The sequence below is a fragment of the Carettochelys insculpta genome, chromosome 7 (genome assembly GCF_033958435.1).
Source record: "Carettochelys insculpta isolate YL-2023 chromosome 7, ASM3395843v1, whole genome shotgun sequence".
Taxonomy (NCBI): domain Eukaryota; kingdom Metazoa; phylum Chordata; order Testudines; family Carettochelyidae; genus Carettochelys; species Carettochelys insculpta.
The window spans coordinates 39,234,150-39,490,939 of record NC_134143.1 but is presented as its reverse complement, the minus strand read 5'-3'; the positions used below and the strand labels follow the sequence as shown (position 1 = coordinate 39,490,939).

The 256,790-nt window shown below is 42.0% G+C and overlaps 2 protein-coding genes and 2 pseudogenes across 3 annotated transcripts; 1 reads left to right on the top strand and 3 right to left on the bottom strand.

The window, feature by feature from the left end:
* Positions 1–18,975: 18,975 nt before the first annotated feature.
* Positions 18,976–27,543, bottom strand: LOC142015793 (lipase member M-like; annotated as a pseudogene).
* A 7,316-nt stretch (positions 27,544–34,859) lies between these two features.
* Positions 34,860–61,282, bottom strand: LOC142015735 (lipase member M-like). The gene is given in 8 exon segments (XM_074999526.1): positions 34,860–35,384; positions 35,821–35,889; positions 41,708–41,854; positions 44,709–44,845; positions 46,189–46,298; positions 52,550–52,745; positions 54,458–54,575; positions 61,184–61,282. Coding segments are annotated over 8 exon segments (1,110 nt in total). The 3' UTR covers positions 34,860–35,150.
* A 4,493-nt stretch (positions 61,283–65,775) lies between these two features.
* Positions 65,776–99,314, bottom strand: LOC142015792 (lysosomal acid lipase/cholesteryl ester hydrolase-like; annotated as a pseudogene).
* A 7,863-nt stretch (positions 99,315–107,177) lies between these two features.
* RNLS (renalase, FAD dependent amine oxidase) lies at positions 107,178–255,372 on the top strand. 2 transcript variants are annotated; one of them, XM_074999525.1, is made up of 7 exons: positions 107,178–107,292; positions 107,636–107,741; positions 112,753–112,895; positions 113,334–113,492; positions 212,536–212,709; positions 237,239–237,414; positions 252,792–255,372. In XM_074999525.1, the coding sequence occupies exons 1-7, from the start codon at positions 107,178–107,180 to the stop codon at positions 252,942–252,944; spliced, it is 1,026 nt and encodes a 341-aa protein (XP_074855626.1). In that variant the 3' UTR covers positions 252,945–255,372. The 2 variants fall into 2 exon arrangements, with proteins under 2 accessions (XP_074855626.1, XP_074855625.1); XM_074999524.1 differs by having other exon boundaries at positions 113,331–113,492.
* The last annotated feature ends 1,418 nt before the right edge of the window (positions 255,373–256,790 follow it).

Genomic DNA, 256,790 nt, shown 5'->3' with positions numbered 1-256,790 from the left:
AGAACATTCCAGATCTGAAGAAATGGGTCTGTCCCACAAAAGCTGATCACCTAATAAACTATTTTGTTAGTCTTTAAGTGCAACAGGACTGCTGTTTTGTTTTGTGAAGATACTGACTAACACATTTACTCCTCTGTGACTATCCTAATCTTAAGGGAAGGTTTATTTGGATCTGGGGTTTAGGGCCAGACTTCCTCTTTGGTTCACACCCATATTTGAATTCCAATTCTTGCTTCCATAAACCCAAATATCAGCAACTTTGAGATTCAGGTTATGATCAAGGGTCATGTCTTACAGAATTTTGTCCAGGCAATGACTGGATTATACGAAGCCCACAGCTTGCCTCTGTTGGGAAATGTAACCATTCCACAGCATGTATTGACTCAAGATGGCCAGGAATGTTCTGAAAACACTTTTTTTTTAAGCTGAAATTATTCATTTGTTGAAATCAAAACTGTTTAGGGAAAGGTTTGGGCTCCACAATCCCCTCTGCCACAACAGAAAAAAGTGTGAAGTTGTTTGCTTCTGAAATGTTAGTGCCTTTGTACTTAAATAAAAGTTAAAAAGTGTATGCAAAAAGGTCAAAATGCTTCAAGTGACCAAACCCCCTTTTTTCTGGGTGATCAGTTCTTAAAAATATTTAAGTTTTTGTACCAATTCAAGATACAAACAATTTTCATTATGTCAAAAATTCTTGCAGAAGGGGAAAGTCATTTTGCACATAACTCCAATAATTATGTCCATTCAGTCTCTTATTCTTTACACATAACTCTTTCCCCTCTTAGATATCCATACTGAAAGATTAAGGGGACCAGGAATAGTTAGCTAGACAATTAAATTAATGAAGTATTAGTTGTCTCACTAGCTGATCCCCATAATTAATCTCTTAGGAGGGTTATCAAAGAATCACATATACGGAGTCAGCAAAAATACTGAATGGGTAATCAATATGTTATGCAATAGGCATGATTATCAACAGAAGCAGGAGTTCCATAGCTGCTGCATAGTTAGCATTTCTGAAAATCAGGTGACTTATGTAGCAATCAGCTAAAGACTTCAGAGCTTTTTTTTTTTTTTAAACTTTTGGCCAGAGTTAAACTACCTAAATGTCAAAGTTTCTCTATTTAACAGAATATGGGGGAGGGCCTAGACAAATTCAGTCAAGAGCAGCAACAGCCAACCACATCCTGGGATTAAAAATGCAAGTAGATGAGGACAGGATAAAAGTGCGAGGGCATTTATGAAATGTGTTCTTGGTCTGTAAATACCCCTTAATCAATCTGTAGGTTTCAGAGAACCAGTAATGTGCATATAAACTGAGCCAATACCATTGGCAAACACACTGCAGTTGCTGCTCCTCAGTAAGCATCTTTGGCAGTCTTTTCAGAAAAGCTGACACGATAGATAAGGGATTTATTTTTCCTCTTAGAATAAAAGTTACACACACATATATACATATACACAAAGATATGCACACTGTATACAACAGAACAAAAAGCAGTCAAGTAGCACTTTAAAGACTAGCAAAGAAGTTTATCAGGTGAGCTTTCGTGGGACACGAAAGCTCACCTGATAAACTTCTTTGCTAGTCTTTAAAGTGCTACTTGACTGCTTTCTGTTTTGATAGTGTATAGACTCGCATGGCTTCCTCTCTGTTGTATACAACAGGTATTTGTATAAATATTAGCTGTTTAGAAAGTTAAATTCTTTTATAATGAAAAGGATAAATGCATTTTCCAAGTACTTTCAGATCAATTCATCCTTCCTACTCATTCGCTCACCTCTCTCAGTCTTCCTAAAAAGAAAAATTACAGACCAGAAAAGAATTAGCTGTACAGTCACTCTTTATGAGAAGGAATCTTTTAGCAAGTAGCATTTCTTTGGCCTATGTAACTAAAAAAAAACCCCATGCACCTTAGAAAGGTTACATCTCAGCAACTCATGCTAAACCATTGCATAGTTTTGCCTTGGAAACCATCACACAATTCTAGGACAGAGTCCAGTGAAAGTGTTACCAACCTTGTGCTAGAATTCACTTGGTCCATGCAGAGATTCTGATGCAGGAGCGATGGCAACTCTGAACTGACCCCAAACGTTTAAGAGCAGCACTAGGTAAAGGAGATAAACAATGTGGCATGGATCACACAATTTTTCCCAATAATAATGTCAACAAGTATTGGTTTCTCTCCACTTCCTTCTTTTTACTTGGCAAGTTAGCAGCACTTCAGCTTTTTCATATTAAAGGGAGTGCACTGCTCAAGTGCTACTTATAAGAGCTGTCTCCTTCGACTCTTACAGAATGCCATAGTTTTTAAGGGAATACCAAGCCCCTTGAAGTGGAACAGCCTCGTCAGGAATTTCAAATACAAATACATTCACAGATGCCAATAAAATCTGGAAGAATTCCCTTTTTTTAACTGCTAACCTGCCAAGCCACATATATTTGTTTTCTCTGGAGGTGATGAAGAGTAACATCTATCTTTAATGCTGCAATAAATATGAATTATGTCTTTCCTCAATTTTATGCACATGCTGTGATTCCATATCACTAAAATGATGCAGAAGCAGCTAAAAAAACCCTATTTTGATTACACATGCATATCATGAGTGTGAATTCCATGCATTCAATAATGAATGCATAGACCCCTTCAGTGTGCAATTATAATGTCAAGATATTACACGATATAACATTCAGTATGGAAGTAGGCCCCAGAAAGCACTACTTACTTAAATGGCTCTTGGTTTACTGAGCATCATGTTTTCAGCAGCTTCAAATGCAGTGGGAGTTTTGGGGGTCAGCCTCTGGCAGGAATGGGACTACATATAAACTCATTACCCAGAGGGAACTGTGGAATGCTATTCACGTAATATGTAGTGCTGTTTAGGTTCTGGTTAGGACCAGATGTATCTGAAATACTATAAGAATGATTATTCCAGCCCAGATAGAAATGAGAAGGAAAGTTTTTAGGAGACATGCTGATTCGACGATATCTGATTTCACAGAGCCCCTGGTCTCAAGTCCTGGCAGGAAAACAAGAGAAGAAATAATTGTTAAATATCTTATGTTAGAATGAATTTATAAACATTATGTTGATCCTTCGATTTTGTCAGGGATTTTAAGCTTTTTTTTTTTTATTTTGGTATTTGTTCATACAGAATTTCTGCATGTGTCTGAGCAAACCTATTTCCTCCTCTCAGCTTGACTTGCAAGTCTCCTTATCTTTGAAGAACCACCTGAGTTTGAAGAATGAACTGTTCAGATATGTGCTTACCTTTGAATACCTCACATCACGCAAATCCAAGGCATAGTGTTAACTGGTTCTGGAGAAAGTCTGATTCATTCTTGTGTGAGAAGTTGTAACTTATCAAAAACATTCACAACAAAAAGACATGACAGGTACAATCAAACAGATGTGCCAACTCCATAATTGTTGATGTATTGATGTACCAACGATTAAGGACGTAGTCCCTTGAGCTCAGTGAGACTATGGCAGTTTCAAGTGCTCTGTTTAGTAGTAAATGTATATAGGATCAGATGCTTAGGGTTTACTCCTCCCAAGACTTACAAACAAACTTAATTTTATACACACTGATAGTCTCAGTTTATAGAAACTATTTATTACTGTATGGTACTCCTCCAAGCAGAGAGCTTTTATGAAGCACGGGAACCTCTTAGCCATACATTCAATTTTTATGTACCCCAGATAGTGGCTGAACACATCTTGAGTTGAAACACAAAACTAAAATTCCAGCTCCAAAACACCTCCTTGATTTGGTAGGCTCAAAATGCAGATCAGAATCAGAATGCATAGCTGCCACCACCACCACCAAAATTGATGGAAACAGGCAATAAAATACCAGTAACAATTATAAAAGTTAGAGGTAGCTGTGTTAGTCTGTACTGCAACAAAACAAAGCGGCAGAAATGTAGCACTTTACAGGCTCACAAAATGATCTTTTTGTTTGTCTTTAAAGTGTTACATTTCTGCTGCTTTGCTTAATATAAAACTAGTGAGATAATATCGTACAGAATCTTGGTTGAATTTGCAGGACGCTGTAGATGCTCCCAATGCATATCTGAATGTTGGCGATACTTGCATATTAAAAAAACAATCAATTTCAGTTAAAAGGAATCCAAAAGGCATCTTGATTTTCTTTTACAGGAATGAGAGTTGCAATTCGTCTTTAATACAGGTTCCTCTATATGAAATTGTCACACAACTATTGGTCGGGAAAGACAGGATTATTTTCTTGAATAGATGACTATCAGCTAATCTTACATTCTGTACTCCTACATATGTTTATGAAGTAGAAGGCACACACTCCACAGATATATTACGAGAGCCAGCAAAACCAAAGTGTCTATTGTGTATTGTATATCCAATATCATGTTCAGAACTCTACTAATATAGCTCTTTGAACTCTAGTTTTAAGTCAAACTTTTCCTTTTCATTTTAGTGGTTTTTTTACAGGATAATTCTTCCAGTGTTCCATTACTCTGTTGTTATCCCTCCTCCTCTCAAATCCTGTGGGCCAATTTTCAGAAGACTTCCGCCATTTACATACATGCCAGTTTGCTTGTATACTCACTTGTGAGCATGCATTTTTGTGTAGTATCACCTGTGTAGGCAGGTGGTGGGAATCCATCATTTGTGCACTCCAGTGAGTACTTTCATAGGCAAAACTTATTTGTCAAAGCGGGGTTCACTTGGAAAAATTCCATCATCTGACACCTGGTAAACGTGGGAATCCGCTATCAGGGTCTCTAGTTCTGCTTCAGCCCCACTGAGCATTCATGCTGTAGCAGCTTCACCGCAGAGGTTAGTATTTACAGATGAAAGTGAATAACCCAATCAGTGCATAGCCCTGTGTTATTTGACATGAAATTCAACTGATTATTCAGTTGCTTTTGTGCATCTTAGTTGTACATTGACAATATAACTGCCACTAGGCTGTAGTTTTCTGCTTCCTTATTGCACAGCTCAGTAAGCCAGAATATATATTTCGGTGTCATTAAAAGCATGACCGGTGTGCACAACTCACAAACTTACTGAAAACAAAAGCATTTTCACAAACCAATACCTTCAAAAACTATTTTTGCTTTCTAGCAGATTGTGTACTAGATATTTTAGATTTCCCATAAGCCCGTATTTAAAAATCTGACCTATATCTAGATCATGGCATGAGGTTTCAAGCAGCATTCCCCATAAAAATCACTGGAGAGTTCTGCTTTTTAAAAATATGCCCAGATTGAAATGTGAAATCAGAATAGTGGCAAATAAACTTAGATCTATTTTTTTTTCTCTCAGTATGTCTTACTCTCCTTGGAAAACTGACCTGTTTTAAGTTTTGGGCTCTCCCTTAGGTGTCAGTAAATTTACTCTATTTTTCTGGAATTTGTTTTCTATGATTAACAGAGGAATTGCTCCACTGTTGATTTGAAAAGTTAATATCCGTGTATTTCCCCTTATTGCAATAACAGGCCCAAAGCTTTCATGTTAAGAGGAGCTGTGCTCACAGCACCACTAAGACAAGGGAGAAATCAAAACTCCCATTTCCAAGACCTGGGGCTAGTTTAGTGCTTTGCACACCTTCAAGCAATCTCAGAGTCGTCAGTAGCTCCAAGGGGATGTCCCAACAGCCAGCAGCTATTGTAACCCAGTGGTACTCCAGCCACACATCTAACCATATATCTAACATTTTGAGATAAGTACTGTCAGAAATAGGTCTTATACATAGCCTTGTTAATGAATAATCATGCTTACAGCACAGCCCCGTAACCCTGCCCTTCTGCTACTAAGTTGTTGTTTCTTGCAATGACATCAGAGTTTTTATAAGGACAATTTCCTTCCATACATGGATAACATCTAGACTCTTAACAATTGCTGCCTTCCCGGCCATTGTTCTGAATTCAGAGATGTTTCAGTGGTCCCAGTTTCCCTTTAGCCATAATTGTCTTCTCTTGGCTCAGAAACAATTAGAAACTGAAGCCATGAAAAAACTCCAAATAGAACCAAGTGGCATAGAGAGTAACAGGAATAAGTCTGTTCTTCCCATGGTTTCCAGCGTCTCTTTTTCTAATATAAAAGAAAGGGAAAAAGGGATAAAAATAACAATGACAAACGTTAAAACAAAACAGCAGTCATGTAGCACTTTAAAGAGCAACAAAATAATTTATTAGGTGATGAGCTTTTGTGGGACAGACCCACTTCTTCAGATCATAGCCATACCAGAACAGACTTGAAATATAAAGCACAGAGGTCCAAACATTGTTATCAAGGTTGACAAATCAGAAAAATTGTTATCAAGTTTGGCAAATCAGAAGTGCAGAGGGACGTGGGGCAGAGGGAATTAAGAATTGGATAAACCATCAAAGTATGTAAGAGAGTCCTTATTGCTAATCCATTTTAAGGACTCTTCTACATACTTTGATGTTTTATCTAACTCTTAACTTCCCCTCTCCCCGCACACACGCGTACACACCACCATCCCTCTGTTCTTCAGATCTGCCAACCTTAACAACAATTTTTCTGATTTGTCAACCTTGATAACAATGGTTGGACCTCTGTGCTTTATATAGTGAGTTCTGGTAAGGCTATGATCTGAAGAAGCGGGTCTGTCCCACGAAAGCTCATCACCTAATAATTTATTTTGTTAGTTTTTAAAGTGCTACAGGACTGCTTTTTTGTTTTGATAGAATACAGATTAACATGGCTCTCTCTCTGTCACAATGACAAATGTTATGAGACTTTTATAATAAAATGTATTTTCTAAAAAATACTTACTTCACCTCTAAGTTTAATCTCTTGGCTCTAAACATTAGATTTCTCTAAAATTTAACACAGGATGGATTTAGCTGAGGTTCAAAATCAATTTTTCTCTGGTGCACATAAAATCCATAAAACATACATAAGCACAAAGATAAACAGAAAACGGGATCAACGTTTTTGGTTCTTTTCACTTTGAGTTCCGTGTTTGTACTGTTGTATGTGTAACAAAGCCACACCAAATTCAGGAAAAAAGGCAAACTCTCCCACAGAAATCATATAATTAAGTATTACGACAGGACGCAGCTTACGCATAAATAAACAAACGCAGGGAGGCCAAAAGCAAAAGTGGTAGCAGGAATATTTGCATAAAGGTGCAGCATCACTTGGTATATTACATATATAATTATCTGCAAACATAAACCCCCAAGTACCTACAGGAGAGGTGTCTAATTTTTGCTTTGTGAAATGGTCTCTGATAAAACAAAACTGTCACTAAATTTCCAGAGACAATGCAACTTTAAAATTTCAGGTCATTTAATCTGATAGACTTCCCCTCTGCTAATGTTAAATCAGATGGCGAGTTATCCATATAAGCTGAAAGCAAAAATTGCAGTAATAATTCTATATTATTTCTTAATGAGAGGGCTGCTATGTGGGAGAACCTCAGTACTATTTTTTAATGTTCAGTAATGAAAGACAACTGCAGAGAAGGAGGAAGCCTCTTATCTCCACTACCCCAACCCTGGAGAGATTTACCTATTGAAATCCTAATCTGGAATCCCTAGCTTTTATACTTCAAACCCTCAGCCCAGAGGCCAAAGCCACGCAAACTAATGGCAGCCTGAGGAAACCTAACCTCTACTACCCAACTCTAACTGTTATTTGAAGAGCTCAACCTGCTCCAACTCTAATCCTACTCCAAAAAGCCCTGTCACCCCATCCCAAACCCTAGCCCAAGAAACCTCTCAGTTTCACAAGGCCTCACCCTATCTTGAGCAGCTCTATATGCCTAATTCTAACCCTAGTCAAATGACTAGGACCTGCTCCATCTCTAGCCCAGAAAGGCCTGCCCTTCCATAAACCATGCCCCAGTTCTAGGCAGGGCCTCCGACTGTCTCCAACCCTAGCTCTCACCCAAGAAGTCATATTTGTCCCAAAACCACCGCAACCCTGATCCAAGTCCAGTGAGGCCTACCTTCTCCCTAGCCTGAGGGCCCATATGCCCCAACCTTAGCTTTAAGTTTAGCCTAACAATCTTCACCTGCCCCATTCTAATCTTTGGTGCCCGATATGTCCCTTGCCCTTGGTAGTTCTACTCTTCACAGCCCCAAACCTACTTTTGGGAAAACTTCCCCTCCAACACCTTAACCGCTGGCTGGGGAGCCCTACCTTGCACAACCCTAATCCAAACCTAACTTGATTTTACCATCCCATTTGCAACTGTAGCTTGGGACTCCTGCCCTCTCCAGCCCTATTCTCCACACCCCTAACATTGTGAAGCCTTATCACTACTCTAACCCTGCTCCAGGAAGCCTGAAATCCTGACCCACCCCCTGTTCAGTAAGCTTCTATAGAAACCTTTCAGCTATAAACAAAACACAGGCTGTGCAGGTGACAGGGTCCAAGATAAGATCAACCTCTAATGGAAACTGTGGTAGTTGGAACAGCTATTGTGGCCAATGCCTATCAGGACTGTTTTCTTATTGTCAGAGGTTCTACCCAACTACCCATGCATAACTTTACAGCTAATGGACACCAATAAATACACTGGTAGCTCATGCCAAAATCCACCCTTACGTTTTTAAAGACGTGATTGTGTAATTGTAACAAGTTTCTTTTAAAAGTGAGCTGAACAAGTTAACCATGAAGGCAGCACAACGAAGCGTCACCCTGCAGTTTTACAGGATCTCTTCAACAGGTGAAAGATTTTACTCTGAACTGGCAGAGAAGCTTTGCAACCCCATACAAAATTAGGTGATTCATTTCAGGATGATGGCTGTGCTAAATGACATTTCTTGTTTTAGGAAGCAACATGGCAACATCCTTAGGGACAGCAAGCCAGTTATGTTCACCATTCCACATCACAACTGGTACCTTCCCTTCATAACAGAGTCTTTACACACTAGAAGAGTGATCTACAGGAAGGACAACTTCTTCACCAAAGAAACCAAGTGCAAAAAAACACTCTAGAAATAATTAAGTATATCTTCAAATTAAAGTGGGAATACTTGAGAAAATAAATGCTTGGTGAATTAGTCCTAGAAAGCGGACATGTCATAAATATTTTGTTACGTCTGTGAATAATTATAATGGACCTGTTTTAGTTACTACTTTGACAAGCAATATTTCAAACACAATAGAATAGTGGTTTGATCCACTTCTGATGTGGTGAACTATTTTAATCACCTGTCTGAGAAATCACACAAACCTCATATAAAAAAAACAACACACCATTTACTATCCTTACTAGCTACAGTAGAAACATGCTTCATAAAACGTATCATTCCACACTTCTACAGTCGTATGAGGCAGAAGCTGAATCATAAGTCTGTTGGGATGGGTCTTCAGATAAACTCAAGTTCAGGACTCTTGACTCACGCCTCATTCCTGGCCTTGCTTTTGCCCCTTTTGATTATTGAACACTGGACTGGGACTCTGGACACTAGGTTTCCAGTTCTATTCAGCCACTGATAGGTGGAGTCACTTGCCTCCCTGTGCCTCGGATTCCTCATTTCTAAAACAAAAATAATAATACTGACCCTGCTGGGAAAATGCTTTGAGCTCTACTGACGAAACGTGCTAGATAAAAGCTAAGTGTTGTTACTGGATTGCCTCATCCATTTGATTTTTTCTCTTCTCCCCACCTAAAGCATGGACTTGCTGCTTTACATCTCAAGTTAAAAACCTTTATTTTCTCTTTAAGCTTCAGCCTGAACCACCTCTCAGTTTTGTGCTCTGAACTGCAGGTTTCCTGTGAATAAGTAAAGGAATTCAGCTTCTAGTGCAGGGGTCAGCAACCTTTTGGAGGCAGAGTGCCAAAATTTGACCTTTTGACATCTACGTACAGTCTGAGTGCTACTTTTTAAAGTCACTAATATTCCTACTTACAGCAGCTTCGTTAATAAATAAATAAGGCTGTAGGGCTTTACCGTTTAGGAGGAGGTTGGTAGCATTAGCTGGTCTTTTGCCAGTCCACAGGAGGCATGGCGTTAAGCAAACTCCTGGCTGCACAGGGGAGTCAGGGTAGGGCTGAGCTCCTACCTCGCATACCAACGAAAATCAGTTTGTGTTCCACTCTTGGCATCTGTGCTGGGGTTTGCAGATCTCTGTTCTAGTGCAATATGTCAAGCATTTCTCTCCAGCTATGAATTCACTAGAAAACACTTTACCAGTAATGTAAGGGTGCATCTATGTATTCAGCACTGTAGCATATTGAGTGAAGAAGCTCTGTGCTGCTGGGAGAGTGTGCCATCTGCATGAGTACCAACAGGTCTCTTCTGCTGACACAGCACAATGCACACAAATACTTATGTGATGTTGCTCAAAGGGTGGAATGTTCACACCCTGGAGCAATGTAAGCTTTGCTGACATAGGGTAGGCCAGGGGTGTCCAACCCATGGCCTATGGGCCAGAATCCAGTCCACGAAGCCTTTTTATCCAGCCCACAATGCCAGCAGTGCTGCCAATTTTAAAAGGTGTCTGGGCGGCTCCGAGCTGCAGGTGGCTTTTTAAGAAGCCATTTGCAGCTCACTCCACCATCACTTGACTCCTCCTGCCAGCCATGCTGAAAGCATAGCATTTGATTTTAATGGTTTAATGGCCGTTAAGCCAATTAAATTAAGTCCTATTGTTTCAGCACCGCAGGGCACTGAGAGCTACCCCTGCCATGTGGCTCTTTGAGCAGTAAAAGGCTCAGAGCCATGGGAGCGCTGTGCACCACTCTGTGCATGCATCCTTCCCCAGTGCTTGGAGGGAGAAGGGAGTGGCAGGGGTGGTGGCGGTGGTGGTTCCAGTGAATCAGCGGCACTGGATTATAGTGAGGGGAGTGCTTGGCTCTGGAGGAGGGGAGAGGGGAATTGGGTGAAGGCAGGGGGATTGAGAGTACCTGGCTCTGAGGGATGGGAGGGGAGATTGGTGTGCCTGGCTCTGGTTCTTTTTTCCTTTTTGCTTGCACTTTAGTGACAAAATTTCTATCAAATTTGAAATCTGCTGCTAATTACCTTGTCTTATTTTGCTGAGTTTCATGTGCAAACCCCCAGGTGAATACCGTCATGGCATCAGATAATAATGTCTCCCATCTGCATGATAAGATTCTAGTGGTAACCACATAGAAGATTCTCTGAGAGAGGGCTGAAATTTCTCAAAATATGTGACATTTCAAATTGAGAAGCAAGAGAAAATTCAGAAAGGAATTAAAAAAACATAACCCCTGAAAGTCTTCATAGATTTTGTCAGCTAATTTTACCAGGACAAATATTTTTAGTTTTCAGTATCAAATAGATGAAAGGCCTGCTGACTATTTGCCATGGGAACCAAAGACAAAACACCTATTTGTATTATGTGCACAAGGGTGCCTGCCTTCTGTTGATTTTACTGTCCTAATCCCACTTTGACCAAAAGGGCTATTTAAAAAATATATGATAACATGTTTGTCAATTGGCCTTTTCCCTTGTATGCAATGTTGTAGCCATGCTGCTCCCAGGATGTTAGACAGACAAGGTGGGTGAGGCAATATCTTTTATTGGACCAACTGCTGTTGGTGAGTGGTTCCACAGGGTGGAAGAGATCTCAGAAGGTCAGTCATTAAAGTCGGTCGTGCTCTGGTGAGTTACACTATCTGAAAATCTCATCCTTTTTCTTTGAAATACTGTAATAGTTTCCTTTAAGCATAGATTGCCTGATTGTAGTGAACTATAGTCTTTGGCAAGCTTCCCCAGTAATCTTTGGCAAGTTTGGCATGTCCCAGATTAAACTGCCTTCAATAAACAATAGAAATGAAGCTAAAAAAAAATCAGAGAAAAATCTAAAATTGTAATAGTCTGCCTTAAAGTAATAGCAAGGTATTTATATTTTCAGCCAAAATCAGAAACCTAGACAAGTAAATAGTCATTTTGCAATCTCTCTTACCTTTGCCTAAGTCGTCCATTCCAATAGTATTTACTGTGTGGCATAAAAATGGTTCACTGCCAGGGAGAGTCTAATGCGCTGATTTAATGCAACCACAAAGTCCATAATAGTGTAGAAACATTAAGAAATTTGCCAATTGCTGAACGTGAACTAACATTGTCTCATGTAGCAGTAGCCAATGGACCCTAAAACCTGCTATGAAAGAAGTATGTGTAACCTTTAGTAATCTAAACTATCCTATACAACAAAGTCCAGGAAACAAAGTTACTTCTCTTAGCAATAGACACTCAGGTATGTCATGTATTTATTACTATTTGAATTCTCTTTTTGCATGGAAAAACCTCAGGGAAGGGCCTCAAGGGAAGAAACTGCTGCTGATTCCTTTGCAGAGTTTTCTAACCCTAAGTAAGTGTAGAGCCCACCTGCAATGTGGCAAATTCCCCAGGGATCCACAGAAAGCTAGGGTCATGCACATGCAGGTCCTGAGCTTCTACTCCAGCTCGTGGCAGCATAGCTCAGCCTATGTCTAGACTGCAGACTTTTTTTCCAGAAGACAGGCGATCTCTCAGAAGACCACTGTTGGAAAAGCGGACATGTTCTGACAACACCTTTGTACGCTTGTGCCACAAGGCAGAAAGGATGTTCCAGTACAGGGGCTTTTCCCGACATTTGGCCTTGTCTGGATGGGCCAAATGTCAGGAAAACCTCTACCAACAGAACAGTAGTCAAAAGATACGCAAATTGCATGTGCAATTTGCGTATCTTTTGCTGACATTTCCCTGTAAGGTAACCTAAGCCTCACTCTGTGAAGAGAAATACTGTTCTCTTCGTTGAACACCCACCATACATAGAGAGAGTCAGAATTGAAACATTACCTTGCTGTACAAAAGATAAATTCTCTAATGACCATGCTGTATCTCGAATTTAAAGTTTATTTTGATCAGGTGAGAATTACGCTTTATTAAAAAAATCTGTAGTTGACTACTAGAGTTCTATACTGCTGCTGGAGTATTTTCTTTAATAAGGGACTGTCCAATGGCAAAAGTTAAATGAGTTTCTAGATATTGACCCTGGCATCATTTTCAAAAGGTAGGGAAAAGGGGCTGGCGACAGAGGTGGATTTTGCTGGCAGAACCACATCTACACTGCTTGTTTTCTGCCACCAAAATGCAAATGAGCATCCGTTTGCAATTTTGTGAGGCTTTATTTGCATCATGCTACCAGCACCAAGACTGAATCTAGACACAGCCTGTGAGTTGGTGCAACTTCTTTTCTTTCCACTCCTCTCACTCAGGAGCAATATGCAGGGAGCAAGCAGTAAAAGGAGCTGCTTTACAAACACTAAATAAGGATTTAGCCCTTAAAAAAATGGCCTTCAGTCTATAGTTCCTGTGCACCTCCACTGTGTGATTACACAATAAAGTTGACTGCCAGGCAGATTTGATGTAGGTGCTTCAACATGGGTTTACCTAACTCACTTAAGTTCAAAAATTTCTCAGATGCTGGTAGTTGCGTCGTGAAAAGCACCTCCAGCCAGATTGAAGGCTGCCTTCTAGCTATTATGTCTCAAAAGTCAATCTTTATTTAATGAAGATGCAAACTGCACCAGAGAACAAATTATTTTGTCTTTGAATCTACAAATAGAAAAAGATTGCTCGACCAAATGCAACAAATATGGGAAATAGAATCCTCCTGACTAGGTAGAGAAGACCCCCATTTTAAATATTTAGGCAGTCGAGTCACTTTAACTAGTGGGTGAGCTATTCACATGAGTGTTCATTTGTAGGATCAGGTTCTAAGTTTGTTATCCAAGTATCATCCCAGAGAAAAATACCTATCTAAATCATCACTGAAAACGGGTGTACATGCAAATAATAAATCTCAATCAAATCAAAACCAGATCTATGATACATTCATCTCTGTTCTTAACATACCAAAAGAGCTGCCCTGCAAGTGGTCCAAAACTTATACTGGTTCCTGTCCAGTCTTCTTCAGACTAAAGCGTATCATGACCAAAGGTTCTACTTCACCACTTCATCTAAGCTACAGAAAGAGAAAGCCAAGTTAAAGTTGGATTTATAAAAAAGTTCTACACCTGAATTTACCCCAGGAGTTGCAAGAGGGAAGCATGAACTTGGCCCAAATGAATTTCAAAACATATCCCTGAAAAATAACCAAAAAAGTTCACAAATTAACTCAGCTTTTGAGTTGTAGGCTTGTTTCTTCTCCAAAATTGCTCAATGAATTTAAATGTGGTGAATTTATCATTGTGGAAGACTTACATGTAATTAATTGAGTGTGATGTGTTAGAGTTTATGAAATGTGCCTAACACAGCTGTTTTCAGTTGCTTATATTTTTGCCAAGCTAACAGTTTGGCTGAAGGTCTGACCCTGGGTCAAGCTGAGACCCAGGTCTTACACCCTATTACGTTGCTGTGTAGATGCAGTCCCACTGGATTCATGCTCTGGGAGTCTGCCAAAAGTGTCCTAGAATCCCATGTGCTGACTGTATTTGTCCTTGGCCACTCAAGTTTTCCCACACTACCACAAAGGACAAGAGCAGCTACATTTTGGGGAGATGTGAGGAATAATTCCTAAACTGGCATTACAATTAGAGTAGATGCTCAAGCCCTAGGTTAAGCCAGGATCTGCTAAGACCAGTTCTATGAACTCCAGGCTTCCATTGCAGTGGAGATATAGCCTGAGTTTGGAAGTGGAAGATATTCTTCAGTAAAAGCCAAAGAGGGAACTGCTGAGGTTTGTTGCTTGACTAGAAACCTCAATAGAAGGCTTCTTACCTTTATACTGGTACACGTAGTGTTGGCATCATAACAAATAATTGCAGCTTGAACCTGTGCTCAATGAAGCCAATGCAAAACTCCCTTTGATTTTAGTGGAGCACTAGCAGACATTAAGTGTTTGTGAGACTCCTGTGAAATTCTAGTATGATTAGTGTGACCCTATCAGCAGGGTGTGATTGTTGCCAGTCATAAGGTTATGTTTTAAAAAATAAAGAACTCTACAGCTGCAAGGGAATCATGTGACCTCTGTATTAAGTAGCTGTCTATCAAAATACTGACTGATGCATATTAGTCATCATTTGAAACATTCGTTACACAACAAAAGGAAAAGTATATGCCAAAGTCTGAAATTTATAAAAATGGTGGTTAATGAAAAGGTGGGAACTAATGTCATGAGACAGTTTATTAGGCTTCTCTTGTTTTTATGCTGAATGAAGGATTGCCCATCCAAATCACTCAAAACTCATGAGTCAGGCCCCAGAAAACGAGACAGGCTTACAAATTTCTATTGTGAAATAAATTTTTTTTAACTTGTGCTCAGGTCTTGAGCTTTGTTTTTCAGCTTTTCTCTATAAATATAAGGATGGCTAACTTTGATTTCTGTTCAGTTTTGTTAAAGAAAACAGATTCATATAATCACATGACTCTAGGAGCTGGGTTTCTAGGGAAACATTAAAAATAACAAGACTTTCTACAAAAACTGTTGTGTTGTGTGCATGTTGGGAAGTTTACTGATGTAACGGTCCATTAACACATACTGTAAATTGTTCTATCTTTTACCTATTTACAGAAGGAATGTGTACTAACAAAAACAATTAGAATTTGACAATAATCTTAAACATTAAGATAAGTGTTTCTAGCATTGTTTATTCAGCTCTTTAATCACACAATCATAAAATACTAGAACCAGAACAACTCTTGAGAGGTCATCACGTCCAGTAACGTGCACTCAAGGCATGACCAAGCACCATCTAGACCATCCCTGATGGGTGTTTGTCTAACCTGCGCTAACAATCTCCAGTGATGGAGATTCCACAACCAACCTAAGCAATTCATTCCAGTGCTTAACTATTGAAACAGTTAGGAACTTTTTTCTAATGTCCAACCTAAATCTCCTGAAATTTAAGCCCATTGCTGTTTTTGTGCTACCACAAGAATAATTCTTCTCCCTCCTCCTTGAAACAATCTTTGGGGTTCTTGAAAACTGTTATGTCCTCTCTCAGTCTTCTCTGTGATGTTTATGTAGTTCAGGTTAAAGTGATAACCAAATGGGAGCCAATCATGCTTACACCTAGAGCCAAAGAGATTTAGATTTATACTGTCTCAGATATTTAAACAGTAGTAGGGTTTGACTTTGCAAATCTCTCCGGCCCTTCCAACTTGTTTTTCAGTAAGCGATTGCCTGGACTGTTCTGGGAAGTTATTAAAGGAAGATCGGTAGTGAAAAGAACAGAATATCATCAAGAGAAGGTGGTGTGTCACTTTCACCCTTCAGGCCCCAACAATCTATCTTGCATATTTTCCCCCTCTTTCCAGAATCACACCTTTCACACTTTTCTTCTCTATCCTTCCTTAGTCTTCCCCTCCCCACTCTTCCTTCAGTTTTTTTAGCCTTCAGCACCTAATACTTCCTCCTGAGCCTTTCCATCAACCTGCTGTACCCAATATTCATGTCTCTTTTTAGTTCCTTGTAGAGCCCCCCCAACAAATCTCACTTCAAATAATGGTTGTTGGTGGCATCTTTGCTAGAAGCATCTTTATTTGCACATGTAAATACTATTGGGACGTGATGGACAATTTGAGATGGGGCAATTTGGCTTCAACCCCATTTAAAACAATGGGTAATTGCAGCCATTTTTTATTCATGAAATATATTGCCTTGGCTGGGCGAGTAATACAACTTATCTGAGGTAAAGCTCTCAAAGAACCAGTTACTATGGAAGTAACCTGTCATCTTTGATATGGCTTTTGCATATTACCAGGAGCTGCAGTTGCTAACACCACTGAGGATTTGGCGAGGAAAACATATGAAATATAAATTTTTAAAAAGCATAGAAGGAAATTTTGTTTTCCATCTTTACTTTTTATTTACAAGAAAATCAAGAGTATGAAAGAACTATGCTGCTAAGTTTTCAAAAAGACATTTCCTTGTAGTGTAGTCTAACATGAAATAATTATTGAGGATATTGTTTGTATTACTACCTTGAATATTTAATTTTTTTTATTAAAGCAACATACTTTTGGGTTTCTTCCATACAACAGTTTGGTTTACTTTGCTATCTGCAGACACCAAGTAAAATGGCACATTGATTCTTCCTCACATGCTATTCCTTCCAACTTTTCTCAGAATAACAGGTTTTGCCTCCTACGTATCATCCTTTCGTGTGTGGCTATCTCCATTTATAAAATACACAAAATACCTCTACAGTATGACTATGTGCGCTTCAAAATTGAACATTCCCTTGCCACATAAATAATATAGACTCTCATCCAAAACCAGAAACCCTTTTTCAACAGTTCTAGAAAAAATCCAAAGAAAATACAAACCATTTCAGAGGCATATACATTTAACACTGAAAATATCTATTGTTACTACTCACAGAAATGTAGATTGAAAAAGTTCTTGAAGTTTCTTTCATGAGCAAACTGAGGGACAGAATTTACTAGCACCTATAAATTCAGAGTAAGAATTAAGCAGTATTTAGTTTAGTTCAAACAAATGCACTGGATTCCAAGCAGATTGCTAAAATGTTGCTTTTCTGAAGATGTCCCAGCTCACATTTAGGGAGAAGCAAAGGGACTTTGAAGTACCCTGGGCACTTCCAAGTACTGGTGGGTGAGCCGCAGCTAGACGTGAGCTGGGACTTTGAAGTTTAACACTTAGGAGTTGCTGTGGGGGGAAATTTGCTTAATGAAGTGCTGCATATGCACCACAGCACTTCATTAATAAACTCCCAGCACTCTACTTACCATGCTCCCGTCGAAGTAGGGAGCAAGTTTAGACAAGCCCTTTATATTTTTTCTACAAGCCTTTCATCAATTCAGGGGCATCATTTGATGTGTGTTATTTTTCCTGTCATCCTTTTGCTGTTTTCTTATTATTACTGTATATCTTCACATGCAGGTTGAACCTTTCTAATCTGGAACTCCCTTTCCTGGCAACATCCATAATCCAGCATGATCCATAATCCGCTTATGAGTGTGGCCAAGTTTCCCGTTGCCCCATAAAGTTTGTTTACAGCCACCAGTCCTGGCTCTCAGTGTTCTGTGCTGTTAGTTATCTCTAATTTACCCATAAATGTCTTCTACAAGCCTTTTAAGCAGTGGAAGTGTTGGCAATGCTGCTAGACATTATTGACCTCCCACAGTCCAGCAAATTCTCTCATTTAGCACAGGTAGGGTCCCAAGGGTACCAGACTAGAGAGGTTTAACCTGTATAACTCTACAAAATAAAGTACAACTAATAGACTGCCTTCATTGTAATTAAGTATTGCCACAGATAGGCCGTGTCTACACGTGCACGCTACTTCGAAGTAGCGGCGCCAACTTCGAAATAGCGCCCGTCACGGCTACACGTGTTGGGCGCTAGTTCGAAGTTGAAATCGACGTTAGGCGGCGAGACGTCGAAGTCGCCAACCCCATGAGGGGATGGGAATAGCGCCCTACTTCGAAGTTGAACGTCGAAGTAGGGCACGTGTAGACGATCCACGTCCTGCAACATCGAAATAGCGGGGTCCGCCATGGCAGCCATCAGCTGAGGGGTTGAGAGACGCTCTCTCTCCAGCCCCTGCAGGGCTCTATGGTCACCATGTGCAGCAGCCCTTAGCCCAAGGCTTCTGGCTGCTGCTGCTGCAGCTGGAAATCCATGCTTCATGCACAGGGTCTGCAACCAGTTGTTGGCTCTGTGGATCTTGTGTTGTTTAGTGCAACTGTGTCTGGGAGGGGCCCTTTAAGGGAGGAGCTTGCTGTTGAGTCCGCCCTGTGACCCTGTCTGCAGCTGTTCCTGGCACCCTTATTTCGATGTGTGCTACTTTGGCGTGTAGACGTTCCCTCGCAGGGCCTATTTTGATGTGGTGCTGCTCAACGTCAAAGTTGAACGTCAACGTTGCCAGCCCTGGAGGACGTGTAGACGTTATTCATCGAAATAGACTATTTCGATGTCACTACATCGAAATAAGCTATTTCGATGTAGCATGCACATGTAGACGTAGCCATACAGAAAGTAGATCTCAATAAACTAAGTTAGCTAATTAATTTTCAGCCAGTGCTGTGTGGCTTTATGGATACTTTCCCATCAGTGCAATCATTTCACTGTACACATGTTTGGCTGCATCAAGACCCCAGATGAAATCCCAGTGGGTCCAGTCAGAAATGTTATTGTAGTAAACTAGGTTAGTGATTCGAGGGAGTAACATGCCAATATCCTTTGAGACCACAACCCAGTCCTCTCCAACCGACTATACTACAGTGGGAACAGTCATATCTTCTATCTTATAAAAGGGAGGGACAGACTGAAAGACAAAAAGGTAAGTCTGAGATGCTGTCTTATTTTTTCCAAGAACAATCATTAATTAACCATTAGACTGCTGCCCAAAATTAGCAGAGGCATCTGAGATGATCTGTTTGGGAGCAGCATTTCTCACACCAGGGTCCACAGTCCACACAGTACCTGTGGCTGCTCTTTAAAGAGCTGCCTTCTACTGGTATTCTAATGCATCTTTGTAATGTAGCAGCTAGGTGCCTATTCAGGCAGCTGGCCATTAGCAGGTTAAGCCTGCCTAGTTTCCTCACTAGGGATCAGTTGTACATGGGAGTAGAAGGAAGAAAAGGAGACTTGCTGCTGGGAAGGAGTTGCCAGGGTGAGAAGAGCTGACACTCATGCAGCTGGAGACAAACATCAGCAGAGAAGGGAAGTATGCAGAGGAGAGCAGAGGAGAGAATGAGTTAGCAGGGAATTGGAACATATGCAAGTGAATGGGGAAAAAAGGAACCTGGGAGTTTGCAGGGAAAGAGGAGGACCCAGAATCAGGGGAGCATGTTCCAGAGGAGACAAGGGCAAATTAATAACATGGGAAGCAAGGATAAAACAGCAGTGAACACTGGGCAAGACAAAGAAGGAGATGGTGACCAGATGAGCAGATGCAGAGAAACCAAGGGAAGGAAATAAAGGAAAAGAACAAATGAGGAAAGAGGTTAAATGAATATCAAAAGGAGACCATACGATCAAGTTTTTAAACGGATGAAGCCCATATTAAACTCACACTAGAAGTCCATAAATGGGTGCTTTAACAGCTTGGGGATGTGTCATGCTTGAAACTGGAAAGAAAGAGGGTCATTCTTATTTTTAAAAGATCACTTCCTGTTCAGTAAAAATCATTTTCCCCTACCTGGTTGTACTTTGCCTGGTTCCCAATGCCATAGTCAAAATATTTGAATTCTCCTGATTTAACTGCCTAGCAAAATGAAGAAAAGAAACAATAAAATTAGACGAAGGATTATTCTCAGTGTGCTTGTCTGCCTTAATCTATCATGAAATAATATTACAAATGTAAGGCTTCAGGAAGACATTTTTGGTGAAATTTTGGCAACACACTCATTGACTTCAGTAGGATCAGAATGATCAGAATGTAACGCTTTGCATCTACACTAGTATATTTTGGGCACAAATATTAAAAGAAATTGCACGCCCTTCTTCAAAATTGTTTCTCATTTTTCACTGCCGTCATGTAGTTTTTTTTATCTGTATAAGCTAACAAAAAGATGTTGCTTTGTTAACTTCATCATTAACATAGCACATAGAGACTGCTTTTTGAGACCTTTGTTATGCTAGATTTTGGAATTACATACTCTCTCTTTCTCGACACAAGAGTCTTAAAATATGCAAAGCCAGATGGGGAACCTAAAACCCATGGCCTGGATTCAGCTCTCAGCTTACTTGGATCCAGTCTGTGATGAGGCTCAGGGCTTTCCCCATCAATGGGTGAGTTGGTACTCGCACTCAAGCCTCATGGCAAGTCTCAGCACTCCCCTCCTCCTACCCCCTTGGGGTTGAAGCATAAGTGCTGGCTGGCCCCACTGCCACAGGAGGCCCTGAGTTTCAGCCCCAAACCTTGGTAACCCCTTGTGGGGCTGGAGAATTAGCAATTAGCAGAGCCCCAACCCCGCCCCCCATAATCAAGTTAACTGTGAGTGAGGTGAGTGGTTTGTTTTTTTTATTTTTGTTGTTGTTGTTGTTCTTGTGTTTCCTTGCTAGAAGTCAGGTAAGTGAGAGGGCTTTTTCTGTATATACATCCATTCGACTCCAGAAAAAAATATTAAGATACTATTTGTTTTGTAAATGAAATGGGAGAAACTCAGGATTCAACATAAACAAACATGCCACAATCCAGTAATTACAACATTACAAATCATCCAGACTAGAGGAAGTTGGATGTCCAGAAAAACAAATTATTTTCAGAAATACAATACCCCTCATATTTGTTAATTTTAAATCAATTACTCAATGACAGATCCACCAAAAGTACTAAAAATTTTTCTTTTCTAATAATAAGCTGTCCTTGAACCTAAGGTTTGATTTAATTCTGTCTGAGTTTTGGTTAGCTTGATTTTAATTATCACTAAAAAAAGAGAGGTCTGATATAGTCATACACACATACCATATTTAGGTTTTTCTCAGTGAATCCACCAGCAAAGAAAAATGCATTGGCACAAAGTCTGTTAGGTAATTCATAGCAGCATATGTTAGCAGTAAACTTCTTCATAGCCTTACCCCACCAACAGAAGTCTTTTTTGCCAAGAATATCCTGTGAAAACACAAAGGACATTATTTACAGTGAACTTTCAAAATATATCTTAAATAATTCCCTTACCTTAGTCCAGGTTACACCAGGTTAATCCAGGTTATACCTTTAACTGACTTCCTGGAGACTCTGATATGATTACTTGGACCACAGCTGCTCATTCCACAAATATCTCAGTTAATACCTGCATCTCTCATAGAATCCCCATTTACTCAAGACAAGAAGGCACAAGGGTATTTCCCATCCCCAGCCCTTTCCTTTTGTATTTTCTGATAGCACAGGCTCCTTGATCAGGCAAAAATTAACATTCAGGAGAATAATAAAATACGGAGACATCTCATACCTTTAATGCTTCTTCAGGAATTAGTAACATTTTCACTATTGGGCTTTTTGTATGTGCAATGGTGACAGCAGGTGCCAAGGCAAAAAACATTCTGATTTTCTGTGCCAGCTGTGGCATGGTGGAAAATGCTATGAAAGCTGAGAAAGTAGAAGGGAATAATTGCAGAAATCTCACAAAAATAACCTAACACTTAGAGGCCTTTGTTTGACAAGTCCCTTAGAGGGTTCATCAGGACATATCACGTAGAATTGTTTTTAGAAGAAATCAGCTCTCGTACAGAATGAGGGAATTTGCAGGGGGTTTGGAAAGGCCTTTGGCTATAGTTTATCCAGACATTGACCAAGAGTGCCGTATCTGTGCTGAATGATGCAATTTAGCCCTGAACAAGAACAGGCAAAAATGGAAATCGCATCAAGGTCATCACTACCACTTCAGAGGGAATAGCAGGGCAATTAGTTCACAACTTTGCTGATTAACTTTTTGATCACTTTCATACCAGAGATGTTAAAAGGAGATTATTTCTTTATTTCTGTGATCAAATATAGCCCTCATAGAGACCTTTTAAAATGTCTATTGCCAAGAAGCAGCGCTCTTGTTTATCAGCTATTGAGACTAAAAGGATAGCATTTGATCCTTATTGCTAACAGAATATATAACTTGACAGGCATGAGTTGCAACAGTGAGCTCATATTCACACTTAGGCTGGGCTATCCATTAGTATGGACCAAGGGAACACCATGGGTTTCACCTGAAGCCAAAGCCATGAATTTGGTGCAGAATCCCTCAGTTAATTTTAAGGATGCTCTTGGTTTCTTCAGCGATGAAACTTTTATCAAGGCTGAAGTAGGGTCAAAAATTCCATTTGTGACAGCAGCATGAAGTTCAGCAAGTGTGGAGACTTTGGTGGTCACCAAAACCTCTCTGGTTGTTCAAAGAATCTGTTGGATCTCCCTGATTACATCACAGGAGCCAGGATTTCAGTAGGACCTTTCACCTGAGTCAGGTCTGACTGAAAACTCAGAAGAGACTTCTGGACTTAGCCTGATATAAATTATTTAAAACTTACTCAAAAATGGGAATAGTCTCTGCATTTTTCTGCTTATAAACATATGAAAGAGTTAGTAACAGCCCAGAGAAAGTCTTCCTTATTTAGAGAGAAAAGCACTATGCTAATGCACCAAATTCTGCTCATATACCGATAGTGCCGCCCTGAGAGTAGCCAACATAATAGAGTTGCTTCTGTCCAGTTTTCTGCAGAATAAAGTTTATCACATCTGGAAGGTCATATATGCCCATTTCATGAAAACTGTAATGTTAAAAAAAATATGTAGTTAGCTACATAATGAAGCTACAGAGCCAGACTCTCAAGTAAATTTATAGTTCCCATGCACCACTAAGATGACATAAAGTGAGCCGGTGGGTAAATTTTTAGGAGAAAATTGTCATCATGTACACAAGATCCCAGCTAAGTGCAATTGTGTGGGACCTAGAGCTACTGCCCTATCTTTCTCAGCCTCTGCAACAGTAAAGGGTCCATTAAAGACCTTGTATTGGAGCTGCAGCTTAAAGCTATGCAGCAGCAGCTGAAATTCAGTAGGGATTGCTCTCAGAATCAGGGAGCTGTCACCAGCATTGCAGCTAGTGGAGCTCTTGCTAAGGGGAGAATCTGGCCAGCAAATCCTACCCATGTACATTTGAATGCAACACAGGTAAGCCATGGGTCTGTCAGATAGCAGCTCCAACTGTTCAGGGGTCCAGTCCGGCCAAGCCTAGGTTTGCCAGCCTAGAGTATGAGTTTTTGTTTTGCTACATAATATGGCCATCTTATTTATTTTTCAATATTGGGTGTGTTTATAAATCTGGGAAACACAAGACTGCTCTTCTGGATGAGCCAGGATGTTTGAATGAATGTTAATCCAATACTCTTTTAATTCTGCTTCTGCTCTACAGGAAAATAGCAATGTCTTTTAAAAGATATTCTAATAACTAGCTGCGCTTCTAGTAAATCACTCACAACACACTTGCTAGAACATGGCTCAGCTGTGGTTAAATACAGAGATAGCAGCCAGTTGAAAAGCTTGGTGATGTTACAGGAAACTCACATTCTGTTCATTGTATGACTGACAGGAAACCTGCACATTTTTCCTCATAGTCCCCCTTGACCACTCTGGACTAGTGCAAATGGAAGAGGGCAGGGCCTGTTCCATGCTCCTCCTTATTCCATGTGGGGCAAACTGTATCCCCCAATTCAAGGCTGGAGTAACGTTTGTTCTGCTTTGTTCTCTGGGACCGATTTGTCCCTCGCCACTGGGGAGGACTGCGGTGAGGGAAAGATTTCTTGTGATGTTTAATTAATTAAACATATCTAATGGCACAATACATTTCTGTGGGTTACATAAAGGCACTCACAATGACCCATTTCAATGCAGAAGTTTTATCAAACAGAAGGTTCTTAAATCTGTGCTGCATCTTGTAGTCCCCTAATGCTACTGAGACCAGTGACGTTAGCAATGTGAGTGAAGGGAGCATGCCTCCCAGTGCTTGCACAGGGGAGCCAAATGGAAATTTGTGCAAAATTACAGATCTAAATCTTATGGGAGCACCACGGTTAGGCACAAGTCACAAAAATTCATGTTCCCATGAATTAAGCGGAACATGGCTTTCCGCACATGCAGAACTGCCGACACCTTTACCAGCTTCGCTAGCTTCTTCTCCAGTTCAACATACCTGAAATCCCAGAATTCCTCTTGGTCAACTGAAAATGTCTGGTGTCTTTGAGACCATGTTGTCCCTCTGCTATTTCCTATCCAAACACCATAGCCAGCATCTGCTAGCATGAAGCCCAGGCTGTTGTTGGCTAAATTCTCTACCCAGTTGCTACCTTCACCGAATAATCCATGCTGGAGAAGCACAGCAGGCTTTGGACCTGAATAAAAGGAACACGTAACCAAATTTGAATTTCTGTAACATGGCAAAGTGACATACTGAGTCTCACTCATCCCAAACACATGCCGATAAAACCTTTGTATTAGATCGCACCCACAAGTATGATGCCCCAAGCCAAATAATTAGCTATAGTTAATTGTAATTGGTTAGAATGGAAACCAGTTAGGAATTGTAGCCATGACTGACATCAGTATCCATATAAATATACATGCATAATTAGCTGTAACGCTGCTAACAGTTCTAGATCTCCTAAGTGTTTCCATAAAAAAAAATCAATTTTTACACTTAGGCCGCATCTACACTGGCCCTCCCTTTCGAAAGGGGCATGTTAATCAGGGAGTTTGGAAGATGATAATGAGGCTCTGACATGAATATGCAGTGCCTCATTAGCACAATGGCATTTGGAATGCATGCTCCCAATGTAGACTGGGCCTTTCTGAAGGACCCCCCCATGATTTCGAAAGCCCCTTCTTCCTAAACCTAATACAATATAGAACAATATATCGTTTTTTAATGTTGATTGGTGGGTTGTTTAGAAGTTTTTCTAACATTTTGCTGGGTGATATATGAGGGCTTTTGCATCATGCAAAATGGAGCCAAACCTTTGTCTATACGATTTTCTCGGCCAAAAGGAATTCTGTTTATTCTCAAGTAATAGCCATCCTCCATCAAAACTTCATACTCCTCATTTGGATATCCTTTGTAGCAGATCAACTGACTCTGAGGGAGTTAAAATAAATGTCTAAGATTGTTTATGTGCTTCCATTATCTGTTGCACAGAGGAAGCATTTCCCATTTGAAAAGTATTGGAAATATTCCCCAAGAGCCTGTTTCGCCTGAGCATTCCAATGCAATTACATGAGCAAGGAGGTGCCAGGAAATCTGGATTAGCTATGGAGGAGCTAAGAAAATTTCTCCACAAAATGTAAACATTTCCATTTTCTTCCTTCACATGCCCAAATTCAGTGGCATTAGTCAGAAGGGAATACATAGTCATGAATCTATTATTTGAAAATAGCTTTCATTGGAACAGACATCTCAAGACATTCTCTATGAGTTAAGCATTTTAGATGCAAAAATGGGTCAATGCTTAATAAATGAGTAAAACATTATAAAATAATTTTTGAACAGGGATATTTCTGGAATTTGTCTATGTACATCTTAAAAATTCTGGCTGATTTTCTGAAACTGCTGTATCATGGAATGTGTACAGTTCACCATGAGGGGTCAAGGTCATCATCTCTCTCTCTCTCTGATCAGGGGCAATGGTGGTCTCACCAAACTTTGATGGTCCTCCATTCAAATGGATCACCTTTAGCGGAGAGATGATTACTGCCTGGGGCAACTGAGTTTTTCAAGTCTCACCTCTAGGGAGGCAATTACTAAACAATAGGTCTTCTGGTGGGATTTTTACTACCTTGGGAGCCTGATCAGGGACATAAGGAACTCACTTTTCTTGTCTCTGTTAGTTTAAGCTCCCTACATTGCATTAATCTAAGCCACTTCTCAGCCACCACCTGCTTCAATTAACATATCATCTGAACTCTGTGATAATGGTCTGCAGTTCTTTCTTGACCAGTTTAAATTGCCCTCTAGATGGCTCAAAAGCATTTGGTGCCTGTGCAGTGTGTTTCCCTATGTTCTCACCAGTTTCTTTCACCTTCAGCATTGATGTTGTCCGTCAGTCCTAACATCTGTAGTGTAAAGTAATTGTATGGTCCCCCCCCACCCATCCCCCTCTTAACCATCCTCAGAGGATTGGAAGATTTCAGGAGTATATCTGAGCAAAAGAAGTTGGAGTGACATTTAACAAACAGAATTATAGAATCAAATGGTTAGAAGGGATCACAAGGTGTCAATTTACAAGGCCAAGGACAGACAGGATTATGGGATTCACTTCAACACAGAGCCTATTAGGGCTAATGTACTTTATTAAGCTTAGCTACTGCAGGTTTACAAGGTACACATTAGCAAGCAAAAAGTAAAACATGTATGTATTAAATCAGCCAAGAGGCATTTTGGCATGCTTATGGCCCTTCCCGTCACAGGGAGTTCCGGTCCCAAAGTGCATCACATCAGGGTTATGGCTGTTGAGGCTGCAGCTGGGGAAACAGTTGAGGCACCTCTGAAGCCAAGAGGCCCTGGTGAAACTCAGCTAGGGGCAGGGTTTCCCAAGTTTCAATCCTTTAGCTGTTAATTGGGTGTGCATGTACTGTCTCAATGCCACCTTTAGTGTTCTCACAAGGCTGAAACCAAGATTGCCCTGTTTACTGATTTCCTAGCTCACATGAGGTGTCAGGGCTAATATGGCTGTCTGGTGTTTATGTTTGCAGAGTTTAAGACTGCAGCAAAGAGATGGGAACTTGGCTGTACTATAGGAATGGAAGTTTCCACTCCTGCCGTCTGAGGCCTGCAGGCTGCTCTTTAAGGCCTTTAGGCCTGCAGACAGGCCTGTTGGCATGTTGCATGTCATAGGGGTCACCTAGTCTAACATCCTGCTACGATGTAGGATTTGTTATGTCCAAACCATCCAAGACAGATGGCTATCCAGCCTCCTTTTGAAAACCTCCAGTAAAGGAGTTACAGTTACAAAGTGTTTCCTGAGATTTCCATAGAAAACCGAGGCCCCCCCCCACATTTCTGCCCTATCTGCCACCTCCCAGCCAGCCTACATCGGGACTCCTTTGCTGGGTGGAGATGCAGGTGCCACAGTTCATTACCTCCCATATGGTCAAAGAGTCCTCAGAGACAGACATCTTACAGATCCTCCTCCCACACTGTAGCCATGTCTACACTAGCCGGCTATTTCGAAATAGCCAGGCCAACTTCGAAATAGCGTCCACCACGTCTATACGTGCTGAGTGCTATTTTGAAGTTGAATTCGACGTAAGGCAGCGAGACATCGAAATCACTATCCTCATCAGGAGATGGGAATAGTGCCCTACTTCGACGTTCAACGTCGAAGTAGGGCACGTGTAGACGATCCGCATCCCGCAACGTTGAAATAATGGGGTCCTCCATGGAGGCCATCAGCTGAGGGGTTGAGAGACGCTCTGTCCAGCCCCAGAGCTCTCTGGTCACCATGTGCAGCAGCCCCTTAAAGCTCCGCGCCCCCATATTTCCTGTGGCAGGAAGCTGAGAGCGTGCTGGCAGTAGCACAGACACGTGCACAGCCTGCACGCCCTTCAGAAAGCCCCAACCCACCACCCAGCACCCATGGCAGCCAGCCAGCCAGCCCCCCAAGCACCCACAGGGCACCCCCGCAAGGGGACCCAGGGCTCCCAGCCATCCAGCCAGCAGGGGAAAAGGCAGCGGGGCCCCTCCTGGTCCAACGCCGAGATCCGGGACCTGCTGGGGCTCCGGGGCAAGGAGGAGGTGCTACAGATAATGGGGAGCAAGCGGCAGAATGCAGATGTGTTCGCCCAGCTGGCCGAGGGCCTGGCTGCCCGGAGTCACCCTATCCACACTCCTGACCATGTCAGGAATAAGGTAAAGGAGCTGTGGCAGGGCTACACCCGGGCCCGGGACACAGCCAGCCGATCTGGGGCCCACCCCCACTGCTTGCCCCTTTTACAGGGAGCTCAGGGAGATCCTGGGCCCCCGGTACACCACCTCCCCCCGGCCACCCTTGACACCTCAGCCGACAAGCCCCAGCAGGCCCTGGAGCTGGAGTCCGGCCCGGAGGCCAGCTCTGCAGCCCAGAGGAGCGCCCCCCCGGACAGCGGAGGAGGAGGCCTCCAGCAATGGGGGGCTGCTCGATGACCTCCCCTCCCGCAGCTCCAGCAGGGCGTCCACCTGATGGCTGTCCCCTGACCGTGGGAGCAGATCATCAGGTATGTACCCCGGTGCACACTCCCGGGTTAAGGGGAGGGGGTCAAGGGACATGACCAGGGCCCTCCACACACCCAGATGACCACGGCCCTGAGGACAGCAATGGCATGTCCCTCAGAAGAGTGCATCAGCCCCTGCCCCCCCAGGACAGCACCATGCCCCATCCCTGGGGAAGTGGGGGAACAGAACCAGAGGGTCCCCCCCTGAGGGGGATACCACACCCATCATCAGCATCTCTGGGAGACAGGGGATGGGGAACCAGCAGCAGAGGGGTAGGGGGACATGGGCCACGGGTCAGGGCCCAGACTTACGGCTGTCTCTGCTCTTCCCCTCTCTGTTCTGCAGCTGCATCATCTGAGGGCCCCGAGAGCACAGGAACGATTCTGTCATGCCGGACAGCCCACCGGGGACATCGCAGCTGGCCAGCCCAGCAGTGGAGCAGGGACCGGCCCCAGGATGAGCCCGACAGCAGCGGAGCCATCCCCGGGTGTCCGCTGACCCCCACCATCAAGTGGAGGTCTCAGAGCGCTGCCTGCACATGGAGGAACAGCGGCTCCACCTGCAGGAGCAAGTGCTGGCCTAGCGCCAGGAGGCTTGGGGGGCTTTCATGAGGACCTTTGAGCGGATCGCGGAGCAGATGGCCCCCCGTCACTCCACCCGCCGTCCCTCCGAGCCGCCCTCCACCAGCTGTCCTGGAGCCTGCCGCAGAGGGGGACTGTGGGCCTCAGGAACCAGCCCGGCTATATCTGCCAGTTCTCCCGGCCCCCACCCAGCCTCGACGGGGCCTCCAGCCCAGACATGATTTGCGCCCCCGCCCCAACGCCAGGCGCTGGACTGTAGGGCAAAGGAGGCCAAGGACTGAGCCCCCCAGGCCCTCCCCTTTGTACATATTCCCCCCATTAAATGTAAATAGTTGACTTGTCCCACCCCCCCTTTAGTAGCTGTCCCCACCCCATGTACATAGTTCCCCCATTAATGCACAAGTTCATCGTTTGATTTCAACAAGGTTTTGGTTTATTTACAAAAAAGAAATGTGTGGGTGTGTGGTGCTCAGTGGTGTGGGCGTTGGGGCAGGTAGTGTTGTGTGGGGGGCAGTGGGTGGCTCACCAGCAGCTGGCCCTGCCAGCTTTCACCCCGCAGCCCGCTCAAAATGGGCCCGCAGGGCCTCTCGGACCAGATCCCCTCAGGGTTGACCTGGCGACTGGAGGCAGCGGGTGGCTGGGCATAGGCCCTGCCAGCCTCCACAGCCCAGCCCTGGACCAATGCCTCTCCCTTGCTGTCCACCAGGTTGTGGAGTGCTCAGCATGTGCCCACAACCTGGGGGATGTTGGGGAGCCCTGTGTCTGGGCGGGTGAGGAGACCACCTGGCGCACATAGTTCAAGCAGGTGTTGAACCGCTCCTGGGTGGCACTGACATGGCCCATTTAGGGGAGCATGAGCCAGGGCTGGAGGGGGCATGCCACGTCTGCCATGAGGCAGAGGGGCACGGTGGTGTCCCCCAGAGGGATATCCCACTGGGGGATGTAGGTCCCCACCTCCAGCCTGCGGCACAGGCCCGAGTTCCTAAACACCCGGGCATCGTGGGTGCTGCCAGGCCAACCAACATAAATGTACAAGAAACAGCGCCAGCTGTCCACCAAGGCCTGGAGGACCACGGCATGGTAGCCCTTCCTATTCAGGAAGCATCCTCTGCTGTGCTCCAGGGCACAGATGGGGATATGGGTCCCATCCAGAGCCCCGAAGCAATTAGGGAAGCCCAGGCTGGCAAACTCCATGATGGCCACATCCGGGTCCCCAAGCCGCACGAGCCTGTGGAGGAGCAGGACGTTGATTGTGCGGACCACCTGCAGGAGAAGGACATGAGAGCACCCGTGAGGGGTGTGCAGGGTGTGTCTGGCCCTCTACCCGGGCTCCCCCCCGAGCTCCCCCTTCCCCCCCAGCTCCCTCCTCCCTCTGGGGTCCCCTTACCTCCATGACGACAACCCCGACGGTGGCCTTGCCCACACTGAACTGCTGTCCTATGGATCGGTAGCTGTCTGGGGTGGCCAGCTTCCAGACAGAGATGCCGACCCGTTTCTCAACGGTGAGAGCACGTCGCATGGGGGTGTCCTGGTGCCATAAGGCAGGGGTGAGCCACTGGCAGAGCTCGAGGAATGTCTGCCTCCTCATCTGGAAATTCTGGAGCCAGTGGTCGTTGTCCCACTCGCCAAGCACCAGCCGCTCCCACCAGTCTGTGCTAGTGGGGTACCTCCATAGCCAGCAGCATGTCCGGTGGGGGGAGGCTGGGAGGGCAGCATGGTCTGGGGCTGCTTCTTCATCCCCCAAGGACAGCTCATCTTCCTCGAATAGAAGATGCCGAGCTGCCTCCTCCATGGCACTGAGCAGGGTGGCCACTGCTCCAGGGCCAGGTGTGTTGGCCTCTGGCGGCTGCTGCTGCTGCTGCTGCTGCTGCTGCTGGGGGTCCATGCTGCTTACACGGAGTGTGCATGCTTGTGGGCTCTGCAGACTGCATGCTGTGCAGGCTGAGTGTGTCTGGGAAGGGCCCTTTAAGGGAGCGGCTTGCTGTTGCCCCAGAAGTGCTAGTCCTCCCTGTGACCCTGTCCGCAGCTTTTCCTGGCACCCTTATTTCAATTTGGACCGCTTTTGTGTGTAGACGCTCTCCTGCGGTGCCTATTTCGATGTAATGCTGTCCTACTTCAACATTGAACATCGACGCCACCAGCCCTGGAGGATGTGTAGACGTTACTCGTCAAAATAGCTTATTTCGATTTCGCTATCGAAATAAGCTATTTTGATGTAGCGTCCCAGTGTAGACTTAGCTTGTGAGTCACTCAGTTCTAGCTCCATCCTAAAGCCCACAACCCCTCCTACACCACATCCTCCTGCCTCACGTTAGAGTCCCCTTCCACACACTGAACTCTTAGTTAACAGAATCACAGGGCTGGAAGGGACCTCAGGTGGTCATCTAGTCCAGCCCCCTGCTTCAAGCAGGATCAACCCCCACTAAGTCATCCCAGCCAGGACCTTGTCCAGCCAGGACTTAAAAACCTCAAGGGATGGAGAATCCACCACCTCTCTAGGCAATGCATTCCAATGCTTCACCACCCACCTGGTGAAGTAGTTTTTCCTAATATCTAACCTATACCTTTCCCTCTTCCACTTCTGACCATTACTCCTTGTTCTGCCATCTGACACCACTGAGAACAGTTTCTCACCCTCCTTTTTAGAGCTCCCCTTCAGAAAGTTGAAGGCTGCTATTAAATCACCTCTAAGTCTTCTCTTCTGTAAACTAAACTAGCCCAAATCCCTCAGCCTATCCTCATAGGTCTTGTGCTCCAGACCCTTAATCATTTTTGTTGCCCTTTGCTGAACCTGCTCCAGCAAATCCATATCCTTTTTATACTGGGGGGCCCAAAACTGGACACAATATTCTAGATGTGGCCTCACCAGTGCTGAATAAAGAGGAATAACTACCACAATATTTCACTAATCAGCACACCCCCATTTGCCAACATGCCAGATAAAGTGTTTACTATCATTTGTATCCAGCCGGCATGTAACACCGTTGCCTTAAATGAGGCTACATCTACACTGACTATGGAAGATGGACCACTCAGGTTTGATCTTCCAAGGTGCAGTTTCGCACATGTGCAAAACAGCACATTCCAGGGTCACCATTGACCCCAGAACTCCTCATGAGCTGTGAAGTTTAAGGAAGATTGATGGGAGGAGTGCTCCCGTTAACCTTCCATGAAGACACACATGGAATTCAATGGCTGAAAAGTCCATTTTAGGTATGCAACTGGCATACCTAAAATTGAGTATCAGCAGTCGACTTTCCAGGTGAGTAAAGACACAGCCATAAGTACATGCCTAAGTGTGTGAACAACTGATGTGTTGGCTGGTTCTGCATCACTGCAGCTATGTATAATACATAACATCCCTTGTTTACAAGTACACTCCTTTCCATGTTCTCTGGCTCAGGGACTCTTCTAGAATTTCATACAAAGTGAAGCATTTCTATAGAAGAACTAGAGAGCTGCACTCACAGATATCCTCTAGCCCAGTAGTTAGGGCACTCAGTCGGGAGGGGAGATACCTAGAGTCAACTCCCTAATCAAACCTGCTCTCCTATAGGCCAGTACCTAAACCCCCAATCTGCAGGTGGCACACCACTTCTCCTTCACTCCCCCTAAGGGAACACCCCTTCAATCCCTTTTTGAAGGCAACCTGAAACATTTTTGGCCAAAATTATTCAACAGATTTGTATCAAATTGACAGAAAGTTTAAAGTTAATCAAAGCAGCATTTCTCAATGAATAAATTCCTATCCTGAAAAATATCACACAGCATAGACTGTAGGAACAAAGATGAAGAAGGGACATGAGAAAGAAAGTATTTGTATTCCCATTTTACCCGTGGTGAATCGAGGCACTGACAGATTAAGTCTTTGGCATATTAAGGGATTTGCAGGATTGGGACTGGTAGTAATGTGATATAACATAGGACAGATTGATGTGGCCTTCATACAGGTGCTTGAGGAAGATACCAGGAGACCTCCACTACTCGGTCTCTGAGCTCCTTGGCCTCAGGAACTATGCCCCTATCAACTCCAAGGGATATACTTTGACACAAAAGTTATGAGGTAGAAATGAGGCCAGTTCCACCTCCCCTAACAGGAAGACAGATTCCCCTTCATTTCAAGAAACCTGGAGAGGGAACTGGGCCTCCCTGAGGACCCCATAAGGAGGTGAAAGGCCACATCACTCCCAAACTAGGGTTGTGTCTGAATGGCACCATTTAGCAGTGATAATTTAGGACATGACCTACTTGAGCAACGGCAACATACAACTAGCTCAGTGTCCCCATTGCTAATGATAGCCCAAACTGGCCACTTCAGAGGATGGTATAAGAACCACACAGTAGCCAGATATGGCATAATTTTTCATAGGCTTCTTGCTTGTGGTATAGTAAAAGAATCTCTTTTATTTAAGCTCTTTTAATTTCTCTAATTATTTAATAAACAAGTGAGGCATGCGGAGTACTAAACACCAATAAATAACACATAAGCTGTGTCTACACATGCACGCTACTTCGAAGTAGCGGCACTAACTTCGAAATAGCGCCCGTCGCGGCTACACGCGTCAGGCGCTATTTCGAAGTTAACGTCGACGTTAGGCGGCAAGACGTCGAAGTCGCTAACCTCATGAGGGGATAGGAATAGCGCCCTACTTTGACGTTCAACGTCGAAGTAGGGACCGTGTAGACGATCCGCGTCCCGCAACGTCGAAATTGCTGGGTCCTCCATGGCGGCCATCAGCTGGGGGGTTGAGAGATGCTCTCTCTCCAGCCCCTGCGGGGCTCTATGGTCACCGTGGGCAGCAGCCCTTAGCCCAGGGCTTCTGGCTGCTTCTGCGGCAGCTGGGGATCCATGCTGCAGGCACAGGGTCTGCAACCAGTTGTCAGCTCTGTGTATCTTGTGTTGTTTAGTGCAACTGTGTCTGGGAGGGGCCCTTTAAGGGAGCGGCTTGCTGTTGAGTCTGCCCTGTGACCCTGTCTGCAGCTGTGCCTGGCACCCTTATTTCGATGTGTGCTACTTTGGCGTGTAGACGTACCCTCGCAGCGCCTATTTCGATGTGGTGCCGCGCAACGTCGAAGTTGAACATCGACGTTGCCAGCCCTGGAGGACGTGTAGACGTTATTCATCGAAATAGCCTATTTCAATGTTGCTACATCAAAATAAGCTATTTCGATGTTGGCTTCACGTGTAGACGTAGCCATAGTGATGGAACTGGTACGGGTTGGCTCTGATTTATTTTATTGAACCAGTCTTTCCATCCACTTCCATCCTTTGCCCTGGATTCACAATGATTTATTTATAAATACAATTATTAACTACTCTAGCTCTCCACAGTAATACATGTACATACATAACTGTGCAGCCAAAAATTTATTGATGATCATTATCTCCCATCAAAATTTCCTAAATCCCTTAAAGATAAGAGAAACAATTGGCCTCTCAGTGCGTCCTGAAAATAATCAAGATTTTTTACCAGAACCTTTGCAATGTTTCTTGATTTTGTGCCTTCCAAATATTGCTTTGTGAAATTATAGTTTCATGTTGAAAACATTCACACAGTTATTTGAATCAGTTACTTATGTAACAAAAATCAATGTTGCTATTTTATGTAGTGGGAATTTTCACCACTATTATGCAAATAGTGAAATTTCCATTTTCACATTGAAATATCAAACTTTCTGTTTTTGGGTTTTCGTTTTCATTGTGCAACACATTTCTAGAAATGGGATAAATTTGAAGCCATAAAATTCATCTCCTCCAGGATAATGAAAGTCAGATCCCTGAGGAAGTCCCTGAATTGCCAGCAGGATAGAAAATGTGGTAATTGCAAGTAGCGCAGAAACACAACAATCATAGCAAATGGTTTTGTTAATTCTATAAATAGTTCAAAAACAAAGCTCATTTCATAGGAACCCTTCTAATCCGTTCAACTGCAAAACACCAATATGCAATGCTATGGATGCTTCTTCATCAGATCAATGATTTCACTATACAGTCGCTCAGGAGCATCAAGACCCCAGATGAAATCAAAATGGCTCCAGTCAGGAATACACTTTTTATAAAGTAGATTAGTCATTCTGGGGAGTAATAATTTTACATCCTTTAGGTCCACAAGCCAGTCCTCTCCCCCATACCACAACGCAGTTGGAACTTCCATATCTTCTAACCTATACAAGGGAGCTTCTGTCTGGAAAACAAAATGATCGACTTTAAAACTGGGAACCTGTGAGGCAATCATTTTTATACATAAAGTATTTATCTGTGGCTTGATATCGACCCAAGTTTTCGGGTGCATCCAGAAAGAATAAAAAATTGTTGAAAGTATCAAGAACATCCTAACGTTCCACAGATTTTTTTTTTATTGCAGTTCCACAGAGTCACTGGAAAGTCAATATGGTGACAACTGCTGGTTGGGGCAGTGGACAGATACTGAAAAATTAACAGTGGTGAAAATATTTTAAGCCTTGTATTGAATAATCCCAATAAATCAATAAGACATTTCTACCCCAGTCAGACAGGAATCAAGCTTTCCATGTTGCTAATATACTTTATTCCTTCACCAGAAATATTCCATCTTTAGTACTGTTTATTCTCATTTTTAAGCGGTCACAGCTTTTTCTTACCTGGTTATATTTTACTGCATTCTTCTCACTGCCATAATCAAAATATCTGAGTTCTCCTGTTTTAAATGTCTAAGTAAGAAAAAATACACATTTTTAATATCCTTTATTACCTGTTCCATCCAAAAGTGTCCTGAAATGATCAAAATAAGTAGTGGATTTTAAAAGGAAACATTAGAAATGAATTAGACATTGTTTCCATTGAAAGAAGAAACAGTTGGTAGCTTTGTAAAATGGAAACTGATACATAATCTTGTTTAAATACTTTATTCCAGACTGATAAAGCAATGAACCAGGAGAGTTTTAAAACCCATGAAGCTCTAAGATTGAATGCATCCTTTCAGTACTGGTCCAGAGTTCACATTTTGTGTTCTCTCTTACACTGCATTATAGTCTTAGATTTAATGCATGCCAATTTACTTCTGCCAGAAGGTTCTTGCAATTATATTTAACAATGGGGAAATAGACATACAACAGATTTGTCAGTATAACGATTAATTTTCTGTAAACCAGAGTGTTAAAACTGATGGTTGAGAGCTGTTGGAGATAACATGGGTTGCTCTTCATGGCTTCGAGATATGTGAAATAATTACTTTATAACAAACACGAAAATTCATTACAAGTTTGTCCATCAACTGATGATCTGAAAAACTACTCCACATCAATGAATACAAAGACTTACTTTCCACTCTCTAAAAAGTCTATAAAAAGTAATCACTCTAAGTTACAGCAAATAACTCTTCCTAAAATGACAGAAATGTGAAATAGGCATAAACACCAAAACCGAGGAATGGGAAACAAATGGGGCAGTAGTCCCTACTTCTCAATAACAACATTAATATAACAAAATTACATTGAATTATTTATCAATTTTATCTCATTCCAATTAAAATTAAACACATTTATGGTACAGAGATGAGCCAATGCCAGAGGGAATGTAATGAAATAGTGTAATTTTTCGATATATGGTGGAAGAGGCCAACAACTGAAGCATTTTGGAAAACCACAGGGGACATCAGGAAGTCAGCTGTCAGATAGTCTCCTATTATTTTTATCAGGTTGTCCCAAGAACTGTGAACCTTATTAAAGCCAGAAAGAACTGATCACTCACATCCTAGATGCCATTAGAATTTCTATAGCAAAATGATGGAAGAAGAGTAACTCTCCTGAATCTACTGACTGATATCAAAAAGCATGGAGAATTCTGGTACTGCAAAAGCCCTTTCAGTCACAGCGTTACAAAGGAGATAGTAAAAAGTTGGTTAGTTAGAAATCTGGTTGAACGTTTTGGTATACCTGGGGACTGAGTCATTCCTATCCACCACACCTGAACTCTTTTCTTTTTTTAAAAAATACTAAGAAAGGGATAAACCCTTTCAACAATAGCCACAATTAAACTTGAAGGAAAAAATGAGAAAAGACTAATATCACAGAGTTTTGATACAACAAAAACAATATGCACCTAAACATACAGTAAGATTTTAACTGAAACAGAAGGAAAACAGTAGAAAAACATCAACCGCAACATGTGATCAATACTACAAACTGAAGAAAAGTGACTGGTAGCAAGTCTCAGTAATTCAGTATTAGGGCCTTCCAAAGGCCAAGTCATAACTGTGTATCTCTATACACAATTAGTTTACCTTTATTCAAGCTGTAAATAAGTTTTGTAAGATTTTGGTTATAAAGGAAGGTATCTATTAATAAAAAAGAAAAAAGAAAAATATATATTTTGTTTTCATATTGTAACAACAGCGAGTGCATGGTATTGTGTTTTAATCAAATAGTTTATTACAGTATTTTAGGTGTTACTGTTAAAGTTTGTAAATAAATTTATTTTAGACCTTATTCGCCTCGCACATTGGTTTTCAGAACAGCATGAAACCAGTTCTTGTTGCTCTGATCTGTGTACTGGGGCATCCTCCCCGCGTGGATCTCTCAAAGGAGGTTCAGACATCTCTGTCACTGTTTCCCTTCTTCTCCCTAATGAGGCCCCTCCCCACATTGTTTGTGGAGGACGCTAGAAGGACTGGGTAAAGTAGTGAGTCTCCCAGCACAAGGGTAACAGGCCTATCGTCTCTCCTTCATTTTCAAGAGATGTCCTCTGAAAAGAGTGCTACAGGCCCAGGCTGTAGTAACTTTTCTGCAGAGCCATTCCCTCATATGGCCATTGTGAGTCCTGGAGAACATGCGTATAATTAAGTCACATTACAAAGGGTCTGTAGGGAAAGGGGAAGTGATCTACTGGGCACTGGAGGCCAGAACACAGGATGGAGACACAGGCTTGCGTGTGGCCAGGTAACCTTTTCTATGGAGCAGAGAAAGCCTTGACACCTGCACTGATCCCCCCAGTCCTCCCCATTGCATAATACTCAGGGGATCCCCAGGGAAAAAAAGCACAGAAAGGTTTCTCCCTCAAACAGGCAATGCATTCAACAGCTCCAGCACCCACCCACTTCTTTTCTCCTTCTCTCTGGTCCAGCTAAATGGCTTCTGTGCAGCCAGTGGCCCTTTAAAGCAGCACTGCCACTTCCCTAGGGCAGCTGACAGCAGAGGCTGGTTTGGGAAGGAAAACACACTTCTATCACTCCTGTTTCAGAAAGAAGAAAGGAAAAAACTGCTTCCCTCCCCCTGATCCCCGCAAGTCCGGTACAGTGCTCAGCTGCACAAGCAGAAACAGGGGGATTTTGAAGTTGCCGGGGTCCTTTCGAAAAGGAGCCCTGTGTGGACGAGCCGTGCAGTGGCGAGCCGTGGCAATTTCGAAATGCCATGACTACCGGCATTCTAATGAGGCGCTGAATATGTATTTCAACCTTTCATTAGTAAACTTCGAAATGGCCATTTGTATGGCCATTTCGAAGTTTTGGGCTAGTGTAGACACAGCCTGTATGTCTAGTAAGAGAGTAATCAGAGGGTTTAATGGTTTTAAATGGCTTATTTTAATTAGCATGCTTTGAATAGCTTTTACTGAAAAATCAAGGATATTTTGCTTAAAACAATGTGATCCTGTGAGTGTTTGCATTGTGTCTTTGTGACTTTTGCATAGGTTTACACAGCCACAGCCTGGACACCTTTTCCGAGCGTTTGCCCTGGCAAGCAACCATTAATCAACTTTTTAAACCTCATAATCCATGAGAAATGAAAGCCTCAGGTTCCAATTAAATCTGTTTACCTAAAACTATATGCAGAGTCCAGTCATTCAAACTATTTCACACTGGCAAGTCAGGAATACTTCTGCGAAACAGACCATCATGGCTCTTAGATAAACTATGGATTACAGATGGGTGACATGGAGGCCATGTCTGCACCAGAGAGCACACAGAGGCCCAGCTACTCCCATGCATCTGTGCTTCTGAAAGGTGTCCAGGCCTATTGACAAGGTGGTGGTGGTGGCAGGGGATGAGAAGCAAGGGGCAGCTGCAATGGCCAGAGCCCCAGGCCTTTGAATTGCCACCAGAGAGCCATTCTGCATGCTTCCTGTGGCTCTGAAGGTGGGGTGCAGGGAGCCAGAGCTAAAGGTCAGGGTAGTGCTGAGAGATGGCTTCACACACTTTCCTTCCAGGTCCCACCCTTTCCAGGGGTGCAGAGCTGGGTCTCGTGCAGAGCTTGCATGGGGGCCTGTGGAAGCTGTCAGCCCCCCGAGGGTATCCCATGTAGCTGCTCTATGCCAAAAGCAGAGAACTCTCCCGTCAACTTAATTAAATCACCCTGAAAGAGTGATGGAAGCTACATGAGCATGAGAGCGTCTCCCATTTCACATAGTACTGTCCAAAGCTGGTCTTCTGTCTGCGAAATTTGTGTCACCTGGGAGGTGTTTTTTTCACACCCCTGAGAGACATAAATTATACCAACAAAAGTGTTAGTGTAGACACTGCCACAGTGTTTGCAACTAAAACCTCTCAGACTATCACTTTAGTTCACTGAGCTTTTTTGTGGCGGTCCTATTAGGATCAATTGTTTTGTTTTATAAATGCAGTTTAATTAAAACTAACTGTCTAGCTGCAGAGAAAAGGGTGACTAGTGTTATGTATTAGGGGAGTACTTCACTTCAACCTTCATGATAGCCACAGCTGGGGCAGGGGGGAACATAAACTTTTGATCTACGAACACTTGTGTTTTACATCCACCACATCACAATTTTATCTGGGCATCATATCAAGAGAGAAAAAAAAACAATTATTCTGTCTGAAGTGTCACCAGCTAGTATTCCTCCCTTGCTGACACTGCGCTCGGAAAGGGGAATTATACTTTGTCTGTAGGAGAGAAATGCTGGGCTCTTCTGCAGCTAGAGTTACTCTGGAAATGCTTGTGCAAAAGAGGTAAGTTTTACACAGATGCCTCAGGCCTTGCCTACAGCAGAGAGATCTGAACATGTTAATAGGGGGTTCACAGCCCTGAGCTGAGACACATCACTGGCTGCACTACCCCACAAACACTGTGCTTTGGAGATACTGTTCTCCATCCTAATTCCTTCCCTGTTTCCTCTTTGCTCTAGAGGGAAAAAGGCAGGGGAGAAGAACTACGATTTTCTACTGCCTATGCCATCATTAGAAATAGATCGTTTTCATATCATAGACAAGGGTTGCAAACTGTACTTTAACTCAGTGAGATCTGTAAAGATATCAACTGGGACCTTGAAATAGGCCTAGAATTTGACAGGGAGTCCATGGAAATGGCATCTATGCTAGACTTTTTACAAAATCTCTCACCTGTGAGCAGCATTGATAAGAATGGTAGCATATATAGAGCACTGGTACTTTCCCCACTTGAATCTACTAAACCTTTTCAAAGCTGGTCTGGGTAACAAAGATAAAAATGTTTGTGAGAGATCCAGCAGTTATGCTCATGTTCTTTTGCAGGCTGGCTGCTATGTACTTTTGCGTAATATGCATATGTTTGTGTGTGTAAATAAATGTTTTTGAAGAGCTATATGGGGTGTTGCATTTAGATTTTTTTTCCCTTTCCCATCTCTGTTCCCCGCCCCTTCCCTTTCATAATTGTTTCCAGCTGGAACATGAACCCAATAATATTCAGAGTTCAAAAAAAACTTTTAAAGAACTGACAAAGTACAAGTGGCTTCAGAAGACTCTGCATACGTTATGGGAAAGTAACAGATTTCTGACTGGGGTTATTGCACTATGCCCATACAATGGTTTTGAATTTAGAGACTAATACTTCCAGATATTAGGGCCTTCCAGTGGTGTCCAAAAGGAAGACACCCAATCACCACATACCTCCCACAAGCCACCTTCTGCCCCTGGTGACTCACTGGAGCCACCACCAGAGCTGCCCAGCCCCAAGAGTCGGTCCAGAGGCTTGGGAGGCAGCTCTGGGCGGGCTCACATGGCAGCTCCTCAGGTGCCACATGGTGGTGGTGGCACCAGAGCTTGGGCATTGCATGGCTGTCCCAGGCACTGTACCGCACAGCTCTCGGGGCTGCCTGGCTTGGGGCTGGGTGGCTGCAGTGGTGCAACGCCCAAGGTGCAGCTGAGCCACCATGTAGCCCCCTAAGCCAGCCACACAACACCCGAGCCCCCAAACCACTGTGCCACCATGCAGCTGCCAGAGCGGCCATGCCAGCCTGCTGACATGCATTCATCACAATATGCTTCCCTGTTCACCATGGCTCTAGTCCCCTGTGCTTATTGTAATCATGTACTCCTTCCTGAAGGGAGAGCAGACAAATGAACTGGCCCATCCTACCACATGCCAACCACTTTCCCACCCCCGACTGCCACATATGCACTTTTAGAGACAGTGTCGACATTAGCCTACACCGGGATCCAACTGGTAATGCAAAGAACACGGTTTTGTTATTAGAAATTAATTCTCCATGCCTGTGTGGTCAAACAAGAAGTTAGCTTGCTTAAAAAAATCACTACAGATGTACCGTATTTAGATTCTTTATGTTAAAGCCCCCGATGACAGAAAAGACCATGGAACAAAGCTTCTGAAATACTTTGTAGCGGCACACCCGAACAGTCCATCTGCTCAAAGCCTCTCCTTTCAAAGAGAAATCTTTCTTGCCAAGAATAGCCTGTAAAAAGGCAAAGACACCGTAGTTTATATGCTATGGGTTATATACTCATAGTGCTCCCTTTAATATGGGGTGGGGCTTCATGTGCAGCAAAGCCAGTGCTACAGATTCTGGAATTGTGGGCTCTCTCCTTAGCTCCTTCCTCCCTGGCAGTGTAGTAACAAAACGCCAGGAGCTGCAGCAGGCTGGTAAAGATAAAAGCCCAAAGACTATGTCTACACTAAGACCTAGTGCCAACAGTTTGATGCAAACAAGCAGTCTCGAAAGTGTAAAATGGAGACCCATTTGGATATTCACACAGCTAATGTGCATATTCATGAAGCTAATATGCATATCATGGCAGAAATCAAGCCGTGTAGATGGAGGTTCTGCCAGCAAAAAAAATTTGACAGCAGCCCCTTATGCCTGGAAAAAATCTGGCATAAAGTGCTGGTGACAGAGTACAGTCAACAGAAGTGCAGCGTAGACACTTCCGTTGACAGAGAGGACTTCTGGTTGCTGGGCAGCCCTCTTTGAAGAGCTGCCATTCGGCTTTCTGGCATCAGAGGACAGTGCAGTCCGGCAGTCCTCTGTCGACAGAGCAAGTTGTGTGTAGATGCAATCCATCGACAGATGCTTCCAGTGTAGACATAGCCATAGAATGGGAGGTAACACTTGGAATATGTCTACACAGCACTCCGCCCAGCACCACAGCCGGCACAGCTATGCAAAATGAGCTTCTGGGGATTGCAAATGGCATGCCATTTGCATACTTCTGAAGCTCATTACCATAGCCTCTTGAGAGTTCGGCGTCAGCAGAAGGGGGCACTGGCACTGCAGAGGGCATGTGGATGTGCCTCTGCCAGCTAAACCCGCCTATGTTGCCAGTCCCTTATGCCTCAAACTTTGAATTTTGTTGAAAGGGTTTATCTTTTTCTTAGTATTTAAAAAAAACAGTTCAGGTGTGGTGGCTGGGAATGACCCAGTCACAGCATATACCAAAACATTCTACCAGATTTCTAAGTAACCAACTTTTTAACCATCTCCTTTGTAAAGCTAGGAGTGAAAGAGTTTTTCTAGCACCAGAATTCTCCACACTTTTTGCTATCAGTCAGTAGATTCAGAAGAGTTACTCAAAACGTTTGAGGCATAAGGGACTGGCGACAGAGGGGGCCTTAGCCAACAGAGGCACGTCCACCCGGCCTCTGAAGTGCCGGCACCCCCTTCTGCTGATGCTGAACCATTTGCAATCCCAAGAAGCTCATTTTACATAGCTCTGCTGGCAGTGGCACTGGGTGGAGCGCCACGTAGACCCACCTTTAAGGGATTATTTTAAATGACATCAACGATGGAGGGAAATACATAATTCTATGTCTTTCATACACAGAGCACATGCAGCCTTAAACACCTGTTTCAGTTACAATTTTTTAAATACATTTTAAAAAATTCAAGGAGTATTTCTCCTCCTCCAAGATTCTTGTCAAAAAGTTAGTCCATGAAGTCTCCAAGACCAACCCACTGGCCGCATGAGAATAACAATTAGTGGCTACGTCTACACGTGCAGCCAACATCGAAATAGCTTATTTCGATGTTGCGACATTGAAATAGTCTATTTCGATGAATAACGTCTACACGTCCTCCAGGGCCAGCAACGTCGATGTTCAACTTCGACGTTGCTCAGCCCAACATCGAAATAGGCACAGCGAGGGAACGTCTACACGTCAAAGTAGCACACATCGAAATAGGGATGCCAGGCACAGCTGCAGACAGGGTCACAGGGCGGACTCAACAGCAAGCCGCTCCCTTAAAGGGCCCCTCCCAGACACAGTTGCACTAAACAACACAAGATACACAGAGCTGACAACTGGTTGCAGACCCTGTGCCTGCAGCATAGATCCCCAGCTGCCGCAGAAGCAGCCAGAAGCCCTGGGCTAAGGGCTGCTGCCCACGGTGACCATAGAGCCCCGCAGGGGCTGGAGAGAGAGCATCTCTCAACCCCCCAGCTGATGGCCGCCATGGAGGACCCGGCAATTTCGACGTTGCGGGACGCGGATCGTCTACACGGTCCCTACTTCGACGTTGAACATCGAAGTAGGGCGCTATTCCTATCTCCTCATGAGGTTAGCGACTTCGACGTCTTGCCGCCTAACGTCGAAGTTAACTTCGAAATAGCGCCCGACGCGTGTAGACGCGACGGGCGCTATTTCGAAGTTGGTGCCGCTACTTCGAAGTAGCGTGCACGTGTAGACGCAGCTAGTATGTTACTTGCTTCTCACACTGAATAAGGACCTTCACTAGAAATAAAGAAAATGACATTATTCCTAAACCTGCCTCCTGCTCTAGCTCCCTCTCTGTAGGACCTCTGCTAAAACTGTCCCAAGTCCCCTACTTCCTCTTACATATTTAAAGAAACAATATATGTATCTTTACCAGCGTTCCCTGAAAACTGAGCACTTGGGCAGCTGCCCAGGAGAGACTCAGATGCCATTCATCTGATTAGCAGAGTACCCACATCCCACCCACTGCCTGCAGAATGAGTTTCTACTGGTGGTGCCCATCCGCACATGCCTTGGTGCACGTAAAATTTATTCTGCACATGGATAGAAAAAATAAGAAGGAACATTCCTCTTCACCCAACCTATAAGTAAAAAATAAAACAAAAAAGTGCAAGATATATTTCCAAAAAGGATTAATTACTGAATTATTGCTATTATTTACATCTCTCCCTGCCATTTTTTGCTTCTACTTTGTCTATGCAGAATGAAAGCTCCTCAGTGAAGAAACCTTGCTTTTGTAATTGTCTATAAAACATCGAACACACACTTGTACTTTATACATAAAATAATCAAGAACAGCATATAGCAGAATCACATACCTTGACTATTCGTTCAGGTATGAAGAACAGTTTTATCAGTGGGCTTTTGGAATGCTTAAGTGTGATTATAGGAGCCAACGCAAAAAACACTTTGATTTTTTGAGCCAGCTGGGGCAAAGATGAAAATGCAATGAAACCTGAGAAAGCACAAGAAACAGATGAGAGAAATCTTGGGGAAAAGCCATGCTACATACAATTTTAAAACAATTCCACTGTTGCTAAGTCTTGCAATTTTCAAATGCATCTCACAGCATTTGACGTTACATAAAGCTTTCACTCCTCAAAATAACTGATTATAAGAGAAACTTTGCTATTATTTTAAAAGAATAAGTTCCTAGCCTTTGTTATTTTGGATAAGAACTTAAAATGTGACCAAGTGCACTGTAAAAGCTAAAAGTCCAGAAGGCAAATAGACCATCCCACACAAATTCTGTGATCTTTGGGGGAACTGAGTGTCTCTTTCGCTAACAGAAACTGATCCAATGAAAGTTATTATTCCATTATCATCCATGTATATTTTTCTTCCAGTGCTGCTTCTACTCTGTCTCTCAGCAAGGACACTCCACAGGTGGTTTGCTTTCAGTTTGGCTTCTCCAAATTTTTAGAACTACTTTTCCCCTCCTCTTTCGATTGAGATGGGTGAGGAAGTGTATGGCCCAAGGATAATATGATTCCTCAGAGCTTTGCATGGCACAATAGACAACAGTAAGAAATGGCAAAAATAGAGATTGCACTGAAGTCTGCAGTTTCCAAAGTAGCAGCCAGAAATATTCTCTCCTTTCTATTTAGTTTTCACAATTTAATATTTATGCTAAAAAGAAAAATATTTCTTGTCTGGAGTGAAATGACATCTTACTTTTCTTCTGCTTAACAATCACAATGTGCTCTTACTTTTCCAAACAACCCAAAATGCCTTCAACGCACCTTCAATGCAGTAACGTTAATTATCAGTTATAAAGAAGAAGGTGAATAGGTTTATTCTCTATCCTAAATAAAGATTATGGAAACTTGATTGCCAGGATCTGAAATAAGTTATCATATTTTCATATTTGTTCTTGACCAAATATGGCAGCATCGTATGTCGTACTGGAAATTAAGAATAATTCAGGGAGTTCTCAGCGTACTAGGTCAGTTAGCATTTCTGAAGCATTGGTGACACAGTGCTGCCCTCGCATTTCAAGTCTTATCATGACCCATGCTGTGATGCGTACAGAAAATTGTCATATTTGCAAGACAGACAGCTAATTGTGATTACTGTTTTTTTTTACTAGCGCTACTGCATCCTATCACACCTATGCAGACGAGGTAAAACATATAATTTTTGTAATAATCTCTCATTACTTGTTTGTTTCATCCTTCTCATACATTTTTTGGTTTAAATGGTACGCTTTTTGAGAAAGGAAGTGTCCCTACTGGATATAGCAGACAATACAGTAAGGCTCTACTTTTGATGACAACAATTTGATTCCTCTTACTGTACCTAAGGTGGTGCCCTGAGAATAGCCAACGTAATACAGCTGTTCTTGCCCAGTTTTCTGCAGAACAAAGTTTATTATGGAAGGAAGATCATGTATGGCCATTTCATGAAAACTGCAACACAAAAATGAAACTGGTTACATTTGATATCATAGTTGCTGCTCGTGTGTGCAGAATGCAGTACTTTTTAACCACAGACACAGCAAACCAGATAATTAGCTCACTGATAATTTCTGCCACCACCATGGGATTTAAATCTTTGTCTCTTAGGCTGTTTCTAACCATGACATTGCTCAGCACTGTGCCATCTAACTTTCAGGTGCCTAGAAAAACAGACAATTAACACTGCAATCCTCAAAGTCAAGTGAGGTACTTGGGCTCCCTATACAATGAATGGAGAAAGATGTTACATGGGGGGCGGGGGGGCTACCTAAGGTAGACAGTGGGGGACACCAGTGACAGGGTTGTGTGCTAAGTTCAACTAGCTGATAGGTGCCATAGTCTGGGCTGTAGAAAATTGCCTTGCTCTGCTTTGTGAGCCACACACTTGAACGTCCTGCCTGGAGTCAGATGGTTTAGATACCTATGGCATTTCTAGAGGGAATGAGGCAAATTCCTGCCTCCTGCCACACAAAAGAGCCAGAGGAAAAGGTAAGGGTGGTGCCCACATTGAAACTTTTAGGCTTATGACGACAACTTGGGATATAGGAAATCCTCTCTCACTGCCAAAGAACTTGATCAGGGGACTCCCACCTCACAGGAGGATTCTGACATGGGGCCTCAGCCTCTGTTGTTGAAGCTGTTCCACTGTGGATAAATAATAATAGAATGAGTGGGCCAGTGGGACTAGACCCAAGTTCTCTTGCCTCCCCGATGGTGCATCCCCCCGCCCCGCCTCGCCCCGCCCCAAGCCACGTATCCCAAGGCTAGGAGGACTGTGGCCATCACACCCAAAAGAAATTAAGGGTGGGACTTGTTGATGACTCTCTTCTCGGGAAGACAGAGGCATCTATCTACCATTCTGACCTGGCATACCAGAAGGTATGGTGCCTCACCAGGCCCATGGCCAAGACATAACAGGCAAACTGTTGAGAATCATCCACCCCTCTGGCCTGGTGCTCATTCAGGTGGTCAGAAAGGACATTGCAAAGTCTGACCTCCTAGCAGATCCCTAAGTAATTACAGGGATCTCTGGGTGCAAGTGATGGAGCAGAACCTTCAGTTGATGTTCTGATCAATCCTTCCAGTCAAGAGTATGGACCAATGCAGAAACAGACACATCCTGAAGGTGAAAACATGGCTGTGTGCCAGGACAGCTTCAGCTTGCTCAAACACGGGATGCTGTTCCAAGGAGGAGGACTTCTGAAGAGAGATGGGATTCACCAATCACTGTATGGGAAGAGTATCTTTGCATCCAGACTAGCTAACCTAGTGAGGTGTGTTTTAAACTAGATTCAATAGGAGCAGGAGACAAAACCTCCTGGAAGCCTTCAAAACATGGAGATTTATGTGAAAGGTATCCATTTATGTGAAAGGTATCCTTGCATCTATTTGTGGATGCAAGGAACAGAGGAACAGAGACAATTATAGTAGGTACAAAGGAGAGAGAGGGAATATAGAGGGAAAATTTAATAAATGTCTTGGATGTCTATAGACTAATGCAAGTAATATATGTAATAAATAGGAATAACAAGAAATACTAGTGAATAAGCTTAGTTACAACATTATAATTTGGTGGAATACTTCACATGACTGGAATATTGGTATAGAAGCATACAACTTGTTCAGGAAAGATAGGCAGGGGGAAAAAGGAAGGGTTACCTTTTATATGAATGATATTTACACTTATATTAAAGCTAAGATAGAAGTGGGAACCAGCCCTTCTGAAAGTCTCTGTGCAAGAATAAAAAGGGTGGGGAAAAAAGTGATGTCATGGCAAGGCTTTACTGTGGGCCACCTGTACAAGAAGAAAAGGTTGATGAGACTTTTTTTTCGAGAAACTAACAAAATGGTACAAAGCACAGGACTTGGTAGTGATGCAGGATATCAACTACCTAATCATCAGTTGGAAAAAATAATACAGCAGGGCATAGACTATCCAGCAAGTTCTTGGAGTGCATTAGAGACAACTTTTTTATTACAGATGGTGGAGAAAGCGACTGGAGTTAAGGCTATTCTAGATTTGTTCTGGCAAACAGAAAGAAACTGGTTGAGAATATGAAGATGGAAAGCAGCCTGGGAAGAAATGATCTTGAAATAATAAAAGTCAGGATTCCAAGGAATGGTAGGAGAGAAGACAGCAGAATAAAAACAACGAACTTCAAGAAGACAGACTGTAACAAACTCAGAGAACTGTGAAGCAAAATCTGTTGAGAAGGAAGTCTAAGGGAAAACTGAGAGAGCTGGCAATTTTGAGAGACATTATTAATGCATAAAAAAGACTGGAAATATGATAAGAGTCCATCCTGGCTTAACCAGGAGATTTGCAGTGAAGAAGTTCTACAAAAAAGTGGAAACCAGGTCAAATTATGAAAATTCATACAATAAAATATCACAACATGTAAGCTAAAATTGAAAACAGCAAGGCACAAAATGAGATTATAACTAGCTAGGGACATAAAAGGTAACAAGAAAACATTTCACAAATTCAATGGGAAGCAAAAAGATGACCAAAAACAAGGTAAGCCCATTATTTAGTTAGGAGGAAAACACAATAAGAGAAAATGCAGCAATAGGTAAACTGCCTTTTCTGTTTCAGTTTCGACTAAAAATTTTAGCAGTGGTTGGACAACAAACATAGTGAACATCAGTGTAAATGGGATAGAATCTCAGGCTGAAATAGGAAAAGTACAGGTTAAGTATTTCTTGGACAAATTAAATATCTAAGTTGGCAAGGCCTGATCAGATACATCCTAGAATACTTAAGAAAACTGAGTGAATAAATGATTAGGGCTATTAGAGAGATCACTGAGGAGCTGGAGGATCAGAGCGATAGCCAGTGATTATAAATATCTACAAACCAAAGAATGGCAACCAAGGAAATTACAGAATAGTCAGTTTAACTTCGGTACACAGAAACATAACGCAGCAAATAATAAATCAATTGATCTGTAATCACCTAGAAGATAATAAGATAATAAATAACAATCAACATGGATTTGTCAAGAACAAATCATGTCAAATCAACTTAATATCCTTCTTTTGCAGGGTAATAAGTCTTGTGGATATAGGAAAGTAATTGAAGCAAAATATCTTGACTACTAAGTATCACTTTAAGTAAGTTTTTCATTAAGTAAGGGTTTTGACATTGCCTCACATGAATCACATAACTGTCTTGTAAACAAGCTATATAAATATAGTCTAAACAAACCTACTATAAAAGTTAGAGGCACAACTGCGAGAGAGTAATTATCAATGGTTTACAGTCAAGCAGAAAGAGCGTATCAAACGAAGTCCTGAGGGGATCTGTCCTGGCGCTGGCTCCATTCAATATGTTCATAAAATATTTGGAATAGTTGGTAATCATTAAGAAGGGGATAGTTGGGAATTAGTAAGAAAGGGATACATAATAAGATAGAAAATACTTTATAGCCTCTATATAAGTTGACAGTATGCCCACATCATGAACACTGTGTGAAATGTAGTCGCTTCCTCTCAAAAAAGATATACCAGAATTGGAAAGGGTTAAGAAAAAAGCAACAAAATGTTTATGGATCTCCTTGCATATGATCAAAGACTATTAATACTGGTACTTTTTGGTATGGAAGAGAGACAACTCAGGAGGCATATGACAGAGGTTTATAAAATCATAGCAGGTGTGGAGAAGGTAAGTAAGAAGTATTGACCCTTTCCCATAACACTAGAACTAGGGGATCCCCAAATGAAATTAATAGGCAGCATGTTTAAAACAAATGAAAGGAAGTATTTCCTCATACAACACAGTCAGCCTGTGGATCTCTCTGTCAGAGGATGTTGTGGAGGCCAAAACTTTAAAAGTGTTCAAAACAGAGCTAGATACACTCACGGAGGATAGGTCCATTGATGGCTAATAGCCAGCATGAGCAAGGATGGTGTCATTAGTCTCTGTTTGTCAGAAGGTGGGAATGGGCGACAGCTGATGGATCATTTGATCACCACCTGTTGTGTTCATTCCCTCTGAGGCACCTGGCACTAGTCACTGCCAGAAGACACAGAACACTGGACTAGATGGGCATTTGGTCTGACCCAGTATGGTCATTCGTATGCTCTGGGGTAACAGTCATAGAGGGAGTACACTTACACTGTTTTAAAAGATAGCAAACTGGGAGAGGTTGTGAGCACTTTGAGGGACAGAACTAAAATTAAAAATGATCTGACAAACTGGAGACATGGTCTGAAAGAAATAGGATGAAATTCAATAAAGACAAAGGCAAAGCAATATGCTGAGGAAGAAATAATACTTCACACAAAAGCAAAATGGGAATATCTGCCTCGAAAGGAGCACTCCATAAAAAGATCTGGGATCCACAGTAGCTCACAAACTATGAGTCAGCAATAGAATACCATTACAAAAATAGTAAACAGCCCTTCTGTGATGTATAAGTGGGTGTTTTGTAAGCAAGTAATGAGAAATAATTATTCCGCTCTACTCAGCACTGATAAGGCATCAGCTCGAGTACCAAGTCCAGTTTTGGGCACCATACTTTGGAAAAAACAGGACAAACTGGAGAAAGTCCATACGATAGTAACAAAAATGACTACAGGTTAAGAAAGTGTGACCCGCAATGAAAGATTACACAAAACTGTGTTGTTTTAGTTTGGAGGAGAGAAGACTAAAAAGGGACATAACAGTCTTCAAGCATTGAAAAGGTTTCTGTGAAAAAGGGTGATAAATTGTTCTTCTTAATCACTGAGAACAAAAACTAATTGAGTTACATTGCAGCAAGGGAGATTTAAGCTAGACATTAGAAAATCTTACTAACTGTAAGATGTGTTAAGCATCAGGACAAAATTACTTGCAGCAGTTTTGGAATCTCCATTACGGAGGCTTTTAAGAACAGGTTGCACAAACATCCAACAGGGATGAGCCAGTAATATTTAGTTCTGCCTCAGTGCAGGGGACCTCTTGGGATCCCTTCCAGTACTACATTTCTGCAAATCTAACCACTGATCTACATAGTCATCCCCAGTGCCACTTTGCCCTTTTCTGATTTCATGAATGTTCCATTGTGGATAAATCATTAAATAGTCACTGGGCCCAAAAGACAGCAAGAGAGCAAGAATGGGAATGACCCTACAGACCAGCTGTGAGGATACCAACTGGCAGGTAGGAGAGCCTAGTTTCAGTCTTGTGGCTACATCATTCTTTCATTATTTATCCACCATGGAACAACTTCAAGCAAAATGGACAGAGTCCCCCACCTCCCACTGAAATCACAATATTCCTAATTCAGTGGCTAGACAATGCTCTTGGTAACCTGGAGACCACTGGTCAAATATTTTCCCCTCCTCTAGCAGTGAGGGGAAAATTGAACCTGGATCTCTCACACCCCAATGGACTGGGGTAATCTCTGGGCTAAGAGTTATAAGAGATGGCAATAACTCCTCCTTGGCTGCATTTTAGAATGGGATCTCGTCTGGCTGGTGGCCTCTGAGCACCCTTAAAGGATTGGGCTCTGTATGCTACTTTGGCAGTCACAAGCTTCCTGTTTCACTAGCTCACAAACCACACATGGACAGGAGACAGGGTCTCTGGACGGCCAGGGGCAGGAACTTAGGAAAAATGGTGCAGATTGAGTCCAGGTTTCATTGCAAGATAGTCACCAGGCCCTTACAACCTTGTCATAGAATCACAGAACACTAGAATTGGAAGGGAAGAGACCTCAAGAGGTCATCAAGTCCAGTTCCCTGCCCTCTTGGCAGGACCAAACACCATCTAAATCATCCCCAAATAGATGTCCATCTAACCTGCTCTTGAATATCTCCAGTGATGGAGATTCCACAACCTCCCGAGGTAACTTATTCCAGTGTTTAACAACCCTGATAGTTAGGAATTTTTTCCTAAAGTCTAATCTAAACCTCCCTTGCTGTAGTTTAAGCCCATTGCTCCTAGTCCTGCCCTCAGAGGCCAAGAAGAACAACTTTTCTCCCTCCTCCTTGTAACCCCTATGAGGTATTTGAAAACCACTATCATGTCCCCTCTAAATCTTCTCTTTTCTAAACTCTTCTGTGCTCTCTCACAGAGATGTTGTGTCACAAACAAAGCAGTACAAGCAAGCTGGAGTGTGCCAGTAAATCTGACCCATTTATTTGTAAATATAAAAATCTCTAAAATAGAAAATAAAACGGTAAGTTTAGATGTTTCTTTGCCATTAAGTGTAAGGTACCTGTAATCTGAAAATTCCTCCTGGCCAGCTGTGAGGTTGTAGTGTTTTCTTGCCCAGTAGTTTGCTCTGTTATTTCCAATTCAAACATCATAGCCAGCATCTGCTAGTATGAAGCCCAGGCTATTGTTGACCATGTTTGAAAGCCAGGTGGTTCCCTCTAAAACTAAGCCATGCTGGAGAAGAACAGGCTTGAGCCCTGAGAATGGAAGAGATGGATTACTTTACAAATCTAGAAGCTCTCGAATAGGACAATAAAATAATAGTTGACTCCTCTCCTTGGATTTCTTTCGCAATGCCACATCCATTGGAGATATTTGTGACTAGCAGTTGCACTGCAGGCAGCCTCATCATAACACGTTTTCCATAATCTTGTCACGCTGAGTGTTGGAGCCAGTTAGGTTTTTTTGTTTCCACTGTACCCCTTGGAAGGTTGTTCCCCAATTTTACTCCTCTGATGGTTAGGAACTTTTATTTAGTTTCAGGACTAAACTTTTTGATGGCTGGTTTTCATCCATGTGTTCTTGTATCATCACTGATGCTTAACTTAAATAACTTGACATCCCCCAGCCCTGGTTTATCCCTCTGATGTAATTATAGAGAGCGATTGTACAGCAAATGTGAAAAATCAGAACAGCAAGTGGTGATGTGGGGGAGGGGGAATAGATGACTATAAACCCCCAAATAATGGAATTGTTCCTATAAAATTGAGACAACTGGTCACCCTACAGTTATACCACCCCCATCTTCTTTTGGTGACGATAAACAAGCTAAGTTCTTTGAGTCTCCACCTAAAAGGTAAAGTTTCCATTCCTTGAATCATCCTAGAAGCCCTTCCATGCAGCTGTTCCAGTTTGAATGCATCTTTCTTAAACACAGGATATCAGAACTGAACACTGTATTCCCACTGAGGTCTCACTAGTGCCTTGTAAAATGACACTAACACTTCCCCATGTCTGCTAGAAATACCTACCTTAGTGCCTCCTAGGATTGAATTAGCTTTTTTTCATTGCCACATCACACTGGTGGCTTACAGTCATCTTGTAATCAGCCAATACAGCCGGGTCTTTCGCCTCCTCCTCATCTGTGGCTTCCATCTATTAAGTCCCCCTCTTATAGCAAAAAATCTTGCTGTTCATCTCTAAGTCTGTGACATTGCCCTTTGAGCTGTTCTGTTTCAGCCCACTTCTATTACTTAAGTTTTAAAGAGCCTCCAGATCTTCTTGATGATTTTCTGGTCCTCCTCTGTATTATCAATATCTCTCAACTTTGTGTCATCTGCAGATTTTATTAGCACACTCCCACTTCTCATGCCAAGATCATTAACAAAAATGTTCAATGAGATTGGTCCCAAAACTAATCCCAGAGGACCTCCACTAGTAACTTCCATCCAGTCTAATGGTTCACCTCTCAGTATGATCCACTGTAGCCTTACCTTTAGCCAGTTTCTTACTCACCTTTCTATCCTCATTTTAATCCCCATCTTCTGCACTTCAATAATTTCCCACAAGGAACTGTATCAAATGGCTAACTGAAGTTCACAGAGTTGCAATCTATTACATTTTCTTTATTTAAAAAGCAGTTATCTTATCAAAGAAGGTCTAGCATATGTTAACTTTTGTAAAACCATGTTGTATTTTGTCCCAAGTGCTGTTTACCTCTTCGTCCTTAACTTCTCCCTCTTCCAAAATTTGTTCCAATACTTTGCATACAATAAAGCTCAAATTAATAGGACCTGTAGTTTCCTAGAATGCTTTTATTCCTCTCTTAGAAAAAGGTACTATATTAGCAATTCTTCAGTCATAAAGCATGATCCCTGTATTTACATATTCATTAAAAATGTGGGTCATGAGCCAGTTCCTGTAGATGGAGATTATCTGGGACACCCTATTTAAGAAAACAGAGCCATACCTGCGTTGCTATGATTTCCTATACCAACAGGAATCCTGTTGATGCTAAGGTAATAGCCATCATCTGTCATAATTTCATACTCCTCACTTGGATACCCCCTGTAGCGAATAATCTCACTCTGCAGGAAACAAAACAAAGGTATTTTCTAGAATTATTTGAACTTGAAAAATGTTGACAATATCTGGGGAGCTTAGGAGGGTCTCTCTCACATGGAAGTGACTAAATGAATTTTTTTCTGCAACATTCAGCATTAATTACTGTATTCTGAATTTCTCACCTGACCAGGATTTAAGGCACTTGAAAGAGGTAACTAGTTACAACTAAGGTCTAAAAACAGTGTTAGGGGATGGGTGCAAGACAAAATTTACATATGAAGTGAGTGATGAGCAGGAATCTAGTCTATTCTCAAACTGCGTCCACACATACTCACAAAGACTTATTTCTGCTTAATTTTCCTAAGCTTCTGCAGTTTCCAGGTGTCAAATAAGCCAGTCAATGAACCAGCATACATGCAACCTGTCACAAACAAGGACCACTCATTCACTACCTTCCTATCTTCTTATACCATAGGAATATTTCTGTTAAGGTGGAATCAGATTTTCTGGAAAGGTCCTGGCTCACTTTCAAAAAATATGGAGATAGAAGCAGATTTAAAATACATCTCTAAAGGGCAAGAAATGAAACACAGAAGAAAATAAAAAGATTGGCTCTGGGTTCTTGACTGCACCACTCTCAGAAGACTAAGTTAAAAGGAGGGCAATATTGCCCCATTCTCAAGCAGCAGGTATTTGGAGAGGCCAGAGGTATGTGGCTTGTGGAAAGCCAAGCAGTAGATTCATAGATTTTTCAAATGTGGGTAAGGAAAAGAAGGGGAGCACAAGAAGATGACTGAGTAGGAGAGGCTGCCATGTGCCAAACTCCTCACCTGCAAGCTAGTATTAACTGAGAACTAAAGATCCACTTTTTTAATAAAGTCTAGTGCCTGCGGGTCTGGTAGCACAGAGGGGAAAGCTTTACAGATTGCCTTCTACAATGGTGTTTGGTTTGGTTTGGTTTGGTTTGGTTTTCTTACTGACACTAAAACGGACTTCAGTTTTCCAACAGCACATATATAAACATTTGGACAGGTATGTGTCAGGTGCCTCCCACAATGTGAATGATTACAGCCTGGTAGCTGAACCGTACTGCTATCATGAATGCAAAACAAACCAGGAGGATGGGGAGGACTGAGGAAGGAAAATTGAGAGGGAAAGTGAGTGACTGATGACGACAACTGTGAGGATATAGAATGATTAAGAGGAGAGTGAGTGTAAAGTCCCACCAAGTCAGTAAGGTAGCAACTGATTACACATCCCTGGGGTATAAAATACAATGCAAGGCTGCAGAAAAGCCTTTCAGCTTGTTTGAATTTAGCCCATTGCTTGAATTTAGCACTTTGCTTTTGAGGCCAAGAGGAAGGGAGCTCAAATGGCTCCAAATCTGAGAGGAAGGTACAGACGACTTCAGACAAGGGCAAGGCGGAGGAGTGTTGTAAGCTGTTGTAGGAAGGAAATGACCAGGATTCCCCTGACCAACATGTGCCGATACAGTATCATCAGGTATAAAATGGAGATGGGCTGAATCATTTATAGAAGTCGCTTTTTTGGAGAAAGTGATGGTGGGACAAGCTGCAGCTTCTGATAGGTTCAAATGGGGAGAAGGGAGCCTGGTCTAGACTAGGGAACGGAGTCCAGGAAAACATCCTGCTGAGTAGGGAAAAAACACATCAGTTTTTCATTTTTGCTGAACTTCTTAATCGTCTTGACCTTGACCTGTCCTTGTCTGCCACTGGGAAGTGTTGCAAAAGCAGGGAGGTGGACACCATGTCAAGCTAAGCACTCTAGAACCCCACTGAAAGGATTCACTCACTAGGGAAGATGGCTTGAGCTGGGCCGTTATCACTCAGGTCCAGAGTCTCTGCTCGGACAGGAGCCAAGAAGGCAGCAGAGAGGAAGGAAAAAAATAAATTAAAGTAGAAATAGTAGTAAAAGTAAAAAGGAGTCTGAGGTTTAAAAGAAATACTCATGGAAGGCTGCTAAACAGCTCTAACTGCATTCCCATTAGAAGACAGATCATCTCCTATCTGGGCTCACCTCTTTCCAATTTACTCTACACTCAGCAGGAAAGTTCCATTATGCTATATCTGTTTTTTTTTCCATAAGTGGGTGGGCCATCCCAGTGATCCTGAATCCAGACAGTTGGATGTACTTCCCTGGAGATCTTCCCACCAGGCCTTGCTTTCCTAAGATTTCCAGACAAACAAGATTCTGAAAAGGACAAGTAAGTTATGGAAAAGCCTCTGACTATGTAGAAACCAACCACATAGGGCTTGCAAGCCTTCTTTTGATACTGAAGATACACACTCAGGAAGGAAGTAGCATACTAATGCTGTTGTGGAAGTGCAAGAAGCAAAGAGGCAGTTCAAAGGCTATAATTAATTATTATAATAATAATACCTATTCTGATGTAAGGAATGTGCCAGCAGGAGCTCAATACTGCTGAAGGATTTCAGGAATGTGTCCTTCAGAGATCATTTGCATGAAAATGCAAAGGTGTGCATATGTAATACCTTGTAAACAAAGCCTGATGGGTAGCAGGTGAAGCAATGACATTTTGTCTATTGTAAACAACATGTTGTAAAGTCACAATTTATGCTATCGCCCAGTGTAAGAATTGTGGAGTCTCACTATTGCTGGAAGTTGTTGTGGGGTACAGGGCAGTCATCACTGCTTTGTAAGATATGGATTGCCAAGGGCTCCCTCCATGTAAGCATTGTGAGGTGAAAGGGGGGAGGGATAGTGGTGGAACTAGCTGGTTAGAAGCCTTTTAGCTATACAGCTGTAAGACTGGGTTGACTAGTTCTCCCCTCACTGTTCAAAGGTAGGCCTAAAGATGGATCTATACTTATTCTGTGAGAATCCACCCTGACAGACACCAAGATGCTGTGGAGAAGCCCAGAGCTGAAATCACTGGTAGCTGAAGTTATGGAGAGCTGGAATCCAGGACTTTGCCTACAGGAAAACCCACAAGATAGCAGCAGGCAGCTGGCAGGAGTGACTGGCAGATGGCTGATAGGAGAAGCAGCAGGCAACCAGCTGGTGCAACCTGTGGCCGGCCAGCCGGAGAAGCAGCGGGCGGCCGGCAGGAGCAACTGGCAGGTGCCCGGGGGGGTCAGCTAGCAGGGGCAAGCGGAATGCCAGACCAGCACAAAGGTGGCATTGTCTCAGGTTCAGTGAGGGACTGCATCAAGGTGATGTGTCAGGGCCTGCACAGGCTGGACAGAGTTGCAGGTGGGGCATTTGAAGAGGGGTATGGAGAAAGTTTGGGTGTGTAGATTGGCTATGTACAGAATTGGACTGGTGAGCCAGAGGGGCAAAGGACACTGCTCAATCCATTTGAGCTAGGACAGTTACTTGAGGGTGATTATGATCTCTGGATGTGGTATTTTCCCCAGGCTTATGCCATATGACTTTTCTGACTCTTTCATTAAAGTTTATTTTCTACACTGAGAATCTGTGCTTGTGAGCAGGGGAGCATTGCCTCTCCAAGGCACCCAGAAGATGTATGAATTTCCCAAGCTACTGGGTAGGGGCTCGAGCCAGTTCTGTGTGAGATGGATGAAAAGGAACCCCTAGATATTGAACCCAGCCCTGGTTGCTGCCGACTCCTTCTGGCAGAAGGGTTACACTTGTGTGTCACCTTGTATCAAGTAAGTTTGTATCAGTGACACTTTATTTTGGAGAGCCCTATTCCTTACAATTTTAGATTCAGGAAAACAAGTGCCCTTAAATAATATACAAGACACATTAAATAAGAAAAGATGTGACTTTTGATGCTCAAGTAAAGGCAAGGAGGGGGGAAAAACAGCTCCCAAATATAAACACCCCATTCCAGTGCGAGAAACCTGAGAAAAGGTCTGTCTCGTACCTCAGCTCGAAAAGAATATCTTGGCATTGGAAAAGGTTCAGAAAAAGGCAACAGAAACTATTAAGGGTCTGGAACAGGTTCCATAGGAAGAGAGATTAAAAAGACTAGGACTTTTCAGCTTAGGAAAGAGGAGACTAAGATGGGGGATATGACAGAGGTCTATAAGGTCATGAGAGGTCTGGAGAAAAGGAATAAGGGAAAGTTATTTACTTGCTCCTGTAACATAACTATTAGGGGTCAACAGATGAAATTAATAGGTAGCAGGCTTACAACAAACAAAATGAAGCTTTGTTTATGCAGTGCACAGTCAACATGTGGAACTCCCTGCTAAAAGATGTTGTGTGAAGACCAGGACTTTAAAAGGGTTCAAAAAAGAAGTAGATAGAAATGTGGAGGATAGTCCATCAATACATATTAGCCAGGCTGGGTAGGAATGGTGTCCCTTGGCTCAGTTTATCAGAGGCTAGTAACGGGTGACAGGGGAGGATCATTTGATAATTACCTGTCCTAGTCATTCCTTCTGGGGCATCTGGCATTGGCCACTGAGCTAGATGGATCTTTGGTCTGACCCAGTATGCCTTTCTTACATTCTTATGTCCAGTGCATTTTGAAGACAGGCAACTTTAGAAACTCAGAGAACTAAAATGAATAAGGAACTGAGGCTTCTGACATGTAAATGGGAGTAGTAAACTTTGCATTCAAAGTCTTGGTAAACACAGATTTTAAATCAGATTGGCAAATACCTACTATTGCCTATGACAGTAAACACTTGAAGTACTTGGAAAGCTTGAGCAGGGCTTTGCTTCACTGGAAGGTCATGATATACCTAGAGGAGTACAAAGGAAGCACCTACCAGAGTAGGAGCTACACTGACTTTTGGAAAGAACTCTGTTTAAACTCCCATAATTCTTCCACTTCAGCATATGCTCCTTCATACTGTCTAAAACCAGGATCCTGCCCTCCTCCTGCACCATTCTGGACTCACTCAGGGTCAATCTTCTGGGGTTTCAACTTGCACATGTGCAAAACAACACTTTCAGTGGTCAAAGTTAACCCTGGAACTTCTCATGAGAGGTGAGGAATAAGGAAGGTCGATGTGAGAAATGCTCCCATTGACCTTCCTCCCTGTAGACAGACATCAAAGTCTACCACCAATAAGTTGATTTTACCTGCACAATTGGCATAGCTAAAACTGTGTACTGGCAATCAACTGCTATGTCTGGTGTAGACATAGCTTGTGTAAAGGCACAAGGGAAGGGGCCCATGAGAAAGTCATGAGGTTTCTCTGCTATTATTAAATCTCCTGTGTGAATTTCAGCCTTGGGGAACATTGGGATAATTATTATTTTATTCTGATTTTTGTCTCCACTACAGTCCTCTTCCTTAGCCTCTGTCCACCAAGTGCCTCAAAACCCTGTGCAGCAAGGAGATAGGAAGGGTCCACCCTGCAAATCACTAGTCACAATTTTTTGAACAAAACAAAACAAAACCCCTTCTCTTTCTTTTGGGTTTTTGCTGTATGTCTATGTATTCTAACAGGCACATTATGGTTGTGAATCTGGAATCAGATGTGATCCAAGTGCCAACATATTGTTTCTACAAATAATTCATTTCAGTTTGTTCATTTTAAATTTATGACAGGTCATTTTATATTCACCCATCCCATATTCTGGATTGTTCACATACATTGTGTTCCACAAGGGTGAGCTATGCAGGTATTATGTAACAGACTGTTCACAATGAAACCTTCAAAAGAACCTAAGAAAGGTACCTTGGAGTTAGTCTTTGCTTGTAAGAACCAAAACAAAATGTGTGAAACATGCTCAGAAAGGAAACTTTCAAGTTATATTAAGCTGGGCTGTAATGAAGCATTGTAGAATGAGAAATAACCAACATACATATGATAAAGTAGGCTGGGGTAACACACTCAGTTATTGCCTCACCTAGGAAATAGAATTTCATAAATTTAACTCTTGCTCTAATTACTCGAATCTTTCTTCAAGCTAAACCTGTTCTCTTCATATTAGGACACATGCAATCATAAGGGATAACAATGTCTCAGGGTAATCGTGGTAAAGAAAGAGGAGTTCACAGAATTTTGCCTTACCTTCCACTTCCAGGGGTATGAATCTACTGCTGGGCTATTAATTCACCTTCTAGCACAAGATGGCTCCAGTGCACTGACCAGTAAGGGTGACATTAAGACACCAGCCTTCTCCTCTCCCCTGCTTACTCCAGGAACAGAGTAAGCAGGTGAGTAGTTCCTCTTACTCTTATATACTGTACCAAAACACAAAATGTAAGTAGCCAATGGAAGGGGGATTCTTTTGTGTGTGCGTGAGCATGCGTACACACACACACACGTGCATGTAAGCCAGGTTAAAACACAACCTTTGATACTGCCATGAAAATATTACATTTCCTTTTAAATTGACAGTTATTACTTTGATTAAAAAATAACTTAAAGGCACCAGTTAATTTACCTGTCTCTGTCACCAGTAGGACTATACAGAAAACAAAAGGCTGCTCTATCCAATAAAACAATCAAGGTCTCACTTAATAATCAAAATAACATTCAGCTATATTGGAACACCTCCCAGGGCCCATTTGAAAACAAAAAAGGGTGTGAAAATAATTGCTAGTTGAGGGAGGGGCTTGGTTAAAAGGGCATTGGTTAGTGAAGATTAGTTTGGATGTTATACAATTCACAATACACTTCCCTACTCCCAGCCTTGTCTCCAGTAATAACATGCAACTCACAACATTCATGAATGCTTCAGGATTCACAACCATTCTCATAGCTTCTTCTGAGCTCTCAAGTCCATATGTCAAACACGCTACCAGAATGAAGAGCCACATCTTGGTTCTGCTAAAACAATGCACCTGTTAATAACATTGCTACAAACACATATCTTGGCTTTGAAAAAATGCAGTACAGATGACTGTGTTATAGGTGCTCAAACAGAAAAAAATGTTAGGGCTACGGTTTCAGTTGTTTGGCCTCATCCTTGTGTAAAGTCTTTCATTTATCACACCAAGGTGAACTTTTTAAAGTACTGCATATTTTGGTTTGTCCACATTGTCCTACTTGCCAGACAGAGCATGCAGAAACATGCTACTCTCAGAAAATTTCCCATGAAAACACAACCATTAGTCAAGTCATGAGATGTTGCAGAGCAATGCTTAGTGACGGTACCAGAAACACATGCTTTGTGCAATGTTCCTGTGGCAAATTTCAGCTTCTGAAATGTAATGGGTTTGGCGCAATCCTGTAAAATTAAAAAGAAGTAATCAATACTGTAAGTTAATCATCTTAAATGGAATTGCTTACAGTTGTATTTTGGTGTACAAATTATGTTTAAGTTAGGAAATGGCAGTTTCCAGTATGTCCCTATCCCCACCCCATGTCTGTGCACAAACAAGAAGGGAAATGGCCTTTTTTAACAGTTTATATCTTAGCAAAAGATTAATAGAATTGCCTGGGAAAAAGGAAAAGCACTTCCATGGTCTGAAGACACTCCCCCTGCTGAACTCCTGTGCATCTGAATGGATTTGTATCTGTAATTCTATTATAAACCTGAGAACATGGCAACCACACAAAACAGAAAACATTGCAATTGCAACCTGAACATAATAAATCCTCTGTTATTTGCCACCCCTGCTCTCAGAAAATTATTACGGAATATCTTCTGAACAGAGCTCAAAGTACCTCCCTTATCCTGACGCTCAGTCCAGTAGAATAAATCCACTACTGGAGCATACACTTTCTGAGAACCACAAATAAGATACATCTATTACATACTTACTGCACTATGATATTTTCTCAGCTTTGTGCCATTTCCCCATTAAGTAAACAGAGCTGTGCCCTCAGCAGACTTGCTCCTCCTCTTCCCTCCCCAGTTCTCACCTTCCCCATTAAAAATAAAGACCTCCTACTTCCTTCAGAAAGAATCAGACAGGTATAACAACATCTCTATCTATGGAACTATCAAAATGCTTTTGAGAACTGCTCTGAGTCATTACTAAATGGTCTCCGAATTACTTGGGTAATCAGTGTGTCACCAAAAAAGTAACCAGAAAAAACAGCTTTGATTTGTGGAAAAATAAGAGATTACCAGAGTTCACATGCTATACAGGTGAGAATCAGATGCCTTAATGGTTACTGTGCTGATGGCCTTAATTCAAATTAAGTGTGAGGAAAAAGAAAGAATAAATCACACAGAATTTTTTCCCCAGTGTATTTCATTAGCATATTATTAAAGGGTGTGCACAACAATATCTCAGTTGTCTCTCTTTATTAATAGGCATACTTCAACAGGCTGTGATCTGCACTCAAAGGGAACGCTCAAACTATGCAACTAACAGGCCGTGTCTACGCTAGCCAAAAACTTCGAAATGGCCATGAAAATGGCCATTTCGAAGTTTACTAATGAAGCACTGAAATACATATTTAGCGCCTCATTAGCATGCGGGCGGCTGCGGCACTTCGAAATTGACGCAGCTCGCCACCGCACGGCTCGTCCAGATGTGGCTCCTTTTCAAAAGGACCCCAGCTACTTCAAAGTCCCCTTATTCCTATGAGCAGAGGGGAATAAGGGGACTTCGAAATTGGCGCAGCTCACCGCCACACGGCTCATCCAGATGGGGCTCCTTTTCTAAAGGACCCCGCCTACTTCGAAGTTCCATGGCCGCCCACATGCTAATGAGGTGCTGAATATGTATTTCAGTGCTTCATTAGTAAACTTCAAAATGGCCATTTGCATGGCCATTTCGAAGTTTTTGGCTAGTGTAGACATAGCCACAGACTGATTTACAGCTAGGAATTTTGGCTAAGCATACATTCACCTGTATTTTGTCACAGCTACTCTCTCTGTCCCTAATAGAAACTGTTTATTGTCAATTCAAACTATCAAAGCATAGACCAACCTAGTGAGACAGTGCTCCATGGTCATTGTTTGCTACCTTGGGGCACAGTCAGAATCCCTATTTGTTGTGTCAAGAGAGCCCAGGTTATCACAGGATGTTTTGCTTTGGAGTAGCTGTGATATTTGCTAACAGGGCTGGTGTTAGCCTTGAGTTGTACAAACAACACATCAGCAAACAGGACAATGCTGGAAATTACTGTTTAGCAATGCCTGTTCCACTCCTACAGTGGCCTCCAGACTGGAGGGACTTTTCCAAAAATACAATTCTGTGTTTTAGCAGCAAATGAAATGACTATTGGATTTTTTTCAACAACAAAATATTCCGTCCATCCTGAGTAGAAAAAGAAAAAGCCTGTCAGGAAAGACCCGGAAACCGTAAAAACCTGTTTGACCATTGCTTCTGTAGTTTCAGATCTGGTGGGAATGGGCCTTTAATTCTTCCCTCTTTTTCTTCATGATCCCACCCGTAGGGAATCTGCCAGCTTCTGCCATTTACTTCAGTCATGTGCTGATCTGTTCAGGCTTCTGATTGTTATGTTGAAAGGTTTGACTTCCTTATTATTCTGTCATGTTTCTCTAGTCACCATCTTTTTCTGTTTCCAGATGGCTTCCATATTATTGCTCAGCCTGGAAGTTGTGTTGGTGGCATCCTTAAAGCATGCCCTAAATATGCCACTCCTCTTCCTACCAGATTTGCTTTCATCAGCTGTGTGTAGATGAGAGGACAGTCAAACAGATGTTTTGTTGACAAAACCCATGGAGTGTCCAGATTCCCATAGCATTCTGTCAATAGAATGCAGCACTTTTGTTGACAGCCATACCCTGCTCGCCACAAGAAAGAACACCTCTATCGAAAGGCTTGTGTTGACAAAAAGCCAATCTGGATGTTCCAGGGGGCCCTTCTGTCAACAGAAAGGGCTTCTGGGACACCAGGCAACCCTGGCTGCTGTGCTTGGCCATTCTGCAGATAGAGCAACCAGGCAGTCTGGCTGCTCTCTGTCGAAAGAGCGGATCACTCTTGCAATCCACCCTGAAGTCTGGCAGCAATCTGTCTACATAAGTTTTGTCGGAAGATATCTTCCAACAAAAATTTCTGCTCACAAATCTCTCTAGTCTAGACATAAACACCATGGACTCTGAATATCTTCTACAGGTTGAATCTCTCTCATCCAGCATCCTCGGGCCTGACTGATGCCAGATGAGAGAATCTGCGGGACCAGGAGTGGGAGGTCAATAATGTTTAGCACATAACCAACACAGCTTCTGCTTATGGGCTCTTAGAAGGCATTTAGGAATAAATTAGAGCTAAATAATGCTGAGAGCCAGGACTGGTGGCTATAAACAAACTTTACTGGACATCTTTATGTGGATATCCAGCTAACTAAAATCATGCTGGATTACACATATTGCTGGATGAGTGCGTTTTGGATTAGAGAGTTTCAGCCTGTACTGGTATTTACTTTGGAATGAGCTGATCTTATCAATTTCTGTTTTAGATTTCCGTGTATTCCAGGGATAATTTTAAAAAAAAAACACAACTTGTTTGTTTTTTTCTTCTACCTAAAGTTGGATCATTACGTCCATTAAGTGATATGTTGAACTAAGCAAGACAATGTCATCCACAAAATGAAGTCATTCAATTTCATGATTAAATCATGAAAGATGATTAAATCATTAATCTTCTATTTGGACCAGACTTTCCTCCTAAGCTGTGTCTACACTTGCATTCCTCTTTTGAAAGAGGAAATGCAAATGAGGGAAATCAAAAATGCAAATGAGGCACTGATTTACCTATCTCTTTTCAGAAGAGATTCTTTCAAAAGAAAAACAAGCAGTATAGATGTGGCTCTTTCAAAAATAAACCCTGTCTTTGAAAGAACCCTACTTATTTTGTTTCAGAATGCCTATACTAGCCAAGATAAGGGGGAACACCTATGGGACTATTTACAATGGATGGGAGATCAATAGATGTATCAAGTCTGGAATGTAAGATAAGGAAAAGGGTAAGTTGTGCATGGACAGTGCGTGGATACAGCTTGTTAAACAGAGATTAGTTCCTACAAAGTGACTAAGCCAATCCCAAAACTCCAATGTATAGTAAAGGTGTAAATTTATATAAAAGAAGTTCAGAACTAGATGGCCATGGCCACACTAGCCCCTCCTTTTGGAAGGGCTATGATAATGTGGCACTTTGGAATATGCTAATGAGGCACCACCATGAATATGCAGTGCCTCATTAGCATAATGGCAGCTGCACACGCTTCAAAACTTCCAGTTTCAAAATGCATGCTGCCCATGTAGCTGGGGGCCTTTTGAAATGACCCCCTGCTCCCAATTTCGAAAGCCCCTTCTTCTCAAAGCCACATTTTCACGTACATGACTCAGGTTTTTTTTCAAAATTAGACCAGATCTTGAGGTTCTGTGGTTTTATGGCTGCATCTCTGTTATTTCTAAGATTTCAGTGTACATAGGCTGGTTTGCATCAAGACCCTCAGATAGAACCAGCATGGGTCCAATCAGAAAAATACTTATAGAAAACTGGGTTGGTAATTCAAGGCAGTAAAGCTGCAGTGTCCTGTAGGCTTGTGACCAAGTCTTGTCAATCAAGCCATAATGCCACTGGCACCATCATGTCTTCTATCTTATAAAATGGAGGGGTGGCCTGTGAAAAGCAAGAAGCAATTAAAAAAAAACCCACAACAAATGAAAAGTCTACAGCCTCAATAACTTCTAATTCAGATGAGTGCGTGTTAGCTATTCATTAACTTAGGAGTTGCCATAGCAGTCAGAAACAGTGGTCTTCAATTATTATTAGCGCTAGTGCTGTCATAGTACCTAGGAGCCCTAGCCAAGGCCCAACAACCATCTGAACCTAGAGATCCTTCTTCTAGGAAAGGATACCTTGTGTCCATAAGAAGCTTATCTTTACTTTTGGAGATTCTTCAGGTACTTAGCCTGTTCCTGGGAGCTCAAGAACAATCAGTGTTCCATCTACTTAGGGCCCACCTGCTTTATCATGGTGACAGTGGATAAAGGAGTTTGGTGTCTCCAGACAATGCTTCCGAGAGAATGGCCAATTCACTTGGCCCAAACACTGAACTGCTTGCTGCATACCATAAGAAGAATGCTTGTGAAGAAGATGTAAGGAGCCATATCTGGGATAAGTATGAAAAACATGCTCACACAAGAAGTTTTGTTCGAACTCCACCAGTGAAAGATTGGGCCGTGTTCTTAAGTAAGCAAGTTGATGTCCTACCTCAGGTATTTTATTTTTTGTTGGCATTGTTTTAACCTTCCGAGATAACTGGGATGTCAATGGCTGATCTATAAACCTACTAAGACTTCATGTCCAGATTTTCAAAGCCAGAAGCCAAAGTTTTGCTCCCAAACCCTGATTTAGGCTTCTATATAAGTGACTTGATTGTGGAAAGTGCCCAATGCCCAAATCATCTCCCCCTGACATGACTCTGAATAGAAGTAACTGAGAGGGAAAGAGAACTTATCATCACCTGTGGGTAAAATGAAACTGAGGCACAAGCAAATTAAGTGACTTGCTCACGGTCACACACAAAGTCTCTGACAGGGCTAGGAGGTAAAGCTAGATCTCCTGATGTCCAGACGCATTCCTTAATGCCAGGCCACTTTTCTTTCTGTGCCTTCTGGCTCTTTTAATGTGTAGGTTTATAAAGAACAGCTGCCCCACTCTTATAGTTGTAGTAGTAGTAGCATCCTTCAGTTTACGTAGACTATGGATCGCGCCCTTCGTAGTTCTGTTTGGCATCCTCATTTGCAGCGTCGGCTGTGACTGTGAAGACCCACACGAGAGTGCCAGTCCTTGCTGCATCTGTTGCATATGTAATGGGTGTCTGGCAGGTCCTTGCTGTGCTTTCTGTGGGCTCGCTTCTCCTTTGCTAGCATTCTGATCCTCAACTCACCCTTCTGAAGGCCCTTGCATAGTTCCTGCATCCATCTGCTGCAATCGTCTGCCAGCTTCTCCCAGCTGTCTGGTTTGATGTCTACTTCCCTGAGGTCTCTCTTGCAAAACATCTTTGTAGCGCAGCTGAGGGCATCCGGGAGGTCTTTTGCCAGAGGCTAGCTTGCCATACAGGATGTCTTTTGGGATTCTTCCGTCATTCATCCTGTGGACATGGCCAAGCCAGCGGAGCCAACGCTGCCTGAGGAGGGTGTGCATAGTTGGGATTCCAGCTTGCTCAAGGACGGTAGTGTTGGACACACTGTCCTTCCACGATATTCCAAGGATGTGCCTGAGGCAGCGCAAGTGGAAGACGTTCAGCCTCTTTTCCTGGTGGGCATACAGGGTCCAGCTCTCGCTGCCATAAAGGAGGGTGCTGAGGATGCAGGCTCTGTAGACTTGCATTTTGGTGTGAGCGTACAGCTTGTTGTTATTCCACACTCTCTCAATGAGTCTGGACAGAGTTGTGGCTGCTTTACCGATCCTCCTATTTAGCTCAGTCTCCAAGGACAGAGTGCCAGTATGGTGGACCCGGAGGTAAACGAACTCGTGGACGACCTCTAACGTATAGTTGTCAATGCTGATTAATGGAGAAACAGCAACGTCCTGAGCAAGTACATTTGTCTTCTTTAGGCTGATGGAGAGCCCAAAGTCCTTGCATGCTTTAGAGAACCGATCCAGCAGCTTCTGAAGCTGGTCTTCTGTGTGTGACACGACAGCAGCATCATCTGCGAACAGCGTGTCTCTGATGAGGACTTCCCGCACCTTAGATTTAGCTTTCAGCCTTGCAAGATTAAACAGTTTCCCGTCAGATCTTGTGTGCAAAAAGATGCCCTCTGTTGAAGATCCAAAGGCATGTTTAAGGAGGAGTGCGAAGAAGATCCTGAACAGTGTCAGAGCAAGGACGCATCCTTGTTTGACGACGCTCTTGATGCTGAAAGCATCCAATAATGTGCCATCATATTGGACAGTTCCTCATGTCTTTGTGGAAAGACTGGATCATCTTAAGTAACCGTGGTGGACATCCTATCTTGTGGAGCAGTTTGAACAGACCGTCCCTGCTGACCAAGTCAAAGGCCTTGGTCAGGTCGATGAAGGCTATGTAGAGTGGCTTCCTCTGCTCCCTGCACTTCTCCTGCAGCTGCCTTAGAGAAAAGACCATGTCAATGGTAGACCTCTCTGCACGGAATCCGCACTGCGATTCAGGGTACACCCCCTCAGCAATCTTCTGGAGTCTGCCAAGGATGACGCGAGTGAACAGTTTACCAGTGACGCTTAGAAGGGAGATTCCACGGTAGTTGTTGCAGTCGCTTCTGTCTCCTTTGTTCGTATACAATGTTACAATGTTAGCGTCGCGCATATCCTGTGGAACCTCTCCCCCTCTCCAGCACAGTCACAGTAGCTCATGTAGGGGTTCCAGGAGAGTGTTTGTGGCACACTTGATTACCTCTGGTGGTATACCATCCTGGCCCGGGGCCTTTCCTACTGCAATGTTGTTGATGGCTTTCTTCAGTTCATCCACAGGTGGTTCCTGGTCCAGTTTGTCCATTACTGGTAGGAGTTCGACAGCATCGAGGGCTGAGTCGACCACAATGTTCTTGTGTGAGTACAGCTCGGAGTAGTGCTCAACCCAGCGCTCCATCTGTTTGGCTTTGTCAGTGATGACTTCACCAGATTTGGATTTCAGAGGTGCCATCTTGTTCTGGGTGGGTCCTAATGCCTTCTTGATGCTCTCGTACATTCCCCTGAGGTTATCGAAGTCAGCACTGGTCTGGATGCTGCTGCATAGCTCGAGCCAGTAGTTGTTGGCACAGCGCCTGGCCATCTGCTGTACTGTTTTTCTGGCTGCTCTGAGCGCTTGCAGGGTATTCTGGCTCGGAGAAAGTTTGTACTCCAGGAGCACAGCGCGCTTTTTTTTGATGGCTGGAATCATCTCATTGGAGTTAGCTTTGAACCAGTCATTTGTGTTTCTAGCTCTTCTTCCAAGCACTGACAAGGCCGTGTTGTACACTGTATCCCTCAGACGCTTCCATCTGGATGTCACATCGGCACCCCCAGGGTTGCTGCGCAGATTCTCCTCGAGGGTCACTCTGAACTTTTCAGCTCTGAGTTAGCCGTCTTTCTGGCATCGATGCGGGGCAGCTTCTTGGTAATCACCTTGAGTTTGGAGCAAACTAACGAGTGATCTGTATCGCAGACAGCACTATGATAGCTGCGTGTCAGAAGGACATTTTTGAGGTTATCACGTCTAGCGATGACCACGTCTAGTTGATGCCAGTGTTTTGAGCGTGGGTGTCTCCATGACACTGGCTACGTCTACACGTGCCCCAAACTTCGAAATGGCCATGCAAATGGCCATTTCGAAGTTTACTAATGAAGCGCTGAAATGCATATTCAGCGCTTCATTAGCATGTGGGCGGCAGCGGCGCTTTGAAATTGACGCGCCTTGCCGCCGCGCGGCGCGTCCAGACGGGGCTCCTTTTCGAAAGGGCCCCGCCTACTTCAAAGTCCCCTTATTCCCATGAGCTCATGAGAATAAGGGGACTTCGAAGAAGGTGGTGTCCTTCGAAAAGGAGCCCCGTCTGGACGCGCCGCGCAGCGGCAAGGCGCATCAATTTTGAAGCGCCGCTGCCGCCCGCATGCTAATGAAGCGCTGAATATGCATTTCAGCGCTTCATTAGTAAACTTCGAAATGGCCATTTGCATGGCCATTTCGAAGTTGGGGGCACGTGTAGACACGGCCACTCTGTGCTGTGGCTTGGTTTGGAAAAATGTGTTTGTGATGCACAGGTTGTGGTACGTGCAAAGTTTGAGAAGACGCTGACCATTTTCACTCATTTTTCCCACAGCGAAGTGGCCTAAGCAGGAAGCCCATGAGTCACGATCGGCTCCAACTCTCGCATTGAAGTCACCCAGAATGTACAGTTGTTCGCGAGCAGGTATTTGTGCTATGGCAGCACTAAGCACGTCGTAAAACCTGTATTTACTTCTGGTGCGGCGTACAGGGTTGGGGCATAAGCACTGATCAGGTGGACAGGACCGGCGCGAGTTTGAAGTATGACCTGAAGGAGTCTTTCTGATCCACCCATGACTAATTCCACCATTTGTAGAAGGGTGTTTGTGATGGCAAAGCCAACACCATGCTCCCTGGGTTCTTCTTGGGCTTTACCCTGCCACAAAAAGGTGTAGTCCTTTTCCTTTAGAGATCCCGAATCTGCGAGACGTGTCTCTTGCAGAGAAGCAATGTCAACTTGGAGCCTCTTCAGTTCCTCATTGATGACAGCGGTCTTTCAGGTGTCGCTGGTGTCCTGAAGATCTTCAGTCAGACCTGTCAGCATGGTCTGCACATTCCAGCAAGCAAGCTTAAAGCTTTGATGGTTTCCTTTTCTTGTTGATTTTCTTATTGGTTTGCCTGGTGCTCAGCTTTCAGGTCACTTGTCAGGCTTGGGAACCTTAAGCCTCACACACCCAGTGAGGCAGGCAACCTGTGGCGGGACAGTACCCTATTGGCTGGGGGCTGCCCAACTTGAGGTGGGGGGTGACTGTCCAGTGAGATGCGATGATCTCTCCCACCGTCGGCGGCAACCCCTGGCGCTCGTTCTCTACACCAATCGAGCAAGAGCTTATAACCGGTATCTGTTACCTCCCATGTTGGTTCAACGCTGTTAGCAATGCTGGAGTACCTCTCCAGGCGCAAGCTTGGGTGATTATTGGGACCCTGGGCTGCCCAGACACCAGTGTTTCCCTTTGGGCTTTACTGATATAGTCCAAACGAGAGGATAACCTCTACGTCTGGCACCAGCTCAGCTGCAGGAGTTGCCGGGTCAATGCCAGAAGTTGGCACAGAACTGCCTTAGGACTCCCCTCCTGATATTCTGTCAGGGTTTACTCCCTTAGCCTTGCTCCTTTCCAGGATAACCCACAAGGCAGTGGGGCATGGAGAACATGGGTACGGTCCCACTACCTCTTGCACCTCTCTGGCGCCACATGTCCCCAAAGCTCCCCGGGATGACCACCTTGCCTCTCCAGGACCCTCCTCCCCACCCCTCTGTCTCTCATCGGCTACCATCACCCCTCAGATCCTCCCTCCCTGTACCCTTTCCCCCCATCCACTCCCATGTCTCCTGACTGCACCACACTGCCCCATATCAGTTCTTGTTGCCCCCAGGTCCCCCTTCCCCTGGCCTCTCTGCACCTGGCCACACGCTGCGGCAGCCCCATATCCTCGAGGAAGGCGCTGATCTCACAGCCCAGCCACACCCTGGGTCCCAGCCAAAGCCACGAACTCTTCATCTGGCTACAGCTGTCCCTGGAGCCCCACAGATCTGGTGCGGCGCGTGCATGCAGGGAGTGCAGGAGTGGGCCTGGAAGCCATGCAATCTGGGCCAGCACGCCGCAAGCAGCCTCCGTGGGTGCTGCCATCCTCACAGCCATACCAGACGCCCCCAAACCACCTGCCCACCACTGAAATCCCTCGATCTCACCGCCCCGCTCCTCATGCTGCAGCGGGTCCCTCAGCTCCAGCCAGCAGTTGGGGATGCTGCTGCCTCTTACACCTGAAGTAGTAACTAGCTCCCTCTAAGCTTCCCCTCTAAACTACCCTCTCAAAACTCCCTCCTGTTAGCAACCACCCTGTTCGCATGCTCCCTGGTCGCTTGCCAGCAGGGCTCTAGAGCTCTGGCCTACCTGAGAGAGCACCCCCCTCTGACTACCACCCACGCTTATAAGGTACCTAAATAACCTCCAGGTGGACTATACCAATTTTACTTTGACTCTAGATTCTGAGGAACATGCTTCATCATTTTTTGAATTCCTTATTTCCGAAGCTTAGTATGACGGGTTTGTTTTGTTAAAGTTCTTCTCCCACAGATGTTAAAACTTAATTTTATTCTGGTCATGATTTATTTTTCAAACCAACTCTTATGGTTTGTTCAAGTCCCAAGTAGCCTCTCAGTTGTGCATCCTATACCAACCATTCCAAGAAGAGGTAAATTAGGTCATCAAGTACGATAGCTCTGACCATAATCAGACTGGAAACCAGGTCTCCAGAGATGAACACTCTAATTCTCAAACCCACTGTGCCACCTTGATCTCTGCTGGTACATATCCTTAACTTTCAAAATTTAAAGAAAATAAATCACCTTGTCTTACCTGGTTATATTTATCTTTGGTCTTACAATCATAGTCCAAAGATTTAAAATCCCCAGATTCAAATAACTAAAAAGGAAATACAAAAGATTGTGAAATACAAAACACAACTCAGTATCATCACTGTGCTCTATTGTCCATGTCCCCATTGCCCAATGCTTCTGTTCTGTGCATCTCCCACCAGTGGGGAATTTCTCTTTTCTAAGATTCTGGTATCCCAGAAAATTAGTGATGATGATTGTGATGGAAAAGTAGAACTTCCCTACTGAAATCAGGTCCCCATTTAGCAGGACTTCCCTCCCCTTAAATTAATACATAATCATCGTCAGGCTGTTTTTTTTCCACTGTCATCAAAGGGAACCAGAACAGTCCCAAGAATGTTTTAGCACCTTACATGTCCAAAAAGTGGCCAATACAGGAAAAGTAGTCAGAGTGACAAAGCCTATGTGCAAAAATGGGTGTGCTAATCTGACAGCACTATTTTTGTTGCTCACTTCAAGGATGGGAATGAAACACTTTACATAATTATACCTCTTCTTTGCAGTTACAACACTTCTTTCTGAACAAGGATCATCTGTAATCACCATGGCTGGGGAAGGAACTAGTAGTACAGTAGGAGATAGAGAGGTTATTTGTTAAGTGGTTTTTATAAGGAGGTTACTGGCCCCTTCCTGAGACTTACTGGTTTTAGATATATTTTTGATTGTTTACGCATTTCCCAAAATCTGGAGGAAAGAGAAGGGCTGAGAGAAAGTCAGGATCTTGGGACTGCCATGCCTACAGAGGCAATGGGAAGAGATCAACCACACAAGTTAGACAGATTAAAAGAACAGGCAGGCAAATGTAGCAGCAAGTGCCCAAGGCTCATCGTCTATGTAAGCTGGACCTGCCAGAGAAGAAAAGAATACAACATGATCAGCCAGAGGAGGAGCCTGGAGTCATAGCAGCCAGACATGGAGAGGCATGGGAGTGAAACTGATGAGGAGAGTTGCCCACTCTTGCAACAGGGTTGTATGTGCTGGTCTAGGGAGAGAGCGGAAGAGGCAGACCCCTTTCCTAAACCTTGTTGAGTGAGCATTAAGTGCCAGAGCAAGCTGGAGGATGGGTTCCAGAGTTCTAACGTGGCCTGCTTCAGTGCCACACCAGCAGAACATCCAGGTCCAGGAAAACAGCACTGGAGTTCTAATTCTGTTGTAACTGTCAAGTTTATTGCACTTCAGAACCTTCAATAAACTTATCCAAGCCATTTTCTCACAGTGATTGTGCTGTGTCATGCTCTTTAATCCCCAAAGCAACACATTTGGTGTTCATAAGTTACATATACACATTTAAATGCATTGCATGAACTCCGAGTTCAAAGGGTAACCAGTGAGATAAACATACCCTGGAATAGGAGCACCCTTGTCCCAGCCTAGAGCTGCCCATGGAGAAATTAAGGTAAGCAGCCAGGAACTCCTAGTCTCAGTGCTCCCCTGTGTGATGACTCTCCTGTTCAATAGGGCTGAGACAGATAGGCAAGGTCTTTGGGTATCAGGACAAAATGAACGGGGACAGGGTCTCAGTTCAGCTCAAGTACTGAGTACATAGAGAAATTCCATTACTACACTGGGACAAATCCTCATGTACAGTTTGCTGAAGGATAGTGCTGAACCCAAACCCAGTTAAAAATGCACAGTCAGCCTGGACTAATCTGCATGAATTGTTCCTTTAGAGTCAATGGCACTATGCATATGATTACCTGGACTGGAACTTTTTTGTGAGCTTCCCTTAAGACCTCTCTCCATCTGTTCTTGACTCTAATGTAAAGATTTCACAAGTAGCTAACTGGCCCCCTATTGTGTTAGGTAGATTCACAGGGCTGACCAACATTTATGAATGCTATTGACCCAGGATGAGCAATTTCATTTGGCAGTAACAGAACAGCTGAGTACAAAAAAAATCAGGCAGCTGGAGTTACCATCATGGAATCAGGTTACTGTGTACAAAAAGAGGGCATTTATTTTGCCTGTCTATTTGAGAGTATGGGCACAGAATTGGAGAAAATATTTGCTCCACAAATTATTCATCTTTCATCATCTTCAAATAAATGTTAACATTGGGATGATGTTGACAGAGTTTAGGAGTTCCTTCATAATACGTAACTAGAGGACTAAAGCTTGTTCCCTGAACTCATTTATAGAAACTCTCATTGGGAAAAATATGCATCTTTCTGTGAAAATGAAAACCTGGAAGGTGCAGTGTAATACTGTATCTGAAAGGCCCAATATGTTGCAGAGCTCAATCTACAACTTCCCCTTCTGTAATGCCTTGTAAGGTCAGATTGTATATGGCTTTTTTAAAATTTGATAGACATTCTGAGGAGAATACAGCTTTTCTGCATCTCACTTTTAACTACCATCCAGCACTGTTAAACTATAAAATCAATCATATTAGCACTTTTAAGTGTATTAAAACAAACATTGATTCAGGGAAGAGTTTTTGCAATTCCTATTCAATTCAGGATCCTGTTCTGACACAAGGAAGCCATCTGTATATAAGGAAAATTGCCTGATTTTTTGAAAAAAAATGCAGAGTGTAAGCTTAGTTAATTTTTCTGCATCCTCCCTTCTTTACTGAGGAAGTACAGCAAAAAGGGGATGCTTTACATTGTAGCAATATTTTTCCTTGGTGATTTTACAGATTTTTTTGGATCATCAAAAATTTTTGGTTTACCACCCCTGAATCCAGAAATTCATAATTAAAATAAACCAAGCAGATAACACCGGATTTATGAGTTTCTGAATGATCCTGTTAAGCGTAATGCAAAAGTACACTTTCTGGTCACAAAAGGAAATGATTTTTTAATTGATAGGTAGGTTATTTACAAATATTTAACTGAAGTGTTCAAGGAAGAATCCAGGCAAATTCTGAAATACCATCCATGCATACAGTATATTTATTGGGGTTTTTGGTTTTTTTTTTTTTAAAAGAAGACATGATTAAATGCTGCAACAAATATCAGAGACTCTGCCTGGCCCCAGTGGATTCCTTTTTTTTTTTTTTTTTTTTTTTTAAACAGCTATATTATCTGGAAAGCTTGCTACATACACATCTTCCTGGCTCTAGGAAATAAAAAACAAACAAACAAACATTGCTATGCAATATTGATTTTTAAGTGAAGTAAGCATTATTACTCCTGAGGGAATTGTGTGTATGCACAGAATTCACATCCAACTGATTTATTTGCTTTCCCTCAGAAAAATTACTTCTCACAGGGAAGCAAAGTGGAGCAACAAGAGCAATCACATGCTCCTTCCCAGCTGCATACACAGTTTGGTTGGGTGCCCAGAGCAGTGCTCAGAGATCTAAAAGCACCAGGGGGTATATGCACTGAGAGAGACACACAGAGACACTCTGTCCCTCTCGCTTACTATTACAACACACTCAGCATGGAGGGGCAGGACTTTCGTGTGTTTCTGAGAAGGTATGTGCGGGTCAGGCTCTGTCCCATGAGACGGAGCAGAATGTAGCAGACTACCTGCTGAGTGACTTGTTCTCATTGCCTTTGTGACTTCACCAAGGAATATATAACAGGTATAAATGTCTTAAGGCTCCTTTACACTGCCAGCATGGTATAAAGGACATGTCAGTGTTGTGTTGTTTTAGTGATTAAAAGCAACATTGCTAAAATAAAAACCAATGGTATTTAGAGATGAGGAAATGGGAAGAAAGATCAGTGTCAACAGTATTGAACTAGAAAATGGAGAGAAATTCACATATGATCAGACTGTAAGAAGGAAATAACGACTAGAATAGCGAAAGCATGAGCAAGTTTGAAGGCGATGGATAAGATCTGGAAAAGCAAAGCAATTAGCTTAAGAAAGAAGCTGAGTGTCTTGAAAATGTGTGTATTCAGCAGCATGTTGTACAGATGTGAGACATGGGTGATAAAAAAGATTCAAAAAGAATATTGGCGTTTGAAAGGAGTTGTTATAGAAAGATTCTGCGAATAGGATGGATGCAGAAGGTCACTAATGAGGAATTATATAGAAATATACAGCCGAAAGAGAACCTGCTGCAGAAGGCTATAAAACAGAAGCTACAACTATGTTGGCATATTTGCAGAATAAACGACAAATGAAAAATCAATACCCTGGTATTTGGCATAATGGACGGTTCAAATTAGGAGGGGCAGACCTCACAGAGAATGGATAGATGATATAGTGGATTGGTGTGGAGCTAGTCTACAAAAACTAAGCCACTCTGCACTGGACAGGGAAAGGAAGGAAGGAAATAGCAAGAGAGACATCAGACACCAACAGGCACTGAGCCCACAGTTAATGATGATGATGATGATGACTTCTGAGTCAAAATATTTCCCATAAAAATGGGATCAATTTGCTACTTCATTGAATTGCAGGTTTGAAGCAAGATATTTTAAAGTTAGCAGTTCCATAAATAACTTGTGTGCAAACTGTTTTTAAATGAGCTAGTGGAGGAACTTGCTAGAACATTACGGTTGATTTTCAATAAAACTTGGAACATTGGGGAAGAAGACTAGAAGAACATTAGCTGTCTACCGATACAGGAAACTTTCATATCCAGCATTCTATTACCCAGAATTCTCAAATAATCAAAATTTTAACCATAAGTAAATTTTAGTTACTTTTTCCGTAAGTACACGGTAGTGATGGTAAATACAAATAAATACCGCAAATAGAGTCTAAGTTTACAGTGTACAGTACTCCTGCTGTTGGTGAATAACGTACTCTGCATAAAAAACAGTCAAGTAGCTCTTTAAAGACTAGCAAAATAGTTTATTAGGTGAGCTGTCGTGGGACAGACCCACTTCTTCAGACCATAGCCAGACCAGAACAGACTCAATATTTAAGGCACAGAGAACCAAAAACAGTAAGCAAGGAGGACAAATCAGAAAAAGATAATCAAGGTGAGCAAATCAGAGAGTGGAGGAGTGGGGGGGCAAGGTCAAGAATTAGATTGAGCCAAGTATGCAGACAAGCCCCTATAGTGACTCAGAAAGTTCCCATCATGATTTAAACCATGTGTTAACGTGCCGAATTTGAATACAAAAGCCAGCTCGGCTGTTTCCCTTTCCAGAACGGTGTGATAATTCTTCTTCAGTAACACACATACCTTTAGGTCATTGACAGAATACCCCATTCCATAAAGGAAATTACAACTACCACTGAAGGAACTCCCTGCTGCTACTCGGGACCTCATTCACTCAGACACACCATCTGAGCCGCAGCCTGGATTATTCTATTTACTTCCCAAAATCCACAAATCTGGAAACCCTGGATGCTCTATCATTTCAGGTATTGGCACCCTTACCACCGAACTATCCAGTTACGTGGACTCCCTCCTCAAACCCTATGCCACCAATGCTCCCAGCTATCTCCGAGATACCACTGACTTCCTGAGGAAATTACAAAACATTGGAAAAGTTCCTGATAACGCCATCCTTGCCACAATGGATGTAGAGGCTCTGTACACTAATATTCCACATAAAGACAGTTTACAGACAATCAGGAATACCATCCCTGATGCCACCACAGCCAATCTGGTGTCTGACCTCTGTAACTTTGTTCTCACACACAATCATTTCCGTTTTGGGGACAATTTATACCTCCAGATTAGTGGAGCTGCTATGGGCACCCGCATGGCCCCACAATATGCTCATATATTTATGGCTGACCTGGAACAACGATTCCTCAGCTCTCGTCCCCATTACCACTCCTCTACTTAAGATACATTGATGGTGGCATCTTTATGATTTGGACCCATGGTACAGAGGCTCTAGAAGAATTCCACAGAGACTTTAACAATCTACACCCCACCATCAACTTATGCCTCGATTACAACATGCAAGAGATACACTTCCTGGACACTACAGTACTAATCAAGGATGGCCTGATCAGTACCACACTGTACCGAAAACCTACTGATCGCTATACTTATCTACACCCTTCTAGTTTCCATCCTGCACACGTGACTAGATTCATTGTTTACAGTCAAGCTCTTAGGTACAATCGCATTTGCTCTGATCCAACTGACAGAGACCAAAAACTACAAGAACTTTACCAAATATTCATAAACCTGAATTACCCACCAGGAGAAGTAAAAAAACAAATCGACAGGGCCAGATGAATACCCAGAGACCAGCTACTCCAAGATCGGCCCAAAAAAACCAGGAACAGAACACCACTGGTCATCACCTACAGCCCCCAACTCAGACCACTGCAACAAATTATTAAAGACCTACAACCTATCCTTAATCAGGATGCCACACTCCAGAAGGCCCTGGGTGACATGCCTGTTCTCTCCTACAGACAACCTCCCAACCTCATGAGGATCCTCACTAACAGCCACAGTCTATACCCCAGGAATACCAGTCCTGGAACCTTTCCCTGCAACAAAGCCCGCTGCCAGCTTTGTCCACATATCTTCTCTGGAAATACCACCACTGGACCTAACCAGGTTACTCACAGAATCACGGGCACTTTCTCATGCTCCTCTACTGACATCACATATGCCATCATGTGCCAACAATGCCCAGATGCTTTGTATATTGGACAGACTTCTAACTCCCTTAGACAAAGGGTCAATGGGCACAAAACATACATCAAAACACTCCAGAGCCACAAACCAGTTAGTTAACATTTTAGTGGAATGGGGCATTCTGTCAATGACCTAAAGGTATGTGTGTTACTGAAGAAGAATTATTGCACCGTTCTGGAAAGGGAAACAGCCGAGCTGGCTTTTATATTCAAATTTGGCACATTAACACATGGTTTAAATCGTGATGGGAACTTTCTGAGTCACTATAGGGGCTTGTCTGCATACTTGGCTCAATCTAATTCTTGACCTTCCCCCCCCGCCACTCCTCCACTCTCTGATTTGCTCACCTTGATTATCTTTTTCTGATTTGTCCTCCTTGCTTACTGTTTTTGGTTCTCTGTGCCTTAAATATTGAGTCTGTTCTGGTCTGGCTATGGTCTGAAGAAGTGGGTCTGTCCCACGACAGCTCACCTAATAAACTATTTTGCTAGTCTTTAAAGTGCTACTTGACTGCTTTTTGTTTTGATAGTGTATAGACTAGCACGGCTTCCTCTCTGTTAGTACTCTGCATAATTTTATTTGCTTCTTAATACCTAATTTTGTTTTTCTTTAGTGTCATACATTGCTAGGTATACCTCTCTATTATCCAGAATATTTGAATATCCAGCAACCACCCAGTCCTAGTGCTGCTGGATATGAAAGAGTTTAACATAACTACCTGAGTAATTATAGGTCCATCAATCTGACTTTAATCCCATACATAATGGAGTCACTGATATGAGATGAAATTAATAAAAATTAAAGGAATGTAATTAATGACAGTTTATGGAAAACAGATCCTGCCAAACTTGTTTGGTTTTTTTTTGTTTTGTTTTGTTTTTTTGAGATTACAAGTTTGTTTGGCAAAGGAGACAGTGTTGATGTAATATACTTTGATTTTCATAAGGTATTTGGCATAATATTCTTCAGCAGTAGACTCAGAGAGCTCAATCTATTTACCATAATAACAAGACAGTTAAGGCTTGACTTGATTGTAGCTTAAAGGCATATCTACTATAGGACAGAAATAGAGTAATTGACTCTTCAATCTAGCAGACAAAATTATAGGAGAGGTTAATGGCTGGAAGTTCAATCTCGACAAATGCTAAGTGGAAAGAAGACATCAGGTTTTTAATGGTAAGCGTAATTAAGCACAGAGGTCACAGTGGATTCTTCATAGGGCAATTTTTAAATCAAGATTGAATGCTTTTCTAACAGCATGTGTACTGTATGAATTATTTTATGAAGTTCTATGGCTTGTGTTACACACAGCGGTCCCTTTTAGCCATGGGATCTACAAAGCAAAATAAAATACTTGCAAAAACAGCCATTTGTAATACATGCAGCGCATCTGTAACCAAGTGAAACTCCAGGTCTAATGCAACTTTTGAAGACAGATGAATGTGAAGTCCAAACTACTGGCTGAAAGTGATAATGAAGTCTACTTCCTCTTCTCAACAGAATTGAAAACTTTCTCAGAAGGTTAAGATCACAGTAATATCATGATTTAAAGTTGCGATTTGCCATTTTCCATGGCAGCAAAAAAAAACCTGTAAATACCTTTTACAAGAAAATGTTTGACTAGCTCTAGTTAAACACTTTTTAATGAAAATGACCTAGTCTGTGAACTATTTTTCTCTCTGAAAAACATAGTTCGCTTTTGAGTTGGAATTCAAGAATTTTTGAACCATGAACAGGATGCAAAATCAAGTGCAATGACCAAAAATAAAAGTCATCTCAAAATACCTCTCAGGACAGCTACAGTACAGGTCAAATAGTTGTCACAGAAATAGACCAAACCATGCAGCCTGGCCATCATGACTATTATTGATGTGTTTCTATCAGACCTACGTCTCCAGTGTACAGAAGCTTTAGTGCATTGATACTCTAGGTGAATCCTAGTGGTTCCATTTGGAATAATTCACTTAACAAATTTTCTAATTTCAGAAAACAATTGCACAACATCCTTTAGGTGTGCAAACTAGTCCTGTCCACCACTCCATAGTTCCATTGGCACAGTCATACCCTTTATCTTATCAAACAGTGCCTTGTAGTGCCAAATTTCTCTGTTTTCTCTCTTTTCTGTAAGGTTTATTGAGAAGCAATCTTATTCCCAGTTCTCTTATTTTTCTGACTCATCTCAGTTCAGTTTCTTTTGACCTTTACTTAGTTCTGTAAGTTTTGAGGACTGTCCTTCATTTGGTGATTGTTTCTTTTAGGAGCAACAAAACCCATTCCAGGCACATCCCAATTTCCCGGCACAACCAATTGCTTACTTTCCTTTGACTTATGATCAGATGAAGCTGTATACCAAATGTGGTGGTCCTAGCTCTTACCACTTAGGAGGAGTTCTTGAACAAACAGACAAACTCTCTAAAATACAGTAAACCCTTGATTTAACTGACTAACGGGGCCAGGGGGCGGGGGGGAGAGGAGTGTTGGTTAATGCAGAAAGTCTGTAATATCCAAATGGTTATACTGCATGATGATGCACTGACCTTCCCAGCTCACCACTCACTCCTGTCCTCTTCACCCCTTCTGCCCCATTCTTCCCTTCACACCTCCATCTCCTTCTCCTGATTACCAGGAGAGGGGCTGAATTCTGGCCTGGCTCCTTTCACCTCCTGCAGCTCTCAGCGCTGCGGCTCCTCCAGCCCCTGGCCTCAAGCCGCCCATGCAAAAGTAAAGTGTGGCCGCCCCCAGCCTGCCAGCAGCATCTGACACCATGGTTGCTGTTCAGCGCCACTGCAGACAGAGGTGGCTGGGTTCCAACATGCTCCACACACATTGGACTGGGGCCAGTGAGCTCCTGTGACCTGTCAAGCCCCTGCTCCCAGCTTCTCTGGCCTGGGTGGCCCCAGCAGCCCTGGCAGCCCCAGCCACTCCGGCAGCTCCTCCAGCCCTAGTGGCAGCTGTAGTGAGCCTCCGGCATTTATTTTAGCGGGACACGGGGGCGGTCAGACAGCGTCCATTAGTTCTGAAGTTCGTTATCTCAGGGTCCATTAAATCAAGGATTTATTGTATATAGCAGACAAGTTTCTTATCTTGCAGTTTCACAGAGGCTACACTACAGTTATACTAGTGAGTTTTGCTGACAAAACACCTGTTTAATCAACAAAATTGGTGGAATGGCCATACACAAAATGTGTTTTGTCAATAGTTTGTCAACAAAACTCAGCACTTTCACCACCAGTGATCTGCCTCTCAGCCACGAAGTATAATATTGCTGCCATGTGGATGCTCTGGACGGGGAGGGCTTCTCTCCACACTGCTACTTTAGAGACATAGGTTCAATTCCTTGCACCTCACAGATGTCATGTGTGATCTTAGGCAATGCACTTCGAAAGGAATTTAGGCACCTGAAGATGTAGACAAGTGCCTAAATACAATAAAAACTTGCACTTTACTTTTTGTGCCTCAGCTCCCCCAGCTGTAAAAATGAGATTACTACTTTCTAACGTATAAACCACTCAAACAATAACATAGTAATGGAGACCAGCTGAATGCCAGTTAGAAGATTTAGAAATATAGGTTTCTAGACTGTTCATTTTCCCCCTTCGAATAGGCATTGACTTTCAGTTATTGTCACTATGGTTGTAGTTTTGTCACAGCAAGAAACATGAAGTTTTTTCCTCATTTATCCATGACCTTCCCTTCCCCACACATTTTTGTAGATCACCCAACAGTGGGCAGCTCCTCACTTGTTCAGGGAGTAGGGTGACTACTTCCCCAGGTCGAATACAGGATGGGGGGATGATGCTAGGTGTCCTAGCCAAAGTGGGACGGATGGTCACCGTGCAAGTCAGGCGGTGGCTACCCTGTGAGGTCTGCCACCCAGCAAGGGGTGGGTGTTCCCCAGCTGCCGTGGGCAGCTGAGGCTCCTGACTTCCACCAGCTGGGAACAGGGCAACAGCCATGCTGGTCTGGCTTCTGGCTTCCTTGAGCCGTGGGGAGCTGGAGCCAGGCAGCAGTCACACCAGTGTGACTCCCAGTTCCCCCTGAGCTGCAGGGAGTGGGGAACTGGGCAGAAGCTGTAATGGTGCAGTTCTGGCTCGCCGCGGCTTGGGGAGCCACAATCCAGGCAGCAGCTGCGCCAGTCAGGCTTTGGCTCCCACAAGCCATGGGGAGATGGGAACCAGCTGACAGCCACAATGGCCTCCATGAGCCACAGGAAGCCAGATCTGGGCCAGCCTTGCCTGTGTAGCTCCTGGCTCACCGCAGCTCGGGGAACCGGGAACCAGGTGGCAGCTGCACCAATGCATCTCCCACATCCCCCAAGCTGCAGGGAGCCAGGAACTGGGCTCCTCCAGGCTCCCCTGAGGCATGGGGAGCTGGGACCCAGGTGGCAGGCAAGCTGGTCAGGATCCAGCTCCCCTGAGCCACAGGAAGCCAGGATTGGGGGCAGCTGCTCTGCTATGACTCCCAGCTCAACTGGCTGGAGAGCTGGGAGCCAGGCAGCAGCCACAAATATGGGGCAATTGACCTGTCTCTAAAAATACATAGGGACACCTTCCTGGTGCCCGAAATACAGGTCCATCCCACCCAAAATGGGACAGATGGTCAGATTATCAGGGAGGAACCTCACTTCCTGCCCCAGGCATTGTGACTAGTCATATGCAGGAAGTGGGCATGACCACAGGATAGGAAGCTCTGAGAAGTACTGCTGCCTGCTCAGTGCCCAGCCCTGTAATGTGTACAAGATACCACTGCCTGGGCCCATGGGGAGTGCATGCAGATTGCTTTCTAGCCCCCTTCCTTTCCCAGGAGCCAGGGTTTGGGTTGTGTTGCCAGGACAGAGGGTGCTGCTGGGGTAATTGGGGACCCCTCATTTCACAGAGCATTTTTTAACATCAAAAACTCAGTGAGCAGTCATCAAATCCATGACTCCTATTAGATTTACCATGAATGCTCTGTAGATTTGTCATGGCACTTCAAAAATCATACTGGCAGCCATCAGACTGAATCTGCTCACATAAATTCCTTCTACTGAAATTTTGCCCTGACATCACCCTTTCCTCTAAATCTAATACAGGAAAAAACACTTTAGTATGGAATCTGGAGCATACAGAACTGTTAACTTTTGCCTAATTGAAGATACATTACTACTCTCTTGGGTTATGCCTACATAGGTGTGGAAAGTAGGTGTGGTGGATGCTGCAGCACCCCCGGATTTTGCACCCTACACCAAGGTCCCAGCCCCCAAACCATGCCTAGGACCCCAGCTGTCAGCCCGGCTGCCTCTGGGGATCATGCCCACTAACCCCACAAACTCTGCAACCTCCCCCAGCTGTGGCCACAGCTTTGGGCAGTAATGGGTGCACAGTAAGGTGGGCGTAGGGGACATAGCTCAACACCCCCCTCTAAAAATTGTCCCAGCGGCACTGCATATTAGAGAGCTTAAAGCAGTGCAGTTGCTGTGATGTTGAAGTACTGTTAGTGTAGATGCTCTAAATAAGTGATGGGCAATTGCAAAGGATGAGTGGGCTATATGAGCGGCCCTGCTTCACCTCAGCAGGCTGCAGCAGCCTGCAGCCCAGTGGGATGGCACCCACAGCCCCACAACGGCTCTTGCACACCAGAACCCTGCACTCCCTTGCACCTCCCCTTCCCTCCCAGCACTTTCAGAGCATGTGATTCACCTGATTTGCATGCCTGCCCCTCCCTCCCTCCCAGGAATGGAATTCTGTGAAGCTCTGGAAGGGAGATGAAAGAGCAGGGACAGTGCGTGAATCAGGCATTTGGCAGTGCTCTGAATGAGCTGGTAGTGGGTGAAGCAAGGAAGTGGAGGGCTCCAGTGCCCCACTGAGCGAGAGGAACGTGGAGGTGGGGACAGCCAGGAGTCCATGAGCCGCAGATGGAACCCCACTGGGCCACAAAAAGGCACATAAGAACATAAGAATGGCCATACTGGGTCAGACCAAAGGTCCACCTAGCCCAGTATCCTGTCTGCCGACAGTCGCCAATGTCTGGTGACCCAGAGGAGGTGAACCAAAGACAACGATCAAGCGATTTGTCTCCTGCCATCCATCTCCTGCTTTTGACAAAAGGCTAGGGGCACCATACCTTACCCCTTGCTAATAGCCATCTATGGACCTAACCTCCAAATATTTATCGAGCTCTTTTTTAAACTCTGTTAGAGTCCCGGCCTTCACAGCGTCCTCTGGTAAGGAGTTCCACAGGTTGACAGTGCACTGTGTGAAGAAAAACTTTTATTAGTTTTGAACCTGCTACCCATTGATTTCATTTGGTGTCCTCTAGTTCTTAATATTATGGGAACAAGTAAATAACTTTTCTGTATTCACTTTCTCCACACCATTCATGATTTTATATACCTCTATCATATCGCCCCTCAGTCTCCTCTTTTCTAGACTGAGAAGTCCCAGTCTCTCTAGCCTCTCCTCATATGGGACCTGTTCCAAACCCTTAACCATTTTAGTTGCCCTTTTCTGAACCTTTTCTAACGCCAATATATCTTTTTTGAAGTGAGGAGACCACATCTGCATGCAGCACTCAAGATGTGGGTGTACCATAGTTTTATATAGGGGAAGTAAGATATTCTTTGTCTTATTTTCTATCCCTTTTTTAATTATTCCTAACATCCTATTTGCTTTACTGACTGCCACTGCACACTGCGTGGATGTTTTCAGAGAAACATCCACTATAATTCCAAGATCCCTTTCCTGATCTGTTGCAGCTAAATTTGCCCCCATCATATTATATGTATAACTAGGCTTATTTTTCCCAATGTGCATTACCTTACACTTACTCACATTACATTTCATTTGCCATTTTGCTGTCCAATCACTCAGTTTGCTGAGATCTTTTTGAAGTTCTTCACAGTCTGCTTTGGTTTTGAGTATCCTGAACAGTTTGGTGTCATCTGCAAACTTTGCCACCTCACTGCTTACCCCTTTCTCTAGTAGTAGTAGGTAGTCGTGTTAGTCTGTACTCCAACAAAACAAAGCAGCAGAAATGTAGCACTTTAAAGACTAACAAAATGATTTATTCGGTGATGAGTTTTCACAGGACAGACACACTTCTTTGTTAGTGTCCAGTCCATGTTATTATTCACCTTTCACCCCTCAATTAGGATTTCCTTAAAAGTCTCCTGCAGGATTTTCTCAAAAGTCCAAATGCTTGTCACTTTTTGCCTGTATCCATTATTTTACTGACACACTCAAAAAGCCTTGCTGAATCTATGCTTTTTCATTTCCTTTCTTCTGACTTTGAACAAATCTCCTATTTTTAAGATAGTTCAGTGCCACATTGCGACTTAATGGTGTATAGATCCAATCCATATAGAAATTAAGCATGTGCATCAGTCTTTGCAGGATCAGAGCCTTATCGGTATTTCTTGAGCCAAATTCCTGTCTTGAACTTGGTCAAAAAGTTACCTTTCCTTTTCTCTCCTCCTGCATGTTCAAGCAATGTATGAGGAATAGCTTTGACCTGAAACTGGTTTGAACTTATTTCCAGAAGTGAAAGCTAATAGTGAAAAGGCTAAAAGTGAAAGCTGACCCACCTGTGCCCACCTTCCCTTTGCTTATAAACATTCTGATTTTGATTTCTTGAAGAATATTTGTCAACAAAAATATTTTCTCCTTCCTGGTTGTAATTATCCTTGTTCTTAAAGCCATGTCAAAATATTTCAATTACCTTGATTTTGCAGACTAAAGATTTTAAATTACAGACAAAATACTATGTATTTAATTTGTTGTGCTTTAAAGCATCAGATTAAAATAAAGAATAAGTGCAACCTACATCAGACATTGTTTTCTTGAGAGAACAAATAGCTTATAGAAGTTATGAGGCTTTCATAGGTTTCTTACAAATCCCATTTTATTCTTATGTACCCATCTTACAAAAAAAAAAAAACTTCAAAGAAGGCACACTATGTATATGCAGAAATTAACACATTTAAATCCAAGACTGCATTCTTTTCTGTTTCAAAATTTCAATACCGACTGTGAAAGGGTGATTAGGTTTTTTCTTTACATTTCATTTATGTCTCTGTGTTATGCCACTCCTGCACAAAAATCAGCTTCAGTGTGACAGGATAAATCAATTCAGAATTTAAATCGTTACTCTTGAATATACTGTATTTAAAAATAAATTGTGGGAAAGCAGCATTTTCAGCCTGAGAAACTACCTAACCAGAGTGAATTCCATTCTTCACAAATGTATTATCTGGAAAGCATGTTAAGTATGCATGTAATGATGCTGCAAGAACAGTTTTGAGATAAATCTGATTTAAACAAAGTGGTCATTCACCTGAACTGATACAGTATTACCATTACCTATTCATAGCCTAAACACAAGCTCAACCCATAATCCATTTCCACCCTGGACAGGGCATAAAATCTAAGTTTTATAATGTGCTTCATTCACGTGTTTGATCTTGCTTCTAAAAATGTTAAAGGTACTTTGCAAATCCTTTTCTAGTGAGTTTCATTACACCTAATACTCAGGCCAAGTTCACTGGGAGCACAACTAGGCCAATCTCTAAGTGAATCTCAGCTAATTTATGGTTTAAATGGACAAGTGAAATTTAGCAATCCCATCTGATCACAGAAATTTCAAAACAACTATAGTCTTTTGGAACAAACAGTTCTAATGAAATCCAAATGCTTTATGAAGTTAGGCCAGTTTCACTGGATTTCCATTTAAGCATAGAAAAAAAGTTGAAACATCCCATTTTGACATTTTTAGCTAGAAAAACATATTTTGAAATTACTTTTCACGTTAGAAAACTTTGCATTGTATACAAACAATACAAAATTTAAAAGCAGATTAAATAAAACAAAACATTTTGCTCAAGTGCAGATGACAAAACTTCGTAAAGAATTTCAGTTTCCAGACTTTGTTCCAATTTTGAACAAAGCCAAATTTTTAAACTCTGAGGCTGTGTCTAGACTAGTCCCCAACTTCGAAGGGGGCATGGTAATTAGGGTGTTGAGAGATTACTAAAGAAGTGCTGCAGTGCGTATGCAGCAGTTCATTAGGCTAAACATCCACCGCGGCAACTTCCAAGTGTGAAACTTTGAAGTGCCAGCTTGTGTGCAGCCACGGGTCAGCTGCAGGTACTATTCAAAATTTTGAGGAGTAAAGGGACTTTGAAGGAGCGCAGGCACTTTGAAGTACCCGCGGCTGACCTGCATACCCACAACCACTTGCAGCAAATTCTTCCCCGATTACACACTGCCAAATAAAAACCAAGATACAATGGGGTGGCAGAAACTATGGGATAGGTGTTCACCATGCCTTGTTGCAACAGTCAAACTTGAGCAATTTGCTGGAGACACACTAAGTTGACTTTGAGAGCAGGTCTGAACATAATTTTGACTTTATTAAATCTAGTGTTAAAAAGTCAACTTTATTCCCAAGTGTAAACATACCCACAGGTTAGATCCTGCTCACCCGGATAAACTTTCAAATGACAAAAGCTCGTTGAATAAATGATAAATAAATAGCTAATAAATTGGTTAGTCTTTAAGGTGTAACAGAGCTTCTTGGTATTAATAGCCAAAGTAAGTTCTCCAAGTTGTGGACACTATCTTCTCCTGTGTTTGCAGAATGAGTTCTGATCCTGATTAAGGCCTTTGGGTATCACAACAATATAAACGTTTATCAAATATGTGAGAAACACATTATGAAACAAACAGTAGTTTGTGTAGATAGTAATATTTTACTATACATACCATATTTAGGGTCTTCTAATTAAATCCATGGATAAGGAATAGAACATTGGTGCCAAGTTTGACTATCAATGCACTGTTATATGTCTTGACAGTATATTCTCTCCGTCTCCAATCCTAATCCGTAAAAAATGCAAACACATATTCTTAATATACGAATGCCACAAATTCACTTATTGTTCCCTCATTCCCATCCTTACGTAGGTAGGCAAATCAAAAAAGCTCTGGAGGAAGAATTTAGTTTGCTATAACTTTTTAGTCCTTAACTTTGCCAAGCGCCCTTCCCATATAACTGACTTTTTGTAGAGTTCAAGTAAAACAATTGAATAAAAACAAATAGAGAAGGCTGGGAAATCAAGGCTGAGATCCTTCTGCCAGTGATTTGGGTAGGACTATTGGGTAGGACTAATTGCACAAGTAAAGACTACTCATGTGAATAAAGGTTTGATGGAATGCTCAAGTTCTAGTCTATTCATAACCTCTTTTTCCACTGGGCTTTGTTCCAGGAGCGCAAGTATAAATTTCATGAACAATGTTTTCCAGCCATCCGTAGGCCCAATACATTCATCACGCTGCGTCAGCCTAGGGATCACTTGGAAACATGATAAAAAGTTGACCTGTACTAAGTTTCTGTTCTGTACTAAACATAGAGATTGGGCAGATGCCTTTGAAAAAGCAGGGTCTTACAGATGGATCCAGTCAGAGGAACAAATTGATGACTAAGACTGGTACCTTTAACACAGTTTTGTTTCTTTACCGGGAACATATTAAAGTCCCATTTCCTTGGGCATCAGAGGACTCAAAACCAGAGACAGCTCTATTTTCACAGTGTTAAATCTTTTAGCCATCACCAATGAGCGCACAAGAGCACAACATGGGAACTCACATCATCCCTTCTACACAGGGCAATTATTGGGCAAAGAAGATTACCAAAGTCTGTTATGCAAGGTTTAATTGGAGCTGCTGTGACTAGAGTGTTGACAGATTCTGTCAACAAAAACTGCCTTCTCGACAGACAGGGCATCCAGAACAATTGGCAGCCCCGTCTGCGGTGCCTCTGGGGTCCTGTTTTGTTGAGAGAGCACCAGGCAGTCTGTAGACAGAACAAAGCACTGTCCTCATCGGCTTTTGTGTCTCAACAGATGTTTCATCAAGAAATCTCTTCCAACAGTGACTTCTGTCAACTGAGTGTGGTAGTATAGCTGTAGGCATTATGTGGCACCGGCTGTTCCTCTGCACACCTGCACCACGTTCCACACAACAGCCCAAACCATGGATGAAAGTGGAACATAGAAACAGGCTTCATGGCTGCTCTGGGGATGGAGCTCCCACCAGGAAATAATGGTGGGTGTTAAGCACCCACTGGCAGTCCCCCAGCCTTGATCAGAACCTACCACCAACCACAAATCTGCTGTTCAGCAACATGAAGGAGGTGCAGGGAGAGAGGGAGGGAGGGAAGTGGGGATGCAGCACACCTACAGGAGGAGGCAGAGCAGGGGCCCAGCACATCTCTACTCCCCACCCCCTTCACATGCTCTAAAAAGTCAGTGCCTCTGGAATGAAGTATATTTCAAACCTGTTGGTACACACCTGTGACAAGAACCACTGCCTGTCCTCCTACTGTTACAGGTGAACTAAGACTGATCTTTCAGTTTACTGACTTTGGTAGGCTGACTTTTAAAGTAATTTTGCAGTTTTCCACCTTTAACTGCATTAACAGCTGTTCACCCTTTTTTCAAAGCCATCTACGGCAATTCTAAAGAATTTGACTGTAGGGGATAAACTGGATGATAGCACAAAGATTTTCTTTATGGTTTGGTACTCTGTGCAGTATTTCCCTCATTGATTTCTCCTTTTCCTTGCCAGAAGGAATACATGCCCATGAATAGCAAGGAGAGCAATCATGCCTAAGAACCTTCCTAACAAGAACAGCAAATTCTTAATCTTTTCCTATGTCCCTTGTTCCCAAACTTAAATTGTGAAGAATTTCTAATGCAGATAGTGGGGCCAACAGACACTGCAGGCCCTGGCATAAGGCGGGAGGGGAGCTGGCTCTGTGCTCTTGGAAGGGTGTGGCCAAGGGTAGAAGGGGCGGGGCCTAGGGCAATCAGCCCTTGGCTCTGTTCAGATTGTAGTACTGCCCCACTCCCTGGTCACCAGCCTCACAGTCATACAGAGCAATGCAATAGGACTGCTGTGGTGTTTCAAATGGGCCTGGAGCTCCTGCCACTCCTAGCCCTGGGGCAACTGCCCCCTTTGCCACTTCTTCCATTGATGGGCTTGAATGCAGGAGGAGACAGAAGATAGACTGAGCCTCCAAATAACCAGATGAACTTTTAAAGTGCTTTCTGCACCCATCCTGAACGTGAAGAGTCCCTTAATTTCCAGATCAACCAAAGCTTATTCCATGCTTCCCATCCCATCCACCCAAGACCAACTGTTTCAAAATTACTGTAGTAAAACATTCAAAGTCATATGAAGCACATTATGGCTGGACCAAAGTGAGATTCCTAGGAATAAATGTGCTGAAATGGACAGAAAAGACCACAAGTACTGGCCAATATCATTTACAGTTGGTGTCCACTTTAAGTATTTTAGCTACAGAGTTTGCTAGCAGCAAACAAAGGAAATTTAGTTTAAAATTAAAATAAAATAATAATAATAAGTCATTCCTAAGATGCTTTGCTCATAGGCAAATGCTACAAAAAATTCAAAATATTGTTTTTAGTTCTCTGTGTTGGGGTGCAGCAACAGAAGAGGAAACTGAGTTACTTTATTTTGAACTCAGTGCCATTTAAGTTCAAAATAAGCGCCTACTGCAAGGTTTCCACTACCACTCATGACAAGAGGTAGTGGAAATGGAATACCACACTTGAAATAGCGGTGATATTTCAACAGAGGTGTTTAACCCCCGACATAGTTGTATCCCGAAATAGCAATAAAAGTGTACCCATAGCCTTAAGCTTTAATAAGCAAGATGTAAGACAACTTATTTGGTATTATTAAAGTATTTGAAGTTTTTGACTAATGAGAACCAGGGAGCACAATCTCAGGAAGTTCACAGTTTAAACACTAACGAGCAGGAGTCTCCTTTTTATTTTTTATTGGGTGTAGTGTTAACATATAAAACTTTTATGCCTTTGAATTAAGTTTTTAGCAAAAAACTAATATTGATTCAATATTAATTTAGGCTACTTGTTAATATTTTGTCTTTTCTCCTTGAATCGGGCATTAGATAGTAGAATCCTGTAACCCATCATATTGGCTTGCTATTGTTATTCAAGTTCATTAATATTAGAGTCTTCCTTTCTAATTCTCTTATTATAAAAGAAAAAGAATTGCATTTCAGAATTTGAACATTTAAAGAGATTTACTTTTATTGACTTCAAGTAGTGTGTAAGTAGAAGCAATCAAATACAGAGGGGTTTTTTTAGTTAATGGCACACATCAGCTCATACATGAACAGATTAGTAAAAGAGAGGTTATCTGTATTCTACATTACCATTTTTCCACCAATTTCTTCTTCAAGGAAACCGTAAAAAGACAGTCCTATTGGATATATTCATGCTGTATATTGGTAATCACTGGGATAGTGAAGAATGGCTTTTGGGCATGTGACAGGAATATTGATCCTGAGCACGGGAGACGATGGATGATGACTAGGATGACAAAATGAAATCTGACCCAGATCTCCAGCTGCATTAAAATTAGCATATAATAGTTCCATTGACAAAGAAATTACATTCTTAAAATTAAGTAACAGCTTTTCTGACTTGTGGCATTGTGATTGTGTGTCGTTGTGCATTTAGTTCACCTTATAGAAAAGGCCATCTAGACACCAGCTTAAAAATCATATTGGAAGCACATATATCCTTCTATCCATGGTTATATATGAATATATCCTTCTATCCATCCATTTGCAACACACACACTTTAGAAAGCAGAAAACTTAAAAACAAGAACAAATGCAGTGTCTACTCAGTGCTGCATTGACCAGAATCAGCTCTCCCATTGACCTACCTTTCTTCTCATTCTGGTGGACTACTGGATTCAGCCAGAGAGTGCTCTGCTGTGATTTAGAGTCTTTACCAGACCCTCAAAATCAACCCCCCACTAAAAATGACCATAGCAGCTTTGCTTTCAGATAAGTGTAAACATGGCCTTAAAGGCAGTGTTGTCCTATAAAGTTGCTGTGCAGTTAAGATATTTTCACAACACCGTTTAGCGTCTGTTTTGAAAAATCAACTATGCTAGTCCAGATAGAATAGTATGGGAGATTGAAAACTGATCGATGGCCAAATACAACATAAAACTGTCACATTATGACTGAAAGGCGCTTTATGTTTCTGAAATTCTACCTGTTTCCAATGAATCATATTTTGTACAGATGTTCCAGATGGGGCATGTGCTGTATACACATGCACTCGGCTCTGAAAAGAAGCATTTAAATTTCACAGGAAGTTTCATTGTGGAAGTGGCTCCATTTATTATTTATCACAAATCAATGCAGACAATTTAAAGAATAAATTTGTCTTTCAAAAAGACAACCAAATACCTGAGGAATGTCCTTAGCTTTATACATATCGTATTTAAGTTCTTCTCATTAAATCCACAGAGCACAAATAGGCCATTTCCGCAAATCTCCGCTAATACACCCTGGTTGCAAAATTCAACAGCAACCACCTCGCCAAAATAATTATGGGGTAGGAAATTTTTATTCCCAAATAAAAATCTATAAAATGACCGATATTTATATGTATTAATTACAGATGTTGGAGATGAACTCTTCTCTTCCATCTGTTAATGCTGGAGCTCAGATGCTATACAGAAGACGTTATGTTCAACGTATATTTCAATAACATGCAAGGAGGGTTCCACTACTTGAAAGACAGCTCCCTTCTCCGAAAGTTCTCATTGTTAAGATTTCTTCCTCTAGATCTCAATTACTATTATTTCTAATCCTTAATTAAGTCTTCCTAGATTTACTCTTTGGATAGTCCTAAATTCCTTTCCTTCTTTTGGTATTTGAAACCTTCAAAGCCTAATAAACTCTTGCATGGTCACTTGGAAAGAGTTATTGGCATTACAATGCCAGATCAGGCTAGTAGTCCAACTCGTCCATTTACTAGTCCTGCAGTAACACATGCTTCAGAAGATACAAAAATCCTTAGTGGGGAATCATTCCAGTGGATGGGGGGGGAGCAGGGAGAGGGGGTGTAACTTCCAAACTCATGACAGCTCATGATTAATTTATGTCCCGAAGCAATAAGATTGATATCCCCTATTTTGTATCCTACCTAGTCTAGTTGGATAACCTTACTATTCATAGAAATGTCTAAACCTCCTGTGAACCCTGCAAAGCTTTTTTCCTTTAATCATTTCAGATTTGTTGCCGTCTAGTTTTACTGGATACTGTCTTTTTCTTGTATTAACAGGCAGGACAAGTGGCAAAGCTTTGTTACCATCACTACACCATTCACTATTTTATGTCTCCTCTAATGTCTCCTTTTATTCATATGTTCCCTGAATGGTTCCAGATGTTTTTCAATCTCCCATGACACCCAAGCCTGCCCTGATCAGTTTTCTAATTCTGCTGTAACATATTTTAAGGATAAATTTTGGCACCGAGGACAGATTATGGATTAAGGTACATGACTATCTTAAACCATGTAGAAAACACAGTGATTTTAGTTTAGTGTACCATCTGCACCATTGCTAAATTCATCTTAGAAACCTCACCAAAAAGTCCTACTAACTTTGGCAAATAGATGTTCTGTCTGGAGAGATCACATACCATGATGATTGAATTGGGAAGTGATGCAAGCTTTATCAATGGGGATTTGGCATATTTAATTGTGGCTACAGGACCTAAGGCAAGATATATTTTGTTTCTTTGAGCCAATTGGGGCATGATTGAAAATGCTATGAAAACTGAAAACGGAGAAAGAGACTGAGTTATTATTGTGGAGTTCAAGTACAATGTTTAGTTTTTGTAAGACTGTTTTACAAAATGATGAGAAGGCGTTGGGAATTTTAATAGGTCAATTGAAAAACAAACTATTTATAATATAAACATTCTCTAGCTGCATTTGTGGTCTGCACCTTGAAGCGCTGAGCTAAGATGCAATTTTCAAAAGATTCCAGTACTGACAAGTTCCCTTTGAGGTTTGACAGTGAGTTGATGACACTTGCAATCTGAAAGTTTCTTTTGGGTGAACTTGAATTTAGTGCTGTTGCTTTGCTTAATGAAATGCTGGGTTAAAACAAAGTTTTGATTATTTGAAAGCAGCATCCTGAGGCTATGTTTAGATGATACCCTAGCCTCAAAGTAAGCTAAGCAATGCAAATTGCTTAGCTCATTTTGAGTAGTTTTCAAAATAGGCTATTTAAGCAGCTGGCACTATCTAACTGGCACCATATGCTGAAATAAAGCCCTATATTGAGGCATCCCTGTACTCTTCATGCAATGAGGTTTGCAGGGATGTTGGAATAGTGTGCCCGTTAAAACAAAAACTGTTTTGAGACAACGGGAGCATTTCTAAGAGGCGGGCGGCTGCTTTGGGATAACGTCGTATCCTGAAATAGCACCTGTCGTGTAGACATAGCCTGAGCGTGCAATTCAGATTTCAGAAAGTGTGATCAGTCAGCAAAACAGCTCCCCACTCAGAAGCCCTTCCTCTGTACTGCCAGGCTCAGATTTACTTATGTTAGAACAGCGTTTATTACTTTTGTTTGCACTGCCGAACCCACTTAACTCCTATATTGCTAAATGGGCTCCTAATGTTGTTCACACATGAACAAAAATAGTTAACAGGATTTCTGTTGTCCACCCTAAGACAGAATAGATTTAGCTTACTACATGGCTGTAAATATGCAATTCTAAACCTAGAGAAAACAGGGCAATGGTATTTCAAAGTGTTTGTCAACCAAAGTGAGGCAGGGATTTCAAATACAATGTTCCTGCTCTCCATTAGGATTTTATCATGTGCTAGTTGAAATGCTCTAGAAATGCGCTTTCTTCCTAAAGTGGGCAGGCCCACAATAAAAAAAAAACAAACTGTACTTCATTGGTGTGCATCTTAACTACATACTCTGCTTGCATCAGTGTAATGGAATGGTTGTGTGTAACTCTGAAAAGAATCCAACTTGACTTCCAGGTGATGGAATGACCAGCACATGACAAAGTCCTAAAAATTCTCTTCTGGCTGCCTAAGATATTTGCAGGAGAAGCAAAGAGTATTAGGGGGGGAAAAAAAAAGTTGCATGTGTGCATCAGAGGTGCACATGTGGCAGACGAGGGAAGAGATCTAGCTTCTAATAGACAGTTATTTCTAGACTTAAAGTATTTCCCTTAACTTACCTATAGTAGTGCCTTGTGAGTGGCCAACATAATACAACTGCTCTTGGCCAGTTTTCTTCACAATAAAATCAATCACTGCTGGAAGATCATATTTGGCCATTTCATCAAAGCTACAAAAGGAAGAAGTATCATCCCGAAGTGTAAGAAAGTTAGATGTCTGCTTTTAAACACAAAAGGTCTTCAAACCATAGCACAGACATAGTGCATGCAGTCCAAGCTTCTCCATACTGTTGCCCAAAACTGCTTCTAACGTTTATAGCCCCATCCACACTGGGACAGAAACTGATGTAAGGAATCTCTCTCTGTCAGAACAGTTCACTAGTTCAAAACCATGCTTTTAAAACACCCGGAAATATGTTGATTGAAATGAAGCTGTGATATCCAGGTTAGCTACAACTAAGAATTGAAACAGAGGCTCTAGAGCTGTTCTCTGACAATATTTAGAGGGGTAACTGTAGTGAAAGCTTTCATGAACACTTTTTTATTTATAAATCTGTAATTAGTCTATTACACATTGGCTGACGGTTTGGTTTTGGGGTGAGATCTGAGATACTTACAGACCTGAGGTAAGTGTCTGATCCCGTGGGAATGGAAGAACCTCATATCTGGTGAAATGTGTTTTCAGTAACCACTCACTATATTAGACTAACTTGTCTGGATAGGACCCAAGGCTGGCATACCCGAAGAGGACTGTGTTTGACTTCTCTAACAAAACGGTGTGACACAGAAGTTCTTGTTACTGGGTTGGTGAAACTAATTATAGAATAAACCGGCATTTGAAGGATTGCCTGCCTGACTTCTTCCAGTCTGCCTTGAGTGTGACACACTCACTATTGCCCATTCTGGTCACAATGAGTTTTCACATTACATAGACACATGTTCCACTACAGCAATAACCAGAACTTACACTCCTTTCCAGTGCTGCAATGAAGCTTTTATACAACATTACACAACATTATTAAAACCCATCAAAGACTTTGGCTATGGCTATATTACATTCCGCTTTTGTAAGCGGAATGCAAATGAGTGAGACTGAAAATGCAAATGAAGCACAGATTTACATATCCCACATTTCATTCGCATATTCTTACTCAATCATGCTTCTGAAAGAAATTTTTTATGGAAGCAAAAACAGCCACGTAGACAGGATTCCTTCAAAAACAAACCCTATTTTTAAAAAGAACCCTTCTTCCTGAAACAAAGTAGGAAGAAGGGTTCCTTCAAAAACAGGGTTTGTTTTCGAAGGAACTCCATCTACATGGCTGGTTTTGCTTTTGGAAAAGCCTCTTCCAGAAGCATGATCACACGATAATATACAAATGAGGCACTAAATATGTAAATCTGTGCTTCATTTGCATTTTTTATCTGATTATTTGCATTCTGCTTCCGAAAGCGGAATGAAGTGTAGATGTAGCCTTTCTGTAGTTTCCCATCCCTTTGTATTTGCTAATTACCACCTCAATAACATGCTCATTTTCAATCCAATGGCTCCCTCTTATGGATTCATCGAGCCATGACATTGCTTAGCTTACAATGAGAAAAAAAAAAACACCAACAAAATCCCAAAACACAAATACCCATAGTAATTTTTTTTTTTTTAAGATTTAAAAACACAATGAAAGAATCACCCATGGCTCTAGATGCCCTACCAACACGGCAAATATATTCATAACCAGTATTAAAGAATCACTTGACAGGAACTCAGCCAGCCTCTTAAGACTGCTTTATGTCTCTTGATCATCTTATATTTGCACCATATCCTTTCCCCATAAATCCTGTATAATGACACTTCTTTACAGACAGGCAGAAAGGCAAAACCAAAAAAAAACAAAAAGCTGCTCTGGACTGGTGGCCTCAGTTTTAGAAATTGTAGCTGGTGAGTCTTCGAGATAAGCAATAATGTTGCTCTAAGAAGAGCAGCTAACGTTAATTGCCACATTTGGACTGCAACAGTAGCACCCTAGTCATCCTGGCCTCTTTTTCATGACCAACAAGGGTCATGCTAACAAGACTCAGTTTTCCATGCCCACAGGCATAAAACTTTCACCTCTCTTGCCTTCAGTTTGTCAGTCAATTTTGTTTATTCCTTTCCCTTCGTCCGTCTCTCTCCATTCCCCATTATTTTGCTTGTACTCTTCCTCTTCCTTCTCATTTTCTCCCAGCACTTCTCTCTGGTCCTCTCACTTACACTGTGATCTTCACCCTGCATCCTAACCTCTCAGTTCCTCTTACACATTTTGCTGTTCTCTCATGGCCTTTAAAGTGCACTTCTCTGCAGACTTCTCCTCCCATTTAGAAACAGCTATAGTTCCAGGGATTAGTGGGAGTGGGAGGGGGACAGAGTGCCTTTGTACCTGTGACCTTGGCAAGGACAGTGCATAAGACTGCAGACACAGAATGCACAAGCTTGGTTTAGCATAAGCTACAAATATTACATATAAAGACTTTTCTCCTCCTAACAATTTTCATATTCATTTGTTCGAACCACTGCATTTGGTTATTTGTACTATTCGAAAAAGCAACAGTGTAGAGGAATCTCTTTTTCCAAGCACAGGTTGGTGTCAGGACTCTTCGCTGCTATTCTTCCCTCACACTCAGTGCCCTGGAGAAGCTCCACTACCAATGCTCCAGAAATCTTAGAGCAGAATTAGAACAAAGTTTTGTTCTCTGCAGTTACTGCACAGCCACGGAAGGATGAAATTTTACTTCTGTTGTGAACATATATTCTTCCATGATGTATTCTGCTAACCTTAAGAACACAGCCATCCACGGTCACAACATCATACTCTTCACTGGGGTATCCCCAATAAGTAATGATCTCACTCTGCAGGAAGAAAAACCAAAGGCTTTGGGTTTTGAATCATTCAGCCAATAGGTTTTGAATTTTTAAATGCTTTCCTAGGCCATAGGAATTTTAAGTGGATTTTAAGTGGAAATAGTTTCTAGGGGACCATATTTCAAAGGACTACTGAACTGCAGGGCATGATCTACTATAGGCTTTATCAGTTTCATCCTCAGACTTTCATATTTAGCTACTACCAACATACATTTCACAGAAAACTTCTCCCACCTTTGGACACTTCACTTCAATATTCAGAAAGGTTTCAGGATTAAAGGATGTGTAATTGCCAACAAGTCCTTGCGTTGATAGAATTCCAAGGATCAAACATGTCACGACTAAAGCCAGTCACATCTTGGGTCACTTAGAAAAAAAAAAAGTAACGGAGAGGTAGCTGTGTTAGTCTGTAATCCAACAAAACAAACCAGCAGAAATGTAGCACTTCAAAGACTAACAAAATGGTTTATTCAATGATGCGCTTTTGTGGGACAGACCCACTTCTTAAATCAATTTCATTTCCAATACAGACTGACTTACATAAGTACAGAAGACCAAAAAGAAAAAAGAATTAATAAAAACTGTCAAATCAAATAGGATAGGAGGAAGGGAGTGAGAGGTCGGGGCATGGGGGGGATGTTAATTTTCCTGTCTGAGATATTTACGAGCATCAAAGAAAGGGAAGCAGTCCTTGTAATGTGTGAGGTAGTTGATGTCTCTGTTCGTACCACGTTAGTGTGTCAAATTTGAATATGTACTTTAACTCAGAAGTCTCACACTCTAAAGACCCGAGAGCTCACCACCTAATAAATTATTTTGTTAGTCTTTAAAGTGCTACTTGACTGCTTTTTTGCTTCTAAAGACCTGAGAATCTCTGTCTTACATCACAGAGAATTTAACAACAGATTAGAGCTTGAGACTTCTGAGCTAGAGTACATATTCAAATCTAACACACTAACGTGGTACGAACAGAGACATCAACTACCTCACGCATTACAAGGACTGCTTCCCTTTCTTTGATGTTCATAATTATCTCAGACAGGACAATTAACATTCCCTCATCTCTCACTCCCCCCTTCCTTCTATCCTATTTGATTTGACAGTTTTTATGACAATTTTCTTCTTTTTGGTCCTCTGTACTTATATAAGTCAGTCTGTATTGGAAATCAAAACAAAAAAGCTTTCCAGTAGCACTTCAAAGACTAATGAAATAATTTATTAGGTGGTGAGCTCTTGTGGGATAGACCCACTTCTTCAGATCATAGCCATACCAGAACAGACTATGGCTATGGTCAGAAGAAGTAGGTCTATCCCACGAGAGTTCACCACCTAATAAATTATTTTGTTAGTCTTTAAAGTGTTACTGGACTGCTTTTTTGTTTTGATAGTATATAGACTAACACAGCTATCTCTCTCTTACTATTCAAGATGTATTAGAAATGAAATTGCTCTGAACAAGTGGTTCTGTCCCAGGAAAGCTCATCACCAAATAAATCATTTTGTTAGTCTTTAAAGTGCTACATTTCTGCAGGTTTGTTTTGTTAGAAAAAATATGCACAGTTAGTGCCATCAGAATCAAGAGCAACTTACACAAACCCCATCAGTCATGACTTAATGTAGCTTACTAAATCATGTTTAGAATATTATTCCTAGGTATAACTCTGCAAAATAAAAACCTACCTACCACGTGGCTGTTCTAAAGGTTACTAATTGCTAGGACATTAGTCTCAAACAAAACAGCAACATAGTTCAAGCCTCAGCAGATGCAGAAGCAAAATGTAGATACGCACACTTGCATTATATGTTCTTAACACATTCCTCATCTAATAACAACTAGAGATGGGGTTGAGCTAGAAAGGAACTAGGGCTGGATCAAAACTGATTCAGCATTTGATGGCATTGGATCCCCAAGTTTTGGCTTGGTCTCTATGTCTAACAGCAATATTAACTGCTGAGTCAGGCATTTACTTACGGCTGATCTCCATCTGCTTTAATCGCTTTCTATGATGTGTAATGGTTGCATGATCAAGTGCTAATCTCTATCTTAAACTAAGCGGAAAGAGTTCCAGAAATACTATCAGCTAATGTACAGGACAAAAACTCTCTAGCTGTGCCCTGCGCACATCATCTGGAATTGCAAAGTGTATTCAAATAAATTGGCATACGCTCGATTTTTAATGTCTAGTTTCATTGTATAATATATCTCAAGTGTAATTCCTTCTATCTGGTCATTAAACCCAGAAAATTCGCTGTGTTTCCAATCTATTGTTTAAGTAATACAGACCTGAGAGGGGACTCCTTAAACTAATCACTGTTTGTGTTTGGCATAAAAAAAAATCAGATGCAAGGAAAATGTGCAACTCTCAACGATACCTGTTGGGTGAAAGATAGAAAATTAGCAGGTGTCTGTCTTTACAGGTTATCTATTGTAATTTTGTGGGCAGATGTATTATCATCTGTTACTAAATCCAGGAGTTTACTCATGGTTCGTTACATAGCCTAGCAGCTAGGAGTTCTAATCCCCTGCAAATGCTTACACTTGCATTAAGCCCAGAAAAAGTCAATAGCGCTACCAATGTGAACAAGGCACGCAGACCTTGGCTTGTGATGTTGCTAAGTGTCAGAAGGAATAACATGTTCCCTTTGCAGCTTGATGTGCCAGGATGACCTAGCTACTGCACACATTCCAACAGCAGGGAAAGGTAGATAATGCCATATTTTTGTAGTTGAGTAGGCCTGTATTACATTTCTCTTCCACTAATCAGATCATAGAGTGGTTTTTCTCCCATAAATGCACAAAAGAGATAGGTGTACATTTTCTACCAACATTAACTGTCAGAATACCTCCCTTTAGGATCAACCTCACCTGCCTCTTCCCCTCTCTAAACAGTACTGTTATGATAATATGGAAAAGTCTGTACCCATTCAAGGATAAATCTTATAGGCTTCAGTCTCCTGTGTGCATAAATATTTCTGTCAATTCAACTAAACATGTCTACCCGGCAGTCAGAGGCACAAGAATAGCAATCTGATTCTGAACAATTCAGTACATGGGCTAAGAGTCCAAATAAACTAAGTGTTTTACTTCCATTCTTGGAAGAATTAGATTTGTACTGGTAAATGTCAATAAACATTCATTTCACAATACAGAAGCAAGCATTTCCTCTGAGAATAGAAATTTACATACAAGCAAAGAAAAACATTGTCTGAGAACTTATTAGAAGCATTTTAAGGATACTGAATTTCCATATTTTTGACATGTGACATTGAAAATTGTGTATTAACAGTAATAAAGTTTTAATATCTGAATCTCAACATTTACTGTCCTTAAGTATTGTCTGACTCCCTCCCATAGTTTCCCACAGTAGTGAAAACTTAAATCAAAACTGACAAAAATTTGCATAAACCCCCTATTTTTCGCAGCTGTGCGCAATTTAAATTGATAAATGCTCCCCCACCAAAAATGTTGACATTACTTATTGAAATTATAAAATAAAAATCAGTTTCTACCAATTTATTTATTTAAAAGACCCCAAATAGGCTTTGGCTAAAAGAGTTTTTCTGTCTTAGACTTTTCTAAAGTACCCATGATTGTACACAAACTGATGCAAGAATTTGCTACAAGTTATATTGTATTATCTATATAGATGTAAGCACAAATCACATCACATTACACTGTATGAACACACTGTGCAAAGAGTGCATTGATTAAAACAAGAAGTGTCGCACACATTCTATGATTCTGTGAACAGCCCATCTCTAAGTTATTTTCCCCAGTTCAAAACTTACCACCTGAAAAGTACAGGTTACCAGCTGTGCGTAGAGACTGGTGTTGGACAGCTCCTTCAGAGAAATTCAAGGACAGGCTTGACAGCACTGGGGATGGACACATTGCTGAAGCAAAGTCAGGTTTTGGCATCTCAGAGTAGAACAAACAGTGAGAATATATTTTACCAGGAAACTAGCGTTGAAGCACAAGACTCCTCTGAGTTTAGGCCACTAACATTCAGCTTTATCAAATTCAATAAGGCAACAGATGAGCCAAACTGGACACTAGTAAAACCAGGTCCAGCAAGGCTGCTTGATGCAGCTAACTCTAGTATTTTATACCCTTACACAAACAAGCTCAGTGTCAGAGGCAATTAGCTAGAGAGTCATAAATCACTTTCCAAAGAGAAACCATTATCAGCAAGGAAAAACAGGTACAAGGGAGCTGGATCCCCAGCTCCAAACAGTTCATTAACACATTCCATAGAGCTCATCCTCTCAGCCATTCCCAAACAGGTCAAGGAAAGGACAGGCTCTTGTGTGTGTGCAGAAGCAAGGGATGCGAAATGGCTTCTACACAAGATGGGTTCCACACTAGATTTCAGCCCAAGTAGCACTGTCCTCTCTCACTAAGAAGTCCAAGCAACTGAACTGAGGCCAGGGAAGCAGGTACAGGAACAGGCCAGGAAAAAAAAAAAAAAAAAGGAATAATTCCTCCACCAGACAGTTATGTATATCGGCTATATAATACTCTTCATAAGTCTGGTTGTAGCCAGAATACCAGCTTGAACAGGTTCTATTAAATTTTGTTTCCCCCTTTAGTAAATATTCATGAATGTTTTAATATGATTTTCTTTAGTGAGATGCTTGATATTTTAGCAGCCTTAATTATGTAGGCCGCCAACTAGCTTATTTGCCAGTAATACTATGCTCGTTAGTATAGGAGAATACAGTAACTTACTGCAAAAGAAGTGTCCTATTCATTAATGGTTTTAAAAATCTGCAATAAAGAATGATATAGCTAGGAGTTATTTGGCTTTCCCACAAAATGGCATGGAAACAAATAGCCAAAACATATTATTTGGGGTAAATCAATAACAAGGGTCTTTTGGTCTGTATCTTTAACTGTAAACATACTTATAAAGGTCAAAACCTATTTCTCAGGAGCAGTTCTGTGCTGGAGAGAACTTTTGGGCAATTCATTATAAAATACATACAGATACCGTGACAAAATATGATTATTGAAATATCCCTTTCTCTGAAGATTACAGATTTTATAACATTCAGGGCTTGTCTACACTTGCCCCCAACTTCAAAGGGGGCATATTAATCAGGGTGATGGGAGATCTTCAAAGCCAGCCATCCTCCACATTGAATGAGGCAGTGGGCCTGTAGAAAAACATACGATAACACAATTAACAATAGCTTCACAATGCAGATGCACATTGAGACCGAATTAAGTTTGTATGGATAACCTTAATTTAGCAGTTTTAAACTTTTGACTACTTAACTTTGCAACCTGAATGTACTTTTTACATGGCTGTTCTGTGTGTAATTTTCTAGCTTTTAAAAAACGAGGGGAAAAACAAAAATTGCATCAGGTAGAACTGTATTGACACATTTTTCAACAGGGTTGGGACCTGTAAATCCATTGCACTTGTCTGTCACTAGATCTAATGAGTAACTTACTGCAGTAATAGGTAGTCACCTTCCCCATCAATCAGCTGGCTAGGTCTGCACTAGAGGATTTTGTCAGCAAAATGGCCATTTTGCCAACAAAACCTGCAGAGCATCCAGATTCCCAAGATGTTCTGTTGACAGTAAGTCAATAGAATGCAGCCCTTTTGTTAGCAGCTGTACCCTGCTCTCCACAAGTAATAATGCCAGTCAACAGAGATCTGTTCAAAGCCATGTCAGATTGTAATTACACTCTTGTGCAATAAGTCTTCATTTAATATCTACAAGCAACATACTATTACTTACCAATGCACTGTGCACAGCACATCCAGATAGACACGATACAGATACAGAATATACAAGTGATAAGTATTACAAATGGAAACTGGATGAGAACATGTAACATTGTACATGTTGCTAATTCAAATAGATTTTTAATTAGAGTTATACAGCTTTAATAGCGGAGGTAGGAAGTTGAAATTTGACAAGGAAAAGGTTCTTGCTGAGGAAAAGTGTTCTAGCAAAAACTGAGTTTGATTTGACTAAGTTATACATGATGGAACAGTGAACATCATATCTGCAGCTCAGTTTGTGGGATTATTTATGTACAGCTGCAGTGCTGAGAGCAAAGACTGCCTGTATTGTAGGCCTTATCCTCCGTGTTTCTTTTAGATCTTCCATGCTGTTAATCAAGCCATGACTAATCCTCATAAAAGAGATATTGTGTATTTCCCTGCATCTCCTTTACACAAAGGATTGATCATAATAAAATGGAAAATTATTCTACACACCTAAGAAAAATTCAGCTGTTCAGGGTCACTTAAATATTGTGTGCAAGATGCAAAGTTCTGTCTGAATGAGCTGAAACTCATAAAAGTCCACCTTGTGACATATCTTGTAAGGTGCATCAGGCAGTCTCTGTGTATTGTGTAGGTGTAGGAATATTTAGGAAAGCTCCCCACTACCTTGGACTTTTTCTTAGAGAAAAAAATTATATATATATGTAAATTTGCTTAACATTTAGGGTTGAACAGATAAGCTCTCAGGTATAATCCTGTCTCCATCAGGTCCCAACCTAGAAAATCATTTCAGTCTGTATTCAATCTCTATCATGCCATTAGTTCCACTGAAATCAAAGATACTATATGTACACTAAAATTAGCCACTTTTTGAAGTGTTTTTGCAGGACTGAGGCATCACTTCACGTCACAAGATGTGACTTACAAGATGATATGAAACAATTATGTGTTCTATTGTATATTTGCGATTACTAACAGTGTGCTTCAACACAATTTTAATTTTGTATGTCATTTTCAGACTACTGTAATTGGAATGGCAATATTTCAAGGCAATTAAAAAGAATCACTGAAATATAGAGAGAGACAGACAGACAGAGTATTTTCCTGAGAGTATACAATGCAGAATTTGTGTGTCATATTTACTGATGGCATTCTTCTAAGGAAGAAATAAAATATCTGACCTTGAATAGCCCTAAAGTCTGAATCTCATTTAAATGTCAAAAATTAGAGGGTGCTGTTGTAGTATCTAATGAGATCCCAGTCCTGCAGCGACCCACATGAGCAGACCCATCACTGCAGGACTGGATATTCAATCACCTGACTTGTCATTTGACCCAGCATTTTCCTAAACTTTTTGAACCCAGGGAACACCAAAAAACAATATTTTTTAATGTGGAACACCTATGCAAATTCTTTTAAAAATTGTTTTCAGCCCAAAAAACAAAACAACCCCACCTGCAAACCCAAAACATCAACACATAGAGCAAAACCAAAACCAAGTGCTTTAATTAGGTATCATAGCAATGAAGAAGTACAGTTGTATCTGGTTTTAATAACAAAGAATTTATACCATGATAATAAACAACTGTCTGACACTCATGGCACCCCTGCAAGTTGTTGATAGAACACAGTGTTCTGAACGTGGTTTAAGAACCACCGCAGTATAGGGACTGTTTGGGGTGGAAGTGTGTACATCAGCAATGGCCAATCCAGGCTAGTGAGTGCGGCCTTCCATCTCAGTGGGCCATGAGATTGTTGGAACCAACATGGTCTCCCTGGACAGGTAGGCTTGTGAACTGCATTTGAACACCTAGAATTGCAGGCACTTTGATGGGCTGCAGAGGGCGGGCAGGCAGGGTTCTCACCGGCCATGATCTGAAGAAGTGGGTCTCACTCACAAAAACTCATTACCTAATAAATAAAGCTGCTAGTCTGTAAGGTGCTCCAGGACTCCTTGTCATTGCCCATGCCGCGCAGCGACTGTCAGCATCCACCTCATTTCAGGTGCCCTTGCTTTGTGTGTGTCATAAAGTAATGCCAGTGAAGCGGTGGGGGGCAGAAGAACGGAGGTAGCAAGAAGTCAGCAGGATGTGGCAGGCCCGCTGGGGGTAACGGTAAGCGGGGTCACACGCAGGACCCCGATGGGTCGCCCCCCACGGACAGACCGGGTGGGGATGATGAGGGCCAGGTACCCCCGGGATTCCGGCGCGTCCCTGTCCCTCGTGTGAGCACGCCGAAGCCAGCGCTCACCTGGGGACACCAAGCAGCAGGGTGCCCGCTGTGAAAGCGCGACCCCCAGCGGGAAGTGCGCGGCGCGTAGTCTGGGGGCCGGGCGGGCAAGGCGGCGCCGGGCGGTCACTGCCCGGCTGCTCCCCCTGCTGGCGAGCGGAGCTGCAACAGGCTCCGCCCGCCACGGCGCTGGTTGGCGCGCAGCAGGAGCTGCGCGCAGGCTCATTGCGCCCTCCCGGCTCCGGCCATGGCGCGAGTGCTCGTCGTGGGCGCCGGGCTGACCGGCAGCCTGTGCGCGGCGCTGCTGCGGCGGGAGCTGCCCCAGCTGAGCATCGTGCTGTGGGACAAAGCCCGTGGCGCAGGTGAGGCCTATGCAGGGACCCCCCCGCCCCCCGTCATGGGGACAGGGGCGCGGGGACACCGGCTCTTTGCATTCCCGCGGGACGTGGGCGGGCATTGCGCGGGGGAGACCCCGCACCGGGCAGCCTTCTGGCCGGGCCTGAGAGCGGGAGCTGACAGCTGAGCCGCCCCGCGGGTGAGGGGGAGAAGCAGAGCGACCGCGGGCTGCAGCTGCCCTGTGAATGTGCGCGCGTGTCCGTCCCTCCCTCCCCCATTGGGCGCTGCGGAGTTCACTTGTCCGGGGAGAGTAGCTGGGGCTGCGCCCGACCCCCCTATTGACATCGCGCTGTGCGGCCCTGTTCCCAGGGGGAAGAATGGCCACCAGCCGGAGCCTTCATGACCCCCGTTGTACAGCCGATCTGGGAGCCCAGTACATAACGCTGAGAACTGCCTCGGCCTCTAAGCATCGAAGGTGAGAAGGTGACGGTAAAGTTCGCGCAGCTGCAGAAGAGTAGGAAAAAGAAGAGGCACAGGCGGTCTCTTATGCGCCTTGGTGCACTGCCTGGGCTACTGCACCCGGAGATTACAAAGTGATCCCTTTAAAATACACGTTGTGCCGTCAGAGGAACGGGTTGTCATGTGTCAAGGCATTTGCTGTCCTGCCACTGAGGTGAACCAATGACAGCACCCTTGTCACGGGGTATGCTCTTTGTTTATTTATTTTTTTTTTTGCGGTTTTCTCCGCTTAGACAATAAGACACAAACAGCGAGGTCAGTTTCACTTGCTTCAGTAAATTTCACTTCTACAGCCTCTGCTGTTTACATTTCAGACAGCTCAGGGAAGTGTGTAAAACAGTTGTTCACAGAGGTACTAAGAGGTGGGGGGAGGTTGCTGCAGTACTCTCCACCTTGTTTCCATTATATAGATGTTACACTTCGCTGTTCAGGGGCCCCAGTAACAGCCCCCCACCCCGCCCAAAAAATCTACTGCTGGGGATTGTTCCTGATCAATCTTTGTGCTTAGCAGGAGAGCTATATCATGTTTTTTTTAAAAAATACCACACACTGAATTCAGCCCGCTTAGATTTCAGCCCATCAATTAACAATGTACCTTTTATATTTGATATGATTTTAATGCTCTTGTTCAAGTAAGTGCTAAAGTTGAGACAGTTTTAGCTATCGTTTTAGGGCATTTTTAGGTAATTAGAATGAAGGTATCAACTTAAAATGAGACGGAAAATTTTTTTTAGCAAATGTACAAGTAAGTGGCGTAGGTGTTGGCTTAGATAAGATAGCACTATTTGATATGAACAGCCCCTGATACTGTGATACCTTAAACTGTCAGCTAACAAGAGCGTGTTTGTTAGAGGTACAGTTTTATTAAAATGAATTCAATGAAGTGTAATAACACTATTATAGGGCAATTGCCTTATTCAAGCACATAGCTGAAGTTAACAGGGCTGCTCCTCTTAGAGCCATGATGTCTAATAAACTTGCCACTCCTCACATGTGGCAAACTGCAGCTCTTCAGAGCTGCCCACTGGGAGCACCCTGTCTACTTCATGCACACGCCCTACCATTTGGTGGGACAAACATGGGGTGGCAGTCGCAGCTCCCCTTGTAGCTCTTGCCCCAGCATGGCTCCAACTCAGAGCCACACAGCTCCCTGCATCTTGAGCAAGTCACTAACATTCAGTTTGCACAGGAGGGGGTGCCACTGGGAGTGCCTGTCTCTGGGGGAAGAGAGGGCGTGGTGGCAAATATAAAAAGGACAACCACAAGTGTGGCCATCCTTTAATTACAATTGGACACCACTGTCTTAGAGGCTGTTGTAGTTTGGCCTTGGGCAAGTAATCAAATTGCAAGTGGTCCTCAGCTGTGTCCTGACTACACAGATTGCCAAGCTGTAATAAGAAATCAATTTTCATGAAGCATGGCCTTTTGCCAGCCACAGAATGCATTTCAGGAGTTCGATAAACTTCTACCATTCTTACTCACCCTGAACTTACTCTGCCCATAGTTCAATGGTGTCCAAAACAAGATTTAGCAATTGCCACAGCCCTCTGCCTGGCATGCTTCCGCCTACCCCCAGCCAGGCATCCCCACCGCCCGCATAAATGGTTGGGGACTTGCCAGAGCCATGTCAGGTGAGCCACCCTGAGCCAGTTGCAGGAGGAGCCACCACCTCTGCTGGTGCTGCCACACACTTGTCCCCTCAAGTGGTGGGGTACATGCACTGAGGGTGCTCCATGCATGTGCCTCCAGTGACCAGTGTCCAGTTTGCCACAGGTGATGACCAGACTACGGCTGTAGTTCCAATCAATCACAGTGAAAGTACTCAAGGAATGTGGTACCCCTTGGTGTGAACCAGGATGTCAGAACTGGACCTAACCTAAATAGTACAACTGAATGGAGTTATTTTTAAAATGACAAAATAGAATACAGAGTGCCAAATTAAATATTTGCTTGGACTGAAGTTTTAGGCCCTGACCTAAATCCAAGCTTATTTGGCTTTACCTCAAACCTGAACCACCACTGCTGCTGGGGTTGGTGTGGCAGCAGCTGCATGACTCACCCCCTGTTGTGCTGGGTATGTGCCTCAGAGTGTGCACACCCTGCTTTGGCAGAGCCTCTCTCTGCAGCATGCATAGTACAGGGGGAATAACGATGGCTAGCAAAAGCGAGGAAGAGAGCTGAACTGTGCAGGTCGGGTGGTTTTCCTACCATGACTGGATTCTGCACTTCTCCCACTGAGTTTGGCTTAGGTTCTGCCAAAAAAAAAAAAAAAAAAAAAAAAAAAATTTATACACTGTCTGTACCCAAATTGGGGTCAGAGGTGTTAAATGTGAAAGTCAAGAAAAATGTTTATGATTTGCCTAGTTTTCCTTTGGGTACCCTAAAAGAAAGAAATCTCAGACCTGCGTAATACACTGTGCAATCAGACTAGTAGTAGCTTATTCTCTGAAAGATTCTGCAGGTTAAGACAAAGCAACATTTTATGAAAGATGCTTTATTTTATTTTAGGTACCCTTAAAATGGTTTTACACATCTTTCCATGAGTTAGTCTAAGATCTCTCTCATCCTGAGGTATTCATCATATTATCTTGGAGACCTGCTTGAGTTTGCACCTAGCCTACATCTCAAAAATATAAATGATGGGAAGTGTCATTCCTTCTTCCAGTGGCTCTTCACTGTCCTCTCAAATGAGGATCTGGCCACAGAAGGTACGTCTGCACAGCAGCCTTATTTCAAAAGTCTCTCTTCTGGAATAGCTTGTTTCAAAATAATGCTGGTACACACAAAAAAAATGCATTTTGAAATATCACTTAGCTATTTTGAAATGGAGTGTCTGCACACAGTATTATTTCAAAATAGCAGTTGTGTTGTGTAGGCACTAGTAAAGTTCTGTTGGCTGTTATTTCAAACTATCTTTGCTATGTAGATATACCCAGAGGTCCATTTAGACTAATGTAACTCTTACCTGAGGATACCAATAGTGCAGACACCGATTGCCACAAGCACATCATCTCTGCAACACTGCCTCCAAGGGCTCCTACTCTTTTCATTATGAAATCAAGGCCTTAGGTTTGATGGGGGTTTTTTTCTGTCAAGGACAGAGCCTGGGTTTTAAACAATTAACAGCTGGACAAATAAAGATCACACAGCTCAAGGTAAAGCAAGCATGTGACAGCCATGCACAAGTGTCTATCCCAAAACAGAAATGGCTATCAAGTATGGTGGTGAAGAATAGAAGTCTCAGTGTCTATTAGGAACCTTGCCATACAGACCTAATGTTGTTGTGGAAAACTAAGTGCTTCCCAGATACAGCTATCTTAATATTTAAGGCAGACAGACTCTTGGCTCAGTTTGAGAGGCAATGAATCATTAATTTTGAATGACATCAAACTTAGTTTCTCTATGGCGCTCTGAAATATCAGGCTTTAAGGATATTACACCTTTACAGCTAAGTTATCACTGGACCAAGGTAATATTTTGGTGAGGGGGAGGAAACAAGCAAAACATTTTTTCCAGAAGTGACGGTTTGAAGCTACTCATTGATTTGGAATATTAGAATAAGTCCTTCGGAGATGGATTAGGGAGCTGTTATGTGATGAAAAGTAATTATTGATGAACTACACAGGACACCTTTGGTAAATACCAAAGGAAGCAAAGTGGTATTAATGTTAGAAGATATTCACGGCCTAGTGCTTTCAAAACTGAAGAAGAGTGGGCAGTCAGTTAAATGCTTTCAGACATCATCCTTTATCTTCCAGCCACAGTAAGTCAGAATTTCCAACTAAGATGAAACTTTCCAACAAAATTCCAATGGGTGGGGGGGAGAAACCACAGGTGCGAATACTGTCTTTGCCTTGTTAGAGATCAATCCTTATGAAGCAGTGAGAAAGTAAACTAAGATTGTTTATATTTACATAATTGTTAGGAATACATTAATACTAAAAACATACATAAGCTCAGTTTCAAACTCCAGTTTCGTATGTTCTGTTCAGTATCTTCATCAATGATAGAGTGTACACTTACAGAGTTTGTGGATGATACAAAGCAAAGAGGGCTTGCACGCTGTGGGGATAGAGACAGGATTAGACTTTAAAATTGTCAGGACAAACTGGAGAAATGGTTTGAGGTAAGCAGAATGAAATTCAATGAGGACAAATGCAAAGTACTCCAGTTTGGAAAATAACAGTCAGTTGCACAAATACAAAGAGGGAAATTACTACCAAGGAGTACTATAGAAAGGGATCTGGGGGTCAGAGTGGACCAGAAGATAAGAGTTAACAGTTTAACTTATTTACAGTAATCATTCTGGGATATATTAAACAGGAGTGTTATAAGCAAGTGATGAGAATTAATTCTTCCATTCTACTCTGCACTTAAGCCTCTACTAAAGTATTGTGTTTCCAGATGTGGACAAATAGCAAAGAAAAAGGTCCAGAGAAGAGCAATAAAAAATGATTAAAGGTCTTGAAAAATGTGACCTGTGAGTGAAGATTTGAGGAGGGGGGAAAATAAGTGGGGTTTGTTTAGTCTGGGAAAAAAAAAAGAGAAGGGCCACTGTGCCAGTTTTCATGTAACTAAAAAGTTGTCATCAGGAGGAAGGAGAAAATTGTTCTCCTTAATATTGGATGATACAATAAGCTTAAATTGCAACAAGGAAGTTTAGGTTGGACATTAGGAAAAATTCCTAGCCATCAGGGCGGTAAGCAATGAATAAACATTGTATAACCTGCTCTTTTAAAAAAAAAAAAAAGAGATCTCCAACATCTGTCAGGAATCATTTAGCTAGGGTTTGGTCCTGCCATGAGTTCAGGGCACTGGACTTGATAACCTCTCAAGGTCCCTTATAGTCCTGCAATTCCATATGATTGAAGACAAATGTTGTATTGTTATAACAATCTTTAATTGTGTCTGTTTAACAGTAAAAGTAGCTGTTGCTGTTCTTGCAGTTAGCATGTTTGTTTTTATAGCTTCTACGAGGACCTTTTGACCCATGGTGTGTTGAAGCCACTGACTGCCCCCGTTGAAGGAATGGTGATAGAAGAAGGATCTCAAAATTGTGTGACACCTCAGGGAATCTCTTCAATTGTCAAGCATTATTTAACAGAGTCAGGTAATCTGCAAACATCTTTTGTCATTGACAGCTCTGATAATTGTCCTTCCTTTGATCAACAAGGAGCGACCCACCTCTTGAAATTAACAGAGAGGGAGCCCTGCTAGTCTATATGCTATCAAAATGAAAAGTCAAGCAGCACTTTGAAGACTAGCGAAATAATTTATTAGGTGAGGTTTTGTGGGACAGACCCACTTCTTCAGACCATAGCCATGCCAGAACAAACTCAATATTTAAGGTACACAGAACCAAACAGTAATCAAGGAGGACAAATCAGGAAAAAAAAAAATAGATCAAGGTGAGCAAATCAGAGTGGAGTGGGGTGGATCAGGACCTTCAATTTGATTAATTAAAGTTGTTCTATGTTGTGCATGTTCTTTACTATTGGGATCAGAACTATGTGCATTAAGCCTTTTTTTTTTTTTTTTTTAAAAGCAGGTGCTGATGTCTTCTATGAGCACCATGTAACACACATCTATCTCAGAGGGGGGACATGGGAGGTCTGCAAGAAAACAGGGTCCCCAGAACAATTTGACATAGTTGTTCTCACAATACCAGTTCCACAAATTCTTCAACTTCAAGGTGACATTGTGAACAGTAAGTATTTAATGCAGAATAATTTATAATAAGCTATAGTAAAGGAAGCTCTGATTTTGTGACATTGCTGTCATTAATAGAGAGGAGGAAATTTATTATGGATGCTGTAAATCAAGTAGGCATGGTCATTCCAAACAGATTATATTTTATACAGGCAATATCTTAACTGAAATCCAGTTTTCAGAAGAGAAAAATCTCATTTTCCCAAAATAGCAATTCTGGTCTGTAATTCTTATAAAGACTAGGCCATGTTTGTAGTGAGTAGGTATGGGGCGGGGGGAGAAAGCAGTTACTTGACCCAAAAATATAAATAGTGCCTCAGCAGTCCCCTGAGGGGCTGTATACTGTCCTACTGCCTCCTTCAAAGGTCTCTGGTTAGGAGAGTAAACAAGCAGGCTTTCTCCATGGGAAACTTGTTATTACAAATGTACTCATTACTCTGCCCAACATTTGCAGTGTCAAGAAAAAAATTTGGAGGTTTTTCCACTAGTAAAGCTAGTGTAAGTTCACATACACAGACAAAAAATGTAACTCGTCTGATGAGCCCTGCTCTTTACTTTTTATCAAGGCCCCTCTGGGTAGGTCTGTACTGCAGTTAGACATCTGCAGATAACCCATGTCAGCTGATTCAAGCTAGGGCTGTGTAATTGCAAGGTAGACATTCAGACTGGGGATCCACTCCCACTGCAAGGTCTCAAAGCTTGGCTCCAGCAGGAGCTCAGTGTTTCCCCTACGGCTAAACACACATATTTAGCCATAGGTGCTTAATTGCAGTGTAGACATACTCTCCGAGACATGATGTTGCAAATAACAATGGCCTATTGATACATCAGGACTAGCTACAGAGGGCACATTGCCCAGATATTGTAAGTCCTCAGTTGACTCCTTGTTCAACATTATACTTTGATCTTCACTGTACATACATGACTGGGACTAGGTTACCTTAGACTGAGCCTGCCTTTCATTTCACCACCCACAGATCATTGAATATCAGAGACATAAGCTAGCTGTGTCCACAGTGAAATGGTAGGAGCAAAAGGCACAGTTACTGTTAGGCTGTGAAAGAGATCTAGCTTTGGCTGAAAGTAAGCTTTTCAGGTTCTGAGACTCTTTTAAAAATGCTTTTCTGTATGAGAAAGTTGAAATCAATTCAACATTTTCAAATCCCCCAAAACTTTTTTTCCCAGGAAGTAAAATAAAACAAGAAAAGCAAGTTTAGGTTTGAAAGCAACAACTGTTTCTCAGTTTGGCCACCAAACCAAAATAAAATCAGCTCTGTGCTCAGCTCTAATGTCAGAGGGGATTAGAAGCTCTAGTCTGATTTTTTCAAATTTCTGTACAAAGCTTATCCTCGGTAACAGAAGCTAACAAACAAAGTGGGGGTGGATAAAGAAAGAGTGAAGCAGGAGCATTATGACTAGGATAATAAGAGCAGCATTTGTCTGATCATAGAAGGTAAAGGAAAATATTTTTGTTTCAGTCTTTAATTCCAAATGCCATTTTTTTTCCACTGGACAAGCAGCGCCTCAGTAACTACAGAAGAGCCTGCTCACCTACAGGAGTGTTCCTCCTTCCTAGCAGGGTATGAACATAGCAACCTCTTGTTTTGTGCCAAAAGCCACTCCAGTCCTGTAACACAATGCCTCTTCTTTTGACTTGGCCTAAAGCTAGGTTACTTTCAGTCCTACCACTTTCAAAGAAAATCAAGCCCAATACACTGGTAGTATTGAACCAGAACTTTAGCACAACTTTGGTACTTTCAGGCTTCACAGCTCTTAATGCCAAGGGATGTCATTAGTGAACCCCAGCTCACCTTCTGCTCTGGGTTTGAGCCCAGAGATCCAGTGTGGTCTGTTCAGTCTCTAGGATATCCACAGCTTCTTCTTACTGATCCTCAACAGTTTCTTTTTCAGATACTTCAAAAGGAGAACCAAACTAATTATGATAACCATAAAGTCTCACCCCCCAGTTGATCTTCACTAGACCTTCCTTCATCAGCCTTTCTTACTGAGCTGAGCCTTTCCTCTTTATCTCCTGCCCGCCAGGCTTGATGCCCTGCGCAGGTGTAATGGGGTGGGGCTGATTGTGCTCAAGGGCTCTCATTTTTAACCCTGTTTGGTCAGTTTGGGGACTATGTATTCTGTCCCAGTGTTCTTCATGACTTTATGTACTCTGTCCTAATCCTTTTATCATACATAATTCCCCTTTACTGTATGAAATAATTTTGTTCTCTTCAGTTCTCTTGTTTAGAAGAGATAATTTTCTATTGGCAAAATACACAAATTCTTGTACTTAATAATTTTTGTAGCCTACATATAGACCCCTTGTTTTATTAAATACATTTGTTTTCCATTTGACTACCTAAGTTATAATGTGGTTTTAAATACAGAATTATACTAATAGTAGTTAAAACAACTATAAAAAAAAGCTGATTAAGACTAGTCACTAACCTAGCCATGAACTTTAGGAGTTTACTAAAAAGGGTACGATGATATTGTAATAATTTGGAGGAGATTAGAAATGGGATTGAATATTGTAATGACAGGAAGAAGGAGTTTGTCTGAATAATAATACCACTATTGAGAAATACAATAAAGTGGCTCTATTTGTAAAAAAACCAGGTCAAGTTATTTTTATTTAACTGAAGGAGTGTATCAGGTGGAGTAAAAATTAAGGGGAGAAGGAAGATAGAGATTAATATGGGTAGTATAGATTTATCAGGAATGGGTATGCAAGCCAATACTGGTTTTAAATTGGGTTTGAAACATGGTTAATGACGAACCAGTGTTCATAGGGATTAAGTAGTAAGTGTAAATTGCGACCTACTAATTCTAGTTGAAATAGTTTTTTTCAGATAGTAACAGAGAGGTAGCCGTGTTAGTCTGTACTCCAGCAAAACAAAGCAGCAGAAATGTAGCACATTAAAGACTAACAAAATGACATATTAACAAATGATCTGGTGAAGTGGGTCTGTCCCATGAAAGCTCATCACTGAATAAATCATTTTGTTAGTCTTTAAAGTGCTACATTTCTGCTGCTTTGTTTTGTTACGGTTTTTTCAAAGTCAACTGAGTTGATGTTAAATTGTTATGTGTATATAAAATCTGGGAAGAAAATATAAAAATAAAGAATGAAAGTCCATTTTCTATACTGATACACCAGTCACTTGTGTAGACTTGCCTTATTGGATAGGACACTAGAATCATGTTTCTTGGATGAATTGTAAATGTTCAATTCACGGATTTTAGAGTACAAGTGAATGTATGTTTGTGTTAATTTAAAAATATATATATATGTAGTGACCTCAGTGTGGCCTGGGATTTTTCCATAGGCAGAAGACAACAATTTGTACTTGTCCTTGCCTCAATCAGTGGAACCAAACCAATGTAAGTGCCCCTATGGCTCCACCAAATTTACTTGAGTAACTGAAGATCAACTGAAGCTGCCATATGGTTTGCTCTTGCAGTGCTTATGCTGCAGCAGAAGTAAATGTGCAGTTATAGATGTGTTTGAGAGAGACAACAGAAAAGTTAGGAACCATTCTGGAGTCCCACCTCACTCAAATTAGAAGCCTCTTTTGAGGTCACCTACTGGGTCTCCAGCCGTAACAGTTAGTTGTGCTGTGCTGGTGTGTGTGGCAGCATTGTGCTGAATTACCTGTGCTCGCTGCACAACTCTGGGAATGAGTTGGGCAGTTGTTGTTTTTGTTTTCTATGGGGATGGGGGAGTGAGGTGAGCTAGAGTGGTGAGAGCATCATATCTGTTTACCTTTTAAAAAGAGAAAAATATCTGTAAAAAATCTAGAATAGTGCTCATCAAGTATATCATATAGATATCACAGGAAACCAAGACTGACCCCTCTTTATGTGTAACATGATGCACTTCAAACCTATATTGAAAGGATTACCATCTCTAGGAGAGTAATTTACTAATTCTGCCCTTTCAGGAACATTTTTTTAGGCCTTGAGAAGGGGAATATACTTTACCTCTGCAGACCATTTCACTTGTTCTCAACTATTGAGATTTTGGTCTAGCTGAGCTTCAAGTAGGTTTCTGTTCTTATAATTTGTCTCTTAAGCTAGGAGCACACTAGGACATTTTCTGGCACATAACTGTGGTGGAAGAAGCCCACAGTACAAGTTTACCTGTACCAGAAAAGTTATGCTTTTACAACTATTGCTTGTTTCACTTGGAGTGGTTGTACTATACTGGAATAAAACACAGCTTTGCCAGTACGTCCATAGGAGGAGTGCAGACTGGTATTCCAATGCCAGTAATGCACTCCTAGCATAGACATGGCTTAAGCCTCTTAATATTTGCAAGATTAATTTTATCTGAGGGAACTCTGTAAGGCCGTGCCTATACTAGCCCCCACCTTTCGAAAGGGGTATGTTAATGAGCCACTTCAGCTGATGCTGATGACGCACTACCATGAATATGCAGCACCTCCTTGGCCTAATGGCAGCCATGCGCATTTCAAAAGTACCTCTTTCAAAAAACACATGCAGCTCATGTTGACAGGCGCCTTTCAAAAGGACTCCCCTGGACTTTGAAAGCCCTTTCTTCCCATTTGGTTTTCGAAAGACCCCTGTCTACACGAGCAACGTGCGTTTCTAAAGTGGCATTTTTGAAATGCACACGGCTGCCATTTTGCTAATGAGGTGCTGCATATGCATGACAGTGACTTATTAGCATCTGCTGAAGTGGCTCATTAGCATACCCCTTTCAAAACGTGGGGGCTAGTGTAGCCACAGCCTAAGGGGTTTTGTCTTCCCCTTTTCCTTTACCTTGCTCATTTTTAGAGATCTGTGTTAACTTACAAATTAAACTTGTTTCATTTCCAACCTGACCTAGTTTTAAGTCAGTAGGTAATTCCTTGCTAATAGCTAAAGACTACATTGCTCATTTCCTATCTCGTATAGTCTCCTGGCTTTAAGAGCATTTATATCTGTCATTGTTCTGCTGTTCATCCTTGTAGCAGGAAGGAAGGGAATATATGGGGATGTCATAATTTAAAGGAAATTTTCAAAGGCACACATGGTATGTAGGTTCTCTACCCTTATTAACTTAGAAATGGGAAGTGGGCACCTGACAGCCATTTGACAAAAAAAACTGTTAATTAATTGTGTGACTGGGAGTTCCATTTGGATTTTAAATTATGGGTATATCTGCTGACTTCACGGTCAAGGTTGTGTACATTTTTGCATTTAGAAGAGGACTAAACTCCCTGTGTTTCTCCCTTCTCTGAAGTCAGTCTCCACATTTAGTACACAACTCTTAATAATAAACGTGAGATTTCTAGTAAGTTTTGTTCTTTTTAAAACAGTTTGTGTTTATTATTTCTATTAATGTAGAGCCTAGACGTTCTAGTTAAGGATCAGGATTGTATTGTGTTAGGTGCTGTACAAACACACAACAAACACCCCAAATGTATCACAGTCTAAATAGCTGTTATTGGAACGGAGATTGCCTATTTTGCATGAAGGGAGGGTATGTATGTGTCAGCAAAGGCTGTGGAAGAAGTAACAGAATAAATGAAATCATAATTGTGAATTGCAAGAGATATACTTATGAGTACCTAGTGAGTTGCCGCGATATTTAGGGCTAATCTGGTGGTTTAAGTACACAAACCTTAACTGGTTTCTGTAAAGCGTTTTGTTTTAGTCAATATAAATTGTATGATTGTGGAAATGAGAGGCAGGATGTTTTGAAGAAAATGAATGATTTAGAAGCAAGGGTTTTAAAGTCTCTGGTCTTTGACACATTACCAGTTAGAACCTCAAGCCAAGAGATAAAGACTTTGTAAGGTTGTTGGCGTAATAAATACAGAACTGCTTAAAGAAGAAATGTGTGATAACTCCAGTGAGGGAGGGAGAGAGAAGTCACCTAGCCTCAAATTCACAAAGAGCCCTAATCATCTTGTTAGCTCCCACATTGAGCAAAATCTAGCCTTTATTATGTATGTTCCTTTGCCTTCTGGTGTATCATCACCCGTCTTTTGACAAATTCTTAATGAAATTAAAATAGGGATGGCTCTAGGCTGAAAACCCAGCCTATAGCCTTTTCACCAAGTGCTGCATTCTCCCTCCCTGTAGTCACTTTGGCACAGAAGTCCTCAGTTAAGTCCTCCCAACACTGCAGTTAGAACTTCACTAACAATGGTTTTCTTTTCTTGGCCAGAATGAACCAATATTTTGTTCTGAGAATCATTTGCTCACAAACAGCGAGTCTGTAGTATTGCAGCAAGAGATCCTGTCCATGCCAACTGTGTAATCTATGCTAGACCTAACTGTGTTTAAATGCGTTTGCAGCTATCACCCTATTGGATGGCTTTTGCTAAAATACTGTTCGTGCTAACTGGTATTTCCTTTAAAACTGAATGCCTGGGCGATTGCTCAGGAGAGATTCAGGTGACAGCCATCTGATTAGCAGAGTACCCATAGCCAGCAGCATGTGATTCTATGGGTGGTGAACTTCCACCCATGCCATGGTGCACACAACAAAATTTATTCTGCACACAAATGGAAAAAATTAGATGGGACACTGGTGCTAACCTGCAGGTGAGGATTGTGAAATGAAAGTACTGTTTAGCTCAGTTCGCATACGCCATGGTTTATAGCAAAAGTTAAGAAGCTGTTAAAGTATTCATTGATCTTGAAGGCAGCAAATTGTGAATCAGATGTGTCTGACAAGTCACTGCTTTCATAACTAATCTGACTTGTTCCTTTGTCTCCTTTAATATGGACATTCTCTGTTCCTACTGTACTTTTCCCACAGCTTAGTTGATTATTGTACTTGAGTTCGTCATTCCATATTAATTTATGATTGAAAACCATTCAACAAATAGCATGTTTCTTTAAAACAGACTTACTGAAGAGTTTGACCCAACAGTTTCAGAGTTGTTTACGTGAGGCTCCAACATCTAGGTGCCTCAATGAAAGTGGCCTGATTTTATTCAACATGACTAACAGTTGCTGCTCCCAGTAACTGTATTAGGGTTTGTGGGTGCTCAGGACTTCTGTTAATCAGGCAAGCTCAATTTGGGTACGTAATATCAACTAAGAAGCCTACCTTTTTGTTTGAAAATGCTGACCTGTTTCCTTAGAGATAATTTTAGAGGGTAATTTGCAACTTTGACAGCTCAATAAAATCAGGCTCATAAATTAGAAAAGGCCAGGGACTTACTTTTTATGGGCTGGCCCATTTTTTTTTTTTTTTTTTTTTTTTTTTGCCACAACAGAAGTGAGGTATCTGTCAGCTGGCCAGTTTGATGCGCATTGTTTTACAACAATGTATATTTACTTACCAATTTTTCAGACCATACAGCTATGCAAGAGAAACAGAAAAGTTTAATTTGCCTGGGCAAAGGTTTTCATCTGAAAACCTTGAAGCTTAACAGAGTGAACTAATGAACCATGCTGAAGAGCTGTAACACCTCTATTACACTGGGATATATTCTCTCAGTCTAGCTTCTGCCTTCTTGGCATTGAATAGCAATTCCAGTTATACACTAAAGTGAGAATACAGTTTAACCCATTTGTGTGCATGGTGGGGCAGGAGGGGGAACAAAGGAAGGAGGTGGCCATAAATTAGCTGATTGTTGGCTTTTATTCTATGGCCGTGTCTACACTAGCCAGAAACTTTGAAATGGCCATGCAAATGCCATTTCGAAGTTTACTAATGAAGTGCTGAAATACATATTCAGTGCCTCATTAGCATGCGGGCGGCCGTGGCACTTCGAAATTGATGTGGTTCGCCGCTGCGCGGCTCGTCCAGACAGGGCTCCTTTTCGAAAGGACCCCACCTACTTCGAAGTCCCCTTATTCCTATGAGCATGGCCATTTCGAAGTTTTTCACTAGTGTAGACGTAGCCTATAACTATTATTTATGATGGATGGTGTTATAGCTGTCTGCCCCAGTTTTGTTCCTCTTTTGGGGTCTGCTCAGTCACTCTGATCAGCTGGCACTATGTCTATTTAACTGTGTTTCTTCTCAGAAGATTCCAGAAGGAGAGGGTACCAAAGGGTATGTAACTGAATTTCTGTACTTTATTCCACTCCACCCAAAAAGAAGTCATAAGGAGTCATGTTTTGTTGTAGTGTCTGAAGAAGAAGGAATAATCAACACTAATGGATCCCAGAAGATATTGATCTCCATTAAATTTTAATAATGTGAATGGAGAAGCAATTTTTATGTAACCAATTATCTCGATTTCTCTTGAAATTATTCTTCAGGGGCTTTGCTTTAGCTACTATTCACAAATAAATTCTGTGAATACAGTGTTTCCTCGCAGCTAGTTACTAAGAAAGTTAATAAAATAGACTCTCATTTTTCTCATTGAAAAACATTTGGCATGTGAAGAGTTAACAGCTTTCTGCACTTGGAAGTATTTTGAAGTCAGTGTTGGAATTATTCTGTGGCAAATTAGGAAATTGTTTAGTGTGTTGCAACATCTTTAAAAGAAAGCTAGATGGCAGTGTTCAAATGATCTTTGTGACAGCCTAATCCATAGGCCTAACCCATTTCAACTACATGTGTACATAGATTTTAACTTGAGCATACGATTGTATTTGACCTTTGTATCTTTAATTAGCAGTTCCTGAGATTCCACAGAACAGGATAAGGCAAATAAATGGCACTTTTCCAATTTTACAAAATCTCTCCTAACTGCAGAAAAATCAAACACATAAAAGCAGAAATTGTTCAAAATTAAAGGATTCAATTCTTCTAAACACACATGATGGAATGAATATTTTAGAGCTGCTAAGCAGCTGGAATCTCTATTGAAACCAAGACTTTCTGGAGAAATATAGGCATTAGTATACATTTCCAAGTGCGTTTATCAAAGCATGGGGCAGGGTTTGGCAGCAGAAACTTTCCCACTGATTCTCCTTGCTCTTCTTGCTCCAGTGGAATACTGGAGTCAATGGGAGCATGATCAGCATTCAATTATCATGCGTTTACTAGACCTGCTAAATCAGCCCTTGGGAAATTGATCTTCACAGTGTCAGTCATTGATCTTCACAGTGTCAGTCTTGGTAGGTGTAGATGAGGCCTGTATATGTTTCAGGTTTGTTCATCCCTCTGCATTTCATTTACTTTAGCAAGTTCTAATTCCTACCCTGTTCCCTGTTCTGTTTTTTGAGATGGTCAAAAAATAAAGTATTTAATGTTGACATTTAAATGAACTTTAGAACTCACATGCAGATTATGTTAGCAGGAGGCTGTAGAGCTTACACCTGAGAGTCATTGCTTCATGGTCCTTGGGAGAGGCTTAGTTTTTCTTCATATATGGTTTTCGGCCCCACCGGTGAGGGCTAGAAACTTGCTGCTTCTTGTTGTTCAATAAAAGCTTAAATACTGAACCATAGGAACATAATCACAGGGAGAATATGTGTGACTGACAGACTGTGTTTGACACATCTGGACTTTTGTTTCACTTTTGTGCTTACCGTGTATGCTAATTTTGGGCCTTCTCCTCTAGCTGTCAATTAAACGTATTAAAAAGTCCTGTCAGAGTCATATGAGTAGTCACACTGACTTCTGTGGAACTTTTCCTATGAGTATGGGCTCGAGGATCGAGCCAGCTGTGCAAGCAGTGGTGCCAACAGCTGCTGCAGACCTAGGGACAAGGTGGGAGAAGGGCCTGACTCTCCACCCCTCCCAGGAGTGGGTCATGGGCAGAAGGGGCAGGGCTTAGCACAGGCAGCCATGCCCCCGCCGCCCCATGCTCCCTCAGAGCCACATCTAGAGTGGAGCCACAGTGCTCCACAGCTTTTCAAATGGGTCCGCAGGCAACTGCCCTCTTTCTGCTCCTACTCCCGCACATCCCCTGTCGGCAGGCCTGTGTGTGAGTGTATGTGTAAACAAAATATTAGAATAAAGTAGGATTCATGCAGGAAATTGAGTCCAGTTTGTATTTAAACTAATTTCAAGTGCTGTCTACCCCTGTCAGTTGGAAAGCAGAGTTGCTGTCTTGATAGATCTTTTAGTTTTTGGCCATTCTGAAACATAAGTAAAACACAAAGCTGGCAAATACAAAAGTGCCTCACATGTACATATTTGGCTGTGTGGAGAAATACAGGAATAGATGTTTACTTGTGGGTTTTCAAAGGGATCGATTCTATTTCTGGTGCTATTCAACATCTCTTCGCAACCACTAGGTGAACTGGTTAATGAGATGAATTCAAGGGACATGCAGAGCGCTACCGATCCTTTGCCACATGCACACAATACCACTACCATGCACATGGCCCAATGTTTGGATGAGATGACGTTGTGGAGGAAGTGCAGTTGGCTGAATCTGAATCTGAACAAACCCAGGATGATGCTGGTAGACAGAGGACAGTTTTGTGAGCTGCCTTCAGCCTTGATGCAGACTCCTTTCCTTGAGGGCTCATATCCACAATTGACTAATAACAGTGCATACTCTTGGATTTTGTGCTTTAGCAGTACTGCTGGATTCCCCATAGGGATGTTAATGGTTAACTGGTTGGGGCTGGAAAATCATCTGGGGAGCGTAACTCGCACAGTGGCCGGATCCATCTGTTTTAAAGCTTCTTTGTGTTATTGGAGTTGCAGAGAAGAGTCAACTCAGAATAGAGTACTGTGTTTAGGCCTGCTAAGCTTGGTCCAATTTTTTAAGGTGATGCAGGAGATAATGTACTCCCAGTTAACGGGTTTCTACCCTTTACCTGTCATCTGCTAGTACATTATCTCCTACATCACCTGAAAAAATGAGACCAAGCTTAGCAGGCGTAACTGCAGTTCTCTAGTCTGAGATGGCCCCTCTTTGCTACTTCAGTACCACAAAGAAGCTTTAAAACAGACGGATCCAGCCAATGTGCGAGTTACCCTCCCCAGGTGATTTTCCAGCCTCAACCAGTTAGCCATTAACATCCCTATGAGGAATCCAGCAGTACTGCTCAAGCACAAAATCCAAGAGTATGTACACGCAAGCCAGCACCTTTGAAGTTGCCATGGGGGAGATGTAGCCTAATGAAGTGCTGCATATGCCACCGCAGCACTTCATTAGTAATTTCCCAACACCCTAATTACCAGGCCCCCTTCGAAGTTGGGGGCTAGTCTAGACACAACCATAGAGTATTATCATAATGGCAAGTCTCAGAGCAGTAGACATGTTATTCTGTTTCTACGAAAACAGTGAGAAGTCCTGTGGCACCTTAGAGACTGACATTTATTTGGGCATAAGCTTTTGTGGGTAGAACAGATGCATACTGATGAAAGCTTATGCCCAAATAAATCTGTTAGTCTTTAAGATGGCACAGGACTCCTAGTTATTATTATTGTGCCATCTCTGATATCTCTGACTTACTATTTTGACCTAGTACCTTGCATTTACTGCTTCCCTTTTAAGGACTTCTGTAAATGCTATCTCAAGGCTCAAGTCTTTGAAAGGTACACATCAGCTACACAAAGCTAAGCCTTGTGGGAAAAGTTATTTGCCTTGATTCCTGTGATTGCCTTCCATTATGCCAAGAACTCAGGAGATTGAAGAAGCCACCTCTGTCAAATACCCCATCTGATGAGTTACCTTAATTCTCAGAGCAATGGATGGGTGCCTAAAGATATGGGTTGTTTTTTTTTTAAATTACATAAATATTCAGTCAAGCGTAGTTGTCAGTTTATCCAAGCAAAATATTTTTTCTAGCCCCAAATAAATTTATATCTTGGAGATTTTGATTCTCCATGTTAACTGAGAAAATCATTTCCTCCAACCGTACTCCCAGTTACCTTCTAACACAGAGAATCATCTTTAAAAGTTCCTTGACAATACCCATAGAATATCTACCCAAAGACCCTCTGATTCAGGGCTATTAATCATGAGACTGGTTCTTCTGTTCTGCCCCGCCTTCTACCCCTCACCCATAACTCTCCAAAATCATTATTTGGGTTTGGGTTTTTTGTTTGTTTGTTTTCTTGTTTGTTTGATTTAGTGGTTGGGATTTTGTGTATGTAAGAAGTATACTTTTCTGAAGCAGCGCACTTTGAGGTAAGATTTCAGATTCATAGACTATGGTTACACTCCGGCACTCTGTCGACAGAAGTCACTGTCGGAAGAGATTTCCCGACAAAACTTCTGTTGACAGAGTGCTGCCACACACAAACAACGATCAGGAGAGCGGTTCGTTCTGTCGACATAGTAGGCAGACTGCCCGGCCACTCTCTCAACAAAACAGGCACCGGTCAGCACAGCAGATAGGGCTGTCCATTGTTCTGGGTGCCCTGTCTGTCAAGAGAAGGCTTCTGAAAGCATGCACACAGCTTTTTTGTCAACAGAATCTGTTAACAGCAGTGCTATACCTCCTGGCTGAGAGGCAGAACACTGCCAGCAAAAGTGCTGAGTTTTGTCAACAAACTGTCGACAAAGTGCATTTTGTGCGTGGATGTTCCACTAATTTTGCTGGCAAAACTCAGTAGTTTAACCATAGCCATAATGAATGTGCTGTAGCAAATAGCTTTCATTAAAAAAATAAACATTGTTTATGAGCAATCTTGTGGCCTGTTTTTTGTTTGTGAAGCTGCAGACTAACACAGCACCCCTTTGAGATTGTTTGTGAGCATTATTATAAAAATTCACATGCAAGACCTCCCAGAGTATTACTGGTCTCATGTCTTTTAATTGTAATTTAAATGCCCATTAACAGTGTATCATCCTGTGATTGTTAAGGGAATTGCAAAGGGAGATGTAATTATTAGACCATACTAGAGAAAATTATGATTTGTACTACAGTAGATTTTACTATGAATAATAATACCCCTAAAAATAAAGATTTTTTGAAAAAATATTTAGTATTGGGTGAAGGATTTCTAATTGGAATGCAATGTAATACATCTTCTTGCACAAGCTATTCCAGAGGATCTCAGTATGGAAACATCTGAGTCAATACTACTCTCCAAGTCCTCCCCCAGAAAGTCACTTCCAGTTACTGTAGATGACTACCTTCTGTAATTATCAAATTGGATCTTGTTAGTCTATGACTATGAAATGGCCAAAGTGTGTGCAATTTCAGACCTAATTTGCGCACACCGTTACTCAAGTTCCTTATGAAAATTAGATAATTTTGTACACAGATGGCTACTAGAGTGTGATTACCTGATTAGTATGCACGGTGATGCTTGCATATGTGATATGCACGTGCAGTTGCATACCTAATCTCTTTGGAAGAAATCTGGTTGGAGAGAGGTCACAGAAAGAGAGAGGCATTACAAAATGAAGAATAAATAATAGAAGGCTATGAGAGAGTTCCCCAGTATGTGATATGCAGGAGGCACTATGAAATCATTTACTAACTACATGAGTGAAATATGTTTTTTATCCATAAAATACATATCTCAATCTGTGTTTTTTGTTAATTACTGTATTTTACCTTGGACATGTGGATATTTGAGATGGGGGTCTAGCTCAGTGAATCCTAAGCTACTATTCCCACTTCATACTGCTACATACATCTCTGTTTTAACTCTAGAATGTTACTGAAGTGCAGGGATATGGCTCTTGGGAACCCACACTGCAGCAGGTACTACTCATTCAATATAAAACTTGTTTCGTACTGTCAGTTAAAGAATAAAAAAATATTCTGCAGAAAGGAATTTTGGTTTTGTCTGTGTACGTCTACACTACGATATAAACTCAGTTTTATTAACTTTGATTTTATAATGCTGAGTTTCATAAATTCAAATTAGAGTATCCTCACCTCCCCACAAAGTCCTCACAGAGTCAAGTTAGTGCTGGTGCACTGAATTGCCAAACATCAACTGTTACAGCTATGTATTCTGGGAGCCTGTCCCATAGTTGCCTCAGCCTTGTAGCATCCTGGTTTTTTTACTGGTGCAATGTGGGATTAAAAAGGCCCTGCCAGTGGTTATGGGTACGTGATGTCATCTTCCCACATTGCATTGCCCTTATTCCCCTCCTGTGGAAAGCAAATGGCCATTTTTTCAGAAGGAAAGAAGTAAAAGTAGGGGATCCCAGGCAAAGGAAAATCAAATTGGATGGCTTCAGAAGGTGACTGAACCATGTAAACTGGTTGCTCAGCTGCCTTTTCCCCAGTCGAAAAAACACTTTTGCATTATTATTATTCCTTTTAGGTACGACTTTTGCCCAATCAGCCAATTAGCACACCAGGGAGGGGACTGTCATACCACATTCCAGAATGACTCTGTGCCCTGGGATTACCCAGGTGACTGTGTTATGTCAAATGGTCCTTCAGTTACTTTGCCCCGCCTTGAAACCACCGCCGCCTGGCCAGAATGGTATGACTTCTATGTCATAAGCCAGCTAGCATGCAAGGTAGGGGACTGTCATACCCACATACTTGTATGACTGTGCCCAGGGATCACCCAGGTGACTGTGCCATCTCATCTGGTCCCTCAGCTACTTTTGCCCCCTTGAAGTCACATTATGTATGGTGTAACACATTTTGCAAATAATAATGAAAAGAGTTTAGTTCACTGAAAACAAAAAGTACTTTCTTGAAATGGAGCAAAATTTCTGAAGTTTGCTTTGATACAATGGATCGTGCTATATGGTAGGAGTGGAAGCAGAGGGACCAGTTGACATGGTCCCTTCAGGGGACAGGTCCCTTCAGAGGCATTCTCCAGTGCCAGGGGGACAGCCCTGAATATCTTTGAATGTGGGGACCAGCTCCCCTACATATGATTGGGATGGAGTTGTAGTTGAAGGAACATTTGCGATGTCCTTTCAGGGGACACGTCCCTTTGGGGTGTAGTTGAGGTGCCTGTTGATGGGGTCCCCTCACTGGCTTTCTGCCAGCCCTTCCCCTCCACACCCAGCACATGATCCCCCCCAAAAACATAGCAAAGACAGCCATGCCCCAAAATCTCTGCCATGTGGGGAGACTTCCCCCAGCGACAGCAGCCCCTGAAAATCTTTCCTGCGTTTGGAGCCTTCACCATGTGCATGCCAGGACATGGTGCTGTCTTGCAGCATGGTCTGCACTGCAGTCATGTGCTTTTATTGGGTCGGGGGGTAGTCATATGACATGGTTGGGCAGGGGATAGACCCCAAATGCATAGCACTTGTGGAGGGAGGAGTGAGCTGCCCTTGTACAAAGGTAAACCACAGAATAGCCATTTCTTGGCCTCTCATACAAGCATAACCCCCCCCAGAGCCTAGCTGCTGCATGGTGCCGTGGGGCGGGGGCTGGCGCCAGCACTGAAAAAAAAATCTCAGCCTCTTCTGCTACATTGTGTGCAGGGAAGAATCCACTACCCCATGTTGAGACTATTTTCTCATGAGTAGATGCAATCGCTGTGCTGATAATAAAGAAGATAATTCAGAATGGGCCCAGAGGCCGACTTCAATTTCCCAGCCTTCCTGGTACCAAATTCATATTCGTGGGCTTCCTGTTACTGACCTCCTGCGCACCTGGAGAGTAGTGGAGAGGGAAGCAGCTGGAGTGGACAACCATGAGGCATTGTGGAATACGTATAGGACACCACTGGAGGCCAATGAACTTGATGTAAATAACTGCCGTTTCCACACAAGCATTAATCCAAACTTTTAAATTCAAACTTGGTACTATGCCAACTCGCTTTGTGGGTATAATAATATCAACCTTAGCACTCCCTAAAATCGACCTAATGGTGTTCACAGTGAAGACAGTGACATTGTAAAATCAAGCTAACAGCCTTGAAATTGACTTCATGATGTAGTGTAGACGTAGCCTCTGCCTTTTTATGTTCATAGCAGGTGGTATCAAGACTGAGCTGGGAGCTTACAATACACAGTGAACCAGTTCATCATTCCAGTGTAATCTTACTGGCTCCTCATTTTCTCTCAGCAGCTAACTAACTTTCTTAATATAACTATATCTTTGCTCTTCAAACAATGCATGATGAAATCAGATTACGTTGTATCAGGGCTTATGGGGCAAATAGTGATTTTTTTTAACTGATCTTTAAACTTATGTTTTGGGTTGGGCACTGAAGTTTCAGATCTGATAGAAGTTATTGTTGCAAAATACAAGGAATTATAGGGGGTGATACATAGGCTTATAGCTTGTACATACACAAAAATCCACTGTAGGCCGGGGAAATCTCCAGTGTTTGCTCATAGAAGGCATTACTGTATGCTCAGTACGGGAAATTACACGTCCTTATTGAGGGAATTACCGGCACTTCCCAGTTGGTGCATTCCAGACCACCAAATAAACTCATGACAGAGAACTGAGACATTTAGCTTTTTTTTACACTGTTTAAGTTAGTCTCTTCCCCTTGTCATCAAAGCACTTCTTAAATGTAGAAAATAAAGAAAATATGGTTTCAGTTAAAGGAAAGCTAGCTTGTTACTCAATTGGCATTAAAGTGACGCTGCTGTCACATGCCAGCAGTATGTTTTACATGCTATTACAAGATGGTTTTATGAAAAGTTTAGTTGTAATTCTGAGGAAGGTTATGCCTCATATCAGTTAATATTTTAAATTTAAATGTTACGTTGTGGAATTTCTCAGTCCAGGTTGAATGAATTCTTTTAAGTCACATGGATTGTTTTTAGTATACAAAGGACTCAACATCTGGTACACTGTGCCAGGGAACAGGCACCTCATAAGCCCTTAAAATGGCCAGCCACCTTTGAAAAAAAAAAAAAGAGGATTGATCTAAAATGAGCAACTTACACAATTCACCACTGTTAAACTCAGGAAGCTGGAGAGAAAAATGGTGTGTACAGAAAATGTTAGCATGATGTGCTATGCAGTGCCTGGCTACTGCTAGAGAAATCATTCCATTATTTAGCAATATAAACTAATATTTTTCACAGCTCAATCTACTCATGCATTTAGATGCTCATTCCCCTAGTCTCATGCCTGTCAGAATATTTTCTCATGAACTATGCCAAGGATGGGAGGCACAAGCATTTCTTCTAGCAGCATACACCTTTATTTAAAACTTTCCACAATAAAATGTCTGTATGTACAAAAATGTTCTGACTTGTGTGCTGACTCTTCCACATGCTCCAACCAATTGTCAGTAGAGATCTGCTTGGGTCTAATTTTAAAGGACCAATCGAAACCTGACCTAGGCACAGCCAACCTGGACCCATCTTCTTCACATTCAGTCCAAACCCAGTGGTCACACGGAACCTCTATCATTCTTACATCTGATCTTTGGCATGAGGCCTGGTGAGGGTCTTCTGCTGCTCATGCCTGCATTCCACCTCTGGCCATTTTCTTACCATGTGGTGGCAGATGCATTTCCTGTTCCTGCCATCTGCTGCTACTTCACTGTGCATGCTGCAGAGCAAAGGTTCAGCACTGTTGCTCAAATCCCTCAATGCCAAGAGGGCCAGGTTGCTTTTGGACCTGACTCAGACCGATACTTTGGCCGTGTGTATACTAGCCCAAATTTTCGAAATGGCCATGCAAATGGCCATTTTGAAGATTACTAATGAGGCGCTGAATTGAATATTCAGAGCCTCATTAGCATTAGGATGCTTTCGGCCGCAACACTTCGAAAGTGCCGCTTTCAAAGCCTCACAGCTCGGCACGGCTACATGGGGGTCCTTTTTGAAAGCATATTTCGAAATCCCCTTATTCCTCTCAGCTGAGGGGAATAGGGATATTTCAAAATGTGCAGGGTCCTTTTGAAAAGGACCCCCGTGGAGCTGCGCCGAGCTGCGAGGGTTCAAAAGCGCCGCGGCTGGAAGCGTCCTAATGCTAATGAGGCACTGAATATTCAATTCAGTGCCTCATTAGTAATCTTCCAACTGGCTATTTGCATGTCCAATTTCGAAGTTTTGGCCAAGTGTGGCCACAGCCTTAGAGTAAGGTTCCATTAGGTTCAGGTCAGGTTTCAAAGCTTTGTGTACGTACTCAGAGACATCCTCAGTCTCCAGTTTGTGTGCACATGTGATTGCATAGGTGTGTGTACAGGCACATGCAAAAAACCTCACTTGCACATGTGCACTCGTAAGATGAAAGTAAACGGGAATTGGGGCCTTGCTTTCTGTATGATTAGTTTGTTTTTGTTCATGCAGATTTTACAATTTTTTAGAAAGATATTTTGAAACTGTTTTTTCCCTAGAAATCCCATGTCTTTGTGCTCATGGCTTCTGTTATGCAGAATCATATTGTACTTTTATAAGTAGCCTTATTGGGACTACTTGGGAATTAAGGTGCTATCCACCACGAGAAAGAGATAGTGTCTATACTACCAGATAATATCAATTTTAAGTCATTTAGCCCCACTCTTCCAAGTGCTCGTCCTCACTGTAAATTTCATTAGCTTGATTTATGAAGCACTAAAATTGACCTAACATTGGTATAATATTGTAGTACCCTGATGGGTGTAGCGTTCAGTTCTAATTTAAAATTCTGAGCGAAGGGTAGTGAGGACGCCATGTCTTTAAATCAAATTCATTAGCCTCCAGTCATGTCCCGTATGTGCCCCACAATGCTCCACAGTTGTCCACTCTGGCCTCTTCCATCTTAGGTGAAGAGGAATTAGGTAACCGGAAGACCATTTCACTTTGGCACCTGGAAGTCCGTGGCTGTAGAGTCATGAGAGGTTGAAAAATCATTTCTTTTTCTTTGCTAGGTACATGGGTGTTGGGTTTGTGGTTCTGTGTATACCCTGCTGTCTGCCTTTTTTTTTATGTGCTGCCCAGCGCCAGCTGCTGCCCACCCCCCACCCCCCCACACACACCGTGTGGCCGCTAGGCTGTGGGTGGAGGTTGTGCTTGGACAAGAAACTTCTTTTCAGCCATTTACACTTTGTCATGACCCTCCCATCCCCTTTCTTCCCGCTCCTCCAAAGCGCTATGCAGTCTTTAACTTTTCCGTGCCCAGCTGGATAACGTGACTTGACCCCGAACCAATAAAAGAACGTGCTGTGCAGGGCGCCAGGCAGCTTGCGCGCAGTAAGCATCATGATTTTTGGGTTCTGGGTATAGTCCGGGGTCTTTAAGCTGCCTGAGGGATGTCTCCCTCGTCAGTCACAGTTTTCAGAACTGGCTGTATTAGGGGCTTTTTCAGCTGCCCAGGGAGATGTCTGCCTCGGTGGTCGTGATTTTCAGGGCTGGCTGTAGTGGGGGATATTCCAACCACCCAGGGGAAGTCCCCCTTGGTGGTCACGATTTTCAGGTGCTGACTGTAATCTGGGATCTTTCAGCCGCCCAGGGGAAGTCTTCCTCTGTGATCACAGTTTTCGGGTGCTGGCTGTAGTCTGGGGTCTTTTAGCCACCCAGGGGAAGTCTCCCTTGGTGGTTACAATTTTCAGAATTGGCTGTAGCAGGGGAATCTGTCAGCCGCCTGGGGAATATCTCCCTCGGCAGTCACAGCTTTCAGGCCTGGCTGCAGCAGGGAGCATCTTTCAACCACCCAGGGGAAGTCTCCCTTGGCGGTCATGATTTTCGGGTTCTGGCTGTAGTCTGGGGTCTTTAAACCCCCAGAGGACATCTCCCTCAGCAGTCATGATTTTTGGGTGCTGGCTGTACCCAGGGGGTCTTTTTAGCCACTCCAAGCTTTCCATGTTTCAATGAAAGCAATGTAGTAGCTATACAATTACCACAGTTTTCTAACTAAGGCTTGCAGCAGGGAGTGTTCCTGTTCTGAGGGTCTTTTTTGGCATGTCCACATCTGGCTGTAGTCTGAGGTCTTTTAGCTGCCCGGGGGATGGCTCCCTCAGCAGACACGATTTTCGGGGCTGGCTGTAGCCAGAGGTCTTTTAGCTGCCCCAAGCCATAACTGTTTCAGTGATTCATTGCAGTTTCAACGTAGTACCCATGTCTCCTTAAATATATTCTTTTTTTTTTAACAGTCTTCTTTTCCAGGAGGCTTAAATCCAGGTCCAAAAGATTCAGGTCCAAAAGTAATCAAAGCCCAGGCATGCTGTTAATAGGGGCAGGTGGTGGGACTCCCTGGGCAGTCACAATTTTCAGGGCTGGCTATAGCTGGTGCTCCTTTAGCCACCCTGAGCCATAACTGTTTCAGGGATTCATTGCAGTTTCAGTGTAGCACCCATGTCTACTTAAACATATTCTTCTTTTAAGAATCTTCTTTGCCAGGAGGTCTAAGTCCAGATCCAAGCCTGCAAAGATCCAGTGCTTTTGCATACCATTTGCAAAAACGTGTTGGTTGGGATGGGTTTACTACCCCTCCCCTCCTCACCTTCCCACCCCTCAATTATAAAAAAAAAAAAAAAAAAAAAATAGTCTCTTTATAAAGGCAAGTCAGACCCCGTCTGGAAAAAGGGACATTTGTTTAACACAGCAGGGGAAAGAGGGGAATTAAATGTGGGAAGATGTCGTCAGATACCCACATCTATTTGCGGGGCATTTTTTTCCTATGCTACACCAGTGAAAATAGCCAGAATGCTATGGGGCTCAGAGAACTGTGGGATAGGTTCCCTCAATACACTGCTGCAGCACTCGATTTAAGCTACTTGTGTGTGGCAGCAATAAGTCAATTTTGTGGGGAGCATGTGGGAAGGTGAGGATGCTGAAAATTGAATGGATAAAACCCAGCATTAATAAATTGATTTTAGTAAATTTAATTTTAGCTCATAGTGGAGCTGCAGCTAGAGTTATCTGAATCTGGTCTGGAATTGAGCTATTGTTCTTCATGAATGAGGGTGGAATATCATCCCTAAATAAAATGTGTGATTTTCTGATCATTCTCAGATTTAGCTTTGATCTTTCTTAAGCTTCAGAGAATTTCATGTGGTCTCCTCACAGACACATAGAAGAGACCTCAGGAGGTCATTGTGTCGTCACCTAACTGTATCCAAGCAGTTTATTTAATCCCACTTTACTTCTAAAACTACTTTTAAATCCTGTTTCAATTCTAGGGTCTTGGCTGTCTCCAGAATTTATGTGTAGGACAGATATGGCTAAAAAAAGAAATTGTTTCATACCAACATTTTAAATCTGCTTGCAAGGTCTTCCCTGTGATCAGTACATGCCTTTTGCTAACCTTGTCCATGCTGATTGCTGAGCATATTATACACTAGGGAAGGGCAATAAGTTGCTTGCAGGCAGGACATCATTCACCCCTGGTGGACTTCCAGATGCTTTGTTTACCTGAGTGTCTGCAGGGAGGACTGGTCCCAGTGGTCATGGGTCACCATTCCCGGCCAATAGGAGCTGCAGAAAGTGGTGGCCTAGCCTACACCACTTCCTACAGTTGCCGTTGGCTGGGAAGAGTGAATCTGAGCCAGTGTCTGGCCCATGGGCTGCTTATTGCCCACCTGTGTTATAACACTCACTTATATTGATAATCAGGAGCAAAGGTGTACATCCAGAGCATCAGAAAATGCTTTATTTTCATACTTAAAACAGTGATACCAAAAAAAAAATTCAAACACCTATATATCATGAAAATTCCAACATGTCTGACCTTGGGAAAGTCAGTTAATGTCTCTGTATGTATTCATCTATAAAGAGGATTTATACTTGCAGTATTTCGTCAGACATAATGAGATATATGCCCTGATCTCTTCCTATCAAAATCAATCTCAAAAGTCGCATTAGAAAGCTGATTGGAAAAAAAATAAATTCCATTTACTTGAGGGACTATTGTGTCAATACATACTCATTTAAATGCATATAATTTGTTCAGTTCTTTAACTTTTATCATTTGTCACAACAGGTCATGCTTACCATTTTTTTCTTTTTTTTGTGATTTCCCCGCCCCCCCCATATATAATTTGTCTGTATCATGGACCAAGTTTTCTATGGTTTCTGTCTAGGATCACTGGAATTTTGGCCTTATACCTCAGAGCAGAATTTGCTGCTTTCTGCCAAATGTGAACATTGAACCATACATTCTTTTACAGAATGTCTAAGTGAACACAAAAGCCTTTGTTTTGCTGATTCACATCCTTGCAGATTAGATAGTTATCGGAAAATTTGGATTTTATGTCCAACTCCAATTTACACTTTGAGTTGAAGTTCTTCCTTATTTTTACTTCTCCTTTTTCTTAAAAAAAGTAGCTGTATGTTTTAGCTTGTATGTTCTTGCACATTTTTGTAAGACCTATTATCTCAGTTCTCCCTTTTCTTTTGCAGGACTATTGTTAACTCTGCAGTTTGCCAGACTTCTCTGCTTTTCTTAAGAATATTATGACAAAGGGGACAGTAATCAAAATCTGATCATGTCAGTTTTCATAGGTTCAAAACATAACTTGGTCAGAGAGGAACGGTAATAATAGTTTGTACTTTATAATTAGGTTTGAGGTGCCTACATGCAGAATAGCTGTTCATTCAACTCATTTTAAAGTGCTGTTGACATCTCACAACATCTTTGAAAGACATACTGTTTTTATTGCTGGTATCCATAGAAGAATTATATTTCACAGGAAACAATTATTCCTTATGTTCTTGCAATTTTAAGCAAGCATCAGGAGAAAGCACTTATGTGGAATAGCCTTAATACAGAAGAAAATAAAGAAGAATTTACTGAAGTAAAAATTCAAATTAGGTCTTGTCTCAATGTAATTCAGTTTGAGTGAAATTGATCAAAACTACAAGTTAATCCCATACTATTATTCCCACAGGGAATCTGGAATGTTTTATTCATTACTGTTTGACTTTTTTTCTTATGGTTAATATTGTTAAAGGTTACTATATGCCATAAATCGGCTAAATGTAAGAAAATGTAAACACGATTGACTCAAGAATTGCTTTTTCAGGTTCGTTATAGAATTTTTTAATGACGCGTTTGCTGACTAATAGTAATGCAAACTTCTCTGTTACTGCTCTTCTAAACTCTGAACATTAAAAGGGGGCAAAAAAGTGTTATATAAAGCCAATGAAGAAATAAGGTGTGCGTGCCTGTGAGAAGGGATTTTGAGCTTCTGCTTTCAATTTACCACTTCCATACCCTTTATAGAATGTACTTTACTGAACAAATAAACCACTAAATGGTGGAATAACTCCTTTATCTGAAATTTGAGTAAATGCCATTGGTTTTGGCCAAAACAGTATTTTAAAAAAGAAAAGAGACTATGTGCTGCATCACTTATGAGAGAGGCTGTAAAGATCACATTGGTGAGAAAGGTCATCTCTGGAATAACCATGAACTTGTGGTTTGAGGTGATTGAATATTGAGTTGAGAAAATGAGTGACAAGGTTCAGGAACTGTCTGCAGAAAAAGGGGAATTGCAGCACATAATCTCTGACCTCAAAAATGAATGGAAGAAATGAGAAGTGGGCAGTAGAAGAAACGCCAGTTATAAAACTAAAAAAAGATGGCAGATCTGAAAAAGCAGGGGCTTGCCTGAGAGTGGAGGGGACAAGTGTGTGGTCACAATTTTTCAAAATATGATTCCTTGAAAAGGTGCAAGTGTTAAATTTACAATTAAAATAGACCTGCTACAGATTCAGCAGAAATAGGGCATTTATGTTGGGTGACATAATTTTAAGAACTAAAGGTGAAATCCATTTCAAGTTAATGCAAAACTTCCATTTACTTTACTGAGGCCAAAGTTTCACCCTAGTAGTGTCTTTGGAACCATCAAGAGCCACCAGAAACCTTTAAGAAAAAAGTTGCCAGTTCGTTTACCAGAACAAGTTGAAGAGGAACCAAAGGTGAAGACATACATTTTATGAGGCCATTTATTGATGCTTGAGAATATGCAGGGTATAAATAAATCTTTTGCAGAGGGGAAAATAAAAAGATGGTGTCCTTGTTGGGAGAGGCAAAATAATTAATGAATTACCATTTAAAGACTGCTTTTGGTTTTGTTTGTACTCTGATTGAACAAATGTGTCTAAGATTTTCAAAGCAAGTCAGGCTGTTTTAGACACCTTGTTCATTATGGAAGTTTGTGTCTAACCTCCTTAGGTAGTTTTTAAAATCTCTGCCACATTTTATAGACAGAAAGAACCAAATTAAAAATGGATGAGTTATGACACCTCATTTCTCATGAATGGAGTTGTGATCTATGACACACATTTGAATCAGACTATTTGATTAGGAACATTAATAAATGCATTCCTGCCTTATAGAAGGATGAGTTGCTATGCAAGGAGAGGTGTGTACAAATGGAACTCTTATTACCATGGCTAGCATTTATATGCTGCTTTTCACCAAAGAAGGTAGTGTAAAACACTCCAATATAGTGCAATCTCATTCAGAAGGAAATACAGATCAGATATACTATCTTTTAGTAATATAAAAATCACACCCCTTTGACACAAATAAACAATAGCCCTAAATCAAAGCTAGTTTAGAGAAGGATTCATCTGATGTGACAAACCTCCACTGTTCTGACAGACATTTTGACTTCAAGTCTCATTACAGCCAAAAGTTAAGTCAAATGCCTGAAGTGACTGCTGCTCAGTAATTGCCTTACTTCTTCCTGCACATCAATAACCATTAATGCTTTGTTGGAGTATGCTGGTGGCCTTATGAAATCTCCTTCAGGTGCATTTTGTTCACATAACAAGGCTACATCTACAGGAGGGACTGATGCTCTGAGATAGGTCCAGCGGTGATCATTTCAGCAGGTCTAGTGATGGCCCACCATATTAACCACAGATTGTTCTACAGTTGCCTCTGTACTCTACCTTTGATGAGAAGAGTAAAGGAATTGATTGGAGAGTTTCTTTTGGTTGACCCCCACCCCTCTGGTGTGTGCCCTGAGGTAATTTGATCAACTCCAACAACATTGTTCACGAAACTATAGCTGTATATCTTAGGTCGACTTTCTGCAATAATGCAGATATTAAGGATATAAAATCCCAATTAATTAGTTAACTGGTAAAACATTGATTTTAACCAGTTAACTGATTAAATGGGGAGGGTCAGCCAGGAATGCCACTCCAGCCCAGAAAGTCTTGAGCAGCCCCCTTGATTCTGGGCCCCATGGGGTGGATCAGCCTCTCGCTCATGGCAGTTGGGGGCAAGGCTGCTCCCACTGGTTAATCATAACTGGTAAGACACATCTGTTTAGGGCGAGGCTTACTGGTTAAATGGTGAATCACTAATATCGCTAGTAGATCCAGGCAAACTGATTACATTTGGGGTCAGGAAGAAATTTTCCCTCAGGTCAGAATGGTAGTGACCATGTGGGGTTTTACCTTCCTCTGCAGCATGGGGTGGAGTTCACTTATTAGGACCATATATGTGTCTCTCAATGAGTTTTTGTTCTTTCAGGGGCCTCAAGCATTGGTGCACTTTGATCCCTCCTGTTCTCAGCTTTTCACATATTTACTAGGTTTGTCTTCCAAGAGCTGTAACACTTCAGTCTAATTTTGGTTGTTGGCATGATATGGGGGTGGGTGGGCTGTTGTTTCATCAGCTAAGACATGTAGGAAATCAGACTAGATGAGCTGCTGATCTCTTCTGGCCTTAAACACTATGGCTGTATCTACACTAGCAAGTTATTTCAAAAGATTTTTCGAAAGAAGGGGGCTCTTTCAAAAGAGCCTGTGGAGCGTCTATATACAAAAAGCTGTCTTTCGAAAGTAAATCAAAAGAATGTGGTACTCTTTTCAAAATCACTATTCATTTTCCATTTCAGGAAGAGCACCCCCTTTTGAAAGCTTCTTTTGAAAGAAAACACATAAATGCTCCTCAGGCCTGTTTTTGTCTGAAACAGCAGCCCTCCTAGGGCCTAATTTTTTGATTCCTGGCCTGTGCTTTCGAAAGAGCAGGGGCTGCGTGGACGCTCTCTTTTGAAAGAGCAGATCACTCTTTGATCTGCTGTTTTGTGTGTGGATGCTGTCTTTCAAAAGAAGTTCTTTCAGCAGAGATCTTCCAGAAGGGCTTCGAAAGATCTCTGTAGTGTAGACATAGCACCACCAGCAACTAACCTTGGAGATTTAGGCCTGGTCTGTGTGCTGAAACTGATATATTTACCACGGCATCTTGCATGTGGTAAGGTCAATGGGGGCTACTCTCCCATTGATGACAGCTACTCTTCTCTTTTGGTGGAGTGTTGGCATTGACAGCCCTGGGAGATCAATTTATCATGTCTAAGCAGACATGATAAATCAATGGCCAGTAATTGGATCACTTCAACGCAGTTGATCCCTGGCAGAGTGTAGACATACAGTTAGTAAACACGTGCTAAGATAATCACCTTAGAGATTTGATAATCACCTCCCACTTTCAACTAACAAATTCCTGCACTGTTAAAAAGACTTCAACGTAGGTATCTGCTGGCACAGTCTTCATATTGTTCTGAACAAACAAACTTCTATGCAGAGAATAAGAAAAAAGTCATTTTAGCAATGCAGATGAAAGTAGTAAAAACATAGCACAACTGTAAATTGATTGCCAAAGCCTCTGCAGAAACCTAAACAAACTCATCAAATCTTAAGCTACATACTAAAATCAGGGAATTTTTTAATACCTTAGTCACAATAAAATCCCAAACAACCTAGTGTGGATATGAAATACTACAAGAATGGTTATAAAATTAGCATGTGCAGCAATTTTTCAAAAATAAATCTCTTCTTGCTATAATCAAATATTCACCTCATGTCTCAAGTTTTAGAGACATTCGATATTTAAAAAAAAAAAAAGTCCAAAGAGGAAGAAAATTGAGTCATCTCAAGATACCGGAAAGCTTCATACATCTTTACTTCCTACTGGATAGGTTTCCTGAGCAACTGACATAATAATTCTGACACACATCTACATGAATTCTTTCTAGGATATATTAACTCAAACCAAATCATCTTTATCCTAGACCATCAGTCATCAGTAATTTGCAAAACATTTTTAATATGCTGCCCACCTCCCTACAAATCATCTCTGTGTATTTTGAGAAGTTCTGGACTGATCATCACCAGCTTTAGGCCAGATAATCCTGATGTCTGGATAAAGACATTCCATGAGGTCCCACAAACCATGCTGAGGTATGTTAAGCTAGCCTCTCACTTTTTCATGTCCTTTGTAATCCAAAGGCAGGATACTCTTTGTCCCACTTACTCTTTCACATTAGAGTAGATTCTTGGCAAATACAAGCAGGAACTAGCTGATGTTTATAAGTCTCCAAGTAGGCCAAAAATGGCACTTTCTGCTCTCTCATTTCTGTTACATAGGTTAGATCAGCAGTCTTCAAACATTTAAACTGCAGTTGAGAACTTTAACCAATTTGACTACTAAACTAAATCTTAGCAATATGGAGAACCTTGTCTTTATAATATCTCTTCAATCAGTGAAATACATGAATGAAGATACCACTAACTACAGGTTGCATCTCCCTGGGTTGGCACCTTGGGGCCTGAGTAGTCCCAAACAAGGGAATATGCCAGACCGGGGAGGTCAGGCCTCCAGGCTTGCCTGTGTGATGTGGGTGTCCCTCCTAGCCACCACCAGCTCCCTGCCTCCAGGCTGCCTGGTGGGCTACCCGCCCCAGCCAAGCTCCGCACAACCATGTGGCTGCTGCTGGGGATCCCCAGCAAGACTCCCTGCTGCCACGGGCAACTACCAGGGATCCCCAGTCTGGCTTCCTGCTGCTGCAAGTCTGCTGCTGGGGATACCAAGCCCTGGCCAACTCTCCTAAGTGCTCCCCACCACCACAGGCTGGCTAGATTCCCTCCCGCAAGGCTGCCAGTGGGCCTCCCTGTGTCACCAGGAGCATCCCATCACTCAGCCCAACTCTGGGCAGCTGGTACTCTCTTGTCTAGCAACATCTGTGGTGGTGCCAAACCATGGATGTTGCTGGATGACAGAGTGCTTGATGAGAGAGTTTCAGCCTATACAAGGACATGGAAATGTGTAGCACTAATATTATACCACCACCACCACCACCACCGAGAGACAAAGAAGCAGCAAATATGGCATGGAGAGAAGAACAAAACTTTTTCATAGCAATGCAAGGTACAAGACCTGTGTTACAGATTAACACTTTTCCATGTTCATTATATCAATTTTTTGAGGTTCCAATGTTATCTAAAAGCTTCATTCCCTTACCACACTTGGCAGAAGTTAAAGAATGAGTTCCCTTTATGTCTGTGTGGGAACACAGAAGCCCAGGAGGCCTAAACGTCTGAATTTAAAATTCTATTTCTGGGCAGCATAAATAGTATATCTAGTGACATAAACATATTTTCTATAAAAATCTGCTTTGCTCAAAATTGCATTTGAGACTAAACAGCTGAGTGGCTCACGCAAGCCTCAGACAGAATGAGTACAGGAAGTTGCAGCAGATATCCAAGGATTTTTCTGAATATTGTCACAAATGGTGTAGCAAATTAAAAGTATTCTAAGAAGTGTTTTGTTCTTTCCATATTATGTTTAGTGTGTTTGTAATAAAATGGAGCTCTGTGTACAGGTCAGTAGGTTTATGCGCAGTGAATTCAGAATAGTTTCCCAGATGTTCATGTTTAACTAGCAACCATATTTCTGAAAGGAGTAATGTTTTAAAGGTTATCTGTCTGATTAATGGCTTTCACTGTTCTCAGTTTAGTGATTTTATAGCCTGTCATGGAAATTAACCACGTAGCTTCCAGCTCTGTTCTTTGAGCATCTTTGTGGTACAGGAGGGCAATAAGGTAGGCAAGATACAGCTGCCATCACTATTTGAAACAAAATCCAGGTATCATTTGGTCAGTGCTGGATTTAACAATCAGATTGCTCATCAGAAGATCTGGGTTAAAAAAGGATGAAATGGACAGGTTTATGCACAATGGACATTGCTTGTATTGTGTGTGTTTTGCTGTGGATTTCTCTGCGTTTCATCAAAAGCCAGAAGATGTAGTGCTGGGGTTAAAGCTTTGCTGTGTTGGAGTAATAGTCTAGGAGGGTTTTGGATCCTTTCTTATGTTAGAAATTTAGTCTGTTATGGCTAAATTTAAAAGTCCTATAAGCCGTAAAAATAGAAAACCTCTAACACAAAATCAGCCATTGACAATACCAATAACTTTTATGAGGAGATATTTAACAGTCCTTCTGTACACTCAAACACTGAGCCTTCTCCACAGAAACAACCTCATGCTTGCTAAATTTTACAACTCCATCACATTACCCAGCAAGACTCCATTTATTGCAGTTTTAATTTCCCTGAATTAAACCCATAACTTCTCATCTCCCACCTGACAACCTGCATGACAAAACCCTGTCAACACCTCCTGCTGGTAATCTACAGAACTCAGCACAGACCTGACACATGTATGATCAAGTGTACATGATAGATTCAGTATGCGGGCAGGACCGGGAGAGGGGCTGAGACCCCTTCTCAAAGAGTGGGGCCCTTGAGGTTGCCTCATATCACAGCTGCAGCTGTGACACACTTCTCCAAAGGATCCCTACAACATTCAGTACAAACAAGCCTGCCAAAGAAGGGGAGGAGGTGGAAGGTTGCCTTAGGTAGGTACAACATTCTCTGGGCAATGCTGAGGGCTTCAGGGGGCAGGGGCTAGCCCCCACCCTGCCTCTTCTGCCTGAGGCCCCACCACTTCTGGGGGCCTGGATCCAGCCCTCTCTGCTCAGCCTTTCCAAGGGACTTGGCAAGTCTTTTGGCCCCACTGAGTACAACTACACCTAACACGAGTACAGCTGGTAGGCATTCAGCTAATTATCAGTGGCTATTGCCTGTTCCAGTGGGATAGAGGTAACAATATTACTTGGTTTTCAAAGGTTGGAGCTTTGCTGAACTTGACCTTCTGGAGGGGCATGAGATATCCCTGGGCAACCTTGACTCTGAATTAGTGATTTTTTTTAAGTCAGTGAATATACCATAATTAACATGCTATGAAATATGCAATGTTTAAAGACAATTCTTGAAAACTGAAGACGTTGGTCAGGGGTTGTTTATCATGGTCATAGTAGAAAAGGCAGGGTTTTGGAAGGTCATTCATTTTTCACTGTTTAAAAGCAAATGTTAAGGTGGGGCAGGGACTGACCAAGTAAATAAGGGAGGAGATGGACTTGAAATAGAGCCTGTGACTCAGCATTAATCAAAGATGCCTACAGTAGTTTAAATCATTTTAACACATGAGCAGAAAGCAATATACAGAACTTTTATGATCTCATGTACAGTGTCTTTACAGTGCCTAGCAGAATGAGCTCCTGACCTTATTGAAGCCTGTAGGTGCTGCTGTACAGTAATGCCAGTTTTATTGTGCGGGCTGTACCCACAGTTGTCAGCCAGATCCTAAATAGTTCATGTCCAATAGGCCGTGTGTGAAAAAGGAGTGGGAGATACAGCACTCAAAGGCAGTAAAAGAGAGAGATTGAGCATCCCAGGGAGATCTGTGAAAAGTACTTGGAATAATCTGTGCTTAATGCAATACTGGGTATGAGCACTTACTCCCCCAGGCTCCTTACAAAAGTGGTATTGTCTGTTAGGTTCAGTCTACTTACACTTCAGAATTCAGGTTTATATTCAGCACTCCTCAGTCGCAAGCAGCAAAATGCAGGGTCTCAAGATGAGGGGAAAGAGTTTTCAAATCTGGCAATGGAAATGGGCTACAAGGGTGGAACCATCACCACCATGGAGATCTTGTAGTGCCATCCAAAGTGGATTGCAATGTGTAGGCAGGTTTCACAACCTTCTGTATTCAAGAACAGAGTAAAACATTTTGTAACAACACCAAATTGTACCTATACATATAGCACAGGCAGTTTACTCTTAAGTGTCGTTATATAGTCTAACAGTCTTTAATTTTGAATTTTTTATCAGTTGCACAGTAATTAAATATTCATTATCATTAGAAGTTGATATTGGACTGTACTTCAAAAGCTATCAGCACATCAACTAAAAATATGCAGCTTCACTTTTTTAAAAAAATCTGATAGTTGTAATCCTTTGAGATGCACTTCTTACAATTCGTTCATCATTGCAGATGTTAGCAATTCACATGGGACAGCTAAAAATGTCTTTTCATAAAAGCCAAAAAGAAAGTCATCTGTAAATCATATGCTTGAAATAAAGGAGCCTGTATCTTCCTGTGGGAAGTAGGGATTTCTCAAGACCAAGTCATTATGAAATTAAAGTTTTATTTCTCAGGTTAATGTTATTCCAGTGTTTATTTTATTGATTCTTTGTTCAGAAGAGTGGACACCTCCCCTTGGCTTCTCATTAGCAGTCTACTGACAGAAACAAATCTTTAGATTTGGATATTGTTCTGTTTTCTTTCAATTCCATTTAATATCTCATACCTTCAGGATCTTGACTAATGGCAAACAGTAAATATGCATAATTATTCTTTCATGCAACTTAGCCATTGGCAGTGATTTTGATGGCAGTAATTTTCCCTGCTGAGCCTGCAAGTCATGATTCATCAGTTTTATTAGGATTATGAACCTTACCCAAGACTTTAAAAGCTTGTGGTTGATGATATTATTAACTCTTTAAGTATGTTCAGAATTAAGAAATACACGTTGTATGGTCTTCTGCAAGAGGCTGGAAACAAGTGCAAAAATAAATTTCTAGTTTGTGTTCTACACTTTCTCAGCCACATGTTCATTTTTATGGTCATTTATAGCTGTGGAAAACTTATCAAAGTATAGTGTGTATATGAGATAACTGAATTAAGGAGCCACAGAGAAGTGGAGGCAGACTATTGCGGTATCTCATATCAGCACACAAATGGGTTTTGCTAATATGTTCCTAGCCATCTGAGACATTCCGTGAGCCCCTTTAATGAGGACGGTGAACTTCTACACTGTGTAGTAAAACGGTAGTCCGTAAAGCTTCTACTTCCCATGATTTGCTGTTGGCAGCCAAGCAAACAGAGCATTAGCAGTAATGACAGCAGGATAGAAAAAACTGTAGCTCTGCTTTCCTCAGGAGTCAGCTGACTAGAAGAACAGCAGACTTTGCTGATTTTCAAGTGCCAGCATGAACCCCAAAGATTGTGTGGAGAGTGTATTGAAGGAATGGGGTTGAGCCCAGTTCAATTCCACATGCATCAAGAGACTCTCTAACGGCCCCTTCTATAATGTAAAATATTTGTTACCTTGAGCCTTCCATTGAAACCATCATATATGGACCCTTGTCTCAGCGACAGGGCTGACCTTGCAGCTAAGGAATGACCAGCATTCCACAGAGAGGGAACACCTGAACAATTCAAAGCAATTTGGGCTGCCATTTAGAGGTCCATGATTAACATAGACCCAGAAGATACTTATGTTACTTCCCCTCTCATCCCTTTGTCCTAATCCGTTTTCTTTATCTTGTGTTTTATGATGTATTATTATAAACGGTAAGTTTTCACAATGGAAGGAGGTAACTAGTGGCATTCCCCAAGGGTCAGTCCTGGGACCAATCTTGGTCAACGTATTCATCAATGATCTAGAGAAAGGGGTAAGCAGTGAGGTGGCAAAGTTTGCAGATGACACTAAACTGTTCAGGATAGTCAAAACCAAAGCAGACTGTGAAGAACTTCAAAAAGATCTCAGCAAACTGAATGATTGGGCAGCAAAATGGCAAATGAAATTTAATGTGGGTAAGTGTAAGGTAATGCACATTGGGAAACATAACCACAATTATACATACAATATGATGGGGGCAAATTTAGCTACAACAGATCAGGAAAGGGATCTTGGAATTATGGTGGACAGTTCTCTGAAAACATCCACGCAGTGTGCAGTGGCAATCAGTAAAGCAAATAGGATGTTAGGAATAATTAAAAAAGGGATAGAAAATAAGACAAAGAATGTCTTACTTCCCCTTTATAAAACTACTGTACGCCCACATCTTGAGTACTGCTTGCAGATGTGGTCTCCTCACCTCAGAAAAGATATGTTGGCATTAGAAAAGGTTCAGAAAAGGGCAACTAAAATGATTAAGGGTTTGGAACGGGTCCCATATGGGGAGAGGCTAGAGAGACTGGGACTTTTCAGTCTAGAAAAGAGGAGACTGAGGGGCAATATGATAGAGGTATATAAAATCATGAATGGTGTGGAGAAAGTGAATACAGAAAAGTTATTTACTTGTTCCCATAATATAAGAACTAGAGGACACCAAATGAAATTAATGGGTAGCGGGTTCAAAACTAATAAAAGAAAGTTTTTCTTCACACAGCGCACAGTCAACCTGTGGAACTCCTTGCCAGAGGATGCTGTGAAGGCCAGGACTCTAACAGAGTTTAAAAAAGAGCTCGATAAATATTTGGAGGTTAGGTCCATAGATGGCTATTAGCAAGGGGTAAGGTATGGCGCCTAGCCTTTTGTCGAAGGCGGGAAATGGATGGCAGGAGACAAATTGCTCGACCATTGTGTTCAGTTCACCTCCTCTGGGGCACCTGGCACTGGCTACTGTCAGCAGATAGGATACTGGGCTAGATGGACCTTTGGTCTGACCCAGTATGGTCATTCTTATGTTCTTATGAATCTTGTATTTTGCTGCATTTAGGAAAATTAATTTAAAAATTTTAAGTTTGAAAACCTGTGTCTAGAATAAACCAATTAATGGAGAATTTCCCAATGCTTTCCTATGTGTATGTAGCATATTTAGGGTTTATCTACTACTTACAAAGTATTATAATTTTGGATCCATACCTACATTCTCAATTGGAGTCCTATCTTGGGAGCTCATAATAGTTCATTACTTAGGCATTTCTGTGTGGCCATCTTTTACAAGCATTATCGCTTCTCTCATTTCCTTATCAATGAAAATTTTAGCCATTGTGTTTCCAGTCTGTTTCAATCTATTCTACGCCATCTTTCTCCTTTTCAGTGACAACTGAGAGGAAAAGGCAGGTGAATCTTGTTCAGGAAGGATTAAAGGTTGTCATTAAGCGTAGGGCATAATGGGAAATGTCTCCAGGATATAAAACAGAGTGGTATTGAAAAGGGTTTAATCTTGTGGAAGCAGGATGAAAGCAACCTAGACACTAGTTGCAGCAGGAATCAGGAACAGATGGAACACTTTATTATTCTGTTTTGTTTTTTTTTTCAACAAAGTACTGTAGAATTGTGTAGAACATTTTATGCTAAAGAGTTGTACTGCACTGATCCCGAGTACCAGAACTCATATGAGGTGATCTCTTCTCTTGTTTAATATGTGCCCTGTTTATATGCTCGCAGGGAGGAGGGGCTGTACTTTTGTTTTTTATTTAAAATAAAATGAGCAGTTTTTGTTAACAGACTTTCGAGTTGATTTTCTGTTATTCAGGTAAATTAGAAATTGGATACTGCAATCCAGATCAATATCTATAAAATCTACACTCCATTACACTTTAGCAACCTTGGTGACACCTATTTGGTTAGCACAAGGCTAACAAAAGGCAGTTCTTGGCTAGCACTAAAAGCGTAATATTAGCTAGGGATTGCAGTTTTGGGGTTGGGATTTTAGTTTTACTGTTACTTTGCTTGAGTTGGTGAGTGTGAATCCAAGTTAGACTGGAAATTAGATTTTATTACAGCAAGTTCTAACATGGCTAACTTTCAGTAGGGAGCCTGAGATTTTGGAGAGAATCCATGAAAAGTGGGTGAACAATTACACAATCAGATCTCTTGAGGATGGAGAAGGGATCATTTCAACTGAGAAAGAATAAACCACACTATAGAGATTAGGATCAAATTTTTTCAAGCAACCTTGAAGTACATTTTACGTGTTTCGGCAAGTAAAAAATCTTTTTGACTGTCCCCTGGGTTAAGTGTGCACCTCCTTACTGAAATGCTGCGTCTGATGCATATGATCTTTCATATAAAATACTGCAGTTTCATAGCATTCAAATGAATGTATCTTTTGTTTAAAGTATACCAAAAGTTGAGATGCAGCCATTATGCGTGGGAATAGAACCCTTTATACGTCATTATCTGTTTATTAAAATAGCATCAACTGTAGGAAAGTACTGTTTGAAAATGCCTATAGGGTGTTTCAGGTAATCTGAATCAGCTTCCTCGTTCATAGTCTGTTTTTTTTTTAGCTTGTACAGTCCTGCTCAGAGTCTGTTCCGTGGAAACCACAAAATAAGTGTCTGAAATTGAGCCATTACAAAACCCTTGTTTCAGAAATCACAGAATTAGTCTGGTTTGAGAGCTAACTGTGTGTTTATAAGTTAACATAAGCACATCAGAAACAAAGAATTTTTTGTAACCTCATAAATGTAAAAATAACAGAATTATTAAAATTTTGTCCAGATTGTCAACTGTTCAACCAAATTTAAAGCTAGTACTAAGCTAGCCCCTCAAAACTGAATATTTAATGAAACACCCGTTTTTTTCAGTCTGGTTGGTCATTTATATATTTCTTACAGGCTAACTAAAATATTCCCCTCTTTATGACAAACAGAAAACCAAAAACACAAACAAACAAGCAAACACCCTCCTCTCTCCCCCCACCCTCCGGCAAACTGTTTTGCTTAGAAAGAGAGGATTTGGTATAGAAAGAGTCAATCAGCTGGCCCTAGTTACCTTTTCTGATAGTAAAAGGAAAAAATTGGGCATTTAGTTGTATTGAGAGATGTGAACGGGGTAAAAATACTTTTTAATATAGAACCTACATGAGCTGTGGAACTCACTGCCACAAGACATCACTGGACTGGCAACTCTCTTACAGAGGCAGCTTCTCTTTCTGGTGAACTTGGGCCTTGTCACAGGGACAACACATCTCATGAGCTTTCACGGGTCTCCCAAGATAGGACTCTAGTTGCAGAAGCTAATGCGTCTTAGAGAGCCTTGGGGAGAGGGTGGTCCTGACACAAATTTATCCATAGAAAAAGGAGACATACTGCTTTTACAGTCAGTTCTCTCACGCTGTAAGAAGAGTTGTTAAATTAAAGCTTAATGACTAAAATGTTGCTGTCTAGAAAGGATAGTCATCCGTATTCCCCATTTCTGATTACACTCAAGGAAACAGGATATGTCCAAGCTGTGTGTCTTAATAGTGGCAATATATTGACTCTTTTCTGTTTTATTGGTTATCTTAGAGAATTTTCAGCACTGTAAAAGTAGTAAAATTATATTTAGTGGATAATTCATAATTTTAACTAGTTTCTATTTTTTTCTTTGGGTATCAGAGAACTAGTAACCACAATTGTAATACTTGAGAGCTCCAATTTGTTGGTGGTGTTGCATACTTTGTAGCCCTTTTTATTAAGCATATGCTCAAGTGTTTTGGTGATTATATTGTATATTAGAAAGTCTCTCTAATCCTGTTGTTTCTGGAGGTACAGAAAAGCAACTAATTAGTTCCGTTGGATGTGGGCCCAGGCATACAACTCTAATGTGAGTCATCCTATGGATGCTGTGAGTTAAGGTTGTAGGATTAAACCCTATGTTAGCTTTTGCATCATCCTTTTCCTTTCCCTTTGTCTTAAGTTCACCGGCACTGTTCTTGGACATTTTCTTTCCTTAGCAAGTCTGGAGTCAGGGGACACTACCTATTTAACGTTGCTCTATTTCTGCATACACCCCACATCCAAAAAGTGATTTTCTGGATCAGCCATAACTTAGATAGGAGGGAGTCAAATGAGGTGAGATGGTACAGTGAGAAAAAAGGTGCTTTGAACATCATCCTTAGATACCAAAAATGTGAGTATAGTAAAAATGCCTAGGCAGAGAAATCTTCCTCTGGCGCCAGCAGGGAATGCTCTCAAAAGTTCATACCCTTTTCTCTTGAGCCTATGCTAACAACTGAACCCCTTGCTTGGCCCAACACACACACACCAGACCTACACACCTCTGGGATGTTTCCAGGATTCTGTGTCCTGGCAGAAAAGTTCCATTGCAGCCAGGCTGCCATAGGCTCAGGACTGCCGGAGTCCCAGAGCTGGTATGTAAGCACAGTCTTCTAACGGCTCTGAACAGGAGCTCCTAGTGTAATGCTTTGGACAAAAGGGCTAATGCAATACTGTGATGCATAAATAGGGGACCCATGAGTAGGAAAGAAAAAAAAGTTAAATAACTTCTGTATTTGGCAGTAGTGTGACCATTTCTGGACTCCTGTGTCCAGTTCTGGTATCCCCAGTTCAAGAAGGATGTTAATAAATTAGAGAGTTCAGCGAAGAATGATTCATAGATCAGAAAAACATGTCTTATAGTGGTTCTTAAGCTCTGGGGCACTCACCTTAGGAGGACTGTGGAGGAACATTCAGGGAATATGTCGTGGGGCTCAGGACAGCCCTCGTTGGTTGTTAGGAGGGAGCACCTCTCAGCTAGCCTGCTTCCTGCCAGCTCCAGCCCTAGACATGTCTCTGCCCTCATTCCCTCTCCACCTGCATAGCCACAGAATCATAGGGTTGGAAGAGACCTCAGGAGGTCATTGAGTCCATGCCTCTGATAATCCCAACTGAATCATCCCACCCAGTGATTTGTCTTGTCAGAATTTAAAAACATCTATGGATGGAGAGTCAGCCACCTGCCTAGGTGACCCATTCCAATGCTTCACCACCCTCCTGGGGAAAAAGATTTTCCTACTATCCAGCCTAGATTTCTCCTTCTGCAACTTGCAGCCATTTTCCTCAGTCTGTCATCTGTCACCACTGAGAACAGCCTCTCTCAATCGTCTTTAGAACTCACCTTCAGGTAGTTGAAGACTGCTTTCAAATCCCATTCACTCTTCTCTTCTGTAGACTAAATAAGCCCAGATTCCTCAGCCTCTCCTTACAAATCATGTGCTCCAGCCCCTAATAGATTTTGTTGTCCTTCATTGGACATTCTCCAATGTGCCTACATTCTTTCCATAATGGGGGCTCAGAATTGGACACAATGCTCCAGATGTGGCCTCACCAGTGCTGAAATAATCACTTCCCTAGATCTGCTAGCAATGCTCCCACTAATCCACCCAAATATGCCGTTAGTCTTTTTAACTACAAGGGCACACTGTTAGCACATATACAGCTTCTCCTCCACTGTGATCCTCAGGTCCTTTTCTGGAGAACTGCTGCTTCGCCAGTCAGTCCCCTGCCTGTATCAGCACTTGGGATTCTTCCGTCTGAAGTGCAGGACTCATATGTCTTTTGGCCCAATCCTCCAGTTTGTCTAGATCATTCTGAATCCTCCCCCTGCCCTCAACTAATATACTTGTCTCCCTAGGTTAGTATCATCTGCAGACTTGCCAAGTGTGCAATCCATCCCCTCATCCAGGACGTCAATAAAGATGTTGAACAAAATCAGCCCCAGAACCAACTCTTGGGCCACTCCAGTTAATACTGATTACCAACCAGACATCAAGCCATTGACCACTCATTGACCACTTTGAGCCTAATTTAGCCAGCATTCTGTCCACCTTACAGTTCATTTATCCAATCCATGCTCTTTTAGTTGCTGGCAAGAATAATGTGGGAAATGGTATCAAAAGCTTTGCTAAAGCCCAGGTATATTACATCCGCCGCCTTCCCCATATCTACAGAGCTAGTTACCTGATCACAGAAGTCAAGTAGATTGATCAGGCATGGCTTGCTCTTGGTGAATCCATGTTGAACTACTCCTGATCACTTTCCTCTCTTCCAAGTGATTTGAATGGATTCCTAGAGAATTCTCTCCATGTATGTTCCTCGGGATGGGGGTGAGGCTGCCTGAGCTGTAGTGCCCCAGATTCACCTTGTTGCCTTTTTTAAAGATGGGTACTACATTTGCCTTTTCCCAGTTGTCCTGAACCTCCCCCGATCACCATGTGTTTTCAAAGATAATGGTGGCCAATGGCTCTGCAATCCCATCAGCCAACTCCCTCAGCACACTGGATGCATTAGATCCTTCCCTATTGATTTGTGTATGTCCAGCTTTCCTAAATAGTTCTTAACCTGTTCTTTCCCCACTGAGGGCTGCCCACCTCCTCCCCATACTGTACTGTCTAGCCTGTCTAGCGCAGCACTCTGGGAGCTGACCTTGTATGTGAAGAAAGAGGCAAAAAAGCACTGAGTACTTCAGCTTTTACCTCATCATCTGTCACTAGGTTGCCTTAGCCATTTAGTAAGGGTCCCACCTCTTCTCTGACCACCTTCTAATTGCCAACAGACCTGTAGAAACCTCTCTTTTTGTCCATCATCCCTTGCTAGTTTGCATTCCAGTTGCACTTTGGCCTTCCTGATTACACCCTGGAATGCTCAAGCAAGATATTTATACTTTTCCCTAATCATCTGTCCAAGCTTCCACTTCTTGTAAGCTTCCTTTTTGTCTTTAAGCTCACCAAAGATCTCACTGTTAAGACTGGTTGGTCGCCTGCTGTATTTGCTTTTCTTACTGCACATTAGGATGCTGTGTTCCTGTACTTTCAATAAGGTTTCTTTAAAATATAGTCAGCTCTCATGGACTCCTTTCCCCTACTTGTTAGCGTCCCAGGGATCCTGCTCATCAGCTCCCTGAGGGAGTCAAAGTATACTTTTCTGAAGTGTAGGGTCTGGATTTTACTGCTCTCCTCTCTTCCTCTGGTCAGGATCCTGAACTCAACCATTTCATGATGACCGCTTCCCAGGTTGTCACCCACATCTACTTCCCCTACCACTTCCTCCATGTTTGTGAGCAGCAGCTGCACCTCCAGCCCCAGCTCTTCCCTCAGCTCTACCTTCACCCCAAGATCCTGGTTGGGCAGTAATGGAATGAGGTAGGGGGAGAGGGTTGGACAGATTCTGTACTGGTAAGATGGGAGACAAGACAAGTTTGGCCACCACTGCCATAGAGTGATATACTCAAAGAGCTGAATTTATTTAGCTTAATGAAGGAAGGGTTAAGAGATAATTGGATTACAGGCTGTAAGAAACTATATTGGGAATACATATTAAATACTGCACTCTTCAGCAGCAAACGGTATAACACAATCCAATCGCTGAAAGCTAAAGCTCGATCAATTCACACTGGAAATAAGGCATACATTTTAGTGAGAGTAATTAACCATTGGAACAGTTGACACCGATCCCTAGCTATACGAGCACAATTGGTTCCCAACTTTCTGCTCATAGGCGAAAACTCATAAGAGGGACACTAAATTCCCACTGACAGGTAAAAGTCTCTGATTCGTTCCCAGTGCTCCTAATTCAGCGAAGGAGTGGCAGCATGTGGCACTGCTTTTGAAAGGTAAGTGAACATCAGGTTTGGGGGTGGGTGGAGAGGGTTAAAGGCCGGGGGCAGTGTGGGGCCATGAGCGGGAGGGATGATTAAAACCTGGTAGTGGGTTGGGTCTGTGGGGCAGACAGCAGGCATTAAGGCTGCAGTGGGTTGGGTCCATGGGGAGGGCGGGGTGTTAAGGCTGCAGTGGGTTGGGTCCATGTGGAGGATGGGGAGGGTTCAGGCTGCTGCAGGTTGGGTCCATGGGATGGGCAGGGGGTTAAGGCTGCTGCAGTTTGGGTCTGTGGGGTGTTTGGGGGAGGTTAAGGCCACAGCAGGTTGGGTCTGCAGGCCGGCAGGGGGTTCAGGCTACAGCGGGTTGGGGCTGGGGAGCTGGTGAGGGGTTCAGGCTTCAGCGGGTTGGGGCTGCAGAGCCAATGGGGCCCGGTCAGGCTGCAGTGGGTTGGGTCTGTGGGGCCAGCAGGGAGGGGTTAGGCTGCGGCAGGTTAGGTCTGTGGAGCCAGCAGGGAGGGGTTAGGCTGCGGCAGGTTGGGTCTGTGGGGCCAGCAGGGAAGGGTTAGGCTGCGGTGGGTTGGGTCTGTCGGGCCAGCGGGGAATCGGGGGCAGGCTGCAGCTGGTTGGGCCAGTGGTGGGGTCAGGCTTTGGCAGGTTGGGTATGCGGTGCTGGTGAGGGGAGTCAGGCTGCGGTGGGTTGAAGCCACGGGGAAGGGAGTAAGACTTGTATTAGCGGGGCCACAGCGGGGGAAGTTCACTCATCTAGTGAACAAAGGTAGGTATATGTGTCCCTCGTTTTAGTGAGTACTCATAAGTAAAGTACTTGGTTAATGAGGGATGAGTGAACCAAAGTTTGTGGTGGATTCTCCATCACTAACTATTTTGAAATCAAGTTTCGATGTTTTTCCGCAAGATACAGTCTGGGAATTATTTTAGGGAAGTTCTCTGGCCTATGTTTTACAGGGGGTTAGGGTAAATGATGACTATAGTCCCTTCATGTGTTGGAATCAGCAAATCATGCTACGAACTACCCCTTCCCCCCACTTTTTTTCAAATGGGGAATTACTTGTGTTGGGATTTTACTGAGAGCTGCTGGCTCTGAAATTTGGTGTGATCAAAGCTCTTAAACCATCACCATATTACAAGAATTGTGGAAACTTACTAACTGCAATGAGATCCCTCCACAGAGAAGTTAGAATTTTTCTCAGTTCCTACAGTGCCTACCCAAATGAGAAGTTATTGTGAAAAAGATGACAATGCAGTAAATTAATGCTTTTGATTTTACTTTGAAGTTCAAATATATCTTGTGGGAGAAGTGACTTGCATGTTTTGGTTTTAGTTCAGCTCCTCAACCTTATTAGGTGTGGTGTGGGGTTTTTTTTCTTTTTGGTTTTTTGTTAAAAGGAAGTTTGAAGCTTATGGGAATCCTGAAATTAATGAGCAAAGAATGGGAATTATCATATAATCTTAGAGCTGTGTGGGTATTAAAGCCCAGCTGTAGAAAATGCAAGAAACATCTTAGAAGTTGGCCTTTACTGTCATTGCACTCTGTTGAGCCATTCTCTGAAAGCTTAAGAACATGACTGGCAAAGGATGTGTTTTCTATATGTTAAAAATAAATGGCACCTTTGAACTTTAAAGACTATTGAACAAGTATTTGCTGTACTATCAGCCTAATCTCACTCTATTATTTATTGTTTGTCTGGCTACTAATGTGCTCGTTGTGTGGGCGTTGTTCTTTCCTGTTCCTTTCAAAGGTGTTCTCATTCATTCTTATAAAATTCAGATATTACCAAATTGAAAGAATCTCTTCTTATCCAAAATATTGCAGTACAAATCTTAATGTACTTATATGAGCAACTTTTGTAGTATGAGAATTGGCTGCTTGATATTTAACACAAAAATGAAAAATTAAAGTTTAATTATAAATTGCCAAAAATGGTATTACTCATCTCAGAACAATACATTTTAAGGTCACTGAAGTACACAACTAAAACATTTTACACCTTTTCTTCTCTGCAAAGGGGAATTTTGGAAAATACAGCCACATAATCACACCTACTATTTCTTTTTTAAATGAATAGTTCTACAAATGAATTTGACTATTTCTCTTTTATACAATTTTCTGTTGAACTGACAATTTTTCAGTTTTAAAATTCTTTCCTCTCATCATAGACATTATTTTTGAGCAACTGCACACAAAGAAATAATGTTGATCATGGATAAGAAAAGAAGGTTTCCATAAAATAGAGAAGTATTAAACCATATAGACTATTTAGATTATAACACTTTCAACTACTGAGTGAAATCTTGACCCTTCCCCCTGAAGCCATTGGGAGTTTCCCATAGATTTCAGTGGAACCAGTATTTCACCTACAGAATCAAGCGCAGTTTCAAGAAACAAGTTCTAAACATTTTAATAGACAACAGGTATATTTTAAAACCATCTGAATCTGTCACAGTGAGCAAAGGAAATAGAAGGAATACTGCACCATCATGATCTAGTGTACTAATTATCTGAGTTTTTCAAACAAAGTTCTGAGCATGTTGTTCTTTTGACTTGAGTAATAGCCTTTACAGATGCTGTGCCTGGAATAGGCTTGCCCAAATAGGAAAAAAAGGGTTTATATTTAGAGTAGGAGCTTATTGTATCTCACAATTTAGCAGCTTGGGCATTGTGAATTGTATGTATGTATGATTTGGAACATGGAACGTCCGAACACTGCGTGCAACTAGAAGATTAGAGCTGCTTCAGAAAGAGATGGAGAGAAACTGATGTGATATACTTGGACTGGAGGAGATGCATTAGATGGCATCGGGAGAGATGAGCAGTTGCAAAGTCATTTGGTCAGGAAATGAAACAAAGCATGAGGCAAGAGTAGGATACCTTCTTAGCAAAAGAGCTAGAGGAGCATTATTAGGATACTAATCAGTGAGTGCAAGAATGATGGTAGTGAGATTCAAAGCAAAACAGTTCAACATCTCAGTCGTTCAGGTGTATGCACCCACATCAAACAGTACAGAGAAAGAGATTGTGCTATTCTTTAAAAACTTGACAAAGACGCTGTAGGAGATGTTGAAGACAGATGTGTTGATCATCATGGGGGATTGGAATGCAAAGGCTGGAACAGATAACGAAGGTTGGGAGAGAGTCATGGGCAAGTTTGGATATGGAGATAGAAACAAATGAGGTTAGAAACTACAAGAGTTTGCTACGGAGCACAAGATGGTGATTTGCAACATGAGATTCCAACAAAAGGACATGGAGATCAAATGACAGGGCGTCCAAGAACATGATAGATGTGATTTTGAAAAGAAGATGGGTAGCATCAGTACAGCGGTGCCAAACTTTCCAAGGAGTGGACATAAACTCGGACCAGTCTAGTGATTGCATTCCTCAAGATAAAACTCAAGAGAATGCGTAGGACACAGTTTAAGAAGAGAAGAGATGTGTTGAGGCTAGGCAAGGAAGAAATATGGAATGCATACAGAGCAGCACTCAAAGAGAAGATAAGGAATGCAGCCACAGAGAAAGACCTAGATAAGAGAATTGAAGGAATAGCCACGGCAATAGAAGAGGCAGTTGAGCAGACTGTTCTGGAAGATCAATCAGTGGATTACCCAGGAGACAGTGAAGTTGATCCAAGAGAAGAGAGCATTGAAGGTCAGAAGGGATGTTTCCAACAAGGCAGAACAGCACTATAGGGTGAAATGCAATGAGGTAAGGAAAGCGGCTAGAAAGGATAATGCGAAATGGTTAGAGGAGCAGTGTGAAGATATAGAGAGGTATTACAGTGAATGTAAGACCAGGGAGGTGGTGATTAGGAATATTAATAGGAAGTGGCAACTGAAGCAGATGGCAATCAAAGATGAGAACGAAGAGTTGTTCATGAACAAGGAGAAAATTGTGCAGTGATGGATGAGATATTGCACCGAACTATACAAAGCACAGTTGGATCCAAGCATCTCAGAGAGACTGGTTGAAGAACTGAAAGAGATATCTCCACTGAGAATTGACAGCAAGACCAGTATTTCGAAGGAAGAAGTAGAAAGAGCAGTGAAATAACTAAAGAACAACAAAAACAAGAAGAAAACCAACAAGAAGTCCTGTGGCACCTTATAGACTAACAGATAAGATGCCACAGGACTTCTTGTTTTTGAAGATACAAACTAACATGGCTACCTTTCTTATCATTTCCAAGGCTCTTGTTGTTCTTTATAAGGTCATGGGAGAGATGATTAAATATGGCAAAGAAAGTAAAATTCAGAAAATACACCCACTATGTAATATAGCATGGAAAGAAGGAAAGGCACCCAAGGAATGGACAAGATCCATGCTAGTGACAGTACACAAGAACGGAAGTAAATTGGAGTGCAAGAACTACAGAACGATTGCCCTAAAGAGTCATCTCGGCAAGGTGCTGATGGTGATATTGACAGAGAAACTAAGATTGCAGATGGAAGAACATCTAGCGGATGAGCAAGTGGGGTTCAGGAAAGCTAGAAGTACCATACAGCAGGTATTGGCACTCAGATTGATAGCGGAGAATGCTTGATGAAAGAACAAGAACATCTACACTTGCTTCGTTGATTTGCAGAAGGTATTTGACAGTATAGACCAGAAAGTGACAGTGTTGGAATCATACGAAGTGGGTAGCAGACTGATATGGATGTTGAAGGATATCAGTGACGATGCAGAGACTAGTGGTGAGAATATGCAGGGAATTGGGAAGTTAGTTTAGAATGAGTAGAGGTGCGAGACAAGGAGATCCGATATCACCAAGTATCTTTATCATGCATCTAGAGAGAGCGATGGACTAGATCAAGGAAGAGGTAGAAGGGATATCTGTGCACGGGAAAAGAATTAACAACTTGAGGTTCATGGATGATCTAGTTATCATTGAGGAAGATGAAGAGAAGCTAGCAAAAGCAATGCAGCTGCTACACAAGGAAGGGAAGAGGTACAGACTGGTTCTGAACATCAATGAAACAAAAACAATGGTATTTGGAGAAAAAGAAATAGGAAGGAAGATCACTATAGAAGGGATTAAACTAGAGAATGTAGAGAAGTTCGCATATCTGGGGAGCAACATAATGTATGATCTAGACCGTAAGAAGGAAATAGTGACTAGAATAGCGAAAGCAAGAACGAGTTTGAAGGCGATGAATAAGATCTTGAAAAACAAAGTGATTAACCTAGGAATGAAGCTGAGTGTTTTGGAAGAGTGCATAGTCAGCTGCCTGTTGTACGGATGTGAGACATGGGTGATGGTCATGAACAAAAAGAGAGGTTTCTACAGGTATGTTAGCAATAAGAAAGATTTGAAGAGAAGAATATTGGCGTTTGAGAGAAGTAGTTATAGAAAGATCCTGAGAATAGGATGGATGCAGAAGGTCACCAATGTGGAATTATACAGGAAGATACAGCCGAAAGAGAACCTACTGCAGAAGGTTATACAACAGAAGTTACATCTATTTGGGCATATTTGCAGAATGAATGACAAACGAAAAATCAAAATCCTCATATTTGTCACAATGGACAGTTCGAATAGGAGAGGCAGACCCCACAGAGAATGGGTAGATGATATAGTAGATTGGTGCGGGGCTAGTCTATAGAAACTAAGCCACTTCACACTGGACAAGGAAAGATGGAAGGAAATAGTGAGAGAGGCATCAGACACCAACAGGTGCTGAGCCCATGGTAGTTGAGGAGGAGGAGGAGAGTCATCAGTGAAAATGCTAGTCTCATTATTTACTTGACTAATTAGTGGGAAAAAAGGATATTACATATGAAGTGATTTCCAAGAATAAAGTGATGGCTTTAACATACTGCAAATTATGCTCACTTTTTGAACATTTTACAGAGACCAACAAATAGGTGTAATCCAAACTGTAGGAACACAAGGTTCTCTGTGCCTTCTAGAAATAAAGTGCCTGCTTTGTGTCTTCGTAGTAGTCTCCATGGCCTGTTCAGTCCTTGGCCTGTTTGCTGAGGTGGACAGCAAGGGAATTGTCTGTGATGGTTACTTCTTTTTCATGGAGAACTACATGATATTAATGAGAATCAGAAAATGGCAGTATGCCTGTGATTTTATCTCATTAAAGTATGACTAAGTAGATCATTGTTTCAAAAAATCTTCTACAGAGCATATCAAGTAAGGTGTCAGCAGAAAGCTTATGATTTGCTAAATACAATTATGCCATTTGTATGTATTTATCCTTTTGTATTTGAAGTTATAAGTGTTGGTGCTATATATGTATATTTCAAATATGTTAGCTCTTGTGGTAATGCCCACAAGGTATTTAACCTGCACGTCTTGAAGGAATTTTCAAGTTAAGTGGCTGATCAGAACACTTAACTCACAGTGGAATATGCCTGTTTACATTGAACTTTCCTGTAAATGTTCCACCTGAAATGTAGCTACTTTTGTTGCTGGTATGTTGGAAAATTATCATCAGTCTTGGGATGTGTCTGCCCTATTTCTCAGCAGTTTGTTTTGAATTTGGTGTTCTCAGTTGTGACTCACTGAGGCATATTAACAATGGCCACTTCCTATGCAAGCCTGTCTGTGTGACATTAAAGGTACAAATCAGGCCCCCAAAACACAGACCCCTGAGCAAGTGGATCTGAAGAATAATTTTTAGCTGTAGCAGAATATTTGTATCTTCTGTGGTCTGATAGAGGATGATAGTTATGCATGTTTGAACTGGTCTGATTTTTAATGCATATATTTAAGTAATCAGCACTTTGTAGGTGATCTAATGCTGTCATTTAGACCACTCTCTTTGAGCTTCAGGTTCAGTTCGTAAGGTTCCATTTGCCTTGTGTGGACATTAAAGATACCACACTCATGTTTTGTAAAAGTAGCAATTTGCATTCATGGTTTAGATTGTGGCTATTGCCAATAAGTGCAATTTTAATCTCTTTTTCTTGATTTCTGTTTACTGTGTCATGCAGTGGAATGAACAAGTGATCTGATTCAGGGAAGTTTATTGACTATTAGGTTTGGAATGATGGGAAGAAATTATGGGAATCCCAAAGTGAAAGAATCATTTAAGTTAGAAGATGCCCAGTGTTCTCTGCAATATCGACTTGTTGTGTAATGGCTGTACTGTAGTGGCGCCTACTTTAATTAAGACTCTGACAGTATTTCCATTATAAAGTATGTTTTAAGGGGTGTATTACTCAACTGTAAAAATGTGCTCCAGGCTGAGACTTGGTCATAGAAAGTTTTAGCATAAAAGCATTTTCTTATATTTTGAAAAATAAATTAGCTTTAAGTTACACAAGTATGATTTCAAAGACACTATTCTTCAGCTGTGAAACTAAAACAACTTTTATTTATGAAAAGAAAAGGTCTTCTCACTTTCGTGAGCAAGAAGAGTGACTTTTAAAAGGCCAACATCAAGTGTTTAACTTTGGACACAGTTCATGGTCAAATGTGCACTTTAAATGGTTACACAACTTCAATTTTAGTGTTAATATTTAAAGTATCATTATTATTATTACTATTAAATGTTTACATTAAGTAACATCAAGGGCCCATGTGGACTTCGGGATCCTGTTGCATTTCAGTGTTCTACAAACATAGAAAAGGGACAGTCCACATGTGGGATGATTTATAATCTCACAGAAGAATGGAAAAGATAGGAAAGTGACTGTAAACATATATGTATGGTGTCACACAAAACAACTTTGTTGGTTTTGTATTGTGCAGATGATGATTCTCCAGTTCAGTCAGAGGTAGAAAAATAAATTTTAATGTGGAGCCAGGTTGATGTGTGAGCTGGTGGAAGGTAGAACATCTGTTGCTCTCTGACTGGTTTGTGCTCCATTTATTGGCCCTTTTCTTTGGTGGGATTTGTTTTGTGGGAGGGAGGGTTTGACCTCCTGGGTGGCTAGAGGAGTTTCTATGCTATTTGATGAGTTACTCTGCTGTAGGAGAGACAATTTAAAGCTCAATGTTGCAATTTCAAGAAGAATGGCTCCCTTCCACAGCGCTTTTGATGAAGATTGACAGAAAGCTGGATCTCCTCTCAGGGAAATATGGGAACGTGTGTGTCTGGCCTTCAGAGTTCTCCAGTGCACTACTCAGTATTCAAATTCCAGATGTGCTTTCATGAGAAACTGAATGTTAGCAAGGAAATTACATTGCATTTTCTTTCGTCAGGTGTAAAATAGTTCTACTGCTTCTCAGTAGCCAATGCTGATTGGTGGAAACTTGTTGTACATCCTAAGATTATATTTTTCTTTTTGGCATCCGTAATGAGGGAGTGACTCCCTGCTGTGGCACCTCCTGTTGGTGTCCTTTGCAATTAGCTCTTCAGACTCTGAAGCTCCCTCTCTTGGCAGTATCTCATTCACTGTTATGTTTGTCCTCCACCACTCATGGTGCCCTACCCTCAGGCTGCTGCCCCATGGCGGTGCCCCTCACATTCTAGGGTTCTCACCTCCTAGGGACCACCAACCTCCTTGTCCCCACCTTGCCTCAATGACCAGTTGTCATCTAGCTCCCTACCTCAGGGGCAAACTGCACTTTCACATGACCACTCATCATTTGCAAATGGGTGTGGACCTGCTGCTTTCTCTTATCCTGGCTGCCCCCCTGAAGTCCTAGTACCATCAGGACTCATCTAAGGCCCTGCAGCCTGGAAGTGGAGTCAGTCCAGATCTCCCCAGCACTAATATGTCTCAGGAAGCCTCTATAGCTTCCCTGGCATCCAGGCCCCCAGTGCTCCACAGCGGAGCAAGAGTCTCCTTTCCTCCTCTTTCAGAGCTGCTATTTGTACAGCCCCCAACTGGGTCTTTATTGGCAGCTAATTGCCTCAAGCTTCTGGCTGCACAAATTGAGCCCTCTCCCAGGGTTAGATTTAACACAGGGGTCAGCAACCCCTGGCATGGGTGCCAAGAGCAGCTGGGGCTTGATCAAAGCCATGCCACCTGTGGATTACCTAAAGACCATATAATGCTACCTATCACCACCTAAACAGAAATGCTCTGCATCTTAATTTTTTTATTAATGAAACTGTTGTAAGTAGGACTTCTAGTGATTTTAAAAAGTATCACCAGCACTTGGACTGTACGTAGAGGTCAAAAGGTCAAATTTCAGCACTCTGTCTTGGACAGGTTGCTGACCCCTGGTTTAATCCTATATCCTTCCGGAGCAGGGTGACTGCCTGCTACACATCTTGTTTGGAAAACTTGTTTTAAGGAAGGAATCTGTGGAGCCCTACGTGGCTACAAAATTGGTATCCACATGTATCTGCAAGAATCATCTTCAGCAATCTGCATCCACAGATGCAAAAACAGCGAGAAGTCTACAAGGTGCCACAGTACTACTTGCTGTTTTTATAGATACAGACTAACATGGCTACCCCTCTGATACTAGTCACAGATGCAGATACCCATGGATATAAAGCGAATGTACATGGATTAGCAGGATTCTAAATACAAAATTTGTATCTGCCCTCTGTTTTCACAAAAATGAGCCACCGATGTCTGTGGATTTGCAGGACTCTAGAGAGCTGTGTAGCCTTTTTAGGTGTTGTGTATAAAAGGTGGAGTAGTCCAAGTTTACAGCCAAGCTGTACTGGGATTTTATTTCCTTAAAAGGTTTTGCTGTTATTGGGAGTTCATTTCAGTTGACGTGCAGAACTGTCCCAGCTACGTGTATTATATATAATTTTCCAGACCTCCTTGAGATGCTGATTCTGTTATTAGTTGCAAGTACAGCTGTGCTGTTAACATAGATTAGTAATGGAGTAGACATATCTAGCTCCCAGCCCAGAGGCTGGTCCCAGTGACAAATGCAGATCATTTCTGAAACATTCATTCTTCACTAAGGCTGTGTCTACACTGGCCCCCTTCTTCGAAGGGGTCATGGTAATCAGCCTGAGTGGAGAATACTAATGCAGTGCTGCGATGAACGTCATTAGGCTAATTCTCCCAACAGCAACTTTGAAGTTGCAAATTTCGATGTGGAGGCACGCTGTGTACCCGCACAACTTCGAAGTGCCCTCACTCCCAAAAGGGCACTTTGAAGTTGTACAGGTACTTCAAAGTGCCCGCGGCTACATGGCTTCCTAGCACTTTGAAGTTTGCAACTTCAAAGTTACCATGAGGAGAATTAGTCTAATGAGGTGCTGCATATTCATCGCAGCACTTCATTAATATTCTCCGCTCAGGCTGATTACCATGCCCCCTTCAAAGAAGGGGGCTAGCGTAGACACAGCCTAAATGACTAGCCATTATGGTTCAGTGTTAAACTTCCACCTGTGACTGGGCTATTCACCTCAAGGTAGTGTTAGCTATGAAATCTAAAGGTACTATCTTAACAAGCAAGTCTTCAAATAATTCAGGCATACATCGGTAGTTATACAATTCAGCCCAGGTAATTGCTCACAAAGGGGAAATTAATAAAAGGACTGAATTAACTGTTACCCTATAAATCCCTACAATCAACATTTCCAGCTGAGTGAAGCTGAATGGAACAATAACTCCAATATCTTTGGAGGTTTGCCTAGACCATGTTCCATTCCCTAATTTATGTTGTCATCATTGGGATTTCCATTCTGGATGAAGGATAATCAATGGTCCCAACTATATAGTGCTACCACTGAGACATGCACCTAATTGAAAGTGAAACTCTACTGTCTCTGCACTGAGTTTAATGTTGCTCAGATAGAGATGTTTGCTCTAATTCTGTATCATAATGGCTTCATCAGTTTTTCCTCGTTATTTTTCTGAGGAACTTAGCTCTGTCAGACAGTAGTCAAAAACACATTTGAGACCTTGTAAAAGATTTTGAAGTCTCGATGTACTTTAAGCAGCTACTGTGGAATACATACAGGTTTTGGAAAGATGTGTATAAATATGGTTGTATCTGTATTGCGGTCATTTCACAGTATATTTCTCACAATATTTGCTCTTTTCTTAAAGCAGTAGTTCCTAAACTTATGATTAGATAAGACTCTTAATTTTTAAAAAGTTTGTAGTCTGGATGTCTGGAAGGAGAAGCATTACAAAAGGAAACCATAAAGGCCCAAAACCTAAGAAGAAAAACAATAATCTTTGGGTGCTTTTTATTTAAGTCAGTTTTTGGAGGCCTGCCTCATGATTTTTGAAGGGTTGGATTTGATAATACTACATTTTATATAAAGTAGCCTTAAAAGTTGTCTTCCAGAATGGTTTGTGCTTCACTACTCATATAATATAGCTGTGTCTACACCTGCATTCCTCTTTTGAAAGAGGCACGTAAATGAAGGAAATTGAAAATGCAAATGAGGCATTGATTTACATAACTAGCACCTCATTTGCATATTCACCTTTCGAAAGAGCTTCTTTCAAAAGAAAAAAATAATTGTAGATGGGGTTCTTTCAAAAGTAAACTCTATTTTCGAAAGAACCCTTCCTATTTTGTTTCAGGAAGAACGGTTCTTTCAAAGATGGGGTTTATTTTCGAAAGAGCCACATCTACACTGCTTTTTTTCTTTTGAAATGAGAATATGCAAATCAGGCACCCGATATGTAAATCAGTACCTCATTTGCATTTTTTCATTTTCCTTCATTTGCATGCCTCTTTCAAAAGAGGAGTGAAAGTGTAGACAGAGCTTATAATAGAAGGTATAGAAACACGCTTCTCATTCTTTTCACCACTGTTCCACTCTGATTCACCGGGTGGCAATGCTATCATCATTTCATGCATGGGCATATCCTACAGAGCAAGTCAGGACATCCGGTATTTAAAATGCAAATGCTGCCGTCTCTGTTTTTATTCTTCCTTAAATGTGTCACTCAAGTAAACTTTGCCACAAACTAGAACAGGGGTCAGCAGCATGCCAAGAGTGGCACACACACCAATTTTTTATCAGCACCTGATGCAGCAGCTCAGACCTACCCTTTCTCCCCTATGGAGTTGGGAGCTTGCTCAAAGTCATGCTGCCTGTGGATTAACAAAAGACCACTTAATGCTACCAACCATCACCTAAATGGTAAAGGTCTGTATCTTTATTTACTAATGAAGCTGTTTTAAGTAGGACTGTTAATGACTTAGAGGTCAAAAGGTGAGATTTCAGCACTCTACCTCAGAAAGGTTGCTGACCGCTAAGCTAGAAGAACCATATAAATTATTTCAGTTGGTGAGGAAGGAACACTATTTTCAGGCCTAGCAAAGCCCACTGAGATGCAGCAGAAAGTTCACCTAAGAGGTCAGTTTATATTCACTTAGGCCACATCTACACAGCCCTTTCGCACAGTGCTGCTGCTGGCCATGCTATGCTAATGACAGTTCAAGAAACTTCAAATGGAGGGCCATTTGGTAACTCGCGCCACTAATTAGCATAGCCACGTGAGATTTCATGTTTGGCGGGGGGCAGTGTTTGTCGGCAGTACAGAGGCCATGTGTACCGGCATAATTCAGGCATAAGGGACTGGTGACGGAGGGTTTGGGGGATGGGGTTAGTCGGCAGAGGCACGTCCACACGGCCTCTGTACTGCAGGCACGCCCCACCAACAGAGAAATCTCACACAGCTGTGCCAATTAACCATGCGAGTTCACAAATTGTCCTCCATTTGCAATCTCTTGAACTGTCATTAGCACAGCACTGCCAGCAGCAGCACTGTGCTAAAGGGCCATGTAGGCGTAGCCTTTGTCTCTTTACAGTCTGTGTTGACATCAAGAAAGAGGTTCCATATTCTATTTTTGTTTTTTTTCAGTTTGGTGTACACCTTTGATCCTTCTGTCATTGATACAAATTCTTCTATTTCTCTCTTTTTTTTTTCCTAATGATCCCTTTGTAACTATGGTGCTGTTGCCAAAATCAGAGACATTCTTGAAGCAGCAGTCCCTTAAAATGGATTAGCCACAAAACCGTCAAGACAGTTGCTGTCTTCAAACTGGGAGCCTGCTGGTTATTGGCCCTAGAGAGGAGCTTTATTTATGGGAGGCTTGCCTCCAATCATTCAGTTAGTTCTTGTGTCAAGTCACGCGCTGCATGAAAAACCAGAGTCCCCCCTTAGTCGAGAACCATTGGGATGCAAGAAAACATTACTTTTTTCAGGTATATTTGTATTGTACCTATAAAACATAGGATCAAGGACTGTGTCATCAACCACACGTGGGAAAAGAAGGTAGCCTTATTCTGTGTAACCCACACGCAGCTAAAGCATTAGGACAGGGGTTGGTAACCTCTGGCACGTGTGCCACTCTCGGCGTGCCAGCCGATTTTGGAATGGCACACGGGAGCTCTGGCCCTGTCCCTCCTCACCCATGCAGCATGGGAGGGGGCAGGAGCACAGGGCCAAGGCTAGGTCCCCTGCTACGGCACAGGGCCAGGGCTGGAGCCCTGCTGCAGAGCCCCTGCTATGGTCCAGGGCCAGAGCCTGAGCTGGGGTTCCTGCTGGAGTGTGAGGCTCTGGAGCTGAAGCCCGACCGCAACACAGGGCTTGAGTTTGAGCCAGGACCCCCACCAGAGATTGGGGCTGCAGCGTGGGGCCCCATCACAGCGAGGGGCCAGAGCATGGGGCCCCCACCTCTGAGTCCTCACCCCACCATGGGCCTGGGGTTGAAGCCCACAGGGGCACAGGGCCACCACTGGGTCACAGAGCTAGGGCTGTCACTGGGGCTGGGTCCCCACCTGGGGCCAAGAGTGTGGGGCCCCCACTGGGATGAGGGGCCCGGGCAGGGGACCCTAGGGCCCAGGGCCCCCACTGTGGAGTCCCTGCCCTGCCATGGCAGCCCTGCCCCACCCTGCTCCAGCATGGGGCTGGGGCCAGAGCCCTCACTGAAGCACCAGGCAGTACTCCCAAGAGCACAGGTCCCAAGCCAGACTTTAAAAAGTATCATCGGCACTCAATCATACATAGAGGTCAAAAGGTCAAATTTCGGCACTCCACCTCAAAAATGTTGCTGACCCCTGCACCCGGAGCTCTAGAGCCTGACTGACCCATACCTCCTCCACAGAGCTTTTTCTCATGACGCTTTTAAAGCAGCTTTAGAATATTCAAGAATCAATGCAGCAAGACACTTCTGGCCTGATTTCATTAGATGCCAATCCCTTCTGCTTGTAAAAACACAGGTATATTTTAGCCAGTGTACCTGGAGTGGGTGTGCATAACCAAAACCTAATAAGATAATTCTTAAGGAAGGAAAGAATTATCTTTTTTTTTCCTCTCTAGATATCTACAAAGGAACATCCGGATAAATAGAGACTACAGATTTGCTTTTTCAGCCATCTCTAAAATCTTTGGAATGCACAGTGGACCATTGGAACTTGTCCACACTAACAATTAAGTAACAGCAAACTGGTATATATATCTTCCCTGCACTAGCCTGCAGTAGACCCTGTATCCATGTAGTTCCTGCTGACATGTGCTAACAGTTCTGTAGCGTGCTTTGAACTACCTTGCTTTTGAAACAGGAGCTTGCTGCAAACTAAACGTTCATGTTGACAAGCTCGAAAAGAATCTAGTCTGACCTACTTATCGTAGGCCATTAAATTTCATGTTGTTACCCCTGTATTAAGCTTGGTAACTTGTGTCTGACTGTAGCTTCTGTTCAGATAAGGCATGTCTTCTAAAAGGGCATCGTTTTAATTTGAAGACTTCCCTTGCTAGTCTGTTCCAACTTTTAGTTATCTTCACTGGTAAAAATTCATGCCTTATCTCCAGTCTGAATTTGTCTGACTTAAGTTTCTACACATTGCTTTCGGTCAAGTCCTTCTCAGGAATATTGAAGAGCCCTTTAATACCTGTCATTTTTTGGATAAGCTAAAAATATACATACAGCTAAGTCTTTTTTCTCTGTGAGGCATTTTTCTCCAGTTTTCAAGTCATTTTTGTAACTATTATTTGCACCCTCTCCAATTTTTCTAGATCAGCCTCACCAGTGCTGCATGCAAAGGTTAAATGACTTCCTGCCTCCTTCTCATTATGATCCTTATTTATTCCTCCAAGGATCACGTTAGCCCTTTTACCACAGCATCACACTGGACTCTTGTGTTCAGCTGCTTGTCCCTTTTGATCCCTAAATTCTTTGCAGAGTCACTGCTTTCCAGGATACAGTCACTTATTCCGTAGATGTAACCAGCACTCCACGTTCCTAGATGTGTACTTCTGCACTGAGCTATATTAAAAATGCATTGTTTGAAGGGACCCCGTTTCAGGCACACACCAGGTGGTTCTATACGACTACCCTATTCTCCTCACTATTAACTATTCCAGTCTTCATGTTACCTGCAGATTTTAGCAATTATTTTGCATTTACTGCCTGATAAAGGATAAAAAGTTGAATTATATGTACCTGGTACTGATCCTTGCAGAAACTTACTAGAAGCACCCCTATTTGAAGATTCCCACAGGGAGGTACTTCTTGAGATCTGTCATTTAGCCAGTTCTTAATCCATTTAATGATGCTTTGTTAGTATTCCACAGTGTTATTTTTTAATCAGCACATTGTGCGGTGCTGCCATGCAGGTGAGCAATCAGAGCTGCACAGTTATCTTTATCAACTAAAATTGTACTTTCATCAAAGAATACAATCAGGTTTGTTTGATAAAACATTTTCTACAAAATATGTCTGACCTAATGTTCCTATACTTTGATTCTTTATTATTTGAATCCTTTACTAGTTTTTCTGGTATTTTTACTTGGGATTGATCTCAGGTTAACTAACATATAGTTATCTGGGTCATCCTGCTTACCCTTTTAGAATATTAGCACAACACTAATACTCACCAGTCAAAAGGAATGTTCCCAGTATTCCAATATTTATTAAAAACTGGAATGCGCGGGCCAGATATTTTCTCAGCCAACTTTTTTAGGACTGTTGGGTTCAACCTTATCTGGGCCTGCTGATCTTAAAATATCTTTACCTCCTTCATTTCTAATGGACTCAAAAGTACAGATCACAGTCTTCTTTCCTGTCTGAAGACAGGTTTTCTTCCTTGTCTTTAAGGCATAATGTCAGTAAGCATCAATAGTTGCTCAGATAGCATTCATATGAACATATAAATTATACAAATTACCAATGTGTTGCTGGCTTTTAGAAAAAAACCTTACTCTATGCAAGAGTATTTTATCGTACAAACAATATTGTATACAAACAGTTGATTCGGTTGCTTATTCTTTGGAATTCAGGGCCTTGTTTTCCCCATGTGTACATACCCTAATTGTCACATAAATGCACAACAGAAATATTTATTAGACGCTAGTGTCTTTTCTGCATCATTAACTTTTACCTTCTCTACCTAAGAGTGGGCCTATGCCTTTGTGGGAATTTCTTTTGTTCTTAATGTACTTTTGTGAACCTATTATTATCTTAAAAAAAAAAAGAAGCACAGATTAGTTGGGAGATACCAGACATGCCAGTTGATAGAGCTTTCGGGTTAACTGTGCCAGACAATAGAGCTGTTACTGTGTTTGGATATAGGTAGCGTCCTTTAGAATCTTAACATGACACTGAAGTGAAATTTTGGTTACTCACAGATTAAGTTTTTCTAGAATACCCACAGGCCCCACCACAGGAAGCCAGCATTTTGCAGATGCTAAAATAATTACCGCTACTGCAACCCGACATTTTAAAGACCGTAGCAAGTGTCAGTCAGTTGAGTAACCCAGGCTGGACTTGTGAGCTTGTGGTTAGCACAATGTGGGTGAAACTCTCCTCTGTGCTAAAGAGGACTGCATAGTGTTTGTCCTGGCCCTATGCATGCACATGAAATTCACCATGTGAAAGATCGGTTTGATTTTCAGTCCAGTCTCTCCCCACCTCTGTTGACGAGTCTGAGTCATCACAGTGCGAAGCAAACTAGTAGAATGCAAAAAAAGCCAAATCTCCTCTCAAAAGATGAGTAAGAAGGAAAACAGACAAAATGAGTACGACCATAGAAAACTTCAGACTTCCCAATATTTTCAGTATGGAATGAGCAACAGTTATACTTAGCAATTAACAATGTATACAAAAGATATGCACGCAGGATTAGGCAGTCAGAAGTGAGAGGCTGGAAAATGAATTTATTTATTTTCTTGTATAAGAATATTGTCCATAGTCACTATTTAGAAGAAAGTCTGTTTGCCAGAGCGTATGTTAAAGGGAGATGGAGATAAAAAGTGGAGATGTTAAAATATGATCTAAGCTAACACTAATTATTTAATCACAGCATCTAGCTACCTATCTATACTGCCATGACAAAATGATTTATCCCCTCATCTCCCCTAGGGTTATAGAAAGACAGGATGCGTGCTGTGGAAATGAATAAAAGCATTGGAAGATACATCTCTCTCTCTCTCTCCTGCCTTCTCTAAATTATTCTTTCTTTTTTTCTTTCTCTCACCATCTCACTTCAGCCCCCTACTTGCACTCATTTGTATTGCATCTTCTTTCTTCATTTCAGTCTAGGGTATCTCGTAAAATTCTCTTTCCTTCATCTCATACTTTAGTGTCTGTATCTCTGAAAAGCATCTTCTCTTTTCCTTCCTCTCATTCAAAAATTATCATTCTGTAACCTATTCCTGATTCCTTCCTTCATCTTCCTGCCTCATGTCTCTTGATCCCCTACTGTTGTCTCTGCCCCCTTTGTTCATTCTCATCTGCTTATCCTCCCATCTGCCTCCTGCACATCCTCTCTGTAGTCCATTGTCAGTCCCAGACTGGCTGACCTTTCTCGGTCTAATCCTTGCTCTCTTCTCTCAGTGCTCTGGGTCAGTTGTTACTGGTCATGCTTTGTAAATCTGAAGTAACTCTAAAATCAGTGGAGCATACATATTAGAATTCAAATATGGTTAATGGGAGAATAAGAGTATTAACTTGCTTATATGTTATAGACTGTCAGGGACAGTTCTCAACTCTGTGCTTTTTGAGACAGCTAAGAGAAAGTACCATTGAGATTGCACCTAATTCAAGTAATTCAAAAAAGGAACTCTAGGTATATTCTAATCGATTGCAGCATTTTTTTTTTCTTGCACATGTTTCAGCCCTTGAAAATATAGCTCTGAAAAATGTATGTCATCGTGTGTGTGGAAAAAATAATTGTCAATGACATTTTCATAGCCTAGTTCTCATCACTGATCTCATGAGGGATTATATGTAAGCTTTGCAGGGCTGGTTGATGATGTTAAAGACTAATTAATATACTAGGTGCTGAGCTAAGAAAAATGATTATCTGGAGAAGTTTTAGAAGAGATTTATTTCGTGTAAGTAATTATTCCTGAAGGATATGTGCAGAATGGGTCACTTTTCCCTGCCCTAAAGATTGTCTTTTAATAGTATGTACAATAAATTGTGGGGACTAAACAGCCGTTTCTACTCAAGACTAGATTTGTAAATTATACATTAACTTTCTAACTGCTGAGAGCACCACCTCTATTATTTAATAGCATGCTTGTAATATTCCAATATTAAGCAAATATATATTTGTTTGAAACCACACATCCTAAACTCTCTTAAATTATACATTACAGAGTGGTTAGTCTCTACAAATAGATTTTATCTCCGTACACTACAGTTTGTAAGCATTCTGTTCCATTTTTATTTCTTAGATGGGTAAGTACAATTTTGTTATTTGGTTTCCTTTTTAGTTGGAAAACAAATTAAACAGTTAACAGTAAGATGGGTGAATGATGTGTGTTATTTTTAAAAGGGTATTATGGGATATTGCATGTGAAAAGAATGCTTCAGAAATTCATATGAGGATGAGGATGCATGAGTGTTCAGTAGACATGTGTGCAAACCTGTATCCAAAGTTTCCATCGCATTGTTTTCATCCATGTAAATAGTTTTTCTCCAATAGTGCATATTGAAACACAAATATAAGAGACAACTACAACAACAGTAGAAAGAAAATATGTTCCTCATGAAACACAAGGCCTCAGAAATTGTTGGAAGGTAATACTCAGATTAATTAATTAGATAATACCCAAAACTGGAAGGGTATTATAAGTGAGGAAATAAAGAAGTACATTGATACGTAGTGATTTCCCAAATAAATAAAACAGTATAATGTATATCGTATGAGCAACTCAATCTTTCATTACTGCATAGCAAATGGAGGGGCTCCCCTCAGTCAAATGGCAGTTTAGTCCTGCTGATGATCCAGCTGTCCTTGCGAACTTGGACCTCTGACAGGGGCGCAAAATCCCACAACTTCCACAGTAAACCAAGGGTATTCCAACAAACAATATTCCAGTGACCTCACATTGGATCTTCATCCCAGTTCAGGAGTCCGTAGTCTTTACTTCTTGTTTCAGTGGGGTTTCAACATCATCTTACTCAGTGGTCTGCTAGGGGAGAACCCCAAGCCTCCCTCTCTTAGGGGTTCCTGGACCAATTATTAAGCAATCAAGGGTCATCAATGTAGATTGCTTACTACCGCCACCAGTCTTAGGGCTTTCCCAGTCTCCTCCTGGACTCACTGCCTATTGGCATCTCTCTCCCTTGGCGGATGAGCAGTATCCCTTGGGAAACAAAGATGAAGGGGAAAAGAGTTGAAGAGAACTGGCAGTATTTTAAAGAGGTCTTACTGAAGGCACAGGAACAAACCATCCCACTGCATAATAAGGAAGGCAAACATGGTAGGCAACCAGCTTGGCTTAACAGCGAAATCCTTAGTTTAAATTCAAAAAGGATGCATACAAGAAATGGAAATGGGGACAGATGACTATGGAGGAGTATAAACATACAGCTGGAGAATGCTGGGCAGTAATCAGGAAAGCAAAGGCACAATTGGAACTGCAGCTGGCAAGGGATGTGAAGAATAACAAGAAGGGTTTCTACAGGCATATTAACAATAAATGGGTTATCAGAGAAGGTGTGGGGCTGTTACTGGATGAAGGAGGTAACCTAGTGACAGATGATGCAGGAAAAGCTGAAGTACTCAATGCTTTGTTGCCTCAGTCTTCACAGACAAAGTCAACGTCCTCATGATGGTCCTAGACAATGAAGTATGGGAAGGTGGAGGGCAGCCATCTGTAGGGAAGGAACAAGTTCTGAGCTATCTAGAAACACTAGATGTTCACAAGTCCATGGGTCTGGATTTAATGCACCCAAGGGTACTAAGAGAATTGGTAGAGGTCATTGCTGAACCTTTGGCCTTTATCCCTGAAAACTCTTGGCAATCAGGAGAGATCCCAGATGACTGGAAAAAGGCAAAAATAGTGCCCATCTTTAAAAAAGGAAAGAAGGACAATCCAGGGAACTATAGACCGGTCAGCCTTACCTCAATCCCTCAGAAAATAATGGAGGGAATCCATTTTAGAGCACTTGGATTGGGGGGGAAGTGATCAAAAGTAGCCAGCATGGATTCACCAGAGGCAAGTCCTGCCTGACCGATGTGATTAGCTTCTATGATGAGGTAACAAGCTCTGTGGACATGGGGGAGTCAGTGGATGTGATATACCTTGACTTCGGCAAGGCTTTTGCTGTGGTCTCCCACAACATTCTTGTCCATAAGTTAAAGAAATATGGATTGGATCTTTGGACTATAAGATGGATAGAAAGCTGGCTTGGTGGTCGGGCCCAGTGGGTAGTGGTCAATGGCTCAATATCTGGATGGCGACCGGTTTCAAGCAGAGTGCCGCAAGGCTCAGTTCTGGGGCTGGTGTTGTTCAACATCTTTATTAATGACCTGGATGAGGGACTGGATTGCACCATCAGCAAGTTTGTGGATGACACAAAACTAGGAGGAGAGGTAGATACGTTGGAGGGTAGAGAGAGAATTCAGAGTGACCTGGATAAATTGGAGGACTGAACAAAAGAAATCTGATGCGATTCAACAAGGAGAAATGTAGAGTCCTGCACCAGGGGCAGAAGAATCCCAAGCATTGTTACAGGCTAGGGACTGACTGGCTCAGCACCAATATGATGGAAAGGGACCTAGGGGTTATGGTGGATGTAAGGCTGGATATGAGTAAACAGCGTGCCCTTGTAGCCAAGAAGGCTAACGGCATACTAGGGTGCATTAGAAGGAGCAATTCGAGCAGATATAGAGAAGTAGTTATTCCCCTCTATACAGCACTGGTGAGGCCACATCTGGAATATTGTGTCTAGTTTTGGGCCCCCCAATATAAAAAAGATGTGGATTTGCTGGAGCAGGTTCAATGGAGGGCAACAAAAATGATGAAGAGGCTGGAGCACAAGACCTGTGAGGATAGGCTGAGGGATTTGGGCTTGTTTTAGTTTACAGAAGAGAAGACTTAGGGGTGATTTAATAGCAGCCTTCAACTTCCTGAAGGGGACCTCTAAAGAGGAGGGTGAGAAACTGTTCTCAGTCGTGTCAGATAGCAAAACAAGGAGTAATGGTCTAAAGTTGAAGAGGGTGAGGTGTAGGTTAGATATTAGGAAAAAACACTTCACCAGGAGGGTGGTGAAGCATTGGAATGTGTTGCTGAGAGAGGTGGTGGATTCTCCATCCCCTCAGGCTTTTAAGTCCCGGCTGGACGAGGTCCTGGCTGTGATGACTTAGTGGGGGTTGACCCTGCTTGAAGCAGGGGGCTGGACTAGATGACCTCCTAAAGTCCCTCTTCCAGCCCTATGATTCTGTGTCTTCTTCCCAAGGTTCATTAAGCAGCCTCTTAGCAGTTTCTGCTAATGCTTCAGGAAAATTATTTTACTGCCTTAGCAGAGCAGTCGCTGACCTTCCTGCACCCTACAGGTCTCCCCATCAGCAGGAAGAACCCTGGGAAGACCCACTTCCTCCAGCTTTACTTCACGACTGCCTTGGGTTCCCTGTCTCTGGCCGACCTGCCTTCAGGGAAATTATCTGCCCTCAGATCAATTCTGCTCCCTCAGTGAGTCAGAGGTTTGTTCTCCTTTCTAGTGAGCTGGCCTCAGACCCTTTAACAGTTCCCTCCCAGCATGAGCCCTACTACAGGGATAGCTAAGGGGGGCTAATTGAGCGCACAAGCACGCATTAACCCTTTCTGGGACAATCTGGGGATTTTGTTTTCACACCCACATCACACATATCAAAAAGTTTAAATAACCAACTTTCAATATGATTTGAACACTAATAAAAGTTAAAAAAAAGTGTTTTTCCAAACAATCATACAGCTAATTTTTGGCCAGAACTATGTCAGTTGCCTGTATTAATACTGTTACTGAATTAAGAACCATTCATGTGGTTGGGCTGATCTGATGGGTTTGGTCCTGCCTAGGGCAGGTGGCTGGACTTGATGGCTTTTTTAGGTCTCTTCCAGCTGTATGGTTCTATGATTCATGTGAAAACTGTAGTGAGCTGTATAGCTTATTTTCACTAACACTCTTCTGTCTTTCCTAATGAGCTATACGAAGAGCCTTAGCTTCACCAAAATAATAATAAAAAAAAACCAATTAATACCAATGTAAAATTTGGATGGAAATAAAACACAGACCATGAAACAGAAAGTCGGACATTTGTAACTCATAAAGATTTTTTATAAATTACTGCATAGATGGCATTTGACTCCACTTATGGCCCATCCTCTATTTGGTACAAGGGAGGTGCTCCATTGAAGAGGTTGTAGGGAAAACGAAACATACATATGTAATTATGTTCCCAGGAACTAGATAGTTTGTGAAAAAATTCTTAAAATTCATCTTGTGACATCTTATCTTCCTCGTGTGGAAATGTAATGTGGGCTGTTTTTAAAATGGAAAAACTGTCATTAAAGTTTGGTCACTCTTTCAGGAAAGAAGACAAGAGTTCCCCAGTTAGCAAGCAGGAAGCTTTAGCTAGATCCTTTGCATATTAAACTGATCTTGAATAAATACTATACAATGAAATACATTAATATGTTATTGTCCTTTAATAAAAAGTATTTTTAAGAAAAACATTTTTATGTGGGGGTAATGGATTCTGATGTGTCAAGGAATAAGTGAAAAATATTTTTTAAAAATACTACCTTTTCTCCCCACCAATTATAGTAACATTTCATGGGAAGAATACAGCAAAAATAAAGGATAAGAGCACAGCAAGATTGGACATATATGATTATTTATGTTAGAATGGGGTGAAAAGAACAAGACTTTGGAGGGTATACACATTCCTGTGCATCAGGTATAAGCCAGCTTCCAAAAGCCTGAATTAGGCAGAAACTTCTGTGCGCAGTTTTTGCTACACTTCAGGTGTTCTTGTCCCTATCTCTGAATCTTCTGGTCAGTGTCTTCCTTCCCTTCTCTTTCACTTCTGTAACTGCTGCTTTCACAATCCTAAGAACTAGATGAAGTTTGGCTAGCACTTCCCTTCCCGTCAACAGCATCAAGACAGAGCAGGTATGTTCATATGCCAAATTTAGACGTGGTATAAGCAGGTGGAGCTCTGGTGACTTCATTGTAATTGCACAAGCATACACTAGGTCTGAATTTGGCCTCTTGGCAAGTATAATATGCCCATAGTGGATCCTGCAACAGGCATTGTTTGGGCAGCAGTCTGAAGTGGATGGAAAAAAATCATTATTTTAACATTTTGTGTTGAATTAAAAATTAAGGTCTTGAAGTTTAGAACAGCTTCTATTCGGCCTTGTTTCTGATACCTGCAAATAATTCCAGATGTAATTTTCTGGTTGTCTTTTACAAATTTAGAAATCCAGCTGTCGTACCACACCAGCACATCAACTAGACAGACATCTAAGCATTAGAAAAATGTGTCAGTAATTATGTGTAGGTGCAATATCTTAAACTTCTCCTGAGACTCAGGCCCTATGATACCAAAGGCTCAGTACTGAAAGGAGGTAAATTTGGGCAAGAAATAGTAGGCTCTAAGTCAGAGCTTGAACAGCTGCAAACAGCTGATTTGAGGTGTTCAAGCTGTGGGAGGGAGGGTAAGGAGAGCAGATGGAGCACAACTCAGCAGATTCATGATACTCCAAAAGTACTGGGAGAGAGGGGAAAAAAAGGTAGGATGTATGTGGCTTTAGTACTGCAGCATGTGAGAGGCTCGAAGGAAAGAAGCACCAAGAGGGTGCATGGATCTCACAGGGAACCTTAGTGACCTGCTGGCTGCAGGTTGCCCACCACTGCCAATCATGCAGCCCACTGAGTAGAAGAAGGGCCACTCATATGGCCCACTTACTAGTCTTGGCTGCCCATTTCTGTGTTGTGAACTAAGGGTAGTAGCAGGTTTTGAGCTTGGGAAGGTCAGGTAAGGAAAGAGGGTTGAGCTTTGTGGAAGTGCTGATGGCAGGAGGTCAAAGGAACATGAGGAGTTCTGACGTGAGAGGAGGTGTGTTCTATTGGCAGGGTCAATGTTAATGGGCACTGGATGAACCATAGGGGCTAACAGACTTCCTGGGCCCCTGGGCAAGGTGGAGCGGGGGGATGCAGCTCCACACTTCTGAAGGTCTGGGGCCTCGGGCAGAAGGGGCAGGGCTAGGGACAGCTATCCCTCATCGCTGCCCAGAGCATGCTGTTCTGGCCCTCCCAACCCCCCATCCAGCCTTGAGAGCTGCCTGGAGCATACTGCATGGCACTCTGGCAATAGTTTGAAGGGCCTGGGGCTCAGGCTGCCACTGTTCCTGTTGAAGCAGTGTCGGGGAGCCTCAGGCCCTTTTGAATTGCTGGGCACTAGGATAACTGCCCTTTGCCCCCTCCTATCGGAGGGCCTGGGATGAATTGATGACTGTGAGAGTGTTGTATGAGTGAGGGGACGTGGGTGGGGGGCAGAAGTGTAAGAGCTAAAATGGAGGTGGAGAGAGAAGGTGAGTGAGAGTGAAGAGACGAGGGTTGTTAGGAAATAGTGAAAGGGTCACAGACTCATACTGTTTCCTCACTTCCTACCAAAGCCTTTACTGTAATGTGGTCCAGAGTTTCCACCTGAAAGTAAGGTGACAGAAGAGTGAGCATCCTTTTTACAACCTCTCTCTTCTCCCACTGAAACCTTCCTCCATCCAAGGTATAGGCTGCCTGCCAACGTGTGGTCAGTCTGCAGAGGGAAGGTAATCAGCATGAGCAATTTTGTTACCTGCAGCACCCACTTGTATCAGTTTGCTCACATTATTATTTTTTCTACTTCGTACCCCAGCACTAGGTTTATCATGTATTTTCTATACAAGCAGTATTTTCTGCTGTGGATTTTACCAAATATTTTACTGTAGTCCAGATTGAACCTCCCTAATCCGGAACGCTCTTGACCAACAACATTCATAATCCACCATAGTTTTAGTTAGCTGGATAACCGCTTATCATGGGTGTGGCCAAGTTTCCCATAGTCTCATAATATTTGTTTACATCCACCAGTCCTGGCTTTCAGTGTTCTGTCCTAGTATTTAGCTGTAATTTACCCCTAAATGTCTTCTCAGAGCCCAGTAAACAGTGGAAGTGTTGGTAATGTGTTAGACAATATTAATCTACCATGGTCCAGCAAATTCTCTCATTCAGCAATGGTTAGGTCCTGAGGGTGCTGGATGAGAAATCTTCAACCTGTACAACAACACTGTACTGGTATTTATTGGTCTAAAGATGGGCATTTCTTCAGTATATTACAGTGAATATATAAAGTGTTATGTTCTATTTGTTGTTTTATTAGAATTTGAGGCAACAGATATTAGTTTCAGAAAGTAAAGGAATGTATGTTTTCATTAGATAATATATGAGTATTACTATTTCATTCTTTGTAGGATGTTCAATTTCTGTACGTTTAATATTAATAAAGTGAATGTTTAAAAGAGTACATTAACAATATGCTTCAGTGCTGAGAAGCTGTTACGAGCACTGAAATGCAACAAATCAACCAAATTGCCTCTTATAGCTTAAATTATACAGTATAATGAAATCAGTATTAATAAGTCAATTCTAATAGTATTTATAAATTTTTCAAGAAGAGAATTCAGAGATTCAGGTAGAAGTTTGTTTTATTAGTTAAGGAGGTTGGAATTACTGTCACTAATTAATGTTACTTGTTATTTATTTAGCCACAACAAACTTGGCACTAATATAAAAAAAGAGATCTTATTCCAAAGATCAAATAAAAACTAGGAGATCCAGCAATGAAGGGTCCTGTGGTCTGATCTGATGAAGTGAGTCTGATGAAGTGAGTCTGTGCTCACGAAAGCTCATGCTCAAAACTTTTCTGTTAGTCTATAAGGTGCCACAGGACCCTTCATTGCTGTTACAGATCCAGACTAACACGGCTACCCCTCCGATACTAGGAAATCCAGGTAACTTTTTTTCACTTTCCATTCTTAAGCATTTGTGCTCTACATTAACTGTGTGAATGTCCTTGGCTGTATCTACACATGCTCCCTCCTTTTGGAGTGGGCATGTTTATGAGGCAGTTCAGAAGATGCTAATGAGGCACTGAGTGCCTCATTAGCATAATGATGGCCGTGCGCAATTTGAAAGTGCCACTTTCAGAACACATGCTGCCAATGTAGACGGGAGCTTTTTGAAAGGACCACCCCCCCGACTTTGAAAGCCCCTTCTTCTTACTTGGTTTTAGGAAGTCTTTTGACTTTGGCTTTTGAAGTCAGGGGGATCCTTTCGAAAGGCCTCCGTCTACACAGGCAGCGTGCGTTCCAAAAGTGTCACTTTCGAATCAAATGCAGCCACCATTATGCTAAAGAGGTGCTACATATTCCTGTCAGTGCCTCATTAGCATCTTCCCAACTGCCTCATTAACATGCCCCCCTGAAAGGAGGGGGCATGTGTAGACATAGCCCTTGTGTCTATCTCTTTCTTCGCAGCCATTTATAGAGATGAAATCAAGTTTCAGCTTTTGTGTGGGAATGTTAGAAGCAGGCATTCACTCCTTAGCTAGGAGTCAACCTTAAAACTTATGTTATCATACTGGAATTTTACTGGAGTAGATGGATACTGCTTATAGTTCAGAGCTGGCAAATTGTGTCATCAGGATAACAAAATTGTATAAATGGTCTAGAGATGGAGGGGAGGAAGTCAATTCCTTTTCTTTCTTAATTTTGGGGTCTGTCCTCCCTCAAAGTTGGGACATAAATATCAGATTCTAGATTGTCTTCTTAGGGAATTAAAGGCTTACAAAACTCCTTTGGGTTAGGGCTGTATTCTGCTAAGATAGTGTATATAAAGAAATTGTGTGACCCATCTTGACTCACACTGGCAGTTGATTGTTTCCTGCTGGAATCAGGTGAAAAATTGTGAACCTTTGTACCTTATGCTTTTCAATGTAGTTATTTCACACTTTCTATCTTACTCTTCCTGTCTTTTGAAGCTTCCAGTGTTTTCTCACTACTGGGTGTGTTGATAGACTTATCTACAAAGTTAAGTGCAGCTTCTGATGCTCTTTTTGTAGTGGAGTTGTCACAGGACAGGGCTTTTACCCCCACTTCCAAGCCCACACTGTCAGGCCTCGTTTCCTTTAACAAAGTGCATTTTAAAAAATAAGCAAGTAAAGGAGCAGAAAACCAGACTTTTAACTGACTCCATTTGTCTCAGGCATCAAAAGATGTATCTGAACCTCTTATTCCTGGCAGCTTCCCAGTTTTAGCCCAGCTCCCTTTGATGGATTGGGCTCACTTGTTCTGTCTCAGGGGAGCTGGGCCCAGTTTGTTCACAGAGACTAGGTATCTTGTAACAGAGAGATAAGTGAGACAGTTCTCTGAGGCAGGGGTGAGCAAGTTTTTTATGTCAGGTGCCCCCTTTCATCCCAGCAATTAGCAGGGGTCCCCCAATCTGACTAATCTAATCCAAACAAACAGAAATTTCGGTTATGGTCATGTGAAGAAAAATCCCTTGCAGCATATGTAAGAAAATATGTAGAATGTAAAAACATTATTAATCGGTATATACATAAAAACAATAACATATTTCAACATTTTTAATGAGATGGCTGAGCCTGAGATCCAGCATCTGATCATGCTGACCCTCCCTATAAAGCTTCATGCCCCCTCCCCCAGGGTGTCCACGCCCACTTTGCACACCCGTGCTATCAACATCTTTTTGTCCTTCTGAAAGATGTTAATTGAATGGGCTTTCAACTGATTGTTAATTGAATTGTTTGGAGTAGCCAGAAGAGAATTTCTCTGAGCTCCAAGAGACCTCACATTATCTTTCTTTGATATAGTTTATTCATCCCCCTTAACTTTATCTCTTATATCCAGAAGTCATAAATTGTCTTGGATTAATTAGACAAGACTTGAATTAACCTATGTTTTGCCAGTTTGGGCACTTCTATCTATATCTGAGGTGTCAGATATATGAATGTCAGATATACGAACACCAAAGTTATGAACCAAATGTTAACCACACACCTGATTTAGAACTGGAAATACACAATCAGGAAGCAGCAGAGGGAAAAAAAGTAAATACTGTACAGCTGGACAGAGATGTGTTAAACGTAAGCTGCTAAATAATAAAAGTTTAAAAATTATTTGACAAGGAAACTTTCTTTTTTTGTTTCATTTAAATTAAGGTAGATAAAGCAGCATTTTTCTTCTGCATAGTGAAGTTTTAAAGCTGTATTAAGTCATTCTTCGGTTGTAAACTGCCAAAAGAACAACCATAATGTTTTGTTCAGAGGTATGAACATTTCAGAGTTCCAAGCAATCTCCATTCCTGAAGTGTTTCTAACTCCAAGGTTCTACTGTATTGGGTTATAAGGCAAATCTTGGTCTATGGATGGCACCACTCAAATAGTCTGTTTTCCAATTGTGAGAACAAAAGTAGGTAAATAGATTCCAGGAACATTACGGGTCTTACTTAGACATAAAATCAATGAGATTAAAGATTAAACATCAGTGTGTAGGTAATTCTAAACATGAAGAATGAGTGAAATGTGTACTGTCAACATTCAGCTTGCATTGTCCTTACTTCAGTACCTTCTCTAGCCCTTTTAAAATTTAGACATTTGCCTCAAGCTCCATGGGTTTGATTGAATATGATTGGTAGACTTTTATTACTTTAAAAAAACATGTTGATATGTTATTCATTAATTATAGGTGGAATTAAAAGCATGTTAAAATTTCTCAATGCCTCAATGTGCACTAGCAAGTTAAAATATATTGATGAACCATTCATTCTTCCATTAAATGAAAGTTCAAAATCAAGCATGAAAAGTCATGCCAGTTTCCTTTCAGTTTGTGTGGAGGATGGGAACTCTGTTCTTGCTGTTCTTTGCCTCCCATCCTGAATTTTCAGAAATTTAGTATTAATTATTGGTATTCACTTCTTCAGCTATATTGTGAAACATGGAACAATAAGTCTGATATTTTTTCTCTTGCAGTGAGGACCAATGAAGTCCATAGCAATGCTCTGTTGTAAAAGATAAAGATCTTTATAAGGCAGATTGCCTTAAATTCAAGCAAATTTTTTACGTATTTTCTTCTGATGGGGTAAACTTTTGCAAATATAGAGTGAGGAAATATAATTCTTCTTTGAGTAGTGTCTCTGTGGGTGTTCCTTTTTAGGTGTGCTTGCATCCCTGTACGGCTGATCAGAGACCTTTGGTAGCATGTCCATTAGGCCCACACATACACTGTGTTGCCTCATACTGTGCCACAAGGCTAGCCAGCGTAACCCCACTCTGATCTTCTTCAGCTGCCCCTAGCTAGAGGGGGAGTTCCTTACAGTCCATTTTAATTATCACTCTGTTCACAGTTACTTAGTTGGCCTCTTAACTTAGTCTAGTAGTAGTTTATTTTTAACCCTTTTCTTCGTTTCTCCTAGAAAAATATATTTAAAAAAAAACACTTGTTTTTCTTCTTTCTCATTGGGGATCCTTCCCCCAAAGGGGTATACCCAGTTCACGGGGCTTGAAGAAGTGCTTCACTTGCCAGATCCCAGTTGCAAACTAGCATGCCCAGTGCACTGGGGAAGGCCACAGCCAACAAAAATGTGGATCTTATAAGGACAGAGAGCTCTAACAGAAAATGATACTCAGAGAGGCAGCTCTCACACTTTTCCAGTACCTGTGTCACCAGTCATTTGGCAGAGGTGAGTCTTCCCCACAGACCTCTACATCTAAAGGCTCTGGATGGTAGAAACAAACTCTTGTGGCATATAGAAGTGGGCATGATAATGATACCACATGCCAGGCTTCATGTGAGATGCTGATGAGGCGCTGCTATGAATATGCAATGCCTCACTAGCATAATGGTGTCTGCAGCAATTTGAAAGTGCCACTTTCGAATCACGTGCAGCCCGTGTGTTCGGGGGCCTTTCAAAAGGACCCCCAATCTTTGAAAGCCCCTTAGTCCTAAAACCAAATAGACATAAGGGACTTTTGAAGATTGCTGAGTCCTTTGGAAATGTCCCTATCTACACAGGCTGCGTGCAATTCGAAAGCAACACTTTTGAATTGTCGCAGACGCCATTATGGTAGTGAGGCGCTGCATATTCATAGCAGCGCTTCATTAGCACCTCCTACCTTGCTCATTACCAAGCCCCTTTAGAAAAGAAGGGGCTAGTGTAAACATAGCCCAAATGTGGTTCAGCTCACTGTACAGACCAACCAGGGATGCACTGGACAAATCTCTTTTGTTGCTTACCAGGATCAGTAACTTCACAAATCCCATCACCTTTGCTCCCCACAGTCAACGTGTCACTTAGAGGGCACAGCACATGTCTAAATGACTTCATGAGGCAAGGCAAGTGATTATGCAAAGAGATAGCCCTTCACATCAATTTCCTCAAGCTAAGGGTGGGCAGAAATGCCTGTGCCCATTTCCTCCTGATCAAAGAAACAAACAAAGAGCCTAATGGACAATGCTGCTTGTATATATTACATCAGTTGACAGGGGAAACCAGGTCTCCTTGTCCCGACTCCCCAGGTACAGATAGTGAAAGCTTGACATGAAGACTTCCTTCCTCAGTACTACACACTAAAATCATATTCATGGCTGTGTAGTTATGGCTATACAACTTAGACCTGTAAGTATATAACTTAAGTACTTTATAGTAACAAGTTGCCATACAAGTTGCCATACCTATTCAAGGTATTGCAAAAATCACAAATTCAATATGGTTCATGTTGTTCAATAAATAGTTCACACAGTCTTTATGACTTCAGCTGTGACTTGTCACGCTGAGTGGTTAACTATAGTAGTGTCAGTGTTCTCTCTCATTCCAACAAAATTAGCATTGAGGGAATTATATGGGAGTTCATCATGCCACACAATGTATTAGTCTTCTCTTGGGTGCTACTAAATAGAGCCAGGTTTCTGCAGCAAGAGGGATGTAGAAAAAGTGATTCTATTAAATGGTATAGTAAGAGTGAGACTGTAGAATCAGAATCAGTCAAAATGAAACTCAAGAGGAATAGTGAAGCACAAAGCTCTATGTACATTTTTGTGCCATGCAATTTAATTCTAGTTAAAACATGAAAAAAAGAAGCAGCAGAGATTTTAAGCCCTTCTGTGCATTGGTGGTATAATGGATAAACAGCCAACATTGCGTGAGAAGCAAATGACCTATTCTTCACAGATGACTAAAGCCGCGTACTAATATTCTTATCATTATGCACTGAAGCAGCATCCATTTAACATGATTTCGTACCATGAGTAAAATGCAGATATAATTTGCAGTTGTTATACTGCTGGCACAAAAGAAGGTAGAAACCTCTCCCTGAGTAGGTCCTTTGCTTTAACGTTCTTGGAGTAATTGACCATGCTTGTGGCTTATAAAAATACCTATTGCTTATGTGGCATATTATATCTTCAGAGTTCTATTGAACACTGAATAATTCTCACAACACTACTGTGAGAAAGGTAAGTTTCATCAGCCCTATTTCAGCAATTAGAAAACTGAGATCTGGGGTGGTTAAGTGATTTGTCCAAGGCTAGATTTGCAAATAAATGACAGAGGGGGATTACTTACTCTGACACCCATTCTTACTCCATTAGACTTGGATGCCTTTGCTTCATTATACTTCCACTGTTGTTATATAAATAGGCCATAAAAATAGAAGGCAATACCATGCCATCAGCATGAAAATGTTGATGACAAAAACGTTACTAACAGTAGACCGGTGTTCAGTCACTCATAATGCTTTGTGTGTATGTGTACTTATGACTTAATCCTTCTGGCCACATACACCTACATGTATCTGCTGGGGACGTTACATATCCAGCAGATATACAGAATAGGCATATGTTAACATGAGGCACCAATGGCAGCAACTGAGAGTTGCCCAGATCCACATTTGCGACCCAAATTAACCAGAAATCCAGATGTCCTGCTGCTGTGGGATGATTACAAACACACACGTCAGGAAAAAGTAATGCAAAACCCAGATTCATAAAATGTGTTGACAGCTACTGATTTACCAAAGTGGTAACAAGTCACAGTGATGCATTGATGGTAACAGAGAGATAGCCGTGCAAGTCTATATACTATGAAAACAAAAAGGCAATCCAGTAGCACTTTAAGGACTAACAAAATAATGTATTAGGTGATGAACTTTCGTGGGACAGACTCACTTCTACGGACACCCTTACAGCGAATGTTGGCCTCAGAAAAATCTGAGTTGTGCCAGTTACAAACAGAATACAATTGATTACTTAGGTAATGAAGGCTTCAGAATAAGTTATCATGTGATACTTCCATATGATCCCAGATATCTTTCTAGCTGAATGCCAGTTATTCCACCGGGCCTATACTGGATAGCTAGTTTTACCCGTCAAAGTGTGTGGGAGGGAGGAACCGATTTCATTTCCAAAGGACTGCCCTCTTGGAACTAGGGGCTTGCCTACCCAGGGGTCTTAAGACCAATCAGATCAAATTAATCCTGTTTGAGAACATTTGCATGCATCTATTGCTGTGCCTGAATGCTGCATTTATCAGGAACTCTGGAATCCTTTTCCAAAGCTGACTAGGTTTGATTCCAGTTGAATTTGTTTGTTTTTTGACTCATGCACACAGTTGCTGTGCCCCACTATTCGCATATGTCCAAGAGTTATCTCACAGTGCTCTGCAGGCTGGCTGTTTCTGATCTGTCTGTTTGGCTATGTGCCCTGCTTGCTCTTCTATCGTGTTTCTAAGACAGCTCTGTTCTCTGTTTAAGAGGTGTCACAGAGCCAGATTTTGCCCACTTTCTTCTGGATCTCAGTATATCATTATACTGGTGATACAACCACTACTGCAATCCAGAACATGCCTTCTAATCCCCAACCAGGCTTTGTGCAGTTACATGGAGCCATACCAAAACCTTGGGTCTAACCATCACGTAGGGAGAAGTGCTGGTACAAGAAGTCTTGTGGCAAACCACAGGAATAACGACTCCTCAGTGGACTTTGCCAAGCAGATGTCCATGAGGATTATCATCAGGATGCTGACCAGTATGAGATAAAAGAGCAAGTAGCTAAGGAGAAAGTAGATTGAAATGAAGGATAAAAGGAGACTGGTAAGGGCCAAGGGACCTTTTTTTTTTTTTCTTTGTAATGAACTGGACAGGATTCTGCACAAAACAAAACAGCAGAAATGTAGCACTTTAAAGACTAACAATATTATTTATTCAGTGATGAGGTTTCATGGGACAGACCCACCTCATCAGATCCTCTCTGTTAGGATTCTACACTATTTCAGTATAACCCACCCCAGGAACTGTTGAAGCCTGTTACTTGGGAGTCTCTTCTCTCACTGAAGAAGATCAGCTAGACCCAGGTTATACAATGCTGGAAGAGAGCTGCCCCTATGAGACAGAATCTCTGGGGACTCAGGAACCTGAGCACAACCAAACTGCAAATCCAGTCCCAGTCATGCCTTGATACAATGGAACCGTGCTCCTGCTCTGCATCAGCTGAGCCTGTCTCCCACCAGAAACCCAGCCTAGGACCAAACAGTCAGATCCCCTGAAGAGAACTTTGACATATCTGTACCTACATTCTTAATTTATTATCTGGTGGTGGTGGTGGTGGTTGAGGTGGTGGTGGATGCGAGCTAGGCGCTCCCACCTACCTCCCACTCAGCCTTTTTGCTGTTTCAATATGGCACTTGTCAACATGGCACAGTTGCAGTCTGTGTCTCTCCCCGTCACCCACCAGCCGTGTCAATAATGAAAGCATCATCTGTGCAAAATGCAACAGTTTATTGAACCAGTGCTTACAGGATATGAAATTTGGTTAGGTTTTGTTGTTTGCATGAAGTATAAGAGCACATTGCGTGCCGTTCGAGACACAAACAATACTGCTTGATTAGTCCTAAATAAAGCCTAGGATCAGGTCCAAGAAGTGAATATAGATGAACAACTCAGCAATAGCAACCGTAATCTAATTAAATGTGACATAGTTGTTAGGAAAACAGTGCCAAAGGAACTCACATAATAAAATTAATTTCAAAAATAGGAACTGGACAAAAATAAGGTGGCTAATTAAATGGAAATTAAGAGGAATAATCACAAGGACAAAATGCTTGCACTCTGCACAGAGCCTATTTAAAAACACCATAATAGGGATTCAAAATAAATGTATACCACAAATACCAAAAAAGTGGGGGGCAGACCAAAAATGCCTCCATGGGTAAACAACAGACTAAAAGAGGCGTTTAAAGTCATGGATAAAATCCTGAGCCAGAATGCCCTCTTGCAACACGTTCCTTCTCTTCCAGCAAGTTCTGCATTCCCTTAATTTGGGACCCTGCCATATCCTTCAGCCCTTGCATCAACTCATAATGTAGATATCACACAGCACTGCTCCCCGTGCTTCCTATTCATCTCAGATCCAGGAATACCTAGGAGAGTAGCTCTTTTGAGATCTGCAACACCCAAGAACCCATGCAAGCCAAAAGGTCCAGAGGCAAGGTAGATACTTGCCTTTAATGTGTTTGCACACGCACACACACATCCAATTTTTGTAGTGTGAAATGTTTTGACTGCTGTATTCTTAGTTTTGTTTGCTTTGTTTCAAAAGGATAGTCAAAATTATGTATCATTGGTTACTTAAGGTAAGCTATAGTTGTATGTATTTCCAGATCCAAAGAGATTATTTTTCAGTAGTTTCATTAAAATTTTATCATTTTTTATTATTCTTTCACAGTAAAACCATTTACAGTTAATGTGACAATGACTCATAATAGATGTAACACAAAAACTCCAGTAGACAAAACTGAAATAATTCATAGCCTTTTGCAAAAGACACGTAAGTAACATTAAAGTCAACCACCCACCCACAATAGACAGTGCTTGCAATGTCTACATCTCAACACACACCCCACAAGCTAACAAGTTCAGGCAGGAGACTCAGCATATGAACAATAAGCACTCATGACAGCATTCAACTGATTGGTTGTGTTCCCTGTGGGATGCCTTGTTGGTTGGATGCACTTCCAAACAAGTCTCTGCCCTCAGACTGCCCTCTCCCTCAATAAGGGTTTCCTGTTTGCTGTCACAGATGTTGTGTAAAACACAGCACACAGCTATGATGGTTGGGACTTTTTTTCCTGCCATTTCAGACGCAGAATCATTGGCCTTTCAAACAGCCAGTGCATCCTGACTGGCATTTTGCAGATACTCATCTGATAGTTAAAGGGCTTGTCTACACTTGCCTTCAACTTCGAAGGGGTTATGTTACGCAGTGTGATGGGAGATTACTAATGAAGTGCTGCGGTGAATACGCAGCACTTCATTAGGCTAAGTCTCCCCTGAGGCAACTTCGCCATGTTAAACTTCGAAGTGCCAGCATGTGTGTAGCCACAGGCACTTCAAAGTGCCCACACTACTTCAAAGTGCCTTTACTCCCCAAAATTTCAAAGTGTCCATGGCTACACGCACGCTGGCACTTTGAAGTTTAACACTTGGAAGTTCCCTCAAGGGAGATTTAGCCTAATGAAGTGCTATGGTGAATACATTATTCACCACAGCACTTCATTATTAATCTCCCATCACCCTGATTAACATGCCCCCTTCAGAGTTAGGAGCAAGTGTAGACCCAGCCAAAATGTTCCTTTCTTCTGTCCAAGTAGTCTTTGTATAGCTCCATTAGCCAGCACCTGAGCAACTTATCCGGGTCAGACCAGTCAGAAGACCATCCATATCTGTATTGATCCTGGGGGTGAATAGTCCTTCTCCACTAGTTTAAATACTATTGAGTTCAGAAAGATCCTAGCATCATAGTCCTTTGTGTCTGTAAAACTGTCATAGTGTTCAGTTATTCCATGGAGCACCATAGAGAAACGCCCCTTTCTGGTTATAAAATCTGCTCTGGCAGGTTAGGAAGATGGGGTTCCATCAGTTGCCCAAGAGCAGTTTGCAAACCCTATATGTGAAAAGCCATTTCCTGACATAATTCATCTTCATGACTTTGTTAAACAGCATCTTTTCAAAGGCATAGCAGACCTGAAATAAGAATGGCAACAACAATTATTATTCTCATGCCACATTGGTTGGCTGTAGACTGGAAACATTCTGGAATGGCCAGCTTCCGGATGGTGACAGCACCTGTTTCCCCATGGTTATGGAACTCCACGTGTTGGCCCTTAAGCTCTGGAGTCAGTTCTACACAGAGCTCAAAAAATGTACCCAGCATCTAATTCTGAAATTCCCTTACCACTGCTGGTCATCCCAGCTCTGCAAAATGATCCTCTCCCACCAGTGCTGGTTTCCTGGGCCCAGAAATGGCACCAAATGGTGTGTAGGTGATTTAGAAACAGCTCCATGTACTGTTCTCCCACCCCATCCTGCTGCCACTCCTGTAGAATATCCGCCTGCTGCAGGAGAAACTCTTGTTGCTCCAGCATTGCCCGCTGGGGGACACAAGTGCAGAAGTCCAGTGCTGAATTCAATGGCTCTGAGTGCTGTAGTGCAGCCCAAATAGCCCATGTGTATTCACGCTTGTCATCATAACGTCATGGAGCATTGTTGGGTCCCTAGTTTGTGGACAGCAATCTGAAATGCCAAAGACTGCCCAGGAAGGAAGTACAGGATGGAGGCAGCAGAAATATGGGATTTTTTTAAAAAGAACTTGAACATATTTGCCTTTCCACAATTCACGGCTAGAAGTTTCCCAGCATGCATGCTGCTCAGCAGTAGAGCAAAGGACCATGGGATACCGTCTGAGAACACTGTGTCCTCATTTGACAGCAAACAGCAACTGTGTGTTCATGCAATGTGCTTTGAAAATAGGAAGGGTATCTGTGCATGCTATCAGTATAACTTGCGAGTTTCCTAACACCCATCAAAACTCTGTGTATTAATCCCCACCCCATGTAGAAACCCTAAAATAACTAGTGAGACCTATTTTCTGTAACTGATAGGGTCAACGATTCAGTTAATCCAGCTGGTGCAGTGAAATTGGACAAGGGGAGGGATATATGTTGGTTGGAAAGACTTTTTTATATATTATTCCAGTCACTTTTTAATGGCCCTCAGGAGAACAAAATAGGTCGTAGATTAGTGTGCTGCTGCCTAAACTTCCTGCTTTTGCCATAATTCATTGCCCCTACTCTGAAGGTATGTTCTTCAGAGAACATTGTGTCCAGAACAACCTATTCAAGCAACTGTTTCAAAGAAACAGAGAATAAGAGATGTCCTTCATGTTCTGCATAGAGTATCCCATTACTCTTTGTAGGGCACGATATTTGCTCTATTCCCCCCATTTTAGGGCAATAGTTAATGGCTGCTGAATGGTGTTTAATCATAAGTAGGTACTTTGTGTAATATGAGCTGTAGCTTTAATCTTAAGAGAATTAGTCAGTAAAAATGCTGATTTTGGAAGAGAAAGAAAATCTCACACATCTAAACTATTTGAGTGATGCCAAATGGATATGACACCAAACAAAACAAAAACAAAATAAATTGCTCCAGAAGAATCTGGCCTAGTTTTGAAAATCAATGCTAGCTGATTAACATGAACAAATTGGGATCTGAGCTGATGGAAATTAAAAACAAACAAAGTCTTTCAAGACAAACATAAAGCTCTTCATACATTTCATGTACCAGTAATGCTTCATTGGTGCTGGATATGGTGTCTTCCATTACTGATTCTTTAGAAAGTAAATATTGATGGAAATAAAGCAATAACTGTGAGTGGTGGTGAAGAACTGAAATGACAGTGGATGAGTTACGAGGACTAGTATAGAGGAGCAAGATCTATCCATGATCTGTGTTAAGTAGGAGGTCAGATTAGATAGTCACAGTGATCCCTTCTGGCCTTGAAATCTATGAATTCTTTAAGGAACTGACACAGAAGTTTGGACATTCAGAAATAGATACTTAATACCAGAAAGCCACAGGATTCCAACAGACTACTTGAGAAAGCCTAAGAACTGTATCCAAGAGGCTGCATTACCTCACAATTCAATCTATCAAGTTCTTTTTCACACCACACAATTGTTGTCCAAGATCATCCAGGCCTGTACTGGATAGGAGGCCATATTGTTATTAGTAATTTCACATATCAGTGCTTTCTCCACTTGACTAACTATTTAGGTGGATCTGCAATCCCAAGGATGGTACTAGCAACAGGCTCCAGTGAGTCCTGAATTTAGTAGCATAGCTGGCTGAATGGAAGATACTAAGAATGATAAGAAGCTCTAAAGAGGTGATAATTAAGTGCGTTGCCACTTTATGGTATTTATATTACTGTCCATACCCCGTGCAATAAACTCTTTCACATCCAGCATTTTATCATCTGGAGCACTCAAATAACCAGCATTTTAACCATAAGTATATTTTAGTTATGTTTTCCATAAGTACAGTGGTAAATATAAGTAAATACAGTAAATACAGTATAAGTTTACAGTGTACAATATTACTGTTGTTGGTAAATAAAGTACTCTGCATACATTTTAGTTTTTTCTTGATATCTAATCTTGTTTTTCCTTAGTGTTACACATTGCTAGGTGTACCTCTCTATTATCCAGAATATTTGACTGTCCAGCAACCTGGGCTACTGGATGTGAAAGAGCTTACTGTATTTTCTTCTCCACTGTCTATATCCTGTGAGTCCTTTACAAACAAGAAAATGGGTCAGTGTTTGTTGAATCAGAAAGTCATTTCCCATGATCTGCTGCTTAAACTGCAGCAGGGGAGATTTAGGTCGGACATTAAGAAAAAATTCCTAACTGTCAGGGTGGTTAAATGCTGGAATAAATTGCCTGGAGATGATGTGAAATCTTCATCACTGGAGATATTTAAGAGCAGGTTAGATAGATGTCTACTCTACACAGTGTTTAGTCCTGCCTTTTGGGTGGGGGATTGGACTCAATGACCTTTCAATGTACCTTCCTGTTCTAGTGTTCTATGATTCTATGACCAATTCATCCATCCCCTCCTCGTTTGCCTATGTGCTCTCCATAGTAGTTGTTCATTGAATCTGAGACTTTTATAGTGCCAGCTACAGCACAGTCTGAAAGTTATAATTCCATAGTACAACAGGGTAGCAGTGTCATTTAAGAGGAAAGAGACCAGTGCAACTGTGACTCATCAGCTGCTTTCTAATTGGGCCATATAAATGAAATATGTGGTAGGCTGGACTAAGTCAGAAAAGGGTCAGGGGCGGGGGGGGGAGAGCTCCCTACATTAGTCAAGAAAAGAAAAACGGTCTGGGAATAAGAGAGCGGTAGGTCAGAAGTGCCCACAGTAAGCAGGCTGAAGAAAACAGTAGGTGGTTCCTGGGTGAAGTCCGAAGGCAAGAGCGGCTCAGTGGGTTCACTGGCTGGTTAGTGCAAGCCAGAGAGTCATGGCCAGGGTGTTGAAAGCCAAAGAGCACCAGATGGAGCTGCCTGCTGCCTTCAGAGCCAGAGAAACAAAGGCTGGAAAGCAGGGGAGTAATAGAAGGACTTGTCCTCTCACATTTCCATGCTGGATAGCTGGAGCCAGAGTGCTGAGGTCCAGAGAAAGTGGCAGATGCTCCTCTGATGAAGTTGAGCTCCCAGCAGAGAAGGTGTGGTGGCAGGGGGAAGGGATGTCTGGCTGGCAGTAGTGAGATTGCCCTTCAGCTGGAAGAGCCAGGATGTTTATCCTGGTAAAAGGACAGGTGAGGGCTGAAGAAAAGCCCATGTGTGTTGGCAGGCTTTGGAGCATGGTATGTAGTATGGCAACAGACTAGAGCATGTGGGATTTTAAGACTAGAAATACAGGATGGAGGATAAATGGTCTGTGTTTGGGTACTTTTGCTGTGGCTCATTCAAATTATGATTACGTAATAAGCTGTCCCCCAAAGTGTGGGGGGGTGGAGATATTACTGAGTCAAGAGAAAGGCTGAATGAAGCTATTGGGCACCAGAAAAAAGGAAAACTGAAGCAGCTGCATCTATCACAGGTCATAATTTCAGGCACGGTTCCCCATAACATATGGGTCGATGTTACTAGCACTGTAGCATGATGTATAACATACCTAGTTGTTGTTAACAATAAAAAAGGCTTTGGAAGATCTTATTCTGTAGAAAAACCTGATCTGATCTGGCCAGGCTTCCAGATACTTTCAGGTGCCTCCCTCATGACTACTGAGAATTTGCAACCCAGAAATAGCATTAGAAGTAAGAATATTAAGAAGACAGCAATAGTAAGAAGACAAAAAAAAATCCCAATAAGCTAGTATTGTTCTATTAATGGTGTGGCATGGTGCCCCCTGTCTGGTTCAGGTCCCACGCCTCTGCCCCTGACTGTAGGATTTAGGCTGTGCCCAGCTCTGTTGGCATGGCTGCTTGATCAGTCTCTGTCCCTCTTCTAGTCACAGCCAGAGTTGTCCACCCTGCTGGAGTAGGGGAGCTGAGGCACTCTTCCCTCCCCAGCTGTCCTCACAAGCACTCTCTCAACTCCTTATCTGCCTTGACTTCTCCTTCTCACCTGTTCTCCCAACTCTTCCACATCCTCTCTCACCCCTTTTTGTCTGGGCTGCTTTTAAACCTCTGGCAGTCAGATCAGCTGGCTCTCCTTACTTGATTGCAGGTGCTCTCACCTGTGTTGCTGCACCAGCTGTTTCCCTAGCTCTAGCTGCCAGCCTGAGGTGCCTTTTCCCGTTTCCTAGAAGGGTTTGTGGGCCTCCCTGTTACAATGCTTTTGAAAGTCTTTGAGGGCCATTTCTACAAGCACCACATCATGCCTGAAAAAAAACCTCATTTTGTCATTCTGCTTGAGTCATGCTGCAGTAGATGTAAAAGATATTTGCTAAGCATTTCATAATTAAGATTATAGAAGTAGTAATGTGCTCTCACATCTTGGCATGAACAGTAAAAGGACTTGGTTATAGAGCTGTCTACTCTGAGGTAGGAAATAAAAGTAGCCCAAGTTGGTACAAAAAGTACAGAGTTTGAATTGGGAGTCAATAATATGTACATGAGGGAAAAAGTGACATTATTAATCAATCAACATTTCCAAACCTAATTATCTACAGTTAGGCTCCTAAGTCCACACTGAGGCACCTAAAAAGTGGCCTGGTTTTCAGAGGTGTTGAGTTCTTGCAGCTCCCATTGACTTCAGTGGGAACTAAGACCATGAATGACAAACAAGTGAAAACGAGGTTTTGTGATGGCAAAGTGTAAGGCAGTCTTAACTGGGAGTGTCATCACAAGCTGTGCCTACAGTTAAATAATAACTGTACAAAGTAATCAGAGTTGTGAAAAGAGTTCCCTGTCATTTACGAAATTATAAGTATCCCTAGTTGGCTTTTTACCTAGCATTTATTATTTAGACAATTTCTTGGGGCATTGTATACCAGCCTGTTAGATTTTGAGAAATCAGCAGAAGTGGTAAGTCCTATACTTGTCTGCTGTACAAGAAAACTAGTGTCCCAATCCTCAGAAAAATCTAATGGAAACTCCCAGGCTCAATCACCCCTCTGTTGGTTTTTATTTTCCCCCTTCCCTGTGTAGATGGTGACCCAACCATAAGAAAATGTTCACAGTGGCTCTGAGTTGATCACATAACCTCCTTCAAGATTTATAAACTTCAGATCCCATTGACTCAATGGGCCTACTTCTCTGTGAATGCCCATTTTTAACTAAGAGTACCTGAATTTTGAACACTAGTGAGCTCCACAAAGAGCATAAGCCTGCCGATGTGCAAAACTACAGGAAAATTCTCATGGTACATTATTACAGTGTGCCTAAAACACACACACAAAATGTAGTGTCCTTAAACTGGTGTAGAAGGGTCTGGCACAGAGCCTCAGCTCTTAACTATTATAGCTCTGTTGTCTAATGGAGCTATGGACAGTTTACATGACCCAAGGATCAGCTCCTTGATATGCCCTTTGCCCTGAAGTGAATTTCACCCACAATGCAGTAATCCATAGTCAGGGTACCGGTCAGGGTTACCAACTGTCAGTAAATATATGGACAGTCCATAAAAAAATTAGCTGAAATTCGACATGTCCGTAAAGTCCATAAAAAAGTTTAGGTGTGCATAAATTTCATAAAAGAGCAATTAAAATTTCAAGAAACAGTAATTATTCTGTAGAAATCAAATGTCTTCTGTGCTGGTTCAGCCATTTTACTGTGGATCAGAGGAAATTGGATGTTTTAATTGTTTATTTAGCTCAATGGTGGAGGTGATGTAACGTGAATCACGTGACCCACGTGATGTTATCATGTACATTATCCTGCCAAATTAGCATCTGCACATTGGCAACATGAGTGACTAAATGGAAGTGACTTAAATGGCATATTGTTCTTGTGGTGTATGAATGACAACAATTACTTTTCACTTTTGGCCATTTATGTCATCTTAATATCGTATAAAAATTATTTCTGTAAAAAAATGTGTCTGTCCATAAATTTTTCCCACTTTGTCTGTAAATGAAATTTCTGTGGGTTGGAAACCCTGGTACCAGTCATAGCATGATTCTATTCGTTGGGGGTTTCAGTGCCTATAGAACATAACAGCTGTGTCTAGACTAGCCCCCAACTTTGAAGGGGGTGTGGTAATTAGGGTGTTGGAAGATTACTAATGAAGTGCTGCCGTGCATATGCAGCACTTCATTAGGCTAAATCTCCCCTGTGGCAACTTTGAAGTGCCGACTGGTGCGTAGCTGCGGTTATTTCGAACTGCCCGCACTACTTTGAAGTCCCTTTAACTCCTCAAGCCAGCACTTTGAAGTTTCATACTTTGAAGTTGCCATGGAGGAGATTTAGCCTAATGAGGCTCTGTATATGCACCGCAGCACTTCATTTGTAATCTCCCAACACCCTAATTACCATGCCCCCTTCAAAGTTGGGGGCTAGTCTAGACACAGCCGGTATGTCTCTCAAACATGATAGCAAATCAGGTTAACTTCACTTAAAATATACAGATAACAATTAACCTGACTAAATGTTATGTTGACACAAATATCATCCTGCTACATTTTTATTAAGATTTAATAACAATGAGTCATCTTTAAATAAAACTCAGTCTTTAAAAATGAAATCTAATACCTAAAGTCCTTGTTCCACTTCCTCAACAATGTGTCAAGAATTAAAGTTCCACTGAACTGCATTAGGCAACATACTGATTAAAATGGCATATAGTAAAACCAAATACTGCAAAATACATTCAGCTTTTATTAAAGGAAAAATTGTTGTTAGACATTTCAACATTATAGAATAGATTACAGGATGTAGGGTATTCACAGTGGAAGAGGGAAGGGTATAATTATGTGAATGAACACACTTCTCATGAAAATCTTTTTAGAAATCCTTAAAGGCTTTTTTATGTCTCACAAACCAAATTTGAAATCAGGTTGAAGCATTATATTTCATGGCTACAAAAATGCATTTCAAGCTAGCCTAGGACACAGATGTACCAGATTTCGGTATCCAACGTAAGTGTAGTCATTAGCACTAAAAAGATTAAATACTGACTATTTACCCAGACTAAAGACACTTGAATGGTGTCTCTCAACTTTGCATCTCACAGAATGCAACTCTAAAGTACTGTTGGAGGTGTTTGTGAAATTCAAACAATAACCATGTTTAAAAAGATACTTCTTTAAAAAGACTGAAAAAAAATCTCTGAAGACATGTTCATCTCCCTATTGGAGAAAATAAGTGCTATATATTTCCTTTATGGTGTGACAAAGAGCTGAAATTCTATATTAGTTTTACAGTTGGGGGTGGGGCAGAGTATGGAAAAAAAAGGCAATTTGCTTCCTAGCTCTATAACGCCCAACTGCCTTTCTGCAACAAAAATAAAGAGCATAGCTCCAGCTGATTTTTTTTTGGGGGGGTGGGGGGGAGTGGAAGAGGGAGGAGGGAAGGGAAGGTCTGGCCTAGAGAGTGAAGGAGCCAGAGAGCAGGGAGTCAGGGCACATATTCCAACAGAAACCCATTGTCACTTAGTGGGAAACAGATGTCTAAGGTTCTGTTAGTAGGGTCAGCATTAACTTGCTCTGCAGCTTTATCCTCCTTCAGACGGGACAGAATTGCATAAAAGCCACCAGAAAGCCACTAGCAGCCTTGGAAGTGAACAAACCATATTGCCGGTATTGGGAAACAATATGGGAGCACTTTATGTGTAAGGCCAAGCTGCAACAGATTGAGATGATAGTTCCCCATGGATTTCCAGCCTCTGGGATTTTACAGTCCCTTCCATGCTATCACCTGCCCTTCATCCAGAGGGAGGCAGTATAGCATATTTTCCATCTGCAGAGGTTTTGGTGAAAAGTTTCACTATGTATCAAACCAAAACAAAAGTTTTAAAAGTGTAGCAGTTTTGTCTCACTCCTTCATGGTAAAGGTTAATTACCACATGTAATGTAAAGTATTTTACAGAAAAGTACCTGAGACTCTTATTAAATTTAATACGTTATCTCTGTTTTTATCAAGGAGAAGTATGGAATGTGTATACAAATCTAGTACCTGTTGAAACCCATTAGGTCTATCATAAAACTCACTCGATTGTCATTTTTTTAAGTATCTTTTTCTCCTATTTGGCTATATAACTTAATAAATATGCCTTTTTCAAATCTTTTATGTATCACAAACTTTGGGTAATAAAGTTTATAGCAAACCATTTTGGGCTGCAGTGATTTAGAAAAGGCGTTCAGAAACAGTAAATTGTCATCCTGTATCTAAATATTATGTTACAGTCTTAAATATGTTACCAAATGGAAACATTGTATATTAAAATATGCCTACATTGGGTCATATAATTTTTTAATTGCCATTACTTTGCAAACATTAATGCAGTTGCATTTAACTACAGTGCTGCTTTCAAAGCCTGAAGACATTTGATAAGGAAAATTAACTAGCAAATGATGTCTTTCTCATAACCTTTGCTACCACCTACGCAAGTAGAGAAACAGTAAAACAGTCTGCATCTTGAAATGGTCAGTGCAGTGGCAGGAGGCCAGCATAATTTTGCAGCATCAGCTTTAAAAACCTTTAATGATTAACAAATGGGTTGTTGCCTGAAGAGTCCGTCCTTTATGACAACCAAACTGGTGGCCTCTTAAAAAGGAGCTTTTAATTGTTTTGTGGAGAATCATAAAGTTCCTGTAAAATCTCACAAAGGAAGAAACCATTGTCAGCCAAGCTGAGTTCATTATATGGTTGTTGCAATAATGTGCCATTTTGAATAAGTGATATCCCAAAAAAGGTACAGATGACAAAACATAATGCTATATGGCATGTCCAAATACTAAGTAGAGCTACATATACCACTGGTTCTGTTTTATTCAAATTTGTTACCATGATCCTCATGCTAAAAATACCTATGTTACCGTTTAACCACAGTTTCCTTTTTAAATTAAAATAGCAATCAGCAGCAGCTTAAAATATTGCTGCTAGGACAGGCAATTTATATCTAATTTACTAGTTTAGAGTCATTGCTGCTCTACCGTTAAGCTTTGAATAAAATCTTTTTAAACCAATCTTTTGAAAAAATGCAACTTTTTTGGCTGAACAAGAGTCAGAAAAGTATACAGCTCTAGAAATAAAAACAAAAAGCAGTCAAGTAGCACTTTAAAGAATAGCAAAATAGTTTATTAGGTGAGCTTTCGTGGGACAGAAAGCTCACCTAATTAACTATTTTGCTAGTCTTCAAAGTGCTATTTGACTGCTTTTTGTTTTGATAGTGTATAGACTAGCACGGCTTCCTCTCTGTTACAGCTCTAGAGATAGCGTTACTTACAGGCTTTCATGTGTTCAAACGTGTGCTCCTTAATGGGATGCCCAAATCCAGTATTTAGGAACTCTGATTGGAACCAAGGTACATTAATTCCTTTTTTTGCATTCCTGATTAGTCCATCCAAGTGCAGGATGTATAACATCCTATCAAAATCAGTTCAAAGCTAAACACATTTTCCTAAACCCATGTCTATGACAGCGTTGTCCCAATGCCCCTCCGGGGTTAGTTGTGAAGGACTAACTGGGGGAGGGCAACACCAAACAATTTCTCTGCACTGCCCTCTACTGTGATGGGATGGAAGATGGGCATGATTGATTTCATTTTTCTGAAGGAGGAGTCAAAACATGAGGAAACGTTGGTCTGGTCTGTGACGAAGGTCACAGATTACTCTCTGATTGGGTGTGGCTGTTGATGTCCCATTTCATCCTTCAGAATTAATTCATCTCCAGACAGCTTTGCTCAGTTTTCAGCTAAGCCTTCTAAGAGATGACAATTACAGAGAGATGAATAGTTATAGATGGGAGTTAATGTAGATGCACTAAAGAAGCCATATTAAAAATCACAGACAAATCCTCAGCTGCATCAGAATTACACTCAGTGCAATTTGGGGGATCACTGGGGATATCTAGGATTGGCTCATCCCCAAATATAATTTATAGAATCCCGAGGGCTGCTCTAACTTCTACCTCCTTATAACGGCCCCTCAGGCTGCTAGGCTGACCAGGGATCACCAGACCATATGCCAGCCTGGTCTCCAACATAGTTGTGAAATAGCATCAAGAAAGATCTGGCTTAAAACTGGAGTAGTGCAAACTAGGCTCTCACCCCCTGCTAGGAGAATCCCCAGCTGCTCCATTGGGATAGATTTGGTTTACAACCAAAGCAGCTTCAGGGCTACACAGCAAGGCCAGTATCTAACAGCACTCCCACCAGAATTAAATTAGACAGATAGTCACTAAGTGGGCGTGTTCAGTGGCAGTTAGAAGAGTGACATTTTCATAACAAACAAAACCCCTACACATAAAAAAATGGGTCCTAACACCAACTCAAAGTTGTCATTTTGTACAGTAAATTAGCATCATACAACTAGAAGGGATTGCAAGGGCCAGCTAGTCCAGCAGTTCTCAACTGTGGGTCAGAAGTGCCTGGGGGCCTACGAGCCCTTTTAGGGGATTCACAGTGTCCTGCTGCTGAAGCCTGAGCCCCAGTGTCTCCCTTGGGGCTAAAGCCAAGAGTCATGGGCCTGAAAATCTATACCTTGGAGTCACTGCAGGGCTGGAGGTGGAAGCCACAAGGCTGAAACCCCAGCCCCATGACCCCCACAGGGCTAGAGCCAGGAGCTGTGAAGCTAAAGTCCAGAGCCATAAATCCCAGTGCTATTGTGGTATTAAAACAACAAACCCTAGTGCCCTGACTGGGCTAAAGCAGGGAGCTGCAGTGCTAAAGGTAGAAGCAGGGGTCCTAAGCCTACAGCACCAAGCAGGCCTGAAGGCCAAGCCTTGCCTTCAGCCTCAGGAGATGAGGTGTTGACTTATGGGTGAGCCCCTACAGTGGGGGCCAACCAGCATGTCAGTCTCAACACCCAGCCCAGCAGTGACTCTGACCCCAGAGACCTTGCATGTGAGGGCTCACTCCTTGGTCACAGTGAGTCTGTTGCCAGCCTTGCAGGTTAAGTAGCTCTGTTTACTGGGCGCAAAGGAGCTATTTCAGCAGGAGCAAAACAAATAACACAGGACAGGGAAAATTGTTGTAAGCATAAACAATAAATAGCAGGTGTGGATAAATATTTAATTTGGCCATCAGCTTCCAACCAAAAAAACCCTCAGAGCAATGATACCAAAGTCCCTTCAATAAGCTTAATCACCATAAAAACCGCAGGAGGTGTTGTGAGTCAGAAAGATAAAGCCGCTATAAGCCTTGCAAAATGTCAGGAATACGAAGACAGCTATTTAAATTTTTGGTTTTATTTGTTCTGCAAGTGGAGATGTACCTCCACTATAGTGTGCAATTTATGCACAAGTACTGTCCAGTGAATGTTTGAAACCCTCCAAATTGCAGAGACTTTCAATTAAAAAACATGAAATCTATGAGGATAAGCACCATTATTTTTCTTTGAGCAAAAGGCCAAGAACTGTTTTGTACCAAAGCAGTAATGAAACCCACAACCACTGCAGATAAAAAGCTTTTGAGGTCATCCTACGGAGTGGTGCAGAAAAAAAATTGCAAATGTTTGCTGTGACTTTGATAATGCCATGCGCTATTGAAATAACAAAGGAAGTGTTTAGAGAGGAGAAGGACAAGATACTGACAAAAATACTGATGTCAAATGATGTTATCAAACAATGGATTGCTTCTGTAACAGAAGACATAGTTTCAAAGTGCACTGATTGGCTGCACAACAGTTGTGTTGCAATACAACAACAAAAATCCACAAAACAAAAAAGCAGTCCAGTAGCACTTCAGAGACTCACAAAATAATTTATTAGGTGGTGAGCTTTTGTGGGATAGACCCACTTCTTCAGACCATAGCCATATGGCAAAGCTATCTGGAGATGAACTCATTCTGAAGAATGAAATGGGACATCAATGGCCGCACCCAATCAGAAAGCAATCTGTGACCTTCATCACAGACCAGACCAATGTTTCCTAATGTTTTGACTCCTCCTTCAGAAAAATGAAATCAATCATGTCCATCTTCCATCCATATGGCTGTGGTCTGAAGAAGTGGGTCTATCCCACAAAAGCTCACCACCTAATAAATTATTTTGTTAGTCTTTAAAGTGCTACTGGACTGCTTTTTTGTTTTGATAGTATATAGACTAACACGGCTATCATTCTGTTACTTTTCATAAATCCACAAACATTTCCAAAAAGTCCACTTTACTTGCCTATCTTTGGTGTGTGTGGAATAAAGAAATAAAGGAAGACTTTCTGTTTTGCAGAAAGCCAGATAAAATTTTCACACAGATGATTTTATGTTTTCAGCATTATCGGTTTGTGCAAAAAATAGTGCAATGTGCAACACCTTTTTTTGGACACACTGCTTTTTACACCAAGAGGTTCTTGCTGAAGGATATTGAGCCAGTTTTCACAGTGTTCTGAGCACAGTGGTCATTCTCGTTAATTTTATTAAATCCAGAGCAACAAACTCCAGGTGTTTTACTGTACTTCATGAGGAAGTGGGCACACCATTCCTTGCTCATGCATATGTAGGTGAGATAGCTATCCTGCAGAACAAAGCTGGACCATACATTTAATCTCAAGGCAGAGTTATGTACTTTCTTAGCTGATAAGGAATTTGAGTTCTTTCATCCTTTCATTCAGGAATTACATTGATTTCGACTTAATTAAACCTCAGCTAGCGATGCACATCTGGTCAGCTTAACAAATGTAATGCTTGTTTTCCCAAACTCACAACAGAACAAGCTGCAGCCCACATGTGGACTATAAACCCCTTAGTGAAGAATGATGAAGCTAAACTTAGACCCAGTATCCCATCAAAACTGTTAGAAGAGCTCATTGATAAGTTGTCAGACAACTCCCTCAGAATCAGGTTCAGCTGGAGACAATTTGCTGTAAATGTTCCAATGGCTATATCACCGGATCTTCTGCAGCATTGAAAATTTTGGTGCCGTGTAGTTCCACCTAAAGAAGAACCCTGGAACCTCCCAATGCTAAAGTAATATTTCTGTGTGTGGTCCCTCAGACAAGTAGAGTGTGTCCCTTCTTTGTGTCTCTTTTTAAAATGTGCTACGGTATAGCACGTGGGCTCCACATGCAATTTCAGAGGGACTGCTTTACTTCACACACACAAAATTCAGAAATCTTCCTGCTACAGCCATGGTGGCTGATCAGCACAGCTTCCTGGTTCCTGCTTGTGGGCACTGAAGTTCCAAGTAGTAACCTGTGTCTGGGATTCTGGCCTTCCTATCCCTTTTTAATAGTAGCTGAACTTCTAGACTGATTCTTGGCCTTCCTTTCTGCTTTTCTAGATTTCCGAGTTTCTAACTGGACTCACTCCTAAATTCCTGAACTGATAGCTGCACATTTTGCTTTTCTGCTTTGTTTCTGGCTCTGGTGGGATCCCTAGATTCTTGTCCCTCCCTCTGCCCCCCCAACACCACAGAGGGAGTGAGATGAACATTACAGCATTGGAATAGCAAATAAAAAGCACATATTTATGTAATGAATGTTCTAAACAAGTAATAAACCAGTCTTCTGTCAGGGTCAGAGGACAAAACAACTGGAGTACACATACTTCCCTGCTTAGCTGTAATTTAATTACTACAATATATTGATTATAATGGCATCCACTGGTGTTGCTGTAGTTAAGGGCTTGAAGTATTTTCTATTGTAAACCTTGATTTCCAGGACCTTAAAGGCTGCTTTTAGAAAAATCTCTAGAAGCCAAATCTTGTACCCTGTATATGTTCATGATCTGAAAGCAAAGTTTCTTTTTCAACATGTTATTAGAATCATCTTAACCATTTTTATTAGACTGGGAAAATTATTAGTTATATTATGATTTCAGAAAAACATTAAAGACAATAATCCAGTTCTGATTTAAACAGATACCAGTAAAAAAATGCAAAGCTAAGGCTGTCACCCTGTCCTTATTTCAACCCATTGTCCTCAGTATATATAAAAAAAAAACACTATGAGATGTAAAATCTCACACTTTGAAGAGATCCTTGCAATAGCTACATTAAATTGGACACATTAAATACAGAGTAAAAGCTTTGACTCAGAATGTACTTTTTTTTCTGTCTATTTTGTGTCATACCATTATCTTCACATAGGATTGTCTTTGTGTGTTGCAAGACAAGAGTGTAGCACTTAACGTAAATGCATTTGCATACTTGTGTTGTAAGCTATAAAAAATTTTGTAAAATAACTTTGCTGCAATATAAATTTCTGCCTGTTATACAGACTTGATTTTTACAAGGAAGGTATCTAATTTGTGATTTTTTTCCCCCCTCTTGCTTGCCACAAGCCCTTATATGGAAGATTTATGGGCTAGTACCTCTGAAGACTGTTTAAGAATTTAGGCACTTTCATTTATCCTTTATCATAATACAGGATAAAGATGACATTCAATTAAACTGAAAGTCTACAAATTTAAAAATGATTAAAGGAAATATTATTGACAATTCACAGTTAGCCTTTGGAACACATTACCGCTGCACCAGTAGGATACAAATAGCACTAAACATTTATGTGGATGTTGAGGATATTGAGTTATTCTAGAAAGAATTACCTACAGCCTGGTCCCTCAGGACCTTTGCCAACCTTTAACTTCTAGAGCAGGGGTCTGCAACCAAAATAGCGAGAAGAGCCATTTTTTTCAAATTCAGTTACAAAATCAGTACTTCAAGAGCCGCAACGCATGTGAATATGAGACAGTCCTTAATAAATAACGTCAAACTGTACTTTTTGTCACCCCTATTTTAAGAACAATGCACATGCAATGATTTGTACCAGTTAGAAAGTTGTTACCCCCATCTCCAGGCTTTACCCGCCTCAGCCCCCAAATCTGCCCCCTTTTCCCAAGCTTTACCCCCCATCCCCTCTCAGCCTACCCCCACAGCCTCCATTTCTTGGCTTTAACCACCTCAGCCTCCAAATCTACGCCCCTATCTCCAGGATTAACCTGCCTCACCTGACGAGATCCTTCAGCTGTGCATGCTGCTGCTGCTCCTCCACAGCTGTCCCCACCCCTCTGCTGCTCCTCCCTCCCCACCTCCTTTTCAATGGGGTGCGCAGCTTCTGCGGTAGCAAACTTAGCTGCTCCTCCCTCCAGCTCTCCTGCAAACTTCCCCCACCCCTGACTCGTCTTGCAGCTCCCTGCCCTGCTGTGCTGAAATAATGGGACTCAGTTTAATTGGTTTAATGGCCGGATCCCTCCTGCCAACTGGTAAATCAATTAAATTTAGTTCCATTATTTCAGCCACGGCAGGGCAGTGAGCTGCAAGAAGAGTCAGCAGCAGCAGCATCCAGAGCTGCAAGTGGCTCCTTAAAGAGCCACATGTGGCTCCAGAGTGCAGGTTCCGACCCCTGATCTAGGGCTAAGGAAGAAACTTCCCTTATGGGCAGTGTTACAGTTGTCAGGCTAACTGCACAGCAGGCCACCCCTGGTACCAGCCTTCAGCTCTCTCTGGAGATAGAATCACATGATTTTCCCATTGTCAGACTGGGCCTGGAGCTGCAGTCACCATGTGCTTTCCATGGTTATCTCAGCAGACACCACAACTTATATGCATTGCCTGCTGTTCTTACACTGACCAAGCAGCCATCTTAAAAGTGAAGTATTATTTGTTTAGCACAAAAGCATTTCAGAGAAAACAAGTCTTAAAACAATGAAGCCAGGTATACACACAACTTGCTTACTAGTTCTTTGTCCATTTTCCACATGTGAACCTTGGTATGCCTACAGTTCCTGTAAACCTCCTGGTATTTATAGGGTTAAGGTGGCATAGTCTGTTCCCTTGACTCAAAAACCATTTCTATCCTCTGCTTTCAGGCATAAATCACTTCTATAAGTGTTCATGGTCCTTTGACCTCCTAGTACTGGCAAAACAGCTGTGCAATTTTGGACTAGAGCCTGGAAATAGGCCATTGTCCTACTATGTTCCCCCCAGTGTTCATTGGAAAGTTACTTAAGTAGATTTATTGTGTTGCTCCCTGCTTATTTTCTAACAAACCCCTATTAAACTAAACTAGTACATTCCTACATACCTTTACCCCACTGACCAGGTCACATACATCAGCAATTAAATTATTGCATAGCCACATTCTTAGATAACAGCTCCATGTGCACCTAAGGCAGATTATCACATAAGTGTCTCCCAGAGAGCTTCTACAACTTCCTCTGAAGCAGCTGACAAGATCATCTGAGGCCCTCTGGTCTGTTCTGGCATAGCAGTTCCTTTCTTCCTACGGTGGAGGCTTGCTGTTCTACCTGCAGTAGTTTGCCGGGGGTGGGGGAGGGGGAGTTGTTTGTTTGTTTGTTTTTTCCTATGTGTGCTAAGGCAACTTCTCATGCAGACTAGTGCTTTACCACAAGGATTGGAAGACATCCATTTTTCCAAAGAGTAATGAGCCTAATATCTGTCAAACTAGCTTGAATATTGCTGTGATATTTTAGATTTTAAATAATCGGTTTACTATTTATTTATTTGCATCTTTATTTTATCGTTTTATATATTTTTCAGATCACAGCCAGAATGAATGTAGCTCCTCTGCCAGGGGTTGTCAGGAGCAAAAAAGGCCAGGTTCAGTGTTCCAGGTTTTCCTTCTACAAACTTAAATGACACCAGTTGGGTCTTCCCGCCCAGAAACCTGGGAAATTATGTATATCACCCTGCGTGCCCTTGAGGAGTGATACTTCCAATATGCAATACTTTGTTAAGCAAGAATAGAGCCCAGGAGTTTCAGACAGAGAGATTTATGGGGAGGCAGCAACTAGGGCCAGTGGGAAGAGAAGAATAATCTTGGGAAAACCAGCAATAAATAAAGTAACAAATTCTGCGAATGAAGATTCCCACCTTTAGGATGTCTTCACAGTAATTCCATCTCAGACATAGTCCACCTGTATTTTTGAGAAGCTAATGCATTCTAGCCATTTCTCTGCTCTCCAATTACCCACTCACAGTTAGTTTTTTGGGGCCAGAGATGTCCCAGTACTTCGGCAGGTGAGTGCTGCTTGCACTGATTTGGGCTCTCTGTCCTACATTCAGCTGAAGTGATTTCAATGTCAGTTGCTGGCTGGGGAGGCCCACATCAGAATCCCTTGGATAGGCTTCTGCTATCTCTGCATTTCAGCTCAGATATCCTCAAAGCCACCTTGACTTCACTCCCTTCACTGTTCTGTTGCTGTTTCAACTCAGCTATTCATAGAGAGCTCAATGGTATCCAGAACCCTTCACAAAGTCTTCCTTGTCAGATAAAAATGCCCACAGAAAATCAGTCACTTTCCCCTCATAGTCACTGTTTAAGGGGGTTCAGGGTCCCATACCCAACTGTATCTGTTGTGGCAGTCATGGTAGCCACAGGCACAGTTGTCAGTCAGGGTATTTCCTCCCCCCCCCCCCCCCCAACAGGATAAACAACATTTTATTGCCCCCAGATTCAATACTAGACAGTGTTTTACAAATACCTCACTCTTTTGCTTAACCAAAATTCAAATAAGGCCCAGCCCATTCAGTCTTTTCCCCCATACACCCGCAGGTGCCACTTCAGGGCTGAAGCAGCTGCGAACCAAAGTCTTCTTTCACCAATAGGCCTCAGTAATAAGCACCATTCAGTCTAGGACAGAGTTGGGCAAACTAGGCCACAGTCCACATCCAGCTCTCAGTTTCCTGCCAGGGTGCATGGTCAGGAGCTTATCTTCCTCATTCTATACATGCATTGGCTCTGTGTGGCACCCAGGAGGCTCAGCAGACTGCCCCTGGCCCAAGTACTACTACATCAACCACTTTCCAGGAAGCACAACCAGTGGGAAATACAGGGGTGGCTCCTGCAGCTGGGGCAATGCTCAGAGCCATGTGGCCCTGCCTCGGCATCAGAGCTGGAGGCGGGGGGGAAGGGCTGCTTTTTTTCAGGTTCTGCTTCTATTAAGCTCTGCCTGGATCCTGCACTCCTGAGTGCCCAGCCCCCTGCACCAGGCCTGATTCCCCTCCCACCCTCCAGTCCAGTGCACCATCCTGCACCTTATACCCCTCATCCACAGCCCCACCCCAAAGTCTGCACCCCCAGCCAGATCCTCACCCTCTGGCACCCCAACTCCCAGCCCCAGTTCAAAGCCCTCTCCTGCCCTCTGAATCGCTCGGTCCCAGCCCGCAGCTCCATCCTCATTGCTGACCCCACTCCAGAGCCTGCACCCCAACCCCCAATTTCATGATCATTCACGGCCTACATACAATTTCTATGTTGACATGTGGCCCTTGAGCCAAAATTTCACCCCTCTTTATCTAGGGTATCAGGACACGGGACTTCCTTATGTATACGTAACCTTGTTATTTGTAGGGGGCCCAGCCAAGAATTTGGCCTCATTGTGCTAAGCTTAGTATAGACAAAGGCTCTGGTTTCACGTGGAGTTGGTACTGAGATTCCTAGCTCTCATAGATGCGCTTACTAGATTTCACTGTGCTAGCACTCTAAAAACAGTAGAGCAGCCAGGTAACACAGGCAGTGATGGAACAAGTGAGCTCTGCCAAGTCCGAGCCCCTGGGTATATACTCAGTACAACTAGCCCTTGCTGCTGTTCGCCATTGCCTGTCTCCACTATTATTTGCCATGTGCTAATTCAGTGAGAGCTGTCATAAGTGTGTCAACATGAGCTGGGAACAGTATTGCAAGGGTAGACATATTCCCAGAGAAGTAGACAATCCTTGCCCTGAGGACTGGCAGAACACACAAAATGTACAGTAAAAAATTGTAGGAAATATTCTGAGGACATCATCAGCATCTGGTGGTCCCTGTTCTAGCCGCTTCTGTGCCTGATTCTTCCAACTTTGGTCTCTGGCTGGTTCTTCCTCACTATTTTTTTCCACAAGGCCACATGATGTTAGTGAGATGGGAGACAGTGCCTGGGTCCCAGTGCCTCCAAAGGGGAGGTTGTCCCTGAACAGCTTTGGGTCCTGAGGTTGCTTGAATAAGGACATCTCTTTCATTGGGAAGACTAACAATGATAGTACTGGACAAGTGTACTGTTTTTTGCACTATTAGCATTTACTAGTGGCTGCTCTGTCTTCGTTCCAACCAGATGCTGCATGAGCATCTACTAAAAATTGCAAAAGTGGGTCCTGAAGACAATGACACATATTGCAAGCTTGTTTGAACAAGCTGCTTTCTCTACAAAGGATGCACAAATTGCAGTGGTTTTAGCATAGTGGTTTGTTGGGATAACTCCCAGCTGTCTCTTCTGAGAAAAGGAGATGTCATAGTGATGTCTGCTTTGACTCCTTTCCTATTTTGAGCCTAGAAAGAGAAGGTTCTTAAATGTTCCCAGGTTATTATAATATTACTGTTATTTGTATAATGGTAGCATCACAAGGTCCCAGTCAGTAACCATAGTCCTAGCTCTACATTTTAAAACATAGCCCTTGCCCCCAAGGAGTTACCACCTAAAATTACAGAATGGACATAAGAATGGAAAGGAGAGAGAGTGAAAAAGATTAGGGTAGTGGTAATGGAAGCACGTGTTTACGTGGACTGGTAGTACACATAATTTGCAGATTTACTTTGTAAGAATTGTACATGCTGGGAATTGTTGCACATAGAGGGGAGAACAAACCCCATTTCCAACTTTGTCCACATATTTACTCCGGAGATACCATCACTGGACTGAACCACGTTAATTACAAGATCAGGGGCTTATTCTCATGTACCTTGACCAATATTATGTGTGCCGTTATGTGCCAGCAATGCTGCTCTACAATGTATATTGGACAAACCAGGCAAACACTTTGCCAAAGAATGAATGGACGCAGAGCAGACATCAGGAGTCTCAATACACATAAGCCGGTCAGTGAGCGTTTCAATGGAGTGGGCCATTCTGTTGAAGACCTGACAATATGCGCCATACCACAAAAAGACTTTGAAAACAGATTACATAGGGAAATTTGTGAACAGAGCTTCATATTCAAATTCAACACATTGACACTTGGTATGAACAAAGACAACAATTATCTCACTTATTACAAGGACTGCTTCCCTTCCGTTGATGTTCATAATGATTGCAGGCAGGACACTTAACATCCCCCCAACCATCACCGCCTCCTTCAGTTCATGTATTTGATTTGTCATTTTTATTGCAATTTTTTTGGACTTCTGTTCTATATATCTGGATCTGGACTGGAAAGTCTATAGATCTGAAGAAGTTAGTCTGTCCCACGAAAGCTCATCACCTAATAAATCATTTTGTTAGTCTTTAAAATACTACACGTCTGTTGTGTTGTTAGAATACAAACTAACACAGCTATCTCTCTGTTACTATAGAGGGGAGAAGTGATCCATCAAGCTTAGCTAGTTTAGGACGTTCATCAGCTTCTGAAATTCTGTGCTGACTTTATTAAATTCCAGCTCCTGGCAGACATTGCCTGATTCCAGGGTTCCTGAATAAAATCACCAGATTGAGAAGTCCTGTTTTATAATCCTGGATCCTAGAGTTGTTGCCTCAGCCCAATAAAATATCTGTTCATAGTCAGAGAAGATCTGGTGTGTGATAAAGAAAATTGTAGGACTTTGGGACAGCAGCATTACTCACAAGTGGCAGGGCCAACCACATCATTTTTCCATTTGATGTGCTGTAAGTTATTACCGTACACAGACGATTACTCTGGTAGGAGTGTGACACTAACAAAAAGAGAATAAAATCAATCTATCCCCTTTTTCATAAATCACCCCACTCATCCAATTGCTATGCTGCCCAGGTATTTATTACACTACCGGCACTATAGTTGGATATAGGTATTCAGTATGTCTGATAATTCCTTAACAAAAAAATTGCTATTAATTTTGCTTTTGATGTAATTCAGCGTAAAGCTAGGTGTTTTGAGAATTGGACTTTTGTCTTTCCTAGACTGGTTTCTTGTCTCTTTTATTATACTGAATCCATAAAACGAGGTAAAAATATGAGAAATTTCATATGACAGGAGAACACTGATATCCTGGTAATTGTACCTCATCTTTATTACTTACTATCTTGAGGTCTCAGGGACCTTGTTGACCACGCCTTTTAGGGGTACAAAAATACGTACCATGCCTGTGTCTCTGTAAACTGGCTGTGACTATTGCTGTTTGCTCAGATGAAACACTTTTTGAAATTTTTCCTCTGCCACTATGAAGTTTTTCTCCATCATTTTATAAAGATTACAAAATTATGAAAATCAATCTTAATAAAGACAGAAAAAAGAAAAAAGTTGATAACAGAGAAATTTGATACAGAATTCTACTAAAAGCTTCTTAAATAAGTTTAAGTTACAGCTAGAAGAATAACATTTTATTTTAAATTCCTTTGGACGTTTTTCTCTATCATTTCCATGGTGGTGGGAGGGTAAATCTAAACTTTGCATAAAGTTCATCTATGTTAAATAATTAAAATCTATTTTTAGTTCAGTGGTCTCTTTTTATTCCACCTTGTTCATCGGGTTGCTTGTGATTTGTCTGCTTGAATAGAGTTCAAGCTTATAATAAAGAGTTTAAAAAGGGATGAGGATCAAAGACATTGAACTAGATGGACTGAGAGTAAATGCTGCATTTTAGAGTTTGCAGTTCTTCCTATTGCTCACCATGAATTGTGGTGCTTGAGCGAGCTCTAGAGCTGCATTTGGAAGAGATAAAGCATTGGCAGCCATGAGCACCAATTGCTGACAAAAGTATTTCCCACTGTTCCTTTGTAACATAAGCTCCCTCAGCCAGTGACCATCAGTGCTTCGTGCCATGAGCTGGACCCAGTGTTCTTGCTGGCCAGTCACCTTGCAGAAGCCATTCTTTTCAGTATTTTTCACCTTATGGATTATAAAGAACCAAGCACAATGCTCAGTGGCTCTGTCAGTGATTCAGCTCACTTCTCATCTACCCCACCCCCAATAATGAACATTAAAGCCTAATTCCGTAAAGCACTTGCTTAATTTTTAATGAATGCTTAAAGCCCATTGAAGTTGGTAATAATTAACACTGATGTCAGTAGCATAAAAACCCATCCCTAATTTTAAGTCTAAATTTAATTGCTTTGTTGAAATGGATAGACTGGAGAATCAGGGCCTAAATCACTATTTTTTCTACAGTTTTGAGGGTTCCTAGTTAAAGTGTCTGTTCAATATGTACAACTGTTTTGTTTAGACAGTGACATAACTAATAGTGTATTGGTCACTAGTGCCTTATTGTGCAATTCTAACACACACCAGGTAGAATTTTCTCTGAGTACACCAGGGCTAAGGGCTCCACAATCAGACTTCTCTTAAGAAAGCTTTATGTCCATGTCTGCTTCTGGGAATATAGTATATAAACCCCTAATAAAAAGTGGGTGTATCAAGGATGCAGTTAATCCTGTACCTTTAAAATGTTTGGATAAATCCACCAGAAAGAACTAAGAAGATTTTAGCTTTTAATATTAAATGATAAACAGACTTTGAGTATCCTAGTCCTGCTTTAGGAAAAGATAAATCAGCTTAGCTATCGTATTCACAGGTTTAATGCTCTGCAAGAAAAGTGATTTGTCTGTTTTTTTTTTCTCCACAGTAATTAAGGAAAGTCAAAAGCAGCAACTGGAATCTGTGAGCTACTCTTCTCGCTATGCTCTGGGACTCTTTTATGAAGCTGGCACATGGATTGATGTCCCATGGGCTGCACAGTACATCACCAATAATCCTTGCATACGCTTCATCTCCATCGATAATAAGAAGCGCAGTATAGGTCAGTGCTCCTATTATTTCCTTAAACACAGTAACAATAGAGGGTGTAGATCATGAAAAATGCTGTTTAATTGAGTGTTGCTATTCTGAACAGAGCAAGTATTTAACTCCAAGCCACAGGGGATAAAATTTAATGTCACATTTGGCCTGTAATAAAAATGCACTATGAAACCAGGGAAGTTTTCAGAAAATCATCACCCAGCACATGGTTTGTATTACTGAGTTCATGAAAACAGTATCAGAGGGTTTAAAACGCCAACATTTCACTATTCCAAGACATAGTCTTCATTCTGTTATTTAAGAATTACAGATCCTGAGCTTTCCATTGAGCATGCTTAGAACTGTTAACGAATTATGTAATGAAGCCTGATCAGCCTAATTCAGTGTTAGCTGGTTTATTTTTTCATCATGGAAAGTCCTTAAAATTACATAGTGTTACCTCACAGAACTACTTTACAGAATGCTTCAGAGGAGCTTAGGCATTCTGTGAGGTTTACACTCCTCATCTCTTTGTTAAAGATGATCATAAAAACAGATATTATACTGTACTTACTAACCATCATTAGCAAGAATCCCATGGGGAAAAAAACAGTTCTTGGATCATGTTAAAAGTAACTGTGGACAACTTTTGTAAATGAATATTTTGTGAACCATTTATCGTTTGGGGGGAGGGGAGCGTGGGGTGATTTTTGTAATTGTTGTTTTAGGTTTTGTTTTTGTTTTTTTGTTTGGTTTTTTTCCCTTCCCCATTGGGGAAGGCCAGAATTTGACTCCTACATTACTGGAATTCTTGGAAAATACAAAATGGCCTAAATTTGTTATCACTAGATAGTAGTGAAGTTAGGTTCTAACTACCTTGGCTAAACCTCTCCTACCTATATTTGGTGGTATTTCTTAAAAGATCCCTACTGTATCTCTCTCTGTAGATAAAAAAAATTTCCTCCTGGGCAACAGAAAGACATCAACACACAAGTATGTCTGTGTGCCACATGGGAAGGCTTGGGGGAGGTTGCTATGAGAAGCTACAATGGGGCAGTAAGGGAAGTGGAGCGGAGCTGGGATGCCTTTACCCCCAGGTGAAGGGAGGAGCTGAGAGCAGCCACTGTCATTAGGCCATGGCAGGGAGGGCAGATGCTGCTCAGAGTCCAGCTATGGCTGCCACTACTGATTCCCCACTGCCCCCTGGTTGGGCAGCAGGAAGTGGCTCCCCTGTCAGTAGTGGCAGCTGAAGCTTGGCTCTGAGCAGTGCCTTCACACCCCAGCAGAGGAAACAGGAGGGCCAGCCCAGAGCCAAGCTCTGGCTGCCACTACTGATGAGAGCCCTGTCCTGCTGCCTTATCCACAGTGTGGAGGCAGTCACTAATGGCAGCAGCCAGAGCTTGGCTCTGAAAGGCACCTTCCCTCCCCACCATGGGCTGGCTGCACAGCTCCCCAACCCCTAGTAACTATTTTAAAAAATATAATTAGGACAGCCATGGTGTAGTGGATTGAGCATGGGGTAGGAATATGGAGATCTGAATTTCTCTTTACGGATCTGCCACTACTGTCTGTGACATTGACAAGTCAGTTACTTCATCTGTGAAATGGGAGAAATAATCTGTCCATTTTTGTAAAATACACAGAGATCTGTGCTGAAAAGTGCTGTTAATCACTGAACAACATGACCAATTGAGGATTTTCAGAATCAGGCTCTATATAAATATGAAGTAGTACTGATTAACTGAGCTGATGGGTGGTTTTATATGCAAGCAGAAGAACCTTGAAATCTTTCTAATATTGCTTTCTTTTTCATTCTGGACTGACTGTGTTTAAATTCATATTGCGTATATGAACAGATCAGCATCCATCTAGGCAACTATCTCAGAGGTGCCCATCATGGGATTTCCCAAACACCAGCAACATTATATGAAGCAATCATAGAGGAAAGATTGAATTCATTTTTCCCTATATTATGCCAAATACATAGAATATTAAAATTATTATTCTATTAGTTACCATCTTAGGGAGTGAGGCAAGCCATTTTTAGCATTATTATTGTGGGAAAGCTATGGCAATTAGATGATCTCATATTTCCCTCAGGCAGAAAGAAAACCTGGGGTTGTTCTGCTTACTGGGGTAAAGGCCTAGCTATGGGCCAGCTGCCTGGAAAGGCATGCCTCCTGTTCTTATAGTTTGAACTGTTTTCTAACTCCAGCATCCCCAAACAGCTGTCAAGTTGTTCTCAGAGAGAGAGAGAGAGCGAAAATGTTCCTGAGATTCCCCAGGTGCAGCTCATGTGAGGTCATTAAAGATCACCAGCTGGACCTTGACCTGAATCCAGTACTGAACAAGGGGCCAGTGTAACATAATAAATTCCAAAGTGCCATGCTTAAGTCTTGACGTGCTGCTGTGGCATGCTCAGACTTCCTGGTTTTCACTTCCATCCTCACATTTACATTAGCTAATTGTCATAGTGAGGCTTGGAGGTGAGAAACTTCTGAATGGAAATAGCTAGGTTCCCACTCGGCCACAGGGATGATCAATGGCATTTCTTGTCCCTCTTGCTATTTTGCTATTCAGGAGCACAAGAGTCCAAAAAGACATCAAGTCTTTGTATCACCTTGATGATCAGAAGGTGTGTGTCCCAACAAAGTGAGGGTGGTGATGTCGTCTGGGCCATCTTTTCTTATGACTTCCCTATCCTCACCAAAATCATGTGGCATCTTTTTCAAGTTTTGTTTTATAGCCAGTGACTCAAGCACACTGATTGATGGTGCTGTCTATTGATGGCACAATTAACCAGCTGTGTATCAAAAGTTTTGGACATATTAATGTGTAACTAAAGATTATCAAAATATATCTATTGAAGATAGTACACTGTTTTCACCTGGCAACAGAGGTTCCAAAATACAATGAAAGTAAATTCTCTGGGAAGGTGCAGTTTCTCCAGGGGGGTGAGCTACATAGCAGTTGCAGAGATAGAACAAGCAGAGGACCAGCAATTGCAGAGGAACTGCCTCCCACAAGGCCTCATTACAACGTATAAACGTCCATCCAGCCCTCTCCTTTGTACTCAGTTCCTTATCAACTTGAATTTTAGAAATTTCAACTTTGTTCCAAGAAAACTAGTAGTGGAGTGGGAGAAAAATGCATGTTAGTAAGGGAAGAGAAATATTTCTGATGGTGGGTGCTCCTGCGTAGCATGGGAGGTTTGAAAGACATGCCCTTTGCTCTGTTTATTAAGGATAGAAACATAAACAGCTAAATAGCACAAGTAAACTATCAAGGAGATACTCTCATTTCTTTAGGCATATACACAACTTGTAGTGTTATTGGGATATGTATAATTACACACACATACACAAGTAGCATTCAATGTGTAATTTACTTATATTTGCAGTATAGTAACAAGCGCTATTTTACAGTTTCTTTTATTAGTTTTAGTACATATATACTTCACACTTCCTTTTTTCTCATTGTATGCTTCATAGACGAGCATCATGTTTAAGTAAAAGAGAGTTGCTTTTGCACAAGCACACACACAAAAGGTAGCAAATATTAAGATACAACCAAAACATGGGGGAAGCAGTTCTTATTTTTTGCAAATACATTACTTTTATATATGATAATATATACACAAGCATAACAAAGATTTTATGTTATCTTGGTTTTACACTGTTGATGTAAACTTATTGGCAAACAACATAGGCCTGCAGCCTTTAAGAGTATTGCAGCCTTCTGCTGTGGAAAGCTCAGTTATATTTCAAAGTAATAGATGTTGCTAAATATATATGTTTATACTGTCTGCAAAAAGTTAAGATTATGTATAGCTGTTACATTCTCTTGCTCTTTACATAAGTCCCAACTTTTTGTTTACACAAGTCTTGACAATTATCCATTTTGGCTCATTTAGCAAATGACATAGAAAGCAAACAAAAAAATATAACCACCACCTTATAGTGGTGGTTTGACTCTTTACTGGTAAGATTTCCAAATAGAAAATGAACAACAACCCTGACTGTAGCTTGTCAGTGCTCTCAAGTTGGCAGATGAGACAAAAGTCAAGGAGTAATCCAGGAATAGTATTTGTGCTCATTTAAAGGAATATGATGTTCACTAATGGCATTATTGTGCTTCCACTGAGGCATTGCTTACTACTCTGTCTCTGAGGTAAACAAAATGTATATGTTGTATTTACTGTAAGAATATGCAGGTCACAAAAGCATAGCATTTCTTTGAGACACAGTGCCTGTATTAGATAATATACAGCATCCTTGTGATGCACCAGGATATCCTAAGAGGTGCTGCTCAAGAGTCTCCTCTATGAGTTATAAGACTCGATCTGGCACAGAAATCTGCATAGGTAATCCTTGACTTCATTCTCTGATGGAGATCTTCAGAGGGGACAGGCAAGGGAGGAAGCTGCTGTAGTGGTTCAGAGGTTGCTATAAACTCAGTAGCTTTCTGCAAAGGAGAGTCGCTCTTGCTTTCCCCAAATCCCTATTCCTATAAAGTAGTGGGTTCTGTGAACAAAGAGGAGGGAGCAGAGCCTGTCCTGTCAGTGGCAGAGAAATTACAACCACTGCCTTCCAGGAAAACATTCCCTATGAATGTTCAATAGTAACAGAGAGGGAGCCGTGCTAGTCTGTATACTATCAAAACAAAAAAGCAGTCAAGTAGCACTGAAACGACTAACAAAATAATTTATCAGGTGATGAGCTTTCATGGGACAGACCCACTTCTTCAGACCATAGCCAGACCAGAACAGACTCAATATTTAAGGCACAGAGAACCAAAAACAGTAAGCAAGGAAGACTAAGCTCCTACAGACCAGCTGATCTCACAGCCATGCAACGTTATTATATTAGTTGCTTGTGCAGGCACACAGGTGAGGTCAGATCATGGCTCTGTAAATAGAAACAAATTAATGCAGTTTGATTACTCTGATTCAGGAGCAAAAGAAAAGGTTCTGGATTTCTGTGATGGAAAATTACTCTGTGTGGTTTTCAGTGTGGGCCTTGTTTAATCTACTAGAGAGACTCAGGTGTGGCCTTGCAATAGCAATCCTGCTCAGACGGAGGATATGTTGGGTCAGAAGACAGCAAGCACAATCCACAAAGGGCTGAGTCAGGCAGGGAACGGCTAGGCCACGATGCACTAATTCTGTGGTTTCCATGGATAACCTCCATCATAAAGGCCCTGCAGACTGAATCCTGTGCTATCTACAGGACTGAACCAAACCTTGCATTTGTAACATCTGTTCAGGGTTTTGAAATACGACTGTTACGTATCCTTATGCTCAGATGAGAATTCTAGCGCCTTAACCACTTCATTGTGAGTTATTTCAGCTGTCTCACCTTCCTGACTTATATTATGAAACAGAAAAATCAAGAGTAAAAATTATTCAGTGAGTCTGCCATTTCTAGTACTTACAGGGAATATGATCAACCAGCCTCAATGGAGTCATAGCTGTGTACACCAGCTGAGGAGCTGACCCTCTGTTTTTCAGTTAGGCTTGCACATGCAGATGTAATGTTCTTGAGCATTGCATGATAAGAAGATCCTACTTCTATTGTATATGAATTGATCTGCATAGTGTGCATGTATATTACATAATTAGACAATAGGCTGTTTAAAAATCACGTCAATATTTATAAGGAACAGTAGGAGTTCTTCAGCAAAATTATTTGTAAGACTGTAGAATCTTTATATTCTACAGGAGTAAAGACAGACACACAAAAAGATGCCACGTACCCATCTCTTATTTAATCGGCTTTGTCATTAAATAATTTAAAAGGAAGAGGAGATACATTTTTGTTTCCAGGCTCAGCATAAATTTCTTAAGTACTCTATTTACACTGTAAAGGGAAGATTCCTTTATCCGTCAGTATCAATGGAGCAGTTTTAGGATAGGTGACAGCTAAACCTTTATCTTATTGAAGAGTCTGCAGCCTGTTACATGTGGATTTTCTTGATAATCTCATCCCTAGTCTGCCTGCTATTATAAAGCCAGTCAGGAACTATCCACAAGGATAAAGAAATCAGAAGTCTAATACTGTTTATACTCCCCTTGCATATGTTCTGCTAAGATATAGTCTGTGTGTTACAGCACTACCATGCAGAATTAAAGAACTTCTGCAAACCATGGGAATTTTTGTGACATTCAAGAACAGTCTGTTCTTTACTAACCACTAAAATATATTCCATTATTACTGACATTTTGAAGGAAATTCCATGTATTTTTCCTGTGTATTTCTAGGTTCTAGAATTTTCTTACTTATTTTTAGTTTAGATATAAATTTTATTAAATCTAGATCCTGACCTCTCTTCCAGACCAAGGAAGTGGTTCCTTTGTCCCTGCCTGCAAATAGTAAGGCGGTTTGGCCTTATCCACAAAATTTCAGGAAGGAATAAGGCTATTCTTCCCCTTCAGCCCCAGTTTCTCTGCTGCTATTGGCACAGAGTGGAATTTGTGCTCACCTTTGCCTAACCTGAGTAGCTCATTTTGCTAAACAGAAAAACAAATTCCATACCCAACTGCGCACACACAAACTGGATTTATATATATGCAAGCATGTACCCCATGCCTCACATCAACTGGCATCCAAGTTTACAGACCAGAACACAAAGTCTCTCTCTTCTAATTCCACATTTTGTGACATTGGTATCATCTAATTCCCAGGAACATGAGGGTTAAAACCAAGGAGGTTATGTCAGCCTTATAAATAAAGATTCTCTATTTGCAAATTGAGTTGCAAACAGCAGTTTAAAAGTCCTTTTGGCTACTGATGTAAGGGAGAGACTTGCCAAAAAATTTGCAGCAAACCCTGTTCATACTGATGGGATTCTTTGAATAGTCAGTACTATGGCAACCAAAACAGGTTTTAACACTGTTGGGAAGCAGGTATAACAAAACCAGTGATGAAAAATGGGCGTCACTCCCCATGTGACAGTATTTTTCCTTCCGGTTAGTTATTGTACTGCTGAATCAACGTTAAAACCAGTGGGAATATTTTTCTGGACTTCCGTGTTGTTGCCTACCTTTAGTAACTACATGGAAGTAATTGCTCTTGTTTTGCTAAAGCCATAAGCTAGGGTGTGGCTATTAGTTGTTTCAACGTTTACAGTGGCTTTTGATTTGTTCAAAGTTACTGAGTCTTCTCTCTAAACCACAGAGCAGATACAGCAAACATAGGCTGTTGTACAAGTTCTCACTTTCCCCATAAACATGCTTCAGTCAGGAGCTAGTACAACCACTTCTAAGAGTGAGGATGTTCATTTTCTGTACATTCAGTCCTTGGCATCTCTGTGGAGGCAGAACAAGAGTGTTCATGTGGTAATGTTTTGTCAGTGTCAGATCTTTTAGCCTAGTAAGTGAGTGGGGATCACCAGTTCAGGCCAAGCACATAAATATGCTTCCTCTGAGAGTATAATTATCTTTGGACAAATATAGCTGGCTTTTATTTTATTTTATTCAGAAACATGAGCTTCTTCTCTGTGAAGACTGCCCGATACTCCAACAGCAATTTGAAACAACTATAGGGTCCTTCATAGTGAGCCAAATTCTGACTTTATCTTACACAGGACTAAAGGCTACAGTTGTTCCTTGTTCCTTTGCATGGCGAATATGACACTAATCTGATCAAGATTCAGAATAGAAAGGAAGGAGATGCACAATGTTCACCAAATAGTCTCTTATATAATTAAAACAGCTCAGACTAGGTTATCTTGCTGTTTTTAGGCCTTGGTCTTCTGAACCTGATGCTGCTTGTATAAACCTACCATTTTCCATTTCTTGCACCTCTTCTTTAAAGGTAGTTTTCTACTCCTCTGATTCAAAGATTGAAGGATGCCAGTCACAAGATTTGGGGAGACTGGCCTTGTTCCAAGCAAAAACTTCAATGTTGTCACATTGTTTACCATCTGCCAATGAAGCATTAATTTTGAATATTCCTGAACTCACCTTTTCAGCTGAGCTCAAAATAGTTTGCCAGAAGCACCTTATTGTTTGTATCAGTGACACGAAAGTTTTCAGGCACATCTGGTAACAAACATCACCCCTCTAATCACAGATTGCTGCTATATTGAATGCGCTACGTTTTCTTCTCAAGTGAGTGATTACACAGCCTGACAGATAGAATTTCTGGACCGACATTCTTTGTTTCATTTTTAAAGATAACAGACGCTTTTACAGTCTACAAGAGAGAAAATGCTTCTGAACAAATGAACCATTGTATGCTCTGCATGAGAGACAGACAGCATGGTTCAGCGTGATCCACTGAAAGTCTCCTTCTCCCTCCCTCTTTAAAACTAGTGGAGATGACTAAGCAAACAAAACCTCACTTTCTCCCTCCTCTTTATTGAAACTTTTGATGTGTCTGTGTTTAGCTGAGATGTTATTATTTTATGTGCAGAGCCACTAATGCGCCATGCACATCTATATACTTGACTAATAGAAAAGATCTAGTTTTAAGCTGTTAATATTGGATGCTGCATTATAGCAATTTTTCTTTACAACCTTAAAGACCTTTTTCTGACACCTTTCTCTTGGTTTGAGGAGTACCTCATTTTGCAAGTTTCCCCATTGACATCAGTAGCAGTAGCTGAAGAGTAAAGTATTACTCAGCATTGTCAAGAGCTGTCAGGATTCAGCAATGATACAAAATGAAAAATTAGAGGACTTAATCCTGCCCTGGGTCTAAGCTCTGCTAGGATGAAGGCAATACTGAGCCAGCTGCAGCTCCCTGATCACGAACCGGTTAGACCTTACTGAAGGCAGAGCAGTTAAGGACCTGCTTCAGCTTATGCCAGTGGAAGATGGGTGGATGGGCAAGCCTCCTTCCTGCCCTTTCATCAAAGGTTAGGAGGAGGCTGCCGCACCAGCTAGCTTTGCCGTGCACACCACTGAAGAGATTGCCCAAGCACAATAGGAATTCTCTGCTGACCTGCTCCAGTCAGAATCTGTTCACTTTGTGCCTGTTCAGCAGTGCAAAGCAAAGAGAGCAGAACTGATGCAGAGAAGCCAAATTATTTTTCAACTTTTTTGCACTGTTTAAACACAGAAGTCATTTTCAGCTAAGGCTTTGGTGCTAGAGACTTGGTGAATTATTTCATCGTGGATATGAAATTGTATCTTTAAGATTTTTTTGCGCCAAAAGTTTAAAGTATACCTATCGAACTTGAGTGAGTAAAATAAGTTTCTTCAGAAGGAAGGCTTAAAAAAAAGTCAGGAATTTCTGAAGGGCATTAATGAGGAATGAACAATAAAAATAATGTGCCTAAGAGCTTAAAACCACACAGTTAGTAAAAGTGAATGATATCCAACTCAAATACAAATAAGCACATTTCCCATTCAGAATCTCCTTTCCTGATTCTCTCCCCTGAAAAATTCTTTTTTGTAAGGTTTAAATGCATGAAAAGACCACTCCTTTTCTGCTTCTTTGCAGATTTTAGAAAATAATCCACGGAGCTAATACTCCAAGCACAACATGATATATTATTCTTTCTTGAATACCAAAAGCAAAATGAATCCTCTGAATTTTTCACCTTTTATCAAGTATTGCTTTTTGCTAATATGTAGTGACAGAGTAGAAAAAGAAAAACTAATCCATTTAAGTCTGTGTCCTTCATAATTCATAAGAAACTCAGAGACTAAACTTGTATTCAGTTACTTTTCCACTATTTCAGTATCTGGTGGTGTTTCTGAGAATGCAGATATTGATCAGCTGGAGAAAATTACCTGTTTGGGATATGCCATTTAGCACATTTTTGTTAACACAGATGTGTGTCAATAGGGCCAGTATTTTTCAGGATCATTTCTCACTTGTCCCTTGTGATCTGAGCCAGATGTTAAGCTAAATTATTGGCACTGAGCCAGTAGGTTTGAGAGGCATCATCAGTGTCAAGAGGTTTACAAAGAGACCCAGAGGCTAAAGGACAGAATCCACCTTTTCAAAAGTATATTTGATGCTGAGCTTGGAATCAAAGTAGGCTGAAACATCAGGGGAAAATTCAGGAAGAAATTTTGTCCCCTGAAGAACTACTCCCAGATAAATTACCTAAAAGTAGGTTGGAAGACTGAGGCCTGCTTATGTGGGTTAAATGGCTACAGGTATGTCTGCACTGCAGTATAAACTCAGCCTCATGGGACTCAAGCCCCTGCTCATGGTGTTTATAAGTCTAGCCTGTAGCATCCACACTGAATATTGAAATTAATAGGCAGCAGGTTTAAAACAAACAATAGGAAATATTTTTTCACACAACGCACAGTTAACCTGTGGAACTCCTTGCCAGAGAATGTTGTGAAGGCCAAGACTATAGTAAAGTTTAAAAAAGAACGAGATAAATTCATGGGGGATAGGTCCAGCAATGGCTGTTAGCCAGGATGGGCATGGATGGTGTCTCTAGCCTCTGTTTGCAAGAGGCTGGGAATGGGTGACAGGGAATTGATGACTTGATGATTGCCTGTTCTGTTCATTCCCTCTGGGGCACCTGGCATTTGCCACTGTTGAAAGACAACATACTGGGCTCGGTGGGGCTGTGGTCTGACCCAGTATGTCTGTTCTTATGTTTTTATTCTGAGTTTAGAATTTCTGGACCCACATCTCACACATATGCTCATGCAGCTGTACTGCACTGTGCTGAGCTAAATCAGACTATTCCAGGCTTCCCAGCAGATGCTCTAGTCCTTAGTTTGTGAGGCACTGTGGGAAAACTTGACTGTTCATCCAATGGCACCTTACAGATAGTTGTTGCAGTTTGCCAACACTTCCTGCCAAGCACTCTTTTGGGGCTACATGCTCCCATTAACAATAGGCTGAAACATGGGAGTTACCATTTGAGGACCTTGCCCTGCTTGCACTCTCACTTCTTTCTCAGTCCTTGGGAGGCTGGGGAACATTTCAGTGGCATTTTCTGATCTACCAAAAAACAGATATGGAGGAGGAGGAGAATGATTCAGTCAAGGCAGACTCAATCTGGACAATGCTGCTCACTCATTAGTGTGGCCACTAATGGCCCCTATGTGGTGGGGCCTGTGCATCTGAAGCAGCACGATAGGCACAAACTGGTGGGATCGCCTAGCAATGAAGAGCTGGGAAGATAAGCAACAGCTCCAGAACTTCTAGATGAAGAAAGCTGTATTTCTGGAGCTTTGCAAGCAGCTGCCGCAAACCCCAATTCTCAGAGCACATGCCTGAGAGCTGCCATTCCTGCCAAGAAGCAGGTTGCTATAACAATCTGGAAGCTGGCCACCTCCTACAGGTCCATCGCTGAGCAGTTTGTTCCTAGAAGGTCAGTAGCGGGGGCTATGAAGATAGAAGTTTTTCACTCAATCAGACATGTGATTTACCCAAAGGCAGTTGGCATAAAGTGTCCCTGGTTGGGAGAAAAAAGGGTTTCCGGACTGCACAGGGCTGTCGATGGGACACTCACATCCATAGTTTGTCCTCCTCAGGGAGCACGCAAGTATATAAAATGCAAAGGGCACTACTTCCTTGTTTTGCAGGCTCTTGTCAACCACTAGGGCCAGTTTAAGCTACGTAGGAAAAGTCCAGGATGCAAATGTTTCCGCCAATAAAAAATCTGTCGAGCTTCATGGGCAAACTGGGATGCTATTCCCACCAAATGACGTTGTCACATATGGAGTTATTATCCTCACTGCTGTTCTCCAGAGGACCCTACATACTCCCTTGTGACTCAGGCCTCAAATTATGTCCCGATGTCAGAGGCCCTGCCAGAATTAAAGTTTAATTTCACTCTCAGCAGGTGCAGGATGATGGCTGAACACGTTTGGCAGACAGTAAATAGCATCAGCAGAATTTCAAACTGTGGCATGGCCCGCTTGCTCCTGCTTCTGCTGAAGTCCACAAATGGTTCAAAACAAAAAGCAGTCAAGTAGCACTTGAAAGACTAGCAAAATAGTTTATTAGGTGAGCTTTCGTGGGACAGCCCCACTTCTTCAGACCATAGCCAGACCAGAACAGACTCAATATTTAAGGCACAGAGAACCAAAAACAGTAAGCAAGGAGGACAAATCAGAAAAAGATAATCAAGGTGAGCAAATCAGAGAGTGGAGGGGTGGGGGGGGAGATCAAGAATTAGATTGAGCCAAGTCTAATTCTTGATCTTCCCCCCCACCCCTCCACTCTCTGATTTGCTCACCTTGATTATCTTTTTCTGATTTGTCCTCCTTGCTTACTGTTTTTGGTTCTCTGTGCCTTAAATATTGAGTCTGTTCTGGTCTGGCTATGGTCTGAAGAAGTGGGTCTGTCCCACAAAAGCTCACCTAATAAACTATTTTGCTAGTCTTTAAAGTGCTACTTGACTGCTTTTTGTTTTGATAGTGTATAGACTAGCACTGCTTACTCTCTGTTACTATTCAACAAATGGTTCAGTGTCTTTTTTTACTCGTAACATACCCTGTGCAATTGATTTTACAATCTTAGTTTCCACCACCCTTATATGTGAGACAGTTTCATTCCTACAGTCCTTCAGCTCCTGAGGCAAGCAGGAAAGAGCAATCTCTTGGTCTCTTTCTGCTTTTCTCTCTCCCACTTCCTCATTTGCCTTTGCCTGAGTGGATTGCTGAACAGGTACACTCAGCCAGAAGGTGCAGCTGTCACAGGTGCAGATAGGCAACAGGAATCAGAGATGCTTTGTGTGTCCCTGTTATGGACTTACATGGACCAGTGGAAGAGGGGAAATAGTTTGTTTATGCAGGTATTTGTACATTAATGTTAACAGTTAATAAAGTGCTGGTGCCATAGACTGCCAGTGATTGGGGAGGGGGGATAATTGACATGAATTTCTGTTAAATGGTGAGGGAACTGCTTATCCAAAGTAAAGGATGGGAACAGTGGCTTGTGCGACAGGCACTGTGGATTGTCATTATGGATTGATCTGAAAAGATGTACTGAGAAATTGTGTTTGGCTACACCTGTCTAGTCATACTTATAGCTTGAAGAATAAAGATCCACCCACTCTATGATGTGATGCAGTGATGGTGATGAACTTTCTTAAGAAATGAAAGCCTCTATTTGTTAGCATGGCTGTCTTACAAAAAGCACTACCACAACCACAAACAACCCAAAAGCCAATAGTTAAGAAATATCTAAGTCAGCTGCCATTAATTAGAACACCAAAACCAGCCATAAAGTGCATAATGCAAATGTTGAACAGTGCAGAATTATAAAACCAGTACAAGAAAACCAATCAAATAAATCTTGTACTTCTGCCTGTCCCCTAACCCTAATCCTGTCTTCCTCTTCTAGTGTGTATAGTGGAGGGCGAGACACCTGCAGGAGGTACATTTGCCCTATGCAACTAGTATTCAGTCCCAGTTGCATAGACCACCCAGCCATGTTATTGGCCAATGCATTCCTGGTCTGCGGGACTTCACACCATGGTTGGGACTTGAGACATCATTCAGTTGAAACACGAGCCTGAACTTTCATGGATTCTCAGCCAAACCCCCTCCCCAGCACAGGTGTAGATTGCATTAAGAATCCTGTATTTTGGACAGTGAATGTATCACCCATGTACAGAAACACCCAGTCACAAAGTGCCCCTGTTACAGTTAATATGGGCAACAAAACTCAGGGATGCTTTGTGCACCCACATTATGGACTTGCATGAACCAGTGGAAGAAGGGGATGCACTACATTTCCATTTTACCATACCCCTCCTTCCGGCACAGTATGCAGACCATGACATGGCTTATTTGTATGGTGTGGTATATTAAACAGGAAGGCAACCTAATATTTTTACTTTTACAGCCCCCAGCCCATTTCTGTCAGAGTGTGAGAGTCTGGTAAAAATGTGACGTGAAATGCTTCCCTTTTGTTTGCACTGCCCCTTCTCTGTTTTGAATCCCATGTGGCGTAGGTGGGCTTTTGCCACGGAGCTCGTGTGCATTAAGCCGTCAGTGGATCCACCGTGCAACCCACCACTTGAAAGAAAAGTTGCATTGAGTCATAAACCTGAAATCCCTCCCATTCATTTATTAACCACTAGTGACATGGAATCGAATATTTACCAGGCTACTGCTGCCAGTTCCATGGCGGACTGCTCCTCCAGAGAGTCAAACAGCTCCTCCAAGTATGGACCTGAGATTCGCTGCAGCTGCTCTGGCAGCAGAGCCTCCCTGGGGACAGGTGTGAGCACCAGAGTTACTTCACTTGCCTCACCCAGCAGCTGCTTGATCCCTAGGGTAGATTCAGGGGTCAGAAGGTCACTGTCCCAGCTGACCAGGCTGTTGCGAATGGTCCGGGACTCCGTGCTTGGCACAGTGCCCAGCACCCAGTCAAAGGGTTCATAAAAGAGGCAGGATAGCAGTGAGTTCCCAGAAGTGCTGTTCTCATCCCTGGCTTGCTAGTTGTCATTCTTGAGCTACTTCCTCTCCTTGCACTAGTCCCTGGTCTGCTTAATCCCCAACACTGCCAACTGCTATTTCTGGCTACCTTCCCGTTACTGAAGATGAGTGGCCAAGGAACAGTGGCCCCTGGGATTGTACAATACAGTTGGTGAGCTCCAGGGAAGCCAAAAGACTTGCCGACCCCCTGTGCCAGATGGTGGTGGGGCAGCAGCTCTCCACTCCCAGAAGAGGCAGGGCCTTGGGCAGAAGGGGCAAGACTGGGGATAGTCTCCCCACTCCTCACCACCACTCCTTCCACACTGCCCCACACCATCAGGGGTTCTGGATTATGTTGCAGCAGCCCCCAGGTAACTGCCCCCTTAGCCCTTTCCACATCCCATCATTGGGCCTGGTGCGCTCCCAGGGCAAGAGTCTAGGGGTCTGTGCTTGATCTCCACCCACAATATAAAACTGTAGTTTGCATATAAATCCCAGTGAAACTCAGGCTCATTCCACCCCTAGCCCTGTCTTAAGGCCCAAATCTTGAGGGTTTACTTGCCCATGTCAGGCAGATTTGTATGGAGATGGAAGCAGGGTTTGGGCTTGAGCTCGCACTGCAGTGTAGGCTTACCCTAGCACTAGTAAAACCAGCTCCAAATGTCACTTCTGGATGTTTGCGATGTTTTGTTCTCCTGTCTCTGAGCATGATGACAAATGGGGTTTGCTTGTTCATTGCGAGTCTGGAAACCTGAAAGAATATCCACGTGCAAACTTGTCTTTCTTAGGTGAGTGTGCACCTGGCAGAATACTGTGTGAGTGCTGAATGCTACGTACCTTGGCAACAGTAGCTAACAGTCAAAGCAGCTGCTCACCTGCTAAAGTAGTGAAAGTTGTAACCAACTTTCATCCACCAGTTTACCTATGATTTTCACCATGACTGCATCCATTGGTCGGATTCATTAAACGCACATGTTCAGGGATGGACAGGGGAACTGTGAGCAGATTCATGTTTTCATTCTGTTTCTAGTCTAAAGATGGCTGTCCCTTAAATTATTAGCCATTACCAAGTTCAGCTGTTCTGTTACCTTGCGCTCTATTTTCACAACACAAAAAAGCAGTCCTGTAGCACTTTAAAGACTAGTAATATAATTTTTTAGGTGACGAGCTTTGGTGAGAGAGACCCACTTATTCTGACTGCTTTTTTGTTTTGTGAATCCTTACAGTTTGCATATTTGAAAACTACAGGACTCAAAGGACTCTGGAGGAATCTCTAAACTGAGTAGTTTGCAGGATGAATTAAAAACTGCCTGCATTCTGACGCTTTTTTTGTATAAGCTATAGACAAGATGAAAAAATTTAAAGAACTAATCCCTGTCTTTACATCTCTGGCTACCTAGCACAACAGGTCACAGTAGATAAACGATATTTATTTTATTAATGTATTTAGTGATCGTTCAGCAAAGCCCCCTCTCTGTGTGTACATGGAAGAACTTGTAAAGATGCTGTACATGCACCAACAAAACCCAAAGTAACAAAAATATTCTTCCGCTTTAAAAGAGCCGTCTCACTCCCGCACAGGCAAAAGTCAGCTTGTGAATGGCTACTGTATTGGTGGAGTCTTTCCCCTTTGTGCCTCTGGTGCTGGGACTGCTAGAGTCAACATGCATAATGAGCATGATGTGTGCAAAGTATGGTGGATATGCTAGGCCATGGCCAGCAGGCTTCATTGATGTGCAGCAGGAAGAACATGATGCAGCTTTCTATGGCTACGTCTACACATGAAGCCTACATCGAAGTAGCTTATTTCGATGAATAACATCTACACGTCCTCCAGGGCTGGCAACGTCAATGTTCAACACCGACGTTGCGCAGCACCACATCGAAATAGGCCCTGCGAGGGAATGTCTACACACCAAAGTAGCACACATCGAAATAAGGGTGCCAGGCACAGCTGCAGACAGGGTCACAGGGCGGACTCAACAGCAAGCCGCTCCCTTAAAGGGCCCCTCCCAGACACAGTTGCACTAAACAACACAAGATCCACAGAGCCGACAACTGGTTGCAGACCCTGCGCATGCAGCATGGATCCCCAGCTGCAGCAGCAGCAGCCAGAAGCCCTGGGCTAAGGGCTGCTGCACATGGTGACCATAGAGCCCCGCAGGGGCTGGAGAGAGAGCGTCTCTCAACCCCTCAGCTGATGGCCACCATGGCGGACGCTGCTATTTCGATGTTGCGGGACGTGGATCATCTACACGTGCCCTACTTCGACGTTCAACTTCGAAGTAGGGCGCTATTCCCATCCCCTCATGGGGTTAGCGGCTTCGACGTCTCGCCGCCTAACGTCGATGTTAACATCGAAATAGCACCCAACATGTGTAGCCGTGACGGGCGCTATTTCGAAGTTAGTGCCGCTACTTCGAAGTAGCATGCACGTGTAGACACGGCTTATTAGTCCTTGGGCGCACATGCAAGTTTGGCTGTTTGCATCACCACTGCATGTACTCACCAAAGTACCTGTGTTTCTGCAAAGTGTGTTACAGCAGGAAAGGTATCTTACTGTGCTCAGCGTGGCTGTTCAGGGAAATGCCTGTGGGAAATTTTTGTAATGTATTGAAGGCAGAAGTGAGTCACTCAGGATATCTGGGAGTTAAGTTCTCAGCATGCAGCTTTCTCCATCCCAGAATGACATCCCCATCCCAAAATTTTCATTTTTTTTTTTTTAAATCCCATAAGCCCATGTGACACTTTTCAACGTCGGGAATCTCAGACAATCATTGAGCCCACAGGGCTCTGCTCTGCTCTCCTCTCATGACCATTGAAATACAGGATGCACAAGTCTCCTGCATTTGCAGACCTTCAGGAAGTACATTCTTTCCCAACCAGTAGATTACCATTGGCAATACTGAAATGTCAATCATGATTCTGGGAACCCTAGTCCCTTCTTTGCTGAGTTAGCTCAGCCCGAAGTAAAGATTCAACTACTTGCTCTGCATGTACAAAATGACTGTACATGTTAATGGATTTGGGAGGTTTATTCCCTTGTCTGGCAACATCCATTGTCTGGCAGAACCATGGATCTTGCAGGACCGGAGTCCCCAAGCTGGGAAGAGGAAGGGGCCAGCTATACCAGCAGCAGGAGGCCAGGGCAGGGCAGCCACAGCTGGTGTAGTGGCAAGGGGGGGCCAGCAGCAAGGATCAGTGATCGGGGCTGGTAAGCTGGTGGCCCAAGAGGTGAGTGACGGATGACCAGCAGGGCCAGGCAGGAAGCTACGGCCGTGCAGAAAGCACCCTTACCAGGGAGCAGTGACTCGTAGCAGCTCATCCCAGGGGCCGAATGGAAAGCTACAGCCCCAGAAGCCATGGCTGGGGCTAGCAGAAAGCTACAGCCCAGGGAAGCTGTGGCTGGGGAGATGTGACTGGTGCTGGGAGCTGGCACCTGGTGAACCTGTGGGTAGCCAAGGTGGTCAGGAATCCATGGGTGACAGCAGGGAGGGGAGCCCAGAAGCAGATGGGGGCATAATTCACCACCCCTTGTCCCAGCAAAAACAGTCTAGGACTGCTCAGATTCCCAGGGATCCAGCCCAGGGAGGTTGAACCTGTAGAGTGGGTTTGGTAGCATGAAGGGCTGCTGGTAGTGTTTACTCGTCAGCTTGCATCTCAGTGAGAAAAATATCCCAAGTGTAATAGCTGCTCCTTTTGTCCTGCTGAATATTTATAAATATGAGACTGTTTTCCTAAACCTGTGAGTTCTTTAGTGCTGTAAATTTACAAGGACAGGCTTCTCTGAGTATTGATATGCTACCTGCAATATGTATTTTGTAATAGTGAATATATTTTATTTTCAAAAGTATAGAAATTTACTGAGAGACAAAAACAGTGCAGGAAATCAGTGTAAAAAGGTAAACAGGCACACTATCCAAACTTTTTATATGTACTAATGCAACAAAATATTAAAATTGGAAAGGCGCCACACATTTCCGTCCATTTCAGTGCACAAATATAGACTATTGCGGCTACTCAAATGCCAACTGTGATTCTCACAAGTCAGTGTTGCTGAAGCCATGGTTTTCCTGGCTGTCACCTGACATGCGGTAGTAAGGGTAAGGCTGTGGCCCATTATACTACATGGTTTGTTGGAGTGTATGAGGAGTTACAGTAAACCCCCAATATGCACAATTTCAACTTGCGCTTAACTTGTGTTAACACGAGTTAAGCACAGTCAAAATTGTGAGGTTCCCGGAGTGGGGGCTGGGGAGCACAGCTGCTCCACCAGCTCCCTGCTCTAGCCCCCAGCTGCAGGAGGCCAGGGGGCAGACAGTCATGATGGGGCAACTTCTCCGCGGCTTCCTCCAGCTGGGAGAAGCCACTTCTGGCTCCCAGAGTGGCAGGGAGCCAGGAAACTGACAAGTGCTGATGGTGGCAGCCTGGCTCTTGGCTCCCCTGGGCTTGCAAGAGCTGGGAAACTCAGCAGCACTGGTCAGTTTCCTGGCTGGCACCAGTGAAGGGGAGCCAGCAGCCAGGCTCCCACCTGGTTCCTGGCTCCCCACCACTCTGAGAGACAGGAAACTGACCATCACTAGTGCATTGGTCAGTTCCCCAGCTCCTGCAAGCTCAGGGGGGCTGGCAGCCTGGCTACCAGCTCTTCCTCCCCCAGCCCCTGGACTTGCATGAAATTTGAGTTGCGTGAGGGTGCGTGGAAGCACACTCCATGTGTAACTTGGCCGACTGCTGTATTACCATGGAGTTCTCTAAAGACTGCAAATGGTGGGAAGTCCAGAATTTTTGGACCTTAATTTAGTCACGGTCTGCTGCCTCTGCCTTTTATTTTCCTGCTGGGAAATCCATTTTTATGGGGTTTTGGTGGCTCACGTGTGGACGCTGGCTCAGGCGGATTGCTTCACATTGCATTTGTCTGTTCTTTCATGACAGGAGAATCCAAGGGGTGCCCCAAAGTTTCTCTTGTCTGATTCTGCAAGTCTGTCTGCTAATGCCACTTCTGTTCAACATGTATGTAAAAAAGCTACTGGGGAGGTAGTGAGATGGTAAGTGCAACGGCTTCTGCTGTGCTGCCATCCACATGTGGATAGCACATTCTTCTAAGTCTTTTCATCTGAATTAGATGGCTCAGTGTAATATCCCATTGAATAGATAAGATAGGGCTTGGGATGGTTGGAAATGAGCTGGCTGAGACTCAGTCCAGACAAGAGAGAGGTGATAGTGCTTGTTAAGGACACGCATTTTATAAAAGATCAGTTCCCTGGCAGTAGTGCCTTACCCAGGTAACTGCATCTGCTTATTATTGGCATTAATCATATGTCTATTAATCATTATTATTTCAAAGACAATTTAAGTATTTGCATAGTTCCAGCACTTCAGATATGCAAATAACTTTGGATGCCATGTATGTGGTAAGTCAATACTATGGAGAACAATTGGATTATTCCAATAGTTAACAAAACCCAAAAATCAATTTTTGGCCTGAAACGTATATTTACCTTAAAATTAATTTTCTGATTTGTACTAGCTTATCGTGATAATTCAAGTCTCATAATGCTCCAAAGCTGTCATTTTGGAGCAAACTAAAATATGATTGTTGTGTGCCATAAACAATGTCCTGCTGTTTATGAAAGATTATTTCCTATGTGAACTTAAACCTACATGTGTCTATGATTAATTGATAGAGAAAACCCTGTGCCACTCCTTGAACTTTTAAATCGGTTCTGATTTATTTGGTATATGTGTTTGCAGTTTCTGTATTAGTTCTCTTTTTGTGTCTTGGGGCTTGACATTAATTTGCATTGCAAAATATAGAAGAGGAAACATAAGTTTTAATAAAACAAATCCTGTAGCTGATACACCCCATTGTGAGATGGAGTTTCTTACCCTTGGATAACAACCCCTTACTGTAAAGGGGCTGCTACTGAGACACAGGGATTATCTACCATCACACATTCAGCCCAGAGGGAGATACAGACATCTCACAGAGCTAGAGGGGACCTCAGGACATTAACAAGTCCAGTCCCCTGCCCTTTTGGCAGGACCAAGCACCATGCCCTTCCCCCACCGGCCCCCTCAAGGATTGAGCTCACAACCCTAGGTTTAGCAGGCCAACGCTCAAACCACTGAGCTACCTCTGTAGTGCTAAATGAGCTCTCCCCCACTCTCTGTGTATGCTGAGTAACAGGTGCTGTCTGTGTGCTTCCCTGAAAGGCCATAGCCCGTCTCTCCCACCCAGCCCAAACAGTAGTTCCCTTTCCCCTCCACTTCCAGCAGCTCCTACACCTCCCCATCCCTTGCCAAAGAACAGCAGCTCCTGCCATGCCCGCTTCTTTCTGACTCACTACCCCCTGTTGGTGAGAGTGTGGGCACAAGAAGGGGGGAAGGGTGATGGGTGAAATGAAATGAAGGCAGAGCAGAGAAGAAAAAAAGACTCTATGGCAGAAACAGGAAGGGGAAGGAGGACACAATGAAAGGAAGAGACTTGTACAAGAAAAGGAAAGTAGCACCTTTCAGGAGAAAGAAAAAGAAAAACAAAAATGAAAAAAGTCAGATTTAAGCAGGGCCGCCAGCTGGGGGGGTGGGCAGAGTGGGCAATTGCCCCCAGGCCTGGCATTTCAAAGGGGGCCAAAGCTCCAGTCACCACCACTGCTCTTTTGGTAGCAGCAGAAGCTGGAGCTCTGGCTGCCTGCAGCTGTCAGGGAATTGGCAGGGGGCCTAGCCCCTCGGTATGGGCAGCACCAAGGCCTGACTGCACTTAGCGCCATCCCTTCCACTCTTCCACTCTTGGCCCTGTCCCTTTGGGAGCAGAGCGAGGTCCCCCTGCCATCTTGCCACAGGGCCTGTCAGCATTGCTGGATGGAAGGTTTGTAGGCTGTGTTTTGAAACGCACCAGGGAGTGAATATAAATGGATGGAATTCATACTTTTTATAATTATATAAACAAATTATTTATGATCATCAGGGTTCCTAGAACACTGGTGGTACATCGCATCACTTGTGGCTGTGCACTGTTAGTTTATTCAGTTCTTCAGGAGTTCAGATCTGAAAGAGGAAGTGGTTCCCCTCTTGACTCATACATTCATACTCTAGTTGTCATGGGTGTGGTTGCTTATCGGCCTCAGAATTTTGGATGTTATTTGTTTAAATTACACTTGGCATTTGCTGCTGCTTTTCAGAGAGTTGCAAAAAGACAGAAGTAGCTCTAAGAGTCCTCGTTCTTGACAGATAATCACAGTCCCCTTCAGCTACAGTAGACCTTAACTCCCAGATATCCCAGACTCAGGGAGCTTAGCAGCATGTAGCATTCAGTTGCTGTCATCTTCCCAGCTTGTATTGCCTTCATTCCCCTCTCATGGAAAACAAATGGAGAGTTCTCAGAAGTCTCTTTCCCCGATGAGAGACATTGTTTGAGTCGTCCACATTACAGAAGAAGGCAGATTGTTTTTTTAATGGAGAATCATCTTTACAAAAGAGGCAACTTTTACAAAAGAGTTTTTTTCAAGAGACTTCAAATTGCCATTAAACACACGTGGAGAGAGACAGATAGAGAAAGGCAGAAGGAGCCAAGTTTGAACTAGAGAGGAAATAAAAAAAAATTGTAAGTCATCACCATACAGAAGTGAAGAATGGCCATTTTCAGAAGTCTCTTCCCCCAGTGAAAATACACCAAACAGGACCCATGCAACTAGGGAAAGACTTCATATTATTCCCAAAGAAAAAAGGAAAAGTAGGGAATCCCAGAGGACATTGGTTTCTAGTAGTTGGCATTGCTCAGAAGAAGGAGAGAAGGAAACAGAAAGGGCATTGGTTTCTAGTGGTTAGCGTCTCTTCCCCTGGTGAAAATACACCAGATAGGATCCATGCGACTAGGGAAAGACTTCATATTATTTTTAAGGAAACATACAATGAAAAAGTGGTAGCATATCTAGCTGAAGGTGCCAGGTTTGATGTACAGAGAGAAAAATCTGTGAATCATCACCACGCAGAAGCGAAGAACACTCTAGAGAGGCCGTGAGGTGACCTCATCTCCAACATGAGGTGAGGAGACCATTAGAAGTATTAGCTCCAGACTCATTATGAATCCCCAAGACCAAATAGAGGAGAAGGAAAGGATTCCACAAAGTGTTGGTGTCTAATGGCTACTGGCAGGAGCTATTACCCTGTCAGAACTGGTAGTATCTTGAGAAGAGAAGGAAAAGTTAAGGAAGCATTAGAAGATAGAAAAGTTGAGGAAAGAATGAAGGGATTCCCTTGCCTCTTTAAGTAAAGTAGCCCTAGCCCTAGTAACTGCCTGTGTGCAAAAGAGAAGAGAGAGAGACCACTAGCTCCATTATGTCACAGGAAATCCACCCCAGAGCCACACGATTTGGGAAGAGAAAGTACTGGCCCATAAAATGCTTGTGGCAGGGGTCTAGACCCCAGGTTCATGGAGCCTGGGGTGGGGGAGGCAGCCCCATAAAATGTTAAGCAACCAGTTGAAATGGTTCAGTCAGTTGGGTGTCTGGTGCCTGGGGGGAAGGCAGCCCGTAAATGTTTTGTGACAGGAAGCTAACCCCCAGGTGCATGGCATGTTGCTGGGGCCAGCCCCATGAAACGTGAAATGAAGAAAACAAGTTTCTCGCTGGGAAGAACCCTTCACCCCGCGCAGGGCAGGACATGCTGCTGTCTGGAAGCATTGTCCACATTGCACAGCCACCACATGGTGTGGTGGGCCGGGGCCTAGCCTGCCAGCTGCATGGCAGCTTGGGGCGGGGAGGGGACAGGGGGATGCCAGATACAAATGTGAAGCACAGAAAACAAGTTGAGCAACCTGTTGAAATGGTTCAGTCAGTTAGGTGCTCCCAGAACACATTAAACAAATTTCTTGGTGTCTCCTACTAAATTCTGGCAAGGGAAGAAGCCTTCACCCCATGCAGGACAGGGAATGCCGCTGTCTGCAGGCATGGCCTGCACAGCCCAGTGGCCACATGGGTGTGTGTGGGAGCATGATTTTCACCCAACACTGCTGAGTATCCCTGGTGTTTAGTCAGGACAGATTCACCCACCCATGCAGAAATGAGATCCTTGATCTCCTGATGGCTCCATGCTGGGGCTGTTTTGCAATCCTGAGAAATCAAGGCTAGATGGGATCACCATGTGGGCCAGAAAGAAAATGAGTTCAAATTGCTGGGCTTCCTGTTATGTACTTCCTGCACACCTGGAGAGCAGCGGAGGTGAAAGTGGCCAGAATGGACACATTTGGGGCATTGTGGGATACCTCTAGAGGCCAATAAAATTGATTTAAAACAACACTTGTTTCCACACTAGCATTAATTCGACCTGGTAAGTGCAAAGGTGGCGTTACACGACAGCAGAGGGGCAGGGCAAGAAAGTCAGCCTTAACGCCCCTTAAAATTGATGACTTAATGGTATCTGCAGTGAAGCCAGTCACATTGTAAAATCAAGTTAAGTGCCTTAAAATCTACTTTATGCTCTAGTGTAGATATAGCCTTTGTTAAGATTCACTGTATATAAATAAGAATCCTGACCCGCCCTCGCTAGTGACCTCACATCCTCCTCCTTCCCCAGAGCAGCAGCAGTTCCTAAGAAACCTTATCCAAATGGTGAGAAGTAACCAGTCCCAAATGACATCCACAAGCAAATGTGTTAGTTTCCACATGAGTTTCACATATTTCCGTAGAACACCACATGCAGCTTCTTGCTCTTTTTTCATTTTCTTATGTACACTTGTGGAGAATTCAGAATGAGCAGCAAATGACTTGACATCTCTGCAGAGATGAGAACCCAGGCTCAAACTGTATATCTAGCAAATTAATTCATGGTATTAAACCCTAATGAAGAACATTCTGTATAACTAACAAAGTTCAGTGCTGCTATCCTGATTTAGTACATACTCCCATTTCACTTAAAGACCTCTATTTCATTGGTTGTCCACATCATAAAGGATACTTTATATACACCTTTTCAATATAGGCACAAAATCTTCAAGGTCACAAACTGAGTAACTTTTAGCAGTAAGGAAGGTGTCTGTAATGTATTCTATTTAATTTCATTTTAGGCAGCCTGGTATTCATGACATCTATCAATTTCCACAACTACATTTTTGAATTAAGGAGCAGTATAGCAGTTGTTGATTCAGTGAAAATTGTGCAATTATTTTCTGAAAGCAGCTATCTGTCCTTCTATGTCACCCATACAGAATCTTCTGAATTTGGACCATCTGTTGTTGTACATACCAGTGTGCCATTTGGAATTGCACATCTAGAATGGGATAAGGAAAAAGTGCAGTCAATAATCCTGCATCACTTGGAGAACATTATGCCAGGTTTGCCTAAGCCAGCTAACATCAAATGCCAGAAATGGAGATACTCCCAGGTAATTTTCCATTATAAAAATGATCAGTGAGTTTTAGAGAGACAATTAAATTACAGCTTACTCTGAAGAAAATTGTGTAATGATACTGGACTCTTGTATATATGTACAATCAATTTGTAGAATGCTTCACAATCAATCATTATGGAAGAAAGCTTCTATGTGGTTATATATAGGCAATGCTGTTTTACAGGTATACTGTATCCCATGTATGCAGGACACTTCAAGTGAAGTGCATTGTCAGCTATCCACAGATTTACAGAGAATAAATCGGAAAAAGTCTAATTACAAAGGACAATCAGTAGCCATTCTATTGGTAGTTTCAGCCAAATGGTTTGTCACTGTCACCATTAAAATTTATGCCTTATTTCTAATTCAGAATTTGTCTGTCTTTAACAGCCGGTCATTGGTTCTTGTTCAGCCTCTCTCTGCTGGATTAAATACCTTACTACTGCCTGGTATTGTCTCCCTCTGAAGATATTTACAGATTTTAATCGTTCCCTTTCATTCTTCTTTTTGATAAACTAAATAGATTGATCTCTAAGTCTCTCACTGTAGAGCATTTTCTCCCACCCTTCAGTCATTTTTGGTGGCTCGTGTCTTCACTCTGTCCAGTTTTCAACATCTTCTTTAAAATGTAAATGCAACAACTGGGTACAGTAATCCCATAGCAGTCCCACAAATGCTGTATACCAGATAAAATCATCTATCTAGTCATATGTCCTACTTTCCTGTTCATACATCCTCATTAGCCTTCTTCCCCCATCACAGCCCTGGGAGTTCATGTTGAGTTGTTGATCCATTATAATCCTTCATATAATAATTTATTTTAGATAAACATAATAAATTAGATAATTTTTAAAAATCTATTTTTATTTAGATTCTTTTCTACCCTTTCTAATGTGTATATAGTTCACACTTGGAGTGGAGGGCTAGGGTTTTGTGGCTGTTTGAAACGTGTGCTTTAAAGAGAAGCAGGTAGGGACATGGTGTTAGGATGAAGGGAGAGCTTAAAAGCAAAACTGGTGGTTGAGCTAAATAAAATAAATCCATTGTCCTTGGCATTATTATGCCCTTGTAGCATATTTTGCAGACTTCATTTGATTTTGCTCATATCTCACAGTGCTCTTAATTGTAATATTCCCTTCAATTGCTATATGATTGATTTTTATCATGGGGCTATTGGTGATACAGATCCATATATATTGTGTATGGTAGAATTCTGGTTTATTTGCCACGAGAATGTGTATTAATTAAAAGCCTAAAAAAGGCATTTAATTTGATGGCACTGAATCAACTTAATAAAGACCTTCTGCAAGATAATTTATACCATGAAAGCCCTTGTAAAACAAGTTTTCCTAGGTGATCAGACCCTTTCTTTTAAATCCATACTCATTGCTAAATATTTTAAACAGAATAAATAATTACTTCATAAGAATAGACCTTGTTTTAAATAATAGGTTCATTTTTTCATCTTTCTGAATACTATATTTTGCTATTATCTTTACTGTGTCCTGGAATTTGTCCATTTTTCAATAATTGAAAAATTAAGCCATAACATAAATGCTTTTGGAGGCTCTGCCCATCTTTTAGAAGTTGCTAGATTCTAAAATACTAAGTCCCTGAACAATTGATAGCTCTCCCCACTCTGCTGTCAACGTCCAGTGACACATGATTTCATTTACTAGCTTCAGTCTTCTCTCCAATCACCAACGATTTCAACCATTAGCTTTCTCATTCTAGACAGTTCTATAATTTTTGTATTATTTCCCTGTAAATTTAATAGATATAACAGTGGTCTGATATTCTCAGTTCTCTTTTAGTCTTCTAGAATAGATAAAAGATTTCACTCTCAGGATGAAATTGGAGCTTAATGTTTCTCGTATCAAAACACTTCTATTACCTGTTTTGTTTGTGTAAATGCTGCAGAGTGACAATTTTTTTAAAAAAGTAGAAAAGCTCACTAGGTTGGATTTTCAGGATGAAACCAGGGTTTTAAGCATCTATAAAAGACGAAGATGTAGCATTAAAACAAAAGGATTATATGAAACATTTCCACTTTCAGGAATGCTCTTGACCTTGGCACTTTTAAGGTACATTTAAGAGACGATCTAAACAGGACCAGTACCGAACAAACTAATTTATTTCCACAGCTCCATTCCACAGGAAGAATTACCACAAGAATTTAATATACTAGGTGAATGTACAAAACCGAGCTATTATCTTGATAAAACTCATCCTTGTATCAGAAGGCTGGCCCCATACAAATAATCCCTATCTAAATACCTGAGTTCAAATCTCACTAATTCCCTCAAAATTATCTTTATTTTAAATTTTGATAAGGTTTGCTCTGAAGCAAAAAGGATCTAGATGTAAGGGTCTTCCCCAGACATTTTAGGTGGGATTTATCCTGCTTGTTAATTAAATACAGAAGTTATGTCTTTCATAAGGGCCAAAGACAATCCAGGATTAAAATGAAGACATTACAATTACCCAAAGAGAATGAGGGATTAATGCTTCCAAACTTTGACTCATACCGTATTGAACTGCACTTCTATATGCCATGGTTTAATTATGATAAGACTATATTAGCATCTAAAATCAAAGACTTCCATACCCAGGACATCTCTCTGATAAGAGTCACTTTATGTGAGGGGTAACCTATCAAAATGGACTCCAAAGACACTGTTTTGATTCACATACATGAACATGATCGCCTTGTCTCATTTTATCAATATAAAGTCATATTTAAGGTTGAATGCTCACTATTTGCATGTGATTTGCAAATTAGAAACAATTTAAAACATTCAGAAGGGGGATATGAAAGATTGACTGAGCAGCGTACAAAGACTGTTCCCCTACAAGCCCTTCCTCTGTTGTTCTCCTCAATGACTTTGACCTATGTGAAAAACTTAGAAATAAATAGTCTACTGACCTGAATAGAAATGTGGTCGCTGGCAGGATGTACAGTATGCACACAAACTACATTATTTCTCATGTGTAATACTAACTGAGGGACTATAATTTGCTGCAGATTCCCCTACAGGTGTTGCCTCCTGAAAAGGAAGGTGTATCTCCAAGCTGCTAGTAAAGCAAAACACTAAATGATGGAGAGAGGGTTGCAGGTGGTCCACACAGGAAAATCCCAGCTATTCCGTAGATACCACAGGGATGAATGTAAGCATTATAAATGAAGCCCAAGGCCATACCCATCATCATATTCTTTTCAATGTCCATGAATAGCTGAGCTTGTTAGCGTTTTTTAAATGCATTCTAACTGGTCAAAAGTGTGAAAGTGATGTAAATGCAGTTGTGACCGAGGGTGGGGGAAAGTTACCAAATGGTGAAATATTCTTTACCTTTTTATTGTTCAGATAATACTTGTGTATTCTCTATTTTGTGAAGGGTCTGAAAACTCTTCTAAGGATAGTACTTGATATTGTTGGATATTTGTCCCCATGGAGCTCATGATTTGGTCATCCCTCTTTGATCCTTGATTTGACCCTTAGCATCCTACAGAGGCATGGTTACTATGTACGCTCTCTCACTGCCCCCTTTTTCTACTTTTGAAGGCTAAGCAATGGCCAATGAGAATTATTTTCTGCAGAGTATTCACTTCTCTTCCTGTTAATTACTGACCTAGTATATGTGATGTTCTATTGTCATTGGGAGAGAGGGAGGAAGGAAGGAAGAACGAAAGAACGGGTGAAGTTCTAGTCATATTGACGTCAAAGAACAAGGATCCCATTGATTTCAGTGGACCAGGATTTCGCTAATTGACTGGAGTGTACAACTGTACTGCAAAGTTACCTGAGTCAGCCAAAATACATTTTTGATCCAAGAGTGTCGATGGTCGAGGAATGATGGAGGGAAAAACTGCCTCTTCCACTTTTTTTCTCCTTAATTTCCAGTAACGTTTTCCTCATTCCTGCCCTGTTCTCTTCCAAACTACTGTTGCTCTGTATTTTCTTTTTTTTTCTCTCTCTCTCCCCCTCTCTGGATTATTTTCTTTTCCAATTTTTCAGTCTAATTTTTCCTTCCCTCCCTTCTCTCTCCAGCTGCTTTTTTCCCACGGTCCTCCTTTGTCTGTTTCTAGCATCAGCTTCCAACCCAGTTCTTATCTACTCTGTCCCCTCTCCCTTCCCTTCCGCCTTGATTTCACTTACTTTAAACCCACCCTCCTACACTAGTCTTACATTGTTGACGAACTGATATTAGCTGCTTTGAATAGTGATTTCATACAACACATTCAGTCTTGTCACATACAATGAAAACATGTTAGAACAAAGTGTGAAAATGGGGAACATGCTTAAAATACTGTCACAGGCTCTTACTATGTAGTTTAACACAGTAATGTCATTAGTGACGTATTCCTGGCATAAAACACGTTACCAAAAATAAACCCCATGCAGTCCAAGTACTTTGAAATGAATAGATACTGATTAAATGAAACTTTAAAACATTTTTTCAATAATTGTTGGCATCATCTGGATTCTTCCATTGATATGTTCATTTTAAACTGGATTTTCCCTGCAAGGGTGCCAATTTCAAATGCTCCAAATATTTAATTATTGATATACTCAGGTTTAAGTCAGAGTAGTTATCAGATTCTCTTAATGGGCTACTGAGGAGCAACTGCATGGGTGTAATATTATTGGTGGAGGAAATTAGGCCATGATTCAGCCAGTGCTCTGCAGCTATAACCTATTTGGTGTTTCAGATTATGGACATTTTCTGTTTTGCAAGCTTTGCCATCTGAACTTTTAAATTTTAGAGTCCGTTTGTGTGAAGACCAATTAAGTCTTTTTTTTTTTTAGTTAAAAGGACTATCTCCCAGCATGCACAACATCTCATCTTTAGAACGGATTTCTTCTTGTCGTCTACAGTGCAGCTTTGGGGGAAAAGTATACAGATAATTAGAAGTCTATGGAGAATACTAACCAATCTTCCCTGTAAGCTGAGCTCTTGGGCAGCCATTGAGAAAAGAATCAAATGCCACCTAGCTATGAACAGAGCAGCAGAGTTGGCCGTATGTGTTTCTACTGGTTGTGAACATACCTCAATGCACATAAAATGTATGGCACGCCGGATGGAAAAAATTAGAGGGAATGTTGATACGAACTGTTGTCTATACACTGTGGCTGTGGTTACACTCCAGTGATCGGTTGACAAAAATCACTGTCGGAAAAGTTCCTGACATGTCTGTTGGCAGAGAGCAGAAGAGTGTTCTCCTCTGTCAACAGAGCAGCCAGCTGCCCAGATGCTCTCGCTCCAAAACAGGCGCCCGGAAGCACAGCCGTCAGGGCTGCCCATTGTTGTGGATGCCTTGTCTGTCGAGAGGAGAACACTCCCCCTGCCCATAGCATCCACGCAGTTGTGTTTTCATTATCGGGAAAATTAAGATGCCTACACTCTCTCTCGCTCTCCATTTACTAGAATTTCCACTAAATTAACTGGAGTAACCTGTGTATGTAAGGGCAAAATTGGACTCCAAGTTTCTACCCTTTCCTACGAGGGCAGGGTGATAGGCTGCGACACAGAAATCAAAGGAAGTTGAAGCTGTGCACGTCTGGGCAGAATTGAGGTTTACTAAGAAATGCATTACATAATTTTTTTCTACCAATGCACTCGCGTACACAATTATGTCTTCTTTTAGTCATGTTCTGAGAGTTAACTGATAGAAGTAATACATGTTTTGAAAATAGCAGCCATGTGATAATTAAAGAAGGCAGATGTGTTCTTCTGTAAAGGGATACTTTAAAAAAAATAAACAACCCAATCTAGATTTACAGGCTGCAGATTGACTCTGCAAAGCTTGGTAATTATTAAAAACATTTTATGTGAGCTGAAATTTATTGAGAAACAATGAATCAGGGCTCCCATAATACTGCTTTTACAGTCAGTTTTCAGAGTAGAACTACAGTTTCCACTAGCTAAACTATATTTATTTGATGGACAGTAAACTAAGCAGCTGGAATTGTGACTTTTCTAATAAAGCTTCCAGAAGCCCTTTGACATCAATTTTCTCTCTCTGCTTTGATAAATGTGCCAAGACAAACTATACCAGCATAAGCACCTTTATGCTGGTATAGCTGACCTCACTAGGTGGTTGCTGATGTGTTTGGGAAAAATCTGGGACACTGAAGAGATCCCACATGATTGGAAACATGACTGCCTTATCAAGCTTCCAAAGAAAGCCAACATGAACATAATTTGTTAGGCAAAAGTCCACATGGTTTTATTAAAGGGAAATCATATCTTACTAATCTATTAGAAGTCTTTGAAGGGGTTAACAAACATGCAGACGAGGGGGATCCAGTAGATAGAGTGTACTTAGATTTCCAGAAAGCCTTAGACAAAGTCCCTCACCAAAGGCTCTTGTGTAAATTAGGTTGTCATGGGAGAAGAGGGAAGATCCTTTCATGGACTGAGAACTGGTTAAAAGACAGGAAACGGGGTAGGAATAAATGGTAAATTTTCTGAATAGAGAAGGATAACAAGTGATGTTCCCCAAGCATCAGTCCTAGGACCAATCCTGTTCAACTTATTCGTAAATGATCTAGAGAAAGGGGTAAGTAGTGAGGTGGTAATGTTTGCAGACAACACTAAAGTGTTCAAAATAGTCAAGACGAAAGCAGAACTTCAAGAAGATCTCATCATAGTCAGTGATTGGGCAACAAAATGACAAATGAAATTTAATGTTGATAAGTGTAAAGTAATGCACATTGGAAAAAATAACCCCAAGTATGCATTCAATATGATGGGGGCTAATTTAGGTACAACTAATCAGGAAAGATAGGGTTATCATGGATAGTTCTCTAAAAACATTCACACAGTGTGCAGCAGCAGTCAAAACAGCAAATAGGATGTTAGGAATTATTTAAAAAGGGATAGAAAAATAAGACAATATTTTACTGCCCCTTTATAAAGCTATGGTATGCCCACATCTTGAATACTGTGTACAGATGTGGTCGTCTGACCTCAAAAAAGATATTTTGGCATTAGAAAAGGTTCAGAAAAGGGCAACTAAAATGATTAGGGGTCTGGAATGGGTCCCATATGAGGAGAGGTTAATGAGACTGGGACTTTTCAGTTTAGACAAGAAGAGACTGAGGGGGGATATGATAGAAGTATATAAAATCATGGGCGGTGTGGAGAGGGTGAATAAAGATAAGTTATTTTCTTGTTCCCATAATATAAGAACTAGAGGACACCAAGTGAAATGAATGGGTAGCAGGTTTAAAACTAATCAAAGAAAGTTCTGTTTCAGCCAGTGCAGAGTCAACCTGTGAAACTCCTTGCTAGAGGAAGTTGAAGGCTAGAACTATAAGAAAGTTCAAAGAAGAGCTAGATAAATTCATGGAGGTTAGGACATAAGAGGCTATTAGCCAGCGGGAAGGAATGGTGTCTCTGGCCTCTGTTTGTCAGAGGCTGGAGATGGATGGCAGGAGACAAGTCACTTGATCATTATCTTCGGTCCACCCCCTCTGGGGCACCTGGCACTGGCCACTGTCGGCAGATGGGATGCTGGGCTAGATGTACCTTTGGTCTGACCCAGTAATGGCCTTTCTTACGTTCCTGTGAGGCAACCTAAAGGAATGCAAGACCTGGAGGGGCATCAAATTACTGTCCATTCCAGGAAAAGTGTTCAATAGGATTCTCATGGAGAGAATGCAGACAGAAATCAATAGCTCAGGGAAGAACAGGCCAGCTTCCAAAGTGAGAGATCCTGTACTGACCAAATAGCAATGGTCAGAGTAATCACAGAACAGTTGTTCTAATGGAACTCACCCCTGTACATCTCCTTCTTAGACTTTGAAAAAGCCTCTGACAGCATTGATAGAGACACTTTGTGGAACCTGCTGCAACACCATGGCATTCCATCCAAAATTACTAGCTTGATTCACTCAATGTATGAACCTTCAACATGCCACATTATTCACAATGATGTCTTGACAGAATCCATCAGCATTCTGTCAGGAGTGTGACAAGGGTGCTTATTGTCACCTTTCCTGTTCTTGATCACAATGGACTGGATTATGAACAGGACAAGAGATGGCCATCAATGAGGCATTCAATGGACACTTTTCAAACATCTAGAGAACATTGATTTTGTTGATGATGTCACCCTCCTTTCACACCAACATGAAAGAAAAGAAAAGCAGACAAAACTGCTTCAGTGGCTGGACTGAGTATTAGCTAGGGAAAGACCAAGACAATGAAGATCAACCAGTCCAACAACACCGCCATCACAGGGGGAGGGAATGACCAGGAAGATGTGGAGCACTTCACCTACTTGGGGAGTATTATGGGTACAGATGTATGAACACGTAAGGATATCAGTTCCAGGATACGGAAAGAAATAGCTGCATTCAGGAATGTCTGTCCCATGTGGAGTTCACAAATAATATCTGCGAAGATGAAACTGTGGATCTTCTACACAAAAGTGAAGAGGGTGCTGTTGTATAGATGCAAGACCTGGCGTAGTAAAAAGTCTTAAAATGGCAAGCTACAGATATTCATAAACAGATGCCTGAGGTACATCATTCACATCAAATGGCAAGACTTCATCACAAATAGGAGCTTTGGAACAGAAAAAAACAAGAACCAATTGATGTTGAAGTCAAGAGAAGAAAGTGGGGTCGCTAGGCCACACTCAGAAAACCATCATCCAGAACCTGTAAGGAAAAAGGAAAAGAGGAGGACCTTGTACAACATGGAGACGGTCTACTGAGATTGAAGGAAAACAACTGTGGTCCTCCTGGAGCCAGCTGGAAGTTTTGTCCCAAGACAGAGTGAAGTGGAGGAGACTTGTAGATGACCTTTGCTCCATGTGGAATACAAGAGAGGTGTAGGAGTAGTAGTAGGAGGGGGTTGCATGCATTTCACAAAATCAGGTATTTTAGCAATTTAGTTTAAAAATGCAAAAACTGTTTTTAGACAGTCACTTTGCATGGGCACAGTTATTTGATCTCTAATGAACAAGTGGCAAGCTCTGCTCTGTTGAATTGCTTCAAAGTAGCTGTGAATCACAATAAATTGTAAACAAGTCACTTTTGTATAGCTAGGAATGATCAGTGTGGTCTGTCTACTAGATGATTAGACAAGTATTCAGGTGATGTGGGTTGCTGAGTGACTATGGGTAAGACTCTTCATCTCTGGTTAACTGAGTTCCCCATCTCTAAAATGGGTATTATGACACTGACCTCCTTTGTAAAGGGCTTTGAAATGTACTGATGAAAAGTGCTATATACTAGCTATGTATCAGTATATTTGTTACCAATAAATTATGTGTTGGTTTCCTTGCTCTCTCTTTACTCCTTATAATGTTCTTTTCCTATCATCCTGATGACCTTCAATACCTTTCAGTTAGAGAAAGTTACTGTATCTAGATCTATAAATGTATTCTTGTATTTATATTCTAGTTTGAATTTCTGCTTTGTGAGAGGAGACAAGCTATTAGGACAAAAAGGAGATCTGATCATTTTTTGTTTGCACAACCTGGCATGATCCTTGTCTTAAATTAAGTATTTCAGTGTGCTGCTGTGGTCAGTGGTTCATTCTGTTTTATATTCTATGTTGAAATTTATATTTATATTTTCATTATTTTTTAAAGTAAAAATAACATTGTAATGAATGAATGCGTAGAAATGGTTAGCCCTTAGAGGCCTTTTTGGAGGGGGCAGCTAGGTAAGCTAATGGGGAGAGAGAATTTTTTTTGAATGGAAACAATGCAGGCTATGGGTTTTTTGTTTGAGTTTTGCAATTGCAACAGGGAGATACCAAAAATGCTGTTGAGTTAGTAAATATTTTGGCCATATTATAATTAGAGCATGGATATGTAAGTAAAAAGGAAATGTTTAGTTAAACCCAATTAGGTTATTTTTATGCTGGGTTTGATGTGGAACTTTTTAGGCTCCTGAGGGTGGGGGGGTTGTACTTTGTAACTTTTAAGTTGAATGTTAAGGAAGTAATTTTGGTGCTTTAATATTAATATTTTAGCTGCTTTAATTACATTTAGCAACTAAGTATGCTTATTTACTTTTTTGGGTTTTCCATCTTTTGTTTTGTGCATATATTGTCTTTGTTAAGACAATGATTTGATTTTTTGTGTTTTAGAGAGCATTTGTGTCAATGCGGATCTAAAGCAAGGTTAGCTATAAGATTGCAGCTTTTTGGTTTTTAGCTATTTTTAAGAAAAGGTTGGGGTTTACTGCACATGCAGATATTTAAGTTTTTGGGGTTTTTGGAGATTTTAAGTGGTGGCTATTTTATTTGGTGGTGGCAGCAGCAATTCTTTTTTAGGCTTAGGGAATTTGTGACCTTGAGGAGGTTTTTTTTTTGGTTGGTTGGGGTTTTTTGTTTTGTTTTGTTTTTAAGTAAAGCCTATAGAAGCAAAGTATTTTAAAGATTTTTGTGGGCCCCCACGTTTTGCACTTGGAGTCTTAGAGTGGGGAGGCAGCCTATAGTGTAACGACTGTCAGTTTTGAGCCCCAGTGCAATGAATGTAGTGACAGATGATAAAGATTTTTGGAGGGACAGTAGAAAATCGACATCTAACATCTCTACCTAGAGTGGACTTCCAACAGATTAGAGCCAATTCTGTGGATTCTGAATATATTGTTTGGTCTTCTTTTCTCAGTGACAGTTAACCAAACCTGCCCAGTGAAAACAGGATCACTTATTTTAATGAAATGGCTCCGTCTACCTCTAGCCAAATATTAATCTCCTTTCTGTAAGAAGACAGTGCGATAAGAGTACAGAAAGCTTTGGAAACAGTGACTATAATGCCAACAGAATCTATTGTGTGAAGAAGTGCTCCCCTAGAACAAGAAGCAGAGATCCAGCTTATTGATGGGGAATGACAGGCAGAGGGGAGGGTGATACAGTGAGCTGCATTTTAGGCAACCTCGTTTCAAGAACATGCTTTGTCTTCTAGACCATAGGCAGCAGAGATGAAAGTTTACAGAAGTGTCTCTTTTGATATGCAAAGCACTGCTCTGGGGAACGAGAAGGGATATTCAGATTTATTCTAAAGCACATAACAAAACATATACTGGACATCTTTCAGGTTCTGCCTTCTAAACCTTAGGCAATAAAGAATTAAGGCTGCCACTCTATCCCTAATTTGCTGTACTAGGCTACATATTAAAGAGATTGCAAGCAAGCCATTTTTCCTGAATACTGTGCTTATCAGCTGTGTGAGAGTGACAGTTGTCACTAATTGAAGAACCCATATCTACTCTTCTTCCACTAGCACAGGGGTGCACAAAGTGTTGGGGGGAGGCCCTTTTTAGGGGGGCATGGCATTTCATAAGGAGGGCATAGCATGATTGCTGGGTCTCAGGCTCCTCCCTCCCATTAAAAATGTTGGAATATATTACTGCTTGTATGTATGTATGTGTATTCACATTACTATACTGATAAATAAAGTTTTTACATTCCACATACGTATATTATTTCATGTGCCAAAAGGTTTGAGGTTTTTTTTTTTCACATGAACATAATGGAAATTTTCATCGGTTTGGATTACATTAGACAGAGTGGGGAGCCTCTGCTAATTGCAGGGACTAAACGTGGGGTCAAGCGTATAAAGTTTGCTCAGCCCTGCCCTAGAGGGCTTATAGGTTCAGTGCACAATTTCTGATGAAGGCACTAAGAGGGAGACGTGAACAAAGAAGGAAAAAGATGGTGCATGAACACCAGTGATTCCTAGGAGTCCTCCCATCCACTCACTCAAGAGAGAGGAAACAACCAAGGCGGCCTCATTGAATCCATTTGCATAGATTCCAAGTTATTGATAATGACAATTAGTAGGATTTTATAATACCTCCAAGTCAGGGCGCCAGGTCCCACTTCTGAACACACACACACATATGCGCGCGCGCACACGCTGGTAATTTTTTTTCTTCTCAAGATGATGAGATATTGTAGCCATTCATGGGATACATAAATCAGGAACTGCAGAGAAGAGTCTGGTTGTCTTGCACTGCCAGAGTCTGGACTAAGAGAGAAAGTGTTGGTGCATTGATTGGTGGACGCAAGCTGAAAAGATAGGGTGAGGCAGGCTGCCTGCACTGACTGGTGGTCTGGGGACAGACTTCATTTACTTAATACTGACAGCATGTTCAGCCCGGAACAAGGCATAAAGCAAAAGACCGTTGCTGTACTGGGGTGCTTTGCATCTGAAATACTGACACTAGAAATGAAAGGTGCACTGTGCGGAGCAGAGGAGGATGGTAATTATTATTATGGAGTTGCAACGCACTGCACCCTGTATGCAGTCCACAGCATCTTTGGGGACGTTTTGCCTCTCTCTCATTGCCTGCAGAGATTACCATTAGTACAGTGCCTCTCTGCATATCCCTTGAGCAGCTGTAGCTGTAAAAGCTACAATCTGGGCCTACATTAATGTTGAGGGCAAAGCAAATTTTTTTCAGCCAAGTTAGCCCATCAATATGGGGGCTTTTAACACACAGTCTTACGGATCCCTAACTACACTGGCAGTAGCAGATGTCACGAAAATATAAATGCGTGATTCATTATCTACTGTATTCTTTGCCATCGAGAGTCTGCTTTTATATGGGCTTGTTTTTTTCATGGGGGTGGGTTTTGTTTGATTTTTATTTTTTTAAGAGAGAGAATGGAGTGAAATCAACCGACTACAGGATGTTGTGGCTGAAAAAAAGTTTCATAAAAGCAGATTCCTTCCGTTATTACAAAGCTAAAGCTGCTGCTGCATATTCTGGCCCATAGTCTGTGAGTGATTTATTGTGTGCTGTGCACCACGGTTCGTTTGAAGCACAGCCCATGAAAGGAAAATTATCTTATTACGTTAGAGGCAAACGCTACACAGAATTCACCAATTTACTATAACACCAGTTCTCAGCTGCGGGTTACCATTACAAGGTGAATCACTAGGGTCTGGAAAGGAATGTCAATCAAAATTTTCACATTTAAAACAAATATCAGATTGCTTTGATGTATGCAGATATAAGGACCCAGACCAAAAGACGGGAAATGGTCATTCCTTTGTCCTACCACTGCAGCTCATGATGAGCTGTGGGAGAAAAGCAGGCTGCAGATACCACTTAAGGGTGGTACAGGCTGCTGCCTGAGCACCAAAGAAACAGGTGCACATAATCAGGTGGCTCGACACCATCTTTAAATAGTGCCTCCTCACCAACCGGAGCTGGGAGGCCAATAAGGAGAGGGAGGAAAGGGAATGAGATTACTACTCCTGTGTGCAGCACCCATTAGAACTTCAATGCTGCTTTCCCCCATAGCCATCCCTATTTATGCAACCAATCACTCCTCCATAAGTACTTCACTTTCCTGCACATGCAGAAGACAAATACCATGAGAAGACGTGATCCAAATCCCACTGAAAGATTCCCATTGATTTCAGTGGGCTTTGGATCAGGCCCACTGACTTCCATCATTTGCATAGCAAATAGTTACCAATACTTTGTGTCCATGTGCCCATACTGCAAAAGGTCATCCTCCCCAAAATATGTTTTATAATAAAAAAAAATTTAAAGGTATGGAAACCCTGGCAAGAGAGCACTGTATAGATAAAAAAGAACAACGTTTGCTCTCACAAGACACTGAAAAATGCAAGATACCTGTGCAGGATTGTGATATGACAATCTTACAAATTACAACTGATGAAAAAGCAAACGATTCTGTATTCGTGGCATGCCCTCGCCCTCATAGCTCCATCCACAGTATTTTCAGCAGTCTGTGGAGGGAACGAATGTGGGACACTTCAGTTGTGCACAACTTTCACATTTGTGATACAAATACTGGTATGAATTCTTGGTTAGTTGTTATACTGGACGCATTTTTACCAAAAACGTGTAGTTTTTGTTTGCCAGATAAGCAAATGTAAAGTAATGCTGCATCACAAACAATAAGTAGCATCTTCACCTGTAACTGATGTTATGAAAAATATGTCCTAAGAGGTCTACGTGTTTTTCACCTCTTGCTAGAATAGCATTCTGTGATTTACAGTCATATGATTTACAGTTGTATGCAACTACATAGTTGTTTGAAGCTGCTGTCTCTCTCAACTGACACCTCTGCTTACCTCTCATTTGGTTTTGTATTCTCCAGAGGGAGCTTGCATCCAACTCTCCTTAGCTGGAAGAAAGTTTAGTGTAATGCAGATGAGTGAAGTAAAAGAGTTGAAAATGCCTAGAGATCCTTGAGTATATTTGGCTGTATTGTTCAGTACTATAAAAATGCACAGCACTCTATGATGCAGGTGAAAGACTGTGCATAAGCAGATATAAGGTTTCTGAGGCAGAAAAAGTAAACTGGTTGGGCATGAGAAAGTAAGATGAAGATGCCCTTTTAATAATTCAGTGTTGGTTCTTTTATGTGTGCTGAAAGTTTGTTAAATGCTAGACAGGGAGTTTGAACTCTTGACATAGATCTGTGGTTCCAGCCTTTTAAAGAGACTGGACAAATTCCATATCTACAAACATATAAACAGTTATTGCCGTTTGCATCAGCATTTGTGCCGGTCTCTGCTCTGTTTATTTATATTACTCTCTGTTTCTGTAAACAGTCCTATAGATGCTAAAATAAGTACCTTGGGAATTCCATAGAGCAGTCCTTTCCCAAAAAAGAACACACACACACACTGAACAAGTTACACAAACATGTGAGCCACATTTCACCATAGGTTACATGGACATGACTCCTTACTGTTTACAGGGGGCTGAAGTCCATCCTGACTTACCCAGATCAAAGCACAGCTATGGAACCAAATTTTTATCTCAGATACGCATGGGTAGTTAAAGGGAGATTTGTGCATATCTCCAAGATAGGTCATTGAACACATTTGTGTCACATTAGAAGGTTCTGTGTTGACAGTGAGTAGAGGCCTATGTCAGCCAAGGTGCTGAAATGGCTTATACCACATACATTCATTTGTACCAAAGGTAGCTCTGATCTTACGTTTCAGAAATGTGACTACACTCTGACATGCGATACAGATAGCAAAAAAATATGCTTAATTCTTTTGCATTTTAAGAATTATAAACAATTTTTTCAAAATATAAAAGATTACAGGTACAAAACTCACTGGCACACTTCAGCTGCTTTGCTCCTGTTTCATTTAGGTAAAGCAGCTATAAACCCAGTTTAACTGACCAGGTGAGTCTTATGGCTGTTTTGCATTGTTGGAGCAGGGGAAAGCAGCCAGAACAAATCAGTGAACCTGGCCCGGTATGTGTATTTTCCTGTTGAATTAAAAAGGACAATGAAGCACAGTAACTTTACCTGGTTTTTCCATTCTTATTATTAGAATCTGATACAGCATCATAGTCATCAATATTTGCTTGTCCTTCTTCTCGCATATTTTTCTTTTGCAGGTCACAAAAGCTATGCCCAATTCTCCAGGACAAATGACTCTTCATATCAAACCTCTTCTTGTGTGTGGTGGTGATGGATTTACTCATTCCAACTTTGATGGGTGTATAGAGTCTGCCATAAGTATGGTGGAGGCTTTAAAGACTAATTTATAAAGCTTATCTATTTATCATTTTAGTTCTATGGTGAATGTTACCGTGATGTTAAATTTTAATGCATTGTTGACCTGATTGTTTTTTCATTGTGTTTTTTAATGTATAATATAGACCAATGTGCTTATATCTATTCGACTAGAAAAAAATTTTGAAGATCCTGGTACCTATTTTGTTGTTCTACTACAAGCATAAGATTAAAAGCTGCTTTTGAGCAGCTCAGTACCTTTAAACAGGCGCCTTGGCATGTCCGATAATTTTACTCTGGGAGCACACACTGTTGTCAACTGTTGGTCTTTGCCCAGAACTTCCACTGAGATTTGTGGGCCTCGGTGCTGGAACTTAGGAGAGCAGGGGGGCCTACCTCACACCCTGGTATGACATGGCTTCCATTTTGTACCAGATTTACAGTCTGGCGTATAAGTATCAGAGAGGTAGCCTTGTTAGTCTGTATCCACAAAAACAATGAGAAGTCCTGGGGCACCTTATAGACTAACATATTTTGGAGCATAAGTGTTTGTGGGCAGAACCTCTTCGTCAGATGCCTCTAACGAAGTGGGTCTTTGCCCACAAATCCTTATGCCCCAATATATCTGTTGGTCTGTAATGTGCCACAGGACTTTTCATTGTGTTAGTCTGGCTTATGGCGCTCAGCATCCCAACTATAAAAATTATCCCAATTCACATATAAGAGGGGCTCTACTCCCACCAGGGCAGGGAGAGAACACACACACCTCAGCAACAAAAAAAAAAAAAACACAGAGCCAAGCAGGGGATAGGGCGTCTCAGAGAGATGGCCCTGTCTGCATGTTGTGTCAAGAGCCAACACATCCAATCAGAGAGCCAGGCCAGCACTGCAGGGCAGGAGCTGATGGAGGGTGACATGGGGCAATCTTACTGTCCAACACTGCTTGCTGTCCTGACCTAATATACAACACCCCACTGAGGGAACACATATACCCCAATTCTCATGCAGAGGGCCACAAATTCCCTTCATATAGCGCTGCTTCCCAGCCATCCATCATGCATTTGATAGGTCCTGCTGGTACAGAGTGGAAGGTTGATCAGGGGCGCTCTGGAGAATGTGGGGTTGGACACACCTTACTGCCCTTTTTGAAAGAGGCAAAACATATTCACTGCCTAGAGCCAGCTGCATTACTCACTGGGCTAGTCAAGGGTCTGACTTAGTCCCCAAGGCAAAACATCGTATCTCTGTGGAGCTCTAGGGTGCCAGCCAGGGTAGTTGCTACCTGCATGTCCCCATCCCTGTCCCCCACACTGTGTTACTTTGCAGTCCTACCATGCAAGCCAGCAGGGGCTCCCTGTCCCCTCACTACCACACTTATGCAGCACAGGATTGTGCTCTAAGGTAATGGGAAGTCCAGCATGCACTGCAAGGTGACTGGTAACATGTTTACTTAATTAGGTCATAGTCTGTGCCCTGGGGTAACCTGCTTTTCATGTTTTTGGGTGATATATTTGTCTTTATTACTAGTCTAGTATCACTGGCTTTAAATTCACTAGATTTGTTACTTCCTTGTATTTTCTACTATATACTTTTATCTGTGGCCTGTAACACTGTGTTAACTTTAGTGAATTTAACAAATCCACACACATTTTTGGACCAGAAGAAGAGAGGCACTTAATAGTTCAATATTTACCAGATTAGCAGTACAGCAAATGGTGCTTCATGCCTCAGTTTTGAGCCTTTGGTGCCAATAGAGATATTGATCCTTAGCCTTTTAAACTAGGTGCACCATAGTTCCTATAGAAATGGTACAAAATCAGCAATTATAGAAGAATTTACCATTGCTTTAGTGGATAACAAAGTAAAACTATTAACAAGTGCTTTATATGAGCATAATTACATAACAGCGTGATCACAGTCTTCAAAAACTGCTTTCCAAGTTCAGAATTACAGTACAGGTTGAAATGCTCTCATATGGTGTGCTCTCGTGTGGCAACATCCCTCGTCCAGCAGGAAAATGGATATTGCTGGGCCAGAGGGCAGAACCCTTATGGCGGCAGGGAGACCTGCTGGCAGCCTTCCCTGGGAAGCCAGGCTAGAGTTGGGGAGCACAGCCCCTGCCAGGAGAATGACTATGACGTAGAGCCCCGCCAGCAGCCCTGCAGCTGTGGGGAACCTGCCTAGAGCAGGGGAGCCCAGCAGCCCTTCAGGGGAGCCGTGCAGGAGTGGGGCTCCTACTCCAGGCAGCCTGGGGGCCTGACCTCCCCTCATCTGGCAAATCCCCTTGCACAGGAACGCTCAGGTCCAAAGAGTGCTAGACGAGGGAATTACAACCTGTAGCTACTTTAGAAAGCATTTAGTTTGTCGCCTATAGATTTACTTTGTTTTGATAGAACATTTAAGTATACAATGGCTGTGATATTTCTGTGTACACACTTAAATAAACAATGGCTTCAATATGCCCATACCAGAAATAAATTATTTAAAATTGTTGATTTGCTTGTGAAATGCGACTTCTTTAAATGCAGGCCCATGGCCACCGGGGTCGGGCGGGGGGGGGTCAGTCCAGATGTGGGCTGAAGCTGCTCCCAGCCTGGGTCCCAGAAGTCCTGCACACTGCCTTGCTAAGAAGCAGCCAGGCAGATGAAAGAGCCTAGCTGGTGGTGGGCACCCCTCTCCCCGTCTGGGACTGCCACAGCAGCTAGCTCCCCAACATGCCACGCCCCAGCACCCTTGGGCAGGGGTGGCTGCAACCACCAGTCTAGGGCTCCTCCACAGGGAGCGAAAGCAAAGTTCACAGCCTGTTCTTGTCTCTCACTCTGGACTGCCCGGGACAGGAGCAGAGGAAACTTCAAGCTGCACTCTTCATTTTGCTCCCTGGAAATTCAGCCGCACCAGTGACTTGGTATGTGTGGCTGCAGCCCACCCCTTTCCCTCTTCCCCCAAATATGCTCTCCCCTACACCCTCAGCCCTGATACCCAACCCCCTGCTTGAGCCCCCTAGCCCCAGTCTTTATTCCTGCCCCAGACTCCTCTGCTCCATGCTCCCCACACCCTCAGCCCCCGCCGCTGTTCCAGTACTCCCCCCCTGCTCCCCTGCCCTGAGACCCCAGCTCCTGCACCCTTCCCTTATTTACTAACTACGACTCCAACTGTTTTTTCCTTAAACAAACACTGCGCCTTTGGGGGTATCTGAAAGCTCTAAGAAAAGCCAAACTCTAATACTTACAACATTAAGGTCACTCTGGTTTATTCCTTCAACAGTGTCCTTTCCTAATGTTACATTTTAAGCTACACCAAACTTAAAAGCTCTCTTAAAAGTTTGAAAAGTTTGATTTGAAAACATTTCATGAAGTACCTAAGCAAGCTTCAGAGCACTTCCACTTTTAATGTCAAATTCTATGAGGTATCTATAATTAAACAAAAACTTGTAAATGTGCAGCACAATACAAATCACAAAGGAAGCCAGACTGCAAATGGTGCATGTTGTTTAAAAGACCATTGAGACCAATCTGTTGAACTGTCTCATGAACCTTTGCCAGGAACAGAATGGAAAGCATAGTAAATGTGCCCACATCACTCTTTGAGGAGCAATGCACAGACACAACACTTGCAAACAAGAACAAATATATATATCTCAGAGCAGCTACAAAACGCCCATCACTGTCGGCATAAATGTATTCAAATGAGAAATGGACATAGTTGTTGCTTGATTTAATACACACTGGATAGTAAGCACAGTCTTAGTTGAAATAAACTTCTGAGGCAATGGTGGAGAAGCTTTATTAATAAACTGTTTTCTCATGGGTCCTGCTCAGGAGCTGAAGATGACAAATTATAGTAACTGAGCCATGTGTGTGTAACTCTGATATTTCTGAAGG

Coding starts and splice junctions, on each gene's coding strand:
- RNLS (XM_074999524.1), top strand. CDS start 107,178: ATGGCGCGAGTGCTCGTCGTGGGCGCCGGGCTGACCGGCAGCCTGTGC. Junction 212,710..237,238: donor TAATAAGAAGCGCAGTATAG/GTCAGTGCTCCT, acceptor TCACCCATACAG/AATCTTCTGAATTTGGACCA. Junction 237,415..252,791: donor AGAAATGGAGATACTCCCAG/GTAATTTTCCAT, acceptor TTTCTTTTGCAG/GTCACAAAAGCTATGCCCAA.